At 43.2% G+C, this 261,159-nt stretch overlaps 1 protein-coding gene across 8 annotated transcripts; it reads left to right on the top strand.

The window, feature by feature from the left end:
- Positions 1–42,512: 42,512 nt before the first annotated feature.
- Positions 42,513–259,638, top strand: GFRA1 (GDNF family receptor alpha 1). 8 transcript variants are annotated; one of them, XM_063782157.1, is made up of 11 exons: positions 42,513–42,693; positions 45,543–45,766; positions 49,646–49,931; positions 50,805–51,098; positions 52,334–52,417; positions 196,296–196,632; positions 225,338–225,447; positions 228,273–228,407; positions 232,158–232,339; positions 256,377–256,430; positions 257,456–259,638. In XM_063782157.1, exons 3-11 carry the CDS (start codon positions 49,892–49,894, stop codon positions 257,606–257,608), a joined length of 1,389 nt encoding a protein of 462 aa, XP_063638227.1. In that variant the 5' UTR covers positions 42,513–42,693; positions 45,543–45,766; positions 49,646–49,891; the 3' UTR covers positions 257,609–259,638. The 8 variants fall into 8 exon arrangements, with proteins under 8 accessions (XP_063638227.1, XP_063638226.1, XP_063638225.1 ...); XM_063782156.1 differs by having other exon boundaries at positions 42,548–42,909; XM_063782155.1 differs by lacking the exon at positions 42,513–42,693 and adding an exon at positions 45,090–45,174.
- Positions 259,639–261,159: the final 1,521 nt, after the last annotated feature.

Raw genomic sequence — 261,159 nt, 5'->3', positions numbered from 1 at the left:
ATACCTATGGAATATAAAAGTTAAGATCACTCATTGTCTCTCAGCCTCAGACTTTTGTTCATAATAACACTAGCACCTGGGTTATTGAGCCATTGATAATTGCTTTGCTAGAAGGCCTTATATAAGGCTATATTGCTTTTGTGATTTAAAATGTATTTCCTCTCCTTTCCTAGATTGATGACGTCCCTAAGTTCTAAACCAGGCTTGCAAATACCCACTAGCCCAGGGCATATATATTGCAATGGAAATAAGAAAAGTAATTCATTTATTTTATGTTTTGTCTTAGGGCATCTGCCACAAAGAAAAAAAAATATGTGGGTTCAACCAAGTTTAACAACCATTTATTGAGGCTCTACTAAGTGTAAAATTCTCTGCTGGGTACTATGGGGGATACAAAAGGTACAGACCCTACTCTCCTGGAGGTGATAGTCTACCAAATGGGACATAGTATGCACAAATAACTCCAAGGCATGCTGTGTTTAAGAGCTTCACCCTTGTGCTATGGGAATATAGGAGAGGGAGTGAGAAGAAGTCATACGTGGGTGATCTAGGAAGACTATCAGTAGGATATAAAATATGAGCTGGGTTTTAAAGGAGGGTGGTACTTCAACAAATATAAAGTAATGGAGAAAAACAGCAGAATGTTGGATGGGGTCAACAGTTGGATGATGTTTAACATGTTTATATATGTGTTGGAGGACTACATAATGTTTGTGATCGGGTAAGTCATGGGTCAGAGTTGTTTTATGCAGTCTATTCATGGCAGGAAGTTACAAGTAGTAAAAAGAAAGAGACTAACGGGTCAATGGGTGCAGCAAACCACCATGGCACGTATATACCAATGTAACAAACCTGCACATTCTGCACATGTATCCCAGAACTTCGAGTGTAATTTAAAAAATTAAAAAAAGAGAGAGAGACTAATATGTAGCATGTGTTGAATAGCTCACTGGCAAAGTCCATTCAGGGTTCTATAACAAAATGCCATAAACTAGCTAGCTTAAAAACAATGGAAATGTATTATTCATAGTTCTGGGGGTCTATGAAGTCCAAGATCAAGGTGCCAGCGAATTCAGTGTCTGGTGAGGGCCCATTTCCTTGTCCATAGAAAGGGTCTTACTGTGTCTTCACATGGTGGGAGGAGCTAGCTAGCATTTTGCTGTCTCTTTTATAAGGACACCAATCCTAATCATGAGGTCCCTGCCCTCACAACCTAATCACCTTCCAAAAGCCTCACCCCCGAATACCATCACCTTAAGAGTTAGGATTTCAGCATATGAATTTGATGTGGGGGTGACACAAACATTCAGGCTATAGCCCTTGCTATGAGACAATAACCATCTGAGACTTTGACATGTATTAATTCTTTTAATTGACCCAACAACCATAAGAGATTAATGCTTTTATTATTTCGGAGACTGAGACACCATAGCCAAGTAACTTGTCTAAGGTCCCATACAGTAGCTAGGAGGCAGCAGAATCAGAACTTGAATCCTGATGGTCTCTTAAGGCAAAGATCTTAACCACTTCCCTTTACTGCCTCTAAAAACTAGAGGCAGGAGAAAATAAGACTATTTAAGTAGCTGTGTTTTGTTTCAAGGTAGAGACATTTTCAAAAAAATGCTTATTACCAGCAAATTTTTTTTTTTCTAAAGAAATTTCAGACTTCTAGAATTTGGACTAGTAATGCAGTGTATTTGTAATGAATTAAAATAAGATGTGATTTAAGGAAAAATAATTGAAACTGGGTTATGTCTTGTTATAAATGCTTATTCCACCAACCATATATTTAATACATAAAGCTAAAAATGCAATTTATATGCAAAATATTATATTTGTTTCCTAATATTTATATTTGTTTCCTGAGGCTGCTATAACAAAGTACCACAACTGAGTGTTTTAGAACAGAAATTTATTCTCTCACAGCTCTGGAGACTGAAAGTCTAAAATCAAGGTGTCAGCTCAGTTGGTTCCCTGTGGGTGCTCTTGAGGAGAATCTATTCCTTGCCTCTCCCCAGCTTCTGGTGCTTACTGGTCAACCCTAGCATTCTTTGGCTTATAGACAGTCACTCCTATCTCAGCGTCTGTTGTCATTTGGAATTCTCCCTGTGTGTCTCTGTCTCTTTCTCTCTTCTCTTTTTTTTTTTTTTTTTTTTTTTTTGAGATGGAGTCTTGCTCTATCGCCCAGGTTGGGGTGCAGTGGCATTATCTCAGCTCACTGCAAACTCTGCCTCCTGGGTTCATGCCATTCTCCTGCCTCAGCCTCCTGAGTAGCTGGGACTACAGGCGCCCGCCACCACGCCCTGCTAATTTTTTGCATTTTTAGTAGAGATGGGATTTCACCATGTTAGCCAGGATGGTCTCGATCTCCTGACCTCGTGATCTGCCCCCCTCGGCCTCCCAAAGTGCTGGGATTACAGGCATGAGCCACCACACCTGGCCTCTTCTCCTCTCTTTATAAGGACCCCAGTCATATTGGATAAAGGGCCTACACTAATCCAGCATGACCTCATGTTAATTAATTATATCTGAAAATGACCCTATTTCCAAACATGGTCATTTGGGATGTACTGGGACTGTTCAAGTCAGGACTTCAACATTTCTTTTGGGGGAACATAAGTCAATCCATAACCAACCTGAAAAGATAAGTTGCAGGAAATAGCTATGATTTAAAACAAAATTTTAAGCAAGACTGATTTATTTCTGTTATGGTCAAAGCATTTTTAGTGATTTAAGGGACTGTAGAAAACATCTTGCACAATTCTTTTCTTTTATAGGTGTTAACATAAGGCCAGGGAGGTTGATAAATTTCCCCAGTGTTGTACATGCAGTTTATATCAGAGCTAGGTCTAGAACCGCCACCTAAAATTTTTCTGTTCCAATGAAAGATATTTTTTGTTCACCAGTGGCTTTGAACCACTTCAATTAAAGTAACTCCTCTTTAGTCTGTTTTCTATAGTGAACTTTCTTATAAGAGATTGAAGAAATGGTATAATAACCAGGGTAAAGGGCTGGCCTGGAGCAATTCATCCTCTGCAGGGTCCCTTCCCCATTAAGGAGATTAGAGAGATGATAATATTACTAGACAGACAGATAGATAGAGAGATTGAGAAACACACATGCATGCATACACATATACGTATACATACATAGATACATATAAACATGTATGATAAAATGATATATATAGATATAAATGCTTAAAAGCATCCATTTTATCTTCAGTATTATGCTTCTACATAAAAATCTTCATTTTTAAATGGTCAATTCTTAATCACTGATTAAGAAATGCAATTTTTTTTTTGGTCATGAAATACATGGCATGAAGAAATGCCATTCACTTTAGGAATCATTAAATATCAAAATATTTGGAAGAAAACTCTGCAGTGTACCTGGTGAACTTGGATTTTTACATTGTCAGAGTTCAGAGCCCAGCACGGGGGCCAGGAAGGCTATCTCAGGTACTGTAGCCAAGAGAGTAGATTGTCAGCCCCAGAAAACAAAAATAAAACAAAACTTGGAAAACAAAATTCTCTACCATGTATAATTCATTTATGTATTCAATAAATATTTATTGGGTCTATACTATATGTACAGCAAGTAAGAATTTGGCATTACAAAGATGAATAAGACAAGGGGCTTAAAATCTAGTTGTTATCAAGTTGTAGTTTACATGACAATGAAGTGGTTTGAGATTATTATATAAGAATAATTAAAAGATAATTTTAAGACAGTTTGTTTTCTTACCGTTACTTATTCTAGTCATTAAATAAGTAATGACACTTAATCATTATTTGTCTACCTAATTAATACATGATTACTTACCCACTAAATTATTGACTCATAGTTGTTGAGTTGGTCTAAACTTAAACCAACAGTTAACATATTCTACTCTGTCTAATCGTGTATCACAATTTCTATGAGTGAAGTTTTCTATTAATTTAAGTGAATTAGTCATACCAACTATTTGGAAATTTGGGAAAATTGCAATATTTCTATTACGTTCTATGAATTATTTACAGTGACTGAAAAGTTTGAAAAAAATTTAATGTACATATACACATATGTGCGTAGATAAAGTGAACCATAATTCTGTTTCTTAAAACACTTTGCTAAATTGCTCATTTATCAGGATAAAACTACTTTATGCTGTCAATGTTTGAAATGACTTTAGTGGCCTTAATACAATAGTATTGCGTTATAAAAACCAGACACTGCCATTATTTTCCCGCCAGGATGTCATAGACAGTTCAAAATGTTTTCTCATAGTTTACATGGCTCATAAACCTTATCTTTTATTTGACATTGCAGGTGTGCTGTTAATAGAATGTAGAAAACCCCTTAAGAAGCTTAAAGGAAATAATTAATTAGCATTTAGATAAAAGAGTTCACAAAGAAACATTTTAAACAGAAAATAAGCTGATTATTTCATAGGTAATAGTAAGCAGTTCTGGAAAAGAATTAAATGGAATGAATAGAAAGTGGAAGGACTCGAAATTATCTGAAGACATATAAGGAAATATTGCAAAATTCTAGAATTACTGAATAAATGTATATGTCATCATTTGAAATTTGACCGTCTTATAATTTTGTGCTTGTTATGTTTCATTATTTTGCTTACAAAATGTGTACATGCACAGGTTTCTTATACCATTAGACAATCTACCCTTTACCATTTCCTTTTTCAAGATGTTAACACAGAAAAAAAAAGCAGGAAATGGGCTGAGATCCCACACTGTTTTGTACCATAGCCTTAAGTGAATAAATGCAAAGATTGTGCATGAAGGATCCAAACACTCATAAAAAAGATTCATGGTGTTATTCTTAGAAGAAATTAATAAAACCTAAGAGAACTTGTCAGAAAAATGTCCTAAAGATGATTTTATTTCAGTAATTGTTGTATTTTAAATGCTTTCATTTTCTTTTGCGATGGCTTTCATCTTACTTACAGTTATTATTACTCATAAAATATGATATTTTGGTCCAGAAGGCTGTAACTGTAAATGAGACACAATATTCTCATCTAGGAGTAGATAAGGGGATTCAAATCTCCTGCTTCACCGTGTAAGCTGATTACCACACAGGTCAGAAAGCTAGTTTCCACTTCCTTTAAGTGCCAGCTGTGATGTTTAATGTAACCAACCAGACACCCTTTCTTCCTTTTTTTCAGTTTCAGCATCTGATTGGCAGCCTGTCTCAGTGGTTTATAAGATGGATTAGGAATTCCATGCTTTGACAGTTGTGTTAGGGCTTGAGGGTGAGTCTGTGAGGAGTGACCACAAACATCATTTAGTGTTCATTGAAGATCTACTTGTGCCAGCTCCTGTGCCACAACAATGAACAAGATAAATGAGCTCTCAGGACTCAAAGAGCCTGCAGGGGCAACAGGAAACGAGGCTTATTAGTTCATTCTCATGCTGTTAATAAAGACATATCTGAGACTGGGTAATTTATAAAGGAACAAGGTTTAAGTAACTCACAGTTCAGCATGACTAGAAAGGCCTCAGGAAACTTACAATCGTGGTGGAAGGGAAAGCAAACACATCCTTCTTCATGTAGTGGCAGGGAGAAGAATGAGTGACCAGCCTAGGGGAAAGCCCCTTGTAAAACTGTCAGATCTGCTGAGAACTCAACTCACTATCACAAGAATAACATGAGAGTAACCGCCCCCATGATTCAATTATCTCTACCTGGTCCCTCCCATGACACATGGGGATTGTGGGAACTATAATTCAAGATGATATTTGGGTGGGGACACAGCCAAACCACATCATTCTGCCCCTGGCACCTCCCAAATCTCATGTCCTCACATTCATTAATTCACACTCATTAATTCAATACAAATGGAGTAAGTGTAGGTATGAATATAACAGCATAGAACGGAGACCTGCTGTGAATGATGTTAACAACACACTTACGCTTCACAGTCTCTCAGGCTGGAAGAACTTGGCATCTGCAGAGCAGAGAGGAAGCCAGTGGAATTGGGGCACAAATGGGGTCGTCAAAGGGGTCAGATCATGCAGGGCCTTGAAGGCAAAAGAAGGAGTTTGGATTTTATCCAAATGTAGTGGAGGGCCCTAAAAGGGTTTCTTCTTCTTAAGAATAAGATGAAAACTGTGCACTGCTCCCTTGGTGGAAGAGTGGCTGCACATCTCAATGGACTGGCTGGAGTGTGTCCACCTGGGTCTGGGGCTCATCCTTGGTGGAAGAGTGGCTACACATCACAGTGGACTGGATGGAGTGTGTCCACCTGGGTCCAGGGCTCATTTGGCTGATAACTAGCTATGTGACCTAGAACAAGTCATTGACTCTCTTTCTCCCTTATTTTACTTGTTTTCAAATGGGGATAGGAGAGGTAGAGTAAAAGAAAGGGAGTAAATAGGAGAGAGGAAAGAAAAAAATAAAAACAATACTTACAGATGGAAATTTTAGATAGTAAATTAGAAAAAAAAAACCCAAAACTAAAAATTTAGTAATAAAATCCTTTAAGCAAGGAGTTGTCTCACTTCACTCTCTGGAAAAGCCCCAGACAGGACACATAGAAAAGAATCTAGAAATGTATGAGGATCATTGCCTTCGGCTAAGAATCAATATCAGGGTCTTAGGGAAGAAAAATTCAAGATTTCTGCCAGAATTCTCTCTATATCTTTCAGATTTCATCGTATATAAGTGTGTACACAGTAGAAATTCACTGTACACCCATTCTACCTGTAAATATATTGAAATGCTCCCACACAGATTGGCAAATAATTGCTTCCCAGTCCTCCAAGACCAACCCTTATCACTCTGGCTGTTCTACCTCCACCACCAGGCAGAACTACCCACAGTCTGGCATCTAACTGGCTAATGCCTGGCTTAACCAAAGGCCTCTGCTCAGTGTCAGTTTTGACTGCTCAGTGCCTAGGTCTATAGATGTATTAGCGTCTTATGGCTGCTGTAACAAATCACCAACTTAAAATAATACAAATGTGTGATCTCACAGTTATGCAGGTCAGAAGTCTGAAATAGGTCTTCGTAAGCTAAAATCAAGCTGCTGCTAGTCTTTCTGGAGGCTCTGAAAGGCAATTCTTTTCCTTGCCTTTTCCAGATTGTAAAAGCTGCCCAATCCCTTAGCTCCTGGACTCTTCCTTCTTCTTTAAGCCAGTAATGTAGCATCCTCAAATCTCTCTGCTGCTCTGACACTCCCACTTCCCTCTTAGAAAGACCCTAATGATCCCACTGGGCCCACCCAGATAATCCAGGATAATCTCGCCATCTCAAAATCCTTAATTTAATCACATCTTCAAAGTTCCTCTTGCCAAGTAAGGTGACATATTCACAGGTTCCAGGGATTAAGATGCAGATATCTTTGGGGACCATTATTCTGTCTACCACAGTGGTTACATACTTTAAATATTGTATCTGAGTATATACAATAAACCACATAGAATTCTCATAAAAGTGTGTCACAGTCAAAAGGTGAAATATGAAAGGAAAGAATCTGAGTCATATAGAAAAAACATTAAAAATAGGTCCATGTCTCAAGAACTTTCTGGAACACTATAGACCTTTAATTCCCTCCTCTACTTTAGTAGTTACCAGTACCAAATGGATGAAATAGTTCAAAAGAGAAAAGAGTTGGGGCAAGACAGAAAAGAGGAAGAAAATGGAAGTATCACTTGTAAGTCCCAATCTTCTGTCAGTACTCCAGAGAAGAGGATAGAGGATATAGATCCTGGCAAGGACAAGAAGAGATTCCAGAATCTGTCCAAATGATCCCAGGGAGGACAAGAAAACACTCCAGAAATTGATAGTGAGTTTGTATTAGGTAATCACTAAACCTTCCAGAGTCAATTGTCTCCTAATCTAGAATGTTAAAGGAAAAGAATGTGAAAAAAAAATGATCAAAGGAATTAATGACAATTTGAATGTCCTCTGCAATTAAATGCCCATGGGATTGATTTGATGAACTGTGGAGATAGCTAATCTAACATAGTTTATTAGCTCTTGGAGGGCAGTGAGTTCTCTGCTGAGACTCATATTTGATGGTTCTTTGTATATCAAACAGTGGTGTGTATGTAATGGGAGTAAATATCCTGAAATAAAATCCAGGAGCCACAATCAAATGGTAGCTTCATGAGGTGGTCTTGGGCACACCACTGATTCCCAGCCCCTAGAACAGTATCAGGGAAACAGCAATTTCCCAATGACTCTGTGTCGGATGAATGAATAAAGGAAAATGAATGTATGCAAGGGTTGGCATGAACAATAGTTTTTGGTCTAAACAATGAACATTTAAGTGTCCATTTTAATAACTAGAAAATGCTAGAAACCAATACTGAATTCAGTGTATTGGCATTTTGATATACTGTATCAAATCCTAAGTGATCCAAAGAATTTAAAAGCCTATATTCCTGTCTGTAAATAGGATTTCCAAGATTCAGCAAATAAAAATATATAATTTCCAGTTGAATTTGAACATAAGGTATACAATGAATAATTTTTTAGTGTAAGTTTGTCCCAAATACTACATGGCAACCTATCTATAATGTCATATTGTATTGTATTTTAGATAAATTATAATTTTGTAAAGATACTAGCTTTGTAATGATGGCATTCTTAAGGAAGATAAAAAAGGTGCTTTCACTAGCTTGTGTTCAAGGTCGGGGTATGAGAAGGTGGAGACCTGCTGTGTTGTTTTAGAAGCATGCTTTTCTGTGAGCCAGGGCCCATGGAGTAGGAACTGAAATTTAGCCTCTCATAAATTCTGCAGAGCTACCAGGGAAGAGTAATCAGCAAGGATAAAATCTGAAGGGAAGGTCAGTGAGGCAGGTAAGAGCTGCTGCATCCATATTACCTAAAACACACAAAACTCCACAAAACAGGACTGGAAAAGTGAGCAAGGGTGGAAGGCAAGAATCATCCCATGAGAGTAGTGTTAGATTGCCTGTAGGAAAAAAACAAAAAAAACCTTGTCAGCCCCAACAGCTACTTTAATTGTATGTGCATGTTGTGCTAGCTTAGTCCGTAAAATAAGAGTTGAGCATGTTCTATGTACTTTGTGGTCTCTCTTCATAATACCCTGTTGCTGTCAAAGTAATTCACTATTTTTCCTAGGAAAGGCATGGTGTTGCTGTGTTCATTTGTGCCTGATCCAAAGAATCAGTATTGTTGCCTTTTTCTTCTATTAGGCATTTACATGCTACCTGGTTGTTAGGCCTGAAAATACCAGATGGAGCTTGGAAACAGAGAAGACACTGTTGTCATAGAAACGAGATGCTATCCCAACTCTACGCAGCTGCCATCTTTTTTTTTTCTTTTTTTCACCATGAGGAGTTCTGATAGGAGCAAATGCTGATAAAATATAGAGATTCCCAGCCCCCCAAGCCCCTGCCACTCATACATCCCACCCGCCTTGGAATACAGGCACCATTAGTACATCCCTCAGCTTATTGAGAGCCTAAAACTATAGTAAAATGATTTGATTTCCAGGTCTTTTAGTCAGAGTGTAACGGGTAAGCCCATGCTTTGACATCATCTTCTTCCCTTAAACTGCAATGATGTATTTGTCCTGTCCCAAGATGAGACAATATCCTTTGTAACCAGGGAAGCCTCAGCTTTGGCATTGCTGGAAATGCAATCTAAGTGTTTGCAATCACTGTGCAATGTCAGTACTCAGCAGGAGAGAGGGGAATGGCCTCTTCTGATTCTCTGAATTCCCCACAGTGGCTAGCAGAATGCTGATCACACAGGAGGGGTATGATGAATTCTGTGGCTTGATGTTCAAACTTGAGGGATGCAGTTATTGGCCATGGTCCCACACTGCTGCCTTGCCTCTTCCGGTAGCTGTGGCATTCCCAAGGGAGTGTAACACCAGGAGAAGTGCTCAACACAAATGGCAAGAGGGGCAGCAAAATTTCCAGCAGGGAAGGCTGCTTTTGTGTCCCTCCACAGTTGGGAACAGGTTAAATTCTAGGGCCTTAATGTTCTGGCTTGAAGAATTGTGTTTAGCAATAAAGGGATATTAAAATTCACATGGTTTTTGGCAATGGTTCTTGTCTTAGTTTCCTGTTGTTGCTGTCACAAACTGCTACACACTTAGGGGCTTAAAACAAGACACATGTATTCTCTTACAGTTCTAAAGGGGTCAGAAGTTCAAAATCAGTTCCACTGGGCTGACGTCAAGGTATTAGCAGGGCTGCTTCCTTCTGGAGGCTCTGGAAGAGAATCTTTTTCCTTGCATTTTCACACTTTAAAGTCTACCTATATCCATTGGCTCATGGGCTCTTCCTCCATCTTCAAAGTCAACTTCACAGCATCCTGCATCTATCATCACTTTGCCTTCTTCTTCCACAGTCAAATCTTTCTCTGCCTCCCTCTTGTACACTTTGATTACATTTAGGGCCCACCCAGATAATCCAGGATAACCCCTCCATCCCAAGATTCTTCGTGTAATCACATCTGCAACCTCCTTTTTGCCATGTAAGGTATTTTGCCATTCACGGGTTCCAGGATTTAGAACACAGGTAACTTTGGAGACCATTGTTCAACCTACAACAGTTCCCAAACTTGGATGATCACCACTTGGAAAGCTTTTCAAAAATAGATTACCCAGCCCTGCACTAGATGCGTCCTATCAGAATTTCTTAGGAGGATGGGGGACCTGGGAATCTCTGTTTAAGACTCTCCCAGGAGATTCTGTTGAAAACCTTTGTTAAGAGCTTTTTCAGGCTCCTTCCCAAACAGGTGCAGTGATGATTTAGTGACACTGTGATTTTGTTCTGTGTATCATGTTCAGGGTCAGTGAATGTGTAGGGGAGGTTTTGAAAAGGCATTTATTTAGAAGCTTGGAAGGTCATACCGTCATCCTCTGAGGTTTACAACACTCCCACAGAATAGCTTTGGCAAATGACTGCGTCACGTGAACTGAGCCTAGCAACCCTTCAATTTAATGGTAAGGATACCAAAATTGTTTGCTAATGCCTCCCTAGACCTTCAACCATATGAAATATGCATCTTGATAGCTGGGATCAGCTGGCATTTCTTTTCCTCATGGAGACTTTTCCATATACTGCCTTGGATCATTCTTCTCCTTCGTAGATGGTTCCCCGTCGCTCTCAGAGCCCTTGAAGTTGCCTATTTTGCCTACTTCAAGAAAAATGGCTGTGGCAGAGGAAAAAAAATCCATACAGTATCTTTAGAAAAACTGTAAATATTTTATCATTTCTTACTAAACATACATTATTTACTCTGTAATGTAAATATTTTATGACCTGCAACTGGCAATTTTGGAATATTGGTATGTTTGGAGAATTGCAGTTCAGTTAAAAATCCTACACCACACACCCAGCTCATATTTAAATTACACAACTCTTTAAAAAGCATTTAACTCTCAGAAATGGGGGAGTAATAAAATCTTATTTTTCAAAGAAGGCTTAAGGACCTGACTCAGACCTGAGGCAGCATGTTTGTGTGAAAAAGAAAGTTGGAGCTGCAGCAGCCTGGGACTTCCATCCTCTGTGGGCTGACAAGATACAGTTACCTATGCCTAAGTGTCTAATTTCATCGAGTGACGAGAAGGGGCAAACATGCCCATAACCAGCTCATCAGAGAAGAGTTTCACCACACACAAAAAGGCAGAAAAGCTTCCCCAGCTTTAGGAAAAGCACGTGGAGTTGTACATAGGACAAGAAAATTCTTTCATTAAATAAAATGGCTACGTATCAGAACATTTAAACCAGGTTTTCAAATATCGACCTCAACTGTTTGGAGAATTTTTTCTGTTTTAATCCCAGTGACTCTCTAATACAGAGGTCATAGAAGCTGCCATCATCCTAAATTACAGCCCATTTTAGAGGTTGGCTGTAATCCAAGAGGTTGCATTATTCCAAACTGCCTGTCAAAAACTGTCAAAACACTGCCATTTTCCAAAAGTAGTCCTTTTAAATAATTTTCTCACTCTTTTCCCTGAAACTTTACTGGCATTGAGCTTTAATATCATAGCTTATAGGCATAGTAAGTGAAAGCCTTTCAAATGAGAAATGGCAAAAAAAAATACCCATATTCTAGGCATATAACAACATACAAAATTCTAGGTGGAAAATTGAGTCAAATTTGCAGATGCTTTCTGCCCCCAAAGCAATAGCCATTGCTAATCTACATGTGAAATGGTAACCAAAGAATAAAGAAAATATGAGTCCTAGCAGTATTACTGATTTTTCACATTTAGCATGTGGAAAGAATTCTATAGTTGCTAGAGTCCATATTTTTTCTTTTTGTTCTTTCCTTCTATACCAAATTTCTAATGAAAAATGTTTTATCTCACAGTTTACTGATGTCTATTTTCTTCATTTTATAAATGAAGAAATTGACACCTGGACAGCTGTCTGCCTGATTTCCCCAAGGCTTCATGGTGACTCTGAACCTAAATCCTTCACTCTTTTTCCCCAGCTTTATTGGCATATATTAGACAAATAAAAATTGTATATATTTAAGGTGAACAACCTGATAATTGTGTTCACATTTGATAATGTGATGTGATTACCACAATCAAGCTTATTGACATATACATCACTTTCCATAGGCACCTTTTGCATATGTGTGGTCTGAACACTTAAGATCTACCCTCAAAGCAAATATTAAGTATGTAATACAGTGTTATTAACTATAGTCACTATGCTGCACATTAGATCTCCCGAATTTATTCATCCTGCACAACTGAAATTTTGTACCCTTTGACTATCATCTTCCATTTCTGAAATGCCCAGCCAACTGGCAACTACCATTCTACTGTGTTTTTATGATTTTGACTTTTTTAGATTCCATATATAAGTAAGATCATGTGGTATTTGTTTTTCCACCTTTGGCTTATTTCACTTAACATAATGTCCTTCAGATTCGTGCATATTGACACAAATGGTAAGATTTCCTCCTTTTTAAGACTGAATAATATTCCATTTGTGTATATTCTTTACCCATTCATCCGTTGATGGACACTTAGGTTGTTTTCATCTCTTGAATATTGTGAATAATACTGCAAAGAACATATTGTAAATCGGTACAGACATTATGGAAAACAGCATGGATGGATCCTCAAAAAATTAAAAATAGGACTACCATATGATCCAGCAATTCCACTTCTGGGTATATATCCAAAGGAAATGAGATCAGTATCTTCCAGAGATACTTGCACTCCTTGTACTCTTTTTAATATGCATTCCAGCTCTCTTTTTGACTTGGAAATTCATCTCCTTTATCTTATCTTTTTTACATCAGACTTAACTCCAGAATTTTATGCTACCTGGATTAGAAACACCTCCCTCAAAAAGAGAAATTCCTGCCACCTACATTTTCTCAAATATAGACCTTGAATTTAAAACTTCAGTTCTACAAAGAATTTCAGCAACCACTCCACTTAAGACAATCTATCTTCCAAACAGTATAAGATAACAAAATATTATAAAGAGGCTGCTCTTATTTTGAGGCATTACAATTCAAACAACAAATTAGGAAATCAACAGGATCATTCAGTCCTACAATCACTGTGACAGTTGTATTTGTCAACAACTAGTTTTCAGAAGAAATAGAACTCAAAGAAAATGCATATCTTCCAAATTCCAACAAAGAGATATGTAGAAATACTTTTTAAGACTATCAATAGTTTATTTATAATGAAAAATTAATTCACAGGTGAAGTCTTTTCACAGAAAGACAATGCTTTGAACAAATGTAGCATAAAGATGTTTCAAAATAGAACTGCAGCATCTGAAGATACTAGTAATATATGTAATGTTGCTTGATGTCATTAGCAAGCAACTCAAACTCTTCAGCTACCATAAAATACAAACCACAATCAGCACATTCTCAGGAGCAGTAGATCTGTCTGACCTGACTTCTGCTCTGCAGTTAACAATTTTGTTTTAATTCATAAAAGAGAAATTCTTATCACCTCTAAATTGTGCAGCTGGGTTCCCAAAAGATCACACTTAAGTCCAATTTCCACGTTCCATGTTGTTCTATGTCTACAGCAATCTCTACGGCTTGGAAAATGTTAAATCACTGACAAGCCATAATTAACTCATTATCAATGAAGACAACCCCACGATCTTCCAGTGAAGGACGTAAAATTCTAAGAAATCCCCTTCCCAAAGAGTATTTTATTGAATAACTGTGGTTCTTTACCATCCTGTTATGAAAAATGTGCCAGGCTAAAATATCTGAACTTGAGAAAAATTACATAAAGAAAGATTTTCCTAGATGTGGCTTAAAGAACGCCTAATATTCCTCAAGATTTTCCTATTTTCTTTAAAAACAAAAACAGTGATTCCGTGTGAAAACAAGTTGGGAAACTGCATTCTTTAGTCCCCCTGGGGACTTGCAAGGCACATTGGTTTATTAAAGGTTCTGAGACATCCTGCAATAAAGAAACCTGATTCATTCCATTTAATACGATCTTCCCAAATTTGTTTGGCCACAAAGCCCTTTATTTCATGAAGCATCCTTAACCATGTTTGGATCAATGATGTTCTGCAAAATACGATTTGTTTTTCAAACCCTGGTCTGGATTTCTGTTTAGGCTGCTACTGAGGCCTTGGTCACAGGCCATTTAGCTTCCCTCTGGCCAAAAGTTCCAAAATGTGGGATTCAGGTCTAGGCTAGCATTCTGCTAAACTGTTGGCCATCATAGGGACAGACCATGAGTGCGTGTCACTATTTTACGGATCAGGAAACTGAAGTTCTAATTTGCTCAAACGCAGAAGTGACAGAACTGGCTCTAGACTCAAAAGCCCCCACTTTATAATAGGCCTTTTCTGAACTGAGAAGCCTAAAAATATATAGCATCTTTGTCCATTTAGAAAAATTCCCTCAATTTCACGATTTTAAGGAAGATGAGAACTCAGTGTAATCATAGCCAAAGACTATTGTAATGTCACATGGAAAATTGACCTAAGAAACCAGTATTTAACTATGAATAGAAATCACGGGTTTTACCCGTTGTGCATAGTCATCCTTACTTGATTTTGTAAAATTGAACATATCTTTTATGATTTTCCAGTCAAATATTTTTCCTCAAATTTCATTGTGAATACAAATCATAATGTGACTCATTCTATTATTCCAACTTCATGCTGCTCTTTTTCTAAACTATAACTTCCTTTATGCTTAATGTTCATTTGGAATGATAGATAAATAGAAGGATCCATATTTTGCAACCATTCAGATGTTTCAGTAACTCATAGTCAACACATCCCTTTAGTGTACATATCCAGCAAAGAGTGAATTTAAATGGCAGGTATGTGAACAAAGTCATGGGGAATTCTGCCCACAGTGTATACAGTCCTAAGTGCTTCCTTCCAAGTATTTATTTTAATTTTATATCTCTAATCATGCATACCTTATTCCTTGTATAGTAAATGAGATAAATTATGAATATTTTGGAAGAATTTGCTATAAAAATAAGGTACAAGAAGGTTTATTTACTAGGCAGCTTACGGAAAATTGTCATGACTCCTGTTTCTACCTAAATTCATATGTTAGCTCATTTGTAATAAATAAATTCCAAGTCAAAAGCCCAATGGGCAAATATAGTTTAAGGACATGCAACACTGAATTATGTACTTACTTCTTATGTACAACATAAAGGGAATGTTCATACTTATTTTTGAACTGTAGACACCACCACTGTTACCCACACTACAGTTCAGCAGGAAGCTTAGACTTCCTTCTACTTATAAAGAGAATACAAAACTCAAGGCCAATGTTAAACATTAGCTAATTCTCAAACTTAATGCCCATGAGATGATGTGTTATATCTGAAGTATATTTTCAGATACCAGAAGGTTTGCCATGGGGTAGGGAAAAGCTCTGTATCATGGCCTTTTGGACCAAGTGTTAACATCATATTAGGACTCCTTCCTTTTCTCTTAACAATCAAACTCTTGTACTGCCAAATGGCCAAGGTTTTCAGGGAAGGGAGACCAATGCCTCCCCTGCTTTTATTCTCTGTAAATAACAGGAGGGTCAAAAGCACTGGCAGTCATTCCTTGGACCTTGAATGGTATCCAACATGGATCAATGTCATAATAACAGTCTCCAAATCATGTTAATATCAACATTTTGGTGAAGGAACAAAAATGGTGAAGATGGGATCAATGGTATCCGATTACAATCTTGAGATAACGTCTGCTCTGTGGTTAGTACCAAAGCTGGAACAATTTTTTGTACAGGCATATGTTGTTTTACTGCACTTCACTTTACTGGGTTTCCCAGATATTGTGCTTTTTACAAAATGAAGGTTTGTGGCAACCCTGCATTAAGCAATTCTACTGGTGTCATTTTTCCAACACCACAGGCTCACTTCATGCCTCTGTGTCATATTTTGGTAATTCTTGCAATATATCAAACTTTCAAATTATTATATCTGTGATGGTGATCTGTGACCAGTAATTTTTGGTGTTATTATTGTAATTGTTTGTGAGCACCATGACTAATTCCTATATAAAACAGTGAACTTAAGCTATCAATATTGTGTATGTTCTGACTGCTCCAACCACCAACTAGTCCCCTGTCTCTCTTCCCCTCCTCAGGCCTCCCTATTGCTTGAAACACAATAATATTAACATTAGGCCAATTAATAACCATACAATGGCTTCTAAGTGTTCAAGTGAAAGGAAGAATCTCACATCTCCCACTTTAAATACAAAGCTAGAAATGATTAAGATTTTTGAGAAAGGCATACCAAAAGTTAAGCCAAAAGCCAGATCTCTTGCACCAAACAGTTAGCTAAGTTGTGAATGCAAAGGAAAAGTTCTTGAAGGAAGTTAAAAATGCTACTCCAGTGAACACTTGAATGATAAGAATGAAGAAAAAAAAACCCAAAAAAGCCTTTTTTGCTGACGTAGAGAAAGCTTTAGTGGTCTGGATAGAAGATCAAACCAGCCACAACATTCTCTTAAGCCAAAGTCTAATCCAGGGCAAGGCCCTAACTCTCTCCAATTCTGTGGAGGCTAAGACAGGTGAGAAAGCTACAGGAAAATAGTTTGAAGCTAGCAGAGTTTGGTTCATGAAGTTTTAGGAAGAAGTCATCTCTGTAAAATAAAAGCGCAAGGTGAAGTGCTGATGGAGAGGCTGCAGCAAGTTATCCAGAAGATCTAGCTAAGATAATTGATGAAAGTGGCAACATTAATCAACTGATTTTCAATGTAGACAAAACAGTCTTATATGGGAAGCAGATGCCATCTAGAACTTACATAGCTATGGAGGAAAAGTCAATACCTGACTTCAAGACTTCAAAGGACAGGCTGATTCTTGTTAATGCAGCTGGCCACTTTAAGTTCAAGCCAATGCTTACTTACTTTCCAAAAATTCTTGGCCCCTTAAGAATTATGTTAAAGTTACTCTGCTTATGCTTTTAAAGTGGAAAAACAAAGCCTAGATGACGGCATATCTGTTTATAATATGGTTTACGGAATATTTTAAGCCCAATGTTGAAATCTACTCCTCAGAAAAAAAAAATTCTTTTCAAAGTATTACTGCTCATTTTCAATGCACCTTATTACCCAAGAGCCTTGATGGATATGTACAAGGAGATGAATGTTGTTTTCATGCCTGATAACAAAACATCTATTCTGTAGTCCACAGATCAAGGAGTAATTTTGACTCTCAAGTCTTAACTGCTTGAGAGATACATTTTATAAAGTTATAGCTGCCATAGAGAGTGATTCCTCTGATGGATCTGGGCAAAGTAAATTGAAAACCTTCTGGATTGGTTTCAAGTCTTTGCTATTGTGAATAGTGCCACAATAAACATACATGCGCATGTGTCTTTATAGCAGAATGATTTATAATCCTTTGGGTATATACCCAGTAATGGGATCACTGGGTCAAATGGTATTTCTAGTTCTAGATCCTTGAGGAATCGCCACACTGTCTTCCACAGTGGTTGAAGTAGTTTACAGTCCCACCAACAGTGTAAAAGTGTTCCTATTTCTCCACATCCTCTCCAGCACCTGTTGTTTCCTGACTTTTTAATGATCGCCATTCTAACTGGTGTGAGATTGTATCTCATTGTGGTTTTGATTTGCATTTCTCTGATGGCCAGTGGTGATGAGCATTTTTTTATGTGTCTGTTGGCTGCATAAATGTCTTCTTTTGAGAAGTGTCTGTTCATCTCCTTTGCCCACTTTTTGATGGGGTTGTTTGATTTTTTTTTCTTGTAAATTTGTTTAAGTTCTTTGTAGATTCTGGATATTAGCCCTTTGTCAGATGAGTAGATTGCAAAAATTTTCTCCCATTCTATAGGTTGCCTGTTCACTCTGATGGTAGTTTCTTTTGCTGTGCAGAAGCTCTTTAGTTTAATTAGATCCCATTTGTCTATTTTGGCTTTTGTTGCCACTGCTTTTGGTGTCCATGATAGACTGGATTAAGAAAATGTGGCACATATACACCATGGAATACTATGCAGCCTTTAAAAAGGATGAGTTCATGTCCTTTGTAGGGACATGGATGAAGCTGGAAACCATCATTCTGAGCAAACTATTACAAGGACAGAAAACCAAACACCGCATGTTCTCACTCATAGGTGGGAATTGAACAATGAGAACACTTGGACACAGGGCAGGGAACATCACACACTGGGGCCTGTTGTGGGGTTGGGGGAGGGGCAGGGATAGCATTAAGAGAAATACCTAATGTAAATGACGAGTTAATGGGTGCAGCACACCAACATGGCACATGTATACATATGTAACAAACCTGCACATTGTGCACATGTACCCTAGAACTTAAAGTATAATAATAATAATAAAAAAGAAAAAGAAAACCTTCTGGAAAGGATTCACCATTCTAGATGCCACTGAGGACATTTGTGATTCATGGGAGAAGTCAAAATATCAACAGTAACAGGAGTTTAGAAGAAGTTGATTCCAACATTCATGGATGACTTGAAGGGGTTCAAGACTTTAGTGGAGGGAGTTACTATGGATATTGTGGGAAAAGCAAAAGAAGTAGAATTAGAAATGAAGCCTGAGGATGGGACTGAATTGCTGCAATCTTATGAGAAAACTTGAACGGATGAGGGTTGCTTCGTATGCATGAGTAAAGAAACTGGTTTCTTGAAATGAAGTCTACTCCTGGTAAAAATGCCATGAACATTGTTGAAATGGCAGCAAAAGATGTAGTAGAATATTCCATAAATTTAGTTGATCAAGCAGAGGTAGAGTTTGAGAGGATTGATTCCAATTTTGGAAAAAGTTCTACTGTAGGTAAAATGCTACCAAACAGTACAACACGCTACAGAGAAATCTTTCCTGAAAGGAAGAGTCAATTGATGCAGCAAAGTTCATTGCTGTCATATTTTAAGAAATTGTCACAGCCACCCCAACCTTCAGCAGCTACCACCCTGATCATTCAGCAGCCATCAACGTTAGAGAAAGACCAATCAGGAAAAAGATTTTGACTCACTGAAGGCTCAGATAATTGTTAGCATTTTTTAGCAATAAAGTATTTTTAAATTAAGGTACTTACATGTTTTAGACATAACGCTATTGCACACTTAATAGACTACAGAATGGTATAAACATAACTTTTTTTTTTTTTTTTTGAGACGGAGTCTCACTCTCTCACCCAGGCTGGAGTACAGTGGCGCAATCTCGGCTCACTGCAACCTCCGCCTCCCGGGTTCAAGCTATTCTCCTGCCTCAGTCTTCCAGGTAGCTGGGACTATAGGCAAGCGCCACCATGCCTGGCTAATTTTTGTATTTTTAGTAGAGATGGGGTTTCACCGTGTTGGCCAGGCTGGTCTTCAACTCCTGACCTCAGGTGATCCACCCGCTAAACATAACTTTTATATGCATTGGGAAACCAAAAAAACATTAATGTAACTTGCTTTATTGTGGTGGTCTGGAACAGAATCTGCAATATCTCAGATGTATGCGTGCATGCCATTGCTCTGCTGATTTTAAGATAAAATTGTGGGCCGGGAACTGTGTGAATCATTTTTGCATGATTATTCCTTTCAATCCTCAAAACAACCCTATGCTGTAGGCACTGTCATTATCCCCATTTTAAAACTGAGATTTAAAGAGGTGAAGCGACTGTCCAAAGTTAAACAGTTCAGAAATCATAGGGCTGAAACTCAAACTGAGTTCCATTTGGTATCTCTGCATTTGCAATGCATTTTGTGGATTTTAAGCTGGAATTTCTCCCTCCGTCATGTTTCTACATGCCTTTCTACCAATGTCTTGTTTCATATAAATTTATAGTCTCTTTCTTGCAAGACAAACATTTAATGTTATTTAATCTTCAAATCTTATTCAAATCTTATTGCATGCTAACAAGCTTCCCAGACATTTGGGGAGATAGGATAATGGAGAAGAGAGTATGGGGAACAATTCCTGGAGTTGCTCTTCATTTTGATTTTGATTTTGATGTGTGTGTGTGTACATTTTTTTTTTTTTTTTGAGATGGAGCCTCACTTTGTCACCCAGGCTGGAATGCACTGGCGCTGATCTCAAGTCACTGCAACCTCCACCTCCCGTATTCAAGCGATTTGCCTGCCTCAGCCTCCTGAGTAGCTGGGACTACAGGTGCATATCACCACACCTGGCTAATTTTTGTATTTTTAATAGAGATGGGGTTTCACCATGTTTGCCAGGCTGGTCTCGAACTCCTGACATCAGGTGATCCACCTGCCTTGGCCTCCCAAAGTGCTGGGATTACAGGCATGAGCCACCACACCTGGCCCATGCTAGTATATTCTTGAAAAAATATTTGAATAATTACATCATCCTACTACAAGTATTTACTAAGCTTTTGCAAGGCAGAAAATGCATATATACATATGGTTCTTGCTCAATGAACTTGCTATCTCAAGTCAAACTCCCCCCTAACATAAAAAAAAGGAAAAGGGAAGAATGAATTGAGAGAGAGACAAAGACAGAGAAAGATGAGAAAGCTTTTTGTTGTCCTTTCTCACAAAATCTAGTTTTCCCAGTTGAATTCAGGTGCTGTGGTTTTTCTCCATTCTGTCTAAAAAATAATTTTTCTATCACTTAATATTGTGTGGTCTCTGGAATCAAGATTCTTTCTCTTACAAAAGTGCAGCAGTGGCCAAATTTCCACAGCCAGGAGAAAAGGGAAGATTGAGACAGTTTTCTCAATAATTGCTTCAATCCTCCCCCTGGTCTTGGAAACTTGGCCAGCAACTACTAAAAAGATGTGGGATTGATTTTCACCCCTCCTTTTTGTTACTGTTTCCTCTGCCTGAAATGCTGTTCTCCTGCTTCTAAGTTTTCACACTCCTTCTCATGCTTCAGGTCATATGCCACCTCCTCTGGGAACTTCCACTGGTGCACCGCAATCCCACTGTCCTGATGGTGTTAATTCCCTCCACCCCTGGAAAAATGAATCACTCCTCTCTCTGCTCCTTTAACACTTTGTTAGACCATTCTCATAGCACTAATCACATTGTGTTGTAGTTAGCAATTTGCTTTTCTGTGATCCCCTACATTGGTGAATTTCCTGAAGGCAGGGAATTTTTTTTTTTTTTTTTTTGAGATGGAATCTTGCTCTGTCTCCCAGGCTGGAGTGCAGTGGTATGATCTTGGCTCACTGCAACCTCCACCTCCCAGGTTCAAGCGATTCTCCTGCCTCAGCCTCCCGAGTAGCTGGGATTACAGGCACACACCTCCATGCCCGGCTAATTTTTGTATTTTTAGTAGAGACAGGGTTTCACCATGTTGGCCAGGATGGTCTCGACCTCCTGACCTCGTGATCCACCCACCTCAGCCTCCCAAAGTGTTAGGATTACAGGCGTGAGCCACCGCGCCTGGCCGGGAATTTTTTTAAAAAAATTCATGACTATGTCCCCACATTGCCTGATACATAGAGATGTTCAGTGCATCTTTATTTGACGAGGTTTGTACCAGAATTGCCATAGTCACTACCTTAGCTGGATTCCAAGGTAAGAGAATTCTCCCCATGCTGAAGCCTCCTCTCTTGTCCTGCCGTAACCACCGGCTTCACTACCCCAAAGCTGGGTGCCCTGTCCACATGTTGAAGCCTAGGTACACATGCAAGTTTGAGCAACATATTACCGGTGAGGTTGGATCTAATGCCACAGCATGAGGAAGAAACAAGCCTTCTTTTCCCCATTTAGCTCCTAGCAAGGGTTTTCAGATTCGACTCATTTCAACTGATTTTATGGCTCTCAGCTAGGCCAGAAATCTAGACTCAGGGAAAATCACATAAAACAGGAAGTCCTGATTCTTCCCAATGGTTTCAGTAGTTGAGGTGGAGTTTGTTTCTTGTTTGTGTAAGGTAGAACACTTCTTTTTGAGCATTGCTCCCCTTACCCTAATTGTGTGTGTAATTGGTGAGGCTGTATCAAAGAAGACTCTACTTCCCATGGAGATGAGCATGTCCTAGGCCTACTAGAATATTCCACCTTGCCAGGCATAGTGATTGGCCAGAGTTAGGGATACCCAGTCAGGGTCAGTGGGTATAATGCCTTGAAATTTGATATAAATTGGGAGAGGCATGGGAAAGAGACAGACAGACAGAGACAGAGACAGAGACAGTTGCCTAGTGAAATCATAAGTGCAGGACCATGCAAGCCTATGAGCTAGGCCAAGGAGGGGATGGAGTTGGGAGCATGTGTGTTGGGAGGAAGAAGGGGATAGGAAGATAGTACCTGTTACTGGGAGACAGAGTCCAAAGGAGTGTTCTGGACTCCAGTGTATAGACCAACATAAAGTCAGTTGTAAAGATTGTTTTAAACCAGTTAACCCTTGCTGGAAATGCCTGAAGTCAAAACTTTCCTCCAGATCTGCACCAGCTCTCAGCAGCCCTACCTGTTAAGTGTTCTCCACTGGCTACAGCCAGTTTGGGAATGAATCCATTACAGAGGAAGCACAGCTGAGAGATGGGAAGAAACAGACACATTCCTGAGGACATCATCTGAACCCCTAGATCCAGCCTAATTTGCACTTTCTGATAAGCTGCTACAATAAATTGTCTTTTTGGCCTGAGCTGGTTTGAGTTTGGTTTCTGTCGCTTGCAACTAGAAAAGTTCTGACCAATAGATCTTTTCTAATACACAAATCTGCTTCTTATTTCCTGGTGTTGGAAGGAGCACTTCAAGTGCAATGATGCAGGATTGCTGACTTAATTTTGATGCTGCACTCAACTCTTACTTGTGGGAAGATGTTACCTAAGAACGATTTTGAAGGAGTGGGCAGGTTGAGAGAGCTCAGATTCACACTCTGTTAGAGAACAAGTCTCACCTATACATCAGAAGTTAGTCCCCGAGAAAAATTCTTGCCTGCAGAAATACAGTCTTGGTCTCTCAAGAGTGATTGCTCTGGCCTGCTAGGATTTCCATTAAGGGATGTCATTGACTATTGATTTTGCCCAAATGTGCACTTCTTCTAATGCAAAGTGAGTTTATATTCTGGCTGAACATCTTGGTACTTTTCAAACTACAACAAAGGTGCTTGGTAAAAAAAGGTTTGAAGTTAATGAGATTTCATTTAGTTTGCATTGTATTTTCTATAACCTAAAAAAACCCACCCCCAAACCTTAGTAATTTAAAATGACCATTGACCAGTCAAATAGTCCCCATATTTTCAATTTTCCTGTAATAGATCCTGTCTCTGTTGAAGTGGACTATTATAGCTGCCTGAAAAAGTATTGTTTGATGTCTGTAAGCACAGTCAGCAATCAATAATTTGAAATTTGTACCATTTGTACCTTTAAGTCCTGGCACATCATTTTTTATTTCATTCAATCTGCTTACTGTTGAAGAAAAAGAATTTTGAACTATTGCCACAAAACACATTTATGTGTGAAACAGAGTTCATTTATATGGCAGGATGTATATCATTTTGATGTTTATTTGCAATATTAATTGTATATATTGATTTCATTTTTTCAGAAATTGTAAATTTATTATAAATACTACCACTGATGACCTTATTTTGGTGACGCTATTCTTCTGCAGAACTTGAAAAGATTTGGCATCTTCATGGCTTTTTAAATTCAGAAAGACAACATATGCTGTAATATTAAATTAAAATTCTGTAATCGGTTGTTAGTTCAAGGACAAACTTCAGTAGGAAGTGCATCTTTTTTCAATGTTGCCTCTTAGCTGTTAGATGAAGAATGAATGACCTTTCACGATCAGCTCATATTTACTTGTCTCTCTAACTCATTTCTCGTGTTTGATCTTAGCCCAAATATAAATATAGTGTGGAAAGTTATCTTTAGCCATTTCTAAGTATCACCAGTGTTTTCAGTTGGTAATCATAAGAGCAGCCTATGATTACTTTCAAAACCTTTCTCTGCCCTCATCAAATATACCGTCCTCTCCACAAACACACAGGGATAGTATTTTTTTTTAAAAAAACCTTCTTCCCTACAGGTTTGGGGTTTGAAATAACTGAGTACTCTGAGTAATGAATCCTTACAAAGGACAGCTGAGTTTAGCATGCCCAAGGGAAAAAGAAGGTCAAAGTGTTGCCACCCAAGAATCCTGGGAGCTTCTGCAAAGAAAGGAAGGAAGACCTTAGACTCTTCATGAGGGATGAGATGTTCTCAGGCTTTTCAAGAGGATACAGGATTTAGGCTGGACAGGCCAGCTTGTCTGTAATAATTGCTGCCTGAAAGAGAGGAACACCCTTCTAAAAGGATGACTACACTTTGGGAGACAGAAAAGTAGTCTGGAGTCTGTTCTTTCACTGACTCGAAAGTACAGTTCAATTACTTTACTTTGCAGACATCATTTTTAAAAATCACATTGAGCAATTTAGTGTTCACATTTTAATTGAGGACCTAGTGTATGATGGTGTGATAGACATGTGAAAGGGGCATTTGAGTTGGATCTTGAAAGATGGGTAAGACAGATGGAGAAAAGAACGTGAAGCAAAGGGAATAACATAGACAAAAGGTAGAAACATAGATAGATATACAGGAAGCAGTGGAGTGAGTAGTCCAGTACATGTGGCATATCAGATATATGGAGTAGAGAAGTTGAAGTTAGGACTGGAAAAGTTGGAGCCAAACAGAATTTGAACTTTCCTCTACAGACAACCAGAAGCCACTGAATGTTCTCTGGTAGGAGAGCCAGAATCCTAGTTCGAGTCTAGGAAGGTCATCCCCGCAATGAGGGTAGGGGCCAACTGGAGGGAAAAGGCCAGGAGGAAGGGAGTGAGGGCATGATTGGAGTGGGCAGGTGGAACGAAAAGAAGGGGAGCAATAAAGGAGGAGTGGCAGAAGTGAAACTGTCAGGCTCAGCAGCTGCCTGAGTCAGGGATGCAGTAGACACAAGAGGGCTGAGCCTGGGTAATAAGAGGATGGCTGGAGGCAATGAATTCGATTCTGGACATCATGACTTAAAGTTTCTGGTGTGACATTTACAAGAGTCTGGCAGACAGCTGAAAATTTAGACCTGGACCTTGGAAGAGAAGACGGAGAGAAGATAAAGATCTGGGAGTCAAAGACGAGGAGGTGAGAGTTGAAGCCGTCAAAATGGATGAGATCATCAAGGAAAAACCATATGGAGGGAGGACAGAGGTTGAGCACACAGGAAGCTGAACCAGGACGGAAACAAGAAAATAAAAAAGAAGTACTTTGAAAGGCTAGGGAGTGCCAGAGAAATGCTATGTAATGATCAGGACTCGGAGAATAAAACACGAGGAGGTAGAGGGGCCAAGATTTGAGTCCAGGCTCTCTGGCTCCAAAGTCTTTAAACATTACACTATGCCATGTCTCTAAGAAAAAGCTCCATAAATGTCACTGCTATTAATGTTCTTATAAATAATACAGAAAAAGAGGACAGGCCTGGGAAAGGGAGGTGGGAGGACAGGGAATAGCTTTACCTACTTCTCAGTTTGAGCTAAGGGCAGCCCAGAACCCAGCTGTTGGCCAGCTGTAATGTAACCTTTTTTGAGTCTCTGCCTCCTGTCAAATGTAAAGATTGGACCTGTCACTGGCTGGGTGCGGTGGCTCATGCCTGTAACCCGAGCACTTTAGGAGGCCAAGGTGGGCAGATCACCTGAGGTCAGGAGTTTGAGACCAGCATGGCCAATATGGCTAAACCCCGTCTCTACTAAAAGTACAAAAATTAGGCCGGGCACAGTGGCTCACGCCTGTGATCCCAGCACTTTGGGAGGCCGAGGCAGGCGGATCACGAGGTCAGGAGATGGAGACCATCCTGGCTAACACGGTGAAACCCCGTCTCTACTAAAAATACAAAAAGTTAGCCAGGCGTGGTGGCGGGCGCCTGTAGTCCCAGCTACTCGGGAGGCTGAGGCAGGAGAATAGCGTGAACCCCGGAGGCACAGCTTGCAGTGAGCCAAGATAGCGCCACTGCACTCCGGCCTGGGCGAAAGAGCAAGACTCCCTCTCAAAATAAATAAATAAATAAAAATACAAAAATTAGCCGGGCATGGTCACGCGCCCCTGTAGTCCCAGCTACTCGGGAGGCTGAGGCAGGAGAATCACTTGAACCCCGGAGGCAGAGGTTGCAGTGAGCCGAGATCACACCACTGCACTCCAGCCCGGGTGACAGAGTGAGACTCTGTCTCAGAAAAAAAAGAATAAATAAATAAATAAACAAAGATTGGACCTGTTGATCACTAAGGTCTCTTTCAGCATAAGTTGAGGGATAATATTAGAACCTACCTCATAAGATTGAATAAAGTAAAGTATATAAACTACTTAGCAAAGTATGTGGACACAGTACACACTCAATAGATAGTGGTAGCTGTTTTTACCATGTAATGATGAATAATTATATAATATCTAAATGGGTAGATAGTTGAACTCTCTGATGTTTTTGGTAGTTAACAGTGTTTGTCCTATACAAATAGCAACTGCATAAGGTTCAACTTACAACTAATATGATAATTAGAATATTAGATTGAACCATATGAAACTGCAATTTGGGAGATCAAAAATGGTCAAGCGTTGGCAATTTCATGTGGTTCAAATTAATCAAAACAATATGTTCTTGGCAACATTGAATTAATCCAAAGAGCTGAGTAATTAACAATTGTTATATTGGGTAATCACTTCACATGGGCAATTGCTTGCTTCACAAATTAGAAGGCTCTCCCTAATTATGTGTCATACAATAATCTGCATAATATCATCGCACTCCATTCCACAAACAGTTATGAAGCTTCCCTATTGTACCAGGTATGGAGAGATGAATAAGAGACCAGATGCCTGCCACAGCATGGACTTGCTTCAGAGCAGAGTGCTCTGGTGACTGAATCCGCACCTCAGGTTGTGTCCTTTTAGAAACAAGAAATCACTGGAAGTAGATTGCTGCACATGATCATTTTCTTATGTTGATAATTCCCAGATTTTTTTAAAAATTCATTTTTTAGCAGAGCCAGTGACATACCAGGAGTGATATATGAGGTAGCATCAGACAGTGGAGGGAAGTTGTTGCATTGCTGGCTTTAGTCCTGGTTCCATAAGACGCAGCCCAGAACAAGCTGAAATGAAGCCTTTGCACTTGATTTTGATTTTCTGACATACACTGTAAACCCATTCTGTCCAGACTTCTCGAGTCAGCCCCATAAAATGACAGGATTTAAAAATTTATATAGCATTATACTCACCAGAAACAATATGGTTTAAGTTACAGTACATCAGCCAAATTTCATTTTTGCATTTGGGGAGAATCACAGGACTTTGCAAACTCTTTTCTCTGTCTTTCCAAGTCTTCTCTCTTGACTTCTTAGCCTCTCCCTTCACTTTGCTATTTCTGCTTCCCCTAGTTTACAAAGAATTTGACTTCAACTGAAGTTTCTCTAAAAGTAAGTGTTCCAGTTAAATGTAGGCCAAAAAACTGGGAATCACTGGGCCATTATGTGTCATACAATAATCTGCATAATATCATCGCACTCCCAGGAAGTCAGTTCCCAAGAATCTATAGAAATAAACAGATTCAAAATTTTTCTTGAATTCCTTCCCATGAAAGCCAGTGAAGCAAGTAACTGGGACATGATTTAGCTCTCAGAAATGGTAGATGGGAGATAAGCAGGTATATGTGAGCTTCAACATAAACAACTTTGGTTGCAAGAATTTTCTCCCCAAAATGACCAAATATGAAATTATTTTCAAAAAGGTTATTCCAGAAGAAGATGTTTCAAAGTCATTGAAAATAATAGTTTAAGGCTCATCTTTTTTTTACTGACTGCTTTGTTTAAGTCACGCTCTTTCTCTGGAAGAGAAGGGAAAGAAAGAGCCTTTCAAATTTAAGTTAAAACTTCCTCCTTCCTTTTCCTCTGCATCCCTTGTTTTCTACCCTCTTCCTCTCTCCTTACCTACCCCTGAAGAAAGCACTCATTAGGTGTCAATCTGAGTCACTGGGCTTGTCAACGCACAAACTACAAAAAATGTCTACTAGTCTTCTTGGATTCCATAGCCCACACCAAGCAGTCTCTTTTTCCCAAGCAGCACAGGGTATTCAACTTCTCTCTGCCTGATATTTAATCTGGTTTGCCCTTCCAGATCGGAGTACTCACACTTCTGAGAAGGGCTTTTTCTGAAGAATGAATGACAAGCTTCTCAAAGATTTTTGAAACTCCTTTCCTTTGAAAATAAAGTAAATGTTTTATTTGCAGTATTTTGTTTTTATATTAAATCATCATTTTGCCACCTACTTGCTCTGACACAGAAGTGTGTTTATTTTAAGCAAATGGTAACTCAAGTTTGCTTCTTTCCAAATTGCTCTTCCATGAATCATGTTCATTTATTTTTCCAATCATTGAATGTTTATTGGGTATCTATTTTACTATGTAGTGTTCGGTACATGATATACTGTGAGTTATTCAATGCTGGAGGTTACTCAGCGCTAATGCTGAGAGGTATTCAAAGATAAAGATTAAGAAATGGTTCCTACCTTCAAGAAACTTGTACTCTGATAAGGTAAAATAATAATTTTAATACAAGGTAGACTATGATATCAGCTACGTTAAGTGATGTAAATATTCAGAAAAGTGTTCTCCTGAATTTCTTTGAGACCTCTGCAGTCTAAACCTTTTATCTTTGAATTGCACTTTAAAATTATGTATCATTAGACATTCTTTTCATAGTATCAGGCTTTTAAAAAGTAATTTAGTCATAAATGACTTCCTCTATCTTCCCTCTCAAAGAACCACAGCTTTCTATCAATGTGTCAAGATAACTCTTACAGCTTTGATGAACTTTGGTAAATATGCAAGTCATCCTTAAACATGGAAACCCAGAAATCAATGGTAGCAAAAAGATAGATAACAGTTGAAATAAAGAATGCCTTAAAAACTCAGCAATGATCACCAGTGGTAAATTCCATCACTTATAGCGGAGGAAAAAGAATTCTCATGCCATCAGTTCAGGAGCCTACAGATAAGCGTGTAAGTATTAATTATTTGATGTTCTTAGGGATCAGCACAGAGAAAAATTATTGACAAGTGATATATGTGGATTTTGTAAAACAATTAACAAAATTATATAGTACAACAATTCCTGTAAGTTTTCAACACCTAGCACATCACCTGGCTCACTGTAAGTAAATGGATAAATGGATACATGATATTTCTTATACCTAACAAGGTGCCTGACATATAGGAGACACTTAGCACATAATTATTAAGAGTAATTGATTAGGGACACTTGTTTTAGTTATTCAACTAAGTTATGACACACGTTTGCAAACCTCGGTGCTGATGAATGTTCCTGTGGCAATTCCAATATCTCAGTATTTCAGGAAAAGTTCAAAATCTACATTTTCAGGTTTCCAGGATCCGTGCTGTTACCTCCCCTAAATTGGGCAACTCCTATACATGATTTGAGACTCAGTTTCAAGGTCAACTTCTCAGAGAGACTTTCCCTGACTCTTAGATCATCATTTATCAAAGTCTGGCTCATGACCCACCTGTATAAGATTCACCTGGGTTATTGGTAAAAGTGCAGATTCCTCAGCAAAAGAAACTGACATCAGAGTGAACAGACAACCTACAGAATGGGAGAAAATATTTGCAATTTATCAATCTGACAAAGGTCTGATGGATGGGTGCAGTGGCTCATGCTTGTAATCCCAGCACTTTGGGAGGCCGAGGCAGGTGGATCACAAGGTCAGGAGATTGAGACCATCTTGGCTAACATGGTGAAATCTTGTCTCTCTAAAAATACAAAATGTTAGCTGGGCATGGTGGCAGACGCCAGTAGTCCCAAGTACTCGGGGGGCTGAGGCAGGAGAATGGCGTGAACCCGGGAGGCGGAGTTTGCAGTGAGCCAAGGTCATGCCACTGCACTCCAGCCTGGGTGACAGAGCCAGACTCCATCTCAAAAAAAAGAAAAAGAAAAAGTCTGATATCCAGAATCTACAAGGAACTTAAACAAATTTACAAGAAAAACAAACAAACAACCCCATTAAAAAGTGGGGAAAGAACATGAACAGGCACTTCTTGAAAGAAGACATTTATACACCCAACAAACATATGAACAAAAACTCAACATCACTGATCATTAGAGAAATGTAAATCAAAACCACAATGAGATACCATCTCACACCTGTCAGAATGGCAATTATAAAAAGTCAAGAAACAACAGATGCTGGCGAGGCTGTGGAGAAATAGGAACACTTTTACACTGTTGGTGGGAATGTAAATTAGTTCAACCATTGTAGAAGACAGTGTGGTTCATTCCTCAAAGACCTAGAACCAGAAACACCATTTGACCCAGCAATTCCATTACTGGGTATATACCCAAAGGAATATAAATCATCCTACCATAAAGACACATGCATGCATATGTTTATTGCAACACTATTCACAATAGCAAAGACATAGAATGAACCTAAATGCCCATCAATGATAGACTGGATAAAGAAAATGTGGTACATATACACCATGAAATACTATGCAGCCATAAAAAAGAATGAGATCATGCCCTTTGCAGGGACATGGATGGAGCTGGAGGCCATTATCCTGCAAATTAACACAGGAACAGAAAACCAAATGCCGCATGTTCTCACTTATAAGTGGGAGCTAAATGATGAGAACATACGGACACAAAGAGGGGAACAACACACACTGGGGCCTGAGGAGTGGGGTTGCGGGGGTAGGGAAAGCATCAGGATAAATAGCTAATGCATAGTAGGCTTAATACCTAAGTGATGGGTTGATAGGTGCCACAAACCACCATGGCACACGTTTATCTATGCAACAAACCTGCACATCCTGCACATGTAACCCAGAACTTAAAATAAAATTAAAGAAATTCCTAAAAAAGAAAAACAAAGTGTGGATTCCTACTTGAACTGGTATTTCTACACCCATGTTCATAGCAACATTATTCACAGCAGTGCACATCAAGAGATGAATGGATAAAACTTGGCATATACATACAATTGAATATTATCCAGCCTTAAAAAGGAAGGAAATTCTGATACTTGCTACAACCTGGATGAACCTTGAGACATTATGCTGCTAGCAGGCATGAAAATGGGGAGTTTTATAGTGTTTCAGATTCAGAAGAAATTTCAGAAGATCTAGAAAAAGGTTCTAGAGATGGATGAACATTGAGACATTATGCTGCTGGCAGGCATGGAAATGGGGAGTTTTATGGTGTTTCAGATTCCGAAGAAGTTTCAGAAGATCTAGAAAAAGGTTCCAGAGCTGCATGAACGTTGAGACATTATGCTGCTGGCAGGCGTGGAAATGGGGAGTTTTATGGTGTTTCAGATTCAGAAGAAGTTTCAGAAGATCTAGAAGAAGGTTCTAGAGACGGTTGGTGCTGATGGCTGCACAACAATGAGAGTGTACTTAATGCTGTTGAATTGCACACTTTTAAAATGTCTACAGGGTAAATTTTTTGTTATCTATACTTTACCATAATTTTGAAAAGTACAGATTCCTGGCCACCCAAGCCTAGGTAATCAGAAAACAGAGAGAGAGAGAGAGAGAAAGAGAGAGAAGGAGACAGGGAAGCAGGAAGGGAGAGGCAGAGAGGGCAGAAGGCAGGAGAGAGAAAAGGAAGGGAGGGAGGGAGAGAGAGAGGGAGGGACAGAGAGTGGGGAGGAGGAAGGGAGAGGGAGACAGAGAAGGAAGGAGGAAGGGAGAGAGAGGGAGAGAGAGAAGGAAGGAGGAAGGCAGAGGGAGAGAGAAGAAAGGAGGAAGAGAGAGAGGGAGACAGAGAAGGAAGGAGGAAGGGAGAGAGAGGGAGAAAAAGAAGGAAGGAGGAAGGGAGAGAGGGAGAGAGAGAAGGAAGGAGGAAGGGAGAGAGAGACAGAGAAATGGAACAGGTAGGGATGCAGCTGGAACCTGCAAGCTCTCCGAATGACTCTAATATAAAAATGTGAGGACATTGATACATACCACATTAGATCCCCACTGCTTTATACCTTCACAGCAATCTATACGTTTACTTTGTAACCATGCTTGTAATTCAACTGTAAATTCCATGAGGGCAGGGGCTCTGGCTGCCTTGTTCAGCATTTCATACCCAATGTTTAGTACAATACCTGGGTCAGGGTGGTGCTTTTTTTTTTTTTTTTTTTTTTTTTTTTTTGAGACAGAATCTCGCTCTTTCGCCCAGGCCTGAGTGCAGTGGCGCTATCTCGGCTCACTGCAAGCTCCGCCTCCCGGGTTCACGCCATTTTTCTGCCTCAGCCTCCCGAGTAGCTGGGACTAACAGGCGCCCGCCACCGCGCCCGGCTAATTTTTTGTATTTTTTTAGTAGAGACGGGGTTTCACCGTGTTAGCCAGGATGCTCTCGATCTCCTGACCTCGTGAGCCGCCTGCCTCGGCCTCCCAAAGTGCTGGGATTACAGGCGTGAGCCACCGCGCCCGGCCAGGGTGGTGCTTTTTATATATTTTTTGAATTATTTAATTTGAACATAAATCTCATATTTTTGTTTACAAAATAAATAATTGTCTTGAATGCTTGATATGAAGACTTGAGACATTGCACACAAAAGACCTTCCACTGTGCCTGACTCATAGTAAGTGTTTAATCACTAGAAGCTTGACTATTATTAGTAGTAGGAGGAGGAATAAAATTATTCACAGTTTAGACTAGGAGTTACAGACATAGTTGCCTACAGGCTCCAAGCAGGTTATGTAATTGCATTCAGCATGCTGGTTTTATATTATCCAATATGAAGTGGTGGGAACTGTGGTAGACTAAACTTTTATTCATCATATAAAGTCGATCACCACTACTTAGCCTATCAGTACTATATGAGTACTCGGGTCCCGAGTTACCAGATCTTTTGATTTTTCAAGAGAAGCTGGAAATATGAATTTTCATCAAAAAATTTCCAGTGTATGTAAATTGCCTTTAAAGAGAACTATGTAAGCTATTTAAAGGTTTTAAAAGCTCTGTGCAAACCAAACAAAACACATTTGTCCATGGGCTGAGAGTTTGTAGCCTCTCATTCATCCCAAGGCTCAGAACTTTCCAGGTTCCTGGGATAGACTCTCCTTCTACCAAAAATGGAATTGAAATGTCTACCTTGATTGAACTCATTGAACTTCTGAGTTTGAGAGACCATCTAGTTCAAACCAATCAAAACAATAGGGTGATAATGGTGTCCTTACAATTGATCTGTCAAGAAGCTCAGGGTGGTGGGGGTGGGGGCCCAGGACAGATGTCTGTGGATGCTCACAGCTGCGCTGACATTGCCACCAGCCTGAAAGGTGGGACAGTAGCGGAGGATCATGTTGTATGCTCTTGTTTAATTGTGTTCCACTAGATTTCTTGGTGTGCTACTTACTGCCTTTGCAATTAGGTTATTTATCTATACCTAGGAGGACAGAATTCTTTCCAGCAGCTAGGGGGCTCTAGCAGTCCATCTTTCAGACACAAATTTGCTAGAATTTGCAAGTCTAAATATGAATGACTCTTTTCATAGTTATCTCTAAATATTACTAGATTAATATAATCTAAACATTTTAAAAATTCATATGCAAAATTACTGCTATTCTTGGTCAAAAATTATTCTCTTTATTTCACCTTTTTTCTCCTTTTCATTAAAAGTTCTTTTCCATATAAAATTAAGCTTCTTGATTTTATGTTCAAAGTGTTCTAAAAATCTAAATTAGAAAGTAAATTTCTACTCATGGGGGAAATTATTGACATGCCTGGTAATCATACTAAGCATTTAGGTTGGTATATATATATATATATATATATATATATATATATATATATTCCACCTCCCAGGCTCAAGGGATTCTCCTGCCTCAGCCTCCCGAGTAACTGGGATTAGAGGCACCTGCCACCACAACTGGCCTATTTTTGTATTTTTAGTAGAGACGGGGTTTCACCATGTTAGCCAGGCTGGTCTTGAACTCCTGACCTCAAATGTGCCTTGGCCTCCCAAAGTGCTAGAATTAAAGGCATAAGCCACCACGCCCAGCTAGGTTGATATAGTTTAACCCAATATTTATCTAGCACATCTAGGGAAAAACTGTTCATTGATACTAATATGATAACTAGCAAAATAAATTCTCGCTCCATAAAAATTATATAATTTGACCACTTAAAAACAAGAACAATGTTTCAGCTTTTTGGGATGCTCAACAGAAGGTTTAAGTGGAGCATCTGAAGTTGTATCTGCTTGCCACGCCTGCTATTTTTTCTGACATTTCCACTGTCAAGACATTTAAAAGTAATAATTTCGCTTTAATTCCCAGTTTCTCTTTCTTGTGCCCTGCATTCTGCTCTAGGACATGTTTTGAAAGCACTTAGAGGAACTTAATGGACAGATTTAGCAAAATCTTCATCCTGTTTTCACAGCTCAGTCGGATACAAAAGACTGAATAAACTCTTTCCTCCTCACGCCTTCATCTCTTAAAAGTATTGATTGTGGTCAAGGGGAGAGGCAGAGGGAAGGAGATTTCTCTTGTGTCAAAGCTACACCAAAAAAAAAAAAAAAAATTGTGTTGTTTTTGAATTGGTTCTTTTCAGCTGCTAAATGCCCACTTCCGGTTTCTTATCAGCCACTTTGGTGTAGGATTGGAAATAACGTTACTTAAACAAGTACCCGCCCGTATTTTCAGTTTCTTGAATATCTCAAACATCACCGTTTCCCAAGTATACTGACTTCAGGAAAATAGAAAAGGGATTTTATTCCAAACCCTTTTTTCCAATTTGCAAACCCAAGAGAGTTCAAGGGAAATGCAATCCACATGTTTCTGATCATTTCTACGCAAATATCTAAAGTTTGTTTTTTTTTTAATGAAAGTGATTTGATGTCTACAAAGCTTTTAAAATAAATCTTGGTTATCCCCCCATTTTTCTCTAAGAAAGAAGTTTCTTTGGATAAGATTAAGTTAATATGAATCTCTTAAAATCTGACTTTGTCTTTAAATTAAAAAATCATGGCCGGGCACAGTGGGTCACGCCTATAATCCCAGCACTTTGGGAGGCCCAGATGGAAGGATCACGAGGTCAAGAGATTGAGATCCTCCTAGCCAACATGGTGAAGCCCCATCTCTACTAAAACTATAAAAAATTAGCTGGCTTGGTGGTGCGTGCCTGTAGTCCCAGCTAACTTGGGAGGCTGAGGTAGGAGGATCATTTGAACCTAGGAGGCGGAGGTTGCAGTGAGCCAAGATCGTGCCACTGCACTCCAGCCTGGAGACAGAGAGAGACTCTGTCTCAAAAATAAATAAATAAATACATAAATTAATAAAATTAAAAAAAACTCATTTCAGTAAGGGTGGGTTCTAAACTCACTTCTAAATGTATCATGTTATCTAGCCCCTCATCTATTTTTATCATTTCCTTTATTACATTCTTTCAAGTCCTTTTTATATAGTAAATCATTCATTCATTCAACAGATACAAATGCCTATCTGTCCCAGGCTGTGCTAGGTTCTGGGGATACAACAAGAACATGGTAGACATGCTCCCTGCCTTCATGGCACATTGAGTCCAGCAGAGAAGAAAGAGGTTGAACAAGGGTTTGCACATCTGATGAGAGAATGCCAGGATAATAGAGAAGGCTTTCCAAAGGAAGCATCTCGCATGCAGCAATCCTCACCCAAGCAAAACGGGGACCATGTCAAAAGCGAGACCAAGGGAACAGCAGGTGCAAAGCTCTGGGGTGGAACACAAAGAAGGTCTATAGGGCTGGAGCTTAAGAAAGTGAGCACGGAGGGGTGCAGGATGAGGCTGGGGAAGACGATGCAAGACCCTGTTTGCCCATCTGCCTCTTAGAATTCATAGCACACTCAAGGCCACTAACAGGGACAAAACAGGATCTTCCTAGCCTGACACACCTCCAGACTAGCCCTCCGTGAGCATTTCACCCAAACACAGAGTCTGTACTATGTTAATGTACATCCCCAAATCACCAGCAAGGCAAAGCAGTCTCCTCCTCTGAGATTCTTTGAATTATATGGGGATATAGAGATAGATCTTTATTATATATACATATCTATGCATAGATGCATATCTTAGGTTGGTGCAAAAGTAATTAAACCTCAGTTAATTGTGCACCAAGCTAAGCTAATATGTGGCTATGAACGTGTGTGCGCATCTTTTGCATTTTCTACCTTTCAGGCTGAGCCCTCCTTCCTCGCCATGGCCATTACTTTGGCTCAGGCTTCCTTTTCTTCCCTCCGCCAGATGTTGAAATGGCCTCTCAGTCTTCCTGCCTCCAGTCTCTCACCTCTCCAATCTCCAAGCTGTGTGCCTCATTTCATAATGCCACTTCCCTCTTAGAAATTCCTGAGAAGTCCTGTGTGAACCTCTGATGAATCTGCTTTGCCCGGAGTACAGAATCTGGAGTAGTTTCTGGCCCAAACCAACCTCAGTGGCCTACCTCCCACCCCTCCTCTCTCCACCTTTCCCCACCTCCCCAACCCTGTACTGCAGCCCCCCCAGCCACATGGACTTTCCTCGCTTCATCTGATGGAGGATGTCTGGTTCTATGCTGTGAAACGTTGGTTGCATGAGATATTAATGGTAGTTAGGCCAACCCCCCATAGTCAAATGTGTTGGGAAAATATAATAAAGTTGAATTGTGTCACCCCTAATGTATATGTTGAAATCTTAACCCCCAGTAGCTCAGAATGTGACCTTATTCAGAAATGGGTCTTTACAGAGGTCATCAAGTTAAAATGAGGTCATTAGGGTGGGCCCAGGTCCAATGCCACTGGTGTTCTTATAAAAAGGAAAAGTGGGACACCAACACACACACACACACACACACACACACAGAAAAGCCCAGGTAAACATGAAGGCACAGATCAGAGCAATCATCTACAAACCAAGAACACCAAAGATTGCCAGCAATCCGCCAGGAGAGAGGCATGGAACAGATTCTCCCTCACAGCCCTCAAGAGAAACCAACCCTGCCAACACTGGCCTCCAGAACTGGAACAGTAAATTTCTGTTGTTTAAACCACCTAGTTTATGGCACTTTGCTATGGCAGCCCTGGGAAACGAATACAAAGTTAAACACCTTATTTCAGTGCAAGACTTTTCAGAGTGTGTACTAAGCTCATGTGCCCTAAATCTCCAAGACGGGACAGAGCATCCCAAGCCTACTTGACAACAACATCCCCTCCCCACTTGCATCTCACAAGGATTATTATTCTAAAGAACAGACTTTGGGAAGTACTGACCCAGGATTCTGAACTCAGCTAAGGGTTAAGGACTAGAATATGCAGGGAGGGAATGAGTAAACAGGTTCACCCGAAGTTGTGAATAAGTGACAGTCATTTAACCTTCCTGGGACATTCTCCTCTACAAAGCGAATCTATAATGGGTAGATTTTAGGCCCTGTGGAAAGGTGAGTGAAGAATTCCCAGCAAAGACAGTGTTAGCATCTGAGGCAGTAAGACGTTCCACTCTTTTATCTCTAAGTATCACCATGACTGGGCATCAGTTTTATAATTTGCAAGACCCAGTGCAAAGTGAAAATGCAGGACCCTTTCTTCATAGCTTATTAAGGATTTCAAAATGGTGACAGCAGGGCATGAAACCAAGCTCAGGGACCTTCTAAGCGTGGGATGCTGTGTGACTGCACAGGTCTCACGTGTATAACGCCAGCTACACCCTGGTCAGTCCAACATAATCCTTTACAATCGTACACCGCTGTCTGTTTATTTTATGAACTATATTAAGAATATTTCTGCATTGTGTGTCCCAAGACCACCCCGAGATTTGATGATTCTCTGGGAGGACTCACAGGAGTTGGTGTATAGTTGTATTGATGGCTATGATTTATTATAGGGAAAGGAGCAAAGCAAGCTCCGCAGAGGAAAGAGTTCATGGAGCAAGGTCCAGGGGAAACCAGGCGCACGCTTCCAAGACGAGTCGCACAGAGCGTGCTTAATTCCCCCAGCAAGGAGTTTTGACAACATGTAAAATGTTATCTACCGAGGACACTCATTAGGGATTCAGTGTTCAGGCTTTCTACTGGTGGCTGGTCACAGAGTCACCCTGTGCCTGGCATGTGCCAGAATTCGAATTGTGCTCCTCAGTGTTTACACTAACAAGAAATAGCCAGTTCAGGCACAAAACAGCTTCTCTGACACTTTCTCCTGCTCAGGCTCAGTGGATGCACTCAATCAATTCAGATTTCTTCTGTTCAACAGTTTAAGGTGATTCTTCTAGAAGGCTTGTAAAAGATGATACACAATGGCATTTCAATTATTTGGCAAAGAAACCTTTCTATCTCTACTTCTAGAATATACTTTGGCATGAAGTGGAAGTGAGTGTTCAATGTACCTTTATTAGAAGTGCTACTTGGAGCATTCGGGTGCTGTGAGACGTGGCTCTTGCACACCAACCCAAGCCTGACCACCAGTTTCCAGAAATGAGTCTCTTTCAGGGAGCTCAGAGCTCATCCACTCTAGAGCATCATGTATGATGGTGCTGTAGCCCTTTCTCCTTCCAACAAAGAGGCTAGAAGCTCGTTCATGCTAAAGTTCTAATAACCAAAAATGCTTCTGCATTAATCGTCCCAAGTATGATTATGTTTTGGCAGGTGACACTAATTATACCAACGCTTTAAAGATAGACCCTCAGTCTGCAAGGTAGGGAGTCATTTTGGTAGGACAATCATTGGGTCAGCCCCTCAACGGACATTCACTGTGGAACTGGAACCACTCAACAGAAGTCTTAGTTAAGTTCATTGAAAGGCTGTAATTGATTTGACATACTAAATTATGTCTTAGTCTTCACTGTAATTACAGTAAGAATAACTCAGGTTAAGTCAAATATCTACCAATATTTTGGAGAGGCAGGAGGGAAAGGGTCTGTGATAACTCTTTAAATTATCCAGATTTCTATTTATATAGATTATGTTTGGTTTTGATCAAACCATACGTAAAAGGTTCCTACCTTAGACTTTCATGAAGACAGCAATTAAGAGAATTCACCAATAATTTTTCCAAAGATAAATTATTATTTATTTAACATTTATTAATCCAATGTGCTAGCTAGGGGATATGGAATATACAAACTTGGCTTTTGCTTTTCAGGATATTTAGACTCCTGGACATACAGTGTGGTACACAGAAAGGGACCCTGGACTTGGAATTTGGCTCCTTGACTAAGAAGCTGGGTGGCCTTGGGCAAGTAAGTAGACAACTCTGGGCTTCAGTTTCCTCATCTGCTCAATGAGGAAAGTAACCTGTCCTTCATCACAGAGTAGGTATAAAGATCAATAATGTAACTGGATTCATATGAAAGTGGTTGATAAACTATACGTCGTCTGTGTGTGTGTATGGGTGGGTGGGTGGGTGTGGGGGTGTGTGCATGCTTAAAGAATAAGGGAAAACTGCATTTAAGAAAACCAGCACATTTAATAAATGATGGCAATAACCCAGCCCCATTATGGGGAGCAGTTACTGTCATCGTCTGGATCACTGATGGCACAATTAACTTAATTAACACATACCTCTGTGGCAAGTCTGCTGAAATAACACTTTTCCTTTTAACATACCTGAGCCTTGCCAGCAAGGCATCTCCGAGTCATGCATCTTCCAAGGAGGGAGGCCCGCGTGTCAAATGGCTTTTAGCTGGTATGCAGAAAACTGAATTCCAGAATATCCACATCATTAGCAGCTCAAATTATTTAGAGAAATATTAGAAGCCTCACCAAAGTCTTGTAGAAAAGGGCAAAGACCAGTGCATCCTCAAGCAGAGGTGTGTCTGGGTAGACGAGTATGACCCCATGAGGAAGCCATTCTCACCAAATCCAGAGTGACTTCCCACAGAGAGATCATCCTCTTCTGCATAAGATTCTGACGAAGGAGGCTTGGGACTTTGGTCTGTCGTGGTGGTGACAGGGTTTTTGACAAGTGAGCATGAGTCCATGTCTAGGTGAAGAGCACGCCTATAGATTGCAGCTTTGCCATAGCATGGACTCCTGCTGATCACCTCGGTTGAGTACTGTTTAGGGCTGGAAAGGGGAGACCTGGGATAAAGCGATGTACCCCTTCTATTTTGGAGGCCTTCAATTTTGTTTAGCTGTCGGGAATGTTCCTCCTACTCTATTACTCTCTCTTTTCCCCTTCTCTCAATGGCATGACTCCATTTCATTTTCTACCTTTCTTCCTATCTCCTCTGACTGTTATTTTTATTTCCACTCATGTTGACAATTATTCCTACACTTCTTTACAATATGGTTTGATTATTTCAGATATGCAGCTCATCTCCCCAGTGAAATTACACTTTCCTTCAGAGTCAATATTCTTCTGTATTTCCCATAGCAGCCTAACAGAGGGCTGGTCCATGATAGATATTCAATAAACAATTGTTTCTTGAATTTATTTTCCTTTACTTCTCTTTCATTATAATTTGGGTGCATGAGTTCTACAAAGACTGTTTGCATGTATCGAAGACCCAACATAATACTGGCTTAAATATGACAGGTTTATTTGTCTCTCACATTATAGTATGTGACACAAGGCCCTGAGCAGGCAGACAGCTGTGCTCCAGGCAGTCATCCTGGGACTCAGGCCTCTTCTATCTTGTTGCTCCGCCATCCTTGGTGTGTTGTTCTTGCATGCCTGGTCCGGCGCAGCACAAGGATGCAGGATGGTGGGAACATGTAGAGGGAGGGCACCTCCTCAGAGCTTCTTCGCATCCTTTCTGCCACATCTGATTCATCAGATCTGGCCACATGACCATAACTGGCTGCAGTGGAGGATGGGAAATGTAGCCTTAATATTGAGTGGCAAATGTTTAAATAAAAAATCAGAGTACCATTAAAAAATGCAGTAGCTTTCAAAATTTTAAAACCATGATTCATAATAATAAATATATTTTACCTAATGACTCAATACAGGCACCATGAACACATAGAAAACTTTTATAAAACAATACTTACCACTACTTTGAGTGATGCATTTAATATTTTTATTATTAATTAATTTATTTATTTGAGACAGGGTCTCTCTTTATTGCAGGCTGGAGTGCAGTGGCACCATCTTGGCTCATTGCAACCTCTACTTCCTGGGTTCAAGTGATTCTCGTGCCTCAGCCTTTTGAGTAGCTGGGATTACAGGTGCCTGCCACCATGCCCTGTTAATTTTTGTATTTTTAGTAGAGACGGGGTTTCATCATGTCGGACAGGCTGGTCTCAAACTCCTGGCCTCAAGTGATCTGCCCACCTTGACCTCCCAAAATGCTGGGATTACAGGCATGGGCCATCATGCTTGGCCAACATTTAATATTTTTATAGTTTATAAAATAAATGTTGTTTGTGACCAACAAATGGGGGATGCCTGCAATTTGAAAGGCGCTACTACAGAAGGATGAAAGAAGAAATCGAGAGAGTAACTAGGGGTCTCTACCGTGGAGAAGGAAGTACTTGAGCATAGGGAAGATAATTTACCTAAATTCCTTGCAGTGCACATCACAGTATTAGACACTGGACAGATACAAGAAAACAGTCAACCAAAGCAATCAGTCCATAAATCAAACAATCAACGAAATATTACCCAGCAGAGGTGGAGTCTTTACTGATAGTTCAGACCAAAAAAAAAAAAAAAAAAAAAAAAAATGAAGGCCAGAGGGGCCTTTACAAAGAGATCCTCTAGGGATGTGAGCAGAAGAAATTCTCCTTGTCTCTTAATGTGAGTTGTGTGTAGAAAAAATACGCACAAAAACATCCATCCCATTGATCCTTCTGTACTTTAAGCTGAACAGATAATTCAGATCAAAACCAAATTGATCTAATTTTAATTCTTTGTCATGGCCTCAAATTTACGAACTGCGTCAAGCGCAACCTCATGTATGTATTGCGATAGTGTGTCTCCTAGACTTTCCTAATTCGCTTTTATGCTCGAAAAATCTATAAAACAGATTTGTCATTCCTTCTATAGACTTCAAATTTGAGGAAAATCTCATATGGTGTGATGTTTTTCCTTGACAGTTTCAACTGACTTTTGTCAGATTTTTGACAGCAGAAAATAAAACCAACAACTCTAAGAACATTATACTGCATTTGTTTTCAGAGGAATAGTTTTGGAGTTTGGAGGAGTTTGAAATGACTTCTAAATGATGTCACAATTGATGCTTTAAAACAGGCCCCAATCTTTTGTGCTACAAGCACCACTGGCTTAATTAGTTCTGGCGGGGGCATCGTCATTAACTGCAAGTTAATTGTGTTAGCGGGCTCATACTATAGCGCTTCCAGAGGTTTTGGTTTCGGTAAACAGTGCATTTCCATGGCATTTCTTGAAAGATGCCGGGGTAAGTGGCATGACAAGAACAGTGCTGTGTTACAGAGCCTTCATTGTTGCAGAGGGGCCTAGGGGTCACTTATCCCCACGTCTTTGGTGATCTCTGCTTCTTCTCTTGCTTCATCAGCGGTGGGAGAGGCCCCATCCCACCACTTAGACCAAACGTGCATCAATGGAAATCAGAGGTTGTTGCTGTCTTGGAGGCTGCTAAAAGGCTTCTGAAGAAGTGAGTCAGTGTTTTCAGTCTTGTTTTCATTCCACGTCCCAAAGCTCATCCGGATTGGCATCTGTGTTTGCTGCCTCCAGAGAGAGAGAGGCTAATTACTGGACAAAGCTGGGGATTAAGCTTCCCTCTTGCCCTTATGAAGGAACAATCCCATTGGAACAGGGTTTAGGGCTTATTAGGAGAGTGGTGGAGAGAAAAGATGTTTTCTCCATGCAGGCGTTCCCCATCCTTCCTGGATGAAGAAGACTGAAATGTACAGGGCTTTTAATCCAACACCTTTGGCAATCACGAGAAAACCCTTGCAAGTCCCCCGAAGATGGGGTATCTTTTGCCATATATTCAGGCAATAAGACATGACAGGCACTTTATTTCATCAGGGCTACACACCTTGAATGCATTTTGTGGCATAAGGCCAAAGTACAAATGACTTCAACTCTCACAAAATGCAATATCCTTCCACAAAGGCATTAAAATCATTGCACTGGCTTATTAGTATAAGAAATAAAAATTTCTTGAAAACTAAGGAGGAAGAAAGATTTCCTAAGATAGGTTCCTGGGGGTCAGGCACCCAGATTGCCAATAAGAATCTTCCATTTGCAAATAATGTTCAAAAGACACTTCTTAATGTAGTCAGCCTGGAAAAGGGCTCTGAAATCTGAGAGCAACTGGTTCTTCTTGTATTGCCAAAGGGCAAATGTCAAAGTACAGCATTAGAAGGTGAGATCTGTGTCAGCATATAGACCCTTACACCAACTTTCTGGGTGTAGACGATTCCTATTTTCTCATTTCTCCTAAAAGATTGCAAGAGGAATTGTGTGTTTATAAAAGAATTTTTAACACTTTGGGGCCAATTTGCCTTTTAAAAATTTGCCTTTGTGAATGAATGCTCCAGGGTAGTCATAATCTAGCCCTTCTAAATCCCTGCCTCCCAGCCAGAAAGAGGCACATTTCTAGATGATTAGAGAACTTCAGGTGGGAACGTTACTCTGCTTCTGGCTTTATGCCTTAAAATATGACCTAAGGCAAGCTATCATTTCCCAGAAATGAAATATGTCATATGTTACTATTAAAGTGAACCAGAAAAAGAGCACTCTATTACAATAATGGGTTTTGTTTAAAAAAATTCAAATGTCAAATCCCCAAAGGAATAATACATATTTGATACTATTATTAGAACAGCAATACCAGTAATTGTATGAGGTACTTATATTTTGCATTGTTCATCCAGTAAAGGGATTTTATGTAAACCTTTCAATAAAATTATTGTGTCAGAGGAAAATGAGGAACAGCATCACTCATTATTCATGCAATCAATATACATTTATTGGGGGTGACTGTGTGTTGGTTATCAGTCTAAATGCTGGGGATGAAAAAAAAGACTAGGACAGCTTCCTGCCTTCAAGGAGCACACATTCCACATGAGGAGACAGATATAGCAACTAACTACAATGCAATGTTACAATAGACATGGCGGAGACTTCAGTGAGGCCGTGGAGTATACTACAGGGAACTATGAATTGTGACCAAAGAGGTCCATATTATCGTAGTGTCCTGTTTGAGCTGAGCCGAACCTTGAAATATCAGGATGAAGCACGCATTAGGCAGGTGGAAATGAATGGGCAAAGGTATAGCAGTCAAAAACGTCATGGCACACTTAGAGACTGGTGAATAGTTTTTTTTTTTTGTAACTACCGCAGTAAATCTGTCAAGCTGTCTGACGTCAAATGTTGAACTTTCATGGACTAGAATGAGTTAAAAAAATCTGAATGCTTTTTAAGCAGTAGAATTTTACAAAATGAAGGGCCAAGGAAGGCAGTGAGAGAAACAGACAAAATGCTGCATGGAATAAAACTGTCATTCTCATCCTGACTCATCTGTTAACTTATGAAAATACACTTACATCAAGAAATGCCAGAAAATTGCTCACTTCACGTGCTTATGGGTAGATTGAACCTAATTTTGTGGCATTAAAACCAATTTTCTGCTGAGCAAACATGTCACAGAGGATTACATGAACCTTTATAATTATTAATAATATTTGATACTTTGATGTCACCTTTCATCCTGAGATCAGTCCCATACACACAGGAACAGATAAGCTCCAAGGAAACAGAGATGATATTAATACATTAAGTCACAATGCTTTTCTGTCTTCGATATTCCAAGGGCTTTCTGGCCGTGTGTTTCTCTCACCTTTAGAAGTTAGTGGATGTAGGCTGGGCGCGGTGGCTCACGCCTGTAATCCCAGCACTTTGGGAGGCTGAGGTGGGTGGATCACAAGGTTAGGAGTTTGAGACCAGCCTGGCCAACATACTGAAATCCCATCTCTACTAAAAATACAAAAAAATTAGTTGGTTGTGGTGGTGGGTGCCTGTAATTCCAGCTACTTAGGAGGCTGAGACAGGAGAATTGCTTGAACCCAGGAGGCAGAGGTTGCAGTGAGCTGAGATCATGCCACTGCACTCCAGCCCAGGCGACAGCTCGAGACTCTGTCTCAAAAAAAAGAAGAAAAAAAGAAAAAAAAAGTTAATGGATGTAGTTGTAAAGCAGTGATTTTTTTAATTATTATTTTTATTAGCTCCTACTATGGGAAGTCTTAGGCTACAGTATGGGCCACATCTTTCTGTTCACAGCTTTCCTTGGAAGATCAGCTTTTGACATATAGATTCTCCTACTCCCTGGCTTCTTTGCCTGCTGATCTCATCCTGACATACCAGAAGTGGGCTGTGTCTTCATCGATTCTTTGACTTCTACAAGAGACTAACAAGGCATCATCATCTTTATCAACATCATCATCATCATCATCGTTATCATTATCCTTCCAACTACAACCCCCAGTACTGCTGCTGCTTATGAAGTAAGCACTCTATGCACTATTCTACTATTCTAAAAACTTTATATATGTGTATATACCACATTAACTAATTCCACACCAACATTATAGGGTAGTGCTGTCCAGTAGAGCTTGCTGCAATGATGGAAATGTTCTATATCTGTGTTGTCCAATATGGTAGCCACCAGCCACATGTAGCTATTGAGCACTTGAAATATGGTTAATGCTACTGAGGAACTGCATTTTTCTTTTCTTTAATTTTAATTAATTTCATTGACATAGCCACATGGCTAGTGACTATTGTATTGGACAACACAGTTACAGCCTCTGGGGGTTTATTGTTACTTTTTAAAAACAAAGCTCTGTATTCATCAGCAGCATAAACTTAATAAGGACAAGTGTGAGTGAATGGTTCAGAAATACATTATTGAAGCTAAAAATACAGATGATCCTTGACTTCCAATGAGGCTTATGCTCTGATAAACTCATCAAAAGTTGAAAACATCATAGGTTGAAAATGCATTTAATACACTTAACCTACCAAGCATCACAGCCTAGCCTAGCCTACCTTAAACATGCTCAAAACACTTACATTAGCCGGCAGTTGGGGAAAATTATCTAACACAAAGCTATTTTATAGTAAAGTGTTGACTATCTCATGAAACTTATTCAATACTAACCTGACAGTGAAAAACAGAATGATTGTATGGTCCATAGTCAAAATACAGTTTCTACTGAATGTATATGGCTTTTGCACCATGGTAAAGTCTAAAAATATAAGTAGAAGCATCACAAGTTGGAGATCATCTGTATTTTAAAAAGAAGTCCCATATTCTACACTGGGAGAGCTTTTAGTTCACCCTTCCCCCACCCTGTTAAAATTTGATTCAAAAGAATTCCGTGGAATATATAGGGTAACACGAAGTCATTTCTAAACAGAGAACATTTACAAAAGATGTGGATGATGTCTTAAACCTCATTGTAATCCAACTATCCCAAGTAATCAGCACCGGTAAGCACTAGTCCCTCTATTGAAAATTGAAATTCCAATTACTGATTTTCCAAAAGAAGACATTCTCTTCCACATACGAAATGGAACAATGAAAGAGGATTTTCTGTTTGGGGTGACCGGGTAGAAACGGAGTCTTCACACAAAGTCTTAGTTCATATTCAGCCCTCCTTTCCCTGAAACCACATCCCCAGGATTTATCTGGTTTGTTTGTGAAAATATGGGAAAACATTTTAAGTCGAAGAAACTGATCAGATGACTTAATTACATTTCTGCTTAGTTCAGCCTGTAACTTAGACTGTTAGAGAGAGAGAACTTAAGTAGCCCTTGGTTTGAACCATCTGTCGCGAAAATGTGACATATGTTTGCTTTGTTTACTCAACAACCAAGTGTAAACTGATACACTGAACTAGAGGATCCCTGAATGGTGTGGCTATGGGTGTGTGTGTGTTGGAGGAGGGGTGTCTGATGAGGGCGTCCATCTCCTCATACTTACCCCGGAGGAACACGCGTACAGCACAAGAGAAGTGCGGATCCGTAGGATGTCCCCCGGGTTTGGGGCGCGCCCCGAGGCGCAGACCCTCTTTGGCGACTCCACACAATGTGCAGCCCGCCTGCAAGCAGCCGCTGCAGCCGAGGGGCGCGCCTGGCTGATGTGTGGTTGAATGGAGAGCGGCCCAACCCTCCTCCTTCCTCCTCTTCTTCTCCCCGCCCTGACACCCGGGCCTCAAACTTCAACCAAAGCCCGTGCCCTTTTCAGTTTACCCCCCTCGATCAAAATGAGCCATTCTTTTCTGTCCTCCGCGGCGGCCCATTGTCTGGCGTGATAGGTTTGCAGATTTGACAGCTGGGCGCACACAGATTTGATTCAAACTCGGTCTCCCCGAGAGATGAACTTGGACATCAGCAAAGATCCTGAGCACTGCCGGCTGGCTCCTAGACCGGTCTCCGGACCCAGTGTAGACTTCGGTGCCCCGGGCGCCCCCCGGCGTGCGGGAAGGGGAGCGTGTGTCAGGGGTGGGGGGCGGGGGGTGAGCAGCAGGACTGGGAACCAGCGGTCCCAGGGGTTGGGGCGAAGGGCTGTGTACATGTTAGGCTTTTTGTTGTTGTTGTTAATTTACTCTCGAAACAGCCAAGATGGAGGTCAGCTTATAAATTTCCTAAAGCCAGGTCTGGCCGGGTTTAAATGCAGTGGGCTGGGGACTCCGCTTTTGTCTCCTTGTCGGAGCTCCAGGAGAGAGGTAGAGACTGCGTGTGCATGTGTGCGTGTGAGTGTGAGTGTGCACGCGCTGGCGTGGACGAACGGGTGGGCGCATCCCAGGATCGCCGCTCCGGCGTCCTGGGTCTGAGTGTGTCTTGAACGCACCAAGTCTTGAATCACAGCCACTAGTGACGTGGGGGAAAACTTTGTGTTCCGAAGAAGGGTCTGGCTCGATTGCCCTAAGAAGAAAGAGCCCTTGTGCCCGTGTGTGTGTGTGTGTGTGTGAGACAGAGAGAGAGAGAGAGACAGAGAGAGAGAGAGAGAGTGTGTGTCTGGCAGCACCCGCGGCCGGCTGCAGAACACTGCGTGTCCTGTGCGCGCGTGCGGGTCCGGCCGCGGGTCCCACCGCAAGCGGGCGTGTGCAGCTGCGGCTGCCTGGCGGGCGAGCTTAGGAGGGAGCTGGAGCTGCGGGGCGGCGGGAACAGGAGCAGGCCGAGGGTCCTCTGGCCAGAAGAAATCTGGCCTCGGAACACGCCATTCTCCGCGCCGCTTCCAATAACCACTAACGTCCCTAACGAGCATCCGAGCCGAGGGCTCTGCTCGGAAATCGTCCTGGCCCAACTCGGCCCTTCGAGCTCTCGAAGATTACCGCATCTATTTTTTTTTTTCTTTTTTTTCTTTTCCTAGCGCAGATAAAGTAAGCCCGGAAAGGGAAGGAGGGGGCGGGGACACCATTCCCCCGAAAGAATAAATAAGTAAATAAACTGGCTCCTCGCCGCAGCTGGACGCGGTCGGTTGAGTCCAGGTTGGTGGCATTTGGAGTTTTTTTCGTTCTGTTTGGGAACCCATTGCCGCTTCCCGTCCCTCTTCCCCACTCCTTCTTCCCCCCTCCTCCGGCCACCCCTTTCCTTTTTGCTGGCGTCTCCCAACTTTAGGGCCCGGGGGGCGCTCGTGGCTCCGGGCTGCACCTGCCGGGGCGCGCCGGGACTGCGGGCCGGCGCGCTCGCCCTGGGCTGGGGTGCGGAAGCGCCCGAGTCCTGGGCACCGGGCGAGGGTGTGAGAGGAGCGGACGCCCAGGAGGGAGCCGAGGACGCGCGGCGGGTAGGGGGTAAGGGCGCAGGAACCGGGTTTCAGCCCCAGTCGGGACATCGGTTCCCCCTGGCTTGGCGGCCTCTGGAGGAAGACGAGTCCCGGGGAGAGGGAGGGCGGCGACTGGGGCTAGGGATTGGCGATCCGAGTGGGGAGGGCCGGCGGCTGAGCGAGCTCGCTGGCTGACGCGAGGAGGGGGAGGCCAACTTCTCGGGAGAAGGGGCTCTTTCGGCGCCAGGGCTGGCTAGGGAGCTGCCGCCGCCGCCACCGAGGGCTCGGACTCCAGGCAGCTGCAGGCTCCGCTCGCGACGCTCGGAAAGTACCGTTTATTTATTTATTTGCTTGCGTTCAGCGTCTCGGGTTGAACCCAACAGACACCCCCTTGGACTTCAGGAACCCTCTTCAGACCTCTCCAGCCCTCACCCCCATCCCCGTGTCAGCGGCCCCTGGAATACACGCACATGCACCCTGACCTGGGTGGGGGTGGGTCCTCACCCCGGCGTTGGAAATTCCCCAAAGGCGGGAACGGGGGAGGGGAGAGGGTTCTGTGGGGGGAGTCTCCGGCGCTCTCCGCTCTCATCTCAAAGCGCGCCCTCCCTTCCAGGTTGGGTCGGACCTGAACCCCTAAAAGCGGAACCGCCTCCCGCCCTCGCCATCCCGGAGCTGAGTCGCCGGCGGCGGTGGCGGCTGCCAGACCCGGAGTTTCCTCTTTCACTGGATGGAGCTGAACTTTGGGCGGCCAGAGCAGCACAGCTGTCCGGGGATCGCTGCATGCTGAGCTCCCTCGGCAAGACCCAGCGGCGGCTCGGGATTTTTTTGGGGGGGCGGGGACCAGCCCCGCGCCGGCACCATGTTCCTGGCGACCCTGTACTTCGCGCTGCCGCTCTTGGGTAAGTCGAGGCCCGCCGCGGGCTTTCTTACCCGCTGAGTCTTTCCTAGGGTCGCTTGCAGCAGCCCACCCCGCCCTCCGCACCAAAATTGGGGCGCGGGTGTGGTGGATGTGGAAGGAAGAAGTTTCGTTTTGGGGAATGGGATCGCGAATCCCCGGGTTAGGGAGGCGGTGGCGGCGCGGCGCTGCCTGAAGCTTTTCGGGCTTGGTTTTGATTTCCTGTGGTTTTTAATGACCCAACTTGGCGGGGGACTAAGAAGCCCTCCAGCCGAGGGCCCTGCACCCCCAGAGAGTCTCTGGGAGCTCGCGGAGCCGCGGCGGGCAGGTGGAGTTGGGGAGCATTGGGGCCGGGAGAGCAAACTTGGAAGAGAAAAGTTTTTCCCGAGTAGCTTCTGGGCGCTCTCCGCCCGGCGGACCGCTGACCACGGCTGGCCTGCCCCGCGCCCAGCGCGCGCCCGGTGCCCAGTCCGCCGCCGCACTTCTCCTCGGAAAGCGCCTGAGTTTCAGCCGGGCGGAGCGGGTGGCTGGAGCCGGGGGTGGCCCGGGAGCCCGGGTCGTTGCTCAGGCCAGGATGCCCCGGGGCGGAGGGCCGACGTGCGCGGTGGGCAGCGCAGGCTGTGGAGCAAACCCTTGAAGCCCGCGGGCTGGCCTGCGCCACCCTTCCTTGCTGGCCCGGGAGGAGGAGAGAGGAGCTGGAGTTCCAGGGGGCGGGAAAATGGACTCCCGGATGGTCGAGAGGTGGACCCGCTCCCAGAGCAGGGCGCCCCCGAAGGCTGGTCAAGCATCCCTGACCCGGGCGCGCGCCCTCGCCCGGAGCAGGGGCGGCCGGGGTCCCCGCCCGCCGCACTCAGGCTCCCTCCCCTCTGCCCCGCAGACTTGCTCCTGTCGGCCGAAGTGAGCGGCGGAGACCGCCTGGATTGCGTGAAAGCCAGTGATCAGTGCCTGAAGGAGCAGAGCTGCAGCACCAAGTACCGCACGCTAAGGCAGTGCGTGGCGGGCAAGGAGACCAACTTCAGCCTGGCATCCGGCCTGGAGGCCAAGGATGAGTGCCGCAGCGCCATGGAGGCCCTGAAGCAGAAGTCGCTCTACAACTGCCGCTGCAAGCGGGGTATGAAGAAGGAGAAGAACTGCCTGCGCATTTACTGGAGCATGTACCAGAGCCTGCAGGGTACGCGTGGAACCTCCCCACCCCACCCCGTGTCCCTCCCCGAAGGCAGGCGGGCCTTTCGTCCCGGGGCCAGCTGATCTCATCCTCCACTCACTTCTCCCCAGCTGCAGAGTGAGGACCTTTCATTGGCCCCCAGGGACAACGGCAGCTGGTGTTTGCTGGGCTGACCAGCATTGTTGGGCCTGTTGTTGGAAAACCCATGAGTAGGTCGGGGGCTGGGGGTAGGGCCACCCCCGGGACCCCGCTGACCTCTCTGAAACCTGGTCGGAGCATGGGAGGAGGATCCCATTAAAGGGCCCCAAGGAACCCACAACTTCTTTCCAAGGAGAGCCAGCCTGGGGCTTTCGCTGGCCTCTCAATAATAATAGGAAGGCTTGCCCTGCATCTGGTCTGGACTCCCCCTGTCTTGTTCCCTTTAACCTGCTCTGATGTAAGATGAAGTATTGTAAAAGGTCCGGGAGAATCCAGTCTATCTTTACCCTCCCCACCTAACGTGATCAAAGGCAGATGTGTGAAAATCCATTTGTCATCTTAGATTAGCTGAGTCTTGAACCAGCTGGTGTGGTTCAACCTTGGTTATCACAGAAGTAGCTCAGGGAGAGAAAGATCCACTGGTCACAACCATCCAGTCCAATGGGAGTGTTTTGGTCCTCGTAAGCCAGAGGGGGCTCATGTTTGTAAACCTAACACAAACATCTTGTGTGTTCATTCTCGACTGAGACTCACACTGGAGATTTGTATTATACAGATTTGACCTGTCAGCGGTCACTTCCTCCAGAGTCTATTAATGAAAAACTGTTTCAGAGGTGGGCTGTTTAATAGCCATGGTAGCTGCTTTCCAACCGTATGCCAGGTTTTGGGAGCAAGCTGAAATAAGGGTCTTTCCTGGGTCACCTTTCTTCCATTGGCTCCTGGAGGCAAGCAGGGCTCGTGACGTCACCAGCTCTTTCCTCTCTGATTTCTATTCCTTTGCAAAGAGTGGGAGAGTTTTCTGGCAAGATCGGGCTGGGTTGTTCTCCAATATTTTCATGGCACTCTGGGGAGAACAAGAACAACAAAGGCGGAGGGAATGAAAAGAAATAACCATAGTGAAAGAGATGCATTTGAAATCTTTCAAAGTTTCAGCGTCTTTTTGTTACACAATCATAACATAATTAGAATTCAGATTCAGCAGCAAAAACCTGCTTGAAATATATGTTTTTCTGATCTGAACCCAATCTTTCTGTTGTTTTTAGGAAATGATCTGCTGGAGGATTCCCCATATGAACCAGTTAACAGCAGATTGTCAGATATATTCCGGGTGGTCCCATTCATATCAGGTAAGCAGATTTATACTTCCATGCTGATGCCTTTGTGTGCTTGAATTCGTTGGCTTGCATTCTCTTTGGCTCTCAAAGAGCGTATAAGTAGATAGTTGAATGGCACAGTGTTTCTGGGAAATTAGAAATAGGATGATGATAATGAAGAGGCATAATGCCTAGAGATGACTGTATGACTTGAAAGTAATTCTAAATGAAGTAATGTGGTGTGGTGGTTTGGAAGAGGTTCCAGGGAGGTGACTTGGTTGGGGTTTTTTTTTTTTTCACATTAAAATATGATTGGCCATCTCTTGCAAAGGGAGTGCCACTTCTGTCTGTAGGTGGCAATCGTATTCTCTTCTCGCTGCATACCTTACATAGTGCCTCCCTGGAAATGGGATCTGTTCAGATTATGCCACTTACTTTACAAGACGCCCAAAGATAATCTTAGATTGTTGAAAAATTTGGGATGAATTCACTTGTCTGCCTTTGATTTAAAAGATTAAGCTCTGCCATTTGTTAACAATTCTTTTGCTTCTGTTTTTTCCTGAGCAAGTGTGTGCATTTATGAGAGAATGTACTCCTGCCTCAATGGCCCTTTTAAATGTAGTCTCGCTTCCCATGGTTTGTTTTGTCTCTCTTTGCAGTTCTATGTGTGGTTTGGAAATGAACTTAGTTTTAGAATTAAGTGTTTTGTAACATCTGCATTCAGACAGCCCATAAATAAGCAAGGCAGTAATTTATCTTTATGACATACAGATTCCAGACTAATGTTGTCTTTATTTATTTACAGTTTAGACATTTTCTCAAGTATATATAGCCACCACAAATTATATGTCTCTCAGTGGTTAAACGTGATGGGTAATGTTGAATTTGATTCTATGAGATTATGGTTTGTAACTGGTGAGAGTGTCTTGGTGTTCTAAATGTTTTGTGTTTTTTTGCAGAAAAGCCACAGAATCAAGGGAGTGTATAAATACTGATATTTTATTTGGGTGTGTCATACATGTATTCATCTATTCACCAAACATCCATTGAGCACCTACTGTGTTCTAGCTATTGCGGTTTGGGCAGTGAGCCAGTCATCACCTTGCCTTCATGAATCTTAGAGATAGCCAGGAACTGACATTTATTAAGTCTTATTATTTGCCAAGCAATGTGTTAACAGTGTTACATCATTAACTTAGGTAATCATCAAGTGCTTCTTAGGTATTATTATTTCCATTTTATAGATGATTAAATTGAGGCATAGTGAAGTTAGGGAAACAGCCCCAAATCACAAAAGTCTTAAATGGTAGAACCAGAATTGAAACTCAAATTTGTTTGATTCTAAGCTTTTGTAACATCTACCCTTTGCTACTCAGAGTGTGGTTCTTATACCGGCATCATTGACATTGCCAGGGAATTCATTAGAAATACAGGATCTCATTTGAACTACTGAATCAGAATACACATTTTAACAAGATCCCTGGGCTGGGTGCTTCATATGTACATGAAGCTTGAGAAGCATTTCTCTACATTATTCTGTCTTTTCCTTTAGAGAAAAAGTGTGTGTGTGTGTGTGTGTGTGTGTGTGTGTGTGTGTGTGTGTTAGTCTGTCAGTCTGTTTTGGCATGAGATATAAGGATACGAGTTTAGTATAAGAGGAATTCAAATGTTTCTCTGAGTAATGCCAATAATTTCCACTCCATGTCACTTCTAGTGCTTTCTGTCCCTTTGATCCAGCCAGGACAATGGTTTAAGCAGTGGAGAGGAGATGTACAGACAAACGTATGTGACCACCTAAGCTCTCCTGGGAGCGGATCTGTAGAAACTGGGATGGGGTGTTGCCAGTGGAGTGCTAGGTGCCAGAGGCAAACCTGACCTTCATCCTGCTTTTGAGGGACAATGCCTGTTACCTACTGTCTGCCCTGTGGACTCCTCCTTTGTACTGATGCCTGGAAGGGTAGGAACCTCTCCATGGTCATTGATAGTGAGAAAGCAGGCAAGGAAGAAGGGCCATTGGGTTTTCATTTCAGAATTTCTATGAGCAATGGTTTTTGTTTGTTTGTTTGTTTGAGACGAAGTCTTGTTCTGCCACCCAGGGCCAAGGCTGGAGTGCAGTGGCATGATCTTGGCGCAATGCTACCTTTGCCTCCCGTGTTCAAGTGATTCTCCTGCCTCAGCCTCCCGAGTAGCTGGGATTACATGCACCTGCCACCACGCCTGGATAATTTTTGTATGTTTAGTAGAGAAATACATGTCACCATGTTGGCCAGGCTGTTCTTGAACACTTGATCTCAAGAGATCCGCCTGCCTCGGCCTCCCAAACTGCTGGGATTACAGGTGTGAGCCACCATGCCTGGCCGCAATGGAGTTTTTATTATTTTTTTAAAAACTTTTATTTTTAGAGACAGGGTCTTGATCTGTCGCCTAGGCTAGAGTGCAGTGGCCTGATCACAGGTCACTGTTGCCCCAAACTCCTGGGCTCAAGCGATCCTCCTATCTTAGTCTCCCGAGTAGCTGGGACTACAGGTGTGCCACTACACTGGCTAGCAATGGAGTTTTTTTACACTCATTTTCCCTCTCAGAGTTGCTCTTTCATTTGTATAATGAGGCAATTGGAGTAAATAATCTCTAATCGTTACAGTCCATGGATCTGAGAAAAGGTTGGGCTCATCTCTAGAATTCTTCCACGGTTCTCTTACATCACCTTCTCTACCCTTGCAATCATTTCAACTGTTAAGGAGGCATGGTCATTCTCAGATACCACTGGTTTGTCTGAATTTATGAGTATTGGACATTCTTCTGCATGGGCCAAGTTTCACTTATGCATTCCTTGGATCCCATTCGCAGGCCAGCTTTCTTTTCACAGCAAGTATGATCTGGAGTTTGTGAGCCCCGTCCTGTCTAGAACCCAGAAATCATAATGAATTAGCCAGAGCCAGAAAGGCCTTGTCTAGAGCTCCATTTTCTATCTCAAGGGCATTGGCTTTAGGTTCCAGCACTAATGAGATTTGACCTCTGACAGTGACTGTGTTCCTTAAGTGGGATAGTAAAGCCAAATGGAGACTTGAGAGGCTTTAAGTCATTCAATAATGCATATTATCCAGTTTGGCCTTTGCAGGATGGAAAAGGATGGAGGAACAGGATGATAAATGTTGCTTTTCATGGTTTGAATCTGAGCTTTCTAGAACATCTCTTCTGTCTTGAAAATTTATCTGAGGAAGCCAAGACAACAGTGTCTCTGCTTTTCACAGATATGGTAGCAATCAGAGTTTCCATATTTGGATTTCTCTGCCCAACATGAAGAGCATGTTTATCCACATACACTAAGGGTGAGCTGAATCCTCGCAAGGAACAAGACATGTTTGACGTTCTTGTGTTTCCATTTTCCTTGGATTCCTCAAACCCACATTCATTTTAGCCATTGTTTGCTTGCTAACCACATAAAAGGCCTTGCTGAGGTATTATCAGTGGCCCGTTGGGAACAAGAAGGAGAACAAAAATAAGGTGGAATCTAAAAACCGTCCTGTTTTCAAGCTTGAAATGCAGAAGGGAAACCAAGTAGCCAAGTCAGGAGAGAACTGCAGAGGGAGGGTGGAGGGCTGCTTTCCAGAAACCTGAGAGCGGAAGCCTTTGGCCCCTGGGGCACAATTAAGGGCTTGAGGAGGTGTGTTTCCTGTGGGGTGAGGCTAGTGTGGGTTTTAGGGGCCTGGAACATGAAGTGAGCGGGAGGACACACAGGAAAAAGTGAGCCGGTGCAAGAGGATGTCGGAGGAGAGGCAGGAACACAGAAGTGTCCTAGGATCCCAGAGGGCAGAGCTGTGTGGGCGCTCAGAGGCTCAGAGGCAGAAGCCACCATGCACAATGCACTGTTTAGCATCTGCATCTCTCCCGGCCAAGATCTCTGCTCTTGCACCTCTGTTCTGCCCCTGCTTTTCTTCCTCAGAAAAGTTCAAGACACAGAAGTAAATAGGGATTTGAAAGGATGATGAACCTGTTGGCAATTTTTTTTGGACTCTCTGGAGTGGGAGAGCAAAGCAGTGAGAAATTTTGAAAATACAGTGAGTGCTAAGAAAAGCCTGAGGATGGGGAACAGAGGGAGGACAGAAGCACCTCTTTGGCAGCAAGGTTTAAAACTATTGATTGGGAGACTGGATTTTTGTAGAGAAGTCAGGAGATGCCAGGCCTTCCTTAAAATACAATCACAGTTGATGATATTGCATGCAAGAATCAAGTGGATGGATGGTAGGGAAAGAGTAATGTTAGGTTTTGAACATCCTGACTTGCTAGAAGGAAAAGTCCCAGCTTCTGGCGCTCATCATTTTCCTACCAAGGGCTAGGAGTGGCTTTGACCTTTCCGGGAAGCCTCAGGATCTCCAGATTCGTTCCCAAGTAATTGGAAGTGGTTTGCTCCAGGATGAGATGCACCTAAACTCTCTTTTGAGTCTTGCCTCTTTTTTTCTGAGTGATTCTGTGAATAATTAGACATGTTTAGCATTTCTGTTCAAATGCACCATCATATTTAAGTCATTATTTTTTAAAAAGTTATCACAAAGTCTACATGTTGGAGAAGAGCCTTGTAACATCACCTGCTTTCTTGTCAGGTCATGACGAGAGAAAGCCTTGTAAATACCAGCTATTAGGGATCGTGGTGGTCCTTTTCTTGCACTCAGCTCTCTAATCCTGGTGTTCCTATATTTGAGAACCCCCATTTGTTTCCTGTTATTTACTCTGGCATATGGTAAACTCCTTAGTGGGCCAGTGAAGGCCCTGCTCTCCATCTTGAAGCCCCACACCCCCTCTCCACTCAAGCTCACTGAGCCAAACAATTCCCCAAGTATTTCATGTGCATTCACTTTCCTGTGCCTTTGCACAGGGCCTTGCCTTTACTTAGAAATCTTCTATCAGTTCTTTAAGACCAAGATCAAATTTCACATCTGAAGGCCTTTGCTGGAATCTCCCCAAACAGGCAATTCTACTCAGGGCTCCCTCATGCTCCATCGTGCTCTTGCCTTTATGGTAGCTATTAATCACAGCATATCGAGAGGACTTATTTATGTGTCTGTTTTTCCCACTGGAAAGTCGGAGACTTGCTTGTTATGCCAGGTGTCAACTCAGCACCAAGCATCTTTCTTGATCCTGAGCCGGCATTCTGTCAATCACGAGTGGTTGAATGTTAGAGAAGAAGGGTCCCTAGAGATCTAGTCCAGTACTCTGTTTTTATAGACTTGAAGCTCAGAGAGGGGAGGGGATTGGACAGAGTCGCAGTGCTTGAGGGTGGGCTTGGGGACCTTTGCCAGGTCATGGCACTGGTGTAGGGGGAGCCAGTGTTGGTCCCTTTCTGTCTGCATACTCTCTGGACCAGCCTCATTCATTCTGGAGACCTCAGCCACCACTTACATTGATGACTCAGAGCCTTCCTTCCTACTGCAGCCTCTCCTGAGCGCTAAACCAGCATTTCCAGCTGAGTCCTGGACGACTCCATCTGGCGGTGTCTCAGTTAACTCAAACTTAGCATGTCCAGAATGGATCTCATCATCTCTCCTTTGCTCCTTACCCTCTCTCTTCCTGGATCTCCAGTTTTATTTAATAGCATTATTGTCTTCCTAGTGATCTGCACTATAAGCTGTGGAGTCATCTCCGTCCCTTCCATTGTCTTCAACCCCTTCAGCCTGACCCATCACCAAGTCCTGCTGAAATTACCTGCTGTCTTTTGAATGCTCCCCTCTTTCCACATCATGGATGTAACTGTCTTATCTCTCACTTGAACTCTGCATGGGCTTTCCAGCTGACTTCCCTAGCTTCTCACAGTCCAACCTGACCTCCTCATTCCCAGGTCTTGTGCACCTTGGTGACTTCCAGGAACACTCTGGCTTCAGTCTTCCTTCACTCTTTTACTAACTGGCTTTTGATCTCGCCCCAGCCACCATGTATCATAGACAAGACAGGTTGGGCAGCTGCCGTTCTACCAGCACTCTGGGCAGCTTCATCCCTCCATACCTTTGCACCTGCTGGTGCTAGGAGAAAGAACACATGCTCTGGAGTTCCACCAACCTGGGTGAATGAATCCCAGCTCTGCCATTCACCTTATCTTGAGCTCACTGTGCCTCAGGTTCCATGGGTGTAAAATGGGATGATGATAATGCCTACTGTATAGGTTCTTTTGGATTAAAGATGTTATATGTAAAATATCCAGTATAGTGCCTGAAACATACTTGGTCCTCAATAAATCTCAGTCCTTTTTAAAGCTACACTAAGGTGATGTTGGCTTGCTCCTGACTCAAGACTGGGACTCTTTTCAGCAGACCACATTGCCCCATCCGAGAATGATGATTCTATGTCTTGCAAAGGGTAGCAAACCTGAGCCTTCAGGAAGGCTGCTTATAAACTACCTTGGACAAGCAATGAAAAATCTATCCTCTATCCAAAAGGCCCGAGAGCAAAGTCCTGTCTCTTAATCATCCGGCCTGAGGCTTAGCTACCCTGTGGGGAAGGTCTTCCTTATTCCTGCACTGAGTCTCTCCTTTTCCCTTGGACCCCTGTCCTTATGCTCTGTGGTCGGAAGTGAGTTGGTTGCAGCTGGTGATCACCTGGGGTGGGAGCTTTTCCTGTGCTTAAGGATTCTTGTGATCAGCCTTCCCTTCCAAGCTTGGCTGATTCCTATTCCTCTAACCTCTCCCCATAAATCTTTCCAGTACCCCTCATAGCGGCAAGAATTACTGCTCCCTGAGAAGGGCATGCCTTAAACCTAGGAGATGCTTCCGTCTGCAAAGGCTTTGCTAAGTACACTTACATTTCACTTTCACAGACCACTACTTTTGGTTTTTATTCTCTCCCTGTCCTGCCCCTCAGCAATCCATTTTTATTGTAGAACAATAGGAAATTGCAAACAGGTAAAAAAGGAAAAGAAATTTCAATCACCCAGCGTCCTACCACCCCAAAATAACTGCTGTAAACATGCTAATAGGAGCCTTTTCCAATTTTTCCTATATATGTAAATATGCATAGATGTGTATGTACATACATGTATACATATTTTTTTTACAAAAATGGTGTCATAATCTACATCTATTCTCTGATTACCTCCTTGATGATCTGAAAAACCTATGTCTTTCTGTCTCACTGACCACTTCCTAAAGGCAAGATTTTATTATTTAGATTAAATGTCAACCTCAAGAAGGTCCATGAATACAGGACATGCTAGTATCTGTACACTTGTGGCAAAGACCCAAATGTTCCAGTGAAGGCTGTGAAGGTACAGACAGTTAAATATTTTGCATAGAGTTACTGTAGGTCCTGTTACCAGAAGAAGGGAGATTAAACATCAGTGAGTGACAGGTAATTGCATGAACTGAAGATTGTTACAAGGTGCAAATTATTTATAGCCAATATGTCTGTCCTCATTCCTTCTTCTTAGTCCTCTGAAGTATTTCTTTTTGCCATCTCTTGATTTTTCTGCTGTCGAAGCTTGTTCTTTCCAAGGGATGTCCTTTTTGTTTTTTGTTCTCTGGGACACAGTAGCAAATTCTCAAGAGGAGGTATCAAATTGGGGCTTGTTTGGTAAAAGAGTATGGATCCAGGAGTCAGGAGATCTGTGTTCTGCTTCTAGCATCGTTTACCCCTAACTAGCTGGGTGACCTTGGGCCAGTGTCTGCAGGTCCTGAGAGTCATCTGCTCCTTTTGTTAATTTGAGGGCAGTGGCCTAGAGTGATCTTTAACATATTAGGTTGGTGCAAAAGTAATTGCTGTTTTTACCATGACTTTTAATATTTTCCTTCCTTTTTGAAGGGCCCGTATATTGAATCTTAGATAGTTATTCAGCAACTATTTTTCTTTCTAGCATTTTATTCATGCCAAGGAAACTTGTGATCTTGGCATATGTCTTTCATGTTCATAACCTTTATAAAGTATGATTTATTCAATGTATACCTTACTTTGAACTAGAATGTATTTAAGGCATCTTATTTGAATACATGGAAGAAGATAAAGTACAAAAGAAAATAAGTAAATGCAGAAAACAGGGGAAAAGAGAAAATGAGAGTAGGAAAGAGAAAATGAAGCCAGGAGTGAGCTCAGTAGACAAATACATGCTACAAGATTATATTTCAATAAATTAAATAATCGGAAGTGCAGCATTTGTTTCACGAAGGGATAAATAAAACCACTGGATTTGTAGATGCAGTAGGATGTTTGGAGGTCATTCTAGTCCCGTCCCCGTATTTGACTGATAAGAAAGCAGAATTCCATAAATTGATAGGACAATGCAACATTAATTGTCTAGGACAGTGATGACAAGTAAAATTAGGTGTTTGCTTGTAAATGGGTATTTGAAACTCTCCATATCTTGGCATTTCCCCATCTCAGTTCAGTTGTCTTTCACCTGTTCAAATCTGTGCTCCCCCCTTAGGATACTACACTTTATTTTCTTTGTTTCTTTTAGCATGAGAGCCACAGCCATTGACTTTAGTTAAGGAGGTAGTTGTTCATTGTTTTGGAACAAGGGTTAATTAATAGGTCTCTGGCAACAAGAACTAGTGGCTGGAATGTTAATTTTCATATTTCTTGGCACCCTTCAGGGTTGTCTGTAAGGAAAAGTGAGAAATTATTTGTTGCGTTAAGCCCTCAGATTTTTTTTAAAGATAATCTTTCATTCAGAGTTTTTTGTTAAAGGAGCTAACCACGTCCTGTAATTTAGAGACTCAACTAGCTGGGTCAGTGATGAAAATGAATGAGTAATTTGCATAAGAGGCTAATTTATTATGTCTCCTGGGCATTTCTTTCATCTCTCTTTCCATTCTAATTAATGTTCTAAGAGGGTCTATCGCCATATCAGAAATTAGGGGTGAAAGCAGCTATTGTTAACCTTTATTATTATGATTTTTTGTCTTCTGTAATCTTTTAACCATTTTCTTTTCATATCCAGGATTTACATAGACAGGGCTGTGGGGTATATGGAGAGATTTTAGAGGTATACTCTTTTACGATCTTTCTTCAAATAGTAGGCTGGTGTAAAAATAAAAATGACTCAGGATAGCTCTCCAGCCACAGAAGGATTTTCAAAACATATAGAAATACGCAGCCATGGTGGCAGAATTGTTTCCAAATACAAGCTCTCAAAAACATCTTTATAAACACGTATACAGACACATAGGCATACATACATTTGTATATCTGCCTGCTCACATGTGCATATTTTTATAGAGTGTGTTAAGTGTGAATATGATAAAATATTTTGCCTCAAAAAGATCTTCCTTGACACGTGTTTCAGTTGGTCCTGGCTGTGACAAAGGCAGCTGTGTGTGCGAGTGTGACACAGCTGAGGAAAGGCAAGAGACCAAGCAATTTCTTCGAAAATCAATTGCAATTTACTCCTACTAAATTAGCCAAGGGTCCGCCCCATCCACGCATTAGCATATGACAGACTTTTAATCATTTGGTCAAGTGGCCTATTTTTGGTCAAACTGCAGTTCCCTTTGGAACTCTGCCTATCCCAGAACTGTGTATTCTCCTCATTGAATCCTCAGTCTCTTTAAAGGGGAGGTGAGTGAGCAAAGAGGAGTCCCGCTGGGGAAGCCTCTACCTTGTGTCCCCTTCCCCTGCCGTGTGTCCTGCACTAAGCTGCCTTTTCACAGACTTACGTTCTTCTGGTCCCCCACCATGCTAAAAGGTACGTATTGCGCCCTCTCATTTCTGAGGAGAAAAGCTGGGATCAGAGAGGTTGAGTAACTTTCTTAAGGCCACACAGCTGATACCTGGAAGAGCTCAGATTCACTTCTTGTTCCTGTGACTCCAAAACCTGTGTTCTTTCTACTGTTAGTGATGAAATTTTAAGCACAGACCAGGATCCTTTATTTAGAAGGAGCTATCTACTCCCTTTTCTCCCTCTTTAATTCCCAGCTTTCTCCTTGTTCTTCCACCCTAAAACACTGTTTGACAAAAGGCCTTTAAAGTTGCAATATACACCACTACCTATTATTTTAATATTTGGGCCTGCAGTCTGATGGGTTCTTAATTGACAACCAAAATCCAGAACACGCGTGCTATTAAAACCATTCCTGCGGAACTGCAGAAATATTAACCAAAGAAGCAATTTCTGGATTGTATCTTTTTTCATTTCAGTGTGAGATGGAAGGCTTCTAAAGTGGAGCAGAATGCCTAGGGCCATTTTTTGTCATGTTGTCGTATAAATAGCATTACACAGTGTTAAAAAAAAAGGAATACATAGTTTAGTCCCACTTTAAGGTGACCTAATGTGCTATTCATTTGCCTTCCACCATGCTGGTGCCACTTTCCTCTAGGTCCCTGTGAACTGTGTAAGGAGCACCATGCCAACTGTGATTTCTGTTGTCCTTTGCACATGATGGTTTTGTGTACAGTTAATAATGTATGAAAATAAGTATTGATTGCATTCTTTGTAGGAGAAGGCCAGCAGGTTTCTTAAAGCGCATGTTTATGAAATGTTTCATTGATTTCTGTTACTACGCGTTTTGAACAAAACACTTGATGAGGAAGATACCAGGAGATCCCTGAATTCCAGAAGGTTCTCAATGGAACCACTGTATATATTCTTCTAAGCTTGGGAATGGCAAGTGGCATTTGAATGGCAAAAGAAGTGATCAGGCTGAACATACTCTCAATTCGAAATGGTTGCATTCCCCATGATACTTAAAGAGAAGTAAAAATAATAATTACAGCAGCTGTGAGTTGCAGCGAGCTAGGTGTTTTATATGTCATAACTTGCTTAAGCCTTGTTCAGTAGAGGTACTCTTAGCCCCATTTGGTTGGTGGATAAGGGAACTGGGGCTCAAGTGAGAAACTTGGCTTGAGGGCACATACTTAATAAGTGGTAGAGTCAGCATTCTCATCCAGGAGGGCTGGCTTCAGAACTCATGCAGTAGCACCCATTTGCATGTATATAACATGCATGGGAGAAATAGCCCATGAAAATATCCCATGAAAGTGAAGTGCACGAACTGCATAAAGGATTATTAGATATTTTTTACTGAGTGATACATATGTGGATATATGATGTATATAATATATATAACATATTACATTATATATGTTACATATATATTACATATATACATTATATATTATATATTATTTTATTAATTTTATATTTATTTTATTAATTAATATAATATATATTATTTTATTAATTAATATAATATATTATACATTATTTTATTATTATATATTATATATGTTACATTTATACTTATTTTAGAATGAAGAGAAGAAGAGGTAAGTTTTTATAGTCTCTATCAGTTTTCAGTTTTTCAGTATGATAGAATTCCATTTCTGCCAAATTCATTCATCGGATATTTATTAAGAACTTACTATGAGCACAGTGGGAGGCCCAGATGATTCAGAGGTAAATAGGAATTGTCCTCTAAGAATTCCCTTTTTTGCTTTAGAGATACATATAAACAAGATAAATTATGATGAATGAGTAGAACCCATAGAAAGCTCACATACGGCCCTATGGTGGGAATAACGGACTGGATGGTGTTGCGGGTCAGAGAAGGCTTGCAAAAGGGGACTTTTAAGCTGGCTTTTGTGGAATGGATAGGAGTTTGGTGAGTAGAGCTGACTGGGGAGAGCATTCCAGGCAGAGGCAACAGCCTGGGCAAAGGCACAGTGTGTCCAGGGTTTGCCGTGGCTGGAGCAGCAGGTATGAGGAGTGGTGTGAGAAGAACTGAGCAGAGAGGCAGGTTTGTCACACTCAGGGGCTTGGCCTTTGTCATCGAAGATGGGAAAGGAAGATGGCTAATTTATCTCAGCATTGCTGAAATTTTTAGATTGAATCACATGAAATTGCCATTTTAGTAGGTCAACATGGTAGAATAGCAACAATTTCAGACAGTTCAACTTAATATAGTTTTGTGTCATAAAAGCACACACAGGGGCTCTGGATGCTTCTCGACCAGAGAAGGACATAAGACCTGCTGTGGGTGAGTAACCCCTCATCATAGAAGGCACCTTCTGGGAAAACAAAAAATGAGGCCAGGAGCACTGTGCTATTAGCTTCAGCTCCAGGTGGAAATGGAGCAAGAGCAAGTGTGGGTCAAGTTCAAGCTCCTCCCTTCCGGTTGCACCTTCTTGAGGAGAAAGCATGCACAAGCTCGGAAGGCAAAGGCCAAGTGCACAGAGCCCAGCATTTAGGTGCCGAGGGCAGGGAGGATAGAGGGGCAGGAGTGTCTGAGGCAGGCTGGCTGCATCTCCCTGGGTGGTCCTGGGAAGGTGTGGTGGGGGCGGGGTGGGGGGGTACAGGTAAGCAGAAAGACAACAGAGCAGACAGGGACCAGCAGGAATCAACCCAGGAAGCTGGGTCATCCTGAAGGGCCTCGGCTGCTAGGAGGCATTTTGGCTTGTGGTAGGAGAAAGGTGGTCTCTGACAACGGTTCATTGGGACCCTGTGGATGCTGAGTGGCATGGCTGGTGTTAGGAGGCCTCCCCTGGTGGACAGTGGGGATGTGCACAGCATGGGTCCCTGAGAGGATGGCTCCCATCTACTTTTCTGCAGAGTCCCAGCCCCAACCCCAGCACTGCCTTTTGTCCTGGGCTCAGGGTGGACTTCTGCTCTCTCGCTTGGGAGCAGTGGCTCAGGTGTGGGTGCCTGGCTCCCTAGGCAGTGTTGTCCTCCTGCCTGGGAGGGATGGTGCTGTCCAGCCTTTCTCGGACCTCTGGAACCGTGCTGGGTAGCACCCGTTTGGAGGACTTGAGGTATGGGCTTGTTTATTCATTTATTTTGTATTTACTGTTTTCTTCCTCTGACTCCCCGGTCTTCTGCCTCGCCTAGCTGTTTTCTGTGCCAAATTCTCAACTCGATTCAGAACATTTCGTAAGAGAATGTCTCAATGAAAACTCAAGTGTTCTAAATGAAGGAAGTTGTGTTAATTGAAAGCAGTGCCCACTCACCCCAGGGAGCACCTGCTTGAGGGGAGAGGATGGGGAGGAAGGGAGGGAGGGCTGGGAGTGCCTATGCAGCTCACAGAGCTGGCTCCTAAGAAGCTATTGAACCCTCTCTGTGTGTCCTACCCTGCACCCATGCTATGTTATGACATTGTTTTTATGACATCAATGGGGCTGGGGTGGGAAGAGGTGGTGCTGCCCTTTTTAGCTGCTGGTGATCCCTGGGAGGAAGGGCAACATGTTCCCAGGGCAGGACCTACTGGGTGGACCCTCTGTATTCATCCCAGAGATAGGGCTGGCAACGGGGAGGGGCAGGGGATGAGGTCATGGTGATCCCAAAAAATATATGTGCTGCAGAGTAGCACGGTGGCAAGGAGCAAAAGCCTTGGAGTTGAGCACACTTGGGTTTGAATTCCATGTTCCAGCACTTAGTAGCTATGAGACCACAGGTAAATAGTTACTTGCAACGTTCTAGGTCCTGTATGTGTAAATGGGGCTAATAATAGTATCCAGTTCATAAGGTTGCTAGAAGTAACACTTAGGGAATGTTTCATTTGTTTTTCGCCCTCCTGAGCTGTGCAGGAAACAGGGGTGGGTAGGTGGATGACTGCCAGCGCCTTCCTTTCCTATGCATTCTCACTCCCTTTCTCCTCCTCCCTCAATATATTAGCATGAAACAGGAATAGTAGATGATTTGAGTGCATGCAGATCTCTTCTGCTCTGAAAAGAAAAACAACAATAGCCATACCCGAAATTCCAATTACCAGTCAGTCCAAAACACTGATTTTCTACTCTACACTTAAGCAGTAGCTCAGGTTTTTTGCGAACTTACTGTGTGCCAGGGAATGTGCTAGCTGCTGGGGAGATGGTGGTGAGCCAGAAAGTGCAGAGTGCAATGCCATGTAAAGAAGGGGAGAAAGAGAGAGGAAGAGAATTAGGATGCAGGAAGGAAAGTTCTGGAAGGGGATGGCAGAGACCGGAATGTGGGGATGTGGGGAGTGGATTCCAGGTGAGCTAACACATCAGTGGAAAAGGAAAGGGCGTGTACCCAGCCAGCAGAGAAAATTAATACTGAATATGCTAGTCCTGTGTTGAGTGGATGTGAACATGGTGGAAACCTAGTGGTTTTTTTTTTTTTGTTTTTTTTTCCTGATGATTCTCAGGAATGTTTTAAAAAATGCAATGTTTGCAAACAAAGTAGAAACAGTTGAAGCATTGTTTTCTATTAGCAGCATAAGGTTCACTGGCTATGGGTATTTTTTCCTTCTTGCTTTCCAAATTGTAATTTTAAAAGATGAGGCATTTCATATTCAAGAGTTTCCTTTGTCTGAAATAAATTATTCATTTCTACTCAGTTTCAGAAACAATGAACATATACTTAATGCATCACAATTAAGCGGGTGCAGCTTCACATAAAATTATGTTCCATGCATTTTGGTGGCAAACAGAGCAGCATATCCTATATCTTGTCGACATTTGTTCCTCATAAGCAAAATATAAAGAAGTCGAAGCCCAGAAATGTGTTTTCTTTCCTCTCATGGTGGAGGGGGGTAACTTTAGACCCAGGCAGCCTTGTTTTTGACATTCCACAGCTGTTGGTGGCTTTGTCAGTCTGTAGAGAAAGTGAACTTACTGCAACTGCCTTGTGCGTGGGGTCAGGTGAGGGTCAGAATTCTTGAGCACCACACATTTATCTCAGTCTTCTTTGTCTGGGTTTGAGATCTGTCTAGAATCCTCTTGTGGAAGGGCATCGCCTGGAAATGACTTCCTTTGGGGTTTGGTGGCAGCTGTTTTTTTGAATACTGGCTGGTTGGTCATGTGGCGGTTTTCTGAGGATCTGGCCCTGAGATATTCTTCCTGTGACAAGGTTTCTCTTTAGGAAAATAGGCATTGCCAGCAAGGATCAAGATGTCCGTGGACGTCCACTTTAGTCTTGAAGATTTAGCTATACTGGTTCCCAGGAGCATTTTTTGGGATGCCTCTGACTTAAGTCCCAGCCCTGAGGTCAGAGTGAAAGCTGGCTCTGGTTGCCAAAGGGCAGTTGTCAAAGAACATTAATTGTGAAATGTCTGCTGGCCTCCCATCAGTAGGGCAGGAGATGCTTTCTTTCTTTTTTTCTTCTTCTTCTTCTTTTTTTAATAGAGTCAGGGTCTCACTATGCTGCTTAGGATGGTCTCGAACTTCTGTTTCAAGCAATCCTCCTGCCTTGGCCTCTCAAAGTGTTGGGATTATAGGCATAAGCCACCATGTCTAACCAGGAGATGCTTTCATAGGCTATTTCTTTTTTCTTTTCTTTTCTTTCTTTCTTTCTTTCTTTTTTTTTTTTTGACAGAGGCTCTCTTTGTTGCTCAGGCTGGAATGCGGTGGTACGATCTTGGCTCACTGCAGCCTCTGCCTCCCAGGTTCACGAAATTATCCTGCCTCAGCCTCCTGAGTAGCTGGGATTACAGGCACCTGCCACCACACCTAGCTAATTTTTTTTATTTTTAGTAGAGACGGGGTTTCACCATTTTGGCCAGGCTGGTCTCAAACTCCTGACCTCAGGTGATCTGCCTGCCTCGGCCTCCCAAAGTACTGGGATTACAGGCATGAGCCATTGCACCCGGTCTCATAGGCTATTTCATTTAATCTTCATAAAAGCCTGAGTGTTAGCCTTGAGTATGCGTGAGGGGCATTATTCACATTTTGCATAAGAGGAAACCAAAACTCACAGAAGTCCAGTGACCTGCCTAAGGCCACATAGCTAGTTGGTGGCAAATCCTGAATTCAAGCCAAGTTTGTCCAGCTGCGAAGGCCTAGCCCTTTGCATGCTACCCCTGCTTATTGCCTTTTTGATTGTCAAGAACAAAAGTAGCTAGATGCAAGATGGATCCTCAGCTACCTCTGGACTAAGCACCCTTTGTATTTGAACAGAAAAAAAATTACATGCTTTTTATTTTAGAGAGGCTTAGGAAGAAGGCCCTGGACTTGGCCAGAAGTTTTCCTGGATGCCTCCCTGTCCTTGACCCTGGTTTCTTTCTTTTTTTTTTTTTTTTTTCTCCTGTGAGAGAGAGTCTCACTCTCTCACCCAGGCTGCAGTGCAGTGGTGCGATCTTGGCTCACTGCAACCTCAGCCTCCCAGGTTCACACGATTCTCCTGCCTCAGCCTCCCGAGTAGCTAGGACTACAGGCATGCACCCCAACACCTGGCTAATTTTTTTATTTTTAGTAGAGATGGGATTTCACCATGTTGGTCAGGCTGGTTTTGAACTCCTGACTTCAAATGATTCACCCATCTTGGCTTCCTAAAGTGCTGGGTTTACAGGCATGAGCCACCGCAACTGGTCTTGACCCTGGTTTCTGTCCGGTGCCTGCCCTGGCTGACTGGACTCACTGCAGAGCCCTCCAGGTATCCTGGCGCTCTGTGCTTCCACTTAGGTGTCCATGACCTCCAGTTCTGCAGTTTCTGTGGCATCTCTTGCTCTGGTATTTCCTATGTGGCAAAGGCCCCTGGGGAATTGGTGGATGAACTCTGATTTTTGCGAAGCCCTCCTTTAGAATAGGTCCATCCAGCTGCGTGCTGGGTAGTCCCATCTAGATATCCTGGCCATAACTCAAACATGGTCTGTATTGAACTTGCCTTCTCTTTTAATCTTGTGGACTGAGGAAGAGGCACATTAGAACCTTAGGGAGATATTTTTATATTGGCCGGGGGGTGCAGTGCTATAGTAGAAAGGATGTAGATTTGGAGTCAGACTAAGTTTGCATCCTGACTTCATCCTTTCATAACTTAGGCAGGTTGTTTAATACCTTTAAGCCTCAGTTTCCTGATTTGTCAAATGTAGACAGTATCTGCTGTGCCGTGTCATTGTAAGGACTGGATCTGTGTTATGAGACAGCATGTTGAAGCCTATCCCCCAGTCACAGTGATAGAAGTTCTTAGTTAAAGACGAGAATCTGTTTACTGGCCTCGAGACATTGCACTGCACCTGGGAAGGGCAGGTAGTCCGTGTGCTGGTCCTTCCAGCTTTCCAGGGCGGAAGTGGTGAGGGTGCGTTTCTGACTTCGTGGCTGCTCTCTGGAGACTGCTCAGTATATTTGCACATGCCACCCTGAGATGCATGACCATTGATAGCCTGGTTTGCCTGTAAGACAAAGCAGCCCCACCATGCAGTAGGCACCAGCTGTATACCTCACTTGGTATCACCTGCAGCCTTGCCTTAGGGTTACTACATTTTCCCACACTTTCTCGCAGCCTGGCGGAGCTGAGGCAGATGCACCTGAGTGTGAGGGAGGCAATTGACCTGTTCCTCCACGTGCCCTGTTCCTACCACCTGAAGGGTAACTTCATTAAGTTCCTACCTGTTCCTACCACGTGAAGGGTAGCTTCATTAAGAGAAAGTGCAGTCGAGGTAGATAGAAACAGCCTCTCAGAAATGGCTCTCATGCGGATCCGGCTTGCTGCTCGTATTGTGGGCGAGCCTTGGAGACTGAGGGAAGGTGAGTACTTGTGAGTTCCTAGGCAGAGTGAGTACCCTGCGTTGAATGTAGAATTTTCCTATTAAGAGCAGAACAAAACAGGTTTTTAGATAAGCACTCTGACGTGGGCTGGAAATGCCCGGCAAATATTTACCCTAGATGTAAAACACTCACAAAGTCAAATGTTGTTTAGAACACCCTAAAATAGAAAATTTTTACTCATGGTTTTATATTTGGTAATTGTAAAAAAAAAAAAAAAAGAAAAAGAGGGCTATTGTTGTCTGTGTCCTCTAAGCTGGCTTTTACAACATGGAATGACGACAAAGCCTCCTTTGCCCTCCCTCCTGCCCATTTCTGCTCCTCTGCCCTTACTCAGCCTCATGACTGCATTCCCAGCCCCTTTTCAGACGTGTACCTCCTCCGCCCATCCAGGTGACTGTGGCGTTTTTTGCTTGGTAAGCCCTGACTCTGGGCCTGGCACCATTTCACCTGCTTCTCCTCTTGAAACTGAGCCTGGGATGCTGGAATTGACAGATTTGCCTCCCCAGCAGCTCCCAGGAGTAAAGGAACTCTACTGGCTGAAGTGTTTAAACTCCTGGAAGGCTGGCATTGGACTTGAGATATTCTTTGTATGCATCAGACACCTGAGTTAGAGTCTCTGAATGTCCCATTATACGTTTTTTGCTAGACCTTTCTGTTCCTCTCTGGTAAAGCAGAGTGTTTGGACCATACCAGTGGTTCTAACCTGGCAACCTCACACATTTTGTGCATCAGTGTCTCGTGGGGGAGGTGTATGATATTCTGATACATCCACCCCCACTCTTACGCCAGATGTGCTGTCTTGGGTGAAAACTGCTGTGCTATGGTGGATGATTTCCCCAGGAACTTTCTGGCTCTGACCTGCTATGTGCTCTTCGGAGCTTTGTCAAGATTCTTTGGATGACTTCTTCCTTCGGTCCATCAACAAATGTCTACTGAGCCAACTTTTATGGACTGGACATTGTGCTAGGGTCCTAGGGACATTGGCATGGACAGGATGAACTCATGAAACTTATAGTCTAGTACAGGAGGCATATGAATTAAAATGCACGTGTTTTGATAGCAGTCAGTACTCTGAAGAAGAAAACTGACCAATATGATACAGAAGGGAACAGAGGGGAGAAGGGGACCCTTTTACATGTGGAAGTCAGAATGCGCCTCTCTGAGGAGGTGACTTTGAGCTGGGACCTAAATGACAAGGGGGAACTGGCCATTCTGAGCACCTGCTGAAGAGCATTGTGGCAGAACTCCAAGGACCCCAGGCGGGCCAAGCCTGGTGCATTCCCCAGAAACAGTGGAGCTAGTAAGGTGGGAGCCTGGTCCCTTTTTACCAGTGATTATCTCCTTCTGCTGCCCTGTGCAGGGGGCTAGCAATGGGACCAGGCCACCACCAGGGCTCAGGAGGGAGCTATGGCCAGGGGTCCTGAGGACACCAGGAAGCTTCAAATCCATGGCACCTGCTTTTTGGGTGGTGGGACTCATGAACTGTACCCAGAAAAGTATCTGGCTGCGTTTCACTCTCCTAGAATTCTGAGACATGAGCAAAACAGCCGTCTGGACCAGAGACTTTGTGCTTGAGTGTGACTTGGAGGGGCCAGCTTTGCCCTGTTGCACTTCAGATGTACGCTTTGAAAATGTAATCCTTAAATGATAGCACTCCTCTAGTGCTAGGCTCATGTTTTGTATTGATTTATCTCATTCTTTTAAAAAAGGAAGATAATTATAGAATCCTGATGTTGAAAGAGTCTTTTGTGATCACCAAGTTCATCATCAAGTCCTTACTTGATGGATGGATAACAGAATTAAAGACCAGAATGGTTGAGGCCTGTGTTAGGAGACAAAATGGGGCTAGAGTGGGGACTTAGCACCCTGGGTCCTCTCTCCTTAGTTGACATACGTAGTGTCCACGTAGGACAGGCCCGAAGAATGGCGATGCCCCAGGAGATGAAGGTTCAACCCCTGAACACATCTGTACTATTGTCAGAGAAATTCTTAAAGAATCAGGTCCTTGCCCACTTTTCTGGCCTCATCGAGCCCCATTTCCCATGATGGGTCATAGATCTGAAGACACTCTGCCTTTCTCCTCCCTAGCACACACATCTCTCTTGTTCTGCCTCAAAGCCTTTGCCCTTGCCTTCCGCCGTCATCTGGAATGTCCTCTATGATCTTAACTTAGCTGGCTCCTCTTTGTCATTTTCAACCAGAGGTCTTCCATAAAAAGGAGACCACTTCGCTAAATACCACTCCCTCCTCGTTCATTCTTTATTACATTTCCTGTTTCGTTATCTGCACAGACCCTACCACTGTCCTCAGCTATTTTGTAGATTTACTTGTGTTGTGTGTCTGTTTCTCTAATGTTAGGTTGCGTACAAGCAAGGACCCCATCTGGCTTGTTCAATTCTCTGCACTTGGGTAGTTTTCCCAAGAAAACTATGTAGTGGGTGCTGAGTAGATATTTGTTGAATGAATGAATGAATGAACAAATGCATAGTGAGTGAGAGCTAGGTAGGTAGAAGATGCTTACTAAATAGCTATTTGGTGCCCAGCACTTAGTTGAAGCAGGGCAGAGGTGTACAGATCATGACATGAGGGAGCCTACGGTCTTGCCAGGGAGGTACATCTGTCAGGAGTCTTTCTTTCATGAAGGACAGAAAACTCATCTCAAGCAGACTTGGATGATAAAGAAAATTTGTCAGCACTTAGGACGTATCAGAAGGCCAGAAGTAGGACAGGATTCTGGCAAATTGCTGTTACCAGGACCATGCCTCCTGGACCTCCAGTTCTTGGATGTGCTGTTTGTGTTGGGGGCGACATCTGCAGTGACAACAGGGTGGGACCTCCCAACAGCGCCACACTCATCTCTTGTGTTCAGTAGTGGACCCAAGCAATTGCAGGCCTCACAGCCTCATATACACCATCCTGGACTGAGTACTTGGCTGTAGAATGGTGACCAAAGTCAGACTGGCCCCTCCCCCATGGAGCTTATAGTCTAGCAGAGGTGAGAGACACAAATACATAGAAAATCCATGTGTAAAAAGTGATCCCAAAGAGAAGCAGATGATGCTCTGAGCACCGGTGATGAGGCTTAGGGTGGGAAGAATGTTCCAGCAAAGGAAAGGCCAAGGTTGTGTGGGGCAAAGGGGCGGGCCAGAGTGGTCAGTGTGAGATGAGACCGGACATGTCATCTTTAGCTGGTTAGGAACTGGGGGAAGGAGTGGGGCCATGTGGCAGGCCTGGAGCTGGCCTGCAGACTTAGCCTGGATGCCTAAATCTTGGAATTCACCGTGGCAGGAATTGCAGGGTGTGCATGGTTTTCCCAGCCCACTGTCGTCATTGTCACATTTGAGAAGGACCAACTACACCCATCTGGGGAAAAGAGGCCCTTGGAGCATTAGTGCTGGTATGCTAGAGATTTAATTCACTGCTTTTCAAACAGACCCCATGCTCTTAGGCCAGCCCTTTAACTGCTCCGACCAGCCTCAGTTTTCTCAACTGTGAACTGGGGTTATGGACTTGTTGCAGGCCTACAGGAGTTGACACATAACAAAGTGCTTTGCAAACTCCACAGTTCTAAAGCAAGTCACTTTCGGTTGTTTTGATTTTCCTTCAACTGTGGGAAGAGAATGAATTCAAGATAATTAGAAACAATGAGCCCTAGCACTTTGAAACTGGAAGAAGCCTGAGGGACCTTCTAGTGAAAGTGCAGAAGGCGAGTTGTGACTCATTGTGGGGCCTGTTGGAGATTTGAAGTTGTCTGGAGATCAGCTGTTTCTCCTCCCTGAGCATCCCCTTCATGCCCTGTAAGGATCCAGGGAAAGGAACAGCACTCCCTTTCCCGCCTGATTGCATTGAGCCTGGCATGGTGGAGGTGCAGCTCAGGTCTAGTGGGTGCAGGCCTCTATAAGACTTGGCTCAGCCTCATAGCAAGTGGCAGGCAAAGCCCCACGAGCCTGTGATCTCCAGCTCTGAGGCTGCTCCCTTGCTCTCACCTTTTGCCCTTGCCACACCCAGGCCACATTCTGCAAGAAGTTCAGGGCCACAGATCTGGTCGGATTCAGCCTGCGGAACACACAGTCAGCTCCCCAGTTGGCAGGGAATTTTGGTCTCATGTCAAATACCCAGAAAGTCAAGAGGACAGCAAACCCCTGTGTACCCACCACCCAGAATGAACCAATGTAACCATTTGCCTTTTAAAACCATATCATTTTAAAACAGAAACTATTACAGGGAAAGCTGAAGTCTACTTAAAGTATCATGGCATAAGTGATTCATTCTACAAGTATTTTCAGAGTGCCTTCTGTGGGCTGAGTATATTGGAGATACAATGGGGAACCAGCCATTAAAAGCCTTCACCCTCAAGGAGGCTGCATTCTGTCTAGAGCAGGGCAGATGATACATGAATATATAATGAAGGTAAATAGGAGGAGGGTAGGGGGCAGAGAGTGATAGGAGTGGGTACTATTTTAGATAGAGGAAGTCTTCTCTGCTGAGACATTTGACACAGTGAAATGAAGTTCCCAAGCTTGTGAAGTCTCAGAAAGAGGCTTTGAGATGGAGGGACCAGTCAGTGCCCAGCCTCAGAGGTGGGAAGAGGCTGGTGAGTCCAAGGAGCAAGCTGAGCAGTGGAAATGCACCCCAGTAAGTCAGGGCTGGGAGAGCCAGCCAGGGGCCCCAGCACATGGCCACAGGGCCTTAGAGACCACGGGATAAGGACTCTGGGGTTTGTTCCAAAACTAATGAGAAGCTCTTTGAAGGACTGGGGGTTTTGAAGAAGACAATGTCATGATCTCACTTATGTTTTAGAAGAATCTCTTAACTGTAAATAGGCAAGAGGAGAAATAGCAAAAGAAGTTTGTTGTAACATCAGCTCCAGAACTGATAGGGGCTTACACTTGGGTTAGTGATGAGAAGCAGTTAGATTCAAGGGACCCACAGGTCATACTGATGAATTGAGGACATGGAGTGAGAGAAGGAGAGAAACCAGGGATGGCTTCTAGGAATTTTGATGTTGTCATTTACCTGGGTGAATGACAGTGCCATTTTCTGAGATGGGGCAGGGGTCGGGGACAAGAACTATTTTTGCATACAGGGGTGTAGACTTAGAGTTCCATTTTGGACACATTGAAATACTTTTTGTAAATCTGAACATCTTTGCCTCGGCAGAGCTGTTGTTCATGCTATCCTCATTTTATCTTTTACCATGTACACTTCCACGAACAATATTCCACTCTTGATGGGCATTCTTTGTTTTTGAAATTACAAATAATACTGCTGTTTTTATTCTGGTTTCTCTGTGCATATCGAGGAAATTGATAATTAGAAATAGGACTACTGGGTTATGAGGCATGCACATTTTATTTTTTTTTGGTAACAGCTTTATTGAGATATAATTCACATACCATATAAGGGGATATGCATTTTCACCTTGTTTTGAAATCCTTCAAAATTCACTTTTGCTATTAAGTAGTCATCTTTTAATTTACTAATTGCTATTTTGCTTTTAATTTACTATTTTAATAACCTGTTTCTTTGCTTATGCCTCCGTGTTGAGTGTCCTTTTTGCTGACGCATATCTTTTAATAGTCCGTTCAGTGTCTAGGGACAGTAATCACTGTCTTTTTTCTTTTCCTTTTCGTTTTTTTCTAATTACTAGCCTATGTTGTATAGAACAGTTTTAAATCAACAGAAAAATTGAGCAGGTAGTACTCAGTGTTCTCATATACTGTCTGACCCAAGAGTTTCTCCATTTATTTATTTAGAGATGGAGTCTTGCTCTTGTTGCCCAGGCTGGAGTGCAATGGCGCAACCTCGTCTCACTGCAACCTCTGCCTCCCGGGTTCAAGCGATTCTCCTGCCTCAGTCTCCTGAGTACCTGGGATTACAGGTGCCCACCACCATGCCTGGCTAGTTTTTTGTATTTTTAGTAGAGACAGGATTTCACTGTGTTGGCCAGGCTGGTCTCGAACTCCTGACCTCAGGTGATCGGCCTCCCAAAGTGCTGGGATTACAGGCATGAACCAACATGCCCAGTTCCTCCTATTATTAACATGTCTCTTTAGTGTGGTGCATTTGTTACAATTAATGAGTCATTGATGCATTATCATTAACCAAAGTTCATAGTTTACAGTAGTGTTCCCTCTTTATGTTAAACAGTTCTGTGAGTTTTGACAAATGTACAGTGCCATGTATCCACCATCACAGTATCACACAGAAGAGTGTCACTGCCCTAAAACCTCCTGGGCTTCCCCTGTTTATCCCTCCTCTTCTCCTAAGGCTCTGGCAGCCACTGATCTTTTTACTGTCTTCATAGTTTTCTTTTTCCAGAATGTGATATGGCTGGAATCATAGAACCCTACAGACTGGTTTCTTTCATCTAATAATATGCACTTAAGGTTTCTCTGTCTTTTTGTGGCTTGATAGTTCACTTTTTTCAACTGCTGAATAATTGTGTTCCATTGTATGGATGGACCACACTTTGTTTATCCATTCACTTACTGAAGGATGTCTTCTTTCCAGTTTTGGCTGTTGTCCGTTTTATTATGTATAAAGCTATAAACATTTGTGTTTCGTTTTTTGTGTGGACCTAACTTTTCAACTCAGTTGGGTAAGTACCTAAGAGTGTGATTGCTGGATCTTATTTAAAGTCTATGTTTAGGTTTGTAAAAACTGTCCAAACTGTCTTGCAAAGCGGCTGTACCATTTTGCATTCCCACTAGCCTTGAGGGAAAGTCCCTGGTGCTCTGTGCCCTCATCAGCATTTGGTGTTGTCAGGCTTTTGGATTTTAGCCATTCTAATAGGTGTGTAGGGGTATCTCATGGTTGTTTTTATTTTACTTTGTAAGTCCCTCATGGCATATGGTGTGAAACATCTTTTCATATGCTTATTTGCCATCTGTGTATCTTCTTTGGTGAGATGTCTGTTCAGAACTCTTACTCATTTTAAAAATTGAGTCGTTTTCTTAATGTCACATTTTAAGAGTTCTTTGTATATTTTGGATACAAACTCATTTTCAGATACGTATTTCACTGGGTCTTTTCAGTTTGAAAATGTCTCCATTTGGTCTTCATTCTTGAATAATTATTTACTTGCGTGTAATATTCTAGTTTGGCAATTATTTTCTTTTAGCATTTTTACAATATTATTCAACTGCCAGCTGGCATCTGTAGTTGCTGATAGAGTCTAGAATGTCAAACTATTGTTTCTTTAAGCTCTCTTTTTAGCTTTCTTTCTCATACTTTAGGGTTTCCCTGTTGGCTTATGTTTACTGATTTCACTGGTATTTAGGTGTGATTTTTAAAAACATTCCTCAGTTTTGGCATTAGGTATGATTTTATTTTTCCTATGTGAATATGTGTATTTTTGTTTACTTCTGGAAAATTTTGCAATTACCCTCTTCTAATACTTCTCTATTCTTTCACTTCTCTTCCTTTTGAACTTCTATCAGACAAAGCTTCTTCCTCTTTCCTCTATTTCCCTCAACTTTGGAATCCTATTTTCAATTTCCTTATTTCTCTGACATACATTTGGGGTCAGGTGTTCAGGTCTGTCCTCCTAGTCACTAATCCTCTCTCCTTCTATGTTTTGTTGAACCCATATATTGAATTTTTAAAATTTTAACGCCTGTATATTTTAGTTTTAGAATTCCTATATATTTTTATAGGAACTTAATATATTTTTATATATAGGATTATATATTAAATTGTTATTAAAATTTATTATATATTAAAATTAAATTAAATTTTAATTATTAAAATTAATTATATATTAAAATTAAATTAAATTTTAATTATTAAAATTAAATGAAATAAAATAAAATTTTAATTATTAAAATTAAATGAAATAAAATTAAATTTTAATTATTAAAATTAAATGAAATAAAATTAAATTTTAATTATTAAAATTATATATTATATATTATTTTTCTTCTTTTTGATGAGATAAGTTTCTATAGTTTCTATTCCTTTATCTCACTGAAAATATTTACTATAAGGCAGTTTTTCAGATTGATCTGTAATAAATCTGTAATAGATCAATAGATCTGTAATAGATCAATCTGAAAGATTCTCCCATATCTTGTTCATGTAGGCTCTTTCATGACTGTTTTTTTCTTGTGTGTTTTATTATTTCAACAATAGGTTCATCTTTAGTAACAGTGATTTTCTCTAGTATTCCTACATAGGGTCTTTAAGGCAACCTTATGCAGTCATCTATATTTTCTTTGCTGGGCCTTTCATGGATGCTGGGCCATTTTTAAGTTAATTCCTCACTCCATGGAGGAATATCTTTGGGACCCCACTCTTACAAGCTTCATGTTTCTTTTTGTTTCTTGTCCCAAGGCCAGTGAGCAGAGATACTCTGAGCCTATTTTCAAGATATGTGTCTTCTGGGCTGCTGGTTTTATGCAGGGAGCTCTGTGAGAGTTTCCTTGACCAGGGCCTGTGGCCATAGTGGCTACTCTCTCAAGGCCTTGTCACAGTGGTTCTCAGGACAGGCTGTACACTGGAATCAAATGGAAGCTCCAGTGCCCTGATACCTGGACCCCACTCCCAGATATATATTTTTTAAAGCTCCTAGGTGATTCTAAATGTGCAGCCCAGGTTGAAAATTATTGCCTTATAGACACGTGCCCAGTTTCCCTGTGTTTTTCTTTTCTTAAAAAAAAAAACAAACCCTTTTTGTTATATCACATTTACTATTCTCTATTTTTTCTTTTCTTTTTCTCTTTTTTGGGGGGCAGGGTTGGGGGAAGATTGTCTATATACCTGTATCATTTCCGGTTACCATACTGACCAGAAGAAATGAGAAGTACCAAATTCTAACCAGCATGCTTAGATAAAAGGATTCAAATGGAAGGTTTCTACATGCCTTCTTGGGTTATTGAATACTTCCTGTGATTTTTAATTTCTCTGTAAAAGATAACTCTTTTTTTTGGCATCCTCCCTCCCCACTTCATTTCTTTCAGCATGGGTGCTTATCAAATATCTTTAATTAAAATGAATTTATAGTTTGGGGCTGCATTGGAGTTAGTGGCATTCTCTGCTTCTCCTTTGTGATACAAATATTTGAATATATTCTATAGCTGGAGAATATATTCAAAAATAAGTTAAATTTGAGACGCATAAATGTAGTAAGATTTTAAATGCAATATAAGAAATGACGTAAATATTTTCCTTGGTGGGGATAAAGTAGATCATTCAAAAGTGAAGCTGAAAAGAAGTGATATTTGGAAGGGAGGTAGTTTTTCTAGCTGATTTGAGAAAACAGATGGATATATTAATTTGCTTGACTGTTGTAGGAATTTCACTATGTTTATGCATATCAAAACATCATGTTGTACACCTTAAATATAAAAAAGAAAGAAAACATATTTGATGGAAATGTGGTTTCTGAAGCCAAAAGGGGCCAATTTGGGTAAGGACTCTGTTATTAAACATTCTGTTTTTGGCCAGGCGCAGTGCCTTATGCCTGTAATCCCGGCACTTTGGGAGGCTGAGGCAGGCGGATCACCTGAGGTCAGGAGTTCAAGACCAGCCTGGCCAACATAGTGAAACCCCATCTCTACTAAAAGTACAAAAATTAGCTAGGCGTGGAGGCGGGCGCCTGTAGTCTCAGCTACTTGGGAGGCTGAGGCAGAAGAATTGCTTGAATCCGGGAGTCAGAGGTTGCAGTGAGCCAAGACCGCACCACTGCACTCCAGCCTGGGCGACACACCACGATTCTGTCTCAAAAAAAAAAAAAAAATGTTTTTATGGATACCTTCTCTTCTCAAAATCAAAATAGGACAGTTTTAAGGAAATGATTTAGTGTATATTGTTTAGCTTTTTGGGAACAAATTATCGTTACCTGCTTATGTGACTTTTTATAGAATGTTGCATTTAAAAAGAAGTATCTCTGCTTATGGTCACATTTTCAAAACAGGCTTCCAAAACTTTAAACTTGAAGCCAGTCTCTGCTGAGTTACATCTGCACATAATTGTAACCAGAGACACTTGTCTCCCTAAATATGCGCATCTGCAAATAATTGTGCTTTCAATTGCCAACGCACAGGGTTTCAGACTGTGTCTAAACAAGAATAGTGGAGAGATGAAGCAGTTATCTGAATAATTCCAGCCGAAAAATAAGAATGCCCCCATATTATATCTTCAATTTTCTGGGTATTTCAGTTGAGGGGATGTTTTGATTAAAATCATCTGGGTAACTGCCTGAGTTTTCTACTTCATTTTGTATGTGTAAACACAGCTGTTTTATGATTGACAACTTTTTTTTAATAGCTGCCTTTTGGAAATGACCATTTTTTCAAGACCACAACTCTTGCTTAGGGTTTGGCAGCTCACTTTCAGGATCCTTGGCTACTATGTGCTGCCTTCCAGTAAGAATGGCTGGGTAGCAAGTTGATTCTCCTATTCTTAGTGTTGAAACTTCCTTCTGCATCTAGTGATATTTCTAGCTAGCCTGCAGAACAAATACATCAGTAGTCCAGCCAGTGCAGCCCAATCCTGTACATAACAACAAAAGCGTCCGTCTCCACCTGTGTCTGAAAATCACAAGTAGCATGGCAAATGCTTCCATGTTTAGAAAAATATCCAATTTGACCATCCTATCAGTTCCAGATGAACCTCTGTTTCCTGCCAAAGTGGAACTTCAGCCAGTGCATTTTATTTCCATTCCCAAACTCATCTGCATCATGTGGCAATACGTATTAATGCTCATCGAGCTACCACTTGGATCAGGTGAGGATGCTCATGTTGGGAAGGAAGACATTGCAGAGACAGTCAGCTGAGAGGCTTCTGAGACCACGCATTTTTATGTCAGGATGAACGAAGCAGCACACGAACTGTGAAGTTGTGTGGTTGAGATTTGTTTTGACAGATTCGGTTCTCCAAAGCCTCTCTGTTTTCTCGGCTTCTTCCAGGAAATTTGAAATGCTTGCAAGATAGTTGGACGAAAGTATGGGGACCATGAACCTCTTGGTGACAGGTTCTTGGACATGTGTGAATTGGTTTTCTCCCCATGTTGTTGGTTTTAAAAGTTCTTTAAGTTCTGGCAAAACACACTATCACTATTACTGGCTTGCAAAAACACACATGTTTTAGAAATCTAATGAATTACGAAATTCTAAATTATCCACTATGTGAAAATACATGAATCTTAACTAAGGGCTTGTTTTTGAGGATTGAGATTCATCTATTATGCACTTTAGTACATTGGTTGAGAGCTTAAGGTCTGGAGCAGATGATTTGGTTTCAGATGTCAACTCTGCAAGTCTTAGCTGGGTAACCGCGCAAGCCTCAGTTTCATTCTCTGTAAAATGGGATGATCATAACTACAGCTACCTGTTAGGATTGTTTTGAAGATTAAAATTCTTAGTATCATCCCTCACAAAGAGTGTGCACCCTGTGTGTTAGCTGCTATTCATTCGTTTATTCCTTTCAGTCTGCAGATGTTTGTCGAGACAGCCCACTCTATGCCAAGCACTGTGTGGAATGCCAGGTGGCTAAGATGCGTACGGTTTAGTTTCCCTCCTTCATCAGGCAGTTGAGGGGCGGGTGAATGGGTTAGAGAGTTAACTGTGATGCCATGTTGGAGGGCAGATCATGCCGCAGTTCTTAAGACATAATCCTTTCTAGTCATTTCCCACATATTTAAGGGCCTTCGTTTCACTCCGCTCAAGTAAAAAGTTCAAAATGATTCATTTTCTCTTTAGATGCTTTGTTTTTTGAGAAATGGTAGGACTCACACCCTTCAAAAGAAATCCATCTCTAGAAAATACTTCTTTGCGAATGTGATTTTGTTACAGCTTATGAGAAAGAAACTAGTCAGTGGGTGCCAAGTATTTGGTCTTAATTTTCACTGCATAGGGAGATGGGTGGAGCGCCAGCTGAGCTACAGGAAGGGTGATGCTAGGATGAAGTTCAGCCATGGAGCACGGCGTTGAGAGGTCTTCTCTTCCAGCAAGAACTCAAGCCGTGGAGTAGTTGGGTCACCATAATGGGAGTAGGAGGCTGGTGCCTTAGGTCAGCCTGTGGAACAACAGTGGGGGCTTTGTCCTGAGGATTTAAGATTATACCAGCTGCTACCTAAAGCTCAACAGTCACTTGAATTTTCTTGGTGGCTTGATGAACCAGATATGAAATTTGAAAATGCAATGATTTCCGTTTTTTTAATAATACATCATAGAGAAATCGACGAACACCTGCTTGTAGATATCCTTTCTCCCTCTGTGAATTGCTGTGATTTCCTGGATCCAGTTAAGTTCTGAGGGACACGTTGTAACCTTTCAGTCTGATGAACCTCCACTGGTGTAACAAGGAGCTGTGTTAACAGGGCGCTATTGTGAACATGTTCAAAATTGCTTTGATAGTTTTGCTCAAATTTAACTCTCAAAAATTTTGGTAAATCCTAGGAGACTCAGTTATCAGCTTAAGGCTTTTGTTGTTAAATTTTTTAAAAACCCAAGTATAAATTATCTTTTAATGAAGATCAGCAGCCTCCTTTTGTTGAAGATGATACGTGTCTATCACAAGATAAATAATAATTTTAATTATTACTGTGGCATGGGAAACTACTTTTTAAAAAGAATTTCATTCTAAATGTATGACAGACAAAATTAGTGTTTAGGAAGTACTGAAAGGAATTCATTGTTAAGTTACATTCTTATCTTCCATTTTATCTGGCTTTCTTTATTTAATTGAATGTTATTATTTTGGACCTCATAATATTTGCTGTGGGTAGAATAACAATAACTCATTAGATTCACTGCCTCTGCGTGAGATCAATAACAAAATTTCCATTATTTATTTTCCCAAAAGACCTTTAGACACTGCACTTCCAGCATGGTATAAAGGAAAGGGATTTTATAATGATTTACTTTAAAAAGATTTTTACTTCTGATATATATCCGGCAAAGCCCTGCTGGAATTTCACTGTTATAATAATAATTATAAAACAAAAATGTCAAGGAATTGTTCCATCATGATCTGTATTTTGACTATATATGAGAAATACAAGTCATGCAATGCCTAACAGTGTTTAGACACCCGCTTTGAACAGAATTCATCAATGTGTTAGGAAGAACCAAAAATATAAACATTTTAAATGAAAACTCACAAATGAAGATGAGATTTTTGTTCGTTAATTGGCTAGCTGATGTCTTCTTCTCTGTCTCTGGTCACCTTGGGAAAAATGCATGTTCCTATTTGCTTCCAATATAGCTGGACATGGCTGATGATACTCTTGCTTTGAGATTTCTATTTCACATATTTCAGTGTGAACCCAGTCGAGGGAACTGAAAAATAAACATACAAGCTTTAAAATTTTCTCACTTTAGGGGAATTGCAAATGCTATGCTAATCCTATAGCTAATAAGCCAGCCTTCAACGTGGGCAAAAATTACAGATTTTTTTTGGCATTGTGGCATTTTAAAAAAATGACCATTTGTTTTGCATGTCAATAGTTGAAAGTTAAACACGGAAGAAGAGATTTAAATATTCTCTCTTGGAGAAATCTGTAATATCCCATAGATTTTAGATTAAATGGATTAGATTGGAATAATTGCAGAGGACATTATTCCTTCACTGAGCGGATTACAACCAATTAAGTCGTAATTCTGAGGCCTTGTTAAATAAATATTGCTTATTATCCATCAAGACAGCAAAACATCAGAGGAAAGATGGGTGTGCATTTTCCGATCAGTCCCTTGTTCTCTAGAAATTCCATATATATGGAACATTCACAGACAATGTGGACAGGGAATGGTGTATATTGCATGTGTAAATATATGTGACGTGCACATTCTGAGTTGTTTTAAGTCTGGCCCTTCGGAAGGCAGGCCTTCCATGTCTTTTGAGGGTCTTGGAGGCTGAATGCAGATGGTAAAGTTTGCAATGTTCTTCTAACACTTCGAAGTCAGATGAAGTAAACCTTTCTGATACCTTGCGAGGTCACTGGGAGGTTACCTGGCAGGCGGCGTTCCCCAGGGCCTGCCACATTGAAAGACACGGCTTTCCTGTTGTCAAACGCTGCACCTTCCCGGCAGCTGCGCACAAAAGAGCCTGTGAAGAAATCAGCTGGGTTTGCGTGCACTTAAAGTTGTATATAATTCCGGTGTTAAATTTATTGGAAGACTGAGCGTAATGTAAAACACAGAGTAAAAACGAGGCTCCGTGTGTCAGCTTTACGGCGCATTTGGAAGCAGTTGAGGGTTTTCAGAATGTCTGCTTGGTCGAGGAAGAGCTGTACTGCAAGCCCCCAAGAAAGGAGTGAAAGTTGGCTGTCTAATCAGCGCTGATGCTCAGCTTGGATGTGTCCCTGTGATGCCTGGAGGTGGAAGCACAGGTGTTGTTTGCCCCTAGGAACCCTTTTCCCCACTTCCTTGTGACCTTTTTGTGCAGAGCTTTGGTGCTTTTGGCCAGCAAAGGCAAAGCTTGCGTACATTCTAGGATGTCCTTTATCCAGGGCTTAGTTGGGATTAAATAAGTATGGAGAATCAGTAGGACCCAGGTCTTTGCAGGATGACAAATGGCTGAAAACTTTGTTCTACTGCTTTGACAGGCACCACGGGGGGTGGGTGCCTATGGATGTAGCTATCTAGAGAAGAAGAACAGGAAGTATCGAAGAAAGAGAGCAGAGTCGTTCTTCTTGCTTTTTTTTTTTTTTTTTTTTTTTGCCTTTAGTTTATTGGTTCATTAATCTATTCGAGTATGTACTCAGTGTCTGCTGCATAACAGGCATCATGCCAGGCAGTAAATATAGCAAATTGCTTAAGAGCTTTGGCTGGAATCTAACCCACTTCAGCCTCAATCCTTCCTCTGCCACATAGCAGCTGTGTGACTTTGCACAAGACACTTAACCTCTCTGAGCCTCATTTTTCTCATCTGTAAATTACAGTAACAGAAGAACTCATGTGTTCATCATCAAGAGGTGTGGTTAAATGTTTTATGGTTCAACCACAGAGCTGAATGCTACACAGCTGTATAAAGGTATGAGATAGCTGTCTATGTAAAGACCTTCAAGATAAGTGAACATTTCAAAGTGCAGAGCAGTTTGTATAGCTTGCTACCTTTTGTAAATAAAAAAGACGCTTATGTATATACAAAGAAACTATGGATGGATTCATAAGACACTAATAATAATAGTAATTGTATGTGAAGGCAGTGTGGGAACCTGGCATATGTATAGTACATATATTACATGTAGTGCATATACATATATTACTTCTTATAATAATAGCACAGTTTTGCAAGTTTGTTGTGACTATTCAATGAGATAATGCACTTTAAGTTCTTATTTGAAGGCCTGGCTCAAAAATAAGCATGCGGGTTACATTTTTGCTATTATTGTTGTCCTGGTAGTATTGAAACAAAGTTGCATATAAGAAGTAACCTTTTCCTGTTTAGTGGAGAAGACAGATAATCACAGGATCTCACCAAGGCGGTTGCAGAGGAAGGGACAAAATGCTGGGGGAGCCCAGATGAGGTTGTACCCCAGCTTTTGGGGGGAAGACAGGAAATCTTTCTGTGAGGTGGTGAATTTCCATTCTCCTTCTTCAACTCCATTCTTGGTTAGATAAATATGTTCTTTAATCCTAACGGTTACCCCTTCCCTCATATGAGAGACACATGGTGTATGTTTAATCTGTATATACATTAGGGGTTTATTCAATATTTTTCATCAGTTGCCTGCTTCTAATCTTTTTCTCTTTTTTCTGGGTCTGTTTTTTCTCAGATCGCCTGCTTCCTGGGAGGCAGGGACCATATTAATTTAGTTCTTATTCACAGTGTTTTGTTCTTTGTGGGTGATTTTTATAAATATAGAACTTTTCTCCTTTTGCATCTGAGAAAGTCCTGGTAACCTTTTTGAGCATGGAGGGGAAATTTTCCACCTCAGGCACCTTTCTCTGCTGAAAGGCGGTTGTTGTTTCCAGTTCTGTGGTTCCTGGCAGAGGCAGTGTCTTCAGGGCCTATAGGAAGTGATTTGGGCAGAGCAAAGCTGGCAAGGCATGGAAGGGAGTGCAGGTCCCCCTTGGGCACCACGGGCTGGGGTTGTTATCCTCAGAGGGCACTAGGGGTTGTCCATGTTCAGGGCCAGTTGGTTATGTGCTTGTAGCAATCGCCAAAGCAAGGGTGAATTTTAGTCAGAACAGAGGTGGCACCTTTGTTGTTCTCCTCCTTGAATTCTTCTGTCATTGTGCTGAGGGTAGTGACAAGGCTCACAGAGATAGGCTGTGTCTTAGTCTGTGCAGGCTGCCATAACAAAGTACCATAAACTGGGTGGCTAAAACAATGGAAAATTATTTCTCATAGTTTTGGAGGCTGGAAGTCCAAGATCAGTGTGCCAGCAAGGCGAATTTCATTCTGAGGCCTTTCCTACAAGATGGCGGCCACCATCTTGCTGTGTGCTCACATGACCTCTTCTTCATGTGGACTCAGAAAATGAGAGATAAGTCAAGCTCTCTCTTATCCAATCTTGACGGCCACACCCTTATGACCCCATCTAACTCTAATTACTGCCGAAAGGCTACACTTCCAAATACCATCACATTGGGGTTAGGGCTTCAACATATAACTTAAAAGGGGGAACACAGACCTCCAGTCTGTGACAGGAGGGATGGGGATTTGTCAGCTTTAGGGAGGGGCATTTGCTGGAGCTGAATTATGGTGGACCACCCCCCACAGTCTCAACCCAATGTGGGGCAGTCACAGACAGAATCTTCCAGGGGTTGGGGGTGGGTGATGGTGGTGGGTGGTGATGATGGGTGATTTCTTGGTGCTTAGAGTGGCAGCAGCTTTGGTGCAGGACTTTAGCAAGGGATTTGGATATCCAATCAGATATTGTCAATACCGTTTTATTCATTGTTAGGCAAAGAGGGAATAGGCACCTCAAGATTCGTTTCCTGTGAAAGGAAATGCATAGGTCAGAAAACCAAACTTCAACAGCCTAAAAATACTCTAGCTAACCATAAGTTTTGGGCAAGCCACAGTGGCCATTTCAGCCACATGTGTCTTCCCTCTGTCTGGCCTTGGCAAACCAGTTTCAGGGATATCCCTGGGTTTGGTTGCTCGCTGAGAGAGGCACAGATATTCCTGACTCAGTCGATCTGGTGCCGCATTAGTCCATTCTCACAGTGCTAATAAAAACATACCTGCGACTGGGTAATTTATAAAGGAAAGATTTAATTGACTCACAGTTCGGCATGGCTGGGGAGGCCTCAGGAAACTTACAATCATGACAGAAGGGGAAGCAAATACGTTCTTCTTCACATGGCAACAGCAAGAAGTGCCGAACAAAAGGGGAAAAAGCCTCTTATAAAACCATCAGATCTTATGAGAACTCACTCACTATCATGAGAATAGCATGAGGGAACCCCCCCACCCATGAATAAATTACCTCCCATCGGGTCCCTCCCATGAAATGTGGGGATTATGGGAACTACAATTCAAGATGAGATTTGGGTAGGGACACAGCCAAACCATATCAGGTGCTCACATATTGAGAGTGTCCCAGTTCTACTCCAGATTAGTGGCACAGGTCTATGTTCCACCCCAGAGCTCTGTCCAGTAGCCCTGAGTAGTACATTTTTTGTATATATGTAATGTAATTTACATTATAGAATGTTCGTATATACTAGAGAAACATTAAGAGGCCAAATGTGCTGCCCAAGGCCACGGAGTGATCCATCAGAGGGCCATGACTAGGTTTACAGTCCCACGTCTGTGATGAGTTGGCTAAATTGGATCCAAATGAATGGACCTTCTTTGAGTGAGGTCTCTCTTGCTGTGTATCCTAAGTTGAAGCTATATTCTATGGATTCAAAAACACCTGTTCCAGGTGAAAAACACTGGCTGCATTTTAGGATTCTAGGCCCTGTTTCCCCTCACCAGCTGGAGCTGGTTTCTTCTTTACACTTGTCCCTTCATTTCACTGGATCCCCAAGATGCTGTCCAGTTAAGAGTAGGTTAGACCCAAGCCAGATGAGAATTCAACAGGTTTCCATATCTAGTTTTTCCAGGGACTTTAAAAGTTTCACTGAAGGGGAAAAAAAGGCAAACTTTTATAGGTATTTTCCTTAAAAAGGTAACAACAACAACAACAACAACAACAACAAAGACAGTTGAATAGCTGAGCTCTGTTCTGATTTAGCACAAAAAACCTGCATTTATCAGGGTTGTAAACATAAGTACAGTTCAGCCGTCTCCCAAAGAATAGAGAGAATTTGAAATGCTCATTCAACCCAGGGGCTGAGGAAAGAGAAAAAAGGAACCATATCCAAAAGTGAATCGATTTGCAGCTGCCTGTTCCCGATATCCCTGGCAAGAAGCATCAATTATAGTAAATGACAGAGTCTTTCCCAAAGCCATATTCAGTGGAGTCTAAGGAAAATCATTTGTTTTTTTCCCTTTTATGTAAGATGGGCCTTTAGACATAATTTGTATTGGGGGGAAACATCAAGTGTGTTTGTTAAAAGGAATCAGGCAAAGTATTTACATCGCCCAGTTTTGAAAGAATAAGCCAGTTGAGCAGAACAGATGACCTTGAAAGAGGAAGATCCTGATAGATGGGGAGCACCTGATGAGTCACAGCATTGCGGGGAGCTGGGACAGCTGACTGAGGGAAGTAGGCAGGCTCTGCCTCCAGGGAGCTTCTAGTCTACCTGGCCACAAGGAGCGTGCTGGGGAGGGGGCCATGGGCTGTGGGTGCTCAAAACAAGAGGCCTTGCATCCAGGCTGGACCAGGCCAGGCTGCAATAGTATCTGCCTAGGGTGTCTGTGCAGGAAATCATAAACTTGATTGCTCTGAGATGCTGGGAATTAATCCTGAGAACTCCCTAAGGCAGGGAATCCTTATATTTTAATATGCTTACACATTTCCAAGTGTACTCCAAAAGCTGATTAACTCAATTAAAAAAATTTTTTTTTTTTTTTTTTTGAGATGGAGTCTCACTCTGTCGCCCAGGCTGGTGTGCCATGGTGCAATCTTGGCTCACTACAACATCTGCCTCCCAGGTTCAAGGGATGCTCCTGCCTCAGCCTCCTGAGTAGCTGGGATTACAGGTGTGCGCCACCATTCCCAGCTAATTTTTTGTATTTTAAGTAGAGACAGGGTTTTGCCATGTTGACCAGGTTGGTCTCGAACTCCTGACCGCAAGTGATCTGCCTGCCTCGGCCTCCTACAGTGCTGGAATTACAGGTGTGAGCCACTGCTCCTGGCCCAAACATACCTTTTAAATAACAAGAAAGAAGTAAAGGTGGCTTGTTAGAATCCTGATTTAGGCCTGCACTTAAAATAACTTGTTCTTTGGCCTGAACTAGCAATCTATATTTAATTAAAGGTCAGAGATCTCTGTGCCCCCCATTAAGTGTTCCCAAAGCAGAAAAACACATGAGAAGTGGGCTTCCCTGCAGTTATCTCTGAATGGGCTTATCAAAGACGGGGCCTCAGCCTGGCAACAGTGCTTAGCTGGAGACCCTGGCAAGATCTGAGGTTTTGGAGCCCTGGAATTGGAGGTTATCACATAACAATTCTGATTGCTTTTTAACACCTCTGAGGAGTTTAATGATTAAAATATGTTCTACTTCAGAAAACTTCAGAACAAGCTGTAAAAAGTAATTTGCAATTCTCCTTTTCTCTCTATCTATGCCGAATGTGGTGTTTAATTACTCCATAATAGCTTTTTGTTCTGGTGATTTGTTACAAAATTAGACAAGCCCTTTATCATCATTAAACACCAGGATTAGTATTTTTTTTTTTGTATGAGGAAACATTCAAGTATCTTAAAAGGTTCAAAGAAAAATGGCCAAGAACTTTTTTTAGGTAGAAATGCAAACACAATGCCTTGATATTTACAATAAATGGATTCATTCAAATGGTGTGTATTTAAAGAGAAGTCGAGGCACTAAAATACTCATCTTTTAAGATCACCCAACTGCTATCTCTGAGACAAGATTCTTGAGGGATGCCAAATTACACCCTGTAAGGCATATTCCTTGGGAGGATGAAATCACTGGTGTTTTTGCTCACATTAATTCTGAATAGTATGGAATATGTTTAATTTTTAACATGTTTGTTTTAGTAGGTTGCAGAGTCCGACTATCCAAGTATGGATGGTTTGACATAAAAGGGCGGCACTCTTACCTGAAACTCTCACCAGTCTGAATTATCAGATTTTTTGTTGGAGAGAAGAGAATGTAAGCCATTGAGGAAGAAGAAGATGATCAGTTTGCTTCTCCTTTCTTTCTCTCCTCTGCCCTCTCCATACTGCACTCTTAATTTGATCCCAGGAATAAGATCTACTTGTTCAACTCTAGACAGGGCCATATTTTAAGGAGATTCTTCTGCAATAGTCCTACCTGCCGAAGGAAGTGCAGTTGATTCACAACTTGCTTGAATTCGTTTTAAATAAGCTTGTGTGCCCAGGTCTTGATTTAGGTGTTGTGGAAATGTGAAGTAATGCCTGTCACAGAGCATTAGCTTTTATATTGTAGTTAGAATTTAAATTTATGGTGTATTACAACAGATTATTTTCCTTCACTAAGCAGGTGAATCCGGCAAAGGCTGGCAGCTGTTTTTAGTTAAAAGACAAAGGTCTAGAATTTGGGAAAAGGAAAAGGAGAATGCTTTTTAAGAATGGAAAGCATTGTTTAATCTAAATCTAATGTAGAATTCAGAAAAAAAGCTTTACCTTGTATTTACCTAACATAGGCACACTTTAAAAAATGCTTTGTATCGATTATATAATTTGAATTCAAAATGAGATTCAAGTAATTTTAGGAATACTTATCCCCATGCCTTATATGAGGTCATTTTTCTGTCTTGTGTATAAATTTATGACTTTTAATTATAACATTTTGGAGGAAGACATGATTTGAGCCACTATTTAGTTTAACCTTATCATGTAAGACATGAAGAAACTGAGGCTCAGGAAATTCGTATAACTGAATTCATGACACAGAGCCAGCCTAGAAACCTAGGTCGTCTGTCAGACCTGGCTGACTCCTGGGACAAAGTCATTAGGACAGGTCTTGTGCCTGGTTGGTCGTCTTCTCATGGACCCATCTGCCCCTGCCAATCCCTGCATCTTTTTCAGGCATCGGCTTAAAGCCCAGCTGTGAACATTTCACTTCTCTGCTAAGAAGTGTTCATGACCCCTCATGACATGAATTCAAAATATGTAGTAATGTTTTTTAAATAGAAAATAAGGTCTCAACTTTCCTTAACATGATATTCAAAGCCCTTTTCCGCATCAGTAAGCTAGCCCTGTCCTACCCACCTTTCCAGATTCCTCCTCATTCTCTTCTCTCCTAAGAACACTGGGATGCTCCACCCATCCAGAGATGTTCTGTCTTTCCACAGCCCCATATTTTCCTTCTGCTTCTACTTTGAGTGTTCCTCCTCTCTGGAACTTATTGAAATAATTGCCATGGTTGCTACTTATTTCCATAACAGTTTACTCACTGATAGCTTTGATAAAGCACTTATTGTTTTTCTTGTGTTAAATTGTCTGTGTGTGTGTGTATGTCTGTCCACATGTGCCTAGTTTCTTTAATAGAAGGGGGCACTGGCCTGTTTGTACATATGGCATCTGTCTAACAGTTGCTCAATAAATACTTTCAGAGTTGAAACCAGTCTTGTTTATATCATCGAGAACTCTTCCCTACACTAGCTGCAAAAGCTAGATTTCTACTGAGAATCGACTTGTAACAGCCTTTATATCTATATATGTGTGTGTCTTCACTGTAGCACGTTTCCAGGAACTTACAAGGAACAGATAATTTCCATCTTGGAAAGCCACTCAACATAGTGAGAAGAGCTTGGCCTTTGGCATGAGAGAGACTAATTTGGAATCCAGCTCCTTCATTTGCTATCACTGTGATCTTGAACAAGTTGTCAGCGTCAGTTTCCTCAGCTCTAAAATGAGATAACAGTACTCATCTTTCAGGGATAGCGTAAGAATTACATCAGAAAAATGCACGGGAGGTGCTTGGAATAGAGGAGCCACTAAGACCATCACGATGTATCAGGTATCCTTTTGGTTAGGAACCATACTTTGGACAGATTTCCAAGTCCTCAGATACCCTGTTTCCTTTTTGATGATGCCCTTTGGGTTGATGAGATTAAACACTGCTGAGACCTTCAGAAAGTGGTCAAATGGGTGGGTGATTACGCTCTTGGATGGATGCTATGGTAAAATAGAAAAGGGTAACAAGAAGCTCTTTGGGAAGCTTGAATCAAAGACACAGCAGGGATTTGCTCAGGTAACAACCCAGGGAAACCCATGGAGAAGGCAGCTCCCCAAGGGGTGCCTGGTAGGAATACATGACACCACAGGGCAGTCTCCTTTCCAACACGACTGCCTGTACCAAGTGAGAGCTGGTTAAAATAAACTATTTTCTCATCTGTCAGTAAAAGGAAGGAGAAGGAGGCCCAGCCATCCCTCCCACCACCCAGCCTTCCATCATTGACTGAGTCCCAACAGTGTAACATATTTCCTTAAAATGTGGATGTATTAGGGGAAGGGTAGCCCTACAGCTGACTGTCCACATGGAAGCATCATAGGTCTGTTTTAACCTAGCAGGGGAGCCACCTCCTCACCTTCATGTGCTCCAAATACCTGTTCTTCATAGAACATCATGCAGCTCCTAAGGAGGGGTGGGAAGGGTTGCACTCTTAGGAATAAGATTCTGGGAACATCACCCTTCATTTCCCTTATCTCCTTCCACCTGAGAAGAGTTCTTGCTGATGCTATTGTTGGTATTGGTTGAGCCCCAGATGAAGGAGGACTGAGGATTCTGTAGGGCCTACAAGAACAAACAGAATTTCAGTGGCCCAGTGCTTTGATGCAATTTGTACTTGCAGTCTCATCTTAGACTGGGTCATTCTATAGAAATACTTGAGTTTTCTTTTGGATAAAATTGACTAGTTAGTTAAGCTGGCTGTTTTTCTGTGTAATCACTTTCCTTGTCACTTGCCCTCATTGCCTCACCACCCCACTGTTTGGTTGTGTATAACCAGTGTATTAATTTCCTACTGCTTCTGCAACAAATTACCCTAAATGTAGTGGCTTAACCAATACAAATTTATTAGTGTATAGTTCTGTAGGCCAGAGGTCCAACATGGGTCTCACTAGACTAAACTCGAGGAGTCGGCAGGACTGTGTTCCTTCTGGAGGCCCTGGTGGAGAATCTGTCTCCTTGCCTTTTCCGTTTTCTAGAGGCCACCTGCCTTTCTTTTTTTTTTTTTTTTTTTTTTTTTTTTGAGATGGAGTCTTGGTCTGTCATCAAGTCTGGAGTGCAGTGGCGCAATCTTGGCTCACTGCAACCTGCATCTCCCGGGTTCAAGCAATTCTCTGCCTCAGCCTCTTGAGTAGCTGGGATTACAGATGCCCACCACCACTCCTGGCTAATTTTTTGTATTTTTAGTAGAGATGGGGTTTCACCATCTTGGCCAGGCTGGTCTTGAACTCCTGACCTCGTGATCTGCCCGCCTTGGCCTCCCAAAGTGCTAGGATTTCAGGCGTGAGCCACCGTGCCCGGCCCCACCTGCCTTTCTTGACTTGTGGCTTCCCTCCCCATCTTCAAAGTCAGCAACACAGCATCTCTCTGACCGTTTTTTCACCATTATAACTCTCTGGGGGAAGATTATCCAACTTCAGGGATTCATTTGATTAGGCTGGGCCCACCTAAGTAATACAGGAAAACATCCTCATCTCCAGATCCTTAATTTAATCGTATCTGCAAAGTCTCATTTGCCATGTAAAGTAACCTCTTCACAGATTCCAGGGATTAGAACATGGGCATCTTGGGCAGGGGGCATTGGTCTGCCCACCATAGCCAGAAATAGAGAGTGGGTTAGACTTCCTGGCCATCTTTTGGAGCAATCCTGGCTGTCTTCTTAGGCATCTCCAGCTGGAAGATGATGAAGACACCTTTAAACTTCTTTATCAGAAGCCTCCAGACTTTTGGTGGTTTGCAGTGACATTTTCATCATAATTCCCTTAACTTTCCAAATCACACCATGCTGGCATGCAAAGCCAGCCAATTGCTTACTGACTACCAGGCCCGGGAGATAATGGGGTGGTGGGAGGAGAGTGGAAAATGAGGGCTTTGATTACCCAAGCCCTGAACAAGTCCATCTAGAAATAGCCATGTTCCAGCCAGTTCTTTTGAAACGCGAAGTCAGGTACATTTTGTAACAACTGCTATAATTTGAAGATGCCTCAAGCCACAAACTGGCTCCAGAAATGAGCTTTGTTCTTTACAGCACACTTTGTCCAAAACATAGGCACTTTAAAATAACTTGATAGCCTCTAACTGAGGAACATTCCAGAGGGCAGAGATTGTGGTATATCATCTTTGGATATGCCCAGTACTGAGCAGGTTGCATGGCCCATTCTAAGTGCCATAACAAGCATGATACTTGGTACACTCTCTCATTTATGAGCATGTGGAGAAAATGGATCTGACATGACAGGAGATGGAATTAAGCTCTGTTTCCCACCTGCACCCACTGTGTGTCCAGAAGAGATTAAGAACTCTTAGATATATTGTCTGTGTTTCCATAATACACAGAACAGAGATGAGCCAATGACACTGCCTTCTACTTCAGTTTACTGGAGATGCTGAACCAAAGTAGATACAGGAATTTAAGAGTGTCTCATTTGAGAAGGCAGGATGCTAGTTGATATAAATCGCTCTAATCTTCTATTCCCACAGCACCCAGCAGGGAATAATGTTTGTAGAAGGAAATAATGACAATATAGCTCTGTGCTTATTAAAGGCATTAGCTTTGGGATCAGGCAAATCCAAGTTTGAATCATGGCTGTGCCACTTGCCAGCACCATGACGCTGGCCACATTACTTCATCTCCACTTCTTTCTTAGCTCCAAAGAATAAGTTTGAAAAAGGCAGTAAACATAGTTCCCTGGGCATTGGCTGGCTACAGAAGCAACCTGACAGTTTGGTAGGGGTTCTTGGCCCAGCTACTTAATGATAACAGTTTGATCCCTAGAGCCTGCCACATCTAAGGTCCATTTCTGTTTCCTCTCTTTGGGTACAGACATACCTGTGGATTCTTTATAAAGTTCCAGCTGGGCCAGAGGTTTAGAGCTTGCTGCTGTCCTATAGGCCCTGTTTGCCTTGCCCTGGACATGTGGCTCAAAGAGTAATTTAGAGCAGGAGTTCCCAACCCTGGACAGTAGGAACTGGGCTGCAGAGCAGGAGGTGAGTAGCAGGCAAGTGAGTGAAGCTTCATCTGTATTTACAGCCGCTCCCCATTGCTCACATTACCGCCTGAGCTCCGCCACCTGTCAGATTAGAGGCAGCATTAGATTCTCATAGGAGCGCGAACACTTTTGTGAACTGCACATGAGAGGGATCTATGTTGCGTGCTCCTTATGAGAATCTGATACCTGATGATCTGTCACTGTCTCCCATCACTCCCAGGTACGACCCTCTAGTTGCAGGAAAACAAGGTCAGGGCTCCCACTGCTTCTATAATACATTATGGTGAGTTGTATAATTATTTCATTATATATTACAATGTGGTAATATAGAAATAAAGTGCACAATAAATGTAATGCACTTTATCACCCAGAACCATCCCCCCACTCACATACACCCCCTCTGCCTGTGGAAAAATTGTCTTCCATGAAACCAGTCCCTGGTGCCAAAAAGGCTGGGGACTGCTGATCTAGAGAAGGAGAAGCAAAAGCCCCTCTGAACCATACAGAGCTCACAAATGCGGAGCTAAAGGGGGATGCCCTCACGGATGACATGCAAAGCCGCTTGTCGATGAAATCCCTTTTAGAAGAACTTTCCTTTCTGTGAATAGTGGTCTATCATCTCAGCCTCATCTTTCATCATTTTCAAAAGGCAGCCCTTTGATCGTGACTCTTCGAGGGTGCAGTCATCGTTTTCTGGGCCTGGCTTATTTGGGAAACATTTGTGCTTTGTAAGGACTTGGGACATGCCAGTATTTAAAAGGCCATGCCGACCATCTTCTACCCTAGTTCAAGGATCCAGTTGGCAGAGGGCAGCAAACAAGGGACTGTTTGTGCCTCCGTAATCACAGAGCAGAGGGCATTTTATAACTGCTGAGTGGACTTCAAAGTTAATTACCATTGAGAAGTCTGAATAAAGTACCCCTCCAAAACCTTGGGGATCAAGAACATTTCATTTATTTATTTTTAAAGATCAGTACTAGATCTGAAAGTACTTTAAAGATCAGTACTAGACCAGCACTGTCCAATAGAAACATAATATGAGCCACATCTGTAATTGGACATTTTCCAGTACCACGTTCAAAATATAGCAACAGCACAGGTGAAATTAATTTCAATGATAATATTTAATTTCAGTCGGGTGCAGTGATTCAAGCCTGTAATCCCAGCATTTTGGGAGGCTGAGGCAGATGGATCACTTGAAGCCAGGAGTTTGAGACCAGGCTGGCCAACGTGGTGAAACCCCATATCTACTAAAAATATAAAATTAGCTGGGTGTGGTGGTGGGTGCCTGTAATCCCAGCTACTTGGGGAGCTGAGGCAGGAGAATTGCTTGAACTTGGGAGGCAGAGGCTGCTATGAGCCGAGATCACACCACTGCATTCCAGCCTGGACAATAGAGCAAGACTCCGTCTCAAAAAAAAAAATTAGTTTCACACAGCTCATTCAAAATATCATTTTACTTTTTTTTTTTTTTTTTTTGGAGACAGACTCTTGCTCTGTCGCCAGGCTGGAGTGCAGTGGCATGATCTTGGCTCTCTGCAACCTCACCCTCCCAGGTTCAAGCAGTTCTCCTGCCTCAGCCTCCCGAGTAGCAGGGACTATAAGTGCGTGCCACCACACCCAGCTAATTTTTGTGTTTTTAGTAGAGACAGTGTTTCACCTTGTTGGCCAGGATGGTCTCGATCTCATGACCTCGTGATCCGCCTGCCTCGGCTTCCCAAAGTGCTGGGATTACAGGTGTGAGCCACCACGCCTGGCCCCAAAATATCATTTTAGCATGTAATTTAATATAAAAAATTATGAACAAGCAATTTTACCTTTTTTGGTGACCTAAGTTTTTGTAATCTGGTGTCTGAGTTTTACTTAGATCATATTACAATTCCCACTCACCACTTTTCAAGGGCTGAGTGGGTACATGTGGCTGGGGGCTACTGTATTGAACAGCACAGATGTCCATAGAGGCACCAGGCTGTGACCCCCTGAGGAGAAGAGATGCTGTCTTTCATCTGAGCATAGTTTTCTCTAGCTATAGTGTCTAGCATTTGAGTGTGTTCTTCAGATGTGTTCATAGGATAAACAGCTGGGTGCATTTGTGAGATTGGCTTGCCTAGCTGTGGCTCAGAGAGGCAGGGGTTGTCATTCCTAGTCATTTGAAATGTATTCACAACCCAGGACTTCACACACTGTACAATTCACCCATTTAAAGTGTACAGTTAAATGGATTTTAGTATATTCAGAGTTTTCTATTCATCATACAGTCAATTTTGGAGTGTTTTCATTACCTCCTTAAAAATCTGCCACATCCTTAGCTGTCACCCCCTCATCCCCTTCACCTCTAGGCAACCATTACTCTATTTTCTGTCTCTTGATTTACCAATTCTGGATATTTCATATAACTAGAACCACACAATACGTGGTCTTTGTGTCTGGCTTCTTTCACTTAGGGTCATGCTTTCAAGGTTCATCCATGTTGTAGCATGTATCAGTACTTCATGTCTTCCTATTGCCAAATAATATTTCATTGTGTGGATGTGTTACATTTTTTTATCCATTCGTCAGTTGATGGACATTTGTATTATTTCCACTTTTTGGTTATTATGACTAATGCTTCTATGAACTCTTGTGTACAGATTTTTGCATGGACATGTTTTCATTTCTCTCGGGTATATACCCAGGAGTGGAATTGCTGGATCATATGATAAACTCTATACGTAACTATTTGAGGACCTGCTGGACTGTTTTCCAAAGTGGCTATACCATTTGACAGTCCCATCAGCAGTGTATGTGCTTCCAGTTTCTCTACATAATCACCAGCACTTGTCATTATCTTTTTGAGTATAGCCATCTCTCTTTGTTTGTGCTGCTATAACAAAATACCCAAGGCTGGGTAATTTACAAAGAACAGAGACTTATTTTCTCACAGTTCTGGAGGCTGAGAGGTTCAAGATTGAGGAGCCAGCAGGTTCGATTGCCTAGTGAGCGATGCTCTGTTTCCAAGATGGCACCCCTTATTGCCATATTCTCCTGAGGGAAGGAATGCTGTGTCAACTGTGATGCTTGAAGAAATATATATATATAAAGGACAATTAACATTTTTTAAGCTCTGTAAGATGCTGGAATCCCTTTTTTTCAGGGAACTCCTGGCAAGCCTGCCACCTAAATTCTTCATGAAAATGACATTTACATTTCATGATTGTGTTGAGTCAGTGAATGATATCATACAGATTTAAAAGAATCTTAAACTGCCAGATGAACTTTCCCTTCTATTTTGCAAAGGCACTCAGTGGGGTATGAACTGTGGTAATCACATTTACTGCTTGCTGACTGTTCTTCACAAGGAGGGAAACATTTTTGCTGATGGTCCTCCCTGTGTACAGCCGCCAAGGTTTTTGCAAGGTGTTCTCAGCTCTCTGGTTACTCTCCATTTCTGAAATGCTTGGCTTCGATGTAGAGGAGCCCAGCCCAGTGTGCGATCCTGCCATGCACAGCCATGACATGGGACGATGGAGAGAGAGGAGCCACATAGGCTATCTAAGCCTGTAAGTGGGTGACTCTAGAAAATGTACTACCTTCTGGCAGAAAGGCCTGTGCTCTGAAAGATTGATGAAATACCTATAGTTCACATTTAATTACTTGCTTCCAATTACCTCTGAAAATACTAGCATTTATGTGATATAGAGTGTAGGATAATATGTCTAGTTTTAGTATTTGTTCACATGGTAAACATTGATCCTACTTCCAGAGAAACAAATATGACTAGGAGAATATGAATGTTCTATTGCTAGAGATGTTCTCTCACATTTTTTTCCTGGATGATGTCATTCCGTTCTGGGGGGCTGGTGGGTAGAGGGAGTGGGCTGTGATATTTTGCTGCACACCTCTGATTTTTTATTTTTGAGTTTTAGAATCCAGGCAAGTATAGTCATTCCTTGGTATCCACGGGCTATTGATTCCAGGACCCCTTATATAAAATGGTGTGGGATTTGCATTTAATTACTTGCATATGCACGTCCTTCTGTATACAGTTAATTTAAATAATCTATAGGTTACCTATAATACATGATACAGTGTAAATACTATGTAAATGTTGTTATACTTTATTGTTTTTAGTTTATTATTTTTATTACGGTATTATTAATTTTACTTTTTATTTTTTCAAATATTTTCAATCCGTGGTTGGTTGAATCTGTGGATGCAAAACTTGTGGATATGGAGGTCTGACTGTATATTTTATTCATCAGGACAAGCACAGTTGCCAGCATGCCAAAGAATTTGGTTGATCTTGATGATATCCTGCAACTTGATTTCTTATAAATCTCTGTCTAATTGCCTGCTTCTGTGAAGTGCCTTCTATGTGTCAGGCGCTGTGTGAAGTCTTTATTAGCTTGATTTCCTGTAATCTTCACAACAGCCCCATATCACTGTTGCCCCACTCAATCAAACGGAGATGTTGAGGCTTAGAGCAGAAAGATTGCTTTCCCAGTGGCAGAGCCAGGATCAAAATGCAATCCATGACTGGGAACGGTGGTTCACGCCTGTAATCCCAGCACTTTGGGAGCCTGAAGGGGGCGGATCACCTGAGGTCAGGAGTTCGTGACCAGCCTGGCCAACATGGCAAAATCCCCTCTCTACTAAAAATACAAAAATTAGCCAGGTGTGGTGGCGGGCACCTGTAATCTCAGCTACTCTGGAGGCTGAGGCAGGAGAATAGCTTGAACCTAGAAGACGGAGGTTGCAGTGAGCCGAGATCACGCCGCTGCACTCCAGCCTGGGCGACAGGGCAAGACTTTATCTCCAAAATAAATAAATAAATAAATAAATAAATAAGAAGAAAAGAAAGCCCTCTGGCTGCTGCACCCATATGTGCATTGCCTGCACTGCATTACCTCCCACCTGGCTCTTTCCCCTTCTACCGCCTCTCATACCATCCTTTTCATAAACCCAAGTAGGATGGCCCTGGATCAGGGCAGCTGCATAGATCTTTGCAGCTCGGTCATATTTCCTTGTATTGTATTGTTCTCCCCTTCCTTACTCTCTTCTTGGAATTCTCATTTTTTAATCCAGCAGAACGTCCTTTCCCCATGTCCTTACCTTACCTTAACAATTGCCATAAACCTATTGAAACAGTTGCAATATTTTAGAAAGAGAATTTGTAAAGTTTTAAAAAAGTTAATGTGTATCTAGGCAGTCTCTGCAATTGGACCCAAAATCCACAGATAGAAAAGTTATAGAAAAAAATGTGGCTGGGGATCTAGAAACATGGGGATTATTATATTAAAAGTATTATGAACACAGACCAGGTGCGGTGATTCACGCCTGTAATCCCAGCACTTTGAGAGGCCAGGGTGGGCAGATCACCTGAGGTCAGGAGTTTGAGACCAGCCTGGCCAACACAGTGAAACCACATCTCTGCTAAAATCACAAAAATTAGCTGGGCATGGTGGCACCTGCCTGTAATGCCAGCTACTTGGGAGGCTGAGACATGAGAATTGCTTGAACCTGGGAGAGAGAGGTTGCAGTGAGCCGAGATCGCACCCCTGCACTCCAGCCTAGGCAACAGAGTGAGACTCTGTCTTTAAAAAAAGGTATTATGAACGTGAATTCTCTTCTCTCTCTGGGGTGTCTTAGAAGGGACGAGGCATATTTATTTGTTCCTTCTTCCTTCCACACGTCTATCAATGGTGTATTCATTGAGAGACAATGTAGCAAAGTGGTTAAGAGTTTGGATTCTGAAGCCAGACTGCTTGGGTTGAATTCCAGCTCACTTGCTTCCCTTTGACCTTTGGCAGCTTTAGTTAACCTTTGTGGGCCTGTGTTTCTTTATCTGTAAAATGAGGATAATGAGAATAGCTACCTTTTAGGGTGACTGAGAGGATTCAGGCAGTCTATGTAAAGTATTTAAAATAGTGCCTGATGTACAGAAAACTCTGAAAGCATATTAGTTATTATTAATATTAATAAGTATGTTTTATGCTCTAATATTCTGCCCTGGGCTTTGGGACTACAGCGGACAGAATGTCCCTGACATCATGGTCCTTTCAGCTTAGTTAGAGAGAAAGAGAGAGAAAGAAAATAACAGGTGTATGTTAGGGCACCAAGGAGATGTACAGTTGATTTGGGAGCATATAGCAGGGAGTTCTAATGAAAGGTCCTGGTAGTGTTCATTATAGTTTTAGAACTGGAAAAGATTGCAGCTATTTTCTTGTCAATCGCTCCTTTGAAACCCAAAGTGCTTAAATGATTTGTTTAAGTTCCTTCAGGTGATTTATAGCAGAGCCAGGCCAGAACCTGTACCTCCTAAAACTGAGGTCAAGCTAGAGTGTATTACATCATCAAAGCTCCTCCTAGAAGCCTTGGGCCCATTTCATGATGATAAACAATGCTTGATTTTAGAACAGCTTCTTAGAATTCAAGCTTGAATTGTCTCTGACTCCTGGGAGCTGTCCTGATGGTTATTTGTGGCAAGCATCAAGTAATGATCATTATCATTGTCTTCTGTTTACTTTAAAGTTGTCCATCCTGATAATGATCACCTGGTAAAGAGAGAGATTTATTCTGCTGGACATTTGTAAACATCCAGTTTGAATTTTGGAAACTGGGTAACCAACCTGATTAAAACCTGGATCACACAGAGCTGGCTGAGGAATACATGTGTGATAAAATGTATCATTTGACTTGGAAATGGAGATGAAAAAGCATCTTTCAGGAAGTGTATGTTGGGTGGGTGGGTTGGGGGATTAAAACTTGATTCAAAAAGGTAATAGAAACTTAAAGATTTCAGATGGCTTATAATTTATCTGTAATGGGAAAAATACTTTAAAACTGAGATAATATCTTGGAATAAATTTGAAATCACAGGCTGTATTATGGATGTGTTTGTGGATGTATGTGAATTGCAAAGAATGAAATTTTTTTGTGAATGTAATTTAGCATGCATAAGATTACAAATAAGCTATGTGCAGTAAGATTCCATTTGATACAATGTGTGTAATTTTAAACTTAAAAACATCATGCTTTAGAACTGGAAGGGACCTTAGAGATCATCTAGTAGAAATCATTTTGCAAATGGAAGAATGGAATCCCAGGGAAGGTGAATGGCTTTGCCTGCACTGCAAACTAGAATCCAGATGTTTAGACAACTGTGTTTGGAGACTTTTTAAAATGTAAACCTTGATATCCAGGGGCTCACTTTTAGTATTTTACCAGTAGTAGTGTTACGTCATTGCTAATCACAGCTATAACGTAATTTTTTCTGGAAGATGGACCATCTCTTCAGCCCTTTGCATATATGGATGCTTAATACAAATACTTTTTGTGACTCCTAATTAATACTCCAATTAATATCCAATGATAGAAGTTTAGGAAAATTAAAGCAATGTAACTTGTCAGCTTCTTTTGTTTAGGCTCTTAATGTGGCTTCTTCTGATTTCTCAGCTGATTCAAAAGAATTCAGAGAAGGTCATGTATGGGGCTCTTTTCAAAGGAAAACACTGGTTGCTAGAGGGATCGATTTTAATATAGTTTCATATCATAGAGATTTTAACAATGCAGTCTAAAGTATTTGTACATGAATTCATTAAGCCCAGATTAGTCTTATTATAATTACTCAAAAAGTAATTCAATGTAAGAGAAAACATTTTAAATGGATATAAAATACACTGTGAGCTGGGAAGCCATACTGTTCTATTTTATCAGCTCTATAAAGTACTAGCAGACTCGGACATAACTTTCATAGTATACAGAATGCAATCATAAAAAGTATTATTCCTAAATCTATTTTTTTATGTTCTTTCAGTAGTTAAGAGCTTTATCCCTCTGTGCTAGGAATGAGATATACTAGGGATAGGATGTCGTAAAAATGATAGGGGCTCACCAGCTCATGTCTCTTGCATTGCTTTTCCAAGTCAGCGCAGGCCGATGGGTTATAAGCACACAGCCCAAGATTGATGTTGGTAGCACATTCCCTAGTAAATGTAGCAGGAAGATTCTTCGAGGCTTTTTTTTTTTTCTTATCCACAAATAAAAGACATTTACTGAGCACTGTGTGCCTTCAGAGGTACAACAGTGACAGGCAAAGTATTGGTCTTCATTTCTAATGTGATAAAAGGTGAAGGGAGGCCAGCAGCAATGAAAACGAGAGAACTTTCTCCGGCCTACATCCAAACCCAGGTAGAGAAGAAAAGGCAGAGTGAGATAAAAGATCTTGCAGCATTAAAGAGCGGTTGTCATTTTTGGCTTAGAAGGCTGGAGATGCGGAGTGAGGCCTTCCGGTTAGTCCTTAAAGCTATTACCAAGGCTCACCGGGGCTCTGTTCAGTTTGAGCAACCTTATTGTGCCTGGAGGAAGCAGGAGGGTCATGAATATTGGCCGTGTGGCTACACGGTTGCCTGAGCTGTCTGGCTTTGGAGACACAGAAAACTAATCACAGTCCCTATGTGGTGCCACTGAGGCTGAGCGGGGACTCTGGAGGAGCTCTGGACTCTGGCCATGCTCCGGGAGAGACAGACCTGCACCTGGGCAGGAAGGGGCTCTGCTTCAGTGGTTTGTTGTGCTCAAACTTTATTTAATAAAGCAATGGAACCCTTTTCTCAGGCAAATTCTCCATAGAACCCCGCTATAGAGAACAGAACAGCTCTCTTTGCAGTGCTGCCAATTCAGCTGTCCCCATACAGTTCCTACCTCTTTTGACCCTTACCTACAAGGGAGTGTGGCTTGAGATGCTGATCAAAGCCCAGGACAGGGCTAGCTGAGCCCCCTAAATGGTGGTCTTGAGAAACGAAGGCAGGTCCAGAGGAGACGGGCAGTGTTAAAGGAATGAGTGGTACCCGAAACAAAGGTCAGGCCTTGGGTTTCTGGCACCTATGGGTTCTAACCACAACCTCTTAGATCGCTGGTGTTTGAAGGTAGGATATCATTGGATCACTGATGTCAAGGCTTAAAAATAATTCATTCATAGGTAATATCTGAAAATTGATTTGGGGCTTCTGAATGGCATATAGCTACAGGATGACAAGAAGGAATTAGAAGGATCATTTTATTTTCATCAATTTTCCTCTCATGATTCCTTTACAGTCCTATGCAAGTCGCAGAGGTTTTTCAAATAGTAGACAATCAATAAATGTTTTTTGAATAATAATACTATAATTTATAGAAGACTTTCTGGGTACCAGTTATCGTGTTCTCTTATAGGCAATCTCTCATTCAGTCTCCATAGCAAATTTTGTGTCCGCAAAAATTACCTATTGTTACTGGCATGTTGCTGATGAGAAAATCAAGGCTTGGGGAGATAAAATAATTTGCCCAAGATCACACAGGCAGACATAGGACCAGCTCTGACTTCAGAACCTGAGTTTTTATGACCCTGTTTCTATTGCTTATTATTATGCCATTGACTTTCACCTATTGAACATGCAGCATAAACCAGCCACCATGTGCTAAGTGCTTTACATATATGCTTTTGACTGTCCTCCTAGGCATTCTGCAAGATAAATTTTATTATCCTCATTTTACAAGTGAGGAAATGAAGACTCATAGAGTTTAAATAGCTAGTCCAGTATGGCTAGGATGCTGGCCTTTGCCAGGATTGAACAAATATTATTTGACTACAAAGTACTTGTGGCCTGTGCTGATTAAATTATCCTACTTGATCCTCATGATATTCCTATGGTAGGGAAAAAGCTTATCCCTACTGTTGCCATTTTATAGATAGGAATGTAAGCTACAATATGTTGAGTGATTACTCTGGGTGTCCACTTGGTAAGGGGTTGGGACTTGATCCCAGGTCATTGAGATCCGGTGGCCATAATCCTTTGGTGCCACAGCACTGGATCATATAAGGACGCATCCTGTCACCTTTGGAGAGCCCACCTGCAGGTCTGGACCTGGGCTTTGTCAACTGAAAACAGAACTGCCCTGGAGTGCCGCGGGTACTCAACAAGTAGGGAGGCATTGATGGGCCCCACTTTTCAACATAAAAAGAAAAAATTCACTCCATTCACAGAGATTTGCAGAAGAAATGTACTGACTGAATTCTTGTTACTCTTCATGTCTGTACAGAGCTTGCTGGTTTTTTAACCTTGGTGAGGGGGCAGCTCAGCTGATTGTGAAATTGACTTTGGTTAATGGTGAACTGACTCCATTCAAGAAAACCACATTCATTCCAGCTGTTCCCTTCCTTGTCCCTGGTTAGTTAGGTCCCAGTAAAATTTGCAGTGCTTTACTGTAAAAGCACTTGTACTTGAAAGAGAATTTTCTTTCTGCAGCTCAAACCACAGGAGGACTCGCAAGACAGCTGTCTCCCCAGGTGAGACTTCTTAAATGGGAGTTAAGTGCATGCATTTCAAGAAACTAAACTCCCCTCATATATAATTTAACCTAGAAAAGAAAGCAAACTTGAGAGAGTAGTATGATTACATTGTTTGAGAACTAATAACTTTACCTCCCCCAGTTTTATGGAAGTCACGCACAGTTTCACTGTTTGCCATACCTTTAATACTGTGGGGTGTGGGCTAAGTGTGATATTGTAATAATAGTGAGGGTTTCTCTAACCATAGTTATGGACTATGGATTGAAATAGTAAATTATTCCTAGCAGACTGAATGGGCAATAAGACTGCCATCCAGTTCTCCTCATAAAACAAAGCAATAGATAAATAAAGCAGAGCCAACTCACTTAACCTGCGCGGCTCTGTGCACTGCTAATTACTAACCCAGGCGCAAGAGAGGAGTTCACCCAGAGTGTAGTTAAGTCATTTTTAATCGAGGTAAACACTAGTCATGTGGATGAGTAGCACTCAAGAAAGTTTAATCAGCAACATTTAGGAATCACCCAGCCTAATTGCCATAACTTATTAATAATAATAAATAATCGAGTCTTTTTATGGCCCCTGTCTCTGGAGGACTCAGTGCATTAAAGATCTCTAGGGTGTGAATCTCTTAGTAGCTGTGGGGGAAGGGGCAAATATCCTCGATGCTCATTCCTAACTGAAGAAATTGGACAGCAGGGCTAAGAAAGGCAATCTGAGTTCCTTCTTTCTTATTTTCTTCCTCCCACATCTGAATCACCAACTTATACACGCCCTTTCATCTATCTATAGGACCAGAATGGCTCCAGGGGCTGGTGGGGAGAGGGAGCGGGGGGTGGGCAGGAGAACAGGCTTTCCTTTGTCCATGTGAATGATTGGGGTTGGGGTTTTCTCCCTTGGGAAGTGAGTATGAGCAGAGCTTTGTCTGAAGGAGTTCATTTCCCCTTTACAAGTGTCTCTGGTGCCCTTTGGGCTCAACCTGATTGTGGCTAGAGCGGCCACTGGCAATTCCCCACTCCATACTGGCATGATTTCCAATTCCTGCAAGAGCAGAAAAGATGGCCCCGAGTCTTATTCTCAGAGTAATTCCCCACAGCAACCGATGGAATGGGAAAACATTTGTATAAATCATCTAATTTTACCTTCTCAGCCCTGTGACAGGGGTATTAGAATATGCCTGGGTTTTCAACAAGGAAACTCAAGCTCAGCAGGTGTAATAGATTGACTCCTGACTTTGTGGTTGGTTAGATTGAAAGGAGAATATTACACTCAAATTCGAGGCCTTTTGATTTGTGTAAATGACTACTCCCTATAGTTTAGGAGATGGAGGTGGTGGACAGGAACACCAGGGTAGCGAATGGTAGGAATATTTCAATGGCTAATATCCTTTGACATCCACAATTTGGGAGAGGAAGTTAAAATGTAGCCAACAGAACAGAAACCGCCTTCTTCTCCTTTATTTCCCGTTTGTCTGTCCATGAATCATTTGTGCCTGAGCTATGATCACTGTTTCATTCTGGAAAAGTGAAATTTTAAAGAAGGTACCCAAACCATTATTACACCAAAAAGATAAATAATAGTAAGAATGGAATGATTTATATACCTCAGACCACAAAAGACATAAACTTCGAGTATTCCAAGATAATTCATGTGCAAAATTGTTGCAATATTTGTACTAGTATTTATTAAAATTTACATTTGAATAAAACGGTGCAAAATGTAAACGAAGCTGAAAAAGAGTTTTTGGAAAAATCTAAAATAGCTACTGTGAGTTTTTGGAATCGAAGATACAAATAGTTACTCCATGTATATTTGTCTGCTAAAGCGTGAAATATACAATGGAAGTGGACAGAATAAGGTCACTAAATCCCTGCCCGAATTTCCATCCTCCCTGTCCACTGATACTTTTGAGTGATTCAAATCAGTACTGAATTTTGAAGGAAGTGCTCCTTGTCAAAACCACGCAGAGGAGGTTGAGGATTCTGGACGGATGTCGAGACTGAATCCGTATTTCAAAGACTAATCTTATTTCACTAATGTTTTCAGGGTTGGAAATTTTTGTCTGTATTCATTAGAGGGGAATGATAAATCTCTAATTTGTACTTTGCTAATAATAGTGATGAGCTTTTGTGCTTCATTAAGGTTAAATGAATCTCTTGTGGTCCTGGCTCAGCCTTTAACTCCATGTGTGATCTTGAGAAAAATCTCTGAACTGTCTGGGACTCAGTTTCCTCACCTGTAAAATGAGGGGGTTGGATCAGATGAGTGCTAGGACAGACCAGCCCTCTTTCCCTCCCTCGTAGGTAGGAGCTTGCCATGGCCAGGCAGGTAGGACCCACAAAGGTGATTAAGAGACACTGCTCTTGTCCTCAGGAGCTCATGGTCTATATAAATAACTCATTATAATATGAGCCATAATTGCAACATGCACAAATTACTCCAGGAGCACAGAAGTGGAAACAGTGAATTCCCTCTCTGTGGGAATAAACTTCACAGTGGCTGTGACATTTGAAGGCTGAGTAGGAGGGCTCCTCCAGGTGTGCCAGCTGGTCAGAGGGTGGTTGGTGCAGACTATGGGTTCCAGGAAGCAAGCGCATGTGAAAGTGGTATATTTAGGGAGCTGCACACGGTTCTCACAGTCTCTGGGCAGTGGCATCCCATACACTGCTGGATCAGAATTTGTACTAATGATGAATTACTGAGGTTAGAGACTACTGTATAGTGTGTATCAATTAGAGCAGAGTCAAGGTTTCCTGCAGTGGGACTGATAGGACCCATTTACATCCCAGTTGGCTTTGCTGAGTGTAAAAGAAATGGTGATGTTTTTGCCAATTCCCTGGGAATTATGAGCCTGCAATCTGTTTTACCTGCACCACAACCACTGGCCTCAGTGTGCCCTTGGGAGTATGAACGACTCCCTGTGGGGTCATGTGTGCCCAAGTGGAGTGAAAACTGCCACCATAGATCTTCTCTTCTTGCAGTCTGTTAACCTATGAGGTGCATGTCTCAGCCACACCACTGATGGACCCTTGGTTCTTTGTGGTTTTGTAGGAGCTGATGTTTCTGGTGATGACAGAGAACAAAATCAGATGTTGATGATGTAGTTCCTACTTAGTTTTTAAGATGAAAATAACTTTAGTTTTAAAATTTGGGTTGTAAATGTAAGGCGTGTTCATTGCTAAAAATTAATACAGAAATGCTTGCATAAAATGTAAAAAGGTGACCCTGAATTCCATCTCCTGAAAATAAGCAATATTTCTGTGACCATTGTCACAGTTCTGTCTTCATACAGGGGGCACAAATGGGCTCAGGATTATATGTGCCATTTTGCTATCTGATATTTTCATTCAAAATAATCAAGGTCTTTATATAGCCATTTAAAACAGCTGCACAATAATCCACTGTGTGAGATATATTATATTTGGCTTGATTCCTTATTGCCAAACAATCAGGCAACATCCAGTGTTTTGCCAGTATAAACAATGCTATGATGAACATTCGTGTAGATTTCTTTTATACATTTCATTATTTCATTAGATTAGAGTCCTAGAAGTGGTATTGTTGGGCCAAGGAATGCATATTTAATCTTTTTTTATATACCATCAAACTATCTTCTAGAAGTTTCATTCCTTTTTACAATCCTACCATCAGAGCAGAAACTGGCTCACATCTGAGTGGTACTGTCTGTATCTCTGCTGGTGTTCTTTTGTCTTTAAGTTACTGAGTGAGAAAGCATGAGCAAATGAGCATACTTTTGGAGTGAGTGGGAGGCGGTATAAGCAGGGTGAACCTGAATCCATGTGGGAGATGTCAAAAAGTACTTGGCATTTGTACATAAGTTTGTGAAAATATATGTATGAAAATGTTCATTACAATTCCTAATTGCCAAACGTGGAGAACAACCCAATGTCCAGCAACATTCGAGTGGAGAAATAAACTGTAGTATAACCCCACAGTGAAATACTACATGGCAGTGAGAATGAATGAGCTACCATGTGCTACAGTATGGATGACTCCAAAAGAAGCCAAGAAAAGGATTCATGTTGTATCAGTCCATTTACATAAAATTCAAAACCAGGCCATTGAATTTCTGGTGGGGGTGGTAGTTAGTGACTGCTTGTTTGTTTATTTTTTTAACTAGATATGTGTGTGTGTGTGTGTGTGTGTGTGTGTGTGTGTGTGTGTGTGTGTGTGTGTGTGTTTTGAGACGGAATTTTGCTCTGGTTGCCCAGGCTGGAGTGCAATGGAGCGATCTCGGCTTACTGCAACCTCCTCCTCCTGGGTTCAAGTGATTCTCCTGCCTCAGCCTCCCGAGTAGCTCGGATTACAGGCACCCACCACTGCGTCTGGCTAATTTTTGTATTTTTAGTAGAGATGGGGTTTCACCATGTTAGCCAGGCTGGTCTTGAACTCCTGACCTCAGGTGATCCGCCTGCCTCAGCCTCTCAAAGTGCTGAGATTACAGGCATGAGCCACCGTGTCTGGCCCTAGATGTGTGTTTCCTGGTGTCAGTGTAATTGGCATTTAGGGTATTTAGTAGCTTCTCAATATTTGTTGGAAAAAATACATTAATTTTTTTAACCTTTCTAACACACTTTGACCATGCTTGTTCCTCTGTGGCCTTGAATGAGTTATTTAACTTTCTAGAGCCTCAGTTTCCCCATCTATAAAATGAGAACTATAATAAAACTTACTTTATAAGATTGTTGTGAAAGTAGTATTAATATAAATAATAGCTGCTGATTTTTCTATGTTTACTATGTACTGGGCACTGGTCTAAGCTCTTAAAATGTATGACATCATTTGTTTAATTTTTCCCATACTTAGATCTATTTTGTGGTTTAGGGAACTGTAAGTCACAGAGTTAGTAAGTGTGAGGCCAGGATTGAAATGCAAGCAGCCTCATTCCAGAGCTTGAGCACTTAAGCACTGCCTCCTGAGTTAAAGGAAATATGCATAGAGTGCTTAGCAAAGTCAGCATATGTCATCATCATACTGTCCTTTTCAACATTATTATTAATATTTTTTCTCCTCTCTTTCTCCCCTCTCCCCTCCCCTATTTTTCTTCTTTCTTGGCAGATGTTTTTCAGCAAGGTAAGTTCACTGTTTCCTGCCTGCTTTTTCACTGGCTGTGCTCTTTGGGGAACATGGGTATGGTCTGTGTACAGAGGGTTATGGGGTTTCCCATTCTCTATGGACATGTCATTTGGGCCCTCAGGGACACCATGAGGACAGTGGCTTAAAGTGCCATCAGCCTCCCTGGGCCTCTGCTGTCCAACCTCTGCTTCTTCCTCTGAGCCATGCTTGGGGGTAGGATGTAGACTGGACAGCTGGGCAGGGACGCTTGGAGAGGGGTCTGTGGCTGGGCCCTGGAAGGAGAGAGGGATCCTGTGGGCCTGGTGAGGACTGATACTCTGGAGGGGAGTCTGGGGGAAGGCCACTGTCCGTTGGGGCTCCTGCATCCAGCTCAGCTGCTGCTCCTTATACCAGTGCCAGCGGAGATTCCTTTGCCAAGCAAACATGCCACTGTTGTAGAGGTGTGGCAAGGCCATGGCTGGCTGGTCACTTCATGCTTTTCAGCCTCGCCAGCTGGGTCTGACTGAGATAGTGTCACCCAGGTGAGGGTGTGCAGTGTCATCTGTTTTACCAGGCAAGGTCATGTGCTCTGAGGAGCTGGAGGTGAAATCCTAACCCCACATTGGCCCATGTTTTAGTCCCCACTTAGGATGCAGAGCAATTGTGATCTGGGGTGCAGCAGGAGACTCATGGGTCATGGCCTCCTCGAACCTTCTGGATATACGTCAAGGGGGAATTGGCTTTTTATCACAGCTTGACACTACTGGGTAAAAGTAGCAGGGCATCACTGTTTGTAGTCAAGCTGGGAAATATGTTGGTAGCACACATCTGCTGTGTCTTTCTGGAATCTAAGGCTGGCTTTACAATAAAAGAGACTGGTTTAAAAATACACCCAGGCATTCCATAAATAGCTTCCAAATAATCTTACAGGCTTGGTATTTTCACAACTGTTATTTCACCCCAAACATGCAGCGTGTGTTATGGAGAATATCTGCTTTCTCTGATAGAAGTGCAGTTGTGGATAACAATGAGGGTACTGTCGTATTGTCTTTTAAGAGTCTGGAGTCATAGACTTACTTTTATAAATAATTCATAAATCCCAACAAGCTATAAGTAATAAGTTCCATTTGGCTAGAGACTAAGAGATGAGCAAAATTGAAAAGGTGTCGTGACTGTTCGTGTAATGAAAGTGCTGCTGTCAGGGCCTGTTGCTGCAGTGAGTTTTCTTCCTTGACAAACTGGGGGGTCAGTGGGGCACTCTAGGCAGATCATTTTTTTTCTGTGCACTAGAATGTAAGCAACCCCACACTGAATTGCATTTTTCCTCTTGAAACACAAAACATTTGAGTTTGGAAGGTCTTTCTGGAACATGTGTGTTGAGGTTACTGGAGAATGGGGAGAGGGGAGGCTGGTGTCAGATCTGGCTTTTCTACACACAATGGTGAGCGTTCATGGTGGTTGTAATTGGCAGAAAAAAATGGCTTACCAGACTGCCTCTGTCAAGTTTGCCTTCTTTTTTAATGAGTCATGCCATTCGATTGATGGGATTTGCCTGTCAGTAACAATGATATGCAGAGCAAAAGTTATAATCATCTACAAATCACTGGCTATCGAGACTTAATAACATCTGCCAGAGATGGAAGCCGCAAGCTACCCATTGCTCTGTGTGTCAGTGGGCGGCCGCTCCCTTATAAGGTATTACTCGGATTTCAAATGGAAGGAACTGAACTTGCTTTTGTGAATTATTTACATGGCTCTGGCCATATTGGACCATTTCATATGGAGACACATTCTCTAAAATAATGGCAAAGAACTCGCCCGCTGGTACCCCCTCCTTACCTTTGTTTCTGGCCATCCTGCTTATGAAAATATTGCTCCGTAAAATGTTCAACTGGTGACAGTTACATCAGCTCTGTGTCTTACAGACAGAATCTAAAACCGTGATCTCCACAAGGTCTTCTGTGGTTAAAACTCAGGGCCAGAATTGTACCATTAAGTTGAAATATGGGGATGATAAATTGTGCTAGAAATCAACAAGCAGAAAACGACTTAGCTTCAAGTGAACAGACGCCACTGCGTTGTCTGAGGCCCACGCATACAATGGCAACATTGAGTGGCCCTGCCTTCCTGGACACGCCATGGGCATCCAGGCCCTGCTTGCTTTGACTTGGCCAAGAAGTCATGGGCAGTTGGGGGAACACCACTTGATAAATGTGTGCTTCTGTCAGTGAGGGAGGGAGGACTCTGCCCAGTGGAGTCCCTGCCTGTTTGGGCTGCTGTGCATTGTGGCAGGCAGAAGAGGGAAGCAGGCTTGCAGTTGACAACATCAGACGTTCTCAGAGGAAACAGAAGTTATTTCCTCTGGATTGCATTATCTTATATTTCACTACAGATCAATCTTGTTATAGTAGGTGACAGCACAGCAGTTATTGCTGGGTTTTTCTCTGCTGTGTCTGTGGCATGTGCACGTGAGAGTGTGCGTCTACCCTGCTCTCATGTCATTTTATAGCTTCTTTCTGTTCTTTCATCTGTAAATGCCACTTGCTGTGATGCTTAGACCACAGAGTCTGAGGACAGTTAAGGACCAGTGGGCTTGCAGCTGGGCCTTTCTACATACGAGTTCCAGGGCCACGGGGCCATGTTTTCAAGGAGCCTTAATTGACCTACATTCCCTGTTGTCCACAGAGACATTGGGTAGCTCTCAGGAATTCCGAAGTGCCATAGAATTGCTCTTCACAATTTCAAATGCAATTGAAAATTCTGTATGCGCATGTGTGTCTAGGGTCTTGAGTTTTAGGGTACTTTAATACCAATCATTTACTAATGATGAAGTCAGGACCACACAAACACACATGCACGCCTCATTTGAAGTTACTGAAGCACGTTTTGAATGCTCATCCGTTGCCTCAACCTTGATTCTGAAATCGAACAGAAACTGAGCAAGCCGCTTGGAAATCACAACAATACCACTCAGCAGAGCATTTTAAAGCGTAAGTGGGCGCAGTATAAAGATTTCACCATTTAGTTAATTCTCCCTGCGCTGTCAACTGAAGTCCCTTGAAGACTCTGAGCCCAGAGAGGTATAACCTTTCCTCCTCCCTTGTTCTTATCTGGAGCCAGGATCTTATTAATGGAGAGATTTTTCTTCTGGCTCCAGTAATTTGCCATACCCCTCAAACACAGGGCATGACATGTTTATTCTGCAGCCAGTACATATGCGCAGGGCACTTTCTAGACCTTGAGAATAAGTGAAAAAGACAGCAAAGGGTCCTGTTGTCGTGGAACTTATAGTCTAGCTTGAGGGGCATTCTGTAGTCAAGTTTACAAATAAGGTGAATTCAAACAGGGATGAATGAAGAAAATATCTCAGGGTGATGTGCCAGTGGCTACTAGGGCCACTGCAGAAGGAGTGGCCAGAGAATGACAAGTAGGGCCAGTTATTGAAGTATCTGGGGGAGGACAGAAGGATTTACAAGGTAGGAACACCCCGATGTTCCAGGTTCAGAAGAAAGCCTGGGGTGTGTCTGGAGCTCGTGAGTGAAGGAGAAAGTTGTGTGAAATGAGCAAGGAGAAAAGGGCATCTAGGGAGCTGAGAGAAAGGGAGTCAGAGGTGAATTTTAAACAGGAGAATGGCATGGTCTTATTCACATTTAAAAATGACCACTCTGGATGCTGCAAAAACACACAGAACAGTACATGAGAAGTGCAGATCAGCACCAGCGCTGATGGCTGAGTGGGAGGCTCTAACTGCCGTGTTTCAAGAGTCTCTGCTGTCTCGGGCAGTGAGAACGAGTAGCCCCATTCCTAGCCAGCTCACCTCTGCTGAGTGCTCACTTTCTGCTCGCTTTGCCTGAAGAGGGTCTTGTGCCCATGACTTACATCTGCTGTCCTTAAGGCTGGCAAATTATGCTCATCAAGACATTATTAAAATATTCCTATATGTGTCTTCAGATTTTAAAAAGCCACTTTTCTGCAATACATACATACATGTGTGTATCATATGTATTACATGCATATGATATATATATATCAATCATATATTTTTAAGCCTCAGCTGAGTACGATGCAGAGGAAAGACACCAAATTCCAAGGTCTCCAGGACCACTGGCAACAAAGAAAGGGGGTTTTTGTAGGACTGTGTCTCCTTCGACACCACATGCCCATTTGCCATGGGTGGCTACTCCCCAGCTCTGCAGAGTGAGGCCAGGCAGGAATTTGGACCCACAATTGCCACATAGCCAGGATTTTCTAGAGAAGCCAGGAATCTGGAATGGTGTGCCAGACCTTACAATGTTTAAGCTTTTAGTTAAAGGTTAAACAAACAAACTGAACTCATCTATGGCCAGAATGGCCTCTGATCTCAGATTGGTGACAGGTGATTAGGAAACCTCAGTTTTTCTCCAGCAGGGTTGCGACATTTGCAGGGGGAGTTTGGCCAGGTGCTTTGGCCTCTGGCCTCAGTTTTCTCATCTGTAAAATGAGAGAATTGGAGAGATCTCTGACCCTGTTTGTCTTTCTGTAGATGCTCTATCTGGAGAAGTTTTAAGTGGACTTGAGTTAATAAAGTACAGTAATATCCCTTGTGCAGGTTTTGGCTATGCACTAGATAACCTGGGTGAAAGCAGAGGCTTCTCTCATGGTGGTGAATTAAGGTTAAAAGAATGTGGTTTCAGGCCGGGTGCAGTGGCTCACGCCTGTAATCCCAGCACTTTGGGAGGCCGAGGCGGGTGGATCACGAGGTCAGGAGATCGAGACCATTCTGGCTAGCATGGTGAAACCCCGTCTCTACTAAAAATACAAAAAATTAGCCGGGCGTCGTGGCAGGCGCCTGTAGTCCCAGCTACTCGGTAGGCTGAGGCAGGAGAATGGTGTGAACCTGGGAGGCGGAGCTTGCAGTGAGCCGAGATCGCACCACTGCACTCCAGCCCAGCCTGGGCGACAGAGTGAGACTCCGTCTCAAAAAAAAAAAAAAAAAAAAAGAATGTGGTTTCAGAAGTGTAACCTGTTCACATGGCCATTTTGAAACATCAGCTCTTTCCCATATGGATAAATACTGGAATCCACAATGGATGGCATTGCTTTTATTAATTTGAAGAGAACAATAAATCATAGTTTGGTTTCTGGCAGCCGAGCCAAGCCTGTTAATTGTCGGGGTGGGCTTGTGGTGACGGGCCCACTGCCATTTATCAGGAGCTTGACTTGAGCTCTTTTGCGTATTTCAAACTTATGGGTCAAACTGCTCGGCTTTCGTCTTAGGTTTACTCAGCCACTTCTGAAAACCCATCTATTATAAAGCTGCGACCCCTTAGCCATGAATTATGCTCCCCCTGATAATGTCTTACATTATGAAAGATTGTTTTCTTTATGAGTGTGGGATTTGAGTGAATAAATGAAATCTATTTTTACCACTTCCAGGTAAACATTCCAAGTTGTTATGTGATGGCAAACTAGGAAATGAGAAAAATGCATGAACACTTTTATGGTGGAAACTAGTTGGCTCCCCAGTCACACTCCTCTGTGCAAATGTTTCAGTAGAATCAGTAAAATATTCGAAGTCATGTAGAAAATGCATCCATCTTTCCGGCACAAACGGAACAACATTACCATTTAATTTTGCATAGATTCACTTTGTGTGTGTGTGTGTGTGTGTGTGTGTGTGTGTGTGTGTGTGTGATGTATGAGGAAAATGATAACCAGATTTAAATAATCACTTTCTCTGAGATGTTGTATCACATTCTACGGGGGCTGTGCGAGGCTGCCTCTTCCCTGCCAGGTGACCTTGGGGTGGAGCTTTCCTTGTCACAGATTCATTGTGTGCCCACTCCCATCTGAGGGCATGAGTTTGGGGTGAGGTTTTAAAGGGGGTCTCCCACCGCTAACTTGTCTTTCAAAATTCCTTATCAGGAAAGAAGGAAACTTTTAGATTTTTTTGTTGAAGTCGTGGCTATAAAAGAAGAGCAGTTTGTCCTTTTAAAGAATATATATATATATATATCTTTTTTTTTTCCTTTCTTTTTTGAGATGAAGTCTAGCTCTGTCGCCAGGCTGGAGTGCAGTGGTGCGTTCTCGGCTCACTGCAACCTCTGCCTCCCAGGTTGAAGTAATTCTCCTGCCTCAGCCTCCTGAGTATCTGGGATTACAGGCACGTCCCGCTACGCCCAGCTAATTTTTTAATTTTTACTAGAAATGGGGTTTCACCTTGTTGGCGAGATGGTCTTGATCTCCTGACCTCGTGATCCACCCACCTTGGCCTCCTAAAGTGTTGGGATTACAGGTGTGAGTCACCGTGCCCGGCCCCTTTTAAAATTTTTATTGGGATAATAATAATGCTAGTATTTGTGTGCCCCTGTATTCCAGACATTGAGCTAAGTATTTTGCACACATTTCCTCACTGAATCTGCCCCCAAACTTTATAAGGTACGGTCATGTGCTGCATGACAGTGGTTCAGTCAATGACAGCATTAAATGATGGTGGTCCCATAAGATTATAATATTGGATTTTTTAATGCATTTTCTATGTTTGTATATACTTAGATTCTTACCATTGTGTCACATCATATCAAGGGCACATTCTATCAATGTGATTTATGACAGCTGATATTGATCTTGATCACTTGGCTGAAATAGTGTGTGTCAAGTTTCTCCACTGGTGTGGTTACTTTCCTCCTCCTTTCCATACTATACTCTTTGGAAGGAAATCTATGCATAGCCTGCCTTTAAGGAGTGGGGAGTTATGCTCCACCTCATTGAGGGTCGCCTATCTACATAAATTATTCTTCTGCACTGGAGACTTGGCACTTATCCCTCATGTATGTATTTATTCAATAACTTACATCAATATGAACTCATAGGTATTTATGCTTTGAGTTCTAATCTATTACTATTTTATTTTGTTGCTCAAATTGTTCCCATTTTGGCCACTTGGAGCTCTTTCAGCTGGCTTCTATGCCCCTTTGACATATTCCTTAACAAAAGTAACCTTTTGAGCACTTCTGTAATACTTATGGCACTAGAAGATGCTCCAGGCTCATCATTTATATTTCCCACCGTAATCCCACAATCAATAGGATTGTACAATCACTTCTCCAAGGAGTCCTGGTTCTGATCATTGAAGAATGATATGAGAAACCAAGATCTGGGTGTTAGGTGTGCTTATTGCTACCAGGGTGTCCTTTCTTTTCGGCCCTCCTAGCTGACAGAGCAAATAAGTATATGCATGTACACTGACCTGTGCATATGCACATATCTGTAAATATTTATATATATAACCAGGTGTATAAATATTAAATTAAGCATGAGTTCCTCTTGATGTGTTCGACTCTAACCCATCACCACATGGATCATTCTAGCCTCCTCTCACTGGTTATTTGTAAATTCCCATTCCCATGGTAAGACACCTGGACCAGGATTTTGACTTCAGGTCAGTCTACCTGGGTTCAATCTGCTTTCTTGACACCTAGAGAAGGGCTTTCATCTACCCACAGTGGGACAGAGTCACAGATCCTTGACACTTTCCAAGGCCAGATATGACTGCTCAGATGTAGAAGTACAAGTTTATTGCATGCCCTTCTGCTTCTACGCCAGACCCAGGCTTGTTCTCAGGACTTCTCAGCCAGTTCTAGCTTTGCTAGTTTCTCAGTGGGTTTGCCTTATCTAGAGCAGAGGCCAATTGCATAGTGTCTTGTTTCTATGCAAAGGCATTTGTGCTTTTCCCATAGCATAGGCGAGCCAGGGACAAAACAACAGAACTGTTTACAATACTCCAGCTGTTGAGTGCTTAAACCCTCTGTACCTTCCCTAATTGATTGAGTGCTTAAACCCTCTGTACCTTTTTCCCAATTGAGATTGTTGCTCACTGGGGACCAGGATAGAGCCATCTTTTAAGTCTCTATGAGTTTGTCCTCGGGCTAGATTATGAGGCTTCTGGGAATCTCCTGCTTGGGCAGGAGGGTGATCGTGTTCATGAATGGTTGAGCATGTTTGTCTGTTTGGGCTGGTGCCCATGTGCCAACTTCCCCCAGCTGCCTCTCTCTGATGTCCCTTCCCAGATGCCTGTGCTGGTGCACAGTCCCCTCCAGCCAGAGCTGTTATTATTTGGAGACCTGCTGTGAAGGCTGCATCTATCAGCCAGCTGACGGGTGCCTGTGGAGATATGTGGAGCCTATTTTCTGATTCTTTCTGCAGCCTCTGATGCACCTGGTTCCCTTCAGCCCAGAAGTCAGAGAGTGGGGGCTGCTTGAACCCCTGATGTCTGGGAGCCCCACTCGCATTGTTTTTGGAGTCTGGCTTGCTGGAAGTCACAGAGAATTACAAACAATTGTAGTTGATTCATACGAATTTTTTGTTAGCAGCTGAAGTGATCTTTTGGAATGCAATTTGTGAGTTCATAGAAATGTGTTCTTTACACTTGACAGTAGGTTTGGTAATATGTTCTGCTGATGGCTGGGTGTGGCCACTCATTGACAAGTGGCTTTCTTCTAGGGGATACCGGGCCAGACCTCCCCGAGCCCTGATACCTGCCTTCATTTCTAGCACCCCTCCCCCATCGCACCCCATTCATCTCCATAAGGCTTGGCCAGATTGATCCCTGTTCTTCAAAATGCTCATCCACGGCTGCCCCTATGCCTTTGGATGGATTGATTCCTCTACCTGGAGTTCTTTTACCTCTTTTCAGCACCCCATCCTCAGAAAAGTAGCCAGGGTCTGCCATCAAGGGGGCTGGCCCAACTGGGGATGTAACATGATTTGGATTTGTGTCCTCCCCTTAATCCCAAATCTCATATCAAATTGGAGGAGGGGCCTGGTGGGAGGTGATTAGATCATGAGCGTGGATTTCCCCATTGCTGTTCTCATGATAGTGAGTAAGTTCTCACGAGATCTAATGGTTTAAAAGAGTGTGGCATGTCCCCCTTAGCTCTCTCTCTCTCCTGCTCCACCATGGTAAGACATGCTTGCTTCCCCTTCCACCATGATTGTAAGTTTCCTAAAGCCTCCCAGCCATGCTTCCTGTTAAGCCTGTGGGTCAATGAAAGTCTTTTCTTTATGAATTACCCAGTCTCGGTTAGTTCTTTATAGCAGGGTGAGAATGGACCAATACAAGGTGCTTGTCTCTGGTGTGTGTGGGGAGAGGCAGACTCTCATTTCCACATGGTCTTCTACTGTCTTATTATGACCATATTCACAGCCACTGTGACATTTTCCTTTGAAATCTTTGAGAAGGTGCCGCCCAATGCTCCTTATAGATATACTGCTGCTTTTGCTTATTCTTCAAAACTCAGCCCAAATCCTTTCTGCTGGAAGTCAGGTTGCCTCTGACTTCCCCCACCCCTCAAGTGGGAATTCTGCCCACCCTTCTGTTAGCACTTTTCTCCCACTCTCAGAATGATCTGTCTACACATCTGGCTTCCCACACCAGATTGAGCTCCTAGACAGGATGGAGCTTGTCTTTTATTTTGAATCCCTGGCACCCAGTGCAGTGTTGAGCACATAGTAGGGGCTCAATAGATGTTTGATGAATGAAAGTGGAAAAGAGGACAAAGCTCGGAGGAATCGGTGTTTTGTGTGGGTTGAGTGTATGTACATGCTTCTTGTATGTTCGTATTTGATAGCCTAGGTCCTTTTATGAGGTTGAGGCAGAACTCTGGTAGTGTAATCAATGATCATGTTGACAGTGAATCCAAATCTTACCTTATTCTTGGATCCAGAAATCTTTCTCTGTTTTGTTCCCTCACTACCATTCTTTGGAGTAGGTGGCAGAGGTGAGGGGAATGGGGACAGTGTTTGGACTTAGAATGAATCAGCAAGTATTTACTTGCCCAGGTTTGTACAAGGCATGGTCAGGGACCCCAGGGGACTTAGCAGATACTGCCTCTGTTTTCTAAGCACCAACAGTTTCACTGGAGACCCAAGCCTGGTTGGTCTGTGGGTGCTGTCCTCTTCCAGTGCAGGAGGAAGCTTTACAGATAGGTGCCCCTGAAGGAGAGGCTACTACAAGAATGGTTTGGGAGGTGGTTTTGAAGGAAACTGAATGTCTAATTGGGCAGGATAAGGGCAACCCCGGGGAGTGAGGGGCGGGAGGAGGACAGTCTGAATGGAGGTGGAGACCAAAACAAGTATGGTGTTGTTTTTATGGGATGTTGAGAGGGCAGCAAACCTGGCAGACTCTGGGTTGAGATTGGATGGAGCCAGTTATGGAGCCTTTGCAATGTGCTTACTGCAAAAGACCCTCTGTTTTCTTCTGCCCCCTAACACTCTCAGTATGATTGAAGAGATTTTTGTCTACCAAGTGAATAGTATTGGCTATTGAGTTTTCCCATTTATATTACTCATTTTTATTACTCCTTTCATTACTCAAGGACTACTAGTCAGTGACTCAGCACTCCCAATCAGCATGAATATTATACCCCCGAGTGGATGGAATACCACCTCCTTAAGAAGAAAAAAAATGTTATTTTAGATAGCTTGAACAATGATTTTCTTGGTTATTTAAAAACCTAGGCAGCAGAGTTTAGACTTGTTCTAGAAAGCCCAAGGAAGTCATTGCAGCTCTTTAAGCAGAGAAATAGCATGCACTGTGAGCACACCATAAAACTGTCCATATTGTTTGTGGGGTGGCAGAAGATAATGGTTGTTTCTGCTAACTAACTGACTTACTGTGTGCCAGGCATGTCAATGAGCGCTCCACATACATTAACTCGCTTTCTCCCCAGAATGATCCTGGCATAAACTTAAATGTTTTTGTTTCCCCCAAAGTCATATGTTAAAATCCTAACCCCAAAGTGTGCATTAGAAAGTGGGGCCTTTGGGGATAATTAGGTCATAGGGTAGAGCTCTCATGAATGGGATTAGCACCCTTATAAAAAAAGACCAGGGAGCTTCAGCTTTCTGCTCTTTGCCATGTGAGAACACAGGAAGAAAGCCTCCATCTGCAAGCCAGGAAGAGAGTCCTCACCAAGATCCCCACCCCGTTGGCACCAGGATCTTGGACTTCCAATCTCCAGAACTGTGAGAAATAAGTATTTGTCGCTAAATAAATCTTTGTGGTTTCAGATATTTTGCTATAGCAGATCAGGCTAACTAAGAGAAACCCCATAAGAGTTACATACTCACTAATCTCCATTTCTATCCCCAGGTCTCAGATGCTGAAATAGATCCCCAAAACATAAGTAGAAGTTAAGAAGTCAAACTTTGCAGAAGGTCTTACAGCTAGTGAAGGACTGAATCTGAGTTCAGACCCAGGAAATTGGTCTGAATTCTTTATGAGTACATTACATAGTCATCTTGAAGGGAACAGTAAACTGAGTGGGGCTTGCCACTGGATCAAGATAGACAGTGCCATAATCGGGCCAGAGATCTCACCCAGGCCCCAGAGAAATGAAAGCATGTGTCTAAGAAGGAGACGTGTACACAAATCTTCATAGCAGCTTTATTCATAATAGCCTCAAACTGGAAATAGTCCAGGTGTCCATCAGTAGGAGAAAGGACAAACTGTGATACTCATCAAATGGAACACTACTCAACTATAAAAAGCAACAAAGTTTGCACACAACAACATGACGAATTTCAGAAACATTACACTGAGTGAAGGCAGTCCTTCGCAAAAGAGGACAACATTCTATATGGTTCCATTTATGTGAAATTCTTAAAACTAAAATATGATGGAAAAGAACTCAACATCGTTTCCTTCTGGGGAAATGAAAGTAGAGATTGACTTGAAAGGCAAGAGGGAATCTTCTGGGATGATGGTAGTGTTCTCTATCTTAGTAGGGTTTTGGCTATACAGGTGTATACATTTGTCAAAACTCAGCGAATATACACTTAAGATTTGTGCATTTCACTGTATGTAAATTTCACTTTAAAAGGAAAAAAAATGAAACAAATACCAACCCTGGTCAGTGATGTGTTCACTGAAATATTTAGGGACAAGTGTACTGGTATCTGCCATTTATTTTGAAATGCATATGAAATAAAATGTATTTATATTTACTGCTGGATGGATAGAGAGGTGGATAGATGGATACATTTGTGGTAAAGCAAGTATAGATTTGTGGTAAAGCAACATTAGTGGTAGAGTCTGGGGGTAGGAGTATGACTGTTCATTGTAAAATTCAACTTTGCTACATATTTGAAAACTTTATAATAAAATGTTGAGGAAAAAGAGATCCCACCCAGTTGGAGTCCTTTACATAAAGAGAGCTTATGTGGCCTCCATAGGGATAAATGCAGAGGTCTGTCAGAGGTGGACCACCCCAGAGGAGGAGGCAGGTTTGGGGTCTGGCTGCAGCGCGTCAGGTGAGAAGAAGGCTTAGGGCCAAAATGCCTGAGGGATGGCTGCAGAGTAGGCTCTGGACTTGGATGCTGCAGTTACTTAGGATGCTATAATAAAGGATTACAAACGAGGTGGTGTAAAGCAACAGAAATCTATTCCCTCACTGTCCTGGAGATTGGAAGTCTGAAATCAAGGTGTCAGCAGGCCATGCTCTCTCTGAAGGCTCTAGAAGAGGATCTGTCCCGGCCGCTTCCAGCTCCTGGGGATTCTCAGCAGTCCATAGTATTCCCTGGCCTGTGGCTGCATCACTCCCATCTCTGCCTCCATCATCACATGGTCTTTGTCTCTGTATGTCTCTGGATATCTTCTTTTCTTATGAGGACACCAGTCATTTGGGATTTAGGGCTTACCCTAATCCATCGTGACCGCATTTTAACTTAATTACCTTGGCAAAGACCCTATTTCCAAATAAGGTCACGTTCTGAGGTTCCAGGGGAGAAGAATTTTGGGAAAGAATTATTCAACCACTACAGATGGATGACCAGCCAATCTAGGTGGCCCACAATAAAAGAGAAGCATCAAGGGAGGACTGGGGCAAGAAAGAGAGTCCAGGGCTGGTGGACAGGGAGGACACCCTGAGGAAGATAGAAAAGGAAACCAGTTTACGTTTGGCAACAGAAGGAAACCAGGGCTTGGGAGAGAGGAAAACAAGGCGAGTAGCTTTGCAGGAAAGGGCTGTGTCTCAACCTGGGCCTCTCTATCCATTTATCTCCTGCATATCTTAAAGAATTAAAATGTAAATCTCGGAAATTAAATCCATGGGTACAGTGTAAATAGAGGAGGCTTTTACAGAACAGACAAAGCTGTTCTTTTTCCTTATTAAACAGCCAGGGGTGGGAAAGCACGTCTGTATGCACAGGTTTTATTTGAGATGGATTAAGGTTCGTGATGAGTGAATCTCTGAAGGATTGCAGGTGCAGTTCTCATAAGCCCGCAAAAGTTCAGCTCCTTATCTGAGGCTTATCCAAACCTGATGAAACCTTTTAGGCCAGCGTGGAGGTTTGGGACCTCCAGCAGTTGAAAGTTAATATCCTGCATCAGGAAACCACCTGTATCGTGTGGGGGCGTTGAGGATAGAGGTCTATAAATTAATGCAGACTCCGATCAGAAGCCTGCTGTGGTTTGGGGCTTCCTAGGCTTGGACCACCCACTCTCTTTGGTGGATGGATTACAAGTTCAGCCCTTTTAGCCCTTGCAGAGGAGGAGTTAATGCATCCTAGTTCTTGGGATCTTTTACCACATTTAGTTCTCACATCAGCTTATAGGATCTGGCTCCGTGACCTGCCACTGCTGTCACCACACTGGCCTTCCTGCAATGTGACTCCCTCACTTGCTCACTCACTTCCACGGGCCTCCATCTGGTCCCTGGGACCTGTTGTCCAAGCCCACGCATGCCTCAGCACTCTGGAATAATCCGCCTGTAGCTGGCCACTCTTCATTAGGCAGTCACATCCTCAGAGATGCTTGCTGTAGCCATCGTGGCTAAAGTATAACCTCAACACACTGCCCTGAAACTCTACCCCATGTCCCTGTTTAATTTCTTTGTAGCACTTCTAGTGGGTTTAGTTGTATCCCCCACAAAATTCATGTCCACCTGGAACCTCAGAACGTGACCTCATTTGGAAATAGGGTTAGTCAATGTCTTAGTTCATCTGGAACTGTGTGTGTGTCTGTGTGTGTGCACATGTATTATATATAAAATACACAGATATACACACATATGCAGATGCACGTGCACACACATGTATAAATGATAGACACATATATATACATAAACAATATACACACATACATTCCAAACTACGATAAAATACCATAAATTGGGTAGCTTATAAACAACTGAGCTTTATTTCTGACAGTTCTAGAGGCTGGGAGGTCTAAGATCAAGGTGCTGGCAGATTCCGTGTTTGGTAAGGGCTTAATACCTGGTTCAGAGGTGGCACCTTCTAGCTGTGTCCTTATGTGGTGGAAGGAGTAAAGCAGGTCTCTGGTGCCTTTTTGGAGCCCTAAGGGCCCTAATCTCATTCCTGAAGGCTCTGCTTCCATGAATTAATCACCTCCCAAAGCCCCCACCTCCTAATACTATTGCCTCGGTGATTAGGTTTCAACATGTGAACTTCAGGGAGACACCAACATTCAGACCCTAGCAATGAAGGATCTTGAGAGGAAATCATCCAGGATTTAGGATAGGCCACAAATCCAATGACTGGTTGTTCTTCTAAGAGGAGAGGACATGGAGAGAAGGCCACATGAAGACACAGGCAGAGACTAGAGATGTGCTGCCAGCAGAAGCAGGAAGAAGCAAAGAAGAGTGACTTCCTAGAACCTTCAGAGAAACCTTCAGCATGGCCCTCCTGACACCTTAATTTTGATCTTCTGGACTCCAGAACTGTGGGGGGGAAAAATATATATATGTATATTTATAAGTATTTTTATATTTCTATATTTATATATGTATTATATATTATATATAGTATTATATATTATATATAGTATTATATATAATATATAATATATACTATAAATTATATATTATATATAGTACTATATATTATATATTTTATATAGTATTATATATAATATATTATATATGGTACTATATATAATATATATTATATATAGTGTATATAAAAACAAATTTATAAATATATATAAATTTATAAATATATATTATATCTATATATTTTTTGAGACAGAGTCTCGCACCATCACCCTGGCTGGAGTACAGTGGCACAGTCTCATCTCACTGCAACCTCCACCTCTCAGGTTCAAGCAATTCTCCTGCCTCAGCCTCCCTAGTAGCTGGGATTACAGGCACCTGCCACCACGTCCGGCAAATTATTTGTATTTTTAGTAGAGATGAGGTTTCACTATGTTGGCCAGGTTGGTCTCGAGCTCCTGACCTTGTGATCCACTCACCTCAGCCTCCCAAAGTGCTGGGATTGCAGGTGTAAGCCACCATGCCCAGCTGTTTTTTTTTTTTTTTAAGACATCAAATTTGTAGATTTGTTGCAATAGTCCTATTAAGCAAATACAGTAGTCAACACTGTCTGAAATTACTTTTCATTTTTTTTTTACTTGTTCCTTGCTAGAATACAAGCTACAGAAGTGCAGGGCCCTGGCTGTGATATTCATCCCCACATCCCAGTGTCTAGAACAGGGCCAGGTGTTATTGAATCAGGTGTATTGAACCTTATGAGTGTTCAATAAATATTTGTCAAAATAATTAACCTTGTGAGATAGGATTTGTTGTCTTCATCTCTGGCTGATGAAACATACATTCAGAGAAGTTTAGTAACCCACCCCAAATCAAACGGGGACAGAGTCAAGATTCAAACTCAGATTTTCTGTTCTTAGGTTTCACTGAATAGGGTTTGCAAGTTTGGGCCTGAGCTGAATTGCTGGGAACCAGGCAGGAAAATCTGAGTGCCCAAATGCTGATTTCTCTTACCTTTCCCTGATATAGAAATCAGTTTGTCCTCTACAACAGGAGTTGGCGATCACTGGGCCATGGACTGGTACTGGTCCATGGCCTGTTAGAAACCAGGCTGCGCAGCAGGAGGTGAGCGACCGGCAAAAGAGCATTACCGCCAGAGCTTCACCTCCTGTCAGATCAGCAGTGGCATTAGATTCATATAAGAGCATGAACCCGATTGTGAACTGCACATGTGAGGAATCTAGGTTGCACACTCCTTATGAGAATTGTCTGATTATCTGAGGTGGAATAGTTTCATCCTTAAGCAATACCCCCGCCCCTTGCATGGAAAAGTTGTCTTCCACGAAACCTATCTCTGGTGCCAAAAAGGTTGGTGACCACTGCTCTACAAGAATGTTAAGCAGATATTAAAAGGCTGTGAGTTTGAAGGACACAGAATTAGCAGTCTGGCATGCTGTGTGTCTCAGTCTGGCTGTGAAAGCATAACAAAAAAGATAGTGCTAAGTTAACAGGGCAATTTCAAACAAAGGGAGTTCTTTGTGAAGGTATTAAAGAAAGCTCAATGGGGGAGGTTTTTCTATACTTGGCCATGAAGGAAAAGAAAACATTACTTTAGCACAGGGGTTGGCAAACTATGGCCCAAATGCTGACCACCTATTTTTGTAAATAAAGTTTTACTGAAACACAGCCACACCCATTCATTTACATATTGTTTCTGGCTACTTTTGCACCACTGTGGCAGAGTTGAATGGTTTCCACAAAGACTGTATGGCCTGCACGATAAACGCTGAAAACATTTATTGCCTGGCTCTTTACAGAAAATGCCAGGGAAATGTCTCTTGTTCCTTGTCTGCCTTCTTTCCTGTGTCTTGATAGCAGTTTTTAATCAGAAGTCATAATGAGTGGAAATTTCAGAAATGGTTCTCAGTCTGTGTGGGGAATTAAGATGAAGATATTGATGATGAAATGAGCTGACCAATGGCGCAAAGATGCTCCTAAATGCTGATGTATCTTCTTAATTCAGGCATGTAGCAAACACTTACTGATGTCCTGCTATGTGTGAATCAGTAGGCCAAGGGTTGAATCATCAAAAAAAAATTAAAGTTGCTCAGTGGGTTTGTTTCTTTTCTAATTATTGAACATTGGTAATCCATAGATGTAGGGTAATTCTATATCAACCAGAATACTTAATCATTCAGAAACCCAGCTCTCGATCTAGCTAACTATTGTGTACTTAGTTGCATATCGACAAAATCTATACCAGAAATTTTAATTAACCTTTCAAACTCCCTTTCGATTTCTTCAGGATAAATTAGAAAACAGTGTCTACTGGGTTCATCTGCAGACAGGGGTAGTTTATAGTTGACCCAGCAAGGTGAGGGTGGGGGTCAGGAATGATTCACTGGAAATGGCTTTGTTTGCTTGCCTATCTGGTGGGGAAGAATTCATGGGTTATTTTTAGATATTGTGTTCTCATTTATCAGTCCACTTTGGCAACATTGATTTACCTAAGAGACTCAATTTGTAAATAGTAAAACAAACTCAGGGGATATTTAGAAACTACTTTCTGCATATTCAGCAGGTCAAGAGACTGCAAAGTATTAGTAACTCACCAGCTATCCTGAGGCTCCTCATTTAAGGTTTTATCATGAGCTACCTTTTTTTTTTTTTTTTTATTGAGACGGAGTCTCCCTCTGTGGCCCAGGCTGGAGTACAGTGGCGCGATCTCGGCTCACTGCAAGCTCCGCCTCCCGGGTTCACACCATTCTCTTGCCTCAGTCTCCGGAGTAGCTGGGACTACTGGCACCCTCCACCACGCCCAGCTAATTTCTTTTTGTATTTTTAGAGAGCCAGGATGGTCTCCATCTCCTGATCTCGTGATCCACCCACCTAGGCCTCCCAAAGTGCTGGGATTACAGGCATGAGCCACCGCGCCTGGCCCATGAGCCACCTTTTTATAGAAGGTTAACTCTCCTTGGCTCAGGTCCAGGGCTGGCACAGGTAATTTGGGGAGGCAGGTTGGTCTGGAAGCAGGTCTAAATGCAAGAATACCTCCTTCAAGGTTGGGTTAGAGAGGGTCTGCATCCCTCTCTGTCTCTTCTCAGGTAACAGGACACAGAATTTCCCCCAACAAAAGCAGGATTTGTGTCTCTTAGGAGACCGGTTCTTCTCTGCTGGCTACATCAGAAAATACAACACAGATGTGATTGATGGTGAGGGATTAGTGACATTTCCGTGAACTTGGGACTTGATGAAACCCTTTATCTTTTATTCCCAAAGTGTGGTTTTGTTCACCTCATCTCCCCAAAGTGTGTTTGGTTTTATTTCCCTTTGAATGGTAAAGGATATGTTAATAGATTTTTAAGAATCAACTCAAAAAACGCCAAAGTCTTAAAAACGCTTTCTGTTTCTTTTCCCTCCCCAAACTTTAATAGCCCCTGGAGTGGGTGTGGAGGTGGCAGGGGTCCTTTGTATTTTCCAAACCCGCTGTTTGCAGAAATGGCTGTTATGACTGCAGCAACATAATTGCTCTTAAAATGCCTCAATAATAAAAAAAATCTATTTTTATTTTGTAATCTTGAGGCTCCTTGGCTTCCATTTTTCCAGGCCACTTTAGTAACTTCTGAAAATTAGCCTGACAAATACAGTTTCCCAGCTTGACCAAGGAACAGTTGTTTGTTGGAGGGGTTGGCTGTGTGTGTGGAGGGGCCTGGGAGAGATGGAGGGGGTAGGAGTTGTACAAAGCCGGTGGGGATTTGATTCCTAGATGGCAGCTGTTTCTGCCTTCTTTTGACCACTTCAAAGGAAGCATAAAGTATAGAAAATGCACTTTCCAACACTCCCCCGGGACTGCCTCTGTTTCCCCAGCCTTGGCTGAAAACGAAAGGGAATCATCTCTGATTCCTGTTCTGTCCTTGGTGCCCATAACTGCTTGCAGGGCTGGCCGGGTGGGGTTTCCAGCACTGTGGAGGGTTCAGCCCCGCACTCCCATGGAATTGTCTTTGCTTTTCTGAAACCACGCTTTTAAGAGGATGTGCTCAGGGTCACACCAGATGGGCAGGAGCTGGTCAGCTTTGAGATAGGGCGTTGCTACAGGGGCGAAGGTGCTCTAGGCAGCCTCTTTCAATTCTCAGAGTCTACAGTTTGACTCTGTGGATTCAGCCTCCAAACAAAGCGAGCTCTGTGTTTGCCTTGGACGATTCATTCACCCTTCACCAGGCCATGAATCGTGTTGATGTGATTTGGAATGACCCTGAAAGTGGGGCCTTTTGGGGAGAACCATTCAGATGGGTTTTCTGGAGCTGGTGGTGATGCTGAGGGCAGGTCTGTGGAATGCCCCTGACACCTGAGGTTCCCCAGCAGCCTATGCTACCCCCTTTCTGCAGGCAAAAGGCCTCATGTGCACACCTGTGCACACCCAACGGGCAAACCTAAACTCTTAGTCTTTGGTAGGAATGAAGATTTATTTGTGTGCATTCAGGTAGATACTCCTGGCCCATAGAGACAAGGAATGGGGATGGGGGTGCCCATTCAAAGCTGGGGCATTGATATCAGAGCAGGCAAAAAGCCCCAAACCACTAAGAAATTAAATTACTTCTTAAGTCACAGACAAGGACGAAAGAAATGATTCATTTGGACTATGTAGTGTTAGCCAGGCAACTCCTAACCTTTTTATTTTATTTTATTTTTTAGATGAAGTCTCACTCTTGTCCCCGAGGCTGGAGTGCAATGGCGCGATCTCGGCTCACTGCAACCTCTGCCTCCCGGGTTCAAGCTATTCTCGTGTCTCAGCCTCCATAGTAGCTGGGATTACAGGTGGCTGCCACCACGCCTGGCTAATTTTTGTATTTTTAGTAGAGATGGGGTTTCACCATGTTGGCCAGGCTGGTCTCAAACTCCTGACCTCAGGTGATCCACCTGCCTCGGCCTCCCAAAGTGCTGGGATTACAGGCGTGAGCTACTGCGCCCAGCCGCCTAATCTACCTTTAACTGAAAACTAACTCAGACTTGCTTACACTGCCCTGATCCCTGAATAATCAGGTCTTTATTTTTCTTTTACATGCTTTAGCTCGCTTTAAAATGTTTTGAGGATATTTGGAGACTTGAGGAGACAGTCTAGTTAAAAGCTTGTGCTTTTTTTTTCCCCTGGCAATTTGTAAGTTGCCCTTTCTTATAGACAGAAAAGGTAGAGTTACAATTAAGTCAGTCTGTGTGATGCTGTGTAGAGCGTCATTTTTTCACAATGTGCTGAAAAGTTTATTGCCTGGTGACAAAAAAGTCACTCTGATTTCATTTTCAAAAGTTGAATTTAAAACTCAGAATCTAGTTTCTTTATAATTATGCTTCTTATTTGGCAACATATGGTGAAAATGTATACGGCCTATCAATGTGAAAGAACAGAGCCGAGGCTCTAGCCTTTTATGGTGATTACATCTACCTGTATGGGGGCTTTATGTACTTACAATTTGAATCATTTATAGATGCACACTCAACAGAGTTCTAGCATAACTAGTACTGTGGGGTTTTTTTTGCTGACTAAATGATAGGCAAAGCAATTTTCAACAAATGTCTCCCAGTAGGCTGTCATCATAGAAGGCTTGTAATATTGCTTTTTAACCTTAGCATTGGCAGCTATCCAGAAATTATTGCATTGATACCAAACTGCCTTGCACCAGGCAATTGCCCTTTTCTCCATGGGAACCCGGTGAACTCTCAAGTAGGTGCCTGCTCCCCTCCCCTCGGATTCTCTTGTTTTTTATTTCAGGGAGATCTTTTACCTGTTCTTGTTCAGCTGTAGGTAGCCAAGCACATTGAAAGTTTAAAAATACAGCAAAATAATTCTCTGGATTGTGTTATTATGCCTTTAATGCATTCAATTAACATTTGGAGCTTTGTCACCAAATAAACGGTGCACATTGGTGCACAAAGAGAAAAGGAAGGGCTTTGTTTCCCACCCCTCTTAGACAGAGACAGATCTAGCTTTCTTCTCTCTTTCTCCTTCTCTTCTTTTCCTTTCTTTCACTTTCAGAACCTCTTGAAATGGCTTTGGGGGATTGGTAGATCACGAGTCTGGGGTTTTGGGAAGGATTTGTTGAGACTTCTGGGAAAGAACTTGAAGGAAGCAAATGTCCTGGGGTTGTCCCAAAGAGGAGATGGAGTGGAGGGTGGGATCCTGGCAGCATTCTTCAGGCTTCTACAGGACCTTTAGTTTCTGGGCCTGTACCTTTAGGGGAGCTCTGGGGAAGGCCATGTACCCAGGCTCCCTTTCCTTCTCCTGTCTGTAGAGCACTGGCTTGGGATGGAGGCCGACTTCTTGAGAGCACATTGCTCTTTGTGAATTTCAGCAAGTGGAGTGCGTTGATCCACTCTCATGTCCAGGTAGTGAGAGGAGCCATCTGGTGACTACTGACCTCTAGAAGTTGGATTTCAAACACCCTCTAAGTGTTGAGTACACCTGCTCTGTGCCATGTTGAGCACCAAGCACTTGAAAGGTTTGGCTTTGTGAGTGCAGGGGAATTGCCAGCAGTTGGCACAGGGCTTATTGAAGAGAAGTACAGTCAATGTGTTGAATGAATGATGGCTTCTCATTCGGTGGGAGAATGCTGTTGTGTCCAGTGCCATGTTGGCTGCAGGCTTGGCTCATGAAGCATTCCCCAGCTGCATCCCAGTTGCTGTGCTTTGGTTTTCTCCTGAGTTCTGGTCCCGCTCTCTGCCTCGCCTGGGGCTCTCATCAGGCCGGAAATACCTCCCTAGGGAGCATTTGTCTTCTCGTAGAGAGCTTTGACCATCTTCACCTTCATCAGGAAAAGAGACCTTAAAAAAAAAAACCCTGGCCTAATGCATTGGCCTTGACCTTCTATAATGATGAGTGTTATAAATGGAGAAATAGATAACTATTCTATATCGATGGTTCAAAGAAAATTCTGTCTTTGGCTAAGAAAAAAAGCATTTTACTGGATAACACTGGAAATATAAACTGTAATAGAAAATCAAACTCAAAGCATTAAATAAAATAGTGGAAGTCAGTGGTTCTCAACCTCCTCTTATTTCCAATGCTTAAAAGAGATTTCATTCAATAATGAATGAATGAATGAATGAATGAATGAATGAATTTCAGAACATGTTTATGTAATAATTCTGCTATGATGGACACTTAAAGAGAATTAAACTTAAGATAGTTCATTTATCTAGTGACAAATGTAAATGTTGCACCAAAGTGTGAAACGTGTTTGGAGCGTAGCTGGAGTGAAGGTGGTGGGGGAATCAAAAAAGGAGGGAAGAAGGGATGAGTGTCACTTCTCTAAGACATTTGGGAAAAGAAACATACATGAATACACCAAAGAGCATGCTGGGGCTCAGGGGACGTTATTCCTTGGGTAAACAGGATGTGTTGGTCAAGGAATTTCCTTGGAAATAGTGTTTCTTGAGTTATGATTTGGATGAACAAAGGCACTGTGGCATTAGGTGCCACCTGATAAGATCTGCCCCCCAAAACAGTTGCCCTTCGTGGGGGAAGAAGGTGTATCCCACCTTTAAGTCTATGAAGAGGCATAACCATTTTTCTGCTTGCAGGTAATTCATTATCTGGCCCAGGGAGAATGCTGTGATCACTTGCCTACTTTTTTTTTTTTTTTAAGAGACAGGGTCTCCCTGTGTTGGCCAGGATGGCCTGGAATTCCTGGCCTCAAGCAATCCTCCTGCCCCAGCCTCCCAAAGTGCTGGGATTAGAGGCATGAGCCAGCATGCCTGCCCCCACCCTTATTTTTTTTTTAATTGTGATAATAAATACTGTAGATAACATAACATTTACCTTTTTTTTTTTTTTTTTTTAAACAGAGTCTCACTCTGTCACTCAGACTGGAGTGCAGTGGCACTATCTTAGCTCACGGCAACCTCTGCCTCCCAGGTTCAGGTGATTCTCGTGCCTCAGCCTCCATGTAGCTGGGATTACAGGCATGCACCACCACGCCCGGCTAACTTTTTTGTATTTTTAGCAGGGTTTCACCATGTTGGCCAAGCTGGTCTCAAACTCCTTACCTCAAATGATCTGCCCGCCTCAGCCTCCCAAAGTGTTGGGATTACAGGTGTGAGCCACCATGCCCGGCCCAACATTGACCATTTTAATACGTTCGTGAGTGGACAATTCAGTGGCATTAAGTATATTCACATTGTTGTGCAGCCATCACCACCATCCATCTCCAGGACTTTTTCATCATCCCAAACTGAAACTCTATACCCATTGAACAGAGAGCCCTCATTCTCCCCTCCACCCAAACGCTGGCAACCACTGTTCTACTTTCTAGCTCCATGAATTGGACTGTTCTAAATACCTCTTCTAAGTGGAATAATAAACTATTTGTCCTTTTGTGTCCAGCCTGTTCCACTATTGCCCACCTTTTTGAAGACAGATTTATCACAGATAAAGAGACTGCATGCCAGAGAGCAGGGACGCAGGTCCTCATTCCTCTGAACCCTCAGATCCCATGGGCACCTCTGCATGGGGTTGACCCCCCATCCCACAGGTCTCAGCTTAAATACTGCTGCTGCAGAGAGGTCCCTCCCCCAACCATTCCACCTGAACAAGTCCGCTTCCCTCTTCTACTGGTCCCTACATCCTGCTTGCTCCCTTTCATTTCCTCTGTCCCGGTATGTATTATATATAGGGTTATGGTTTCCTCCTGATTGGCTGGCTGGGCAACCAGATTATAAGATCTGAGAGGCCTGGGATGTCTACTGTCTAGATTCATATCTGCCAGTTACACTCAGTGCTTACCACCCAGTCAGTGCTCAGTAAGTACTTGCAGGGCATGGGGAGGGGTGAAGAATGCATCTCTGTCTCCAGCCCTGGCCAGGGCTCTGCTCTGGGGGCCTCAGAGGTCAACGCAAACTTACTGCTGCCTTTTTTACTAGAATCCTCACTGCCTTCATCTAGATTTTCCATGGCCAATGTTGAGATTTCAACAGTTACATTTCAACTGCTGCCCTTTCATAGCCTGACAAGGGTCTGGTTGCTTTCTTTGTGCCTTTCTGTGGATGGGTGCTCAGGGAAGATAAATGAATTTTAATATTAACCTAAAGAAAACACAGTTAAAAGCTAAAACTTGCATAGAAAAGTCAACCCTTGCATTCTTGGGCCAGATAAAATGGCTTTTGGGTGAGTTCCTTCATTGGATTGTCGGTGCCACTAACTCCTAGATTATTATGTTAATTTGGCTTTATTAATATTAAAAATAAGATAGTTCTCAAGCCTGGAGAATTAGAACATAACTCCTTGAATAAGGCTGATGTCTTAGACTGTTAGTTTTAGAAGGGATGTCACTGAGCACTTCGTCCAACTTACTGTATGAAGGAGAAAATTGCAGGCAGGTGACATCAGGGGCCACACAGGGTCCTGCAGAGATGCTGGCCGAGCAGACACTGGAGCTTAGGGCTCCAGCCTCATGACCTCAAATGGACATTTTTGAATGAAAAAATAATAGACAAATATGAAGTATTCACAGAATATTTGCATTCAGGAGGAGTTAAGCCTTTTTCTAGACTACTTGGTGCTTTTATTAACTGATGCAAGTATTGCATTCATCATTTTTTTCTACTTTGTTGCCTTTAAAACCCTGTCTTCCATTCAAATGTAATGCTTTGATCATTTAAATAGCACAGTTATCTGAACATAACTGTGAAAAACCTCAAGTTATTCCTTCATTGAGTTTTAGTGGTTCTTGAAAAAGGGACCGAGACGTGACCCTGTGTGAGCAGGTCGCCTTCCAGTTTTCACCATAGCAGCATGGAGGGGCACTAGCTTGAGCTGAGGTGCAAGAAGCACTTGAAGTTTGCTTTCAAGCTCACAAGGGCCGGGGTATGAATTGCAGTGAAAATTGTTCCATTTCTTTGGGGAGAAAGTCCTAGTCCTTATAAATATAGTACTCTCATTTGTCAAGAGAATCTTATTTCTTTTATGTTATGTTCACCTGAAATACAGTAGGAGTTTGCTTGTGATTAATTAAGCAGATGATAAATGGCACTTAAAATTAACATTCAGCACCTCCCGCCGCCCCCCATGTGTAGACAGAAAACAGAGGTAATTGGATGGGAAACAGTATGGCATTTAAACCTTGCCTTTTTTTTTTTTTTTTTTTAAGAGCCTTTCCTCTGCCTTATGCAGATAAAGAGAGACTGGCCTTTCAGAATTGTGTAATGTCCCAGACATATGTGGAAACCAATCAGTTGTGCCTGCTCCATGCCCTCATTTTGTAAGTGTGCCTGCTCAATTGACTGTTGGCAAAACTTTGCTCAGTGGCACATCAGTCGTTAGGAGCTGCCACCACCTCTGTGTGAAGTAACGTGGCTTTTCTCTCTTGCCACTTAGTTCCTTGGGGAGGTTGCTTCGGGGAGTTACATTTCACCATTGGTGAAACACAAACCTGTTTGGAAAAGGCAAGGTTGTCTGGGACTGTGTTAATCACATGAACCCTCAGAAGCACCTCTCCTTCCCAAGGACTGTCACTGGTACAGTGAAGCCTGGTGCCATCTCCGGTGAGCGCTGGGGGCTCTCCTCCCTGTGCTGCCACTCTGGGCCCTGCACTAAGGGTCTGGGCCAGCTATAGAATAGCTGCCGCAGGCTGGTCCTGTGTTCCAAAGCTCTGGGAAGAAATTCCCCTTGGTTCTTGCTCTCCCACCTACTACCCCCCAACCTCCCAAAAATAATAAAGTAAAATAAAATTTAAAAGATAAAAAGGGCAGCTTTCCTGGAGGTATACCGGACTCCATGTCTGGATATCCACTTGGGGTGCAGCAGAGTCCATGCCTAGATATCAATCCAGTCCTGTGGGACATTGTGAGCAGCACAATTATAATTAAAACAGCGACAATAATAATGGCACCTAGGCTTTATTGCCCTGCTAGTGTTCCACAGACTCTGAGATTAGAATTCCTGTGCAAATGATTTATTAAGGAAGCGCTCTCTGAAGAAACTAATAATGGAGTTGGGGTGGGGAGCAGGACAGGGAGGGGGAGAAGCCACGCATGGGAGCAGATTCAAATGAGGCCCTGTCTGATCCCAGGAGGGGCTCCAGAGCATAAATAATCCCTGAGATGTATCCTGCCCAGAGGCAAAGAGCTGGGCTTCTGAATCCAACACTAGTCAGTCATTGGTTATGGGGCACCTGGCCTCAGTGGGGAGTGGAGGTGTAAACAGGCTGGGCAGCTTGGTGCCAGGGGTGCTCCTTTGAGGGCCACAGGTGCAGGCTCTGAGCAGCAACACGCATGGAAGCTGGTGAGTGGGTTCAAAGGAGGTGCGCCGGGATGGGGTGCTGTCTTATGTATCATCACAATTAATGTGGGTGGCACTGTTAATAGCCTGTCTTACAGATCATCAGCCGAGCACCTTTGTGCATCAAATACACAGCTCCTCCAAAGCCTGGAGAGTTCATAAAGCAGGTGAGGAAACTGAGGCTATGAGAGGTTAGGTAAGGCATCCAAGATCACAAAGTTAGGAAGTAGCAGAGCTGGGATTTAAGCCCAGGTCCTGTCTCCTCTCAGTCTCTCTCTGTCTGCCTCCCTTGCCGACGCATTCTCATACCACCATGCTGTATGTTACATTGCAGTAATTACAGCCCTTCACTAGAACAAGATTCTTTCCTTACATTCAGAACAGCTAAGCTCTGCAGACTTTAAAAGCCTCAAGGAAAAAAATATATTTTTCAATGGAAAAACACACACAAAAAAGCTTGTATTTTGAGGCACAGAGGTGCTGGATTGATGATGCCACCTCTGGAGCTACATGAGGGCCTAAAAAAGGCCTGTGTCCTGCACTGCCCTACAGATGGACCGTGTCTGTTGGGGACATGTGGGCCCTTGGTGAGAGCTGTCCCACCAGGGAGACTCTACCCAGGGCTCTGGTTAAACAGCCAGGAACACCGGTGACCAATGTGACCTATTTTCCCAGGACCTCCTGCCTTAAGAACTGGAACTAGCCTTATGTCCAGGCAGAGAAATTGCCCTGAGACAGGCCCCAGATCTCTGCTGTGACCCTCTGATGAGACATGTTAAATAGAGCCTGAGCAGCTGGCCAGGAGGCCCACCTGTAGTGCCACCTCCTCTTGAGGTCAGAGCCTGGTGAGCAAAGCAGCTTTTTCTGGTGGCCAGATGTCACCCCTGGCCTGCTGGGAGTTGGTTTGGGGCTGTGCCCAGGGCCGCAGGTCCCTGCCAGGCCTCATGAAGGAAGATGTGTTGCTCCACTGGGGAAGCACAGTCATTCGTCATTAGCATGGAGAGTGAGGGAATCTCTGGGAATGGGACACTGATGGATGCTGGCATGTGGGCCCAGGGATAAGGCTGTCACCTGCCCTCCTCCAAGCTGCGTGGACCTCTCCATTGGCAGCTGGCCAGGAGATAACTGGCCTGGGCAGCCCATAACATTTGAGGCCTCCCCTATGCCATCTGGAGGCTTTGGTGGGCAGCTCCTCTGATGCCTGGAGATTTCATAAGCCAGTTGCTAGAGGGTCAGGAAAGCTGCCTGTCTGAGTCAGTCTTTACAGTGTAGGGAGAATCACAGGGTCTGTTACTATGCATTTCATGAACAATTGGGCTGATGCAAAAACAAATGACTTTCTTAGAAGACTTCCAGAGGGAGTGGGTACCACATTTTGTGAAAATGTTCCATGCAGCCTCGGGAAGCACTTCGAGCAGCCAGTGCCCTGGAGTGCTCCAAAGCAGTGCTGTGCAGGGTAGCTGGCCGAGTCAGTGACCTTCACCTAGTAAATTCCAAGGCAGGCAGTGGAGTGATTCATCTGGGGAACTGGAGACCTGTCCCAGGTCCTGATAGTGAGACTGAAGCATTTCCCTGGGGATAATGAGAGGGACCAAACACTCTCTCAGCCTTCAGGAGCTTAGACGGAAGTTGGGATCAGTAAGTGGGCAGAGATGCTGTCCTGCCCTGTTACAGAGGAGCCTGGGAGCAAGGTGCTGAGTGTTAAGAGTAGGTGAGTGAGCAAGAGGCAGAGAAGGAGGAGGAAGCAAAAGAAGAGAGAAGACCAAGTGTCCCAACCTGCCAGAGCCCAGGGCCTTTCTGGAGAGGAGAGGGCTGGGGAAAGGGAGAACCAGCAGTGCTGTTCTCTACCCTCCCTGTGCCATGCCTTGGTCTTCATCCATCAGGCTCTGCCCTCTTGGTGCCTAAAAATACTCAGGGGTGGGAGTGGGGCCATGATTTCAGGCCAACCAGGTTTCACATTCACATAACTTGCTCTTGATTTTGAGGAAGTGAACCTCTGTGAGCCTGAGATTCCCCATGGAATGGATATAATAGAGGGAAGCTCATGGGGCTGTGGAGATGATTCCCTGACAAACACATTTAAAGTCTCAGTGAGGATAGGCTGTTAGAATTGGGTTGGACCCATTGCGGTAAGCTCCCTGAATGGGAGTTGATTTCCAGTGTGGGGTACTGTCTTTACTCACCAAGTCTTGTCTGACTGAGGAGAATCAACTTTGAACCCCAGGCCCAGCGGGTAAAACAACTTTCCTCATGCTTCTGGAGTGCACTGAGGAAAGATGAAAGGAAAGGAAATTGATCAACACTTGCTGTACTTGTTCCCTCTGAGGAAAAGAATGCATGTTTCCTTTCAATACTCAAGACTTGGGAAACATCAATAAGGCAAAGAGAAATGAAGAGGGCAAAATGTGTCTGTCCAGCCAGACATTTGGGAAGGCCCTTGGGTAGCCTTGATTCCAAAAGGTCAGTTACACTGTGCCAGGTCATCACAGACACCTGGACTGCCTTTGGCTGGATGGACGCATGGGGAAACCAGCATCTGGAGATGTCTTCCTGGAGCGCTCAGCTCTGGCTGATACTTGAAGGGGATGTCATTGTTTGATACCTTAGTGACTGTAACTTTCAGACCTGGGCTTTGCTCACTTCCTGCTGCCCATCTAAGAAGGGACCTGGGCATCTCTTGGAACTGGCAAAGAGAGTCAGGTTCATTGCGTTTATCTCCTTTGCTGATATTTGGGAATGGGATGAGCTGGATTTCTAGCGCTTCTAGAAATCTGACATGAAGCAGATGGCAGTTTGTTGACACCTGTGTCACTGAGCTGCTTTTTGGGTCATTTCTGATTTAGAAGATGGGAACAGCTTGATCTGGTTGGAACCAGTCTTAGCATCTAGGGAGTTCCTTAATGTAGTTTGGTGAATGTTACTGGCCACAGTATCAAGGGCTCTCCAGATCTGCTCATTCTGCAACTTTCACAAGTGTTTGTTTAGGCTTTTGACTTCTGGGGGCTGGAGGTATGGAAGAGAGTGATTACAAAAAGAGTAATATTCAGTCCAAGCTCTGCCACTTAAAATATTTGCTCTTAACTAAATATGCAATACATGTTTTCTTTGTATGGTTTCTGGACAAAATATAGTTCCAGCAAGTTAGTTGCTGTGTTAATTACTATTATTGTTATCATTAGGTCAGTTAGTCATTCCCCTTGGTTTATGGAACACTATCATCATTGCACTGTACAAGGGACAGTCCTTTTCATTGGTTTATCTGGATTTTTCTCCCTGCACTCCCCATTTCTGCCCTCCCAACCTTTGCCCTCCCCATCTCTGCCCTCCCCACCACCCCCAGCCCCCAGTTACATATGTTAAATCTGTGTTCTTTAATATATATGCATTCTTGAGCAAGATACTCATGTGCCCATCTTTGAAAAAATGCAAATGATATTTCACTACAGAGCTTGCTGAGTTTCTTTCCATTTTTACTCAAAACAAAAAGATCAACTTGGCCAGGTCCAGTGGCTCACGCCTGTAATCCCAGCACTTTGGGAGGCCGAGGCGGGTGGATCACGAGGTCAGGAGATCGAGACCATCCTGGCTAACACAGCGAAACCCTGTCTCTACTAAAAATACAAAAAATTAGCCAGGCATAGTAGCGGGCGCGGGCGCCTGTAGTCCCAGCTATTCAGGAGGCAGAGGCAAGAGAATGGTGTGAACCTGGGAGGCGAAGCTTGCAGTGAGCCGAGATCATGCCACTGTACTCCAGCCTGGGTGACACAGTGAGACTCTGTCTCAAAAAAAAAAACAAAAAACAAAAAAACAAAAAAAAACACCTCATATTTTTGTGTATATAGCTAGCTCACTGCCTCTGCTTCAGAAGGTTTTTGATAAATTCTTAAAAGAAAAAATGAATAGCTCATTGAGATATTATTGTGGCCATTTTATAGATAACTAAACTAAGAAGCTCAGTCCTCCAGCATGAGGACACGTGTTGAGATGGATGGCAGAGCTGGGCCTTCCTCCTGACTCCTGGCCCAGGGTCCTTTCCATTGTGAGGCCAGCAGTGGTGACTTGTGTCTGTAAGAGTCTGGCCTTTGTGGTCCTGTGGGTGCATCTTTTTCAACTTCTTGGGCCAGAGGCTGAGCACCTGGGCCTTTGGCATCTCCTTGCCCCATTCTCTCATTCTGTATAGATGACTGCCTACAAGCATTTCTACCCCCATTTCCTGATGTCTGCTTTTCAACAAGAGATATCAGTACCTTCCACACACCAGAGCAGAAAGTAATATCACAAGCACCTTATTATACCTATAGGCATAAGAATAATAACATCTTTGTACCTGGGTTCCCAGAAATGGAGTCCAGTAGGCTTATTTAAGCTCATTATTGTCATCCACCTCAAGAGCGTCATCAAAATTGACTCTCTACCAGGAACAACATTATTTATGGACTGTAACTTCGTGGGGTGATTTAGAAGGATGGAGAAGATTGGGCTTCTGAACCCAGTCCCTTTTCTTGCTAAAATTATGGATCCATAAAAGGCTTGTGGAAAGTATTCAGAAATAGAACAAAGATCTCAGGAAAAGGTTGCTTTCTAGAAAAAGAGACTGCAGACACAGCTTATAGAAGGGTCTAGAAAGAACGTTATTTGGAGGGGTGGTGGAGGGGTGGTGGAAACCCAGAGGGGATGGAACGTCCAAATGAAATGAAGAGCTCCAACCCCAGATTCAAAACCCAAACAGAGCACTTAAAAAGAAACCATGAAAGAAAGGGATAGAAGGAACCTAGAAACAGGCAGAGAGGCCAATGATTGGCCGTGGGTGGGTGTAGAATCTAGGAAGTGAGGATAGGATAATTAGTTGTAGAGAGAAAAGTTACGAAGTTGCTGACAGAATTGGTAGTGACTGAATATTGAGTGAAGGTTGATACATAACTTTAATCATATCATTCTGTTATTTGTTACTCTGTTACCATCCTTTTTATTTAGTAACTGAATAATGAGCAAGAGAGTTGATATTGATGAAGACCTTCAAGGCACAGTATTTATCATGGGACCCAGCTTTCTTGGAATATGTGTCAGGGAGCATAGATTCACAAAAGAAAATTTTATATTTGTGAGGACAGTATAAGTATTTGGCTTGTATTTATGTCCTCACACGCTACACAAATAGGTTTTCTGTCCAGTGTGCCACAATTTATGCTGCAGAGTCTTATTACAATATTGTAAATTGAGCTATGTATGAATTTTCCTTTGGAAATACCATTATTTTTTCTGAATGTTCACCTCAGCCAGGCACTTTAAAACCTTTGAGTCAAAAAGGTGGTATCTGAATTAATTATATATTTGTTCAGAAAGAAATATTTGCTGACTGGCATGGTTTGGAATAATGATTATTAAGGAATCTAATTCATTTGACAAATTGCGGATTGCCGGAGATACAAAATTCTCAGTGTGGGAAACAAAATATCTCCTTTGCTAGGTCTTGCTTGGTGGGTGACACCAAGCATCCCTGTTTCATTTCCAGAGGATGGTGTGCAGGACCAACCTCTCTGGGCTAATGACCCTGGAAACTCTAGAATTTGCACCTTGCCTTTCTGTAGGCACAAAACGTGCATCTCTGTATATAGCATCTGCTCGCTTCCAAAGCCCTGCTGATTCTTCAGAACCTTCAAGAATGGGACAGTTCACCTCTAGCCACTATTTAGAGGTTTTCCTAGTGCTGTCTTTGTGTGGAGTGTCCTTTCCAAGCCCTCTCTTCCTATCAAAAACTCATTTATCATTCTATGCCCAAAGCACATCTCTGTGTCCCAAAGCACTCAACCCAAAAGGCCCACCATATCTTCTGTCTCCAGTGTCCAGCTCAGGTGTCTGTGTAAACAAAAGGCAGTATATTGAGACGGTGAAGAGCATGGATTCTGGAACGAGAACACCCAGGTTTAAATCCTGGCACTACCACTTACCAGCTATGAGACCTTGGGCTAGTCACTTTATCTCCATACTTCAGTTTTCTTATTGTAGTAAAACTCTGCAGCATAAATTCTGGCACACTGGTCAGAAAACTTATTTGTGTAGTGGGTGAGGACATAAATAAAAGCCAAATACTTATACTGTCCTCACAAATGTAAAATTTTCTTTTGTGAATCTATGCTCCCTGACAATGGTGATGAAAATAGTGATGAAAGTACTTACCTCGTAGGGTTTGTATGAAGACTTAATTAGTTACCATTTTCAAGGTGCTTAGATCAGTGCCTTCCAGACAGCAGGTTTAATGTATGAAATAAAATCCAGAGAATGTAGACATTTGGTGCTGAGGCTGTGATGGGCTGGGTTTTGGATTGTATTTGGTCTTCTCGTCTGGACTATACATTGCTGAGGGGCTGGCCAGCCTCTGCTTCTGCTGTGTAACTTCCTCTGCATGAACATACACCGTGTGCACCAGCAGTCGGTAACCGGGGGAGCAGATGGGATCCAACCAGGTAGCAGGTACCTGGCTTGGGGAGAGCTCCAGGCTCCTGAAGCAGGTGCTCTCCACCACAGGACAGAGTGCTTCGATGCACACCGGGCCTTCAGAGGACCGACTGAGATTCTTCTCTTAGTGCCCCAGAGAAGATGATCCCATCAGAGAAGGACCCTAAAGAGAATGAGAGAGAAGGCCCTTGGTCTTTAGAAGAGACCAGATGGTATTTTTCTGTTAGAGTACCACTCTTCCTTCTGGAGTATGTTTCTCCAGCCTCGCTCAGGGCTCCCTTGGTTTGAGTGTATTTGCCGATGCTGGCGAAGACACACACCGTGGGTGACCCCAGTCAGATCAGAGTGGGGATTCATCTCTGCCCTCTTCTGGGCATCCACTGCACGGTATTCACCTCTTCTAGAACTCTTAGTGAAGTTGTTCATTGGATATGAATGTGTTTTCTGCACCCAATTTTGAAAGCATAGATTGCATCCCTAAACTGCTGCATTCGATTTTTGAAGTGGTACACTCACCGAGTACCTACTTTGTAACACACAGAAAAGTGTAACTCAGCCTGTTCTCAACAAGCTTGGCATCTGGCCAAGAGACATTCAAATAACAATAAACTCAAGATGTAGTTAATGAACAGTACAAGACAGTACAGACAGGACGTACTGTAGGAGTTTGAGGGGCGTAAAAGCCCCCCCTGGCCCCTTGTGGGCTCACATGCTCCAGGGAAGGGCTCTTGGCACAGCCAGCATCCTTGTGTTTAGGGGATGCAAAACAAATAGTTCCTAATTCAGCTTTATTTGAAAACCTCCCAGTTTCCCAGTTGGGAAAAAGCCAAGCCCAAACAAGATCTGCATGTAGTTCAACCTTAGGAACACGACAGGCAGAACTGTCCTCTGCTTTTCAAAGTGTGCATTTTATACATCTAATTTTATATGTCAACTGTGCATACTCAGAGAAAGATACCAAAGTCTAGATTTTGAAAATGCAACTGAAGGAGTAACTGTTGGACTCTGCCGTTAGTGGATATGGCAGAATTAGCTCAGGGGCCTGGGGTCTCTAGAGGGTTTGCTTCTGGCTTTGAGTTTGTACCATGGCCCTGGCTCTCTGGTGGACACTTTCATGGCACATTCCCTTTCCAGCTCAGGTACTGGGACACTTGGCTTTGTCCTCAGTGGGCCAAAGTGTGCAAGTGCGTACACTTCTTTGTCAGTAGGGAGAAATAGCAGGGAGTGGGCAAGTTGTTGATTATTAAGTTATAGGGATATTTCTCGGATATTCAGGAAGTATGTTTATGTTTCTTCTGCATGTGTTTCATTTTCCCAGCTAATTGCCATCTCCTCGATGGTACATCCTGCTCCTTTGGAGAATGGGAGTGGAGAATTTGTGCCTCCTTTCCCCATTCTTCATACTCTCATCTGCTCCCAGGGTTTCAGTTACCCACCTGTGTTATGACAACAGCCAACACTAGCCAAGACCCTCCTCCCAAGCTCCAGGTCCTTATTTCTAATGCTTCTCTCTGAGCCTCCCAAGCTCATGAGCACCCCTAACCCCAAGGCCTGCCCTGTTGCTGTGTTTCCTATTGCAGATAGTGATGCCACCTTGGCCTGAGCTTGTCTGCCATTCCTGTGTCTGTTCTCTTAGCCCAGGGCCTCATTATTTTGCCTAGACCATTGCATAAGCCTCCTAATGGGCCATTTTCTCTCTGTCTCCTGCATCCTGTCTTCTACACCGTCACTCAGGTCGCCTTTCTAATTCATAGATGTGCTCCTGTCATTGTCTAGTCAGAAGACCCTGGATGACTCCTCATTGTCTGAGTAGGGAGCCTGCATTTCTTATCAGAGCCTGTGATATTCATCATAGTCAGGCCTCCACCTTTCTTTTCAGCCTCACTTTCTGCCCCATCCTCTGTGTTCTGGACACACTTGACTTTTTACCTGGCCCTAAACAAGCCAGGTAAATTACAGCCTCTCTGTTTTTGTTCCCATTGTCCATTGGTCTCTGTCTCCCTTGTTTACCTAATGAAGGCCAGTTCATTCTTCAAGACCAGCTTAAAAGTTCCTTCTCTGCAAAGTCATGTGCCTGGACCACCGCTCCACTGCAGCGTCTGCCACTGCCACACTGCATGGTGATCTCTTGCTTGTCTATTTGTTCATGGAAGTTAACTTCCTGAGGACTGTCACAGAGTCTTATCTTTTTAACTCCAAAGCCTTGTCCATGGTAGGCCCAACATTGCTGGTTGTGAGGAAGGAAGGAAGGAAGGAGGGAGGGAGGGAGGGAGGGAGGGAGGGAGAAAGGGGTGTGTTAGGCCATTCTTGTGTTGCTATAAAGAAATATGTGAGGCTGGGTAATTTATAAAGAAAAGATATTTACATGGTTCTGGGGGCTGTACAGGAAGCATGGTGCTGCTAGGCATAGGCTCGGCTTCTGTGAGGCCTCAGGAAGCTTTCAATCATGGCAGAAGGTAAAGGGGGAGCAGCATTTGATGTGGCAAGAGATAGAGTGGTGGGGGGAGGTGCCACACACTCTTAAACAACCAGATCTCCCGAGAACACCATTGCAAGGACAGCACCGAGCCATCAGGGATCTGTCCCCTTGACCCAAACACCTCCCACCAGGCTGCACCTCCAGCATGGGGTTTACATCTCAAAATGGGATTTGGAGTGGAGGTCCAAACTATGTCAAGAAGTGAAAGATGGAAGAGAGGAATGAGTGGATGCCTTTGAGAGTCCTTAAGTGTTCATGCAGGCACTTTTGTTCCATCTTCCCAAGGTCTAAACATGTCACATACTTTTTTCAGAGCGCCAACACATAGTAGGCTCTTAGTAAATATTGGCAGATCGACATTTTTCACAAACATGTGACATTTATAGCTTTAAAATCCTTGGGCTATAAAAGCATAGGTTGATACTCTTTCTGCTGATAAATTAACAATTCTGTTTGTCATCTTTTCCAAATAATACTGCATTTGCTGCATTGTTTGTGGCGGAAACGATCAGCCTGCATCAGACATTAGTAGCCCCTATTTTTTTTTTAATTCACTTAGGAAAAAGCTGAAGACAGATCATTTGGTAACCAGCTGGGAACTCCACCTCACATGCGGGCCTGCTTTTCGACTTCATGCTTAGGTCCTGCAAAGTTGAAATGGGTAGGTCCCTTTGGAAAATAAGGCAATACACATAAAAGGAGAATAACCAAGACTTTCATTTCCTCCTGAATTTGAAAAGCAGTGCTGCTGAATGCTTTGTTTCCTTTTATTACCATATTGACGTTTACATTTTGTAACTATGGTCATGGAGCAGTCCCTTGGTGAGGGGTGGGAGGTCACCCTTTCCCCATGATAGGACAATGCCAAACAAAGGGACCCTGACGATGGTAGAGGTCTGGGCTGGCTACCTTGCCGATTTTTCTGAAGCTTTGAATGTAGCTTACGAAGCAAAGCTAGCAAGGAAATTCTGGATGGGGTTCCCAGGCGAGGATTGTAACGAGCATAAATTCAACTAACATTAATCTCGCCCTTTAATGATCTATGCATGGTAATCTAACATTGCATTTTTTCCTCCTCCTTCTGTCCTTGGCGGAAGGCAGGCTGCTGAGCTCCTGCTTGCTCAGGCTTCCTGATAAATGTCAAGCCATCTCTTGGAGCTGGGACGTAGTTAGACAGCTAAGAAGTCACATATTTCCTCCAAGTTATCCTCTTTCCCAAGGATATGGCACCATGTTGAGGGTAAAGCATTCCACACTAGGCACAGAACAAACACTATTAACCTGGAGGAAAGCTGACATTTCTGCCGGCTGCCGCAGTGTTGGTATTTTATTTGCTTCCCTTGGGGCCTGACTGCATCCTTCGTCTTCCTGGTGATGTGCCCAGGTGAAGCTTAAATGCCATGTACAGGGTTTCTAACAGGTTGCGGAAGAAAGAAGCCCCAACACACGGGGTATGCCTGAGTGAGATTTCATTTTGAGTCCTACGATAGAGGGAGCAAGGACTGTGCACCTGCCCCTTTAAACTGATTAGGACAGCGCATTTGCAGGCAGGATCCGTGGTGGGGCCTTTCTCATCAGTTATAAGGAATGGTGGTGCAAATCTTTTGGAAAAAATACAATAAATCCATAGCTCACTCAGAGCCAATTCTATATTACATTTTGCTTTCAACGTTGAGAGAGAAAAATCATGTTTTAAAGCTTATTAAAATGTTACCCATATAGTTTTTAAAGATAATTTATATTAGCACTGGTGCATAACCTTTTAAATTAATAATTCAGAGCTGTGACTAGAGGTTTCAGTAATCTCTAGTAGTATATTATCTGACTGTTCCACTGAGAAATTAGCACTTATGGACTAAGGTATAAAATTGAAAAATCTAACCCATTTGGTAGTCTGTTGTCAGCTATGAGAGCCTTCTTAAATGGAAGCCTATTAGTGTGAGAATTCTGATTTCTAGAATCAAATCTGTTTTAGGTCATTATGGAGTTTTATAAAGAAAGGCCTCTGCTGCCTAACAACACATTGAAGTCTTAAAAGTAGGCAGACTATTGATTTTTAGCAAGAGTTTTACTGCCCCAGACGCTGAAGAATGATTCTCGTGACTAAAATTTATAGGTTATTAAAGAGAAGAATGCAGGGAAAAGACTAGTTGGAAGATTCACAAAATTAGCTCATTTTGTCCGTTAGATTCCACTTAGCACTCTTTTCTGAAATATAGACATATCTGAAGCTGAAAAGTGTTACTTGGTTACATGGCAAATTTATATAGACCAAAAATATACTGGAATCATATTTTAGCTCACAAGGACACAATCACTTTTTGTAGGCTTGCAGAGAAAGGGCAAAGCAATTTTTTTTTTTTTGAGAAGGCCTAATTTGTTGAAAAGACCAGGGTTGGCAGACCTAGCCACTGACTGACTTTTATTTTGAAATGGAGTTTCGCTCTTGTTGCCCAGGCTGGAGTGCAATGGTGCGATCTTGGCTCACCACAACTTCCGCCTCCCAGGTTCAAGAGATTCTCCTGCCTCAGCCTCCCAAGTAGCTGGGATTACAGGCATGCACCACCATGCCCGGCTAGTTTTGTATTTTTAGTAGAGACAGGGTTTCTCTATGTTGGTCAGGCTGGTCTCGAACTCCCGACCTTAGGTGATCCGACCGCCTTGGCCTCTCAAAGTGCTGGGATTACAGGCGTAAGCCACCGCGCCGGGCCAACTGACTTTTTTTTACCTGGGGAAAAAAACCTGTTCGGCCCAACTAAACAGATATATATCAGAAAACTTTCTCTAGTTTGAGTTGGTATTTAAGGCAGCGGTTCTGTTCTGTTTGGTTTTGAATCAGTTTCTAGGCCTCCGTTTAGAATAGAGGAGACTTTCTGAATCCCTTGGGAGTTATAGTCCTATCTTGTGCCCTTAAAAATGATGAATAGTTATTGGAAAGGCATACGGTGAAAGCAATAGGTATACTCTTCATCATATATGGGTTAAAATATAAAGTGTACCATATGCCAGAGGCAATGTTGTGTAGGAGAAATGGCGGAACTAGGAAAATTAGAAGGGGGCATGTTGCCTCAGCCCCCTTGGCAGGTGTGACACTGGACACTTCGTGCCTCATTGTCTTTATCTGTCAAATGAAAGCCACATCATACCCCCATCAACCCTCCAATCAACACAGCCTTAGGACTGTCATTCAGCCTCTCCCATACTGGGACAGCAGACAGCATGAGCTTAGCCACCAGGAAAAGCAGTGGTCCCACATCACTGGTCCCCAGGTTCTGAGGTGTGCCCAGTCTCCACGGCTGCTCAGGTGAGGACGAGATGGAATCATCTATGTGGAAGTGCTTTTAAATGTGTATTGATGTAAGAAACTTAACATACAGCAAGTTCCAATTAAAAAAGAAGTACTTGCTTTCAATACCAGGCACATAGAATATATTCCACAAATGCGTGTGTTATGAGAGGAGAATTTCTGTATCCAGATTACTGTTGTCTCCTTTAAAGCAGACCTCCGCTCGAAGCCCATTCAGGATAATTTCATGTCAGTTTTATATTCTTATACCTCTGGGTGTCTGCAGCAGTCTCGCAAGGGGCTCTTGGCTTCTGACTATGCATTTTCTTAGACCTACCTCCCCATGACTGCCAGAGATGTTCCAAAGTGCAAACTAAGCCAGCGGGTCTGCTCCCACTGTGAGGTGCTGGGGCGTAGGCACCCTCAGGTGGTGACTGCCCCACTCAGTGAGGATAAGGCCCCCAACCACACCTTGGCCTGGACACACAGCCATATATCTGCTGAGTCCTGCTGACCCTCCACTTTCCCCTTACACATGCCCGTCCCCCAGCCAGCCGGAGCTACTAGAATTCCCCAGACGTGCCCTGCCTGGCCGCCTCCTGCATTCATCCCCTTCAGCCTAGCCCTCCTTCTCTGAACCCTCTGCCCCCCAACCCATTCTTCCTTCAAGAAGGGACTCAAGTGCCGTTTCCTCTTGGAAGCCTTTGCATCCCCTATTCCCACTGAATCTGGAGTTCCTCCTCATCTCTCATTGACAACCTTACTATTTGTACAGTAATTTTTAGTCTCTATATCTGCCTTCCTTAATGGACTCTGACCCTATTGAGAGTAGGGTTCCTGGGCCTTCATTGCTCTCCCATACCACTTCAATGGGGAACAGATCATAGGCTCTTGGTAAATATTTCCTGAGTAGGTGGGCAGATGGATGGGTGGGTATACGTCAGCTCCCTTGTCTTACCTCTAATGTCTAGTGTGTCAGTTGTCGTGAGCAAACGGCACAGCAGAGGGATTAGGAATTGTATATTTTATTAATATTCATAAGTAATCCTGGCTCCTGCTCGTCCTCCAGCAAAGCTCCAAAGGCTTTGTAAAGATGATAGAATTGGGAACATTTAACCGGGTCTCATCTTCTGAAGAGTTCTCAGGGCTGAGGGTAAACACCGTGGAAGGACTTGACGTGTATCCTAGGGACAAGGGAAGCATTCAGAATGGAGCTTTGGGGATCTGAGTGATTACAGGACAGGGAAGAAGAAAAACCACCAAGCTGGGCATGCAATGATTGTATTGGGGCTAAAGAGGGTTCCTTTGCTGTGCCTCCCTCTGCTGATACCACACTGATACCAGCAGAGTGACCTCTCATGAGGACTCCTCTTTAATTGTGAGCAGGAGTGTAGTAGCCTTCAGAACCTCAGAGACCATGGGAGATGGCAGGTGAAACCGATGACTCCTTGATCTGAGCAGAAGGAAAATTCAAGGAAAGCCGCTGCCAAGATGTGCTTCTGTCTCAGCAGCTGCCAACAGTCACCATCATTCCAGCTGTGTATGTGCTGTTTCAGGAAGCCTAATAAATCTGGTGATTTAATTACACGAAATTACTTAATCAGAGAAATTTTATGCTACAAATTATTACTTTAATAAACCAGAGAGAATAAAGAAAAATTTCTTGAATATCTTTGCCAAATCAGTCTAGGCATCCATTTTCAATTTAATAACTAATAGCAGAGGAGATTGAAATAGATGTTATTACAGATTTTTACAAGGCAAAATATATTTAAGCAGGATCAGAAGGTTAATTAAAATTATAGTTGGGTCTTGTCATTACCAAGCTACTCTTTTTCTTTGGTACAGTTGCTCCGAGTTTAGCGTCTGTTTGATAAAAATGCTTAAAATGGAATCCTCATTTAAAAGAGAATTATACTCCGTATTATTTCTGAGCCTGATCTCATGTACCTACGTCGGAAATAAATGCATAATTAACCCTTTTTCATGATAAATTAACATTCATTTTCCTAGGATTAGTCGGAAATAGCATAATCCAGGGCAGGGTTTGCTTTCATTCTAACAGTCCCCTGGGACCTCTAACACTCTTAAAGGATTAGTAAAGCCTGTGATTCATTGTGTGTCTATGTACATGAAAATAGGATGCAGTTCCTGACTGTCAGGGAGAGAGGTTTTCCTAATTGACAGCTTTTATAAGTAAACGTAGAAAGATTAGCCTGCAAATACTGTGAGGGTGACTTTGGAGACCTGGCTGGGATGTGTTAGCAAAAGGATGTGTCCTGTGAATATTGAAAATTCCAAATGCATTCTACCAGGATTTTTAGACAGGAGGTTACAGCAGCTGTTGAAATCAAGGCCCCTGGAGAACAGATAAGCTTTTAGGGGAAGTTCTTTGTCTGATCTAAACTCTTGGGGTTTTCTTGCTTATCTGAGCCCACTTTTATGAACCAATAGGTTTACATTTACATAAACAGTGTGGGTTATTTTATTTGATTTATTAAGACCGGGTTGAAAAAAGCGGAGGCTTATTGGAGAATTGAATCTGAGCTTCCCTGAGTTTTTAATTCAAAATTCCCAAAGCCTTAATGAATGTGAATAAATTTCCATGAAAAGTCATGGGGTAGGGAGCCTGTATTTTAAATGCTTAGAGGGGAAAATGGAGTCCAAAGAGACTTCTGCTCCATTACTTAGTAACAAATAGGGTATAGGTTTCCTTTGGTTTGGTCCAAAACACAGAAATTTCGAAGAGCAAATTGAAACACCATCTGTTGAGTAGGTATGATACCTGGTCATATTACAGGCATTTTACATGAATTATCTCAATAAAGAACTTGAAAGTAAAGAGAAGACATTTGTGAGTAGTGTAACCCAGAGAGAGAATGGAGTTCATTGCCCCACTTCCTTTTCAATGACATACACCTAGTAGATGCTTAAAACATGTTAAGAATTCTCCTTGGATTTGTCCTTTTAGTGGAATTCCTATCAAGACAGGCTCAGCATCACATAGCAGATAACCATGGTGGTGAGTCTCTTCCTGTCCTACACTTCCATGTTGCTCATGGAGGCCTTTGATTAGCAATTGAGACAGGAGAGTTCCCTTTACCCTCTGGTGGGACTTGCAGCAGGGGTGGCTCCTTTGCTCAGCTGCTTCCACGTGCTCAAACCCCTTATGGTGGGTGGTGCCTGCATGTGAGTGGGTGCAGGAGCTGGGGCGAGTGCCTTTGGGCACTGGCAGGAACAAACCCCCATACCAGCCCACAGCAATGTCTAGGGGTTGCCAGCAACCTCTGGAGCCCCAGAGGGTGTGTGTTACAATCAGTGCTCTTTTAGTAGGTGCTGTCTGTGGATGGCTAAGTGTTACACAGCTCAGTGGAGGGTCACTGTGACAGCTTCTTGCACCTGCACCTGGGTCCTTGTCTAGTGCCCAAGAGGAATGAGGTCACATGGACTTGAAGGATGGTGAATGTGGAGATTTTATTGAGTGGCGGAAGTGGCTTTCAGTGGGATGGGGAGCTGGAAAGGGGATGGAGTGGGAAGATAATCTTCCCTGGAGTTCAGCTGGGGACTGAACTCTTCTCCAACTGACCTTGGCCAAATTCTATGACCGTAGTCTCTGACATCCAGCTGCCTCTTCTCCTCTTGACGTTTGGACACTTCTTCTCTTCTCTCCTTTTCTGCCACAGCGCTCTGCTCCTCTGCCAGTGGAGCTTTGGGTTTTTATGAGCACAGGATATGGGCCATGGTAGGCCAAAAGGCAACATTCGGGCGGGAAAACAGGGATGTGAAGTTCTCGTTTAGGTCCGCAGGTCCAGCTTGAGGGTGGAGCCCTCGCCAGGGACCCCACCATCTTCTACCTAGTATTTCCCTGCCTCCTGTCCATATCAAAATGATTAGGATCAGCTTTTGGAGAAGGTACTTTTTAGTTTATGTTTTAACATTTAAGATCTAGCATAGCCTTTGGAAGGCAAAAAGTGGACTCTTTTCATCAAGTCAGGGGATCTTGATGTTCTCAGGGGCACTGGATGAGTTTGTCAGATTCTTGTCCCATAAAGACAGTGGTCCCTCTTGGCAAGTGACCCTGGAGTTAGTCCTGTGTCCTGGAGTTGGAGGCAGCATTCAGGGGTGATGAGGGAAATCAGTGGGAGGTGACAGAGGGGATGGGGCCCAGCCCACTGCCCTTGCTGCAGAGAAACTTCCCAGGGGCAAGGTATACTTAATTAACTGCCCTGTCTGGAACCCATGTCTAAATATCACTAAGGGTTTTGTTTTCAAAGAGAAGCTCTTAAAGTTATCTGAAGTACTGAGAAATTGTTTACATAGCAGAGTTCATTGTGGGTTTTATATTTGAAAGAAAATCTGATACGAGTATAATCTGCATGCTGGATGTGGATGGCTTCAAGAAACAGTTGGATCAAATAAAACTAATGATGAATAAAACAACCATAGCAGCCGACAATATATATGAAATATTCAGCAGAGCCCATGGCCTCTGCTGGACAGACGGTGGGAAGGGGAAGCTCTGTGGGGGCCCTAAAAGAATTTCTTGTTAACCCCCCGAGGTTGGCCCTTCCTCCCCACTGGCCGTGATCCACCTGAAGGGAACTTGAGCATTTAATTCAACAGACCAGCATGATACCCTTCCTCCTGTGGCCTGATGAGCAAGTGGAGTGAGCCCAGGCCTGCAGGGTGACACAACAGTAGGTAGACAGTTGCAGAAGGAAATAGCTGACCCAGAAGGACTCTGGGCCAGGGCCACCCAGCATGGGAACTGGTTTACACATGCTATGGAAACTCTGTTTTGATCACATGGGAAACTTCAGGAGCTGATTTTTCCCTGCCTTGCTCAATCCTCTTTTGAACCCTATCTTAATGGTAACATGGTAGCGGGAGAGGGCAGCTCTTTCAGAAGGCAAACCCCAGGAAGGCAGACATTTCTGCTTTGTCTGTGTTATTCACTGCCCTATTCCAAGAACCTAGAGCAGTGCCTTGTACTTAGCAAGTCCTCAATAAATGATTGTTGAATGACAATCACACTTGTCTGTCTGACCTAAAAAAAAAAAAAAAAATTCACTGGTTTTTGAAGGTTTGAACCACTGACTCTTATTTATGTATTATTTATTATTTTAATAGGATACAAGTGGTTTTTGGTTGCATTGATGAATTTTATAGCAGTGAATTCTGAGATTTTAGTGCAGTCATCACGGAAGCAGTGTACACCGTACCCAATATGTTGTCTATATTCCTCACCCTCCTCCCAATCTTCCCCACCAAGTCCCCAAAGTCCATTATATGGACTCTTAACATTTTAAGAATTTCATGAATCAGGACTGGATTTTGCACTTGACATGAAGGCTGACTCATGAGTATTTCATAGCAGTGCTGCTTTGAGGATCATGGATGTAAAGCAGCATTCCTCAGGTTGTGTCCTGGTCACTTAGAATGCTTGATTAAAATGCTATCTCCTGGGATCCTCTCTAGACCTGCAACTTGAGAGTATCTAAGGTTGGAGCCCGGGGACCTGTATTTTAAAAGTCAGGCTCTCTGGACTGTTCTGCACGTTAAAACTGAGAGCTTTGGTCTTAGGCTTGTGCCAAATGAGTCTAATGCAGAAACTGGGAAGGAAAAAAAAGGACTTTGGTTACAATTAATTTTGAAAATGAACTCATTCAGCATTCTGCAGACATTACATGCCAGGCATTGGGCCCAATCCACAGGGATTTTAACAGGATTGAGACAGTCTTCACCCTCCATAAGCTTAGGATCTGGCCAGAGAGAGATGAAACTAGGGATCGCCATCAAGGAGAAAGTAAGAGGCTTATGCCAGACCATGTGTTAGAGTTGTTCCAAGGAGAAAATACGGAGGGGCAAAGGGAAGGCCTAATGGAGCCCCACCTGCAATGCTAGGTAGGATTTAAATCATTGGTGATGGGAGGATAAGTTTGAATCCTGGGAAGTATTCATTTGGGAAAGACTTTTGGAGCCGTTGGCAAATTAGGAAAACCTTGAAAGTCTGATGTTGGGGAGGAAGTTCTTCTGCTACTTAAAGGTTAAAGAAAATATGGCTTGAGAAGACACAGTTGGATTTGAGATTAAGAAGATTGTGGCGGGCCGGGCACGGTGGCTCGCGCCTGTAATCCCAGCACTTTGGGAGGCCGAGACGGGCGGATCACGAGGTCAGGAGATTGAGACCATCCTGGCTAACACGATGAAACCCCATCTCTACTAAAAATACAAAAAATTAGCCAGGCGTGGAGGCGGGCACCTGTAGTCCCAGCTACTCGGGAGGCTGAGGCAGGAGAATGGTGTGAACCCGGGAGGCGGAGCTTGCAGTGTGCCGAGATCGCACCGCTGCACTCTAGCCTGGGCGACAGAGTGAGACTCCATCTCAAAAAAAAAAAAAAAAAAGATTGTTGCTATCCTTCAAGGGAGGAAATTCCATGTTTTGGCTGGAATCAGAGTTTAAGGAGTGGGAGGAACTGGCAGGGAAGGAAAGGAGACTGAAGTGCACTGGAGCCTCCTCCCTTCCTGTCTCTAGGGTGTGGTAGAAGACACTTGGCGGTGGGATGGCATTCACAGTAAGACTGAGGCTCAGGGTCACATAGTAGAGGCTGCGCGGCCGGGGGAAGGTGTTGTTGGGAAAAGGAGATCCGAATGTGTTTATGCCCAGAAGAAAACTGTGGAGAGAGATGTGTTGAAGATGCAAGAGAGAAGTGAAGTGGTCCCACGGAACGGTTGTAGACCCAGGAGCAGTGGTGTGGTGGATTTAAATAGCCACAAGGTAAATTAGTTCAGCCATTGTGGAAGACAGTGCGGTGACTCCTCAAAGAACTAAAGACAAAAATACCATTTGACTCAACATTCCCACTACTGGGTATGTACCCAAAGGAATATAAATCATTCTCCCATAAAGACACATGCATGTGTATGTTGATTGCAACACTACTCACAATAGCAAAGACATGGGATCAACCCAAATGCCCGTCAATGATAGACTGGATAAAGAAAATGTTGTACACATATACCATGGAATATTATGCACCCATAAACAAGACTGAGATCATGTCCTTTGAAGGGGCATGGATGGAGCTGGAGGCCATTATCCTTAGCAAACTAATGCAGGAACAGAAAACCAAATACCGCAAGTTCTCACTTGTAAATGGGAGCTAAATGAAAAGAACACATAAACACACAGAGGGGAACAACACACAGTGGGACCTTTTAGAGGGTGGAGGGTGAGAAGAGGGAGAAGATCAGAAAAAATAACCAATGGATACTAGGCTTAATACCTGGGTGATGAAATAATCTGTACAACAAACCCCCATGACACGAGTTTATCTGTGTAACAAATATGCACTTGTACCCTTGAACTTAAAAGTAAAAAATAGAATAAAATAAAAATAAATTGCCACAAGGTCCTATTTTCCTCTCCCTTCAAGCCCCTCTCTCTGTCTCTCTCTTTCCCTCATGAGAGAGAATGTGAGTTTCTCTCTTGTGAGTGTGTGTGTGTGTGTGTGAGAGAGAGAGAGAGAGAGAAAGAGCGCATGAAAGAGAGAGACAGAGACAGAGACACCAAGGCAGAACAACTAGAAACCTCATAAGTACACAGTGAGGGCCAAGGTTTCTTGAGCTTGGAGAGTAACAGCAATTCACCAGGTTGATTCCTGATTGGAAGTGATTTCAGGGACCAAGGAAAATGCTGTTTATGGCCATGATTGGGTAGCTGATCTACATTATCATGTGAGAGAGCAGGAAGTAAGTTTCATGTGAGTTATATCCTGGCCCTGTGCTTGAATAAGAGTTTTTCCCTTGGGACAGCCTCAGTTTTATAAGGAGAGAAATGGACCCAACATTTCACACATGTGGAAGTGACTTCTTATTATCCACAATAGGGGGAGGATAGTTGAGAGATGGAGACAAAATGTCGCCACACAGTCTCCATGTGTCTGCTATTCTGAGCATTCCTGAGCTGTGTTTGGGGACTAGGACATGTTAAAGGCAGAATGAGACTTAAGATAGAATTGCTGAAGACACTGAGGCTCTGCTTGATTCAAAATTCACCTCAGACTCAGAGATTTCAGGACCCAAAGCTCTTAGAAGCTCCGTGTTTCCAGAGAATACAAAGTCTGAAGAATAGTTTTAAAATTCAATAACACGTTATTAAGAACTGTCTGTCCCTTGCAAGGTGGAATGAGAAGGCACAATATTGGAAAGGAGTGCTGGTTATATACTTAAAAAGAACAACAGTTATTATGAAAAACTTGTTTTAAAAATCGTATAAATGGTTTCACAGGTGGAGGACAAAATGCCTGTGATACTTTGCAGTGACCTCTGCAACTGGAAAGAAAATAAGAAAACGAGGGCCGGCTTCAGGGGGATGGCAGGGTCTGGTAGGGCTCAAACTCCGCTAAAGGCAACACTGGGTTGTTGCTAAAGTGAAGGAAAGACCTTATTTTTCAAGTGCAAATCATGTGTGACTTTAACAGTAAGAATTCCGTCAAGTAGTCCATAGAATAAATTTGCACACAGTTTAACGTAACACAAGTATATTAAATAGGATCTGGCATTAAAAGACCCAACACAGAATGAGAATCCAAAAATAAATGCCCACGTTCTCTCCAGAAGACCGTTCACCCTGAGGCCTTGGGCATTAATTTAACTGAATGAGGAAGCCACTGGGGCAGCTGCCCGGAGCTTATTTGATTTGTGAATAAACAATGCCTTCATTTCAAATGCTGTTCACTCTTACCCAAACCAAAGCAAGACCAAGAGCACAAAAGAGACTAATTGGTTACACAGAAACTACTGAAAAACAAAACAATATGAGATTTTGGGGGTTAGTGTTGGATTGGGTTTTTTTTTTTTTTAGGAAAATGCAGAACTTGGCAAGTACTGCTAATTTTTAAGCCTGGTGAATGGTAGGATGCCGCAGGTTATGTCTTGCAGTTAATTCTTACAGAACATTCAAACATCCAGCAATGAGGAGTTCGGGTATGAAGGCCATCCAGTAAAGTCTAGTCTGTGGGCTTGTCAGCTTGAGTTAGCCAGCATTCCATCTGTGGCAAGCAGGGCCTGTGCGACATTGGAGAAGGGTTGAGAAGAGTGGCCGTCCTTTGCTGGTTCCCTTAGGGAGCTCCTGACCTCCTGCTGCCACAGGCCTCTTCGGGAGTGGGAATGGTGTCAGTGCAAAGGAAGCACCACGGGGTTCGATGGGACCATTTATGAAGCATGTCCAGCAAGGACTTCCTGACATTGCGCAAGATCTGGTGGCATCCCATGTCTAACATCTCCGTGGTGCTGGGACAGACAGATCAAACTCGGGGACACAGACCCTTGGAGGTTCACTCAAGTTAGAACCCCTCAATGAGTGGAGCAATGGGGAGGAAATATGTGGCCAGCACTGACGGAGAGTGTGACCTTATGGCTCATCCAGATCCCCTCCCTCCGTGGCTCACAAACTTACCGTGTGCGTTCCACTCTGAAAAGGGAAGCTGAAGACCAGGCCGTGCGAGAAGGGACTGTGTTCTCTGGGTCTGTGGGCCTGCTGCAGGCCACCCCATGCTGGGGGAGTGACCACAGCACAGCCCGCCGGGATGGTGGCCTTGTGGGAAAGGCGAAGGCATGCTTCCAATGAGCAAATTTTATTTATTCATGAATTTGCATGAATTTCAAGATGCTGCTTGGAGTTTGCACTTAGCAACTGACAGCCCAAGAAGAAATGGGCCTTGAAGGCACCACGGTGATGCTGGAAATCTGAGTCTGTGAATAAATTGTTTCCCAACAACATCTTCAATGGGTTGAGAACAAAAAGGCTTGTCTGCAATGTCGAGCTATGCTTTGGCTTCTTGTGTTTCTCGAGTAAGTGCCTGGCATGTGGGCACTTGGTGTGGACAGGAATGAGGAAGAAAATGTTGGCCTGAGCTCCCATGAGTCTTTTTCCTCCCCAAATCATATGTGTTAATGGAGCACGGGGTTATGCCCTACCCATAGATTTTTATGGTATTTTCTTTCCTTAGAGCCAGAGAATAACTAGAGGTGTTTAGTGACCTTCTTTATGAACAGGTTCCTCTTATGGGTCATTACATCGATTTTCCTCATCCAGGCCTGGGGTGATTAAGAGTGAGGCAGGTGGCCTTTCCCACACTATGGACCAGGGGTTGCCTGCCAGCAGCAGCATGTGACATTAAAATGGTCAGGAGCACATGTGACTGTTACAGAGAATGAGGTGCCATCTTCCCATCCTGTTCTGCATGCAGGTATATGTTCAGACAGGCGACTGGAAGCCCAAATCTGTCCTTGTGACTCAAGTCATATTTCTCATCTGTCAAAGGCAGGCACAACTCTTGCAAGGACTTTTTTCTAAGTCATAGTCCTTTTTTTTTTCTTTCTTTTGTACTGAGATATCATCTACATACCATAGAACCCACCCTTTAAAGTGTTTTTTAAGTATATTCATAAGGTTGTGCAACCATCACAACACAAAGTTCTTTGGAACAATGTATAATTGTCTTTTAAAAAGTCTATCCTGTTAGTGGAAAGTTTTCAACACGAATTTTTGGCTGTGAGCTCCTCCATTAAGTACAGTGTCCGAGTGCATGTATATGTGCACACACGTCCCTGTGCACTCACATGCTCCAGAGCCTCCGCAGACGAACCTCTTTGGAATGGACTGTGAGGCCTGATCATGAGAGCCTGGCAAGAAGGGACCCCAGAGCCAGTTGAGGGTGGGAAGTCCTGCCAAGGATGCGAGTACCGCTTGGAGAGGTGGTCGGGGAGGCCCCAGTCCTCCAGCCACCCCATGACCACCATTAACATGGCTTTGGCCTGTGGAGAGATACATCCCCTGGACTCTGAGACTAGTTAATGCTCTCGTGGGTCCTTTCGGATCTCTGGTCTCTTTCTCCCTAGACTCTAGTCCCTGACTCTTCTCCAGCTTGACACTGCCTGCTTAGATTTATGATATGGGTCAAATCAGGCCTGGCTCGGCTGCCTCCAGGTCCAACTACTGCTGGTGAACCCAGTCTTGGTGCCGTTTAGATTCTGGGAGAGCTGATGAAACATGATATGGGCTGCATTTGGGAAAATTCCAGCAAACAAAGTCAGGAAAGAGAATGTTGTTCAGAAAGCTTGAGCTTGAATAAGAGCTGGCAAATAGAAAACACTCTAGAAGACTATCCTCTTCTCAGCAAGGGGGTTATTATCTGAGATTGAAGCCTGAAATAATTCTCAATGTTATAAATGGCTGTAAATGGTGCTTCTTGTTTGTACAGGGCCAAGTGGCCCATTTGAACATTGGCCTATAATTTTTTCTTTTGCACAAATGGCAGTAAAATTGTATATAGGTGTATTTGTCTGTTTTCACACTGCTAATAAAACATAGCCAAGACTGAGTAATTTATAAAGGAAAGAAGTTTAATGGGCTCACAGTTCCACATGGCTGAGGGAGCCTCACAATCATGGCAGAGGAAGGAAGAACAAAGGGATGTCTTCCATGGCGGCAAGCAAGAGAACTTGTGCAGGGGAACTCCCATATATAAAACCATCATATCTCATGAGACTTACTCACTACCAAGAGAACAGTATGGGGGAAACCGCTCCCATGATTCAATTATCTCCACCTGGCTCCACCCTTGACATTTGGGGGTTATTACAATTCAAGGTGAAATTTGGGTGGGGACACAGACAAACCATATCAATAGGGTATACATTTTCATGCCAAAGTTGGCATCAACTTCCTTTCTGATGCAAGAAGCTTCCCATGCTCTTTTTATTAAGGAAACGCTGCTGCTTCCAAATTGGTTCTTGCAGAACATGGTGGACCTCATCATAAATGAGAATCTCCATATTTGGGAGTTAGAAAGTGAGGATCTTGGAAAAACATAGCACATCAAATACTGTGTGTTGGGGCAGAAGCACTGGGCTGGAGAACTGACCTTCCAGTGACCACACGGAGAAAGTCTAGAGTTTCAGAAAATTGTGGAGCATCTGTTTCCCAGACTGTGCTTCAAGATGCCTGTCCTACCCCTCCTGTCTATCCAGTCACCCTGAAAGATGAAGCCCAGCACCAGGGCTCACCTCTCACCTCCCGGTTGGCATCCCAACTCTGTTTTCTACTCCTGAGTTCTGCCTCCCAGGCTCCTCCTCCAGGTTGAAAGCCATCTGGTCTCTCTGGCTGCAGGAGACCATCTTGCCCAGAATTCTCCTGAGAAAGGAGTATGTCCTGGTTTCTGCTTTTGCATGGATTTCCTTTGAGGAGTTGAGCAGTAAATTAAGATCGTGTAACCCAAGAATTAAGAATTTATTGTTGTTATTGACAGGTGCTCTCCTTTCTAAGTAGTTGAGGAACCCACACTGGCTTGCGTAGAATTGGATGTGGCATGTGAGTGGATATTCAGATGTATTCATGGCTGTGTGCCTGGTGGTCCCCGCCACTTGGGGGTTGTCTAAATGCATGATTTGTTAAAGGCAATACATCCTTTTGTGAAACTTATATTGCCCATTAATTGGTCATTGATCTCCAACCCATTTAGGACAGTTATTCTTGCAGATAATTGTATGCCTTTGTCATGTTGTATAACACTGGATCTTAGTTTATTGCTTGTGGATTATGGTTTCATCCCAGGCACTTGAATGATGTCTAATGATTTCTTACTGACATTCATTCAGCAAATATTCCTTGAGCATCTACTGTGAGTGAGATGAAATACCAAGGACGTGAATACACAGAGATGGATAAGTGATGTTTGCTGCCTTCAGGGCATTTTCTGACTGATTGCAGAAACAAGACATATACCGAAATGACTATTATGGGAAAGTGCTAAACACCCTTCTTTTGTCATGTTGGTGGGAATGTAAAATAGTTATAATAGTTTTGGAGTATAATTTGACAATATCTTTTGAAATTAAAAATATCTTTCCTTTGACTCTGTAGTGCTGTTTCTAGAAATTTAGTGTACAGAAATGTGGCACATAAAGACATAAATTCCAGAATGTTTCCTGCCACATTATTTGTAACAACTAATAATAAAAACCAAAAGGCTTTTATATCCTGCAATAGGAGACTGGGGAATAAATGACAGTTCTCACAATGGACTCGAATGAAGCTGATAGCAGGGATTAGGCAGTTTTATATGTTGGCCAGGAAAAATGTCCCTGATATACTGGTTAGTGAAGAAAAAGTGAATTTCACGTGATTTTGTTTTGGTAAAGAAAAGAACCTCTGTATATTGGAATCCTTATGGTTCGGTTATCAGTGGGAGGTGGGATTAATGACCATTTTATATGATTGATAAGCTGTGGAATGATAGGTGGTCTTCACGTTTTGTTTTCTGAATTGACCTAAGAGCAGCTCTGGTGGGTGGGAAGACAAGGGGGATGTGCTATCCCTTCAAACCTCTGTGTGTGGCCACCTGTGGCCCACACGCCACAGGGCTTCTGACCTCAGCCTTCCGTGCAGCCACAGTCTCCCACTTCACTTGTCCATGGTGGGCTGTGAACCTAACAAAAGCAGTGCAGGGTGTAGTGCAAGGTCAGAGTGTTCGTTTCCAGCCAGCCCTCCACATTCACATCCAGACCCAGGGCCCAGGAAACACTGAACCTTACACTTTGAAATGAGGGCCTTGCTGTGGGGACACCCTGACACCAAGCTCTGTGTGTGGCATCAGATCAGTACTTCCCCTGTTCTGTGACATGTCCTGTGAAGTAAGAGTGGGGAACACAGCAGACTGCATAGTGTGGCCTGCACGAGGATCCACTACATGGTAGCATATAAAGGCTCTGATAAGTTCTGCAGTGATGAAAAGTGCTCAGCTTTCTTGAAACCAGAATGACCCAGTGACCTCTTTATTCAGATCCAAGGGACACACTTGGGAACTGCTGGGTTAGGGGAGAGATGAGACTAGAACGAGCTGGGCCAGTGTGGGGTCCTGGTGACACTGCCCTCCTCAGAGAGGTAGGGTCAGAAGGTAACTAAAGTGGTCTACTAGGGATCCTGACTTTAGTAACTCTGAAGTCAGGTGAGAAACTGGTTTGTGTTTTGGTCCCTACTCATTGATTTTGGTTCTCAGTTGGATTATCCATAGTTGAATATAGCCAGGATGCATGTTGGCACTTTTTAAAAAAAATGTGGCTGTATCACGCCTGATGACTTAGAGGATGGTAAAGCACCGTTTCCTTCAAATGCAAAGCCTTTGCTGCAGAGGATGGGATGCCCATGCATTTGGTGAGAACCAGGGGTCCAGTCTGTGTGCTGTGATTGGGAGGACCATGTGCATGGCTCACAGGGGCTGAGACTGTGTTGAGGCCTCAGCGCTGCTGGCAGAGCTGTCCCTGTGCCCCTGTAAGCTTGCCTTGGCACCCACTGCCTTTGCAGCCAGGGTGACCCCCTCTGGTACTGGGCTCCAGCTTTCTGCAGAGCACCTCATTGTTTTGCTCACTGTGAGTACCTCTTGCAGTGGGGAGAATCTCCCGGACTTCCTTGTTTGTGGTGGCCTCCAGCATCCTGCTGAGCAGTGGCTAGACATCACTGTCCCCAGGCTGATCCTGTCCTCCCAGCACTGCTGGCTTTTTCTCTGGAATAATGGTGTCCCTTCCTGTGGTCTGGCCTTACTCCACATTCCACGGCCTTCCCCCTCCTCCTGACCTGCCACCGGAGGCTTGAAGTGTAATTCTAGGTTGCATAGAGCAATCTCTTTGGGCCTGCAGAGTTTTCTCATGAATAAAATGGGGAAGCCACCTTTTCTACCCTTTCCTAAGGTTTTTTCCTGAATCATTCATTCATTCACTCAACAAGTATCTTTTGAGCTAGGCACTATGCCCATCCACAGTGCCAGCCCTCATGGAGTTTACAATCTATTTATAGTTGTATGTTTTCTCTATGTACTTGGTGATCCTGGCAGCAGGGAAACCTTCAATCCTGGGGTGACTCTCTCGCTAAATTGCCTTCTGGGCAGCTTACCAACCAGGAATAATGATTCTGCTTTCCAGCCGCATGGCCATTTACTCTTTGCAGAGAACATCTTACTTCCTTTGCTGGTGAGGGGAAGTGATCTGATGGGAGTTCTGCATCAACACAGTTCAGGGACTATTCCTGAGGAAGTAGGAATGACAAGCCATGTACCACTAGGACTAGATAGTGAGATTAACCCAGAGACCAGGAACCTTCCTACAAGGAAGGCTTCTGACCCACCAGGCTTAAAGAGTAAGGAATGGAGGACTTTTGTGTGTTCACGTTGCAGTGTTTGTGCAAAGCCAGGGGATCATCAGAGCATCTAAGAGATGCTCCTCTCACCCCATCACCAGCTCTGAGGTTCAGGACAAAAAATTGGACAGTGGCAGTCCATTCGTTCATTCCTTTATTCCTCTGTCAGGCTGTCATTCATCGTATACAGTGCTGGAAATAGGAAGCTTACTAAAGTAGTTCTATAGCAAGGATCTCCCAGTTTCACATTCAATTCATGTGAACAGATACTGTGACAAGTACCACTGACCATGTGATGGTGTTGTGCACAGGAGGAGGGGGAGGAGGAGTCTCATGGGAGGAGAGGGTGGATTGGTGAGGATAGGCGGGAGATGCTTCTTTCTTCAAGGATGAATAGGAAATTACTTGGAGATGTTCAAGGCATGGGGACAGCATATGCGGAAACATGAAGGCTTGAATGAACAGAGAGCTCTATCCCTTCTGAGGGGCTGGAAGGCACAGATTCGTGGGCATTGTGGTGGGTAGGATGGTGCTTTTAGCTGCCAGTCACCAGACTGCTGGTGTGCTGGGTATGCCCAAGCATTGCCAAGCAGCTGGTTCCACAGGGTGTGATCAGCAGTGTTTCTGCCCCTTCTGGACATTTGATACCCAGATCTAGCAGCTTTTGAGTATTAGGCCCTTAAAAGAAGTCATTAAAATTCTACTTTGGCATAGACATTGAAGACAATTTGATTTCAAGTCAGCCAGCAGCATTTCCTCAATAAATGACTTCCAAATATTCTACTTCCAGACTTCACTGTCCACTCACAAATGGCGCCCAGAGAGCTAATGCCAGAGGAAATGTTTGGATTAACCTTTCCTTTAAATTCTTAATGTTTAAAAGCACCTTTTCACGGAGTTCTTACCTTATTCCTTGCATCTGGGAGAGCAATGAGGGTTGCAGCTGAGTCCATTGTTGTCTGATCATTTGAAGACAGCTCTGTTGCTAGACTCTGCAAAGGAGTTATTTCGGCAGTTGAGAGTAGCTAGTTATAATTAGCTGGCATTGGCAATGTTAAATTTATAAATGAGGGCACCCCCTTGCAACGCGTTGGGGGAGGAGATAATGAACCCTCCTCCTAGTTTGGAAACACAATGGGTACAGCTCAAATTAAAGAACAAAAGAGAAACAGTGTAAAGCCTGCAATGAAATATCATCTCTAATTGGGTTTTCCTTCCACAATAGCACAGATTAAATGCAGAGTATCAACTTAACCTTTCCATTTGCTGCTTTTGTCAGCCAAAAACAGATGGTTAACATGATTTATATTTTTGTTCTTATTGTAGATCTTCACCATTTAATTGGAATCAGATTATCAGACTATTTTGTAAACAACCTGGAATTGAGGTGTTTGTTTTATCACTGAATATGATAAATAAAGAATGAGTGGGGATGGATAACATGTTTGGCTGAACCAGAAACACATTGCATGGGCCATGTTGGGGCAAAACAGATTTTTGAAGCAGTTCTAGTTGTACTCCAGAATTCAGGCCTCCACACTGTTTGGGGTATGTGAAAGGTTTGTAAAAGCATGTAAATATCATTTGTTCCCTGAATGAAACATGCAAAATAAAATTCTGTTTAAATTCTTCACAAAACTGAAGAAAATCGTTTAAACCCATAACTTCATTTGAAATTCCTCCTAATGACCTGTCATTTCCTCCTTTTGAAATGATCCTATTACATTAATCAGATTGATGTAGTGGTGATAGATTATTCTCATTCAAAGGAATACTCTTGTGTTGTCCTTCCCAATCTACCAGCTAGAATCTCTAACCAAGAAGAGTTCAGAAAGTGATGGCTCTGTTCCCTGCCTTTAGGAACACACAGTTTTGCTTGGTTTGATTGGAGCTTTGCGTTGCCTCCTTTCAGTGGCGAAAGAGGCCCATTTGTGAATGGAAATATCGTCTCCTTCAGTACCTGCTCCAAGTAAGGCTGATTCACATGGGCCACTCAGGCCTGCACGGGACTGATCGTGGCCTTCTTTGTTTTCTAGCGTTTGCTTTTGGTGGGTGTGCTGGAGAGCCTGTTCCGGGAGAGGGCTTCTCCCTCCCTTACTAGCCAGATTCATAAAGCAGAGTTGGTTTTACAACCATCTATTTTTCACCAAGCCCATAAACATCCATGTCTCTGGCACTGCCTGTGGCTCCGGCGTGTGTCCAGCATGATGATTTGGTGGCACAGAGAGGGGCTGTTTACACCCCAACAGCCAAACCTTCCATTTTTCATGAGGCACTAGGAAAATAATTGTGCTCCTTCCCATTTTCCTCAGCATTGGTTTCCAAGCTTTGCCTTTGTTACCATATTTTGCTGAACCTGACCATGCTTTAAGGATAAAATGTGCTCAGAAAAATTGGTGAATTTTGTGGTGATATGTACAATCATCTTTTATAATTTAAAAAAATTCCATTAATATGTATCTGTTCTGGGTTGTGGGAGACAAGCCTTTGTTTTCCTTGAGGCCTTCTCTAGCTGCTTGCAGGTGACTTGCAGCAAATAATTTTCATCTTGGGACCTTCTGTCAGCACCCCATGAGGAAAAACAGGTGACAGGTGGCATCAGCTGCTTGCTTCTTCCTTCCCTCTGCTAGAGGGGGAAAGATTTAGAAGGAGGGTATGTGGCTGTGTTTGGCATGGCTCTGTTAATTGCTAACAGGTTATGAGAGCCCAAGAGACTGGATGAAGTAATTTTGCTCCACCAGTCATCAGCTTTGTGACCTTGGCAAGTTATTTTGCCTGTTTTAAATCTATTTCCCTATTTTTAATATGGGAATTATAATACATAACCATAGGATTGTCATGAGTATTAAATGAGATAAAGTTCTTGACACATTAGACTTCTGGGAAGCTATTCACAGTGTCATTATTTTTAAATGGGGCTAAAAATGGCAAGAGTTTTTGCTTTACTATTAATATATGTGGCACATAAATACCCTCCTCCAGAAAGTAGGTAAGGTCTCAAGCAGTCAATTGTATTTTCTGAAGAAGCCCTAGCAGGGTTCCTTTGAGTAGGGGATCCCTGTGCATGGAATCATCTCCACTGATGAGTCAGCAGTGGCCAAGAGCACAGAGGCACAGAGGCACAGAGACCTCAAAGCTGGAAGGCCCACTCTGGCCGGGACCTGGTCTAATATACAGGCAGATACCCATTCCTCTCTGTGCCAGCCTAGGACCTGGTATACTGTAGGTGCTCAATAAGGGCTTGTGATGAAGGCATTAGGAGTCACTATTTTTAAAGTTAACTTCAGTTGCCATTCACAGAATAGTGAACAAATCATAACTATACAGCTAGATGCAGTTTTACAAAGTGAACACAGCTGTTGAAGCCCAGCCAATGGAGAAATAAAGCATGACCAGGATGCAGAAGCACCCTCCTAACTCCTTCTAGTCACTTTCCCCACAAAGGTAGCCACCATTCTGCCTTCTGTCAGCATGGATTAAGTTTGCCTGTTTGAACTTTATATAAATGGAATAGTAAAATACATACTTTTTGAGACTGGCTTCTTTTGCCCAACATGGGTTCATAGGACTCAGCCATGTTGTTGCATATAGCGATAATTTGTTAATTTTAATTGCTGTATGTTTTTCTATCGTATGACTACATTGCAGTTTATCCTTTCTACAGTTGGATATTTGGTCGTATCCAGTTTGGGGCTATAAATCAAGCATCAGTGAAAATTCTCATTTGTGTCTTTTGGTGAACGTATAGACACATTCCTGTTGAGTAAAATTGCCAGGTCCTAAGAGAATGCTTATATTCAGCTTTAGTACTGCCAGGCAGTTTAGACTTCCGAAGTGGTCCTACCAATTGGCACTCCTACCAGCAGATTGTAAGAGTGATGGATGGACACACTCATGTTTGTTTTTGTCTCTTCATTTTAGCCATCTTGGTGGGTGTGTAGTGGTATCTCACTATGGTTTTATTTTACATTTCCCTGGTGACGAATGATGTTAAGCACATTTCTGCAGGTTTCTTTGCCCATTTAAATGTTCTCTTTTTGAAATGCATGTTTGAGTGCTTTCCTTATTATTATTTCTTTTTATTGGGTTGCTTGTCTTTTTCTGATTGATTTATAGAGTGCTTATAAATCTGGATATAAGTCCTTTGTCAGATAAATGTATTACAAATATCTCCTCCTATGTGGTAGCTTGCCTTTCACTTTTCAAATGGTATCATCTGATGAACAGAAGTTTGTTTACTTAATGCAGTCCAATTTATCAGTTTTCCCTTATGCTAGGCATTCTTTGCGTTTTACTGAAGAAATTTTTGCTTACTCCAAGTCATTAATATAGTTTCTCATTTCTTAGAAGCTATATTGTTTATTTCCACACTTGGTCAAGCCACTACTTTTTAAAGGGTTCTCAAATAAATGGAAGCTAGCCAAAAACTAATGTTTTAAGGCAGTGGTGGTTTAATTTCTAAACCAGCAGACAGCACTCAACCTGTCAGGAACTCTGGGGTCATTTAAGTGGGATGTAGTTGACAAAGCCTGTTGCTCTGCAAAGGCTTGACCCTGACCAGGTAACCATGGGAGGTTGATCACTTTTCACATGTATCCTAGTCCTCACGTGCACAAACCTACTCCTGCTCTAGAAATTCCAGAAAGATGTATAAAGGGAGGAAGGATGGTGAAATGGTAACCCTGGGTGCTCTGGGAAATGCTTCATTCTTTGTTTATCAGTCAGAGTGTAGCTCATTCTGTCCCTGCAACATTTGAGAACCTTCGTGTCCAACCTCTAAACCCAGTCTCCTGGCTCTAGAACTTCATAGGCTTTGTAGTGTTAAACAAATCCCTTAACTACCTCAGCCTATTTCTTGATCTGTAAAATTGGGACAATAAGGAGGCCCCCTCGGAGTTTTTATTTGTTGGATGGATGAATGGATGGATGGATAGATGGATGCATGGATGGATGGATGGTTGGTTGCTCTAACCATTAAATAAGATCAGGTTTGTAACACACTTAGTCCAGCTCTGACACACAGTTCAGTGCTCAATAAAAGCACTTGTCATCTACTGTCTTCCTAATAAACAGTAATTACTTGCTGAATACTAAAATGTCATCAGCTTAGCAAATCTAATGTAGCAGATACTAAAAGAAACCCAAATTCTTTTAAGAAGTTCACAGCACATCTTTGCCTTGTGATCATGGTCACAAATGTGTGTGAGTTTGAAACATCATCAAAACAAAAGACACTTCCTTGGATATTTAAATCGGAGCATACCCAACTGCTGCTGAGGGCATGTGATATGGTTGGATGTTTGTTCTGTCTGAATCGCATGTTGAAATGTGATTTCCAATATTGGAGGTGGGGCCTGGTGGGAGGTGATTGGGTCAGGCAGGCAGATCCCTCATGAATGGTTTAGCACCATCCCCTTGGTGATGAGTGAGTTGTCACTCAGTACACGTGAAATCTGGTTGCTTAAGATTCTGGTCCCTGCCCTCTGCTGGGTCTCTTGCCCCTATTCCCACCATGTGACACCACCTGCTCCCCTTTGCCTTCCACCATGACTGTAAGCTTCCTGAGCCCAGCCTCAGGTACTTCTTTATAGCAACACAAGAACAGATGGATACAGTGTGCATGTGCTTTCTGGTGAACGTTTCTAAAAGGTCGTGAAGACGGTGATGTGTGATTCCATTGCGTGGTGGGGTACTGGCTTATTGCAATACCCTCCAAACTGGTGCTCCTGCTTCCTCTCTGGTCCATCTTACATCATCATGCCCATCCATTAAAATTATCTCTTTAAAACATGAATCGAATCATGATTTCCCACTGCACTTAGAATCATATCCAAACTCCTTTCCACACAGATGAATCAGTGTCTAATCTTGCCCCATCAGCCTTTCCCACCTGGTTTCCTACCACTGTCCACTCACACGCTATGCTCCAGACACAGCAGTCTCCTTACTCATTTCTTCAAATCACCAAGCTTTTCCCTGCCCTAGGGCTTGCCTCAACTCACTCCACCTCTCAACTCACCTCTCAGGGAGCTCTTCCCTGATTACTCTCCCTAAAGTGGAGTAGAAGAGTCAACTCCTCATTTATCATATTATTCCCTCCATAAAATGAATCTTGTTCATTTATTTGCTTGTTTGCCTGGCTTCTCTCTTCCACTAGTATCTAAACTGTATGCCTTATTTCAGGAACACAGTCGATCCTCAATAAACAAAGAAATGAATGGCCATTGGCTATCCTTAAGGCCAATGGTCTGCCAGGTCTTCACTGTGTGGTGCGTATCCTCCTGCTTCCTCCCCTTGGTAACCATCAGTTCCTGGTGCCCCGTTCTATGTCATTTGCAAATTCCACATGGGCTCTCCCTCTTCCCTCTATTTTCCCATGGGAGCTTACAGCCCCTCAACTCCCCAGCAGATCTATGTTTTCATTCAAGTCTCTCCTTAAATTCCATTTTATCCAATGACTAAAGTTACTTCTCTAGTCTCTAGTTAATGATCATTGGCTACATCCCCCCAAGAGAAGAGTCAGTGGTTGTGATGTAGTGGGGTGCCCCTTCCCCATTTGGCCTTCTAACAGGTGTGGGGGTTCCTGACATCTCTGCCAGGGGTTTCCTCATGTCACCAATTCAGTAACATAAACTGCCAGAGTGTCCCCTTGGAATGTTTCTTAGTCACTGGTTTCTTGATTGTGGCTAACAGAGGCCAACCCAACTTGCTTCATTCACAGAGAGGAGTAAGAACCTAGGCATGTCTCTGGAAACCTAGGAGCAGAAAGCATACCTGGAGCTTGTACAGATGCTTGCCTTGATATCTGTTCCAACAGTAAGCAGTCCACAGAGAGTAGCAGTACCAGGTTTCTGGGAGAACAGTATTCCATTGATCCAGGTGGTGAGCCCAGTTTAGTCAGATGTGGCTCATGGGAAGGACTCCCAGGGGATGCTCTTTAACCCTTTTTCCTGTTTAGAAAAAAAAAAAGTGCAGCTCAATGCCAGTGCTCATTTAATCCTACATAAACATGCCCTTTGAGGCTGAAGCAAATCTGACTGATTTTCGATGTGAAAATAAAATATAAAAACTGTTCCTGGAGTTATTTCTAAACAGAACTAACATCTGAATCATCTGAATCGTCTATTTCAGAAAAAAATCAGATTCATCAAATGAATTTTTGGCCAACAACTGTTCGGGAACAATGTTAACATCACGTGTAAGGATGCTACATTTTCTAGGATTTGGCATTTTTCAGCAATTGAGAACTACTGTATTTTGTAAATGGAAATTCCACTACTAAAAACAGAATGCTATAAATAAAATGATGTGTTTTGTTTCCAAAGTCAATATACTAGAGTGATGCAAAAATAATAATAAAAGCAAGATATTTCATGGCAAAGTTATCTCAGGGTAAATGCTGCAGCCACAAGTGCCGCTGGTGAATATTCTTGGGGCAGACAGGAAAACAGTTACATGGGAAACCGTTCTTAGAAAGGCATGGGCTGTTCAAACACCCAGAGGAGCATGTCCTATGAGACCCCTCAGAAGCATTTCCATGACTCCCACCTAAGAGATCACATATTGGCCGGGAACTGCAGCAGGAAAGGCTGACCAGCCTGATCTGGGAATGTTCCTGATGGAAATGAAGTAGGGCCAGAGTTTTTCTTTAAGGAAGAGCAATGTGACAGCAAGGACATTAGTTAGAGGAAGCTCGGTTATCAAGGTGGAAGGAGGAGGCGCCATCTGGACTCCAAGGACCACTATTGGGATGGCTTGGAGGATGGTGGTAGTGGGAGAGGAGGAGTAACTAGGCCTTCAGGAATGCAGCAGACCCAGAGGTTAGTGCTGGTGTTCATCTGCCTGAATTCAAACCGCAGCCCTACCTCTTAGCCTTTCTGGGCCTCCACTTCCTTGCTTTGAAAATGGAGGAACAGTGTCAAAAGAAGAATCCATGAAGAGTGGTGAGTTGGTACTATGTTGGACATATAGTAAGCCATCAGCAAATATTAATAATTAAGCTCTAGAAGGATATAACTGCATCTGCCTTCCAGGGATCCTTTGTGGAGTGCTTGGAACATACTAAGAAGGAGCGTTTCTGCATGAGTCTCTCCCAGCCCTTGGGACCCTGATTTCAAGCTTTAAAATAATAGTGGTCTTGTTTTTAATCGTAATGGTTTGATAATAGGAAGCCACACTCATATCCTACCCAGCCTGAGGAATTAAGGGGCTGGTACTTGTTTTTATATAACTAAAATATACATAGGAGGGAAAGTCCTACATCAATTCCTTCATGGCTGTCCTCAATTAAGTCGTTGGAATCTGTATCATTAAGATAGACGGAGTCCATTAGGTAGACAGGCAGGTGAAATCTACCTGAACTTATTCAAAATGCTTGGAAATTGTTCATCAGTAATGATGTATCAACGAGAGAATACGTTTTATATTTCTAAAATTATAGGTGTCTTCCTGCAGGGGGGAATGTGTCTTCTTCCTCCAGTGTGTAGTGAGCAGTTTTCGTGAACACAGCTTAACACCTCTTCAGCTATGTGTTCCCTTTGATCCCTAGCTTATTAAAAAATGCAAATCCAAATTGTATCTTATTAATGTGAGCTTTTGTGGGGGGCTAAAAATCCCTGTTTCTCTAACATGTTTGGATTTTTAATGTGCAAAGAGCTTGATTTTCTGCAGGCCATATTTTCTAATCAACTGTTATGAAGGATTTTTTATTGTGCTGCTATTTCTTGCTTTCTTGGAGTTGAAGGAGATAAAGAGTAATGACTTCATTGTTATACCCTAAGTATTCTCGAGCATGTTGAGATCCTCAATAATTGGCTATAACATCTCCTGTTTTCCAGGAGCATCCTGGAAGCATATTTTAAAGATGTGTCTAATGTTGGAGGTAGTTGATCCGGAGAACTTACTGCTCATTGCCACAGGCTTGTGGGGCATATGGGAGGTGACAGTGTCCAGCCAGTCCCTTTTCTGAATGTGTACAACAGTCCTTAGACCCAGTGTGCTCTTGTTATTGAAACAATTTCTTTTCTTTAAAAAATAAGGCGCTTGAAATTTAATTTGAATCAAGTTAAAAATTGATCCCATTAGAATACAGCTGCATTTTTCTCACTTGTCCCATTTTTAGTTCAGCCAGCTCTTTATTCTCTCATCCTTCTTCTCTTTTCTTCATGCCCTGGAATAAGCTTCTTCTTGTATTTAATGATTATTCTTCTTAAGATCAAAGCCAATTACTTCAAAAAAGCCATCACACGGAAATGATCATTTTATATTTATGAGGCTGTCCATATGTACCCCCTAGTAAAGCTCGTTCTGGAAAAATCTTTTGAGCGTGGGAGTCCTGGCAGGGTGGAAGAAGCAAGTGATTGGTGAATGATAAAACTAACAACAGCCAAGACTATCGGCGTCTGCTATGTGCTAGGCATATATTATCTCATTTAATCATTAAAACAACCCCCTGAGGGTTGTACTGTTATTATCATATCCCCACTTCACAGATGAGGAAATGGAGGCACAGAGGTGAATGACTTGCTCACATTTGCATGATCACAGGGGTCAGAAGTGGGGTACAGCCCTGGGAGTCCTGTTGAGAGTCTTCACCCTTAATCACTGCACACCACACATGCTTCCAGCTATGGGAAGAAGTTCTGGGTTCTTCTCCTGACTCTGCTATTAGCTAGCTAACTGCTGTGCCTCACCTTTAAATTAGAATATTGGACTAGATTCTCTCTGAAGTCACATTTGGCCCTGAAGTTTTTAATTCTTAGTAACTATTTTAAAGTGTTGTAAGGTGAAACCGGAAGACAAAAGGCAAAATTCTCAACAGTCCCTACCCCCCACCCCACACACATGCACACACACACACACGCACACACGCATACACACACATGCACACACATGCACACACGCATGCACGCACACACGCATGCACACACGCATGCACACACGCATGCACACACACGCATGCACACATGCATGCGCGCACACACGTTCTTTGCCTTCACACTAGATAAAACCACAGTAAAAAGAATCTCAACTATCACATCCTACTGTACTTCATTTTAGGCAGAAAATGTTACAACTTGTATTCCAAATAAAAGCCACCTGTGGCTTTCTGACACCTCCACTGGGGTCCCCAGGAAGCGGATATCTGGGGGAGGAGCGTGCCTGAGGTTTGAGTGAGAATAGTGGAAGGTCTATTTTTAACCTGAGACCTTTTGCAGAGTCGCTGCCTCTTCTGTTGTCTCCAGTTCTAGGAAAGGAGCTTTCACCTCCGTTCTCATTCAGAGATGGCTCTGTGGTTCATAAAGGAAATTTTCTCTTGGTTGCTGTTGAAGTGTTTTACAAAAAGAAGTTTGATGTGCTCTGTGTGAGGATGTCAGGTGGCAGCTTTCTGTGTCATTCTTTGACATGTGCCAGCTGACGTGAAGTGACTTGTGGTGACAGAGTCACACTAGGTGCTAGCACTTTCTTTTTTCTTGATAAAACAGGTAGCCCTTTCTGTGGGGAGTCAAGAGCTGGGGCATAAGCTAGTGTCTTCCAGAAAAAAAAAAAGGACTCATCATCATGCGTGTTTTTAGATGAGATGGTGCAGTGTGAACCACCAGCTCTAACCAATTGTGCAGATGCGCTTGACCTTTGGTGACTGACGGCTGCCACAGGATCTGTCAGGCTGCCCCTCCTACTACTCCCCTCCCCCTAGGGCCAAAGGGCTCTCTCAAAGCTATTTCTGCAGAACTCCCATTAGCTGTTCCCCAGGAGATTTCGGGACACAAGCGCACTCAGCGTGTTCTCTGTTTCTGTCTCTGTTTCTATCTCTTTTTCTATCTCTACCTCTTAATGGAACATTTCAAATATGCAAGCAAATGTAAACAACAATAATAGAAATGTATGTACAAGCCCACCTTTATCAAATGTTAGCATTTTGACATATTTACATCTGATCTCTCACACACACACACACACACACACACACACACACACACACACACAAATAAATAAATAAATTCACTACAGATCCTTTTTCATCCCATGATCCCCAGGGGTGTATTTCCTGTGAAGCTAATGAAGTTTAAGATTGTGGCACCTCCCTTCCACAAGCCCTAGGAGAGGCCCTTGTAGTGCATTTACATGAATATATGTTTTTGTAAAAATTTGTAAAATTTGCAAAAGTAAGAGATTTAGCTGCAATTGGTGAAGATCACTGTCGCTTTTCACTCTGAGCTTTCTTCCCTCCACGTTCCCTTCTGTCCAGCAGGATTGGACAGGTCTCAGATATGTGAGCATCTGGCTAAGGGGCAGTTGATGTTGGGGATACATTTGGCTTTGGTTTAGCAGGATAGAATTATAGGGTTCCCAGTTACTTTCGTATATTGTTAAGTTATTGCTAGATGTCCCTGTGGAGTGGTGGATGGCTTCCAGGAATACTCCCACTGTCTATGGTTCTGACTCACCAGCAACATGACATGGAGGAACAGGATTAGAGGTCATACAGGGATGTGAATGTGTCCTGTGGTGCCCAAACTTGATGCTTGAGAAGCAGAGTTTGAAATGTATAGAGCCATTAGCTTGTCTACGGAAAATAAATCAAATCATTAAACATGTCAAATTATAAGCAAATGATTCTAGTCTCATTGACAGTTACTCAAACTAATATGGTTCTCCTATCAGGAATGTACTTCATGATGTAGCATATACAATTATAAACACATCATATTTTTTTCTGTTTAAATTTCTCTATTCTTTTTCTTAAAGAGAGTCCCCTAAATTGTAAATGCTTCTATCCCCACAAAACCTGGGATCTGCTCAGATAGTGAATTCTGTTTCTCTCCTGATTTGTTGGTGTTTATCATTCTCTTGCATGTTTTAATACCTTCGTATGTATGAAAAAGATAAAATTATCATATATACTCACATATGTGTATAAATATATAAATATGTGAATATATAAATATATAGTAACTATATATTATTTATACACAAATGTGAGTGGTGTGTGTGTGTGTACACTTTGTTTCTAGGTTTTTATTCTTTATATAAATGTTACCATTCAGTACAAATACTTCTACAACTTGCCTCATTTCCAAACATTGTTTTGAGATTCATCCATCTTGACATACTATAGCTCTTGTTCATTCATTTTCATTGCCATTTGTAGTATTTCATTGTGTGAATATACCATAGTTTATTTATCTTGTCTTCCATCACTGGGCATTTGGGTTATAATAGCGACTAATTTGAAGTAAACAATGTACAATAAAAATCTTGTACATACTAATATGTGTGAGAAGTTCTTTATAGCTATTGTCTTTAAATTCTTTCGCTCAGGTATTCTGTAAGAGAATTTTGGGAAGCTGCCTCCTCTCATACATTTTTACATTAACTTATAAAATATTTTAACATAAGTTTATATGGTTGGAAAGGATGTAATTTGCATGATATTGTAATACAGATATTTAAAGATAAAACTAAAGATCACCCTTCTCAATGCAACCAGTGAAAATAGTGTAATGATTTGACTCTCACTAGCATCCATTTAAATAATACACTGCTAAGTTTTTCCTTAATAATTAAGTTCCCTTTGTTTTTTGAAATTGAAATTCTATTCTTTCCTGTCCTTAGAATTTTCTCTTAGTGCAACATATTTTTAAGCTTGACAGTCTTTTTTATTGATTACCTCCTCATATTTCTCTCCTTCATATTGATTCATAGGAGTTCTATGTGATTTCTGGAAATCATTATTTTGTCACTTTGTGAGTCCATCTGTCTTTTCCTAGTCTGTGGCTTATCTTTTTACTTTGTCTTTAGAATTTGTTGTTGTTGTTGTTGTAAGTTTTTAATCTTTTTTTTTTTTTTTTTTTTTTTTGAGACAGAGTCTTGTTCTGTCGCCCAGGCTGGAGTGCAGTGGCACGATCTCAACTCACTGCAACCTCCACCTCCCGGGTTCAAGTGATTCTCCTGTCTCAGCCTCCTAAGTAGCTGGGACTACAGGTGTGTGCCACCATGACCGGCTAATTTTTGTATTTTTAGTAGAGATGGGGTTTTGTCATGTTGACCAGGTTGGTCTCGAACTCCTGACCTCAGATGATCCGCCCTCCTCAGCCTCCCAAAGTGCTGGGATTACAAGTGTGTGCCACCAACCTTGGCCAAAATTTTAACCTTAATGTGATTAATTTATCAGTCTTTTCTTTATGGTGTGGAGATATTATATGTCTTGTTTAAAAATTGCTTTACTATCTCAAAATCGTAATCTCCTATGTTTTCTTCTAAAAGTTTTAACATTTTGTTTTTCACATTTTAATTTGTTAATTTATTTAGAATTTATTTTCATGTACGGATACCTTATGAATCTAATTTTATCTTTTTTCAAGGGAATACTCAGTTGTCACAGGGCTGTTTTTAAGTAGTTCATTCTTTGCCAGCTGATAGTATTTGTCAATTCATACATATAGATTATGAATATTATATTATGATATCTATATCATTCCTTGGGTGTATTGGCTTCTTTAGTTTTAAACAAGAAAGGAGTACGTTTTGCTTAGCTGACATTATCTCGTATTCCTCATAGGTAACTAGCACAGCATTTATATCCCATATCATTTGTTTAGTTAATATTCACTAGCTTGAATTGAATTTGAATGTGTAGTTTGGAATATAGGGTCAAAATTTATATGGCCTGGCATGTTAGTAAACACTATGAATGAATGAATGAGTTAATGTGATAGAATTATTGAAACATACTTGTTATAACTTAGATTATTATTGTGTTATCCTGTGCTTTTATATACAGAAAATATATCTCTATCTCATTAATGAACTTAGCTTTCTAGAAAGTCATTTTCTTTTAGCAGTACAATATTTCTTAAAACGTGGTCTAGCAGAATCACGTGCAAAGTGTGTTAAAATGCAGATTTCAAGGTCTCACCTCAGACCAACTCACTAAATCAGTCTATGTGGGAGTCAGATGCAAGCTCCCCAGGGGACTGTTATGCTCAAAAAAAATTTAAGCATCACTAGTTTAATGGGATGTCATTCAGAGCCTCTATTCAGATGTTCTACCAAACCGAGCAGTGACAAAGAACATTTAGGCCAGCACACCTCTTTTAGCAAAGCCGTCAACACTTGCAGGTCATAACACATTAGAGTGGAGAGAACATTGGCCTAGGACCAGGATACTTGAGCCTTATATTACAGCCCCCTTCTAAGGTCACTGATAATTTCATGGTGTGACCTCCTGCAAATTTCTTAGTTCTCTGTATGTTAATTTCCCATCTGTGGCTCTTCCAGCTTGTTAGAGAGTTAGAGTTAAATTCGCCATGTTCATTGCATGGGGGAGAGAGAGAGAGAGAGAGAGAGAGAGAGAATGAATTAAACTAGGACAAGGAACCCTGCCAGCTGGTATCTTTTTCTCTCTCCATAAATCTAAATAACATTCAGGTAGCAGTTGCAACGTATGGATATTTTGTCATCGGCTCAGAGCAAAGTGACCCTTTCAGAAATTTGGCTTGGGCAACTGCCATTGCTGCTGTTTGTAGGTTGTCTTGGGCACTCAGACAGTTGTTTACACAGACTGCCTGGAGGTTAGGGTACCTGTCATCCTATACTAAAGACAACTAAGGAATTTTATTTAAACCAACCACCTCTGTAGTAGAGTCTTCAAGCTTTCTAGGTCCTTTTTTTTTTTAATTAAAAAAAAATTGAACTGACAGTTCCAGTTTGTTTGAGAAGTGCTGTGCCCAGTATCCTAAAACCCAGCCTCAGGAAATGGTTCATCACAAGTCTCTGAAATACTCCAGCTTTCCCTCTTTGTAGTAATTCAATTTGAATGAACATACACTTGGAGTATATGAACCGTACAACTGGTTTTAAGTAGGGACAAAGCTGGGATCGTCCCCACCTCCATCCTGTATGGCACAATCATTTTTTATTTCATTCTGTTCAGCACTGGCAGCAATTAAAGCTCCCAAAATATGGAGTGTTTTCATCAAGTAAAGCATTAAAAATACTGGCCCGTCAGAGTGGGAAGTGGACCTGTGCTTTACTGCAACTATTCTTCAGCTGCAATAGGGCATGAAGTCGTGAATAGCACTCATTTCATGCAGTGGAAAAATAAGGCCAATTTCAGCTTTAATCTTTATTATGAGGAGTCTAGTCCCTGTTGGAATGTAATGAGTGGATGCACCTCATTTAGCTTAAAGTAACAGATCTATATAGAGTTGTTAATTTGTAGATAAATATGGGTTTTCTACTGTTGATGTTTCTTGATCCACACAAAGTGGTTATATTAATACTGAAACATTATTAATCAATAGTTTGCTCTTTAAAAATACATCAGTTAGACTACCCAATTACCTTTAAGTATATATCAAAGGGCACAAAGCAATCTGACGTACACGCAAAGTCCATTAGAAGCTACCAGACATATTAATTAAAATTTTTAGTTACAATGAACCTTACAGTGTGGGGACACATTTCTACTTTTGGTAATAAACAATTACTGGCTAACCGAAACGCTGAAATTTGCAAATAACATTTTGGAGCACGGAAAGGTCTTGGGGATTTTTGTGAAAATGAAATCCGCAGATGACTTTATTTTACTTGAATCCAACTTATAAAAGGGCTTCAACTCAGGACTGTGAACTGAAAGATGCACAGGGCTTTTCTCCTATTTGTTGAAGGGGAAATGAGAATTCTCATATTTTGAAATTAAACATGACCAGAGTGGAAGTGGCTTTCAAGGAGTGCAGGCAAAACCTCCTTTGAGATTAAAACACAACACACCAAAATACCGAGATGTGTATGACAAACACAACCATTTTTCCCTCCTGCTGCATGGTGGGGCATTGTTGATCAATGTACTTGTGACAAATGCCCACAATGAATAATCCTGCACTGCTTGGTCCACGTCCATTCAGCAACCATTTGTACTAATGGAAAGCTCTGAATTTGTGCCAAGAGGTAAGTAATCTTTTGTTTGGTCATCTAGCAACAGCAATAAGCTTTCCTTTCAAACTGCAGTTCTCATTGCTAACAGCCCAGCTACACATCTCTTGTCTAAGAAGATCTGCCTAACCAACTTATTTACCAGCCTGGCACCTAGCATTCACAGATGTTCTTAGAGCTTAAAAAAAAAGAGGTCGGGCATGGTGGCTTATGCCTGTAATCCCAGCAATTTGGGAGGCTGAGACGGGTGGGTCCCCTGAGGTCAGGAGTTTGAGACCAGCCTGGACAACTTGGCAAAACCCCGTCTCTACTAAAAATACAAAAACTAGCCAGGCATGGTGGCGGGTGCCTGTAATCCCAGCTACTCAGGAGGCTGAGGCAGGAGACTCGCTTGAACCCGGGAGGCGGAGGTTGCAGTGAGCCGAGATTACACCACTGCACTCCAGCCTGGGTGACAGAGCAAGACTCTGCCCCCCGCCCCCCGCTCCCCCCAAAAAAAGAAGAAGAGGACAGAGGTCCAAAATCTGTGAATGCTGTTTCCCCATCTCTCCCCCAACCCCCTCGGTTTCCCTGCCTCTAGTTACTCATTGCCAGGAGGCAAAGCATATACTCTCAAGGTACAGGAATGTGATTAATAGTATTAGGCTCACTAAACAAAGCTCGCAACTAAGACCTGGATGCCCTGAGGAGCTTGCTATAATGGTACTGGACTTTGCAGCCTCTTACATTTCTAATTGAGTTACTTTGTCAGAAAGTGGCAGCCTCATCACATCTAAAGGAGGTGGCCAAGAAGAAACATACCCGAGACCCACATTTAAACATCACGTACCTGCATTGTTCATTTTGGGATGTACTCTCCCTCTCCACCTTGGTGTCTGTCCCTGGGCCATTATCCAGCGCAAGCCATTTATTGAATCGTGTGAGGTGTAACTGTCATTCAACACAAGTGAAATCTTTACGTGAACATTAGTCACTGTTTTAGACACGTTAGCTTCAAGTGGAAGCAGTCAATTATAGACTAGAGGTTTTATGGCTACATTATTACCATCATACTATTAGGTTTTCAGCAGTAGCATTCTGTTTGATCGATCTGTGCCAGGACATTGATGCATAGCTTTGTTCTTCAAATGTCAAATATGTGGGACTTCTGAACTTTATGCATTTACTGACACACTAATCTCCTGTAGATATCTTTTCCCCCTCTGCAGTGTTCAGCTTCAGCAGGTGATTGTGATTCCTTTCCTTAGAAGACCATGTAGGGCTTGTAATCACATTTATAATTTCCTTTCTATTCTCTCTCAAATGCGGAAGCACTCCTGAGTTATTGACAGTTTAAAGAAGTCTTTAGCACACAAAGAGGACCACTTGCTGGTGTCAAGAAATAGATTTAGACATTTGTTTTTTTTTTTTTCTTTCTGACATGCAGACCTCATACCAGAAATGAATTACCAATTTCAGAGTATATGTTAGATTTCCAGAAATTTGGCTTTCTGTGAAATTATGCTATTTCACCTGTCTTTCCTAATGCCACATTTAATTTTCAATTTTTTTACAAATGTATTTCTAAGCCAAATCTTTGAACCGCATACACTTCAACCACTACCATTTCAATCCCCAAACATCACTAAATATGGTCCCACTTATACTATCAAATAGAACTTCTCATGTGCAGTACTTGAAGGCTTGCAGAAGATTCTAAGGGATGGATTTCCTTTCTGTTAAACTAGTAGCTCGTAAATCTGCCACTGGAGATCATCTGTTTCACATAATAGATCAAACAGAAACTCTGAGAAAGCCTTGCCCTCCACCAAAAAGCCACTGGACTTCCATTTTGTTTTTATTCAAGAACTTCCCGGAAGGCTCACTATAGTCCTTGTAAATGCCGGTTTCCTTCCTGAGTCAAGCCAGTCCCCACTTCCACCTTCACACTTCTACCTTAGGAACTATTCTACCATATTTCCTACCTTAGGACTCTCTAGGTTCTCTTGGGTCAGTTCATTAGCTAATGCCATGGGAAGAAGATTGCCCAATCTTTCCTGGCACTGGAGGCAGCTCTAGACACACCAGGAGAAATTCTCAGGACCCATTTATCATTCATTTTTTGAAGGCCAAAGGGTAAAAGGCTAATTAGTATCTGTGTTGGCAATATCATGGTGAGAATGCTAAATCACAGAAATCTGCCTTCCTATAAGTCTTTGTGTGTCTTAAAATGGGACCTCCTGCAATAGAGAGCCTCATCCATTTAGTGCAAGGGCAGGGACCCAGGCTGTCCTCCGATGGAGCAGGAATCCACTGCTGCTGTCAGCCCTCTATCGCTTCCCCACTGAAGGGCAGCATGGCTGGCCATTCTGAGGCCAGTAGTCCTCATTCCTCTCATCTCTGAATGCCCTAGCCAAAGGGGCACCCTTGCCCTCTGGCATGTCCCGGGGTGCTGCAGGAAGCATTAGCAGCTGGACTGAGCCCAGGCACTTGTGCTGAATGTGATTCTGATCTCTCCAGGCACAAAGCGGAGGGAATCATCTTGACCCCAACACTCACATTCAGCTTCAGCCTCACACATGCGTAAATGGAACCATTCAAGCAAGCGTTTCTCACAAAAACTAGCTAGCGTACAAGTCCAAATCTCTATTAGAAAAGGCACACTTGAAGCCTGGAGTCCTTGGTAGAATGCATGCATTTTACCTAAACCTACTTTTTATTGAGCAAATAGCTAGGTGGAAATGTCAGTTCTGGATGCTAGGCTTGTTCTCATTTAGCCCTGGGATCTTATTTGATGTAGTGCTCATGTAATCAGGGACACAACAACCCCAAAACCAACATGCTTGTGTGAAAAGCTCAGGAATGCCACGTTCTATTAGGTTGGTGCAAAAGTAATGGCAAAAACCACAAGTACTTTTGCACCATCCTATAGAAGTAACCTGAGAGTGCTGGATTACTCACCTGCTTCTACCTGCCTCAGCAAACTCTCAGCCACAGTCGATGGACAGGAGCCAGGTGGAAGAGCACCTCCTGTGGAGAGGTGGCTTGGTGCCCAACACCACGAGAATACTGCTGAATTTACTCCGCAATTCCTGTGGGAGACAGAGTGGCAGATTAAGCTGCAGAGATGCAATGGAGGTCCTGACTAAGGAATTTTAATGTAAAAATTCTGAGGCTTAAACTTCATTCTTCAGCTAACTGGTGTCGTCCTTCCAATGGGAATCTAACAAGAGTTATACCAGGGCTTGAAGAGCAAGCGTGCGAATGTATTGGAACCAATTTAAAGCTCAAAACAAAATGAACAGGAAGACTCACCAACACTCCATTAAAATAAAACATGAAGGCTCACTGAGGCATGCAGCTGAGCCATCAGTTCTTTTGTTCTTCCTTTGTCTCAAGCTCATGAGAGACCATGGTGGGTTGGTGGGGCAGTTGTGAAGGTGTGTGTTGGGGGGGGGGGTGGTTCCTACCATCTTGCTTTGTTTTAATCTACCTTGGAAGTATGTGTTCTAGGGCCCCCTGGTAAATCTAGTCTAGCCTTAATTATGAAGTCACACATGAAACATGGGCAAAGAAAACCTTCCTGTCAACAAGATCTTCATGGAATGAAGACGGAATATACTGTCCACTAGCAGGCAGCTCTTAAGGACCACATTCCTGAAAATCCAATAGAAAGCCAGGATTTAGTAGGAAAATAAGGAAGAGTGCAGGTGGGTATAAAAAGAAAGGTTTAACCTACAGAAAGTCAGCGAATTCCAAGTCTGATCATTGGAAGTGCCTGGAAGTTGTGTAAAAATACACATTTTCAGATGGTGGCCAGGCTTGGTCACTGAAGGAACCAAATTTTGGTTTTGGAACACTTAAAACCTGTTTCCATGAACGAGAAATAATGTACTAGTAGGTGACCAAAAAGCCCTTAACCAAGCAAAGTTTTATTAACCCAATGGGACAGGAAGCACCTTCATGAATGAAGCAAAACACCATTAAAAAATACATACAGGCCGGGCGCGGTGACTCAGGCCTGTAATCCCAGCACTTTGGGAGGCTGAGGCGGATAGATCACGAGATCACGAGTTTGAGACCAGCCTGACCAACGTGGAGAAACTCCATCTCTACTGAAAATACAAAAAATTAGCCAGGTGTAATGTTGGGCATCCGTAATCCCAGCTACTGGGGAGGCTGAGGCAGGAGAATTGCTTGAACCCTGGAAGTGGAGGTTGCAGTGAGCCAAGATCGTACCATTGCACTCTAGCCTGGGCGACAGAGCGAGACTCCATCTCAAAAATAATAATAAATACACAGAGCCCAGAATTCACATATCTGACTATTAAGATGGACATTTCTTCTTCCTTGGTCCTCTTGAGTGCAGCTCCATTTACTGTAGACTTTCTGCCCAGCTCCTGGCTCTCTTCTCACAAACTGTCCAAGCTTTTGGCTACTGTCTTTTAAGAACCCTGTAAATGTGAAGCGCTGCAATTACTATTCATGCAGCTTTTGTTTATCTTTCCAGAAGAAACAATTGAGCTGTAGCAGATGAGTGATGGTTGCAGGGCTGTGGTGACGGTAAAAGCCACTGCAGGTGGAGTGGCTTAATGGGGTATTAATTGGGAAGCAGGTGAAGGCAAATAGGTAGCACAGCAGGTATGTAAATAGGCTCGTGGGAGGAAAGGCATTGAATTTTATGCTCTTTAACTAAAAATAAAGACCTGATATTTAGCTTATCTTTGCTGAAATCCGCACTGTGAGGACCCTGACAACCGCCGACATCATCAATGATTCATTATTATCTCAGCATCATCTAGGCTACTTAATAGGATCTTCAGCCTCTTCATTTTTCATTGTTTCAGCTGATTCTTTGGCTTTAGAATGTATGCTTTTCCTTCTCTCTATGCATACCGAGGCCAGAACAATGTTTGTAGATTGTGTAGTAGAAGTGACATTCGGACCTGTAGCCTGCCTTCTGGTGGGATCTTTTTGCTCTAGCTGTTGGGAGGAACAGAGCAAATGTACAGTGTGACTATGGATAATGAGCCTACCAAGAACACATACATTCAAATGAATATTCTCCTTCAAAGTAGTCACCTTGAGAAGCGAAACACTTATTCCTGGACCATCTTTGGCGCGATGGCTTTTTGGGAAAGCCAATGATTATTTTCAGAGCTGACATCTCAGTCACCCACAGGAAAAAATCCTTACATATATTCATTCCTTATTTTCTACTCCTGAGCATTGTCCAACATCATGGCCTCCTTTATTCATCACACTTAGTGCTAAATGATATTTGGCTTTTAAAGTCCCATCCTCAATGCAGGGGACTGGATGTTGCTCAGGGATTCCAAAGAACATGCCTCAGGCTTCCAGGAAAGAGTTCCGTGAAATGTCCCAAGCACTGGCAGCCTCTTTGGGACAAGTGTTGACTAGCTACTCAGCACGGCACACACAGAGATAATCTGAAAGCTGGGTATGCTAGTTGACAAGTGCATACACATTATTTTAAGGATACCTTTTTATTTAATAGCAACTTAGAAAATTGTTAAAAACAAATCACTCCATATTTCTCTTCCAATTAGTCTTCTCCATGGCAATACACTGGTGGAAAGTGGAGGGGGAAGAGGGGGGTTTTGGATTCTTTGTTACTCGGCTGGCTCACATTTGTTGTTTTCTCTGGGGAGAAGCAGCGTCGGTTTTAAAGACATGTTTAGCCTTTTACTGTTGAAATAGCTAAATATCAGTGGAGCTCGCACAGGCTAAATATTAGTGGAGCTACAGTTTGTACCCCATAAAATGAATTAGGTTTATATTATCATGCAGATCTTTTCCTGTAGTTGAAGTGCTCATTAATTTTACTGCTAATGAGATGTTAGCAATTAAATACCTTTAATTAATGAAAATCAGACAAAAGCAAGGGCTGCTCTCTGTGCCTTCATAAAAACAGGGGAAATGTTTGTAGATCTCATTGTGAATTTTGTCTGTAGAAGGACCACAAATCTGAGCTATTTTTTCTGGTCCAGAGAAAGTCATTAAAAGATTTCACTTTTAGAAAATTAAACGAATAGGCATTTTGGGATGTTATAAAGATTATCTGAGATTTGGGGGGAAAAAAGTATCCATAACTGAGAGCCAGTCCTACATGTAATAGCAAATTTCATGGTTGAAGATGCAACAGGATTGAGTACAATTAATAGTTCTGTAGCCGTTGTAGAGTTCTGGGTAGGCCCTGAACACATAATTAGATTATTAAAAATGGCCTGTCTTAGACTGACTATTACTAAATTGAAATCCAATTATGGTTTTATGATTTTGCTGAAAAATATTTAGCTGTTTTGCTTGAGTCCTCCTAGAAGATCATTTCCTCTTTGCATCACCATTTGCTCATGTCACAATACATTTTCCAAACAAATCTGACCTCAATTATCTTGGAATCAATCTTACGTTAGATAAAATATGTTTTAATGAGTGTTTTATGTCTAATATTATAATTGTGCCTCTCTATACTTGAGGAATTAAAAGATGGCGATAGAAGTCTTTGCAAAATGTCTTTTTAATGGGAGACATGCATATTTTAGAAATAACTAAATTGTGCCATCTTAATACACAGAAAGGCATTATGCTCAAATATGTGCCTGAGTGTGTGGTAAGACAAACTTGATTCGGTTTTCAGTAATTGGCAATGGAACTGTAATAAAGCAGTTGTTTGCGAAGAGACAGGCTCAGAAATTTCATGCACTCCTGCAGTGTGGATTTAAATGCTAAGTTAAATATTTATGAACCCGAGATTTTTATAATTGATCATTGTATGATTTATACACCGTAATTATAATTAGGTTGAAAGAGATTTTAAAAAGCCAGTTTCCTGGTAGCCAAGACCATTAAATAACGCTAAGCTGCCAAAACAAAAATTAGGTGGGAACCCAGCCACCAAGTTCCAAACGCCTGTCCCTCCATCTGATGTACAATGAGGCACTACACCTTACCAGGCATCTCACCTGAAGCATCAACTCCTGTATCACCTGCAACCATTTTTCATGCCTTTGTTTCAAAGCTAGTTGAACACAAACAAGTAGAAAACTTCAGAGATCCAATGTATAACAAAAGGAAAAGGTGGAGGAGGTTGGAAAGGTTAATTAAAAATGTAATGATCCCATTTTCTGGGACAGCACTATTAATCATTGCACAGCAGCAAGCATGTGACTTGCACACCACTTACAGGAGACATCCAATTTTTTAAGGTTTGCACAGCAGAGGGTGCAGGCAAGCGACAGAATGCGCATTAAGGAAATGGAAGCTCTAATGGATAAGGCTAGCCCATGACTTGTGGTTAACAAGGGGAACTGTCTTTACCAGACCAAAGAATTATTTCCAAACTTACAGGTATTCAAAATAACTCAGTCACTGTGAGCCCCAGAGAAAACTTGGGTATGGCTTGCAGCTTAATGTAGTTGTGTAAGGTATGAAAAAACAGAACTAGGAGGAATTTCATCATCATGTAATACAATATGTCTGAAACAGTGTACGAATGACAAAATGGGTTCCAAACAGCCAACATGTGCTTTTTAAATGTAATTTTTAGCACCCTAGCTGGAAAAAGCCAAGCTCTTGAAGGATCAGTTACAAGGGTCACAACCTGTATGATCAAATTTGCCATACGATCCGTGTGGATATCAGAAGCCCAGACTGTCACTGTGAGCTTCCAGAAAAGTTTGCCTACACCTGTGAAGATTTGGCATCTTTTACCCATTTTTAATTTTCTGGGAAAACACATTAGAGGGGGCCTATTAGAAGAAGAACAGTAGTTATATTAACATAGTAATTAATCAAGTCAGAAAGAAAAAGAGGAAACAAGTTGTGAATTCAATTCTGCAGCCTTAAAAAGAAAGGCAGAAAGATACCCAGAAATTGGCAAGCATGTGCAAACAAACGTTCTTTTATTGTCTTGTGAATTTTTGCTTCGTAAATCATATCTCTTGCAGGCCATGCAGATTTTTATATATTTACTGTTTTATTCTACCTCATAATCCATAGAAATGGATTTCTAGTTGCTTGCATCTGTGTTTCATCCTGAATCGTTTCAACTGGTTAGCTGGCCCTGGTGTTTGCTAATAACGGTGGCATTTTCTAAGTGTAAATAATCAGGGCTGCTGGCCACAGTGATAGCCTCTTACTTGGGACAGTGTGAGGATTGTATTTGAGATAAAGGCAGTTCCTTGCTCCAGAGGAATTTAGAATATGAAAGCTTCTCCCATTACATAATTCATCCCTGACACTTCCACATCTCGCTGTGTTGGAGGGACCTTTTACATTTGCTCTGCCTGCAGGTCAGGGCTGAAATCATTGGTCCATGTACTCCTTTGGAGCAGCAGACCGCGGAGAGGCCAGCGCCTTCAAGTGCATAGACCCTCTGGCTGGGGTTTTACATTCTGTCCCTCATCACCACATTTTATTCTAAATATTTGACGTTATAGTCAGAAAAGGCAAATTATATTAGAACCACCAAATCAAAGAGCCTTAAGGCTTGAAGGGACCTTAGATATATCATCTCACAAATAGGGAAACTGACGCCCATGGGGGGAAAGCTGACTTGTATGAAAACGCTCAGATAATTGGACCACATTTAAAACCCAGATGCTCCTCACTCCTAATCCATGGCTCCTTCAGCAGCACCTGACCCTTTTTATCCTAGGTTTTGGGATCTCACCCTCGGGTTGCCATGAATGTTATACCTCCCATGGCCAAGAAAACAAGAAACAAGTCACCACCAGATGTGATCACAGCCAGCGAGGCTTAGAATGATGGTAAAGAAAGCAATACGTAACCTGCAAAGTAACAACATGGCTGTGTGGAATTTGAAGTGAAAATCTGGTTACATGGCATTCTCCGTAATACAGAGCCGAGGCTGGAGAGGAGCACATTAGCTGAGCACAACCCACTCGCATATGCACTCCCCCAAGAAAAAAGGATTTCTAGTAAACAGCGTTCATTCTGAGAATACTTCCCATTCAGACAGCGTCCCAGACATTCTACCAAGTTAAAGAATGAATAACAGCAGATGGAGGGAGAGATTAGAGGGGGAGGGGAGGGGGGAAAGCAACATTTTAATGCTGAGCTCTAAAATGAGCTGTGGAGAGGATGGCAGTTAGAGTTATGGTAAAGCTGTTCAGAAGCCTTCCCACGCAGGCGAGAAGGCGCTTGTGCCCAGACCGTAAAACACAGGCGGGCTCCTGATCCTCCGTGCGGTGTGTGAGCTGATGGAGGGCTGGCTTTGACTCCAAGGGTGTAAATTGAATCATTCTCCCCTCTCCTCCCTGTGCCCTCAAGTCATTGAGATAGTATTTTCGTGCACTGGGGGATCCATTCAATAGATATAGAGGATCAATCTTCTTACCGGGTGAAAACTCAACCCTAATTTATATATCCTGTGATTTCAGCAGTGTTTATTTTGAACTTCATTGCAGTAGGATCCGCAGCATCAGGGCCCCGGAGAGAGCTGGAGGTGGATTTGTGAGGGACTAAGTTAGCGGGCGAAAGGAGGGGAGGGGCCAAGAGTGATTTCCCATGTGCCGTGCGCAATTGCCCATGTGAAACTTTTTGAAAAGAGTAATAATAAGGTAGGCATGAACTTATTTTTTCCAATATTTTATTATGAACATTTTCGAACATACAGAACAGTGGGAAAAAAATATGGTTAATGCATATACTCAGCACCTGGATTCCATATTCACATCTGAATGTGCTGTATGAGCGCCCGTATGTCCATCCTCTAAGTTTTTAAAATTCATTTATGAATATACTGCCCCTAAACGCTTCAGCACACATATGACTAACCAGTGTTCAATATTTGTTTAGGCTATTTCTTTTTGTGTTTTGTTGTTGTTTGTTTGTTTGTTCTTTGAGACACAGTTTCGCTCTTGTCACCCAGGCTGGAGTGCAGTGGTGTGGATCATGGCTCACTGCAGCCTTGACCTTCTGGGCTCAAGTAATCCTCCCACCTCAGCCTCCCGAGTAGCTAGGACTACAGGCACATGCCACCATGCCTGGGTGATTTTTAAATATTTTTGTAGCGACAGTGCCTCCTTATATTGCTCAAGCTGGTCTCGATCTTCTGGTCTCAAGCAATCCTCCCACCTCAGCCTCCCAAAGTGCTGGGATTACAAGCATGAGCCACTGTGCCTGGCCTTTTTTTTTTTTTTTTTTCCTTTTGAGATAATGTTTACATAGGCACAAACCTTAAGCATACTATCTCTGAGTTTTGGCCCAAACTGTGCAACACAAGCCGTTATCAAGGTAGAGAACATTACCATCACCCCCAGAAAGTTATCTCTTATTCCTTCCTAGCCAATCCTCACCCCCATTCCCTGAAAGCAGCCAGTCTTTTAATATTTTAAAAATCATAAATTAGTTTTGCCTATTCCCGAACTATATATATAATCATACTGTGCGTACTTCTGTGTGTAGTCTTTTATTTTTTTTTTTGAGATTCATCCATGCTATTTTGTGTATCAACAGTTCATCTCTTCTTATTTCTGAGTAGCAGTCCACGTGGATAACTGTGGATAGATCACAGTTTGTTGAGCCATTTTCCTATTGATGGATACATGGGCTGTCTCCAGTTTTAATTATTATCAATATGCTGGTATAATATTCTTGTCCAAGTCTTTTGTGGACATATGTTCAAGTTCTCTTGGATAAAAACCTAAAAGTAGAATTTCTGGGCCATAGGGTAATTGTATGTTTAGTTTTATAAAAAGCTGCCGAACGTTTTTCCACAGTGGTTGAACCATTTTCCATTCCCACCAACAATGTATGAGAATTCTAGGAACATCACATTTTGTTAAACAACATTTGATGTCAAATTTTAACCATTGTGGTGAGTGTAGAGTGTATCTCATTGTGGTTTCATTTTGCATTTCTCTGATAACTAATGATGTTGAACACATTTCAGATGCTACTTGGCCATTCATTTATCTTATTCTGTGAAGTGTCTGTTCAAAGATTTGGCCCATGTTAAATTGGGTTGTTTTCTTATATTGAGATTTGGGCATTTTTAATATATTTTAGATACCAGTCCTTTGTCAGACGTATGTTTTGTGAATATTTTCTCCAGTCTGTGGTTTGTCTATTCATTTTCTTAGCAGTGTCTTTTGTGACCAGAAGTTTTTAATTTTGATGAACTCTACCTTACCAACTTTTTATCTTTTATGGTTATTGCTTTCTGTGGTCCTGTCTCAGAAATATTTGCCTAACTCCAAGATTATCTTATGTTTCTTCTAAAAGCTTTATGATTTTAGCTTTTATGTTTAAGTCTGTGATCCATATTACATTAGTTTTTGTGTATGGTATGAAGTAGGGATTGAGGTTTTTTGTTTGTTTGTATTTGGGTTTTTCTTTTTGAAAAATTATTATCCAATTATTCTAGTACCATATGTTGAAAAGACTCTCTTCCCCCATTGGATTTCTTCAGTGTTGCTTTCAAAAAAATCAAATGACTGTAGATGTGTGGGATATTTATGAGTTCTCTCTTCTTTTCCATTGTTCAATTTGTCTATGCCTATACTGTACCACACTATCTTGATAACTTAAGCTTTATAGTAAACCTTGAGAAAGGTTAGTGTGAATCCTTCAACTTTGTTTTCCTTGTTCCAATTGCTTTAGTTATTCTGTGTCCTTTGCATTTCCATATAAGCTTTAGAATCTGCTTGACAATTTCAAAACATTTTATGATTTGGAGATAATTGTCTATAAGCTTATATATGAGTTTAAAAAATTGGCCTAGTATATACCTTCTTTGTTGTAATAATATTAGTTGTCTTTTTAAAGTTGTTAAAACTATGTAAGCTATTAAGTTTTAATAATATTGAGCCTTAATAATCATAAAGTATTGAGTATTTTGATCCATGAACATGGTATATATTTCCATTTATCAGGTCTTCAATTTTTATTAGCAGTGTTTTTAGTTTTCAGTGTAGAGGTCTTGCATGTCTTTTGTTACATTCCTTTTAAGTGCTTTTTTTTTTATTCATTGATCATGCTGTAAATAAAATTATTTTTTAAAATTTCATTTTCTAATTTTTTTGCAGCTAACATATGAAAGTGATGGCTATGTTAATTAGCTTGATTTAGTCATTCCATAACATTAAACATATATCAAAGCATCACATTTTACTTCATAATATATATAATTATTATTTGCTAATTACAAATAAAACTCTTAAAAATGAAGCTTGTAGACTCAAAAAAAATCCTGAATACTCTGACTTGATCATTACACATTTTATGCATTCATGAAAAATCACATATGCCTTATAAATGTGTACAAACACTATGTATCAATAAAAATAGTATGTATTTTTCAAAGTACAATTACTTTTTGTATATTAACTTTGTACCCTGTGACTTTGCTAAACTCACTTATTATTTCTAGTAGTTGTTTTGTAGATTCTTTAGAGATGTATAGGACATCCAATACAACATTGACTATAAGCAGTAAAAGGGGAATCCTTTGTTCTTGATCTTAGTATTTGACTATGAAATATGACTTTAGTTATAGGTTTTTCATAGCTGCTCTGTATCAGATTGAGGAGATTCTTTTCTATTCTTAATTTGCTGAACTTTTTTCTATCATGGATGAGTATTGAAATTTATTGAATGCTTTTTCTTTATCTAATGAAATATATGGTTTTCCTACTGTATTCTGTTAGTGTGGTGAATTACATATATTTTTAAATATTAAACTAACCTTGCATTCTTGAGATAAACCCAAGTTGGTCACGATGCATTAGCCTTTTAAGGTATTGCTAAATACAGTTTACTAAAGTTTGGGGAATATTGTTGCATCTGTATTCATAAGCAATATCAGTCTATTATTTTCTTCTTTTGTCTTTGTTCAGTTCTGGTATTTGGGTAATGCTGACCTCAAATGTCAAGTTCGGAAAGGTTATAAAAATATTTTGTGTGAATGAGAATCTGAAATAAAAAGGAAGTCAGATGTTCACCTGTGAACTATGAATTAATAGTTTTTTCCCCTTTGAATATTCCAGGTTGCGGATTCTAGAATTTGTCACAGGCTCTGAAATAATGTAAGGAGATGGTGCCCTGGCAAGAGTTATATATAGATGAAAATAGAATCAGTAGAAAGTGAGGCTAAGTCACACCTACTGCTATATGAAGTAAACTTTGAGCAATTGGTTTAGACATAAAATGATTCACCCTGTTCCAACTTTGTACAAAGCCTTTTAAAAAAAATATTGCTTTGCTAATAACATTAAGAGGAAAACCTTAACAGCATATGTAGTTTTAACAACTTTAAAAAGTATTATTATAACAAAGAAGGTATAACCTAGGCCAATTTTTTTTTTTTTTTTTTTTTTTTTTTTTTTTTGAGACAGAGTCTCACTCTGTCCCCCAGGCTGGAGTGCAGTGGTGCAGTCTTGGCTCACTGCAAGCTCTGCCTCCCAGGTTCACGCCATTCTCCTGCCTCAGCCTCCCGAGTAGCTGGGACTACAGGCGCCCACCACCAAGCCTGGCTAATGTTTTTGTATTTTTAATAGAGACGGGGTTTCACTGTGTTAGCCAGAGTGGTCTCGATCTCCTGACCTTGTGATCGGTCCACCTCGGCCTCTCAAAGTGCTGGGATTACAGGCGTGAGCCACCGCACCTGGCACACTAGGCCAATTTTTTTTTAAGCCTGTGTATAAGCTTTTGGACTCCTTACAGAGAAAAATAAATTTCCTAGATGTTACGTGTTGACTTTCGTTATTTTTATTATGATGTTATTTGAAACTTATAAACATAAAACTGTAAGCTCTTATTCTTGGCTTTTACACAACTATGAAAACAACACACATAAATACAAACAGAACTTTGAAAACAATGAAATGCAGGCTAATAACATTAATTGAGTGTAAGAGATAATATTATTTTGCTGAAACTAAATTGGTGCTTACAGTCTGAATGTAGTGCTCGGCTTCTCCATGGGTCCTTTTGAGTTTGGCAGGCCTATATTACTGGGTGCCATGTATTGACTCGATTCTTCAGGCATTTTTCTCCATTTGAATGGCACTTTATAATCTCTGGCTAAAAGGGAAAGAACAGAGACACAGAGCTAGATTAATACTTCAAGGAAGTGGTCAGTGAGATAAGAACAAAGTGCCATTCAACATCAATACAAATGTTAAGTGTAGAGAGTGAAATTGTGTACCAGTACGTAGCCTTAAAAGTCTGATCCAGAATATGGTCATATTAATTTGTTTTAGATTATCATCAAAAATGCATAATTTAGAAATCTAGAGAACTGTTGACTTTCAAGAATATAAATCACTGCCCTTGGGCTCAATAGCAAAATATTAGAAGTCTCAAAAGAGGAGAAGGCTAGAAGTGTCACCAAGGCCCAGAGGCCCTGGTGGCCCTGTCAGGGCACATGGCGACTATTTCACTCCTGAGTCCTGAGAAGCCTGAGTGTGGAAATAGAGGAGCTAGAGAGGAGCAGGCATAGAAAGAGCGAGATGGAGAAACAGTACCAGGTGTGCTTGTTAAAGCCGGGATGGATGTGCAGCTGCCAACTTCCTGTACTCCACACCCAAGAAGGGCTCCTGTCTTGCTTATTGCCTTCTACAGCAAATTTCTTGGACTCTGATGTCACAGGAAGACACATGAACCTAGAGCACAATAAAATATGACTCATGGCACCAGGGAATAATGGTGTGATTTCAGATATTTACATATGGGTTTTCTGAAAGCAAGATGCATCTTCAGTAGAACAGGGAGAATTGTTCTTTTCCTAAAATGTTGGACTTGCTTTGTGTGCCCTTTGTCTATTTATGTACAATATTTTTAATCGTAGCAAGAACATTTTGCATGCAATCTACCCTCTTAACAAAGTTTTAAGTGTACAATAGAATATTGATAACAATCGGCACAGTGTTATAGAGCAGATCTCTAGAACTTATTCATCTTGCATGACTCAAACTTTATTCCCTTTGAAGAGCAACTCTCCATTTTTTTTTTTCATTTTCTTCTCCAGCCCCTGGCAACCATCATTCCACTCTCTGCTTCGAGTTTGACTATTTGAGATTCCTCCTATACGTGGAATCAGGCAGTATTTGTCCTCCTGTGACTGGTTTATTTCACGTAGCATAATGTCCTCGAGGTTTATCCATGTTGTTACGCCTTGTAGGATTTCCTTCTCTTTCTAAGGCTGAATAATATACCGTGTGCCCTTTAGACGTGCAGCAAATGCACTGCCCTATCTTTCAGTCCTACCTAACCGAACTGTGCCTTCTCTCTTGTCAATTCTTTAGCCTTTTGTCATTTCCTAAATGCTTTCCTGGCCCCTATCAACTGGGGGCACATAAGCAGAATGAAAGGAGGTCATAGAATCCATGGAGGGGCTAAGGCCTGAGGAGGAACTTGCCGGGGTGTCTCATCCCACAGCTGTGCAGTGCTTGTCCAACACCTCCCTGCCCGCTCCAGAGAATCACTACTACACCTCATCATCACTACTCCGTGGACCACCTTATATGTTGTTTCTGGAAGGTTTTTTCCATCACCTCCCTCTCCCTGCAGAAACATCCCTCTGTTGGGGACGGGGCTGAATTCTTGTTGTCCATTCATCCTTTAACCTTGCTGTTGGGCTTGGCCTTGGCCTGCCTGCCCAGGCACCGAATGGGCCCTGCCTCCATCATGCTCTCGCTGCAGACAGCAGAGGGCAGGCGGTGTGGACAGCACAGAGCAGGCAGTGTGGACAGCACTGGCTTCCCTGGTGGTGTGAGTGCACAGGGCTTGGGCAGAAGGCAGCATATGCTCTGTGAGCTTCCTGGAGCCCATTGAAATTCTATTCAAAATACAAGCTGAATTTTTCTAATCTAGAACCTCAGTACTCATAGAGCCCACGTGTTGTCTGTGGTGAGTTAAGCGGTAATTGAGAGGTTTGCAGATTTTTATGTGATTTATCCTGGTTTTGTTCCAACGCCCTGCGAGCTAAAATTTAAATACAGCTTCGTTGTGGTGGCTTCTTCCTGTTTAGAGAATCTGGCATAATATTTTGTCTTCTGGGCTCAAATAACCATGTAATTACTGTGTAATCATATAGTAATTAGCATGTACTATATGCATTTATTACATAATTACATTCTTGGAGGATTGTATGGCAATTATATTGCATTCAGCATATCATGAACAAGTATATAATTTGTTGTTTTTTTCTTTTATCCTAATTTCAGTTCACTAACCAGGGGCTGGAAGCTTATTCTCCTGTTGCCTCATTTGCATGTAGTGGGGCAGGTGCCCGAGTTTTGGCCTCACCTAGCGCCTCCTAATTCTACATCTTTGGGAATATTAGGGGCTTTTGTGCTGCTGTAGACTCCTGGTATTTGTACTCCTAGCACTTTCTCTTGTCATGAAGTCATTAAGTTATCAGCTTCAAAACTCATTAAGTTCTAGAGCCGCTGGCAATGCCAGATAAATGGCAGGATCTCAATTAAAACAGAGTAGGTGAGAACACAGAGCCCAGCACTGTGACCATGCCTGTCTTTCTCTGCATTTGCAGTGGAGCACATTCCCAAAGGGAACAACTGCCTGGATGCAGCGAAGGCCTGCAACCTCGACGACATTTGCAAGAAGTACAGATCGGCGTACATCACCCCGTGCACCACCAGCGTGTCCAACGATGTCTGCAACCGCCGCAAGTGTCACAAGGCCCTCCGGCAGTTCTTTGACAAGGTCCCGGCCAAGCACAGCTACGGAATGCTCTTCTGCTCCTGCCGGGACATCGCCTGCACAGAGCGGAGGCGACAGACCATCGTGCCTGTGTGCTCCTATGAAGAGAGGGAGAAGCCCAACTGTTTGAATTTGCAGGACTCCTGCAAGACGAATTACATCTGCAGGTAAGTGGGCACTGGCAGCTGGTGATTAATGAGGTGACAGGGAAAGTCTTGGCGGCTGCTTCAGCTGCCAAGCTCCCTTTTCTGTGCTTCTACCAAGGTAGAGGAGGGAGGGGAGCCCAGTCCATTTGAATGGATTGGCAAAAATCTGACCTCTGTGTCTGCCACAGCGTTCTTCAGAAGCTATTCAGGCCTCCCTGCTGGGGAAAGTTCCCATCTTTAACCTGAGAATGCTTTGAGGGATGCTGGAATGAGGTAAAATACCACTGCCTTTCCTGGATACCTCTCAGGTGAGACGGTCACCTGGTGTGAGGTGACCTTAAGGCACACACCTGCTGCTCAAGTCCTGACGGCTGCCAGTGATTAAGTCGAGAGGAACTGGCTGGAGCTTTGGAGGCTTTTGACCTTCAGGGGCAGAAACTTGGAAGAGACCAGTGAGAGGGACTGAGCAGTGTCCAGCCTTGGGGAGAACTTTCAATGCCTGGGTCTGTTCTGGACTGTTCTGTCACTGTGAAGAGGTCACCTTCCCACTTAGCTCATCTCCCAGATCTCAGCCTCCACCAGAAACCTGCTGAGCCTGGATGATGTTGTTGAAAGCATTCACTTCTTTTTGCTTTTTGGCCATTTCTGAATTTACTTTGATATCTGAAGGAGTCCATGAATACATTTTCTGTGTTTAAAAAAGAAAAAACTGGCCGGGTGTGGTGGCTCACGCCTGAAATCTCAGCACTTTGGGAGGCTGAGGCAGGTGGATCACCTGAGGTCAGGAGTTTGAGACCAGCCTGGCCAACATGGCAAAACCCCATCTCTAGTAAAAATACAAAAAAATTAGCCGGGCGTGGTGGCAGGTGCCTATAATCCCAGCTACTTGGGAGGCTGAGACAGGAGAATTGCTTGAACCTGGGAGGTGGAGGTTGCAGTGAGGTGAGATGGCACCACTGCATTCCAGCCTGGGCGACAAGAGTGAAAATCTGTCTTAAAAAAAAAGAAGAAGAAGAAGAAGAAAAGAAAAACCACAGGCCTGGCGCGGTGGCTCACGCCTGTGATCCCAACGCTTTGGGAGGCTGAGGCAGGCAGATCGCTTGAGGTCGGGAGTTCGAGACCTGCCTGGCCAACATGGTGAAACCCTGCCTCTACTAAAAATACAAACAATAGCCAGGCGTGGTAGTGCATGCCTTTGGTCCCAGCTACTCAGGAGGCTGAGGCAGGAGAATTGCTTGAACCTGGGAAGTGAAGGTTGCAGTGAGCAGAGATCATGCCACTGACCTACAGCCTGGGTGAGTGAGACCCTGTCTCAAAACAAACAAACAAACCAACAAACATAAACCACAAACAGCAATATAGACGTAGGTAGAGTGAAAAGATAAAGTTACCCTTCACTCTGCTCCCATTCACCCCCAAGCTTCAGGCAGTCACTGTTAACCATTTCATGTGTGTCCTTCCAGAACTTAGTGTTGAATTCAATTGCTGATCGAAGCAGGTAGATTTGGGGTATCATATTGAAAAACAGCTGTACTTAGTCCCCAGGTAGAAGCCCTCAATATATGCTAAGCCAGTGGACAAGCAGATGGGTTTATGACCATGTACTTGTTTCCTATTGGTTCCCCGTTTCTAAAAAGCCAAGAGCAGAAAAAAAAATGTCTGTGATGTTGAAGATTCTGAGTTTCTGTTCAACTTAAGTTTTATTCTGGTAGAATGGGAACCCACTCTTTCCTTAAACCAGCTGTAATAATGACCAAAGAAAACTGTAAGTCCTTGTCATCTGTATAACCCTCTCATGCTGAAGACTTTTTGGGAGTAATGTTTCTCCTCCTTTCTAAAAAAAGTTGGAAGCAAGTGACCTGCTGTATGAGGAAGGACTCGGATGACCAAGCATCTTATGAACTGAGTTTGCATCTTGGGAAGAAACAGGTGTTCCAGCAATGCAATACAAGGACCCTTCCTCACTTCCAAGCCCCTGTTTCATTGAGGCCCTCTTAGCTGTGGGCTAGGAGCAGGGATGGGTATGCCAGAAGGGTCCTGAGAAAGAGGCAGAGATTTAGCAAGCCAGGAACCTGGGGAAGCCAATCAATTAGGGTGTCGAAGCACCCTCTGCTGAAGATGAATAAAATGAATGCAGCCAAGAAGCTGCAGGGAGCTTTGCTCGGGGTCCAGCAATGGGATGGAGCAGAGATCCTGAAGATCTCTGGATGTGAAACTCCAATTCCTGGCCCCCTGTAGTCTCTAAGCAGAAGGGATCCCCATTCTGGGAGTAGGACTGGATTTCTAGGGTCTTACTTGGCTTAATGCCAGACAGCTCCTCCCTGTCTCTATAATAAGATGTGATCTTGTCCACTGATGGGTCCAAGCCAGGAGACCTGGGCTTTTGTTACTGCCTCAAGATGGGAAGCTGTATGGGGTAGAAATGGAGCTGTGGATGAGTCTTCCATCTATTGAACGATGGCTGGGAGGTGGGAGAGGTTGTGGTGATGGAGCCTTTCCTTCCTGTTCTCCCAGGTTTATCTTACACAAGATGGCCAGAGAAGGTCTGAGACCTCCCCCACACATATTGAGAAAGCCCATATTGAGCAGATAATTTGCATTCTCTGGCTTGTTCTTCTAAAAAGAGAGTATCCTTTGAGGGTTGGTGAGAATTCGTTAGATCAGATTGCTTTCCTGCTAAGCTGTAGTGAGAATAGCTGGGAGTTGAGAACTTAGAGGGCTCTGGGGGAGGCGATGGGAGGAACCTGCAGATAACAGGATGGTTTAGGTGATGTCTAGGGCCTCAGACTGAGGAAGGAACAAGTTTCAGGAACTGTTTGTGACATCCCTGATAGCAGGGAGTGGACTCAGCTGACGGCACAGAAATGTACAACAGGAAGCAGACAGCCCTTGTCTATGTATTGACTTTGCCCGATCTTCCTGGAGTGGACAGCAGCCACCATGCAGTGGGGTGAAGGATCCCTGGGCTGGATGGTGGGACTAGTGGCGTGTCTGTGCTGCTGCCACGTTTCTGGCTCTGGGAGAAGCTCAGAGGCTGTTTAGGAATCCAGATCTAGACTGTCCTGGGGCCCTACCCAGTGAAATTTGTCTCAGTGTGATTGATGGGTTTTATACACTGTCTTGAGCCTTTCCTGGGAAGGTGAATCCGTGACTTCCCTGGTGTTACCCATTGTCAAGTGATTTAGCCCATAATTTCTTTCCAGAGCCTGGATTTATTACTCATGATTACCCCCTCCCTCTCAGAGGTGCTAAATGTAATTTGAGCTGCTAGGTTGGCTAGCAGTGTTTGCTTCCATCAGATTTTATTACTCTTGTCTTTAATTTTATGCCTTTTATCCCATCCCTTCTCAATCCATCTCTGTGAGGCCGTTGTTGTTCTACCCAGAGTAGCAGCTGGTACTAGCTGGAGCTGGAGATTCTTTGGGTCTCACATTACAGTTGCTGTAACCCTAACCTCACCACTGATGTGATGACTTGAGGACTCATTTGAATAGCCCCAAAAGGGATGGCAAGAGGGAAACTTGCTTCCTAAAAACCATATTCTTGGAAAGCTCACACTTTCAAATGCTCCATTTCCATCTTAACATCAGCAACCATCAAAGAGCTGTTCAAGCTCATTAAAAGCTCCCTGAATTTAATATTTTCCAACTCAGGGCCTACAGGTTTCCTTCCCCAGGGTCCGACAGTGCCTCTGCACAGAACCTGTCTCTCTTCCGCCTCATGCCTTCTAACAGATGAGAAGCAACATTAGCTTTTCTGTTTGACTTTGTTTTCCTTTTTCCTTTTCCGTTTTAGGGAAGCTGACAGATTCCTTTCCCCTTGAGGTAGTTGGGGAGAGTCAGAGCCTGACTGTTTGGGCCTCCAAGCTTGTCTACAGAAAAGCAAATGCAGAGGTATTATTAGAAGGGTGTGATGGAATTTCAAAGCCTCACAGTCTTCCCCCGAAGCAGTGCCTCCCCTGCCAGGTTTCCTCTGGTTGCTTTTCTTAGTGCCTGGAAGGATGTCAGGACTGGTTTGGGCCGAATGGAAGCATAACCTTTTGTGCCTGATGCAAATCTGTGTAATTTAAACTTATACTTTCCCTCCTGTCTGAGCACTGGCTCGGGTGCCACAAATATGTTCCTCTCTCTTTACTGTTTTAATTAACAGCTCAGGTACCTCAGCTATTCTTCATTACCAGGCGGTCCAGCACCTTCCCCTTGGGCATGCTCCCTCATGTTTCCATCGAAGAACCACAGAGGTAGACTCCAAAACGCCTTCTGCTTCCAGTGCCAAGCAAAGAGGGACCCCCAAGCCTGCGAAGCAGCCCGCTTGCCGGTAGCTTTAGCTGCTGCCACATGGGGTCGCTGTTGAGAAAAAACTCAGGGTGTGCTTGGTGGTTTAGTGGCCTTGCCCTTTCTGGGGCATTCAGCACGTGCAGCAGAGCTGCTGCATCCTTGGGTGCCTGAGTGACAACACCTAGTTTATACTCACCTATGCAGCCATTGTTTCCAAAGCATGACATTTTGCTCTGGGGGGCTACATCCTAAGGGGTTCCAATCAGAGCCAGCCCTCCACCTTGAACACCAGTAGTCCGGGCTCTACGTTTTCTGGCAGTATGTTACTAGGTAGAATTGAATGCTTCTCTTTTTTCTTTTATTTAATTATTATTTTTTAGAGACAGAGTCTCATTCTGTTACCTAGGCTGGAGTGCAGTGTTGCAGTTGAGGCTCTCTGTAGCCTCTAACTCCTGGGCTGTAGCGATCCCCTCATCTCAGCCTCCCATGTAGCTGGGACTACAGGTGCATGCTACCATGCCTGGCTCATTTCTTTTAATTAATTAATTATTTATTTATTTTTAGAGACAGGGTCTTGCTATGTTGCCCAGGCTGCTCTTGGGCTCCTGGCCTGGAGTGATCCTCCTGCCTCAGCCTCCCAAGAGCTGGAAATTGAATGTTACATTTGCATTCCTCTTTGCCAACAGTGCTGGGTCAAGGGTATCTCACTCCTTTTAGAAAGATTCTGATAATGCTGAACCTCAAAAGGAAATTGGTCAGGGGCTCTATGTCCTCAGTCCCCAAGGTTCTCTTGACCCTGCTGGAGATATGATACACTTGTTCTTCCTGGTGTCCAACTCTCTGTCCCCGTAGTCTCCAAGAGTGGTGGCTTTGATGAAATCACCATATATGGTTCTACCATTCCCCAGGGATCAAGGACCCTATAATTATATCTCGGAGGCCTGAGGGATTTTTAGCAGAACCAAGAAGGCCTCCCTTGGCACAGCTCCAGGAGAACAGCACATGCAATTTCCAAAATTCTGCCCTTGTCAGCCCCACATTTGCCACACTGGGGGTGACCCCGTGACACTTAGAGGAAATGTAATGTTGTTAGTTGGTCGATCAGGCAACTGGGGAAACGTGTCATAAAACCATGCAGCAAATTTCTGCTCCCATAATTTATTTGGTCTGACAGTGTTAGTGCACCTTTAAAAGGTGAGAAATGTGTTTCATTTGCCTGGAATGAGACCCCCTTCACACAATAAACTGTGGATCTTAGAGATCAAGGACATCCTCTACTGTTTGGGCTTAAATTCCTGAGTCAAAAACTGGATCCCGCATCACTATATCTGGGCTTGCCTTGACATGCAGCAAGCGCAGGAGAAAATGGCTCAGAGGATAATTAATGCCTAAAACTAGATGGGTAGATTAATTTGGCACTTAATTTTATTTTACACTGATTCATTCACAAATGGAAATCAGCAATTAGACAATGCAAACTTTCGAACCATGGAAAGCAAGTTTCGGGAATATGAGAAAATACAAGTAAAACATTTTCCAGTTCATTTGAGCAGTTTTCATTTCAAATGATTACATGGGTGTCTTTAGCAATGCATTCGGAGTGCTGAATGGCTCGTTTTTAATATGCCCCACCTGCACAAGCTGCCTGCTACCCTGTCTGCTCCGGGGGCCGCTGGACTCCTTTATGCCTACAGCAGATTCATCAAGACCCTGAGAGAAGGGCAAGCAGGTTCTCTGACATCTGCTGCTGCCCACCCTGGTGTTCTTTGACTCCATCCCATGGGGAGGGGCACCTTCCTGCTGGCTCTTCCAGAGTGCCCCTTCTGCCTGCGCCACCTCCTGATGTGCATGTGTGACCCTTCAGCTCCACTCAGCAGCGGCAGAGCTCTATCAGCTCGGGCTCTCAGAGGTAACCTGAGCCCTGGACCAGGCAGGAGCCAGCTATGACCTCCCCAGCTATGACCTGCCTTCTGTCTCATTCATTATCTCTCTGTTGGCAGAGGTGGGTGTGAAGCCATTTGTCTGCCCCTGCTGGAGCCTGTCTCTGTCTAGTTTTACTCCCTGTTCTCCCTCTCTCCAGCCGGTCCCCTTCCTGCATCTGCCCAAGCTCAGGGTCTCTGCCTCGTTTTCCTCAGCACGTCTTTCTTCACCTGCCCAAGTCCTACCAATCACTTTTTCCACTCTTGGCTCAGAGAGAGAAAAAAGCAGGGACTCCTTGTCTTTGCATTTGCATATTGTGTTGATCATTGTGGACAGATGGACTCTTGGCACCAGACCATCTTTTATCGTCTTCGAGTGTGAATGCGGATGGAAAAGGAATGGAATGGAATCCACCTAGGAGGCCCAAACAGAGAGCCTGTATTTCTTTGGGGAAGCAGTGTCACAGCGGAGGGTCTCAGGAGCCATGTTCAGATCAGGCCTTGGTGGACAAGGAGCAGGGAAGTGAAGCAGAAGAAGGGGAGTTTAGTTTGGAGGGGACACAGTGGTTGAGGTGGGAAGAAGGGGCCTTGGGGACTGTCATGGCGTCAGAGGAAGAAAACTCAGTGCCATAGAAAGGCAAGATATTGGGGCCTCCTCTGTCAGAGGGGTGCTGGATTTTATCCATCAAAGGTTTAGGAGAGCATCAGAGAGCTCCCAGGTGGGAGCAACATGGAGGCAGAGTTGGAGTGGTAGAGATAGTGGCTGCAATCAAGTTAGGAAGCTCTTGCAGTTGACCCATGAGAAGTGATGAGCACAGAGTCCCACAAGAACAGGACAGGAATTTGGGAGACCCGCTGGACACCATGGAGGGTACTGACTAAATCTTTACTGAATGAATACATTTAAAACATGACTAAATCTCAGAGAAGGGGCTGGGATATAGGGGTGGGGTTACAATCATTCACATAGAGGTTGTTGTTAAAGATGCTTGGTAAGATTTGTTCTCTAGAGAAAGTGGGTGAGAAGAGAAATGGACCAAAGGCTGAATCTTGGGAGCACCAGGTGTGTGGTGGAGGTGTCTGAAGAGGACTTAGAAGTTGGAGAGTTGGAGAACCCAGCAAAGGGCCTTGAAAAGCCAAAGGGGAACAGAGTCTTAGGAAGAAAAGGGAGATGGTCATTGGTGTCAATCACTCAGAGAGCAGAGGAGAACTCAGAGGGACACAATTTAGTACATAGGAAGTGTATCCTTCCATCTGTTTCTCCGCCCATTTCTCTCTCCTTCCATTTATCCATTCAGTTTTCCATTCATCCATCTGTCCATCATCCATCTATTCATACCTTTGTTCCTCTCTCCATCAATCTATCCCTACTTCCATCCCCCATCCCACCATCTATCCATCCATTCATCCATCCACTCATCCATTTATCTATCCATCCACCATCCATCCATCCATCCATCCATCCATCCATCCACCCACCCACCCACCCATCCATCCATCCATCTGGCCTGCACTTACTGTGCCAGGAATAACAACCTGATATTTCACCTACAGTGCCGAGAGGAAGGCAAGCACACACACAGTCATGACAGCATGGTGTGGCAGTCTCTGGCAGGAAGGGACAAAGTGCTATGGGAGGTGAGAACAGCCAGCTTGGAGTGGCTGTTAGCAAGGCTTCCTGGAGAAGCTGCCATCTGAGCTGGACTGGCCAATGACTGGCAAGGAAGACAGTCACAAGACAAAGGCCCAGGACTGTGGGTTTGAGGAAGGCATAGGAAGTAAAAAAACAGAACAAAACAACAACAACGCATTCACTGGGTGCTGATGATGATCACTACTGAGGGACACCCACACAAACGTGATCTCTCATCAGACCAGCCACCCTGCAAGGGGATGAACAGTGGAGTGGCCAGCCCAAGGGTCACCCTGCTTCCACACAGAGGACGTAGGAATCAGCTCAGTCTTCCTAACTCTGAAACCTGGTTTCTGTCACTATTTCCAGATGACTGTCTTTCATGATAGGAACACAATGTTCTTACACTGTTCAGCCTTTACTACCTTTAGTTCCAGACAGCCAGAATGATAATTCTGGCCAGCCTCTGAATCCAGACACTCTTTATGGCTCAGCAACTAAGACAGCATCAGTGTTAAAGACAGTTTTTAAAGAGAGGTAGAACATCATGTCCATAAGAGCCTCTTAGCATCGTTTAAAAAATAAAACAAAAGCTACTCAGGTAATACAAGCTCATTAAGTTCTTTATCTAATTTCCTTTTGAACACTCGTTGCTTATAATAGAGTGGTTTCTCTGTGACAGCTTACTGATTTCAAAAGAGTCGTTTCTACAAATAGGAAAAAAATACCCTTCCAGGCCACGCTGGCTTTACTATTAATATTATTAGCTCAATTATTCAGTCCAGGCATATTTATTGGGCACAATCTGCTGGACAGTGAGGGTCCTGCATGTGTGGGTGGTGCACCCCCTCCCAGGCATGCACACTCAACTGATTTGGATTCCTTAACTCCCTGCTGAACCATCACTGGCAGTCAGTGTCCTCAACCCTCACCTACCTGAAGGCAGTGGACATCAGGGATCTGGCTGTGTCTCACAGAGCAGATGAATTCTTTGCTGTCACAGAGCAACAACCAGCTCTAAATAATCCACGGTGTCACCAGTTTGGGGTCATCCAGGTGTTTCACCTTCCTGCCTTCTCCCTGGCTTGTGGCCATTATGTTAATCGTCAGGAAGCCCTCCATTTTGTGGATTGCATCTTGAGAGTACATTGCTGCGCCTGTAATCCCAACTACTCCAGAGGCTGAGGTAGGAGAATCGCTTGAACCTGGGAGGTGGAGGCTGCAGTGAGCGGAGATCACACCATTGCCCTCCAGCCTGGGCAACAAGCGCGAAACTCAATCTCAAAAAAGAAAAAAGAGAGAGAGAGAGTACAGTGCTGGTGAAAGGTGTGATGGAAGCAAGACCTCTGGATCTTTACCAGACGTGAAGAAGAGGAGGTGGGCGGGGGTACTCAAAGGGGGTCTATGGGTCCCTGGACTTCAGACCACCTTGTTCAACTGCAGGTGGCTGAGGGAGACCTCAGCTGATCTCCTCTACTGCTCTGTGCAGCTTGTCTCTCTTCAAAGAGGACCCTTCTGCTCTGTCCACCAGCCACCTCCTGCTAGCACTCATGAAGTGCACAGGCATACTACACCAGCTGCAAGCCCCTCAAGCCCAGGCCTGAACTAACCCAACTGGATAAATTTCATGATCTTTTTTTTTTCTAATTCCCAGGGAAGAGAGTGTTTCCGTTTCCTACAGCTCTGTTTTCAAAGGTGTTTCATCCACGGAGCAACAAACGGGGTGCAAAAGAATGGGGAGAAGGAAGACGTCAATAGCCTGTAACCCAGAGCAGTCTCATCTTCGTGTGGGGAAATCTGTCCCCTTAGTTACAGGCTGGCTGTATTTAAGGAGAGGAGCATGTCCTGTGTTTAATTAGCATTCAGTGACTTAAGGAGGGCTCCCTGGAGGGCAGGGCAGGGCTGGGCTGGGCTGGGCTGGGAAGGGAAGTGCGACATCAGAGAACCTCCTCCCATGCATGGGCTCATCTCACCCCAGGAACCTGACTCTGGGAACCTGCCAGGACCCTCTTCCATGCTGCCAGGAGGGTCCTCTGGCAGTCACCTCTTCCCTCGGCCTCCCCACCTCCCAGGCCAGTGTGGGCCTGGGTCTCACAGCCAGGCTTAGAGTCCTGCTCCACCCAGGGAGACTCCACACTCCCCCACACCCATCCCAGGCATTACCCCAAGTGAGGATCCTGCAGTCACATTGGCATTTACATTTCTACAGGGCATTTCCAACTCAGTGAATGGGAAATTGCTCGTCATTTCCAAAGGCAATTAATTATGCAGGAAATTTTGCATCCAAGAAAAACAAGAATTTAAAAGAACCATCAATGTGAAAAAGTACCATACCATGCTGGAGTCTTGGGATTGTTTTCCCTTCCCCAGTAGTTGTCAGTGTAAGCGTTTGCGAGTTAGGCAGACCTGGGCTTGCATTATGGTTTTGTTAGTTCTATGACACCAGCCACTGGAGGCCTCAGTTTCCCATCCATAAATGGAGATAATGACTCCATCTTCACAGGGATGCAGTGAGGACTAAATGAGATATTTTTGTGCAAGTACCTCAGCATGTGCCTGCCATCTAACCCAGAAAATTCTCAATAAATATGTCCTTCTTTCTCTGTCACTTTTCCAACCAGTTTTTATCAGGGAGGACAAAGCTTAAGATTTTAAATGTGATACCCCCCAGAACAGAGAGAGATCTTTGAAGTAGAACTTGTGAGCTGGTGTGGTGGTATGTGCCTGTAGTCTCAGCTGCTCAGGAAGCTGAGAGGTGGGAGGATCACTTGTGTCCAGGAGTTCAAGTCCAGCCTGGACTACACAGCAAGACCCTCTCTCTAAAAAAATAAAAAATAAAAATTAAAGTAGGATTTATGAGGGGGCAGATTCCCATTACTCTACACTTCTCTGCACCCACAGCACTAAACGTCATGTGGAAATGCCACATGGCTAAGCTTGATAGTCATCCTCTTTCAGCCTTTGTACCATTAGGGAAAACGGAGGGACGGAGGCGGAGGCAGAGTCTAGAGGTGTTTGGAGCATGTGTCATCTCAAGAACATTTCTGTCCAGAATATACAATTATTGGCACACAGATACACAGTAAGATGTGAGCAGAGCTGGCCCTGAGACTGCTGGGCACAGAGTGGGGAGATTCACTATTGTCTGGACTGAATAGGCAGTGGGAGCCCTCTGGCAGCCTCTTGGCCACATGCTTCTTCTGTGACCTGGAGTAACTGTGAATAAGGGGCTCTCAGAGGTGCTTGTGTCTGAGTCAGTGATGTGAGGGATCCAGCAAAGGGCAGCCACTGACTCAGTGAGACTGAATCCATAGCCCCCTCCCTCTGGATGTTTCCATGTTGTGAATCACCCCATCTTCCCCTTAGGAAGCAAAGCCACACCCGGGGGCAGAGTGGCTCGTCATATAGGACTCAGGGAGCTTAGAATGCACAGAGCCGGGGACATGGTTGTAGGAACGAGTGGATGGCGGTGACGGTGGTGCGGGTGATGATGAGGCGAGCAACACGTACTTGGCATTTACTTTGTGCCAGGCCCTGGGCTGAGCTCTTTGCAGCAACCTTGGAAGTGGGAGCTGTCGTTACCCTCCCTGTCACTGGATGAGGAGGTGAGATCTTGAACAACTTCCACATCACCCAAGTGGTGCCGCTGGAACCAAAGGCAATGAATTATGCAGCAGGTGCAGCCCCTCTCTGCTGTCCCACTCCATAGTCAAGGAACCCAGAGGGTCTGTGGGGCTGCGGAGCTCATGTTGCCAAATGCCGCACTGCCCATTTCTGTACACAATGTGCCTGTCTTGTAAACCACCCACAGAACTTCCAGAGACACCCAGGGAGAGTGGAATTGGATACTGGCAGTGACTTTACTTTTTACTTCTTATTTACGTTAAGACAAAAATTTTAAAGTAAGGGACCTTTGGATCTTGTCAAGATAGAGCTTAAGTGCTCTTTGGCAAACATAGTTCATTTATCATTAAATGATAATGTGTTTATCATTTAAACACATTAAAACCGCGGGTTCCAGACTTTTTGGTTTCTGGACTCCTTTACGCTCTTAGAAAATTACTGAGGATCTCAATGGGCTTTTGTTTATGTGGGCTAAATCTATAGGTACTTACCACACTGGATTGCAGGTGAAAAGAGGTTTACATATTTATTACTTCATTTAAAAATAACATCGAGCAGCTCATTACATGTTACCATAAATAACAGAACATACTTTTATTAACAATCACTATATTTTCCAAAACAAAAAAATTAGGGAGAAGTGTGGCATTGTTTTTACATTTTTACAAATTTAGCATCTGGCTGGAAGGTGGCTGGGAGAGAGAGAGAGAGAGAGAGAGAGAGAGAGAGAGAGAGAGAGAGAGAGAGAGAGAGAGAAAAGTCATTAAGGTCTTAGTATGACTACGAAAATAGTTATGGTCTCATTGACCCCCTACGAGGTTCCCTGAGACTGCCAGGATCCCTAGACCTCGCTTTGAGAACTGCTGTGCTAGATGGACCAGAGTAATCTTTGGCTGGAAGACTTGTGTGTGCACCAGCACTCCTGAGGTCTCGTTGAACCAAGACAGTCTGGGGTGTGCGCCTGCCTTGCGCCCAGCTCGTTTAGCCACAGTGGGTCAGGATGCTGAGGCTGTGGGATGTCTGCCCCAGCCAAGCGCTGGAGCCCCTCCAGGTGGAAATGGGTTGAGTAATTAGAGAACCTTGGAGCATCTACCGTCAGCTGTGCAGTCGCTCCGGGGCTGCTTGGCAGGCTGGAGCACTGAGCCCAGCTTGGTTTCTTGCTCTGAGAGATGCCCTCCTGACAGCTCCTTTGTAGATGGTTCCTCTCTTTTCTAGCATGCCAAAGGATTTCACCGTCATATTCAGCTCAGTCAGGCAGAACTCTGGGCTGCTGTGTAAAAACCCTTTGTGTCCAGAAGGGTTCAGTGGAGCTTTTCTCTTACCAAGTAGGGGCTTGGGGAGAGTGCCACAGGTCAACCTCTGGTGCTTAGAATGCTGGCTGGTGCCTTGATGTGGGCCATCTCAGGGGCAGCCCCCCTCTGCTCTTTCTGATACATAATCATTTGCCACAAGGAGAACTAAATGATGACAATGACAGTGTCCCTGGGCTAACCCTTAGAATCGGAAAAGCCGGCAAGCTGGAAGTTTCAGGTCCCAGGAAGCACCCAGCAGTCGGAATTCCTATTGGAGAGTTAGCTGGCTTCATCTAACGGCTTGGAGAGGGAATGCCACCTCTCCAAGAACGTTCACTCCAGCAAAGGAGCTTGACACTGTCCCAGGAAACCTTTCAGTGGAAATAAGGCAAAATCGAATGGACAAAATCGAATGGAAATAAGACAAAATCTTTCACACTCAAAAATTCAAGCTCAAACATGTTTAGCTACAAATACAGTATTATGGCTTGAGAACATTTGCTTTTTTCCTATTGGACCAGCTGGTGTTTTGTCATTGCTGGAGATTGGTTTGTTCACTGGTTCAGTAGGACCAGACTTCCAGGTGCTCTGTAGGGCCCCGAGGGCCAGAGATGAGGGAGGCGCCTGTGCCCACAGAGCGCACATGCAGGGACAGTCACCGGTGCTGTGCCATCCCTGCCTTGTGGGGAAGGGTGGGCTCAGGGACTTCTCAGAGGCACCTTTGCTCTGGGGCCGTGGATCTCCAGCTTTTGCCTGTGTTGGGATTTGTTTTCTATTCATGAGGTCTAGGGTGAGGCCTGAGAATTTGCATTTCTAAAGCATTCCCAGTGCTGCTGCTGCTGGTCTGGGCTCACCATTCCCTGCTGCCTTAGAGAATGTTGGCCAGGTGATCTAGGCTGATGGCTTCACCCTCCTCTCAAGTGGGTCTGCAAAGCTGAAAATGAGGAATAGGCACCAGATGGGAGTAGGCTTAGGGGAGGACACAGGAGAGGGAGCCCCTGCTGTGGCTGGGTGTGGGCTGGCAGCCCAGGTCGGATATGGGGCACAGAGGGCGCATCACGGCCCAGGAAGTCATAGCTGCGGGCAGGGACAACACATGGAAAGCTTCCATGCTGCATTAAGGTTGGGCTTTATTTGGAAGGCTGTGGGGACCACTGGAAGGGCTCTATTGCCTGCTGATAGTTCTTCAGACACAAAGGATACTGAGACAAGCTGATGGTATCTCTAGTCACTGCCTGGGCTGGCCCCACTGCAGTTGGGACCTTGCCCTCACTGCACATGAAGAAGTAGACAGTCTGTTGTCCATAAGTTGACCTTGGCCTCAGATTGGAATCCGTTTGGCTGGGTTATACCTGAAAATGCAAAGCAAAACAGAGGGTTTTAAGGTAATTAAATCCTCCTCCTAAAATGGCCTTTGGAGCAGTCTTTGGCCTGGGCTATTCGAATAAGGAAGCTGCCATGTTTGCTCCACTCTTCTTGTCACTTTTTGCATGTAGAAGCACCCTTGGTTGTCAGGAGGGAACGTGGGATGGACAGGGTCTATCCTCAGTGCCTGCAGTGGAGCTAGGATGCAGATGACTCAAGCAAACACACATGTGTGTTCAAGATCCAAAAGTGCTGTGATTCTGTGAATCAAGGTCGCTATGAACCCTTGCCTGTACAAGTACATGGTACATCTCACCCCTCAGTCCACAGATGGGTCATAGGCAAGGGCAGGTGGTAGATGCAGGTGGTAGGAGGTTGGATTCCATATCCTAAAGGGACTGCACCTTCTCCTTCTCTGTTCGTGTCCCACCACGGCCACCACCTTTTACACAGCATCTTACATTGTGGGTGCTTAGTGATCATGGTAATTGAACGGTTTGTTGCCTTTTGAACCCTGGGCCAGGCATGTGCTAGGTGCCAGGCTACAAAGCTGAAGGTGAACAGTCTCTGTCCTGGGTTCCTGCATGCTGAGGTATTTTATGAGTCCATCCTGGAAGCCTTGGGCTGAGGACTCTCTCTAGGTGGCTCCCCAGTATTCCCAGGCTTAGAGAAAGCCGGAAGGGGTGTGTTCTGGTGTATAAGAGATGCCACCAAATACTGCCTGTGCATGGGATTTTATTACCAACCCATGAGGGAGAGTGTCCTCTCCTACTGGTGGGCAGGAACCCTGATGTCAGACTAAACCCCAGCTGCCCTGCAGGCGTGTTTCTTCTGTCTGCATCTCAGTCTCCCTGCATGTAAAACACAGACACTACCAGCACCTCCTCCACAGGCAGTGGTGAGGATTAAAGCCCGTAGCCCAGTGCCTGGCACAGAGTTTAATGCTCAGTGAAATCCCTTGTCATCATGGGCAGCAGAGGGTACTGACCTCAGATGCGTCCAGAACTTAGCTGAAGTCTCATCCCCCTGCCAGGTCAGCTTCCCAGGCTGAGGATTCCAAAGTCTGCCTGATTCCTCTGCACTTGACCCCTCTTGGGGAGGTGACACCTGCTGCATCCCTGCCTCTCAGGGCTGTGGTTGGAGAGAGGCAGCGGGCACAGGGAGCACCTTGAGTGTGGTAACAGCAATATTCACAGCTAGCACTTCACTGAGCACTGAACTCTGTGCCAGACACTGGGATATGGGCTCTAATCCTCACCCCTCCCTGTGGAGGAGATACTGGAAGTGTCTGTGTTTTATACAGGGGGAGACTGAGATGCAGAGAGACCAGACACCCCTGCAGGGCAGTTGGGATTTGGCCTGACATTGGCACTCATGCCCACCAGCTCTGGGAAGGTTCTGCACATATGTCTGCTCTTCCAGGGCAGGTCCCCATGATGGTCGTCCCGGCCAGGCCAGCCCCTACTGGGTCACTCTGTCTCCAGCCTCAGGAGTGGTCCCTGTGGTGAAGGAAGGCTGCTTGGGGATGCGGGTTTCTCCCCGTGGGCCCGGGGAGCCCTACTTCTCAGTGTATGGGGAAGACTTCTGTGTCCTCACTTCTTGACTTCTGGGTGCCCTCTGGGGGAACACAGCCCGGGGAAGGGGTGCCCAGAGAGGCAAGGCCTAGGCCCAGATGATTTCCCCTCCTAGCTGTGTCACAGGACTGCATTTGAGCCCTACTGAACAGTAACAACAGATTTTTTTTTTTTATGTTTTTAAACTACAAGCGCTATTAACCAAAAAGAATGCCCACTAATTCTGTCATTCTTTTATTGGGCCTAGTAAAGATCACATATCCACCTAAATCAGATTTGGGCTTCTGCAGCACATACTTCACATTAAAATGGCAGCCAAAGTCCAAGAACTAAAATGAAAAGAGGGAACATTAATTCTTTTTCAGTGCTGTGCGGGTGCGTATGAGCTCAAGAAGCTGCGGCTTCTTTCCAAAACCTGGCTCTGACTCTGGCCTGCTCCATGACTTTGGGCTGGTCGTGGACCTCTCTGGGACCTCGTGTCCTCAACTGTAAAATAAGGCAAACCTGGCTAGTACGGTTACTGCACAAAAATGACACAGGTTTGAAAGCAGTCGGCACAGTGACAGGTTCTATGTGAATGTAGTTGGAGCATTTAGAGTTGGGCTGCTGCTGTTCCTCCTCTGCACCTGTTAATGTTGCTGAACCTTCAGCACCAAGTGTCCGTGATGAGTGTTGAGCTGTAGGTGATTGGAGCCTTACTCTATGGCAGTCAGATTCGTTCATTCATTAACTCATTTATTCAACAGTTATTTAAAGAATACCTGCTCTGTGCAAGGCATAATTCTAGGTGCTCTCCTTCTCTGCCTGGTGTAGGCAAGACCATCAGCAATGTGAAGATATAGAATAGAAAGTGACGGAGATGAGGTGTGGGCAGCAAGGCTGAAGCTGGCACCCTGCTCGGGGCGCAGAGCCAGTGAGGGACTTGGTGGGAGGGCTCTGGGAGACCTTTGAGATCACCACGAATGGGTTAAAAGAAGCCTTGGGGATCACTCGGCTGGGAGGGGATGTGGAGGGGTCAGTTTATTAGAAAATGGCTTATGTGGACCCTGGAAATCAGCTTCTTTGCCCTAAAGAAATAAAAAAAGGAGAAACATTAAATGCAGCACTAAGAGCTTTAGTTAAAATGTAGAAAATGGGGTTGGGGCTGAGGTGCTGTTGACAAGAGGATGCTGAGTGTGAGAATGGGTTGCTAATAGGAGTTACGGAATTTCCCCAAAAGGGGAAATTGCCATCTGGTGACAATGGAGTGATTTATTCATTTGACGTCTAATGCCACAATTCCCTGTCTCCTGAGCAATAGTGATATTCTCAATGCCCTATCTAAGAAGGAAGATATTAGGAACTAGTTGTTTGCTAAGCTAAGCTCAAAGTCTCTGTTGACCTTAAAACAACTTTCCTGAAAGAAAAATGACCTAGTGTATATTTACTATTGAATATAATTTTCCTTAGGAAGTCTGCAAGCCTATTAAAGATTAATAGGGAATCTCATTTTCATGTGTTTCTGTTTAAAGCGAACTTGTGCAAGTGTAGGTTGTTAGCCATTCAGAAATCCATTCACCACCCCCTTTCCCCACCCCCTCCCAGGGCTCTCAGAAACTAGGCTCCTTTAATGAGTGGAAGGTAAATTAATATTCCAAGGAGCGGAACTTGGGGCTTATGCACCCAGAGATATTTAGCTCTTGTCGTTTGGGGACTGGAGAAAGTAGGGGGTTTCACAAATTATTAAAGTCAAGAGAACCCATGCCATTTTAATTCTGCATATTCTGGGAACCTCCAAAGAAGCAAAGTTTGACTGAGGAAGACCAGGTAGCATTAGGGATAATTTCTATAATTTACCTGTGTTTTTTCCTAAGCTCATTAGAGTTCAGTTCCTCTGACTATAAACATCAAGATGCTGTGATACTTACCTCAACACTTCCTTCTGAGGGTACAGACAGCACCTTCTTAAATGAACACAGGCTTGATGCTTCAATTGCCAGACCAGTAGAGGGTCCACAGGTAGTGGCCTGTAGAATTGCTTAGACCTGTTTAGGGAGTATGATTTCATTGGTCTATTAAAAAAAAGGGAGTATGATTTCATTGGTCTATAAAAACTTGAGGATGTTTGAAGACTCACAGGAGAAATTTCTCTTTGGTCTTAATGGTAGGAATAAAGCTGATATTCATCATGACTTTCCTGAACACATGCAGACCTTAAAAAAGTGGATCAATTGTCCTTAGGACAAAGCATTTCATATGCCAAGTTATTTGATGAATTCTAAGGGAATTCATCCAGCATGGTCATCTCTCCCTAGGATTTCATAAGGTCTCAGGGTCAGTGTGGACCCCCTGGGCTGGTCCAGAGAAGAAAAGAAGACACCAGCTGTGATGAGGTACTGTTCCTCTAGGAATCAGGAATAGATGTCAACAGGTGCTAAGGTGCCAGGTATATTTAACCCTACCAGGAACATTTTGAGGGACTTATTATCATTCAGCCTGAGTATATTAGGTGTGTTAGGACATTCTTGCATTGCTATAAAGAGATAACCTGAGGCTGGGTAATTTATAAAGAAAAGGGGTTTAATTGGCTCATGGTTCTACAGGCTGTACAGGAAGCATGGTGCTGGCATTTGCTCAGCTTCTGCAGAGGCCTCAGGAACCTTATAATCATGGCAGTAGGCAAAGCGAGTGCCGGTGTCTCACATGGCAAGAGCCAGAGCAAGAGAGAGAGTGGAGGAAGGAAGAGGTGCCACACACTTTTAAATAACTGACCTCCCAAGAACACTATCACAAGGACAGCACCAAGCCATGAGGGATCTGTCCCTGTGTCCCAGACACCTCCCACCAGGCCCCACCTCCAACACTGGGAGTCCCATCTCAACATGAGATTTGGAGGGGATGTCCAAACTATATCAAGTGGTGAAAGATGGAAGACAGGAACGAGATAATTCCTTTGAGAGTCCGAAAGTATTCCTCATGCAGACATGTCACATGATCGGAGCAGAACCAAGAGAAAGTGGAGGGAGGTGCCACACACTTGTAAAAGATCAGATCTCACAAGAACCTACTCGCTACCCAAGAGGATGGTGCTAAACCATTCATGAGAAGTCCGCCCCCAGGATCCAATCACCTCCCACCAGGCCCCACCTCCAACACTGGGGATCACGTTTCAGCATGAGATTTGGGTGGGGACACACATCCAAACTATATCACTAGGCTTCAGAGAAGCTAAGAACTCGCTACCCAAGAGGATGGTGCTAAACCATTCATGAGAAGTCCGCCCCCAGGATCCAATCACCTCCCACCAGGCCCCACCTCCAACACTGGGGATCACGTTTCAGCATGAGATTTGGGTGGGGACACACATCCAAACTATATCACTAGGCTTCAGAGAAGCTAAGACACTTGCCCAGAATGTCATGGCTAGTAAGCGATTGAGCTGAAATTTAAGTCCTAGTACATCTTCAAGTTCTGTATGAAAACCCCCTACTGTTTACTGCTTTTTAGTAGTCTTTTAGTTTTCTATTGGTGCTGTTAACAAATTACCACAAACTTCAAACAACACACATTTATTCTCTTACTGATCTATAGGGTCAGAAGTCTGACTTGGGTCTCACTGGGCTGAAATCAAGGTGTCAGCAGGGCTGAGTTCTTTCTGGAGGCTGCAGAGGAGAATCCATTTCTTTGCCTTTCCCCACGCAGGCTCATGGCCCCTTCCTCCATTTTCAGAACCAGCAAGGGCCAGGTGGAGTCTCACATGACATCACGATGACACCCTCACTTGCCTCCCTATTCCACTTTTAAAGACTCCTGTGATTCTATTGGTCCTACCGGGAAAATCCGGGATACTCTCCCTACCTCAAGATCCATGACCATAATTATATCTGCAAAGTCCATTTTGCCGTGAACTGTAATGGTCTCAGGTTTTAGGAATTCAGGTCCAGATGCCTTTGAGAGCCTACCCAAAGGTAGGCATTCTGCCTGCCGCAAGCAGTTTTTCTTCTGAGCATCTATCTTGTTTTTAATTTGGGGGTATCATGAGCTAGTTGTGGAATTAGTTATGAATATCTTAACCCCCTTCCCAGTGGTTGCTGGAAATCTCTGAACCAAATATGTAGTTTTCATCCAGCCAGGGGCATGTGTACATTTTGTACTAGCTAAACCACTGCCTCTATCTTACCTTTCTGTGGTCCCCAATTCTCTCACTAATTTTTATATTTATTCTGCCACATCACAGCTACGTCTGAATGCACTTCAAAATTACTTCTGAAGACAGGGTGTGCGTAAATAATTAAATGAAGCCATGGTGGGTGACCTTTGCTGCCCAGGATTCCTGAGCAGTTGACATGGAGCCTCTTAGCATTCCAGAATAAATACCAGGCAACTTCAGGCATTTACTTCCGAAGGTGGAGGTGCTGCTGAATTCTCCATGAAGCAAGCTCACACTGTGTTGGTCTAGAGTTTTAAGGTGTGGTTCTGCTGGTGAAAGATTCATTGAACATCTAGATTTCCATTTTTTCTTGTGGCCAAAAGCCACAAAACTGATTTCTAAAGTTTGCCTGCAGAAATATAAAAGACTTATTGGATAAGGTTTACTCTTAAAGAGTTTTAACATATTTGTCACCTGCAGTTATCCCACTGAATATCTGAGAGCTTTATGATCCTTTCATCATCCACAAAACTTTCCATTTCTTTTCTTCTTCAATTTCTTCCCTTAAAAACAAGTACTACCAAAGCTAAAGCTAGGTTTTCTGCGTGAATGGACATAGCATAGTATGGGTAATATAAAACAATTTTATTTGATTTCGTGATGCAGCACAGGGTTGTTGGAGATCTTTCTGTGCTCCCATTACTACTTAGAGTTTTCTTGTACCATGACCATCAGTTTGCGCACTGGGAGAAATAGGTGGAGGGCAGTGGATTCCTGGCAAAAGGGCAGTTCAGCGACATCTGATCTAAGGCTGCTGAAAGCCCCTTCCAAGTTGGAATGGATTTTCTTGCCAACTACCATGACTTGCTTTTCAAATTTGCCAGGTAGAGAGTACCTGTCAAGCCCTGTCAACTGCTCTGTCAATGTTGACTGATGGCTGTCAATGTTCATGCAAGGTGGCTTCGGGAGGGATGCCAAAATTGATCAGATGCCAACCTAGACTTCCCTCGGGGGGCTACTGCAGTTTGATGCAATCAGAAAGGCTAAGGAAGCATCATCTCTGTGCCCTGCAGCCTGCTTTTGCTGAACCCTCAACCTGCAGAGATACCCAAGGCAGGACGCAGGGACTGAAATAATGGGGGATTCCATCTGCATCGCCGGAACTCCATTCTCAGCCCATGAAGCTTTGCCAGAGCCCCTGTGAGTCAGGCTTAGAGTGCAGTGACAGCAGCCTCCATGGCCCATGTGCTGGGCAAACCACAAGGAGAACCCTCACAGCCAAGAGCTGCCAAGGAGCCAGAGGAGCAACAGTGATCGGGGAAGCCCCATGTATCAGGATGAGGCTGAGCAGGGATTTGAGGGGAGCAGGAAATGATCTGTACTTGGCCACAGGGGCCTTTCTGTCCCAGGAAACAAAGGCATTAGGAAAGGCTTGAAGGCTCCTTAGACCTTATGGTATTGTTTCTCACCAACATGTGGCCGCTGTCTTGCTAAACTGCCATATGCACATCAGTTGGCGAGGCTTTAATAATCCCACTACCAGTGGGTACCTGTGTTAAGGGGCTGATGAATGCAAGATGCACAGAGCTTTGCGCATCTGCACCTGGGGCATGTGGACCTCCCCAGACCCTTTGCGTCTCCACACTCAGTCCTAGGCGGGGAGAGAATCGCAGCTCAGCTCCTCAGCTCCCCAGCTCCCCAGCTCCGCAGCCTACTCCTAGGCAAATACTAGGCCTTTGCTCCAGGAAGCCAGATGCACAGCACAGACAGCAATAGCAACACAAAATAACACCCCCTGCAAAATGTATTTAATACAGGCCCTGGTTTCCTGAAGGATGCTTTCCAGATGTGTGTTACAGCAGACTGAGGGAGAATAGGGGCTAAGGTAATTTTCTAAAAACAGAGAGAGGAAAAATCTGTTTTGTGTCACTATACCAGACAATTACCTTTCCAGTGTTTTAGCCTTTTCATTCCTGGTCTAATATTAGCAGCATGTTTTTCTAATTGTTTTTATTCTGCAAAAGGTATTAGCAGTTATAACAAACTTGCTGATATTTAGTCCTTTTAAAAACATATCCCTTTGCTCTAAGTCCCTGGGAAAAAGTAGCTTTTCTTAAAGTGCCTTTATTTTATGAGTTCATGTAACAGAGAGGCTTTAAGTAACACCACAGATTCCTCACTTCAGACTTCTCAGATTTGTTTTGGTCAAAGTTGATGCCTTTAGTTACATAGATGTAGCCTGTTGAAAGTATGTAATATAAGGTCCACCAAAGATAGACTAAGACACAGTGTATGTTTCTCTTTATTGAGCTTGTTGTGTGTTTTTCCAGCAAAGGCTGAACATTAGAATGAACCAGGAATTGGGGAGAACATATGAAGGGATAGAAGTAAAAATTTTGGGGGCAACTGGTGTATTCTGGGTTCTGGGTGAGGAGCTTTATATAATTGTCATTTAAGTCTCACAGCAGACATTTAAAGTGACTGTACATAGCAACTGACATGGCACCATAGCACTGGTGCCATTTTCCAGGTAAGGAAACTGAGACTTGGAGAAGTTGAATAATTTGCTAAGATGTGAGAGGCTGCGTGAAAAGTGGAGCTGGGATTAGACACAAGATTGTGTCACTCCCAAGCCTGTGCATCTTCTTATCTACCATACTTTCTTTCCTCTAACTGACCCACTGAGAAAGCTTTCAGAAACTAAATGGTTTGACGTGAAAGCCAAGACTTTGAATCTCTAATGTCCATGTTGGGTTTAGAGAAAAACTCCAGCGACTTATACAAGTAGATTGATAAGGAGATCCTGTCCCAAAGTTCTGGGTTTCTCCTGAGTGGTCGATATGGTCTGGCTGTGTCCCCACCCAAATCTCATCTTGAACTGTAGCTTCCATAATTCCCATGTGTTGTGGGAAGGACCCAGTGGGAGATAATTGAATCATGGGGGCAGTTTCCCCCGTACTCTTCTCATGGTAGTGAATAAGTCTCATGAGATCTGATGGTTTTATAAGGGGAAACCCCTTTTGCTTGGTTCTCATTCTTCTCTTGCCTGCCACCATGTAAGATGTGCCTTTCACCTTCTGCCATGATTGTGAGACCTCTGCACCATGTGGAACTGTGAATGCATTAAACCTCTTTTTCTTTATAGATTATCCAGTCTCAGGTATGTCTTTTTCAGCAGCATAAAAACGGACTAATACAGTGGTCAAGCCCTGCAGTGCTGTGCAGTCCCTGGTGGGGTACAACAGACTCCTTTATAAAGGGGGGCCTAATTCACTGATAGACTCACTACCCTCTTGTCCCATCTGCATCCTCTGGCACCTGCTGTGCTCTTGCAATACATTCAAAGTACCCGTCACGTCTCTAAGGCCAGTGGAACATTAGGAAGAACAATGTAGTCAATGGTGGCAGGGGAAAGCAGGTATACACTTGATGACTGTAATAAAATCCCAGAGAAATTAAAGTCAGCCCCCACACTTCTACCCTCCAGAGCCAATATGGGCGGTTGGCAGTTCATGTTCCTGTGAATGCCATCTGTGGCCACCTGCCATGTGACTCTGAGCAAGGCTTAATCTCTTTGGCCCTCAGCTGTCTTGTATGTGAGACAAGGGATCCACTAGAAGAATCTTATTCTCAAGACTCGAAGAAAACCAAGTCCCTTGACACTGAAATCATAACAGTAGGATGGAATATGGGTAAGAATAATAATGCTATGAAAACAAGTGGGTTTTCCACCCCTCTACATTGATTGCTTTGAGCATTCCATAGACTGTATTTCTGAGGTGGAAGGGAAAGCTAGGAGCTTAAACATGAAGCAATGCACTCAGGAACTTTGGTTCATGAGTCGGAGCCTGGATCCCATTCAACATCTTACAATTCTCAGTCCAAGGCTCAATTCCACCAACCACATGGCTTATGTCCAAGTATGGGATTTGTTCTGGAAGAATATTTAAAGGATTATGGTAATCCAGGATGAGTTAAATTGGGCATTACTGGTATGTTTTTACCTGTTTTCCATCACACTACTTTCCTAAAACTGTTGCAGAGAAAGTAGGTAAATAATTTTCTCCCCACTGTCTGTCAGAAGACCATCTGCTGTTTGAGACAATTCTCCTAGATATTATTATTATTATAATTTTTCTATTTCCAATTAGCAGTGTACTTCCTTTAATATGATGCTTTCTGCATAAACCATGGTTTCTGCAGATTTCCTAAGGCCATCTTGGTATTTCGTGTGCCTTTTCCTCTTCTTTAAGGGTGGGAGATTTTCTCTTACTGAGAGCGATACATTTCTACATTAGTACCTATTCATTTCCTTTTCATTTTCTCGGAGAAAAACAATCAGAGCTCATCATTGCTGTCGTCATGGAGATTTCATGTCTCCAGAAGAAATCCAGTTGAGGAGTTTCTTTGTTAATCCCATACTGGACATTCAAGCTTTCTTGTTTGTATCCCAGCAGCCCAGGCAGGGAAGCCATTGACATTGATTACAGTGTGATTCAGTGATACAGTGAACCCAGGGTGGGCAGGGGGAAGTGTGTGCAAAAGAGCTGTCCTGGGGCACTGGAGCTGTGCATACAGTAGGTGCTCAGGCAGCAGTTGGTGACTGGACAGAAGCAGCAGCCAGAGCTCTAACAACATGTCAGCATCTTGGCTGTCCACAGCATCAGGAACTCAACACAGCCACCGCCAGCCTCATTATCTTCCTGGTAAACCTGTCCTCCCCCATCTTTCCCACCAGAGTCCCACTGTCTGCTGAGCTGTCCTCATCTCAATTCTGTTCTCACCCCTCCAGTCCGAAGTTTTGACTTTCATTCTATTGATATCCACATTTCCGGGCATCCTCCTTTCTTTCTCCTCTTCCGGCCCTCGGTTCTTTGCTCTGGTTCATGGCCACGGTCTCCTAGGGAACCATCCCTTCCCCTCCTGGCAAATTTCTTACTCTTCCCATTGCTGCTGGAACAGTGAGGGCACAAAATAGGTCTGAAGCATATCTTTGCCGAACAATGGTGAGATCGAAGAGTCTTCCTAATATGCAAATCTGATCATGTTACTTCTCGGGTTTAAAATCCTTCAGTGGCTTCCACTGCTTTTAAGATAAAAACCTAAACCCTTGGATCATTCAAAGGCTTTCAAGACCTCATCAGCATATTTTCCCATCACTACTCATTTGGATCTTGTGGCCTGGGCATCCTGAGTGAGTGACCAGTGATGTTCTGGGCGATGCACCTGTTAAGTGCAGCAGTTGAGAATGATCTCCGGCTCTGGCATCAGATTGAATGTGGTCATGTTCTAGCTCCATCACAGAGCTCTGCAACCTAGAAGGAGTTGCTTAAAGGCTCCGTGCCTCGGTTTCCTCATCTGTAAAATGGGCTTGATTGGAAGTATCACCTAATAAGGTTGTTGTGTGAATCCAATGTATGAATACATGTTAAGTCGTTAAATCAGTACCTGGCATGTACAAATACTTCGTAGTTGTTATGCAGGTCTTACTGTGAGTGTGATTACTTTATACTTTGCTGCTTCCTTCTGTCTGGAATACCCTGCTCTACCTGTACCTAACCAATTCTACCCATCCTTTAAGTCTCAGTCCCAATATCACAGCCTCTTGGAAACCAGCTTCTGCAGCTGTGTCATAGTAAAACCTTAAGTGGTAGAGTCAGAATGTATGACTTTAAATCCTCGTTCTGCTACTGATTCTTTTATTCTAGTCTAACCTCACTAAGCCTTGGTTTCCTTGTCTACAGAATTAGGATAATAAAATAACAATAACAATTATTTTGCTGTCATACAAAGTAAAAGTTTGTAAAGATATACCTAACATGCACTGAACACTTCATTCATGCTAGGTATTGTTTTTGTTAGTGGCCATTCATTCTTACCTTTTATCAAGAACAAATCACTGTATTATAATAATCTTTTTACTTGTTTTTCTTGGCACCTAGATTGTGGGTTATATAAGTTCAAGGACAGGGTCTTTTTCATCATTATATCATGGCACTTGACACATCAGTCAGTGGGATGGACAGGAATCCAGCTGTTGTGTCAATATATGTGACCATTTGCATGCATAATTTAGGAGATGTTAGAGGATTGTGATGGTAGGAGAAGGAGATGTTGGGAAGGAAGGATGTTTTAGTGGGATGGGGGAGTGGAGCTGTTTTCTTTCTTTGGAAAGTACTGAAGACCAGAGGTTAATTGCTATTGCCCCATTTCATTTGGCACAAGGGTGACTGGGGATGGGAGAGGAAGCCTGTCCCAGAAGGGTTGGGACTCAACTGGAGACATGATGCATGCTTTATCAGTGGGATTTACTAACATCATACTGGTTCTTAAATAGAGACGTGCCAGTAAATATTTAACAACCAGTGCTCCAAGAACAACACAAAGCCCTGATTTATAGTGTTTGCTGGTTACCGTGGTGTAAATCCCCCCACCATGGCCACTTTCAAACTACCACTGCAATGTTATTAACCAACCTGCAAAATTCCTGAAATTGTACCAATTCACCAGTGATGAGCTGGCCCCAGCATAGCGCTGTATAAACTTCTTACTTCAGTGTTTCCATCCGTAACATGTGAATCCTATAATGTGAGCATCCTGTCTCCAAGTATAGCTGCCAGGGGGAGGTGGTCAAATGTGATAAAACGTGGAAATGTTAGTGTTTTAACAGTGCCTCATGTGCTCACCCTTACATCAAAACTCTCTTCCCATCCACTGGCTGTGTGTCATAGGGCCAGGATATGTGCCGATGATCTCTCAAAAAGCAGCCTGTCCAGAGTTCTGCTCAGAGCAGTATATTTTGTTTTATCCTCCCAATTGGGGCTATGCTTTCTACAGCAGACTGACTCAATTAGCCTTTCATTCCAGAGTCCAATTGTGAGTCAATTCTGAGGTTGTTAAGCAAAATGAGTCTGGTGGCATTAGTCTCTCACTGAAGGACAGTAATCCTCATCACAGTGTTGTTCAGTTAATAGTCTGCTGGAGAGACTGTGAGAAACAGGAGATGTGGAGAGGGAGCGACCTTTTGTCTGTCTCTGGGGGACAGGCCGGGAGCGTGGGGCTGCCAGGTCAGAGAGCTGTTCAGCAGCCAGGTTGTGTGCAGAACCGGAGCCCCAGCTGCCTGAACTTGCAGTTGGCCTTTGCAAAGTTAGAAACCCAGTGTCACTAGATCATTAACTTTCATGACCAGGAAAATTCTTTTGAAATTAACACTCAATCCAAGCTGGATGCCATTGGAGCCAGTTGAGTAAGCCCGAGCCATCTTTAGGGATTTCCTCTGAAAAACAAATCCTTTAGCCAGGCTACAGAAAATAGGCAGGTTTTATATCTTTCAGTGTGTTCAATTAAAGTCAGGAAACACCAGCGAGGCACGGACCGTGGTTGCCACTCAGGTGCGTACACATGCGCACACTCCAGCCACATTCGCAGGATTTTGCCAAAGCACTTAGCTTCGGCACACGGCCCTGTCTGGGGAGACTTATACAGGAGCTCTCTGAGGAGTGTCAGGTGCTGTGCAAAGGAAATAAAGCAGATCTCCAGTATCTGCTCCGGGCATTCACTGCAATGGAGTCAGGCCCCCAGAACATAGAGAGCACACAAGATGGGATCAGATAGGGAAGCCTGGGCAAGCCTTGTTTACAAGGGCTCAAGGAGAGAACCCCACACGAACATGCCTTTGCAGCGTACTGCGGACTTGGATAATTCCATCAGGTCTTTGAATGCCCTTTCTAGTTAAAATTGCGGGTAAGGGATGCATAATGCGCTTCCTTAGAAACCTTTGTGATCCCCACACATCCTATCCGTCTTGGTTCCACCAAACCAAGCTCGTTTATATCGTAAAGTGTGCCAAGAAAATACAGTCTCTTAGGTGGAAAGAAGTAAAACAGCTCTGGGTATGTCGACAGCCAATTCTGGGGTGAGCTAAAGACAGAAGAGAACTGAGACAGCCTCCCATTGTCTCCCATAATTGCCAGATAATTTAAATTCTTGTGAAGTCCATTGTGTACTTCCAATAGAAACAGAGCAGTTGTCTGCCGAGATGACCTCAGAGGTGGCCCAGCTCTCATTCAGGATTTCTCCAACAGTATCCTCTTCAGATGGAAAAACAGCCAGTTGGCCACAAAGGGCCCTCTTCTCCGCAGACCAGCGTGTCTGCGGCTTCTGTCCCCTTCTGGGCTGCTGCATCTTCACTGCCACCCAGGGCTTCTGGGTGGACTGCGCCAGCCCCTGGAGAGATTCCAACCTGCAGGCAGCTGTCGCATCTTGCAGCAGCCTCCCCAGGCACAGCCTTGACCACAGGCCCACCCGCCTAGAGCAAGCCTCTCTGTCCCTCTTGGCTTCCCCTTCTGTTCCCCAAAGGCAGGCTCCTCCCCAGTGCCACTCGGCTGGAATAAATCACTACCCCTGGGCTGGTGGATGAGAGGTGACTTACAAGACAGACACACACATTCTTAAAGCCAGTAGGAATTACAGGAGCAGATGGGCTGTAGGATCCTATTTTGATGCCAGGGACACGTTTCTGTATAAAGTAAATATTTTCCCAGTGTGGATCTCCGGTGAGTGTGTGGAGAAGCATATTTCCTAAAGATGCAAATAAGTCTAGTCAGAAATAAATATTGAATGGAAACTTCAAAGCCTCTAGATTCCTCCAGTTATAGGCCCTGAAGACTTCTCTCTGAATAAACAGAGACACACAGGTGGGCGAGGGCTGGGGAAAGGGACATGAGGGGGTTGAATGAGAAAGGATGCCAAGTTTCTTAGCTCACGTTTTCTACGTATTTTGTGTGTATGTGTGTGTGTGTGCGTGTGCAGAAAAAGGCATATCAACAAAGGAATAAAGAAAACATGTCTGTCCGGAGGCTTAGGATGTTTTAAAGCACATTTCCACCCCCCACCCCTTTTTTCCTATTGTAGATCTCGCCTTGCGGATTTTTTTACCAACTGCCAGCCAGAGTCAAGGTCTGTCAGCAGCTGTCTAAAGGAAAACTACGCTGACTGCCTCCTCGCCTACTCAGGGCTTATTGGTAAGATCTGGGAGAAGCAGGACGGGAGAAGAGTGTGGTTTGCATATACCTGCGTTCTTCCCATTGCGCCTTGCTGATGTCTGCAGAAGTGAAAATCTCACAGTAACCTCTGGGCTGGGGTTTGGATGTTAAATCCTTGAGGACATGCCTGTAAAAAAAAAAAAGAAAAAAAAAAGAAGAAAAAAATGGGATAATGGATGCGTGAAAGGCAGAGGCAGGAAGCGGGGATTACTAAGGAGTGGGGAGGCTGCAAGTGCGCAGACGGGCGAGGCGTCTCAGTTGGGAAACTGACCACGCAGAACAAAAGCAGAGAGAAAAAATGTTTGGTTATGGAAGAAGAAACCGAGTCAAACAAAGTTAATTGAATTAGGGAACTTTGGAGAAAAGGAAGTCATTCAGGCTGGGGAAATCAAAAAGGCTGCTTCCCAGAAATGGCCCTTTGGAAATAAAAACCCTAAATACAGGGGCCCTGCTTGCTGTTAATGTTCTTGGTAATTCAACTCCCAGTGTGCAGTGGGTGATTTAGGCTAAATTTTTTTTCCTGAAAACAGACATAGCAGTAACCGTATTTTCTGTCTTTCAAGACCCAAGGCTTTAGAAGAACCATGTTCTCAGCATTCTGAGCAGTGTGATTACACATGACTGCCGTGAGAGTCAGAAGGGAAGCAAACTTGGACCCCTGGATACCAGGGGCTGTCAGGGGGAAAGGCAGGTGTCCCAGGTACCAGGGACAGCAGAAGCCTTGGTGGCAGGGCTCATCTCAACTGGCATTTGAGAAGGAATATGCAGTGAAGGCTGTGGAAGGGTGAGGAAAATCACAGTTGTCAGAAGCACGATGGCTCAGCCAGGGTGTGTGTTCCTGCCGGCTGTCTGTGTCAGGGTCACACACGTCACTACTAGGAAGAACCTCTCCCGGAGAATGACAGCACAGACTACATTCTTTGTCACCAGAGCATCTTCAGCAGGAGGCTTTGGGAAAATCAATAATGGTACTTAATGCAGGGATGGACAGGTTCCTGGTACATTCTTTACTCCCACTTTTTGGAAGGATACCTGCCCTGCTGTGGGTAATAGCTTTCCCCAGATCCCCAAGTATTTTCTATTTTTATTGATTGGGCCAATGAGTGTACCTTCCTTAAGCCAATACTCCAAACTTGCATTCACTCTCTCCTTTTCCCGAGTAAGTTAATCTCTACTAGGGATGATGTATCAACTATGGAATTGCAGAAATAACAAAAGTAGTCAAGGCATTCTCATTGTAAAAAGTGTTTTAAAAATACAGAGAAGCCCACAGAAGAAAATGTTGAGTATCTCCAACTCAACTCTAGCTGCATCTGCTAACAGTGTCTACATCTTATGGACGTGAGATGTAATAGGTGGTCAGTAATCCACAACAAGTATTTGGTTCACAAACAGAAAAGCAGTTTTTTTCCAAGCTCCTCTAAGTCAATGGATGTAGTCCCTGTTAACACTTCAGTCAGTGCCCTTCCCAGGTGTACCTGCTCCTTAACCTCTTTATGAGGGGCCAAGTCCAGGTACTGCCAGCATTTCCATGAAGTTAGTTATTCCTAGGCTTGGCAAACCGTTAAACCCTTACGCACCTAAGGATGATGAATGGAGGGCCCAATGGCAGAGGCAATGCATTGCATAGACCAAAATGTCTTTCTCTGTTGGGTCTGGATCTCCTCTCCAACTTCCTTCTGGACAAGGCTTATTCCTACTTCTTCCATGTATGCCAGGGGCCCACTGTGGCACCAGGCATATCCAATGACCTTAACCTCCTCCCCTAGTGTTTAGGGTGCCTGTTCCTTTCTCAACCAAAGTTAGGAGTTCCCTCTATGCAGTAGGTTAAAATGTTCATCCCAAGGTATAATGGGATGTTATTTAGTTCAAGTCAGTAAAGAATATAGGGCAAAGACAGTATGCCCTTGACTCAGAGAAGTTTAGAACAAAATTATTTTTCTGTTTGTGATCCAAATACACCCTGCGGACTACTGACCACCTATTACTTCTTACATCCAGAAAATATATAAAAACAAAAGCCTTCTTGTCATCAGCGGGCATTGCCTGGTGTCAGCCACCCAGGAGAAGACATTTGGTTTGGATTAAGTATAAATACTTTGTGTGTTTGTGCCAGTTTAGAACTCATCAGAAATATCACGACAAGATGTAGGCAGGAAGGACCACCCAGCATTTCTTTGAACACCATTGAGAGTCCACAGGCAATACTCTAGGAGCCGTTGACTTAGAGAATTTCCATTGTTTGTTTCCAGTTCTTTCACTACGTGGAAGACTTTATTTAGATCAGTTGAGAAGACCCCATATATATGTATATACACTCAGGGTGCAGGCTAACCGCTAGGAAGCTTCTAGCTTCCCTATGTCACTCTAAAGAAACCATTTGCTTCTGGGGGAAGTGGATTCAAAGTCCTAAACAAAATTGTTTAAGATATGTAAACCCAGCTCTATCTATTTATGAAGATTAATGACATTTTCAAGAAAATGCAAGGGATTTGGCAACTCATGCGTTCTCTAAGTTAATTCTTTCCTACTCCACGACATCCATACCATTTGTGCAGGAAGGAATACCCTAAGTGCAGCTCAAGGAGTTCTGTTATAATTTTTAAAGTAAATGTGTAAATTATTTTATGTGCTCAAGATAAATTGCCGAGAAAATGCACTGCTTAACATAATTTCCCACTCAGCAAATACAATGTTTGTAATTATCCACGGTGCATCCGCCGTCAGAGGAATATTGGTTTCTTTTTAGGCCATGGAAAAGTATCATCATACAACAATAAAATGCCTTGTTTTTATTCTTTTAGGCACAGTCATGACCCCCAACTACATAGACTCCAGTAGCCTCAGTGTGGCCCCATGGTGTGACTGCAGCAACAGTGGGAACGACCTAGAAGAGTGCTTGAAATTTTTGAATTTCTTCAAGGACAATACATGTCTTAGTGAGTTTGTAAAAAATAAGAAACAAAGGAGCAAACGCATTTTCTTCTCCGAGCTCCAGCTGTACCTCTTGTACCTTGTGCCTGTACCTCTTGTACCTTGTGCCTGCTTCCTCTCTCTGTCTGTCTTTCTCCCTTTCTGCTTAGTCACTGATGGTAAATCCAGCTCCTTTTGTGGGCCACCCCGTGTAATGCAGCAGGGAACCCAGCAAGTGATGAACTGGGTGCTGCTAAGACTGTGAATCCAAAGGCCTGAGAGAGCAAGAGATTCAAATAACTAAGGGTACATTATGTGGGAAAGAACGCTTCTACCCGCAGATCAAATTTTGATCTTGGCAGCCTGCGGAGAGTCTGTTCCAAAGGTTCTTGAAACCTGGGCGGAATATACAATGTGAGAAGCTCAGACAAATTAGATGGGGATAGGCCTCCAAGGACTCTCTGAGAAAAATTAGAATGTTAACATCAATAGCCCCTTGGATGCTCAGGGCTGGCTCAGAGGAGAAGCAACAATTCTTGAAGGGGATAAACTGGCGATGCAGGCAGGAGGCTCGGGATGCCCGTTATCTCTGGAGGCGAGATAAGCACTGGGGAGGAGGGAGGGGGCTCCTGCTTGAAAGCAGAATCTGTTCTTATTGCAGTGTCCTTTAGGCAGTTTGGAAACACATTTCCCAAAGGGACAGGGATAGAGAGAAATGGACGGATGTGAACAATGGGCATTCATCAAACTCCAAAAGCACAGTGCCAGGACTCACGTATATCCACCCAGATATGCACACCCTAGATGACGATCCAGCTGAGATACTTGAAAATTTCAACCCACTCTGTGGCAGCCGCCATTTATTGGGTATCTTCTGTGTGTTCAAACTCACTCTATAGCGAGTGTAAAATATACATTCTCATTTACTGTAATCTACACAAGAGTCCTCATAGACATAGGTGGTTTTATCCTGCCATACAGCTGAGTAAAGCCTGGTAATTCACATAAGCCTCGCATGCCAGAGTTAGGATCTGAAGTGTGAATCCTTTTGCGGCCCCCTGTGTCCTAAGAGCTTTGTTCACCCCGATGTTGAAGAGCCTGTTGGATGAGAACATAGGCCTGAACTTCAGGAACCATGTCAGTCTGACTTCCTGGTGGGAGGGGTGGACTAAGTTTCTAGGAATCAAGGCTCAGCCACCCACCCCTCTGAGAGCCCTGTCTTCAAGTGACAATTTCTCCATGATGCTTGGTTGGTAGCTAATAGTTTACTATGCACACACACACACACACACACACACACGCACACACACACAAAAGCTTTTGTGTGTTACTCTAAAACTTCCTCATCATTTACTTTGTTGATAGGAAAAATTGAAGTCATTTGCTTACTAGACACTTCAAATAATGTGGCTGTAGTCAATTGCTTTGGGCCTCTTAAAAATAAAACAAGCTTTTGGATTCTTAAGTGAAATTCACACCCACAAAAGTAGTGTCAAGTAAGGAGACCTTCACTATGACATTGGGGCATACCAAGGAATCACAACTTGGACCTCTTATTTGGTCCTGACTGAAAATGTGTGTGTGTGTGTGTGTGTGTGTGTGTGTATGTATGTATGTATGTATATTTCCTCTTTTCCACATCCTTCTGGCAGAATGCAAGTTTTAACGAAGATAAAGCAATGACAATGGAGGTCAGTGCAAGAAAAGATTTTGCTCATGCTGGCTGGAAAACTTCTCCCTCACAGGGAAATTAAAGTTGTTCCTGCTTTATAACCTTTTTGGTGAAGGAGAGAATAGTCTGGTGTCTCATTGTTAATGACTTTTCAATAAAAATAAATGCATTTTGTCTGCATCAGGGGCCAAAGCCAGCCAGAATTTTTCACAGTCATTCCATTTCCACTATGACTAGATGGGGCACAGAGCCCCAAAGACACAGGGCCATCAGTTCAATCTCTTGTAACTAGAAGGAATTGCAATTTGTAGATTCCAGCCCAAATGTAGAAACTTAATTCTGCTCCGTTCAGATTAAGCCAAACCTCTCCCAGATTCTCCTTTCATGAACACAACTCTAGCCAATTGTTTATTTCTGGTTTGGGGGAGGAAACAATTGTTTTTAAGCCATGTGCATGACAGATGCATGGGGAAGAGACAAATGGGATGGAGGTGAGGTTAGATATCAGTGGCTTTCACTCAGGTCTTTATTCAGATGGCACCTTCACCAGGAGGCCTTCCTGGATCCGTTTATCTAAGTACCAACTCCCTCTCCCTAGTCAATGCCTCTGGCGCTCCCTTGCTTCATTTTCTCCAAGCATTTCTCACTGCCTAGTGTATTATGTATTTCACTTATTTGCCTGCAAAACCAGAATGTGACCTCCATGAGGGCATGGACTTTTATCTTTTGTTGATGTTGTTGTTCACTACTGTGTGCCCCATGCATAGTTCAGTGCCTGGCACTTAGTAGATATTCTATTAACATTTGAATGAATGAATGAATGAGCAAGTGAACAACTGAACCGCTGATGTGGCAAGGCAAACACACTGGGAAAAGCACAGGTAGTTGCAAGAAACTGTGAGTCTCTTGAATCTACATGTTTTAAGCAAAAGCAAGGGTAGCAGTGGTGGTTCTTCTGGGCATTTAAGGGAACTGGTCCCTGTGTGCCTCTTTCTCTGCCTCACACTCACCAGTTAAGCCATGGAACATAGCTGGGAGCATAAAAAGCCTTTATATTAATTTGAAGCTGTTTCTTACAGCCCCCAAAAATGTAAAGGTGCAGAAAACAAGCTTCCAATTTACTGAACTTAAAGGATAACAATTTTAGAACAAAATGTCACTTCTAAGAGGAAGATTAGGCTTAAATTATTCTGTCTTGTATATAGAAAAATGCCAACTAAGAGTCATATATTAACAATTTGCACATTCAGGTCCCAAATGGAGGAGTTTGGTTTTTTATACAATGAATATGAAATTTTAAAAAACCCTAAATCCAGGCTAAATCCCCGAAGACCTGATTAGAAACTGTTTTTTATTCATTTTGGGAAGGGGAACAACACACAACCAATTTACTCTTGCCATAAAAACAATCTAATCCTATGAAATTGTAATAAGCTTTTGAAGTTTTACATTTTAAACTTTTCATTTAAGCAGGGCTGCTCCTACCTAATTATGCAGATTTTGTTTGGAAGACTGGAGCAGAAAGAGAAAAAATAATCTTACTTAAATTTTCACTAGATACTGATGAGATTTGGGGTAGTTTTTTTTTTTTTATTAAGAAACTGGTTCCATTTTGCCTGCCATATTAATGTGAATGCCACGGAATTGCCTCAGTCTCATGATTAGGATTTTTTTTAAAAAGCACTAATTAGTTTCCTTTTAATATAGAATATTGACAGAGCACAAGAATTTTCTTGGAAAATGGGACAGTTATGATCCCAAGTAACAGTACTGAGGCTGGGTTTCAAAGGGCTTGACTGATGGATATTTTAGGGCAAGGATCTTGCTCAGCACCTGGCACGTAAACAGGAACACAATAAATATTTGTTGCATTCTGAGCATAGCTAAGTGTCCAGCTCAGGGTTTAATGACTGAATTGATTTTTGAGCACCTGACCCCAAAGACTGGCTCTCAGCATGTATAGGGCAAATGGATGGATGCGTTTTGTTCAGAGAAGTCCAATGCTATAATCAGAATTTCTAGTGTGCCTCTCTGGCTGTGTATATCCTGTCTGTTACATTTGCTGCTCGACTTTGAAATTGGATTTCCTCCCGTTTTACTGCAGAAAATGCAATTCAAGCCTTTGGCAATGGCTCCGATGTGACCGTGTGGCAGCCAGCCTTCCCAGTACAGACCACCACTGCCACTACCACCACTGCCCTCCGGGTTAAGAACAAGCCCCTGGGGCCAGCAGGGTCTGAGAATGAAATTCCCACTCATGTTTTGCCACCGTGTGCAAATTTACAGGTGAGAACTGCGTCCAGATTCCTTGCTGGGGCTCCCTTCCTGGTGGGGGGGTGAAACACGGGCAGACTCATTTTCTGAAATGTATGCAGAGAGAGATGACGAATGCTCCTCGGGTTTGAGTCTCAAAACTGCATTTTAAACACAACCAGTGAAGATTGTGACCTGTCATATAGTGCAGAGAAAGTCCGACTATGGAACTGACTGTGTCGTTTACTGGGAGTGTGGCTTGTTTCTGGCCCTACCTTCTTTACCTATACAATGAGGGTTCTGGGGAGATGCATCTCTGAAGTTTTTTGTGCGTGGGGTTGTCAGGTTGGCTTGGTTACATATTTATTATGCTGATTCTGTGTTCTCTGCAAAGCAGCAGCATAATGAAAGGAAAGGAGCTCTTGAGTTTGTCATCATCACATGGCATGGAGTATTTAACTGTCTCTAAAGGTAAACCAGAGACAGTGTTGCTGGTTAATTCCCATGCAGACTGCTTGACGGGTTGGTTCTTCAGAAGCAAAAGCAAGTGCTCTTTGGCAGTAGGAGGAGCCGTGAGGAGGCACAAGCTGCCCTGCAAACCCCCGCATGTGGATACAGTCCAGTGAGAATGGTCAAGAACATTCTCTGGGGTTAATCCAGGTCTGCGAGGGCAGAACCACAGCAAGATAGAAGTGGTGATTTCCTGTCTTCAGTCGAAAGCAGAGTCTTTATCCTGCTTTTTTATTGATTTTTCATAGTAATAAGTACTCAGCTATTTGGCAAGACATCTCCTATTTGTATGTTCACAGGGTATGTTCACATTCTTTTTTTTTTTTTTTTTTTTTTTTTTTGAGACAGAGTCTCGCTGTGTCACCCAGGCTGGAGTGCAGTGGTGCAATCTCGGCTCACTGCAAGCTCCGCCTCCCGGGTTCACGCCATTCTCCTGCCTCAGCCTCCCGCGTAGCTGGGACTACAGGCACCCACCACCACGCCTGGCTAATTTTTTGTATTTTTTAGTAGAGACGTGGTTTCACCATGTTAGCCAGGATGGTCTCGATCTCCCGACCTTGTGATCTGCCCGCCTCAGCCTCCCAAAGTGCTGGGATTACAGGCTTGTGCCACCGCGCCCAGTGGTACCCTCACATTCTTTACCCCTTTGGGTGTTATCCTCCTGATGCCGCTGTCACTATAGTATCGTAGCTTCTTTCGTTTGAGGACACGGGGGCTCAGAGAAGGATCACTCTTGCACAAGTCTGCAGAGCTAATAGGTCACAGAGTCAGCACTGGGAACCCAGGAGCCTCATTCTTTCTGTGATTTTTCCTGTATTTTGAGGGAAATGGTGACCACATGGTGGCTTCTGCCTCCCGCTATGCTGGAGAAGGGGATGTTTGGTGGCCTATGTGCCAAGCACTGTGCTGTCGCCTCATGCTTATCACTGGAGCACATCGAGGCCCCCAGCCCCCATCAAGGGTCAGCCTCACTAGAATTCTCACAAGATGCCTTCTTTCACCAAATACTAGCTTGACCCACAACCCACTTCATTCCCTAGAAAGTTTCAGAAACTTGTTTTGATTTGCTTGGTATCTCGAGACCCCTCTTCATCTTGGGTGTCCTCCACGCCATTCATCTGAGCTTGTGTCTCTGTCCTTTGTCCTTCTGGTTCTCCATCCCAAACACACAGTCTTCAGAGACACTCACACACAGAAAACACTAAGGAGAGGCTGATAACAAAATGGCACAGCCCAAGGTCAACCAGATGTGCTTCATACTTCTAAAGCATTTCCCGGGCATTTACTCTCTCCAAAGCACTGTGTAGAGAAAGCCAGAGCCAGGAGGAGCTCTGGGAAATACTATGGCGTGGAACTGCTCCATCCTGCAGCGAGGCCGAGTTTCAGAGCAGGGAAATGATGTGTTGAGTCCTCCAGCGAGTTGAAAGCAGGCCTAGAGCCAGGCAGGGAACAGGGTCTTTTTTCCGTCTCCAGCGGGTGCTCTGCACCCTGCTTCCTCCTAGGTCAGCCTTCCAAGCTTCTTGGGCCCATTCAGATTCTGGTGTCAGTAAAGACAAGTGGTCAGGTGAGGGGCAGGATCCTATTATCATAAGGTGATCATGGGAAGCCAGTGGTGGTTTCTGGAAAGAAAAGGCAAGTTCTGGCTACAGCAAAACCAGCTTCTTTTCTGCACGTGTCTCAGTGCACAGAGGGTGACTGCAGAGGCAGCGTTCAGTGTTCAGCCTGTTTATTAAGTCCCTTCTCTGTTTTAGAAACTTTGTGGAGATGAGCATTCAAAAACAAAAGTTACCTTGTCAGTAAACTTAGAATACTGGGCAAGATGCAACTTGTCAACATTTTTGGAAGTTAATAGGTGACATCTCAGAATAGTCATCATTGGAAACCCCATGAAATTGGAGTTTCCCCCATGAGAGGAGAGGGGTCTGTCAGCCACAGGAGGTGTTCTCTTCCACACCGCCCCCTGTCCTCCGCCCCCCGCCCAAATCCTGACTTGGGCTCCCTGTGGTACAGTGCAGTATGTGGCTTTGCCCCCAACACAGATCTGTCCAAACACCTTTCCCTGCAAGGAGGATCTGTACTGCCTCAGGGTTGTCCCGGCAACATCAGGGAACACAGGCGCTCTATTCCCCAGAAACCATGTCTTTCCTTTCCTGTTAGTGATAGGAACTCTGCTTTCTAAACAGAAGGACAAAAGTAAAATTAGGAGTTTGTGACCGCCTGGCCAACATGGTAAAATCCTGTCTCTACTAAAAATACAAAAATTAGCTGGGCGTGGTGGTGCATGCCTGTAATCCCAGCTACTTGGGAGGCTGAGGCAAGAGAATCCCTTGAACCCTGGAGGCGGAGGTTGCAGTGAGCCGTGATTGCACCACTGCACTCTGGCCTGGGTGACAGAGCAAGACTCTGTCTCAAAACAAAAACAGAAAACAAAAAGTAAAGCATGATGTTTATCTCTGGGCTGCTGTTTAACTCCTTGGCAGAGGGGGACATGAAGGCGTGGGGCTGTGGAGGAACAAAAGGTGGCTCTAGCCACACCTCTCTTCCCTGTGATATGCACAGTCTCCACATGTCCTGGAGCTAAACAGCATTTGACTCCCAGGGAGCCCTTAGGGTTCCATGGAACCTCACTTTGACTCCTAAGATGACGACCTGCATGAGCCCCTTTTTGCACAAATGAGGCAGGGAATAAGGGATAAGGGCAGGGGAGGCAGCCAAGCCCATTTCAGACCCTGCTCTTGTCCTCACCAGTATGGTGGCCTCTGCAAGCATGCTAACTTCTCTAAGCCTCAGCTTCCTCATCTACAAAGCACATATATGGCTTAGCTGCTGGAGTTGAAAGGATTAAATGAAGCAGAGTAAACGTTCCAGAATGGTGCTCTATGAATGTCACATGCAATTTGGTGTCTGATCCCAAGTCAGTGGCCACTTGGTTCCTTTACAACAGATGGAAGGTGGTGCTATGCTTCCTTGGGGGTGGGGTGTTGGGTGTGTACTAGGGAACATTGGTGGGAGGTTACACTAACAGGTGTATAGTTTTATTTTTCAAAATCTTCTGTGTGCTTTGCCCTCTGCACTCCTCACAGCAGCCGCATGACTCAGGTGTGGCAGACATCCTTGCCTTTTACAAATGGAGCAACTGAGCCAGGGAGAGGCTTGTGACATATCCAGAATCACACAGTAATTCTCTAGCAGACTAAGATTTCTAACTTTGAGGCCAAGGCACTTTTGCCTTGTTCCATGACCCTTGGACAGCTGGGATTCTTTCTCTGGATGAAGAATAGACAGTGAGGAAGAAGGAAAGAATAAGAAAGGAGAAGCTGGTTTTGAGAGAGCCGCATGTCCTAGTTCCTTGTGAGGTTCACTGATGCAAATAAGGGGGACAGAGGCAAAGCTCCGACTTCAGACTGGGTTTCTTTCTTCATGCCTCAATTCCAGGAGACAACATAGGGGAAGGACTGACAGTTTGCCAGTAACATTTTTGCAGCTTGCTGATTTTCTAGGGTGACCTCTATGAAGAATGGTTGAAAGGATCATCTGAGGCTAGAGGATGAGGGGGATGAGAGAGTGATGAGTGAAGGGCCTTCATCCCGAGAATGTGGTCCCTCCAGCTGATTTAGGATTCTTGCCTGGGCGGAGGGCTCCCGGGAGACTAATTCTCCCCATCTGACCCTCCTCTGCCTGCATGGCTGTCTCCAGATGAATTATCATTTGCCGGGGAGGAGGGTGAGGGTCCTAGAAATATCTTAGAATGGCGTTTGTCCCAGCCACATGTGTCATGACTCAGAATAGAACTGACTTTAACCAGCTTGGGATCCATTGGTAACAGATTCAGAGAAAGTCAACTATCTTTGGCAGCTCTAAAGTTCACTTCCCTTGAGAAGCGCCCTCTTGTAATATTTTAAAATATACAATAATATGAGAAAACTCTTGGGGACTTGAGTTTCAGTCTTAACATTTGAGATAGATTTCCCCCTTGGAAGGGAAGAAACACGAATAAACATTTTCCAAAGTCTGCTCCGAAGTGTAATTATCAACAAACCAAACGCAGTTCTGTTTGGGGAACTAGGTGGCTATGGATCTGGTGAATATAGGACGCATCCATGGTTCCTATGAAAGGCTTTGCTTTAAAAAAGGAAAGTTGATTGATTAGTGTAAAATGTTACAGAAATGTCCAAGTGCTAACCCCCTGAGGTGATAAAATACCGGGTTTTGGGTTACCCACCAAGCTCCCATTTCAGGATTAATTGGCAGTCATATTAGTGACAAGCATGGCACAGGCTGTGCTATTGTTGGCCTATTCCTTCGACTTATATGAAATGGTCATATGGAAAACAAAGAAACATTAATAATCCTATCAATTACTTCATCTTCCGTGCACTGGAGTGGTCCGGTAGCTGGAAAAAGCTCAGGATATTTAAACCAAATGGACTGTGTGTGTGTGTTACTTATTTAAAGTAAATATCTTTGGAACGTTAGAAAAATTCTCTATTTTGCATCACTGTACACTGCTTAACTCTGGTGTCTTACAGTGAAGACATCTTAATGTGGTGTTTGTCGACCTCTGATTTCTGTGGTCAAATAGAGTAACAAGGATTGGGAGCTATAGCCTTGGGACTCAGGCCTCCTGAGAAGGTTTCGCTGCCTCTGCCTTCCTTCAGCCCCTTGCCCCTGGAAATGCGTGACAGACCGTGGGGCACACGCTCAGCCCCAGGGCGAGCAGGGTAGGTGAGGATAGCTGTGGGCAGTTGGCACAGGCTCCAGTAAACAGCACAAGCCACGTTCAAAGTTAGAGATTACTTTTGTGAGTCACATAAAACACATCTGTGGGTGAGACATGGAGGACCAGTGTGACGGATCTCATCCTGGTGGGACTTTTAAAACAGCATTCTAGAAGGAAACCACAAAGCAGCTTGCCTAGTCATGAAAGAGATGAAGGGTCCATGTGGATAATCTTCGAAAGCATGCTTCCTGTTAAAATCAACCATGCAGAGGGCAGCCGTCCTGCCCCCAACCACTCCACCAGTAGCTGCCCGGTCTTCTCTGGCCATCAGACCATGCTAGCCCTAAGGGGTTCACAGTAGAGACACCGTGGGCCCCTCTTTGTGTGGGGTGGGGGCAGAGGCCTTGGGGTGGGCATCTGCCTGGAGCAGAGAACCTGCCACATTCACTGGATTTCAGCCTAGGTTCACACCTTGCCAGCCTCCCAAAAAAGCCTCAATACATTTCCTTATCTCCCCAGAGTCGTGTCAAGCTTAGAAAACAGGTACTTGTAGGATGCAGCCTAATGTCTGCAGAGTGGCAGGAGGGATGGAGGGCAGACCTAATCTGTTTAACTCCTACATCTTCTGCATTTGAATATTGAAAATAATCTATATTTAGATGGTCCCTTCCACCCTCTCCCCACGGCCCCAGTATCTCCTCAGATCCAAAGTCCATTTGTTCCAGATGGGGCCAGACCAGACCAGAAATGATTTCAAAACTCTTCTTTGTGGGGGCAAACCCCCAAAGTCTAGATGCGGCGGGAAGGCAATTATCCAAGCCTACCAAATACCCAGGACTCCACTGGCTGTGACCAAGTGAAAATTTTAAGTGTCGAGTTTTAAAAGGAAAGCTGCCAATGGGTGTTCTGTAAATCATTTGTGCCAGCAGACTGACCCCATTATGTCAGCTAATCCTGGAAATACAGGAGGTAAATTTCAATCTTCTAGCACGGAGCACTTAATCAATATTCTAAATGTTTTTCTTGCAATTTATGCTAGCAGAGCAATGGGGTGCTTTGGCGGCCCGTTAATCTTCCACCAGAGAAGAGGCGCTTGAGAGCCAGTCCAGGGTGCTGGGATTTTGCACAGGATGATAGACTGGGAGGAGAGGAGGCCTGGGAAGATGGAAGCGAGGAAAGAGAGGTGCTTATTTCCACACCAGACTCCTGGCTCCGGGAAGGGGGTTCACCCCCTGTACTTACCCCACCCCTCCAAGTAGGGTGAAGTAACCCTGAGAGCAGTTCTTCCGCACTTTCCTTTTCACCCATGGTTAACAGTCTAAGAGTTGGTTTTCCGGGAAAAGCTTGAGCTTTGGAGTTAGTTGGACCTGAGTGAGAATCCTGGCTCGCCTCCTGTGGCTCCATGACTATTGCTTGGTTTTTACCCTGAATCTCTGCTGTAAAACACCACTGAGCTCTTGGTTTTTTGTGAGGGATAAAGAACAGTGCAAGTATGCAAAGAGCCAGGCACAACAACAGGCTGACCTTTGGACTGGGGGAAGCGGCCTCCACTATTGGCATGGTTGGTGAGATGCATTAGAGATTTTGACACAGGAGGCTGGAGCCAGAAAGGAAGAGCTGCTCTCAGGAGCAGGGGGGCCACAGAGGAAGAAAGATGGAGCTCTTTAGATTGTATTGTGTCTTCTTAATTAATAAGAAGGGTTTGAGGCTGGGTGTGGTGGCTCACACCTGTAATCCCAGCACTTTGGGAAGCCAAGGCGGCAGATCACCTGAGGTCAGGAGTTTGAGACCTGCCTGACCAACATGGAGAAACCCCATCTCTACTAAAAATACAAAATTAGCCAGCATGGTGGCACATGCCTGTAATCCCAGCTACTCAGGAGGCTGAAGCAGGAGAATCACTTGAATCCGGGAGGCAGAGGTTGTGGTGAGCCAAGATCGCACCATTACGCTCTTGCACTCTAGCCTGGGCAGCAAGAGCAAAAGTCCGTCTCAAAAAAAAAACAAAAAACAAAAAACAAAAGCAAGGGGCGGTTTGAGCTGAATGATATCCTGCCAGTTCTAAGATGTGGTCTTGGTGGAAAGTCCCAGGGAGGAGGGGAAGGGGGAGAATGTTCTTTGGACACCAGGCCAAGAAGGAAGGGAAACCAAAGGCAATAAAAGGACTAGGTCTTGAGGGATTAGAACTGATCCAAATTCCATCTCTCCGCACATCTCCTGGGAGCTTCATCTGACTTACCTGCCTCTTGGAGCTGTGACTTGGAGCTGCCACTCTGGTCAGATCTTGGTCCAGCCTGGTGACCAGAGTGGAACTAGCTGCCACGGTCCCTGCCACATCTCTTTAACCAATGCTGACATTAGGAAGAGGTGATGCAGTTGTTAACATGAAACATTCTTGGTTGCAGAAAAGACGGTATTTGAGAACTAGTCCTGCCTCTTAGCCTCAAATCCCAGGACTTTGCAGTCTTTGCCATATCTGCACTCCACTGATCCTATTATTTGCTTCATCTTTGTCTTTAAATTCAATTATGAGCTATACTTATTTATATGCACACTACTGCCTTTGAGACTCATCTGAAGCTGTTACTAACATATGTGAAAGCATGAGTTCAATGTGCTTTCTCTATATTAAAATCAATATATAAATATTAAAATTAAAACCATAATAAAGTTTGCATGCTACCTAAAATGATGTCGTATACCACCAGTAGTCCCCAAGCCCCACTTTGGAAAACATTATAAACCATCTCATTCTATGACAGATCCCAGAACAATTTGCTTTGATAACTTAGGTCACCCTAGCTTTTTATGGCCAGGCATTAATAAAACAAATGCATACGCAGTGCCTCCCCTGAGTAATCCTCACAGTAACCTCAGAAGGTCAGTACTGTTATCATTCCCATTTTTCAGACAAGAGACCCGAGGCACAGAGATACTTGATCAGGAGAGGAGCAAGGGCAAAGCAGTGTTCCTCCCTGCCCCCATTATAAATGGCTACACTGTATTACCGAAACCAGAGCACTTTAAACATTGTGTTTCTGGGTAACATTTTTCATCGCTATAGATTAAATCAGTCCCTAAATTCTTGTTGAACATCTGGCAGACTGAAGTGTCAGATTGGTTCATAAATGAGCATAAAGAAAAGTAATGATGCCTATTCTGACACCAACTGGTAGACCGCAGTACAACTCAATTCCGAGCTAAACACTCAGGGTGTCAGACTCCACAGGTTATGGGCGTGGTCCCCAACAAGACGGCCCTTGCTTCAGATGCCAGCCACACTTTGGGGTTCCCAGGCCACCTGCACTTCTGACCAACTAGTTACAAATCCAGGGGTTCCTATGACCCCCTCAAGTTCATTTCACTGGAATGATTCACAGAAATCAGGAAAGTGCTGCAAGACCTAAGATTACAACTTTATTATCAGGGTACAGATCAGAACCAGCTAGACAAAGAGATGCCTAGGGCAAGGTCTGGGGGGGTTTCCAATGGAGAGCTTCTCTGCCTTCTCCCCATGGAATTAGGGCATGTCACCCCCTTGCTGCATTAATGTATTTGCTGCCCAGGAAGCTCCCGGAGCTCAGTCTCCAAAGTTTTGTTAGAGTTTTATTAAGTAGGCACTATTGATTGAATCATTGACCACGTGACTGGCTGTCTTCAGCCCTCCTCCCCACACCATGAGGATCAGGAAGTCAGGCTGACCTACTGTGGCTCAAGTCCCAACCCTGTGACCCATGGTTGGTCTTTGTGGTAACCTGACCTAATCCTGAGTCATCCCATTACTCGGACACTCAGGTGTGATCCAAAGAACTCAGGAATAACAGGCACTCAAGAAATTCCAAGGATTTAGAGGTTATCTCTCAGGAACCAAGGACAAAGGCCAGTCAAATTCTTAATTATATAACAACGCCTCATCAGAGTTGGTTGTTTTAAAATATAATTTTAATTCTAGAGATGCACCGTGAAACTTCTTTTATTTTTTAAATGTTTTATTTCCCTAGGTTACTGGGGAACAGGTCATATTTGGTTACACAAGTACTTTAATGGTGATTTGTGAGATTTTTGGTGCACCCATCACCCAGGCAGTATACACTGCACCCAATTTGTAGCACTGTGAAACTTCTCATAAGGAAGCCGGAGTTGAAACTGTGCACTCCACCACTTAGTAGCCATTAAACTTTGGGCAAATTACTTATCTTTTCTGCCTCAATTTCCTCATCTTTAACATGCAGATGACAGTAGAAGAGCTTCCTGGGATGTTTGCGGATTAAATGTGCTTGTGAGTGTAAAGCATGCTCAGAATGGTGCCCAGCTCAAAAATGGTACTATGTAAGTTTTTATTAGTTGTAAGTTTCAAGGGGCTTTCGGCCCAGCAATTGGATATCACTGTCCCCCTTCGTCCCACCTTCAGTGTCAGAGAAGTGCCCTGAAGGATCAGGCTGGGTTATGGGACTCAGGAGGCATTGCTTTATAGGGCCTTTTTTTCCAGCAGGCTTTCTGGTCTTTGTGGCCTGTGGAGCTCCAGTGTGTGGAGTGGAACTTGTTATGGATAAGACAAAGGATGAGGTCTTGTTAGAGTGGGGGTTTTGAAATGGAGTTTGGAGATAGGTGCTTCTTCATGAGAAGTCACTTGCTTCCCCTGGTATTCTCTGCTGAGGGTGGGCTGCACACCCCCCTGTGCCAACCCTGTCGATTTCAGTGAGGATTGTCCAGTAACCTCTTGGCTGTGAGTTGAACGGTTCTTCCAGGCCAGGCTTCCTCGACATTGGCACTATTGACATTTTGGTCTGCAACATTGTTACAGGGGGCTGTCCTGTGCCTTGTAGGGTGTTTAGCAGCATCCCTGGCCTCTACCGTCCGGATACCAGTAGCACCTTTCCTCAACTATGACAGCCAAAAATGTCCTTTCAGCATTGCCAAATGTCTCCAGGGGGCAGAAGCGCACCTGCTTGACAATCACTGCCCGAAGCGAAGGGTGCCTCAGAGACCCCCTTTTCCTTTACACTAACAAGGAAAATGGGGGCTTTTGAGAATCCTCATGTTTCTTCCTCCTTCTGTAGCAAGGAGCATAGGGAGATATAAGTGTAAACTGGTGCATTGGACCAAATCTTTCCTAGGTAGCGCAGGCAGGGACAAGGAAAGGAAGCTGTGGTTACTACTTGTCTTAGTCCATTTGGGCTATCATAACAAAATACTGTAGACTGGGTGGCTTAAGCAACAGAAATTTATTTCTCATAGCTCTGGAGGCTGGAAAGTTCAAGGTCAAGGTGTGGGCAGATTGGGTTCCCAGTGAGCGCTCTCTTCCAGGTTGCAGATGGCCGCCTTCCTACTGTATCCTCATAGGGAGGAGAGAGAGACCTCTGGTGTCTCATCCTCACACCATCACCTTCTGGTGTTTTTATGCATCCAGCACGCTGGATGATTACCCTGCAGAGAACATCTCAAAGGAGACTTTTGCCCAACGACCATAGTGGATGGAAGTGTTGTGCCAAACCATGGTCAGGCTTCTCACACATGGCTTTGAGGACGGAGGAGCTTTAGGAGGGGTGGGATTGAATGGGATTAGAAAACTAGCACCAGACATGTCAACGCTGAGCCCATAGCACAGGCATAGAATCTAAATGACTGTAGCAACGTGGATACCATTGCCTGGGCCTTTTATCTAAGAGAATGGTCTTGGGGCTGCGTGTTATTTGTGGTGTTTGGTTTATGGTCTTTGTGACATTTTCATCGTCTCTGTGTGATACGGACTGTTTTCTAGCACCCGCTGTTATTTTTGTCACATAGAAAAAATCCAAACCTTGGCTATATCTAACCTTGGCTATACCCAGCGTTTTCTCTGCGTAATGGTCTCCTGCTCTGGCTGAGTTTATTTCCCCACTCTAGGAGGAATGAGCTGTTGGAGGGGGATCTTCCCTTAGCAGAATTGTTAAGCTGCAGGGCCCCTCACCTAGACTACATCCTTCTGGGCCCTCCTGGAAGCTTTATCACAGAGCTCTGGACCAGGCTGCCAAGTGGTTCCAGGCCCTGTGTGGTGAACCTGCTTCTCCCAGCATGGACAGGCTACCAGTGACCTCCTTGGACTTCATCTTCTTGGCTCCAAGTGCCAGCAGTTGAGCTTAGAGGGAAGCTGCATCCCAGAATCCACCCACATCAGCCTTGGGAGAAAAGAGGCTGTTGTAAAAACACCTTTTATAATAACCGCTTATAGAGCATTTTCAAAGCCCTTCAGCCAAGAAAGTGCTTGAATTCAGAGCTCAAAATTGGGTATTACCCTGTTAAGGCTGCCATACAAGCCAGCATGCTCAACTACATTTTCAATTGTGTATTCAACTCGATTGGAAATGGACACATGCAGGGTATAACTGGTACAAAAAATAGGAATTTAATCTTGGGGGCCAGGCCTTATGATAGGTACATATGTGTGGCACCCTCCATCCTAGGTATCATACATGTAAGTGGCAGCTATTCCGTAACTAAGCATTTTGCATTTACAAAATCTCACTCATGGGGAGACGTTAAGGGAAAACAGTGCTGTTCCTGCAAGCCTTTTCTTAATCTCCGGGGCCCTACTAAGTGTCGCTTGTGCAGACTTTAACATAGGAAGCTGACTCTTAGTTCTGTGGTTGCAGGAACTTGGCAAAAGGCAGCTGCCATGGAGGACAAGCTGTCCCCCCCAGCCTGCCGACATCAGGTGCTGGGCTGCCTTGCTGAAGCAGCTGTTATCATATTGCCAGCTTCTGCAAACTTAATTCAAAAAATGATTTCTTTGTGATTGGCATGTTTGCATTGTAGCAAACTTTGGTTCAACATATTGTTAGAATACATAATACTGTAATTTAAGATTATTTTATCAGCAGTAAAGGGTTTTACAATTCATTTTAAAAGTTGTAATGGGCTTGAGCATCTTCAGTATAGTTTAATAATACAGCATTTTATAGCTGGCTGTAAAATTTCAGATTACGGTTTTAGCAATTGTGCAATTCTATTTTATAGTTTAATAATTGTTCAAATGAAGGAGAGTGTAAAGTTCCTAAAAACCAATTTAATGACTTAGAAAAATAGCTTTTATCAAAATCTATTGCACACCTTTAATGAACCCAGATGTCACCTTTTCAACAAAGGCAGGTCATGGGATCTATTTTTCTCAGCAACAATGCAGCCAGATGCCCTCTCAATTAAGCACATACAGTGCGGTATCTCTAAATTATAATTTTTCTCTTTTTAAAAACTCTTTTATCCCTAATCTCCTATAGCTAGAATAAGCCTATTTTCCAAGCACTAGGTGAACACCAGTGAGGCCAGGAGAACTCCAGCTTAAACAGGCGATAAATTGGTTCTCTCCAGAGAAGATTTTCATTTTACAGATGGCCTCTTGATCACACTGCCTGAACCCCAGCTCCTAACTCTTAGAAAGTCTCTTATGAATACATCCAAATAACTCATAGTTTACTATTCTATAAAGTGAATGGCAGAAAGGGAGCCCTACCTGACAATTTAATTATATATTCTCATTACGAGTAATACAAGTGTTATCATATATTATAGCATCTGGAAGAAGGCATGATCTCGTTGTCATTGGAATTATAGTTCATGTTACTTACATTTCTGGAATTTGCCATGGGTATGTTTTGAGGCAACAAAAGCCAGTAAAAGCGGTGGCCCAGGGATACAAATGCAGTTATCACATAGCTTAGGGAGCACACCATGGGGAATTAGGTCCCAGGACCCTTGAAAACAAGTGTGATTATTGAGCGAACCAGCTCTGGCTCAGAGCCATGTTTCTGCTACACAGAAATAGAAAAGGTCAAAGGAAGTCCCATGTGGCTGGGCTGTTTCTGAGGTGCAGTCTGGTGACCTGGGGTTCACGGCCCATTACCACTCTGTGCTATAAGCAGTGTGGTACCTTTATGTGAACAAAGGGCAGGCTGATTTTGAACTCTCCACCCGGTAAATACTTTGGGAAGAGGTCACCTGCAGCGCCTAGAACCCCTTTCTTCTATCACCCCGAAATGACACAGGCTTCCTTTTTTTTGTTTCTCTTTCAGTTCTCTAGTCGTCTGACCCATCTTTGTCAGCTTGGCTCCAGGGTGTTTCTGTGGAAATTTGGTGTTCCTTGGGAACAATGTAAGCCTGTCCGTGCCTGCCATTTGGATATCTTTTGGCAGGTTTCAGTCATCTCAGCAAAGATGCCACAGCTGGAAGACATTCTTGCTGCCTTCAGACAGGCATTAGCTCTGGGCTTCAGCTGTTGTCTCCTCTTATTCCTCATCCCAGAACACCTCAGTACTATGTTATAGTACTCCAGTACTATGTTAGTACTATGTAGTGGACAGCACTTAGTGATTCTGTGGTCCCATGGAGAATGGAGGCAATACCATCCTTTGTTTTGCTCCAGTCCGACGCTCACTTTAAGATAATAGAGCTTGGCAGGGCGCGGTGGTCACGCCTGTAATCCCAGCACTTTGGGAGGCCTAGGTGGGTGGGTCAGGAGTTCAGGAGATCTAGACCATCTTGGCTAACATGGTGAAACCCCGTCTCTACTAAAAATACAAAAAATTAGCCGGGCACAGTGGTGGGCACCTGTAGTCCCAGCTACTTGGGAGGCTGAGGCAGGAGAATGGCGTGAACCCGGGAGGCGGAGCTTGCAGTGAGCCGAGATAGCACCACTGCAGTCTGGCCTGGGTGAAAGAGCAAGACTCCGTCTCAAAAAAAAAAAAAAAAAAAAAAGATAATAGAGCTCAAGCAAAACACAGCATCAATTGTACTGATGCCTGACAAGTGATCATGCAAACAAGTGCAGGGTGGTTAGTTTCCAGTGTTGATTTTTTAAGAAAAGGAGACTATCATACTTAGGAGAAGATGCTGAAGGGCCAGGCCTCTTGATACAATAAAATTCAAACCCTCTGCAGGCTAAGATGGAGAGTAGCTTAATCTCTTTGGTCCTTGGATTTATCATCTAAAATATGAGAATGATAAATGCTACTGCCCAGGAGTGTTATAATTATTAAACAAATTAAATCCTTCATCACAGTAACTCAGCCTCCAGGACAGTAACATTTATACCATTATTTTATTCTCCTGGGTGGTCTTTGCTGATGATGACATAGGAGGAGCCTGTGCCGAGGCGGCATCCGGTGACCTTTACCCCAAAATTCATCTGAGAAATGAACTTGAGCATCATATAGGTGTGCTACCTTGCAAAAATAGACCAATTGTTTGATCACCCGTTTATGATGTCTTCTCCTAAGCACTTTTTTTTTTAAACCACTATTCTCAAAAAACGAGAAAGACTTAGAGAGAGGATGGGAAGATAAGGTCCTCCTCAGTGCATTATGGGAAAAGCCATTAGGCCACCTGCACCTGTGGTCCAGAGGGCACTAAGGCCAGCCCATCAGAAGGACAGTAATTCAGCCCTTGGACAATTGCTTAACCCAATTGCTGGGTAATAAACATGCTTAATAAAAAGGAATAGGACGTCTGCACTATCTTGGCTATAAATATGCTCTCTTGTTCTGGGTAACCTGTGAGAATACCTCTGAGCACACTTAGATCACATACTATAAATAAATCCAATTTCTTATATCCCCTACTGACCTTTTATCCTCAGGACTTCTAGCCAACCATGTTCCCCTGAATAATAGGTTCTGCATGTTCTTGAACCATGGAACTCCCTTATGTGGAAGCAAACAGCCCTGGTTCTCTTATTGGGTAAAATTCAACCAAGAGCATCCCTCCTCTCTGCCCCTTATATTTCAAACCCAAGAAAATGAGACTCTCTGGAGAGGAAACTCAAGACAGTGGGCACTGAGTCGACATTTTGGGAGTTTTCCCCAGGGTGGCTGTCCCCTGCCTGCCCCTCTGCTGCAGGGACCTCAGAGAGGCACTCACCACTGGCATCTTGGAGGAGCAGAAACCTCCTGGCCTGGCTTGACCTCTGACTTCCTACAGAAGCTGCATTTGTAGAAGTTGCTCCTGGTTTCTGGGGTGAAGCTTGGGAGGACACCCTTGGGCTCTGTATTCCTTTTCAGACTGTTGAGTCTGTGCTGCCTGAGCTGTCTCTGTCCATGCTGGCTGTGTGAGCCTGGGCTTATGACTGCACCTCTCAGAACCTTCCTTAGCTGTCACCAGGATAATGAGCTGTTTCTGAGGGTTGATGTAAGATATGGGAGATAATGGACAGCCTGTCTAGCATGGAGTCAATATGCATTGATTTTTAGAGTTAGAGTGACTGGGTTCAAATCTCAGCGCAGCCTCTTCAAGCTGTGGAAACCTGAGCAAGTCATCACCTCTCGGAACCCCTGTTCCTGACCCATACGAATGGGGAGCACGCCCCTCAGAAAGTAGTTTCAGCAATGGGTGTATTTGGTAAAAGGCAGATGGGATCATCATCGGTGAAGGCTATTTGTGACAGTAATGATCACAGTCATCATCACTATTCATCTACTTGGTTTTCCTATACTTTCTAGAATATTTTTCTCTAAAAGCACGTATTCTAAAAAAATTTTAAAGGTTTTTTGCTTTTACCTTGTTTTTTTGCAACACCAACCATGTTCTGTCTTCTGAACCAGAGGATGAACAAAAGCCCCTGGTCCGTTATGTCTCCAAACCGTGGTGTTTTATATCAAACCTTAGTTACCACCATAAGTCACAGAGCCATTACGGGGCCGCACTCAGCTGCACATAAATGCACAGGAGAATGAGAGGCTTAATAAATATTATCTGATGGTGATGAGGATGCGTGTCTGATGAGATAGGCTTCATGCACTTCTCATCAGGGACAACAATGAATCTTTTCTGTTGCTCTTGCACATTTGCATTCCCAACTGCACATTCTGAGAAAACAAATGTTTCATTTTAGGGCCGTCCCTCCTAGCTGCCTTTATACCATTAATGCTGAATGTTCGCTATACAAAACAGCCGCCCTCACCCCAAACCAAAACGTCTTCAAAATGTCTTTCACACATTTTTGTCATTATCTTATTGTTAATTGCGCATAATTTTCTAAAATACAGCTCATAATTGCTTCTTGTCTGAATATTTTACTAATCAAGCAAGTTAACCATGAATGAAAACAAACAGTTCTCTAATGTATTTCTGCAACCTGTGTCTGCCTCAGCGTGGGGAAAAGCAAAAAAGATGTAAGGTGATCCTGTGAAGGTATGAAAAGAAGAAGTAAGCCCAGCCAGGGCACCCTGTGAAGCTCTATGCTGTAGACAGAGTCTGCACGCAGCACTCCTTGCCATCTTGCCATTAGTGTTAAATTACAAGTACAAAGCTGCAGGCATCCTTTTATGGTGCGCTGGAGACTGACAGGGAAGCCCGAGGGAATGCTTAGCTAATGGAGGACTGTTGATATATCTTACTGGACTGTGTCTCTTTCATTGCATTCATTTTTAAATCTGAGGAATCACAGATGATCACAAGCCAGTTCTCTTCAACACAAAGTTCGCAGGCCCGATTAGCGTGAGGTTTTGCATTTCCCACTTATGCCTCGATCAAAGAATGACCATCAACCACAGAGAGGCTAAGAGATTGTCCACAGCAACTTGAATTTTGAAAGGACTTCCATCTAGAGTATCACATTAGATTTTCACAACCCTGTGATTTGGACAGTAGGGCAGGAATGACTGGAATCATGGATGATGGTTGGAAAGCTAGGAGTAGGAACCTTGTAACCTGTGCTCTTTTATTTTTTTGTTTTGTTTTGTTTTGTTTTGAGATGGAGTCTGTCTCTGTCACCCAGGCTGGAGTGCAGTGGTGTGATCTCAACTCACTGCAACCTCCCCCTCCCGGGTTCAAGCAATTCTCCTGCCTCAGCCTCCTGAGTAGCTGGGATTACAGGTGCGCGCCAATATGCCCGGCTAATTTTTTGTATTTTTAGGAGAGATGGGTTTTCACCATGCTGGCTAGGCTGGTCTCGAACTCCTGACCTCATGATCCACCCGCCTCGGCCTTCCAAAGTGCTGGGATTACAGTAGTGAGCCACCGTGCCTGGCCAACCTGTGCTGTTTTTACCATAGCATATCAGTCAAGCCAGTACCAGGAGCAAGTTCTAAATTGTAGCAGAAGTTCTCTTAACTGACACTCATTTAGCCAGCTCGCCATAGAAGCCAACCTGTCCCTTTCCCTGCAAACATACTGGCTACTGCACAAGACCCACTCCACGGGCCACACTAGTGGACTTCGCTTCTTCTACCCACAAGTGCCCCTCACTCTCTCCAGTTGGGATGCAGGCTTAACAGGCATCAAATATATTTTGTGCTGGTTGTAGTTGGTATTTTTGCTTACATCATTTGCTAAGTATTACATAAATCACTGAAATAGGAGCACAGAAAAAGGACAATTGCTTCAATGCAAACTAAGTTGAATATATCTGAAAAGGCAAATTCCTGAAAACAAAAAAAAAGCCTTTGGATTAGGTGTGGGTGAGATGACTATAAAGGACCGAGTGCAATTATAAAAACACAGGAATATTGTGTACTGAGATTCTTCTGCGGGTGTCAAACGTCACTCCTGTTTTTAGGAAACTGAAACCAGGAACTGTAGACCAGGAATTATAGGCGTGGCTTATGCAAAACATAAGCCAGGGAACTCCAATCAATAGACTCTTTAAAAAAAAATAGAATAAAGATGGTCCTGGTCACATAATCCAAAAATCAGTAAAGGAGTGATATTTAGATGGTAAAGTTTCATATAGACATACCATTTCTAAGTGATTTTGCTCTTTAATTTCCCAATTGACCACCTATGGGCCCAGTCCCCAGTCAGGTCAAACAAGAGGGTTTCTGATCTAGGCTTGGCACTAAGCTCAAACTAAATTGCACAGTTCAACTCTGACTGTCCCATTGGTGCCAGGAATCTAAGACCTTCACTGCTGGAGCCTGTCTGTCAGCTTCAAGGCTGGGATCCCCACACCCAAACACAGACCTCTGGAATCTGGCTTTATTTCAACTCACTATGCACCCATTATTGGAGGCTTCACCTAAATGTAGCCCAAACTGTCTGAGCTATGCCTCCTCCGAATAAGAAAGTATGACTGCAGGTCCCTCATCCTGTGACTCGACCTGCCCAGACTAATGAAATTTGGCACCCCTGGGCCTTTCTGAAACCTGTGCTGAGTGAAATACCTTTACAAGGCCTTCTAAGAGTTTAATGTAATGAAAGCCTCTGGCTGAGGTTCAGGCAACACAGAGACAAAGCGTCTTCAGGGGGAGCAGGTAGAGGAGACCAGACAGTCCCAGGCTCAGTGGTAGAAGAGTCACCCAGGGCTACTCCAGCCCCTTCTCAGAAGCACGCTCGCCCAGCCTCACCCTGGCTGCCCTCACAGCCCCTGGTTTTCTTCCTGGCCTGGGCCAGGGTCCCTGGGGCTTGGCAGAATTAAGCTTGGAGGAAATGGATCCCTTCGTTGCTGAGCTCAGGCTCTGGAAGAAAAACACCCCAGCCCACAGGCTCAGAGCAGGTTTTATTTATGTGTCCACTTGTTTTACGCAGCTGACTTTACTGGACATTATTCAGACCAGTGGTTGCAAGTGATTGTTACCAAGTCTGTAGGAAAAGCAAACCTCCAGGAAGGTGAGTTTCAAAATAGAGAGTGGCAGATGTTTTCGAAAGGCTGGCCAACTGCTTGGGACCAGACCAGCAATAAAACTTCTCCCAGCAATCCCAGATGTCAATAGGCAAAATCCAAAGCCAAAAAAAAAAAAGGCTCCAGACTTCTAGGTGGGCCACCGTTACTTAGCTTGGATTCACTAACAAGGAGCTTCTTTTTTCTGTCTTCTTTTTATATACAGAAATTAATTTGGGCAAATTGGTATCACGTACACAATAGAATTGTTATATAGTAAGTATTACCTATTGAAGTCTGTAAGCAGGTGAGTCTATCTATTAAAATACAGTGTGAATGATGCTTACTTGGAAGCAGGTTCCTCTGCTCAGTTAACCTCAATTAGGTACATACTCTTCTTCCCATGGCTTGTCTTACAAAGGAACATAAAAGATGTAGATTTAAACTGAGAAATGGCTTTGAGTTCTGGACTTCTGCTTCTGGACTGTTTTGGGACGAACTCATACAGTGGTTTTCCCTAGCAAAGGTCCAGTTTGTGCTGCAGAAGAGACTCGTATGCTAATAAACGGGTATTGACAAGTGTGATAGATGCAGCTAGGTACTTAGTGAGTGCTGGAGAGCAAAGTTGATTGCATTTTACAGTCTGTGTATTTCTCTGTTTATTGCTTGTATTCTGTCATTAAGCAAACAGGTTCCTAATATAGCAAATCTCTCTAATCAGTAAAGCAAGGAAGAAAAGAACCAGAGCATCATTAATTATGACTATTTGGCTGCAGACTGGACAGTCTGTTGCTATTGGATTGGGCAACTTCCCCTGGTTTTATTTTCTGGAGGCAGAGCAGAAACTGGCTTTTCTTATGCGTGGAGGAGGAGAGAGAAATGTTCCATGCCCTGCTGGCTGACAGCTGCCTAAAATCTGGAGCTTAAATACTGGCTTCTCTACAGAAATGGAGTCCTGGGGCAGCAAGGCCAGGCTCTGGGCGAGTGCACTTCTAAGTCTCCAATTCCATAATCAGAGTGAGCATGCTGCTCGCAAGCCTGACCTGTCCCCAGAGCTTGGGGAGAGCCTGCTGTGGGCAGAACCCGCGTAGGGACTGGGCCGAGAGCTATAAATGATGTGTGCATCTCTACGTTCTGCACAGGAAAGCTGCTGGCACCACGGCAGGCTTTCCAAATGCTAATCACTGGGGTAAAAAGCAGGAGAGGCACTGCTCTGACTCCAGGTAACAGAGGTTAACAGCCTCTAATGCATTTATTAACCCTCTGGTGCCAGGGACTGGCGAGGTCTGTCCCCCCACAATTACAGTGCCCTGAAAATTCATTTATGCGACGTGCCTGGACTTGGGGATTACCGCCAGTGACACTTTTATAATATGAGAGCAACAGCTGCTGGAGAGACAAAGCTTTACGTGCCTAAAAAACAGGTTTCCCTGGTTTTCCAGAATGTAGGGAAGGCGTTTGGTTTGGGGACAGGCTTCTCTAGTATAATTTTCATCTTCCTGTTCTCAAGATGAAAACCTCAAGGTACTATATTTCAGTGGTGGTGTTCCCCCAACTTAGAGTCAGGCAGCTTCCCCTAAACCATATAGCTATAAATTAGAGTTAAGAAACACCCTTTCTTAAAAAGGATTAAATAATTCATTTTTCAACATACTGTAAGAATAGTTTGAATTGATTTTTCGAAAAATAAAACGCATCTTCTCTTCTTCATCTCTTGTTAAAAGACATATCATGTTAAAACCACAAACTGTAAGGCATGGTGTCTGCATAGGTACCGGCTGGCTGAGCTCTTTGTCGGCTCTCTGCATTTCTCATAATCATCAGGGCTGTGAGGCTCACTGAAGGGCCCCTGAACACTGTGCCAGCCCTTCTATTATTGCACCCTTGGTTTTACCAGTTGGTAGCTCAGGAATAAAAGGTGCTTTTCCAGTTTCTAATTTACCTTATACCTTACAAAGTCTCAGGAGTTTGGGGTTTATTTTTTCCTTCTAATTTTCCTGGGACGTCCCAATTTGCAGCAACTGAGACAGCATTTAAAGTGTGTAAGTACTTTTTTGTGATAGCTGAAAGCGGGAGACGCCCTGCAATTTTATCTGTTTGCATTTATCATACCTGACTAGCAAGACAGTGATAGCTTGATGATGTTTTCAGAAATGCTTGGGATAAAAGCCTTTAAAATGTGGAAATAACAGGTTTCTCAGGCTTCCAAAGTGGGTTTTAAGACGCAGATTTTCTTACGTAGACTCTGGATCTGCAGAGGTAGATTTCTGACCCTCAGTAGTCACAGGAAGTTCACACTGCATACAGGACTCATAAGCATGCAACTAGCCAGAAGTTCACAGGTCTACATCCCAGGCTCTGACCCTCTCTGCAGCATGCCCGCTGTGAGAGGTCCTGGACTCCCAGCCTGATGATGTCTGTTGTTGACCCCATCCAGTCTAAACAGCTGACACACTCTGGCCCTCATCTCATTTGGTGTGAGATTTAAAGAGATCTCAAACCTATATGCAATCCTTTGATTCTGCTAATCAGACTCACAGAGCTGACAGTGGCCTGTGCCAGGTTTAGGTGGAACTCCAGAGCCTCTCTGCTCAACCTCTGCTGCTGTAGGGCTTTCCCGAGCACCCAGACCGCTCTGTAGGAAGCTTGTTAACACACAATGTAAGCAGTGTCTTTAGAGGCCTGTGTGTGGACTGCTAAGCCTCTGGAGTGCTGAGTGCCTCTGTGGGTTGGGAAGATGTTTAAAGGGAGAGAAGGCATTTTCTCAGAGCATCCCCTGTAGGGATCTGGCTGCGTATTCTTACTTGGACTCAGCAGTTCTTCCAGTTATGCCAATCGGAATGGTCCCCTAGGCAAGATGAGCTTGAGAGGTGCTGCTTCCAGCTTTAGCCAATGGGACTACACGGAGACAAGGCCAGAAACTGAGCTTTTCCTTTATACAGAGGCCAATGGGATACCCGCTTTGGGGGAACAAGAACTTGGCGACTGCACAGACTTGGAGCTGATCTAAATGCATTTTCCTGTGAAATTGAAGTTATGCCTGCCATTTCCAGGTAGAAGACAAGATCCTTGGAGTTTACACCTGTGCGTGTCTCCCTGGTTGAAAGCTTATAAATTCTGAATGTAGTGTGAAACCCTCCGTGACTAATGAGGGTCAGAAATCTACCTATGCAGGCAGAGTCCACTTAAGAAAACCTGTTAAGATAGAGGCCTTTTCAAGTCCATTGATGAAAACCCCTTTCTAATCATTTAATAATGGTAGGATTATACTCCTGCAGTATAGCTAATGAGTGTCACAGATTGAGTATACAATGAATAAAACACTGTCTGCTAGTGCTAACCATACTGAACAAAGTAGAAAGGAGGCCTTCCCAGCCCTTGGAACTCTTAGAAGCTACTGTGGTCTAGGACACTCAGGTGCAACTTGGCTGTGGCCACGAGCATAGGAAGAACTTGAGGACATAATGCATCCCAGTCTAGAAATCACGCTGCCTTCCCTGTGCAATTCAGTAAATTTGTTAGTTATGCAAAGGCCTTTAGCAAGGGCTTATGTCTTTTGTAGATTATGGCCTAGAAAAGGCAGAATGTGATGTTTTAGGGCCATTTTGGTATCTGGGCACAATTCCAAACTTGAACAGAAATAAAACATGTAGAGCACTACACATTACTCTCTGTAGGTGACAATGCAGTGGACCAGATTTGCTATTAATATAGATTAAAAGTAGGCTTTTGAATCACATTCAATTCCTCTTCCAATTTCCCCTCTGATCTTCTTATACATAACATTTAGTGACCTTTGAACAGCCCAGGGATTCTTCACAGTGTCTTATTCTTGATGCTTGTTTAAAGGTTTCTATTTCATATTCACAGCTGGCATATGCAAATATAGGTAAAGATTATGATGCCTCCCAAGTAGCATTATGGTCAATAAATTACTCCTTGGGTGAACATGCTGTCATTTTAGCTTAGCGTGTCTTCCAGGAGTTGCAGAAGTCACAACAGGCAGCCTGCCAGTGCCATCCACACAGAGCTGGTTGCCCAGGTCCTCCTTGATTCAAGTGTAACGCTTAACCAGGGCTCAGCCCGTTGACAAATAAGCTCTCTGTCTGTCAGTGCCAAACGGCTCCTGTTGCTGGGGATGAGGAAGGAGCATTGTGGGAGTTGTTTGTATGGATTTTGGGGAGAACCACTGTGATGCAGGAGGTAGCACATTTTCATTTAGGAATTGAAGAGACTGGGTCTGCATCCTGACTCTGTAAGTAAATTGTTGTGTGACCTTGAATTAGTCACTTAACTTCTCTGGGCTCTGTTTTCCTTTGTAAAATGGGAGGGTTGTACCAGGTCAGTTTTCACACGCATTTTCACTGTAATTATTTGAGCAATGGGACCTTTCCTATAATGAAATTGTCAGGTAGAAGCCCAGTGGAGGGTTGTTCCAGTTGAGGAGAAACAGGGAGTTCAATGCTTTCACAGCTCAGTCCCCTTGCAACTGCTCGGGAAGCCATTTTCAAATGGCTGGATTGAGTATCTGTACTGCTCTGTGTGATTCTTTGAGGAGGCCCATCTGAAAGGGTCCCTGTCCTGTGCCTTAGCCCCGGATTCTATGTGATCCTAAACAGTGACTAGTGAGTGGTTTCCTCACTAGAGAGGAGCCCCAAGAACCCAGGGACCAGGTCCTTTTTTGTTCATCACTATATACCCAGCATTGGTAAACAGTAGGTGCTCAGTAAGGGTTTGTTGACTGAAGCAATGAATGAACAAACAAACAAGCCCAGGAAGGTCTCTGTCTGTATCACTAATAAATGCAGATGTTTATTGCAACGTTTTTACCTAGAAGGAGGTACTTCCCAAAATTTAACTTTAAGAAATGAGGGGTTACTTCAAAACGTTTTCTTTAGTAACCTAGTCCTGGGCTGCTCCTTCAGGAGCCACTTGGCTTTGAAATGGGGTAAGTCTGAATTGAGATGTGCCATGCCAAACACACCAGATTTTGAACACTTAGTATGGATAAAAAGAATGTAAAGTATCTTATTAATATTGAGTACGTTTTGAAATGGTAATATATTGGGTTAAATAATATATATTATTAAAATTAACTTCACCTGATATCTCTTTATTACATGGCTACTAGAAAATGTTCAATTATATATGGAGCTCACAGCTGTGTCTCACATATTTATCAGAGAGCATTGCCCTAGACAGCTGATTGATGGATCATCAGTAATTACTCTTCTGTATTATGTTTGAGCATTTTTTTTCTTGTCCCTCTCCAGGCACAGAAGCTGAAATCCAATGTGTCGGGCAATACACACCTCTGTATTTCCAATGTAAGTATGTTTCTTTTGGAGGCTTCGTGCATTTATAGAAACATAGCCTTTGGGCCCCTGGGGGCAGGGTATCATATAAAGCATTCAAAGACAAGAAGGTATCCAGTCCACAAGAAATCTAAGCCACCCTCCATGACCGTCTGCCCTTTGAGCAAGGTGAAGACTTTGAATTCCAGTTCACAAAGTTGGAAGTAAGCATGGGACCTGGAATCTTTGTCCAAGGATTAATACAAGTGTTCCAGGGCCCCGAGCCTCTCTGTGATCACAGTCATGTAAAATCATCCAGCACAGAGACGATACATAGCAAATCTCACTGCTTACCAGATGTTCTCTATCTGTGGTGCCTCTGACCTCCACAGGCCCCCATGGGTAGATTAGAGCAGATACATTCCTCTCTCCAGTTTACAGGTGAGGAGACCAATAATTCTGCTGTGTGTGGGCCCTGGTTTCTTGTGTAGGAGGGTGGCATTATGGGATTAAGCAGGTGCTGGTGACAGGGATGGAGGACTCTACCCTGGGGAAGGACAGCTGTGCTGGCTGGGAATCCAGAAGCCAGAGTTCTGGTTTAGTTCTCCCAGCAACGAGCAAGGCAAGCTCTTGCTCTCTCCAACTCCTCATCTATAAAATCTGGGATTGAACTGGCTCATGCAGGGAGAGGCTGCTCTGCCTGTCTCCAATGCTGTCAGTTACCTGTGCAACATGGAACCCTGGAGAGAGGGGTAAAGAATGACAGGGGTACCTGAACTCAGATATCTTCCCCCAAAATGAATTTAATAATTCCTAATGGAAGAGCAAGCAGTAAGCATTGGCCAGACGCTTTATCAAAAGTATCTGGTTCTAACCCAGGTTCATGGTTTCTTCCCATAAAACTACAAGTCCGTGAATGTAAGTCTCAGTGGTAAAATCTTGGTCAGCTTTGGTGAGTGGGTCAGCCAGTGGGAAGTCGGGGGGAGAGTGTGTGTAAAGTATACTGTGGTAGAATGAAGACATGCAGTGGATGATAATGAAACCATTCTTCCTTACAGGGTAATTATGAAAAAGAAGGGCTCGGTGCTTCCAGCCACATAACCACAAAATCAATGGCTGCTCCTCCAAGCTGTGGTCTGAGCCCACTGCTGGTCCTGGTGGTAACCGCTCTGTCCACCCTATTATCTTTATCTTTAACAGAAACATCATAGCTGCATTAAAAAAATACAATATGGACATGTAAAAAGACAAAAACCAAGTTATCTGTTTCCTGTTCTCTTGTATAGCTGAAATTCCAGTTTAGGAGCTCAGTTGAGAAACAGTTCCATTCAACTGGAACATTTTTTTTTTTCCTTTTAAGAAAGCTTCTTGTGATCCTTCGGGGCTTCTGTGAAAAACCTGATGCAGTGCTCCATTCCAAACTCAGAAGGCTTTGGGATATGCTGTATTTTAAAGGGACAGTTTGTAACTTGGGCTGTAAAGCAAACTGGGGCTGTGTTTTCGATGATGATGATGATCATGATCATGATGATTTTAACAGTTTTACTTCTGGCCTTTCCTAGCTAGAGAAGGAGTTAATATTTCTAAGGTAACTCCCATATCTCCTTTAATAACATTGATTTCTAATGATATAAATTTCAGCCTACATTGATGCCAAGCTTTTTTGCCACAAAGAAGATTCTTACCAAGAGTGGGCTTTGTGGAAACAACTGGTACTGATGTTCACCTTTATATATGTACTAGCATTTTCCACGCTGATGTTTATGTACTGTAAACAGTTCTGCACTCTTGTACAAAAGAAAAAACACCTGTCACATCCAAATATAGTATCTTTTAGTCAAAATAGAGAGTGGGGAATGAGTGTGCCGATTCAATACCTCAATCCCTGAACGACACTCTCCTAATCCTAAGCCTTACCTGAGTGAGAAGCCCTTTACCTAACAAAAGTCCAATATAGCTGAAATGTCGCTCTAATACTCTTTACACATATGAGGTTATATGTAGAAAAAAATTTTACTTACTAAATGATTTCAACTATTGGCTTTCTATATTTTGAAAGTAATGATATTGTCTCTTTTTTTTACTGATGGTTTAATACAAAATACACAGAGCTTGTTTCCCCTCATAAGTAGTGTTTGCTCTGATATGAACTTCACAAATACAGCTCGTCAAAAGCAGACTCTGAGAAGCCTCGTGCTGTAGCAGAAAGTTCTGCATCATGTGACTGTGGACAGGCAGGAGGAAACAGAACAGACAAGCATTGTCTTTTGTCATTGCTCGAAGTGCAAGCGTGCATACCTGTGGAGGGAACTGGTGGCTGCTTGTAAATGTTCTGCGGCATCTCTTGACACTCTTGTCATGACACAATCCAGTACCTTGGTTTTCAGGTTATCTGACAAAGGCAGCTTTGATTGGGACATGGAGGTATGGGCAGATTGTCCTTTCTTTGGAAGCACATCCATGCTGGGATGCACAGTTCTTTTCCTAAGGATTGTGTTTACTCCTGACTGCAATGTCTTGGCCACTGTTTGGAGCAGTTTGGTCTGAAGGTCATTAAGGATCTACTTGCATCTTGTTTCATGTCCTCCGTGACAGACTGCAGACCATGTTAGAAGAGAAGGAAGGTTTGTGGATCAAGAGGGTTGACATTAGGTTTGGTGAGATGAGTTGGTTGGCACAGATCAGCAGAACAGGACCCTGGTGATAAGGCATCTGGCTTTGCTAACCACATATCATCTTCCATTATTCTCTTTCTTAACTAAGTAGACCCGAAAGTGCACTTTCGAAGTCTGGTTTAGATGGGGAGATTCCGAATCTACAATGATCGAGTACTGGTGGCCACTTTTCTCCAACATTAAGTAAAGAGGAGGAGATTCCACCTTGAGAAAGTGCTGGGAAGCATTGGCTTTCTTCCCACATTGGTAGAAGAGATGGAGGAGGAAACCAGGGTGCACATTTCTACAGATCCCCTTTGCCTGCTGCTGTTTGCCTTGTAAGATAAGTCACTGGGGGGAAGGGGAAATCTATGAAATCCAAGATAAAGGCATAGTCTTTCAGCTCTATTGGTGTTCAAAGTATATTTGTGTCCAAATGTTAATCAACACAAATGTACAGTACTGACATTTTTCACTTCAAAATGTTTTCAAGGGAAATTCAGCAGACACCCAACTGTATTTAATTAGTGAAAAGATCTATAAAGACTCTTACTTTGAATAAACACATTAAGTGTGTCAAAATATTTGGAATGCCAGTTATCTATGAGCGCATATCTCTTACAGAGTGTATTTTGTTTTCATTAAGGTCTCTCTGTGTATCTACACTGGACTAATTGCATAGGGATCTGATTCTATGTGATCCACTGTAGAAAGCTATTGATTACTTCTGCAGTAACAGCAGCTCTAATTAGCTTCAGATGACCAAAGAGGAAATGGGAGTTTCAGTGCTAACAAGGGCAGCCTTCATTGAAGAATGCATGGGTAGGCAATATATAAATTAAATTTTGAAAAGCCTCATCGGTCACCAACAAATATCTCATTTTTCTTCAGTGATAAAAGCATATTCAAGTTACCAGATCCTCAATTGGAAAATCAGTTGCTGATTAATAGGGGAAGCATCTTGTTCAGGGACAACACGTTAGAGAGATTCTTATCAAAGCAAGGTTTCCGCCATTCAGTGTGATCTTAGTTTGACACGGTGACCCTAAAACACCATCATTTGCCCCAGAACTGGAGCACAATAAGTTAAATCATTTACCTGTCTCACTTCTTGGCATGCTTAAAAGCAAAAATGATTCGCTACTTCCTGTCCTTCAGTCCAGGCATTTGGGGTGCCACTGAAGACAGGGGTTATCTGCTGAGGTTTGGGTGTCTTGCAGGAAGTATCTCATTGCAGTTGATTTTGATGAAACCAAACAAACAGTAACTAGGGTCCATGCAGACCGTGACTCCCTGATTACATCTAGCCATGCCCTACTTATTTCAGAGAGAAAGAGAGGGGGAATAAAGGCAGTATTGCCACACTGATTAGAAGCACATTCATTCCACTTTGATGTTGAATATTTTTGACCGATACATGCTTGAGTATCTTTTTAATAGAGCACATGAAGGAAGAAGCGCACAATATAGAGAAGGAATTGAGAATGCCAATTACATATTTATTTTTCCATACCTGATTTTTTTCAAGTCTGTAATAAAAAAAGTATAAGTTGAGATTAACATAGGTTATTTTTCATGAAGTATAGCAAACGATCTAGAATGTGATAGGAGTGTGGTTTCCATTTCATTTTTTTTTTTTAACTCACTTTTGTGCTGTAGTAAGAACGTCTTAGAAGTTGTGTCTTCGAGTTCCTCAAACAAACACCAGACAGGGCTCCCCCAGAGCTGCCTCAGCCTTTGATTTGGTCCATATTCAGACACTTCCTATCTTGCATACACTCTGAGGATGGGCCGCTTCTAGCTGCCGCCCGTCTCCCTCTTGCCTTCTTGTCTCTAAATCAGACACTCCCAAGCACTCCATCTGCTATACTAGGAGAGTGGGAGAGCCAAAGCATTTTGGAGTCCATGTAAAGTGCCTGGGAAAAGAGACGTAAGAGCAGTGGGAGTTTATATAATTAGCGAATTCTTTTCTCAGAATTCAGCAGAAATGTATTTCTGTTGTTATTATTTACAAAATTGTGGCCTCAGAGGAGCTGTCTTTTGGAAAATAAGTTTTCATTCATGCAGTTAGACATGCACGATGTATTTGAATCAATAAACTGTGGACC

Source organism: Pan troglodytes, chromosome 8, assembly GCF_028858775.2.
Source record: "Pan troglodytes isolate AG18354 chromosome 8, NHGRI_mPanTro3-v2.0_pri, whole genome shotgun sequence".
NCBI classification, from domain to species: domain Eukaryota; kingdom Metazoa; phylum Chordata; class Mammalia; order Primates; family Hominidae; genus Pan; species Pan troglodytes.
Note: the sequence above shows the minus strand (reverse complement) of the source record. Positions and strands in the feature narration are given on the sequence as shown.

Bases quoted from the DNA above. Each gene is read 5' to 3' on its own strand.
- GFRA1 (XM_054659934.2), top strand. From the start codon at position 49,892: ATGTTCCTGGCGACCCTGTACTTCGCGCTGCCGCTCTTGG. The intron at 196,633-225,337 runs GTAAGTGGGCAC...TTCCTATTGTAG, and splicing joins AAGACGAATTACATCTGCAG to ATCTCGCCTTGCGGATTTTT. The intron at 232,340-256,376 runs GTGAGAACTGCG...GTCCCTCTCCAG, and splicing joins CACCGTGTGCAAATTTACAG to GCACAGAAGCTGAAATCCAA.